At 40.1% G+C, this 288,358-nt stretch overlaps 11 protein-coding genes across 14 annotated transcripts; 5 read left to right on the top strand and 6 right to left on the bottom strand.

Annotated features, from left to right (window-relative positions):
• Positions 1-1,079: 1,079 nt before the first annotated feature.
• LOC124142475 lies at positions 1,080-39,396 on the bottom strand. Its single transcript, XM_046510961.2, has 8 exons — positions 39,330-39,396; positions 38,076-38,235; positions 12,300-12,482; positions 11,494-11,606; positions 9,756-9,959; positions 8,324-8,471; positions 7,544-7,625; positions 1,080-6,264 (listed from the first exon to the last, which is right to left on the bottom strand). Exons 1-8 carry the CDS (start codon positions 39,357-39,359, stop codon positions 4,638-4,640), a joined length of 2,547 nt encoding a protein of 848 aa, XP_046366917.1. The 5' UTR covers positions 39,360-39,396; the 3' UTR covers positions 1,080-4,637.
• A 5,656-nt stretch (positions 39,397-45,052) lies between these two features.
• On the top strand, positions 45,053-98,636 carry LOC124142476 (neural proliferation differentiation and control protein 1-like). Its single transcript, XM_046510962.2, has 7 exons — positions 45,053-45,252; positions 70,414-70,458; positions 71,291-71,509; positions 72,799-72,865; positions 92,790-92,954; positions 94,816-94,915; positions 95,521-98,636. The coding sequence occupies exons 1-7, from the start codon at positions 45,165-45,167 to the stop codon at positions 95,611-95,613; spliced, it is 777 nt and encodes a 258-aa protein (XP_046366918.1). The 5' UTR covers positions 45,053-45,164; the 3' UTR covers positions 95,614-98,636.
• A 6,100-nt stretch (positions 98,637-104,736) lies between these two features.
• LOC124142477 (SNARE-associated protein Snapin-like) lies at positions 104,737-111,951 on the bottom strand. The gene is made up of 4 exons (XM_046510963.2): positions 111,777-111,951; positions 109,146-109,192; positions 107,184-107,302; positions 104,737-105,826 (listed from the first exon to the last, which is right to left on the bottom strand). The coding sequence occupies exons 1-4, from the start codon at positions 111,917-111,919 to the stop codon at positions 105,734-105,736; spliced, it is 402 nt and encodes a 133-aa protein (XP_046366919.1). The 5' UTR covers positions 111,920-111,951; the 3' UTR covers positions 104,737-105,733.
• Positions 111,952-113,912: 1,961 nt separating this feature from the next.
• On the bottom strand, positions 113,913-148,521 carry LOC124142478 (large proline-rich protein BAG6-like). 2 transcript variants are annotated; one of them, XM_046510965.2, is made up of 24 exons: positions 148,387-148,521; positions 144,528-144,607; positions 143,722-143,763; positions 142,940-143,015; positions 141,729-141,916; positions 141,205-141,276; positions 140,754-140,891; positions 139,658-139,998; positions 138,727-138,853; positions 135,533-135,715; positions 133,960-134,115; positions 132,807-133,167; positions 131,745-132,056; positions 131,508-131,632; positions 130,139-130,208; positions 129,063-129,328; positions 128,415-128,637; positions 127,304-127,527; positions 126,618-126,720; positions 125,245-125,375; positions 122,960-123,187; positions 120,274-120,471; positions 119,434-119,541; positions 113,913-118,534 (listed from the first exon to the last, which is right to left on the bottom strand). In XM_046510965.2, the coding sequence occupies exons 2-24, from the start codon at positions 144,588-144,590 to the stop codon at positions 118,265-118,267; spliced, it is 4,005 nt and encodes a 1,334-aa protein (XP_046366921.2). In that variant the 5' UTR covers positions 144,591-144,607; positions 148,387-148,521; the 3' UTR covers positions 113,913-118,264. The 2 variants fall into 2 exon arrangements, with proteins under 2 accessions (XP_046366921.2, XP_046366920.2); XM_046510964.2 differs by having other exon boundaries at positions 122,945-123,187.
• A 196-nt stretch (positions 148,522-148,717) lies between these two features.
• On the top strand, positions 148,718-160,497 carry LOC124142479 (endothelial differentiation-related factor 1 homolog). The gene is made up of 5 exons (XM_046510966.2): positions 148,718-148,910; positions 155,372-155,423; positions 156,625-156,785; positions 158,305-158,398; positions 160,079-160,497. Exons 1-5 carry the CDS (start codon positions 148,839-148,841, stop codon positions 160,135-160,137), a joined length of 438 nt encoding a protein of 145 aa, XP_046366922.1. The 5' UTR covers positions 148,718-148,838; the 3' UTR covers positions 160,138-160,497.
• A 2,915-nt stretch (positions 160,498-163,412) lies between these two features.
• LOC124142481 (proteasome subunit beta type-1-like) lies at positions 163,413-179,762 on the bottom strand. 2 transcript variants are annotated; one of them, XM_046510970.2, is made up of 7 exons: positions 179,625-179,762; positions 176,526-176,779; positions 173,239-173,340; positions 171,260-171,341; positions 170,414-170,543; positions 164,598-164,704; positions 163,413-164,198 (listed from the first exon to the last, which is right to left on the bottom strand). In XM_046510970.2, exons 2-7 carry the CDS (start codon positions 176,699-176,701, stop codon positions 164,019-164,021), a joined length of 777 nt encoding a protein of 258 aa, XP_046366926.2. In that variant the 5' UTR covers positions 176,702-176,779; positions 179,625-179,762; the 3' UTR covers positions 163,413-164,018. The 2 variants fall into 2 exon arrangements, with proteins under 2 accessions (XP_046366926.2, XP_046366925.2); XM_046510969.2 differs by lacking the exon at positions 179,625-179,762 and adding an exon at positions 177,094-177,376.
• On the bottom strand, positions 179,498-184,958 carry LOC124142480. Its single transcript, XM_046510968.2, has 3 exons — positions 184,894-184,958; positions 181,342-181,439; positions 179,498-180,367 (listed from the first exon to the last, which is right to left on the bottom strand). The coding sequence occupies exons 1-3, from the start codon at positions 184,911-184,913 to the stop codon at positions 179,607-179,609; spliced, it is 879 nt and encodes a 292-aa protein (XP_046366924.2). The 5' UTR covers positions 184,914-184,958; the 3' UTR covers positions 179,498-179,606.
• A 3,193-nt stretch (positions 184,959-188,151) lies between these two features.
• Positions 188,152-193,717, bottom strand: LOC124142482 (proteasome subunit beta type-1-B-like). Its single transcript, XM_046510972.2, has 6 exons — positions 193,549-193,717; positions 191,283-191,390; positions 190,628-190,709; positions 189,877-190,006; positions 189,251-189,357; positions 188,152-188,478 (listed from the first exon to the last, which is right to left on the bottom strand). The coding sequence occupies exons 1-6, from the start codon at positions 193,656-193,658 to the stop codon at positions 188,293-188,295; spliced, it is 723 nt and encodes a 240-aa protein (XP_046366928.2). The 5' UTR covers positions 193,659-193,717; the 3' UTR covers positions 188,152-188,292.
• LOC124142483 (U6 snRNA-associated Sm-like protein LSm2) lies at positions 193,435-199,171 on the top strand. Of its 2 annotated transcripts, none has more exons than XM_046510973.2 (4): positions 193,435-193,524; positions 195,877-195,944; positions 197,217-197,307; positions 198,394-199,171. In XM_046510973.2, the coding sequence occupies exons 1-4, from the start codon at positions 193,450-193,452 to the stop codon at positions 198,520-198,522; spliced, it is 363 nt and encodes a 120-aa protein (XP_046366929.2). In that variant the 5' UTR covers positions 193,435-193,449; the 3' UTR covers positions 198,523-199,171. The 2 variants fall into 2 exon arrangements, with proteins under 2 accessions (XP_046366929.2, XP_046366930.1); XM_046510974.2 differs by lacking the exon at positions 193,435-193,524 and adding an exon at positions 193,818-193,926.
• A 3,354-nt stretch (positions 199,172-202,525) lies between these two features.
• LOC124142510 (myogenesis-regulating glycosidase-like) lies at positions 202,526-207,593 on the top strand. The gene is made up of 2 exons (XM_048389498.1): positions 202,526-204,369; positions 206,298-207,593. The coding sequence occupies exons 1-2, from the start codon at positions 202,572-202,574 to the stop codon at positions 206,564-206,566; spliced, it is 2,067 nt and encodes a 688-aa protein (XP_048245455.1). The 5' UTR covers positions 202,526-202,571; the 3' UTR covers positions 206,567-207,593.
• Positions 207,594-212,538: 4,945 nt separating this feature from the next.
• Positions 212,539-219,581, top strand: LOC124142499. Its single transcript, XM_046511009.2, has 5 exons — positions 212,539-212,634; positions 214,839-214,886; positions 216,118-216,200; positions 217,006-217,077; positions 219,302-219,581. The coding sequence occupies exons 1-5, from the start codon at positions 212,601-212,603 to the stop codon at positions 219,419-219,421; spliced, it is 357 nt and encodes a 118-aa protein (XP_046366965.2). The 5' UTR covers positions 212,539-212,600; the 3' UTR covers positions 219,422-219,581.
• The last annotated feature ends 68,777 nt before the right edge of the window (positions 219,582-288,358 follow it).

Here is a 288,358-nt window from a genome sequence, read left to right on the forward strand (position 1 = left end):
TTCAGAGGTAATTAACCAAAACCAAAAATTGAACGTCTTTTTGTTCAGTGGAACATGATTAATCCTCAGACACGTTTTCACCATTTTTTCAGTCCTTTTGATTGGAGCTTGTGTGGATTTAAGATCGTAGGGTCACACTTGGTGGTGTCATTATACCTGGACAGGGCGAGGGTACCATCCCCAATTTGGTACGCTGGATGCCAAGCCCATGCAAAGCCAGGATGCCATGCAATGTTAATCCAAATGCCAATATTTCAATTTTGAAATTTATTTTTGGTCTGGCAAAGAGTGATAAATTAATAAAATATTAAGCCCTCAGCTTACGAGCACGGTTGATCATGCATTCAATGTGGAAATTTGCGACTTTATTTATATGTACCAGCTGTGTACCCTAACAGGACTTACAGGTTCTTCAACGGGATGCCAAGACAAATTTAGTGGTATGCGCATGCCCGGAGATAGGGGGATGTCACCCTCCAGAACGGAATATTGCTCATAATATCAATCATTGGATAGTCTGGTACAGACTGGATTATTTACAGGCCACTGTAAATAAGTGGAATATTACTGAGTGTGGTTTCAAGAAACTAATTCTACAGCTGACGTAGTGATAATGACTTGCGTTTTCCAAAATAAATATATCTTTGTTTTCAGTAAACAGTCTGAAAATATACGTAGGCACAGTTGACTTTCATCAGTCTTAATGATGTCATAGCATTGTGCAAGCACTGATGTCTTACTCTATTGATGTTGCAATGATACTCTGTGAACACATGGACACAGTATTTATAGTCAGGATAGAAATGACAAAGTAGTCACAAGTTATGGATAACAACTTCTTTATTTACTGTAAAGGCGATGTTTCAGTATAGATCCTTATACCATTGTCCTTGCTTGACAACGGTATAAGGATCTATACCGAAATGTTGCCTTTACAGTAAATATAGAAGTTGATATCCTTAAATTGTGTCTACTCTGTCATCCCTCAGCTTCTAAGTAATGCCTATCAAACAATTCAGAATAGCTGACTGACTGACTGACTGACTGAGTATGGTTTGACACCGCTTTTAGCAATATTCCAGCAATATCATGGCGGGGAACACCAGAAATGGGCTTCACACATTGTACCCATGTCGGGAATCGAACCCGGTTCTTCGGCGTGACGGGCGGACACTTTAACCACTAGGCTACCCGACCGCCCCTCAATTCAGAATAGAAACGTCGGTCAAATCTAACATGCATGATACAATTTCAAACAGTAATATTTTATTGTGTCCCATGCATATTATTTGAGCACAATGTCATCATTTGCGTCAGGTAAAACCCTGAATTACTCACAGGGACAGAGACATTGGTGAAATCGTTTGCAATAATTCTCCCTGAACATCACAATGTTTGCTTCATGGTGATTGGCTAGGACCCACCAACATGAACGCATTGCCATCCATTGTTCACAATGTCATAAACGATTTAGAGTGATGTCAATCCAGAAACCGACAGACAGAGTAGATGTCTTCTTGAGATCAAGAAACCCACATTTTCTACATTTTCTAAAGGTGTGGGACTTACACCAGTAATTTACTCAGGAGAAATAATCCAAAAGTCCTTGTTTTCTAAGTGTACCGGTACATATCTCCAATTGGAATTCACTGCTGATTTAAGTAACCAAGGGAAGTAACTCTGAAATCAAGTGACTGCTGACCATGGTAGCATGCTGAAATGTGTATTTCCCAAAAAAATCAGCATCCATGATAATTTGTTTCTTATTTTACTGATGTATTGATGTGAAAATTGACAGCCGATGTACACACGATACAAGTACCCATGTACAGATTTACATATAATTCTGTACTGATTTAAAAAAAAATCTTACAATCTTTGCAACAATACCTGCATACCATGCGTATTGACACAGTCTCTGATCGACCAATCACATATAGACATATGCAGAAGATCTACTGATTGGTCATCTGTGTCTGTGCCGTACATTTGATTACTTGAGGGACATATATAAGTAAATTTTACAAGGTTTGAGAACAAATTTACAGCAAAAATTGTTATTCAGCACTAGAGCTGGGACGATACACCAACTGCATGATCCGATATGTATCACGATACTTGCATGTGCTTTTATCTGTGGTGTGTAAGCCATCTTTTTCATAGACAGGACAGACAAATACCTGGCACACTAACGATTTACAGTAGGCAGTGTCAAGTATGGCGCAATGGGTGAAAATATTTACGTTTTCACTACTCATTTCACTAGTAATCAGTGTTTGGTGTAACATTTATTGAAGAATACATTGAAGGTAAGAATTGATACTTTTTACTTTGTGTGCGATTGTGATCGACACTTGTATCGAGAAATAAAATATCGCGATCCACCAATGCATCAGTGTATCATCCCACTGCTAGTCAGCACCAGCTATATCTCTAACAAAACCCAAAACTAAAGACTTGAAAATGAACATTCTTGTACTGTGGGAGTACCCTCTTCAGAGAACTCTGTCTACTGTAATCTAGACGTCAGAACACAAGCAACATCCCAACCACAACAACACAAGGCTGCCTTGAAGTCTGGCCACCATCACTTTGGAAGACATCTGATGCAGAGGGTACATCTCAAAAGAACCAACACCATTTTCAAAAATAAATGCACATGAACTTTTGAGAAAATCCAAGAAGGCCTGAGCAGTTTTCACACAACCATGATGAGGATCATAGAGTACACATGTACTCTCAACTGTAGAAAAACAAACATATTTATATTATGCTGACCAAGCAATGTTGGCAAGTAAGTGTTCAGGAGGCACCCCAACTGATGCATTTCATTATCAAGATCTGTATCTGAACATTTGGACACTGATGGAACAAATATGAAAATAATTCTGACAACATTCACACATGAAAAAAAAGCCCAATAATGATATCATCTGCACTTTAAAAGTAATAGAAGCTAAACATTATGAAAACATAAAAAACACATGTATTTATAGTTTCCACTATGATACGTTAATACAACTGATGAAAATGAATATTGATATTGATATCAATCGTATAGTTTCTGCTCTTAAAAGGTGAGGCTTACAACTTCTTCATTGCGAGTGAGTGAGTGAGTATGGTTTTACGCTGCTTTTAGCAGTATTCCAGCAATATCATGGCGGGGGACACCAGAAATGGGCTTCACACATTGTACCCATGTCGGGAATCGAACCCGGGTCTTCGGTGTGGGTCTTTCGCGTGACGAGCGAACGTTTTAACCACTAGGCTACCCGACTGCCCCTTCTTCATTGTGAAACACTTAGCTGTATGTGGGTCAATATCCCATGTTTATCATATGCCCTTCACAATATGAAGAGGTTCGATCACACTTTGAACTGTTATAGATACATGGTTTAAATCAGGACTTTGCTTTTATATTCTCATAAGGAGTCCCCTGTGACACTTTGTAGAGGATTTCAGGAACAGAATGACCTCGTACACCATGACACCGAAACTTGTTTTATATCTATTCACGACAAATATTGCACTGTCAAAATAATTTTACACTGTGTTGAAAAGTTCAGTTACACAAATCGATGGGATTATTATATCATCAACAAAAATTTTGTGACAAATGTAACACATTTGTTGTGACATGTTTTTAAATTAGAGAGATATTTGGTTAAATATGTTTGTGTGACAACGTAAGATCTATCTTGTTAACTGCAAACAGGATCAGTTCTGACGTGACAAGCAAATAAACACCATGACTTCCTGAAGTCTGTACAAGGGGCAATCCGACTTATAAATGTTTTTTTTAAAGATTTAATCACGGTGATAATGCATTTCCCATGTTCAGTATCACAAACATCCCATTTTGTATAAAACACCCTTGCAGCACACACCACACATGCCTGTGCAGTACAAACATGGGGCTTCTCCTTGGACAAGAGTGAGTTAGTGAGTTGGGAATAACGCTGCTGTCAACAGTATTCCAGTTAATGTGGGAGGAAAGCCTGAAGTGGTGCAGGTCTCAGACCCACGAGCATGGGTACGGTACTGACATACCTAGAAACATAATCGGGACGAACCGGGCTCAAACCAATAAAAAATAGTTTCCTGGTGTGGCCAAGGGACACAACCCTGCACAGAGAATTGTGGCGCCTCAGATGACAGGGCCCCCATTGGACAACAGCCCTTACACATTCAGAATGATGAAGTTGTCCTCTATAAGCTAATAACCCATAACGTCTAAAGCCTATCAAACAGCCGCATAAGTGACAACCAGAAAACGTATTTAATAATCTCACCCAAATATTAATATTCAATATTAAGATGCAAATAAAGAACATAATGTTGGTTCTTGTACATCATTATCAAAAATCTCTCACAAATGAAGCAATATAACATGCTTTACAGTTGAGATCCTAGATTAGAAAACCTTTCATTATGATGATGTAAATATACAATATAAAAGTCACATAAAAAAATATTGTGCCATATGGTGTACAAAATTGTCAGCAGATTTTTCCAATACTGAAATTGTCATAAAGATTTACAAACATAAATATACAGAGATATAAACTTGTAGCACAGATCATAATTATTAAGCAGCGTTTGTACAGATCAGTCTGAATACAAAATGGTTGTCATGGTTACGCACTCGACTGACTACCATTTCTGAATATTGGGTTAAACTGGTGAACAGGCACATACGCCATGTTTTGATTTCTCCTGGAAGAGCTCGACACAGTCTGTACAAGGGGTCCATTGTCACTATGGCGATGCTGGGAATTATGGGATGTCTGTCTCTGCACCTGCTCCTGGGGAGAAACTTGGGCTGGTTTTCTACGAGAAAATTCACGCATGGGTAATTTCTCTGAAGCACTGTCTTTATTTGTAGCATTCTCATTTTCAATACTTTTCACCTTCCTGAACGACCTTGTTCTGTCTGTTACTTTAATGTTTTTAACCGAGGCTTCAAAAGACTTGGCACTCTCTTGCCGATTAAGAACTGGTTTACCCGAATTTTCAAAACTATTTCCTCGAACATGTTTGGAGTTATTGCGTTCTGGAGTCGTACTCCGACTATGCACAGGAGTTGCGTTACGTGAACGATGAAGGTTTTCGTGACTAAAATGTCGTCTGATTGCGCCCGGAAGAAGATCAACCAATGAACGACTTTTGCTACGAGACTGTCTTTCAAGGTTAGGCGAATTATGACTAGATGACGGTTTATAACCATTTGACTTCATATAGTTGTGAACCTCCTTGCTGGCCACATTAAGAAAATTTGGATTGGACACAGATTTGCGTAGTGTCTCATGGTTGCCCTTGCCCATCAGACGTCGGATGCGGCGAACACTGGGGCTCGGACTCCGGTCGACCAGTACCCCAGGTCGCAGGACATTATAATAGTCCACAGACTTGCTGCGGTCTCTCGCGTCCCAGTCAGCGCTGTTGCGAAATGCCTGCAGTCTCGTAAACGGCATGGGCGGTTTGTCATGATTCATGTTTTCATCCACCTCATTGCCTCTGTTCTCCTCATCATCCGACCCATCGTTATAATACAACTGCATCTTCATGTGATCGCTGAGGTCTTCACAGCTAGCCGATGCTTGCTTCATATCTTTCACTTCCTGGTCTGTCATTTTGGAGTTCACGTTTTCATTGTCGTACTGCGACTGGTCAAAGCCAGACGCCGGAGCTGAGTGGTAACTGTCCCCTGCCACTGCCGACAGGTAGTATGACCGGCTGCTGGTATAGGAGTCTTTGAAACTGGTATCAGAACTCCGGTAACTGGTTTCAGATCCGGCCGTGCTCAATCCACTGACCCTTGGACTAATTTCAGATCTGAAACTGGTTTCTGCATTCAGAGTGTCATTTGCCACTGGGCTCAAATAATCAGAATCTTGCCTTAGCCTTGGGCTTGAGAAGCTCAATGCATCATTAAACGAGGGTGGTGGATCCCATTCATGAATTCCAGGAGACTTTGGAGAAAGAGGATTTGAGCCAAATGATTTTGATGGACTAGGGGACGTCATGCCCATGTATCCTTCTGTAGGCGTTTGGGAGTTGGCGCCCCTCGGTCTGGGGACAGGCCGTCCAAGAGCTCCGTTTGTGTGAGGGATCTTCACGGGTCTGGGGGGAGGGGCCGGGGGTCGTCCTGTCAGTCGGGGCTCACCAGAGACAGCTGAGGTCGGAGTGTTTTGTCTCATCTGTGAGCTTAGTGGTGGAGACTGTTTTGATGTTGAGCCGGTTGATTGTCGTGACACTAGAGACCTTTAAGAAACAGAGAAAAGTCATGAGAAACATGCAATCAAATCGGCAATTATCTCCTAAACAAGCCTGAGCGTATCTGACTGAAATTTAGGAACTGAATGTTTGTATTTCCTCAGCTAGGGAAATACATGAATTCTAATGTAAGTTTTGTAAAATCAAGGAAATAATGCTGTCAATATTCCTTGAAAAAGTCTGTATTTTGTCCCCAATTCTGTCTGTATTAAGTCAACAAGTCTGTCTGTATTATGACAACAAGTCTGTCTGTATTATGTCAACAAGTCTGTCTGTATTATGACAACAAGTCTGTCTGTATTATGACAACAAGTCTGTCTGTATTATGTCAACAATGCTGTCTGTATTATGTCAACAAGTCTGTCTGTATTATGTCAACAATACTGCCTGTATTAAGTCATTTTGATCACATCAATAGAAGCGACAATGACAAGGGTAACAACCAGCCCTGACAAATTCTTGTAGATCAGTGCCCCTTTAAGTAAGTACAGCTGTGTTTTTTGTAGTACAACATCCCTGTGAGAGTATGTTCTGCACAGTTATCTCCCTTGGTCAATGTTCTTAATTCTCAAAATATCCCAATCATGAGTGAGGAAAACAATTGCAGATGGCAGAAAATTGAATTTACCGAAGGATTCCTTCCCCTTGAATTTACTTGACTTTCGAGTCACCTTAAACTTATCTGATGGTTCTCTCACCTTGAATTTACCTGACATTTCTCTCACCTTGAAGTTACCTGACATTTACATCATCTTGAATTTACCTGACATTTCTCTCACCTTGAATTTAGCTGACATTTACATCATCTTGAATATCTTGAATTTACCTGATGATTCCTTCACTTTACATTTGCCTGACTTTTCCCTCATCTTGAATTTACCTGACGTTTCGCTCACCTTAAATTTACCTGATGTTTCGCTCAACTTGAAATTACCTGATGTTTCGCTCACCTTGAATTTACCTGATGTTTCGCTCACCTTGAACTTACCCAGCGTTTCACTCACCTTGAATTTACTTGATGTTTCGCTCACCTTGAATTTACCAAGCGTTTCTCTCACCTTGAATTTACTTGATGTTTCGCTCACCTTGAATTTACCAAGCGTTTCTCTCACCTTGAATTTACCCAGCGTTTCTCTCAACTTGAATTTACCCAGCGTTTCTCTCACTTTGAATTTACCCAACCTTTTGCACACCTTGAATTTACCAAATGTTTCGCTCACCTTTGATTAATGAATTTCCAAACAAAGTTTGATCAGTAAAAACTTACGATAATGAAATACTGGAGTCTTGAGCATGGTGGGAGATGCCACCATTCATGATGGGGTTGTTGTTGGGCTCGATCCTCACTCCTGGATTGAGAGAAACAACTGTATGTGCAGACACAACTGTATGTGCAGAAACAGCAGTAATTGCCTTCTCCGAGGTAATAAACACCTACATCAGTGTTTATGAACTTATCAAAATCTACTTTCCCTGCATAGTACAATAACCTTGTAGTGGGGATCAAAAATCATAAACCTTTCAATACGAAACTAAACAAAAGTGAAAGCAAAACTGCAAAGTCAAGTCTATATCCATTCACAAGAAGCCATAAAATGAAGTAACAAGACGTAGTAGTTCTGAAAATATTTCTATTATCATGAATATTAGTTTTCTATTCTGATCGGACTTCTGTATAACAGTCTAATTTCTGATGTGAAACGAACACATGTCCTACAGCCAATTAGTTCATGTAGTGAGTTGGGTTTAACACCGCTTTTAACAGTATTCCAGTTATATCACGGCGTGTCAGCTTCATGTGGGAGGAGAGTGATGCAGGTCTCAAACGTTTACCACTTCGATGAAACCCACGAACACGGGTATGGTGCTGACAAAGCTAGAAACATAATCGGGGCGAACCGGGATTCGAACCCACAATCACAGGTTTCTGGCAGGCCCAAGGGACGCAACTCTGCACAGCGAATCACGGCGCCTTAGATGACTGGGCTACCCGTGCTCCCTAGTTCATGTAAGTTACACAAGTAGAATACAGCCTGTTATTCCCCACCTGTCATGGTATAATTCCAGTTATCAAGCAGGATACGTGGGACCCCAGGGGTTGTCAGCTTGCAGGGCCTGATCGTGGTCAGCGTATGCATACGGTCAAACTCCTGCAAGTAGTCCTCTATCTCCTGGTCAGTGCCTCGTCGCGTTATCTGAACAAGACAAAAATGCATCCATTAAACTGGTGTCAAACAAAACCTTTTTCCAGTAACATGAGGTGAGGTGAAATTGGGTTTAACGTCGCGTCCAGGATTATTGCGCTTATATAGCGACGTGCATGCACGTGTATGTGTGTGTGACTGCTTGTACTAGTCCGGACTGATGCCGATTTATAGTGCTAGGACACTGAGATATCATGCCGCAGTGTAACATGGATACCCCACTCAGACACAGTATACTGACTCCGAGCCGACCAGTCCTTGTTTTAGCCCCTTAATGCCGAGCGCCAGACAGGGTAACAACAAGTACCATCTTTTAACGTCTCTTGGTATGACGCGGCCGGGGATCGAACCCTGGACCTGCCGCTCTCCGGGCGGATGCTCTACCATTAGACCAGGGAGGCTGTCTTCAGTAACATGAATGAGTTCCTTATTACAAATCACCAGTGAAGGGGAGTTCATATTCCGTAATTGACATGTACCAAAAAGAGTGAAGAAGGTATAATGTAACATGTTCTTAGCAATATTGTTTTTGTATCCCCACAAGAAACACCAAGTTTGAGGCTTTCTAAATTGTACCCAGGACAATGTTCAAAGAAAATGAATGAATCTTGTTTAACGCCAGTCAGCAATATTCCAGCTATGTCATGGTGGCCTGTGTAATCAAGTCTGTGCAAGTTGGTGATATTATGAGCAACATCCCACACAGACATGGTCATCAAATCTGACCACATGATCTAATTCATCGTCTCTCACAACAAACAACAGTGCTGGGGACCTAATACAAATAGGGTCCCCATGGACTTCCTTGTAAATGAGTAGATACTAACAGCAGCCAAACGTGGGTGTGAAGAAATGGGGTTTAGTTTCGCGTTCAAGTCAACTGCACTTATATAGCGATGTGCATACATGGCTGCTTGTACTAGTCCGGATTAATGGCATTTCTGTAGTGCTAGCCCACAGAGATACCATGACGCAGTTTAACATCAATACAATGACCCTGAGCCGACCAGTCCTTGTTAAATCCCCTTAATGCAAAGCGCCAGGCTGGGTAACAACAAGTACCATGTTTTAACATCTCTTTGTATGACGCGGATCAAACCACCAGAACTATGGAGTAATACATATGCCATAAATAGATTAGTTTCGAACCATTCTTAAAAACTAATTCTGCAACCAAACATAACAGTGCTTCTAGATTTGAGGCATCTCATGTAAAATCGCTTCCTGCAGATATCCTAACTTAGATGTTAAAATAACAGCAAGATGGCCCCTGACCTTTGACCTGTCGAGTGTCTCCATGATGTATCTATCGAGTAGATCGTACATGCTGCTGTCGTCCCCCGGCTGGGTCTGGAACATGTAGATGCCCTCCCCCATGGGTGCCACACGCCCCGCTTCCAGGGTGAGGAGGCCCCGCCCAGACGACTCGTAACATCGGATGCTCTTGATCGGCCACTGCGCTACGATACATCTTGATTGCTGCAAGGACATATGTAATAATGCCAATGTCACTTCTGTGATTATCTTGCTTTATCAATACATTTGTTTCATAACTTAAGAGTCTGGCGTGAGGTGTACTTTTCTTGTACAATCAATCTATTTTGCAATATATGAATACATTTTGTTCTCACATTTGACGTATATAACTAACCCATGTATATAACATGACGATATATATCACCTGTAATGCCAGTTCATATATCATAAAAATATCCCACCTAAATGCCAGTGTATATATCATGTATCCCACCTGTGGTGCTTTTGTATATATCATGTATCCCACCAGTAGTGCTGGCATATATATCATGTATCCCACCTGTAGTGCTAGTGTATATATCATGTATCCCACCTGTAGTACCAGTGTATATATCATATATTTCACCTTTAGTGCTCGTGTATATATCATGTATTACACCTGTAGTGCTAGTGTATATATCATGTATTACACCTGTAGTGCCAGTGTATATATCATGTATTTCACCTGTAGTGCTAGTGTATATATCATGTATCCCACCTGTAGTGCTAGTGTATATATCATGTATCCACCTGTAGTGCTAGTGTATATATCATGTATCCACCTGTAGTGTTAATGTATATATCATGTATCCACCTGTAGTGCTAGTGTACATATCATGTATCCACCTGTAGTGCTCGTGTATATTATGTATCCCACCTGTAGTGCTAGTGTATATATCATGTATCCACCTGTAGTGCTAGTGTATATATCATGTATCCACCTGTAGTGCTCGTGTATATATCATGTATCCACCTGTAGTGCTAGTGTATATATCATGTATCCACCCTTAGTGCTGGTGTATATATCATGTATCCAACCTGTAGTGCTAGTGTATATATCATGTATCCCACCTGTAGTGCTAGTGTATATATCATGTATCCAACTGTAGTGCTAGTGTATATATCATGTATCCCACCTGTAATGCTAGTGTATAAATCATGTATCCACCTGTAGTGCTAGTGTATATATCATGTATCCACCTGTAGTGCTAGTGTATATATCATGTATCCACCTGTAGTGCTAGTGTATATATCATGTATCCCACCTGTAGTGCTAGTGTATATATCATGTATCCAACTGTAGTGCTAGTGTATATATCATGTATCCAACTGTAATGCTAGTGTATAAATCATGTATCCACCTGTAGTGCTAGTGTATATATCATGTATCCACCTGTAGTGCTAGTGTATATATCATGTATCCCACCTGTAGTGCTAGTGTATATATCATGTATCCCACCTGTAATGCTAGTGTATAAATCATGTATCCACCTGTAGTGCTAGTGTATATATCATGTATCCACCTGTAGTGCTAGTGTATAAATCATGTATCCACCTGTAGTGCTAGTGTATATATCATGTATCCACCTGTAGTGCTAGTGTATATATCATGTATCCACCTGTAGTGCTAGTGTATATATCATGTATCCACCTGTAGTGCTAGTGTATATATCATGTATCCCACCTGTAGTGCTAGTGTATATATCATGTATCCCACCTTTAATGCAAGAGTCATGCCCCATGGGGAGGCATGCAAGATGCAGGTTGTGCTGACCGCTCCCATCCGTCGCATCGCCTCGGAGTTTTCTGGCTGGACCAAAATCATATCATCTGAAAACAAAACCAAATAATTCATGGCCTCAGGTACACGGACCAGTACACTGACTAGTTATTACAGTAACAAGCTTAACAAAAAGTTCAATATTCATTTGGATTATGTAAGTGGGATTATTCTCATTAATGGGTGCATTTTGTTGCATTAACATCATTTACTTTTACGTTTCACACTTCTTAGCAATCATTTATCAATGCTCTGATTCTTCATGTATGTACTATACCCAACGTGTATATGTAAAGACTGAAATAAATCACTCATTCTTTTCATGCTGTGATGACATCTTTGTAATAAATGGATTCCTTAACTATAGAATGGCTTGCTCAGGTTGTTGGATGAGAGGCACTTTCAAACACTACTGTTGATAAATAACAAAAATCAATAATGTTGTCTTTGTTTTGAAAAGAATCATGGTAATATTGTCTAATAAAGGCAGGAGTTGCCAAACATTTAATCTCGTCCTTACAATAGCCTACACAAAAATCAATCAATTCCAGCAAATACATTTCGCATTCATACTCTTCATCACAAAAGGACAATCTTGAATAGTGGCACAAAAGTACATGCGACAAGTGGCTATTCATGAGATTGAGATTTCCATTACATTTTGTTTGAATACCCACACAAAGCATTCTTACTTCACTTTTTTATAACTAAATACATTTTTGAACTTCCCTCCCACACAGTACCTTTGATGTTTTCCAGCAGCCTGGCTTGTATCTGGAGAATGAAGACAAACATGTCCATGGCTTTCTGTTCCTCTGCCGACAAACATAGTTGATTTTCTGGTGTTGTCAATTCAAACACAAAAGCTCGGTTTTTGGTATTCGGCAGCTTCTCGATCCTGAATGAGGGATGCAGCCATATTCGCCCTGAAGCAGAGATGGAGACACACATAATGAGGAAATCCAGCAATTTCAGGTGCTCTGAATAATCTACGTCTGAGGCCATGATGTATTTCCTTCAATGGTTTTACAGATTGTACAAACATAAATCAGCTTGGGTTGACTGAAAAAATATTTTTGTGTCTGAATATTTTTCTTTGCACTCATGTAAATTATTAATGTAATATTTTTTTTTGTTCATGGTTTTTCGCACCAGTCAGTCAATAAACAATGTCACAAAGAAGAAGAACACCACTGACATTGATTCAATGATGTCATAATAATGATTGATAGACACTCTGTACAAGTGTGAGTGAGTTGGGTTTAACGCCGAACAGCATTCCTAGTTACTGGAAATCTGGAAATTAATGCGTCTCAAAATTAAAACGACTGCGGACCCCTGGCCAAAAATGTGACTCAATATCAATGTGACTTGCTTGACCCCATCCACAGTGAATGGTGCATATCCTTACCTTTATCCAACCTTATCTTAATCCAATCAAACAGCAAATAGCACCGCTTATTAGCACTGAGTAGAGCACTTCCATAAAAACAATATTTTCCTAAAAACAGCACACAGTTTATATGTTTACTCTGTTGACTGGCATTAAGGAAGTTCAAAGACATAAAATAATTGAACCAACAACAGTTCACTGATTGGTATGCGGAGAATTAAGGTGTCAACAAGCTTGACACGAGTGGGTAGAACTCTTGACCCCAGCAACTCACCGGATGCACATTGTGTAATTCCTATTCTTTGATTAACATTGTTATGTACTTGTTACAACTGCTGCTCGATAAACCGTGTTTGTGTTTAAATTAAAGTTGGTATTTCCGCTATCGAAATCATGTTGGAGACATAAATTAATGCAAAATTAATGCATGAATTAAATGCAAAAGACCATGTGCATTTTCCCCATTTAATTGACGCTCGCATTACTGTGAAGATTTACAGTATATCACAGCATGTCAGCTCAATGTGAGGGGGAGTATGGAAGTGATGCAGGTCCTAGTTTCTTACCACTGCGGTGAGACCCACTAGCACGGGTATGGTGTTGACAGGCTTAGAACAGAGCTCCAGATAAGCTTTTGGTGTTGTGGGTATTTTACCCATGCATTTTAAAATCATTGGGGGGTAGCCTAGTGGTTAAAGCGTTCGCTCGTCACGCCGAAGACCCGGGTTCGATTCCCGACATGGGTACAATGTGTGAAGCCCATTTCTGGTGTCCCCCGCCATGATATTGCTGGAATATTGCTAAAAGCGGCATAAAACCATACTCACTCACTCACTAAAATCATTGGGTATCAGTAATTCTACCTGCGTATTCAACTTTCTGTTACCCACTAGTTTTTACACATGCGGGTATTTAAGTTAAATATTTAAAAACACTATTCATCTAGTCCCTGCAAACTGGTGTCGTGTGGGTTTGAGAGCTTTATAGGACTCAAAAATACCACGATACTTCCACAAGAAAGTGTGATGGCAAATGATCATGATGTAACTGTCATCGTGGAGTTTGGCAAGGTTGACAGAATGCCCCTTTATAATTTCAAAATAAGTTGCTGATTTGCTCATCGAATACGCAGGGTTACTTCACAATATTTTGATGATACGCACAAGTTTTATTTTTGTAGCGTATCTGTAATGTTCGTTGCGTATTTGATACGCTTTGATTATATTTTACTGTGTATTTCTGCATTTCTGATGCGTATTTCACGCAGATACGCAGCTTATCTGGAGCTCTGTTAGAAACATGGGATTGGAACCCACAATCATTAACGTTTCAGGTGTGCCCAGGGGACGCAACTCTGCACAGAGAATTGCGGCACCTTAGACGACTGGACCCCCTGTGCCCTGTATACTCTGTAGAAATGTTATTTCATATACAGTAATACTTCTTTTCCCCCAATACCTCTTTCCCCACCAACCCCCACCTCATTCACACACCCCTCCCCATTCCCTAACCACACACACGCCCTCCACTACCCCTTAATTATTAGCACTGATGACACCCATGCTCCCTCTCATCTCTGATGATTCATGCTCTGCTGTGATCACAAATTAGTAGACATGAAAGTAATTGTTCAGCAAAAACTGTAACACAAAACAGGTGCTTGTCTCCATCAGGCTGTCGATTAGCCCCTCCTCACTGCATCCTGCATCCCTGGGGCGGTACATTCCCCGCATAGCTACACTTACCTCTGCAGTCAGGAATACAAGCCTGCTGTACTCCTACCTGCATGTATACTCAGTATGTGCACTAGTTTCAGACCAGTTCAAGGACTTTTATTACTGTTTTCCAGACTCCACAAAACATTCTCTGCATTACTTGGATTTACTAATGAATATGCAATCAGAATTTGAGACAATGTAATTACCATGCTTTGCCCTTACCACGTTATTATGGCAATTACTCCCTCCAACATAACATGGATCCTTAGGCACGGTAATAAAATGTTGTAAAACCTCCAGTAGCAGGAGGTGGATGTAGCCTCTCCCTCAGTCCCTGAACCATGTCTCCGCTAGCCCTTACTGCATGTAATGCTAAATGATTTGTGGTTGGTTTGGTGTTTAATAAACGCCGCACTCAGCAATATTCCAGCTATATGACGGCGGTCTGCTAATAATCGAGTCTGGACCAGACAATCCAGTGATTAATATCATGAGCATCAATCCACGCAATTGGGATCGATGACATGCATCAACAAAGTCAGCGAGCCTGACCACCCGATCCTGTTAGTCGCCTTTTACGACAAGCATAGTCGCCTTTTACGACAAGCATGGATTGCTGAAGACCTATTCTACCCCGAGTCTTTACGGGTCAGATATTTATATTAAGTTTTAAGGACAGATATTTACATATGCGTCATCTTGGACTAAGATCAAGCGATGTTTAACAATGCTTAGGTGTCCCTGTAACTACAGTAAATTATTCTGACAGTTAATATACTACTCGAAAGAACTTTAAAAAAACATCCGCTTCTTTCATATGACGACAGTACCTGTATAGCTGGTGGGGATTGCAACACACAGCCTTCCAATGGCGTGTGTTTTTTAACCTTTTTTGGGTTGTATATGTCAGCATCCTTGATAAAACTAACATATTTTTTAAAGAGGCGAAAAACAACTCATTCACTGTTAAACTGTATGTCCGTATTTGACCACCCGATCCCGTTGGTCGCCTTTTACGACAAGCATGGTCACCTTTTACGGCAAGCATGGGTTGCTGAAGACCTATTCTACCCCGGAATCTTCACAGGTCTAATGCTGAATGAAGCAAGTCTAGATTTCTGGGTTCTGTTCTGAATCTCCCATCTCACTGGGCCTCCTTTTCAATTTAAATGGAGTTGTTTGCTTCTAACAAAAGCCTATATATTCAGAGACTAAACAGAGATTATCTCGACCTGCTCAGAGGCCAATATACGTCCCAAGTCCGCAGGAAATGACAGCAAAAATTCCAAATATGAAAAAATAATAATCTCAATTTATCAGGATTTTACGAAAAATAAGAAAATTTAAAAAATATAATTTGGAACAAAATCACACTTTTTTGCCAAATACCCTGCCAAAAGCACTTAGTTTTAAATCCTAGATAAATTCGTGCTAAGTGTTAGCCTAGATGAGGACTACATGTTGCTACAAAACTTCACATAACTCACAAGACGCGAATGAAGAACAAACTTAAAAAAAAGAAATTGCAAGTCATTCCATGGCCTTTGATAGGTTTAGAAAGCATTTTTTTGGCATTTCATTCCAAATAAAAAGAAATTGGCCACACAAACTAACAGAATACTGTTTTTTTTTAATGGATGGGGTTTGTGTTGCATTATTGCAATGAACAGTGTCACTGAAATCATACTGTTGTCTACAGTTTTTTGTGTTAATGATAATGTTAATGTTAATGTTGTGTTAGGAGCAATCTGTGAAATTATTATTGTTGACAGATTTATTATTTATCTGTAACAATTGACTTCAATATGTATTTCAATTTATATATATTTATATATTCTTTTATATTCATAACCCCATTCACGAAAACACAAACAAATAATACTAAAGTCAATTCTTAGGTTTTGTTAATGCAAATATTCTAATTAAAAACAGTTCCAATAATTTCAAAGAAGACAATCAGGTACAATCTGCAGGAGAAATCATCATAATCGAAATCATCATCAACATCATTACAGTGATAATTGTGATATATCATCTTTCATTATCATTATCATCATAATCATCATTCACATAACATGATTTAATTATTTGTTTTACGTGACAACAGAAATTCTCCAAACAACCATTAAATGAAAGGTATCATTGCTTCCTCTGTTACTAAGTAACAATTGTTTCCACTGCCCCAGTTCTGTTGCTCACAGCGCAGGAGAGGTATTGTCCCACCAAGGAAGACGTTTCAAGGCTACTGGGAGAGGGAAGTGGAAACTGATGACTCAGCTATTTAACACTGACCTTGTACAAACTCCACATGTCATATAACTCATGTGCCATGTGAACGGAAAAAAGGTTCTTCTCGTGCTCAAGAGTATGTTATTCCTGTTTGTACAGGAAAGGCTCATTAACATATAAATCTCCATACATCCAACACTTCAACACATGAAAACCTGCTGTCAGTCATGTTAGTACGGCTTGTAGCAGCTCAGAGCTTGTCAACTTTCCTGTTTTGAAATTCAACGTCAATAAACCACACAGGTAACATCTGTCTGTCTGTCTGTCTGTCTGTCTGTCTGTCTGTCAATACCAGAACATGAGGTGAGGTGAGGTGAAATTGGGTTTAATGTCGCGTCCAAGATTATTGCACTTATATAGCGATGTGCATGTACGTGTGTGTGTGTGGCTGCTTATACTAGTCCGGACTGATGCCGATTTATAGTGCTAGCTCACTGAGAAACCATGCCACAGTTTAACATGAATACCCCACTCAGACACAGTATACTGACTCCAAGCCATCCAGTCCTTGTTTTAGCCCCTTAATGCCGAGCGCCAGACATGGTAACAAGTACCATCTTTTAACTTCTTTTGGTATGACGCGGTCGGGGATCGAATCCCGGACCTTCCGCTCTCCGGGCGGACGCTCTACCACTCGACCACGGAGGCAGTCTACCAGAACATGATAAAACTGATATTCTAGACACCTCAAGCTACAAGCCATTTGCCCTTCTTTCTCCGAGAACTCCTGTCTGCACCATACCCGTGCTCGTGGGTTTCACCAAAGTGATAAATGTCACAGACCTGCATCACTTCAGGCTTTCCTCCCACATTAAGCTGACACACTGTGATATAACTGGAATACCATTCAAAGTGGGGTTAAACCCAATCACTCACGCTCGTCACTCCTCCAATCACATTCTGTATGCTCTGGATTTAAACAAAACTTATTGAAGTTATTCAAAATTTTAATCATTTATACAAGGGCATGTATGGTTCGTGTTGTACCCAAACTACACAAGAGTAACAACACGTCTAGTCATTTAGAGTTCATTTACTCAAGTGCCAAGAGGTATGGCGCATGCACAATGACGTCATCATACTGCGTAGTAAGTGAACACAACATCACAGACCTACTAACAAACTAACAGATCTATTTGGAACTTTTGAACAACAACAACAAACAAAATTCTGTAAATCATCAGAGATTGGGCCACTGATCTGATACTGGGAAGATAGACATCAGTTCTCTCAGCAAATGCAAGATTAGACATACCGTATTTGACGTAATAAGCGCCCCGCTCTAATAAGCGCCCATGGCGATATTTGCTAATATATTGGCAAGTGAACAATCCCAATTAGCACCCCTTCCGATTGATCAATGTACGCAAGACATTGGATTTATTTATTTATTTATTCGTGTATAATACGCACTCGTGTGTTATATGCACCCTTAATTATGGGCAATGAAATTCTAGAAAAATATATCTGTCGTATATAAACAGTCAGGCTGTCAGCATAAACCACGAATTTCATCTTTCAACTCTGTTTTTTCCATCAAAATAATATTCTAATAAGAGCCCCCTATTTCTAATTTTGAGAGCGCCCTAGGCGCTTATTACGTCGAATACGGTAACTGAATGTTCAGTGCTTATTCTGAACAGTCTCCAGGAAGAGTCAGATAGCCAAGTGGTTAAAACGTTTGCTTGTCACGCCGAAGAACCAGGTTCGATTCCCGACATGATTACAAAGCCCATTTGTGGTGCCCCCGCCGTGATATTACTGGAATATTGCTAAAAGCGGAGTAAAACCATATTCACTCACTCACTCACTCACTATGAAGAGTCAAGACGCTTACAAGAATATCTTTGATAAACTGCTGAGAATTTAAAGGCACAAATATCTCTTAAGGGGTACAATAACAGCAAATATCATCCCAATACTTGAGTGTAAAACTATCTACATTTCAACTTTGTATTTTTACATATCTCAGTTACTAAGTATGCAATCATCCAACATCTGATATGTATGCAATGCGACTCAGCTCTGCAGATACTGCTAACACCAGGAAAAACTTGCTTGAGCTAGAAAATGGCTTAATGTCACTAAAAATAAGCTTCCATCAATATAACGTCGGGGGACTCGAAGAGTGGGCTTCACACATTGTACCCATACAGGGAATTCAGCGTTAGAAATTGGCACTAGTCCTGTAGTCCTTACCAAACTGCCCAATAGTAAAGGTATCCTAAGGACTAGTAGAAATTGGCCCATTTTAAAGGTTTTGCTATATGTTATCATTATAAGGACTAGTGGACAAAAACTGTTAGTTTCTAACCCTGGAATTAAACCCAGGAATTCAGTGTGATGAGTAAACACTTTACCCTGTAGGCTACCCAACGTCCCCCACAGACTAACTGACAATCGTGATAATTTTGTCAAGTCTTACATTACATCATTAGCCAGTAATCCGGTGCCCACAGCTAACGTGATCACAATATGTAAATGTCGTGATCACGATTCCCTGCGATGATAACAATGTGTACTATGTCCACCCCCTCACAAGGAAATGACAACCGCTGTTCACAATTCACCCACTCCTCTTAAAAACATGCTGATAATTTAACACCCCGACTTGTCCGTCAGGTGTCGTAACACCTCAGCTGACATGATCTAGTTTACATGTTACAAACCCACGCACAAATACAATCACCCGGTCAAAATTAAACTTCCTGTCTGATGAAAAGAATTTCATTCTATCATAAGTTATATTTTGTATTTCAATGATTAAAAATAAAAATGTCAAAATAAGCTGAAAAACCAAGCACAAATACAGGTAATTTGCAAGAGAAATTATATTTCATTATTACGATAGTGATGTACCTCACACCTGTCCCTTATAATCGCAGGGAGCACAACTAGGACAGAAGTTTGTATTTCTTGCATTACATACATTGGTTATTATTATATACGACTTAAAAGAAGTTAAGGAACACCCAATGCAGATTAACTGTGGTGATATTCATCACGAACAGGTGTTATCATTTTAGCTGTATATTTGTTATCATTATTTCTGCATGAGGAAGTGTCTTCCATTATGTATTTTCATTATGATGATTTATCTTTTATGGTGAACCTTGAACCCAGTCTCTGCAACAGGTGCCCCGCCCAAACCCTACCCCACCCTGATTATACATAATATTGTCTATTCCTGGACACGTCTGCCGCCCAGCACTCAGCCAGGCTTCCTCATCCATAAACAACAAATCATAACAATTCAGTTACCGTTGACTGATCCCTCGACACATACAGTATACAATGTAAAATCCTGCTCTATTATAAGCTAAACCCTGTTAGTTAGGAGAATTAGAAGGATGGGTGTCTCATAAAGAGGCTGACACAAATAACTCACCCTGACCCAGGCAAGTCTTCAATTCTTTATTCTAGATTTATACAGTTTCAAAATAAAGATTTCTTTGCAATGTTTTCTATGATACACAAAAGAGTCAATTGATAAAAGAAAATCTAACAATATTTTTATTTTGGAGATGAAATGTTTATAAGTCAAGGATGGGGTTTTCATAGTCGTGCGCATTGACTGGGGAATTAATATATATGGTTTTTTTCACTGAAAGCCTGTGGAAGTCTAGATCAAAATAAACCAAGTCCTTGATTCCACATATGAAAACAGCAGAAGAGGAAAGGTTGTTTTGAAAAAGAACCCATCACAATTATTTTAAAGAATTTTTTCATTGACAAAATGTTAGTCTAGGGTCTCCATTAATGAGCTTCATACACTTTTATTCCTGTTGTACAGTGACATAAGTGCCCTACGAGAGTGCCCACAGTCCCCCTTCTACCCTGTCTGTACACAGGTTGTTTTGAAAAAGAACCCATCACAATTATTTTAAAGAATTTTTTCATTGACAAAATGTTAGTCTAGGGTCTCCATTAATGAGCTTCATACACTTTTATTCCTGTTGTACAGTGACATAAGTGCCCTACGAGAGTGCCCACAGTCCCCCTTCTACCCTGTCTGTACACAACACACCCTCCAGACTTCAAGTCACAAAGACCAACCACAAACTCTCACACTAACCCAACCCACAAAAGTACGCAAATCTGAGAGACAAACATGGCCTCAATTCAACACCAACCAGCTAATTGCAAGGAGTCAAGTTAGTTGTTTATGTACTGGAAGAGAGTGAAAGGTGAAAGCCGAGGGGTAAATACGTCTTTTATTCACCCATGAATACACGGATGATAAGACAAGAGGAGAAAACAATGTTTATGAACCACAAGCTATAAAAAGATGCTTTCTGCATGACTACTTGTGATCATTCAAGTGGAACCAGACAGCAAGAAATGCCATGGACGCAACTCTGCCATCAACACTGGTCCGCTATCGACACTGCCTCGCTGTCAACACTGCTCGTGTTTGTGACCATAAGTGTGTATGATCAAGTTCAAGGTTGACTGCATTTTCATACACGCACACACACTTATGAATGTTGAAGAGATCTTCAGAGTTAGAAAACTGTTCAGGGTAATGTTAAAGGGATTTCGGGGCTGAGTAGGCGTGTGGAAATGCCTACTGGATTTGGTTGGGAGTCAGGTGCACTACCTGACCTTTTACCTTGACCAGATGTGTGTGTGTGTGTGTGTGTGTGTGTGTGTGTGTGTGTGTGTGTGTGTGTGTGTGTGTGTGTGTGTGTCTGGGTCTGTGGGTCTGTGGGTCTGTGGGTCTGTGTGGGTCTGGGTCTGTGGGTCTGTGGGTCTGTGGGTCTGGGTGTCTGTGTACCTCTATCTCTGTGTATCTGCTTGTTACTGGATATACGTCTGGACTGATGTTGGTTTTGTGGTGCTAGCCCACTGAGATACCATGCTTCAGTTTAACATCGATATCCAACTCAGACACAGTATACTGACTCTGAGCCAGCCTGACTTGGTTGAATTCCTTAATACGAACACCAGGCAAGGTAACAACAAGTTCATTTAACAGCACTTCATATCACGATGCTTGGGATGGAACCACCGACATTTCGGTCTATAGGCAAACAATCTATCTACCAGAACACGGCATATGGTCTGACTGAATAATAACAGCATCCATACTAATATACATTGTGATAATGTTATTTAAAACAATAACTAAATTTAATTAGTGTTCAAGAATAGAATTTGTTAGGATACTTTATCTAATTGTGAGTCTAAATTCAGAGTGAGTGAGTTGGGTTTAACTCCGCTTTTAACAGTATTCCAGTTATATCACGGCGTGTCAGCTTAATGTGGGAGGAAAGCTCGAAATGATGCAGGTCTCAGACGTTTACCACTTCGGTGAAACCCACGAGCACGGGTATGGTGCTGACAAACCTAGAAACATAATCAGGGCAAACCGGGATTCGAACCCACAATCATAGGTTTCTGGCGTGCCCAAGGGACGCAACTCTGCACAGCAAATCGCGGCGCCTTAGATGACTGGGCCACGCATGTCCCCATAAAAACATGATGTAGCATGGAGTGCATATCTAAAACATTACAGATTGTGTTATATCAATATCACTATACAGTGTTTGCATTGTTCTCCAAAATAATGGGATCCCCTGGGACGTGGTAGCTGCGAGAAGCTATCTAGGGGTTCAAACCTACAATCATAGGTTTCTGGTGTGCCCAAGGGACGCAACTCTGCACAGCGAATCGTGCCTTAGACAACTGGGCCACCCGTGCCCCCTCTAAATTCAGAGACTTCCATAGTTAATGTGGTAGCTACAGAGTGGCAAATCGGTCACAAGCATGTAATTAATCTGTGGACTAACGTCATCTAGTAACACGCTCTGCTTAATGCTCTTGTCTTAAACAACACAATACTCCGTGTTTTCTAGATGCCAGTGGAAGGCCAGTATGTGGCTGTCAGAGGTTCCAGCCAGCAGTGTTGCTGTCATAGTTGAGGTGAAATAGGGTTTAACGTTGTGGACAAGATTATTGCACTTATATAGAGAAGGGAATGAGTGTGTGGCTGCTTGTACGAGTCTCGACTTATACTAGTTTTACAGTGCTAGCCCACTGAGATATCATGCTGCAGTTTAACATGGATACCCCATACTGACTTCCGAGCCGACCAGTCCTTGTTTTGTCCCCCTAATGCAGAGCAGCAGGCAGGGTAACAACAAGAACCTTCTTTTAACTTCTTTTGGTATGACTAGCTGGGGATTGAACCACTGATGTTCCTCTCTCTGGGCAGACGCTCTTAGAGTAATAGTGGTGACTTGTGAGGCATCGGTATACAATATTTTTAAAACAGACATTTGACAAAGAGTAAGCATCTATCTGACAGATGTTCAAATTCTACAAATATTTATGTGAATACCTGTCATTACACAATGCCAGTAGAGCAGAGGTTACTGCATGAGGTGAAACACCCTCAGACCCATTCTGACATCTGATGCCCTTCTTATCACTTTCCTACAATTAACCCTTTATGGCACAGTCTTTATGTTTCTAAATACATAAAGTTTCAGTGAAGTGGGAGGAAAACCCCAAGTGATGCAGGTCTTAGATGCTGAGAACCTTGGCATATCTCTTTACATTTGGACACCTGTTTACATAATTTTAGTTTTTTCATGCTTCTAAATACATAAAGTTTCAAAGTTGTAGGACTAGTGGCTTCATGTTATAGTCCAGAGATGTGACTTATTTGCAACATCAAGGATTTTATTCATTTTTTTCAGCATGCCAACTTGAAGTGGGACGAAAGAGGCAGTTTGAACAGGAACATCTTAAGTTCTGATGGCAAGTTCCAGCCGCCACTGTTGCTAGTGATCTAGTACAGTGTAACACAATGCCCAACCCAACCTGCAGGTAATTACATGGTCAGGATCTGGTGAACACAACAGCAGGCTTCCTAATCACCAACACGGGCAGATTAGCTCTGCTCTACAAACATGCTGTTCAGACACATTAAGTTATTGCCTCGCTCAAACTTAATTCTTCTACAGAAACACGGTGAACAGATACAAACAGGCAAGTCTGAGGGAAAACAGGCTGTGTGATGGACATTTTGAGGGAAAGCTAACAACACATCACTCACTTCAACCTACCTGCCCCAAACCAAACTGATTACACACACTGGCTTACTTACTGCCACCCACCTAAAATCAATCAATGACACCCACTCACCCACTTACCCATGCCAACTAACTCACTCACCTATGGACACATCCAATAACTAACTCACATTCCATAGACACTCACTCTCTCCATGACTCATCCACTCACTACCTCACTAACTAACTCACTCACTCATTCACCTACGGACACATCCAATAACTAACCCACATTCCATAGACACTCACTCTCTCCATGAATCATCCACTCACTACCTCACCCACAGACACACCCACCTACTCACCCATTCACTCCCTAGCTCACCCATTCACTCCCTAGCTCACCCATTCACTCCCTAACACACCTACCTACAGACATCCAAAACTCACTCAGTCACTCACCCCCAGACACACCTACCTAGAGACCAGGGGTCCGGAAACCGTCATATGCGCCGGACATGTCCGATTGGGAATCTCAAATGTCCGTTTTAAAATATTGCTTACCGGACATTTTAAAAAGTATTGTCCGGACATTCTTAAATTTTGACCGGACATGATCAACAGTTAGGACTGAGCAGTTTCTGTCTGCAGTTGCAACACAATGAAGATTAACTACACTGACAAGCTTTGTTTGTTTTGATTGCTGAAAATACATCGTACCTACATGATAGTCCAATCGGTCAATCACTGTAATAGGCAATAAACTGAGTTGACACTGATTAATCGAGGATTAATTACTGAGAACATCTTGTTAATTTGAGTGAAAGGTGTTTACAACTGTACATTAATACCTTGCATCATCGATGTACCTCATTATCCTCACAATGCTACGATACGTAACCTCAGACAAGAAGCGAAAGCGTGACGACAGCCAGTCGACCGATGCAGATCAGTCGAGCGGATCTGCCAAACCCTCAAAGTCTGGACGATCATTTTGTAAGTCGTGGCTAACGACTTTCACTTGGTTGACATACAATGAGGATTTGCAGATTTTATTGTTTTCAGTAGCTAGTCGTATATTGAATCTTGATTGACCGCCATTTTGCTTTCTCGGACGATTGATATATCCAATTTTTTTATGGTCAATAATTAAGTACAGATGAAAAAAGTATTCAAATAACTATTGCTATCAACGATATTTTAGTATTTGTGATTAAATTATCTGTCTTGTTTTTAAGAAAATCTTTAGTTTAAAAAAAACTTTTCCCGTGAGGTCACGTGATAACCAAATATGGGATAATAGTCTCGATCCAAATGTTACAACGCGTACACTTGAGCAGACTCATGAATATGACTCATGAATATTAATTAGACCGTTCACTACGTTAACAGACCGTTATTATAACAGAAACAAACGCATGTTTTCCATGTAAATCTAAAATGATATTATTTGTTATTAATTGTCCGGTGAATTAAACAATTTAAATTGAAACAATTCATAATTCATCATATTATGAATACTTAAACTTGTAATGTGTGTGAAAAGTCGTACTAAAATACGCTATTTGAAGGGGGCGTGGCCTAAATGCAAATGTCCGATTGGGATTTTAAATTTTCCGGACCCCTGCTAGAGACACACCTAAAACTCACGAACTCACCCCCAGACACACCTACCTAGAGACACACCTTAAACTCACGAACTCACCCCCAGACACACCTACCTAGAGACACACCTAAAACTCACGAACTCACCCCCAGACACACCTACCTAGAGACACACCTAAAACTCATGAACTCACCCACAAACAGACACAACCACCCACTTATCCAGACGACACACACACACACTCATCCACAGACACACACACACACACACACACACACACACACACACACATCCACAGACACACACACACACACACACACACACACACACACACACACACACACACACACACACACACACACACACACACACACACACACACATCCACAGACACACACACACACACACACACCTCCCTTCCTATGGTGTAGGTCACACACAGAGTTACTTCGACACCAACAAGGGACTTAAGCATGTATGTAGAGAAGTGAAGTACTTCATAAATCTTTCAAATCATATATCAGAACTCAAATGCCTTGTAGTTTACAGAGATCTGACCAAACCTTCTACTTGCTGTGATTTGCCTCAATTCCCTGCTAGCGGCTATTGTTGCACAATACAAAGCCATACAGAACACCTAGACTTTCACCTAGTCCCCAAATTAAATCAGGCATTTAAGGGTTAACAAACAATTAAATAATTCCATAATTTCAGAGCTGTGAGAATGAGTATAGACTGATAGTGTCCTGAGAATGAGACGAGATCATGAAATGGGGGATGAATGTTTACTAAATATGTGCTCTGGGCTCTTTAAGAAAGATTAAAAATCACCTTTCATCTCCAGATAACCTGGCTGCAGCATACTGACAGTTTAATCACACAGTTCTACATAAATCAATGCACTTTGTTTTCTATATGAGGGAGCAGCTTAACCTGAAAGATTTACTAGACCAAATAATGATTACAAACAAGGAGCCCTGTAAACAGCCTAAATGTTCAGGTTACCCTTAGCAACAACTACCCCTAGGTGGCTGTAATGAAGTAGTGAGTGAGTGAGTTGGGTTGAACTCCGCTTTTAATAGTATTCCAGTCATATCGCGGCGTGTCAGCTTAATGTGGGAGGAAAGCCCGAAGTGATGCAGGTTTTAGACGTTTACCACTTCGATGAAACCCACGAGCACGGGTATGGTGCTGACAAACCTAGAAACATAATTTGGGCGAACCGGGATTCGAACCCACAATCATAGGTTTCTGGCGTGCCCAGGGGACGCAACTCTGCACAGCGAAACGCGGCACCTTTGACCACATTACGTGAAAGAAAATATTATACTTTACTTCATAGCACTTCTTTCACAAACACAACCAGTTGACAATTTCAAATACTGATTTGAAACCCATAAAATTTCAAATTTGAAACTTCATGCCAAAATGTTCAGTTTCGAATGAATATTAAAGGTATCAAATCTAAGTTTAAAACCTCAAAACTGAAAACAGATCATGTATCTTTTAACTGTCCAAATTCATACCATATCTCAAGCTTCATGGTCGGGCAGTTTACCAGACAGATAATGACTGCTCCCTGTCCTGTAGCTGTAGACATGCCACCCAGCTGAGGTGTACCAGGGAGGCCCATACATGTCTTTGTCAACAAACTCAGACAAACGTAAAATTACCAACACACTTAGCCCAGAGTTCAACAGCAGTCATGTTCACTGTACTCACAATGTAACGATTTGTCCCCGTATTTCCAAACTCGGTGTCACAGAGTACAAAGTTATTATAGCAGTTGTGTTTTCAATAACCCCTGATCACCAACCATGAAGTTTACTTATAATTTTTGCATCTAATTTATTGCCTATTTCTGACAGGACAATGGATAATCATCCTGCAGTTTGTAGGAGTTTGGTTTGTGTGCTGTGTGCAATGTTTCAATACTTATGCATTACGTGAACAGTTACCATGAAAATGGCGAGGCGAGGCCAGGTCTCAGAAACACAGCCCAGATGACTGAACAGTGGAGGGTAATGTCTTCTTCAGGGTCAATGACAAAAAAGCACTATGCATGATGATGATTGTTTGTTTGTTGTTTAATGCCGCACTCAGCAATATTCCAGATATATGACAGGGGTCTCTAAATAATCGAGTCTGGAGCAGACAATCCAGTGATTGATATCATGAGCATCGATCCAAGTAATAGGAATACGATGACATGCATCAACCAAGTCAGCAAGCCAGACAACCCGATCCTGTTAGTCAGCTCTTACGACAAGCATTATAAGTCACCTTTTACAGCAAGCATGGGTTGCTAAAGACCTTTTCTACCCCGGATTATGCATGATGAATTACAGATTGAATCTCTTTTTAAAAAAGAAAATTAATCAGTATGTTTTGTCAGTTTCCTCACCATCAATACAGACAAACAACAAATTGAACTATGATCAGATATATTTACATCTGATGACATTATCCAATTGTTATCAATTTACTTCGCTGAAAACCAAACGACTGTTCATTTGCTTCGTATTGACAAATCATTAACATTAAAACAATACTTAAAAGTTACAAAATTCCAGGAAAATAATAATTTATGAAGTCCATGTTTTCATTATTTTCATTCCAAGTCCTAAAGACAACAGAAAAGTTTGACAAATGTGTAATCTATCAAAGGTTACAGTGACAAATTACACCATTAACTGTCTCCGGCACCTGACCCAGATACCTCGACACATACAGAGTGACTGGGAAGGTTGTCACACTTCACATGACGAGGCATGCTATACTCTACACCACACATCATTATTCAATAGGGGGGATCTCGATACTGCATGCCACACATTATTTGTTAATAGGACGGGTGGCAGAAACATCATCAGACTCCTTGCCACAGCCCCACCACTCCCCCTCCCCCTCCCCATGACACCCCCTCCCCCCACATTGAAAAGAAATATTTCAAATACGCATTTATTCCATGGCAGGGCAGGCAAACATTCATACAATGTTGGAAAAGGAAACATGTTGACCGACAAGCGTTTTTATCCCTTCTATACATAACTTTCTTCTTGAATTTGATTATCAGCGTTATATATGAAAAAACTTAACTATTAATAACATATTATCGCAAAGTTTTTTCCCCTAATGTATTTAACTTCAATCTATATCAATTTGTTTCTTACAAACACATCCAACATAACATGTAACCATGTCATGTTCAAAATATTTTAAGTGTTTGTCATATTTCAAATCACCCTCCCACACCATATGGCATGGATCAATACGAGTGCTCCTCTCCAAAACATTCTTACTTTCAACCATGGAGAGAAGGAGGTCAGTGGATCAATCCCAGCGAGTGACATACCAAAAGATGTCAAAGGATGGTGCTTGTTACACTGGCTGGTGTTCAGCATTAAGGGGAGGTCGGCTCGGAGTCAGTACCGTTATATTGTGTCTCAGTGGCATATCCATGTGAAACTACGGCATGTTATATGAATGAGCTAGCACTATAAAACCAGCATTAGTCTGGACTAGTACAAGCAGACACAGACAGACACACACACACACACACACACACATGCATACAAGTTGCAATATAAGTGCAATATTTTTTAACTGCCGTCCATCACAGTGCTCCTGTACCTCCCCAAGGAATTCCCCCTTCACTTCCAACACCAAAGTCCACCAACATCCCCCATCCCCACCATATACAGGGCACAAGGTCAAGTAACAGGAAGCCCTGTTCACAATTTCATAATGGATGCCACATTTGTGTGTCATCACTTTAAGCCTCCACCACCATTCAAGCACAACAAAGGTCCACATCCTGAGAGTTACCAAACTGCGTTGCATCTGGCCATCACTGTATCCACTAACATATACAAGGTTAATGATGAACTCAGACGAAGGGCAGGATGTACACAGCTACAGATAAGCAGCATATTTGCATAAAATAACACACACACACCCATACCCACCCCCAATTACTTTCATTTAATTTGCGTACAGAAACACATGCATTAAATGAACAACTCAAATGTATAAAAACAGGACGCGTAAATACCCAGTGAAGATTTTTCAGCATGCATACATTAAAGAGCTTATTTCCGATGCACACTTACGAGCTAATTTACTTTCCGAGTCAAGCCTATATAGTTAGAATAGTTATCATGGTTAAATACATCTAAAACATTATTTCCTTTTTTTTTAAATCTTAAAATAGAAACCCTAGAGTAAGTGAGTGAGTGAGTGAGTGAGTGAGTGAGTGAGTGAGTGAGTGAGTGAGTGAGTTGGATCTAACGCCGATTTTGACATTATTCCAGTTATATCGCGGCGTAAACCCTAGAGAAAAACTCAGTTGCTCAAAAAGTTATCTGGAGCTCTGGATGTATAACAAATATCACACAACTAGGCGATAAGCCTACTGTGTTTTTAATATAGAGGTTTCAAACATTGATTGAATACTTGTAAATTTCATTTAGAACCAAATTAAAAATATTTACAGGTTTCAAACCGGATTTTATAACCTCTAAAGTGAAAATACAGTAGGTCTATCTCCATTCTTATTTCTACCATGACAAAGTTTGAAAGAAAATAATTTATTTGTAATAGTGATGACTTGTAAGGCATCAGTTCATAATATTTTTAAAACAGACATTTGACAAAGAGTGAGTATCTTTCTGACAGACGTTCAAATTCTACAAATATTTATGTGAATACCTCTCATTACACAATGCCAGTAGAGCAGAGGTTACTGCATGAGGTGAAACACCCTCAGACCCATTCTGACATCTGACGCCCTTCTTATCACTTTCCTACAATTAACCCTTCATGGCACCTATTTTTTATGTTTCTATATACATAAAGTTTCAAAGTTGTAGGACTAGTGGTTTCATGAGATAGATCAGAGATGAGACTAATTTGCAGGTCTTAGATGCTGAGCACCTTGGCACACCTGGGATTCAAACCCAAAGCCATCTTGTGACCTGGGATATATGTTGGTTTATATATTTGCAACTCCTGCCAATGCTGGGGAATCTGGGTTATAGATTTTGGGGCCCAATCATTAAAATGGGATTGAGAGGTGACCACAGTGTTCAAGGAAAATATATTGCACAAAAATGTCTGTGACGCCTTATGCTACTTGGCAGACATATGACAGTGACAAATTCAATCTCATTAAAATCAGATCTAAGTTCTTGCTACCTTTAAACAAAGATTTGAGGACATAGTATTACAGATCACGTCAGAACGGCCTTTCGCGAACATTGACCAACCAATGGAATGACTGACAAGAAGCCCAAAATTTGCCAGTCAGAAGGCAGCTTTCTCATGCTTTACGGCACAGGTTTCAAATTGGCAAAGACGCTTTGAAACATTATTTGCCAATTTCATGATTAAAATGAGAAAACTAAACAAAAGAACATCCTGGAAATGCTAATAGATGGTCTAGATTGTATGGATTCAGTCGTAAAGCCCTGCAACTGTCGTTCGGAATACCTCGTGTTAATTTTTTCGAGGTTGCACGATTAGAAAACACATTCCAACTGTCACTTTCTTGATCTGGTAAGCGATGCTGATTGGTTGGATAACCCATACAGGGATGTCTTCAAATCTTTGTTAGTGGTAGCGAGATCTAAGATCTGATATTAACAAGTATTTGTCACAGAGTGACGAAATATCCCCCGCCTGTACACCATAGTACCAAATATGAAGACAATCCAGCGATTAGTTCTTGAGATATTGTGGCAACACCGTTTTCCAACTCCAAAAACAGATTTGCCTGCTGTGACCTTGAAAATGGGGTCAAGGTCACCAAATCTGACAGGTGTATGCGGTGTCTGTATATACACCATAGTTCCAAATATGAAGACAATCCAGCGATTAGTTCTTGAGATATCGCGGCAACACCGTTTTCTAACTCCAAAAGCAGATTTGCCTGCTGTGACCTTGACAATGGGGTCAAGGTCACCAAAACCAACTGGTGTCTGCGGTGTCTGTATATACACCATAGTTCCAAATATGAAGACAATCCAGTGTTTAGTTCTTGAGATATCGCGGCAACACCGTTTTCCAACTCCAAAAGCAGATTTGCCTGCTGTGACCTTTAAAATGGGATCAAGGTCACCAAAACCGACTGGTGTCTGCGGAGTCTGTATATACACCATAGTTCCAAATATGAAGACAATCCAGCGATTAGTTCTTGAGATATCGCGGCAACACCGTTTTCTAACTCCAAAAGCAGATTTGCCTGCTGTGACCTTGACAATGGGGTCAAGGTCACCAAAACCAACTGGTGTCTGCGGTGTCTGTATATACACCATAGTTCCAAATATGAAGACAATCCAGTGTTTAGTTCTTGAGATATCGCGGCAACACCGTTTTCCAACTCCAAAAGCAGATTTGCCTGCTGTGACCTTTAAAATGGGATCAAGGTCACCAAAACCGACTGGTGTCTGCGGAGTCTGTATATACACCATAGTTCCAAATATGAAGACAATCCAGTGTTTAGTTCTTGAGATATCGCGGCAACACCGTTTTCCAACTCTAAAAGCAGATGTCTGCTGTGACCTTGAAAATGGGATCAAGGTCACCAAAACCGACTGGTGTCTGCGGAGTCTGTATATACACCATAGTTCCAAATATGAAGACAATCCAGTGTTTAGTTCTTGAGATATCGCGGCAACACCGTTTTCCAACTCCAAAAGCAGATATGCCTGCTGTGACCTTGAAAATGGGATCAAGGTCACCAAAACCGACTGGTGTCTGCGGAGTCTGTATATACACCATAGTTCCAAATATGAAGACAATCCAGTGTTTAGTTCTGTAGATATCGCGGCAACACCGTTTTCCAACTCCAAAAGCAGATATGCCTGCTGTGACCTTTAAAATGGGGTCAAGGTCACCAAAACCGACTGGTGTCTGCGGAGTCTGTATATACACCATAGTTCCAAATATGAAGACAATCCAGTGTTTAGTTCTTGAGATATCGCGGCAACAAACAGGTGGGACGTACGGACGGACGGACGGACGTACGGACGGTCGTGAATACTATATCCCCCGCTTCGCGCTTTCGCGCGGCGGAGGATAATTAGATTGGACAACTTCTGGACATTCGTCAGTTCACCGACATATAGGGTTGTTACTTCTGCTGAGGCCACATAATTTCAACCATTGTATTGCCTTTATGAAACCCTGTGTTTCATCATACTTTGTTCATTACTCACTGATCTTGTTTGATCTTTTACTGATTTCACAATGTCAGTCTTTTCTGACAGATTTCTGGGTTAACCTTCGAGTTCCAATAAGGAAATCGCCTTATGACAAAAAAAACATCCTGAAAATCCCTGCCCCTTCTAAAAAATTTCAGCCACCTCAAACCAGAAGATTATACAACAGAATAGATAGGGTTAAACACCACTTGCATTGTAAATTGTCCACCAAGTTGGATGGCATTTAACCCCTGCTTTGCGCCTCATTCAAAGGAACTGACATTCCCATTCTGGAAGCCATTGTTTGTGTTCGTTTGCCTTCATCCTCATACAGTAATGCCATGCATTTAGGCATTCTAGAGTCAGTGGTGATTCTGGGGATAGTTGACCTCTGTAACATGGTCAAGTGCCATGGTGCTTAAATACAAATAGGGACCGTATCATAACAAATTATTACCTTTCACTTATCAACAATGTAGAATATAGTATACAACTTTGTACAAAACATCATGAGTGTGGACCTATCATCAACATATTTATACAGAGGGATATATATATAACATAACCAAGAAGTGCATAGATTTATACAACATAGGATTATTTGAATATGTGAGTTTCACATAGATCTATTACCTACCTTTAGTCTCTTAAAGAGAATATTTCATGTATAATTTATGCAATTGCGCTTGCATGTTCTCTTGACGGGTTCATAATTGATTTGTAAAGGCCAATTTCGTCATTTAATCCTGGGTCATTGATTTCTTGTATTGATAACATTATGCATCTTCCTGAGGCAAGGAAGTTAACTGACAATAAAAGTCCAGTTTCCACCCTTGACGAACTAAGCGGGAATTATGGAGTTAAATTTTGGCTGGACAAACGAGTCTATGCAAAGTCCAATCTATATCGCGTAACGAAATTGACATCCGGTTCGTAAACTGCCGTACAGATTTCTGTTGAGTGCAAGATTTGCAAAGCATGTGTAATGACAACTAAGCATCAACAGATATTTTCCCATCTTTTCATGTTTTTAATCAAGGTGCTCATGGGATTTGATGCACTTCTCGGGTTCGACCCATTCTATTACAATATAGATCTTGATTAACGATCTTCACTGGGCGACACCATTTTATTTGATTTGAAGCAAATGCAAGTGGTATGAGAGATGGACTCTGATTGGTCAATAGGTGGGACATAGAAGGGACATAACTCACCCTGGAGAAGATGAACATTATGGCCTGTTATTATTGAAGGACATGATAGTAAAAAGTGCCCCTCATTCTCCACCCTGCCAGAACTGCATCGGGTACAAAACCTTTCATCAGCTGTTTCATTTTAATTACATTTAATCTTTCATATATGAATGTTCTAACATATATTCACTAAGATCCTATTTTGAGAACTATAGTAATATTAATATAACACAATCTGTAATGTCTTAGATATGCACTCCAAGCTACATCATGTTTTTATGGGGGCACGGGTGGCCCAGTCATTTAAGGCATGCGAATCGCTGTGCAGAGTTGCGTCCCTTGGGCACGCCAGAAACCTATGATTGTGGGTTTGAATCCCGGTTCACTCCGATTATGTTTCTAGCCTTGACAGCACCATACCCGTGCTCGTGGGTTTCACTGAAGTGGTAAACGTCTGAGATCTGCATCTCTTCGGGCTTTCCCTCCCACATTAAGCTGACACGCCGTGATATGACTGGAATACTGTTAAAAGCGGCGTTAAACCCAACTCGCTCACTCACTCATGTTTATAAATCCATTTCATTTCCATGTTACTGATTATATGCCCCCCAACATGGTCCAATCCAACGGCAAGTGATTTGTCAAAGTAAGCAATCATGTGAACCCACTTAGGAGAAAAGACAAAGACCTCTTGACTCAAGTTATTTCATGTGAATATGACGCCATCTTATCACATGGCATATCTCATACACAAACAATTCCCAATGATTTTCTACCAGGAGCATTACAATAATGTATTCTAAATGTTTTTCAAGCCATATCATGTTAACATACTTCTTGCGTGTGTCACTGTGCTTAGAAACTGTGTAAACAAATATTTCTCCTGATGTCCAGTCCTTGTATACACAGACCACTAATAATACAGTTCAGATTATCAAATTACAACAAAATACAGTTGGAAGTTTAAATCATCAAATTACCAAGATGTTTATGAAAAAATGTTCCACCAACTCTATAATAAGAGTATAAATCATACATTTCGACTTTCTTAAATATCACTATGCAAAGCATATTCATCCTCTCCATAAATGTCAATGATGTCATGAACGTTTTGTTTGTAGTTAAATGCTGCACGTAGCAATATTCGAACTAATGTATTCAACGCAATAAGCGCCCCGCTCTAATAAGCATCCTCTGAGATATTTGCAATTATATTGACTAGGGAACAATCCCAATCAGCACCCGTTCCGATTGATCAATGTACACAAGACTTATTTATTCGTGTATAATACGCACTCGTGTGTTATATGCACCCTTGATTATGGGCAATTAAATTCTGGAAAAAATATATTTGTCGTATGTAAACATTTCAGGCTGTCAGCAAAAACTACGAAATTTACGATCTTTCAACTCTGTTTTTTTTCACCAAAATAATATTCTAATAAAAGCCCCTTATTTCTAATTCTGAGAGCGCCCCTGGCGCTATTTACGTCGAATATGGTATATGACGTAAACCTGTAACTAAGAGAGCTTGGACAAGGCAATCCTGTGATTGATACTATGAGTAACACTCCATGCAGCCGGGGTACGAGACAATCAACCAAGTCACCGATCCTGGCTACCCAATCAATTCAGTCAGCTCTTATGACAAACATGGGTTGCTTGCTCACCTTGGGACCAATTCTAACCCAGAAACCCCAGAAAACAGTGAAAATGACCACTTATATAAATGTCCCTAGATCATCTTATCTAACAGTCTTAAAGTCGTTTTCACGTATCACACATGCTTGTACAGTAAACGGTTACTCTTGTTATTTTCTGAAAATAAAGTCATGTTTCTAACTTATGATCAGATATCGCCTGTTTCAGTGCCCCTATTTAACACATTACTTAGTGTATTTGTCATTGCCACAAAATAACGGAATCTTTCCTTGGACATTTTCAATGTTTCTTCACTGTTCAAAATCTTTGTGAAGACATATTGTTTTAATTAAAATAAGCTTATTTTTTCGTCTCGGGAAATGCCAATGCCAGGGAGCATATTGTAAAGGGAGCTAACTTTTGTGGCAAACAACATATGCGGAAATGCGGTAACAAAGTCATAAAAACCTGCAAAGATGCACCAGTGAGAATGACAAACACCATGACAACCTACTCTGTTTAGGTCAATTGGGGTAAATTTCTTTGGTAAACAAACAACAATAAATCTGTTCATATTGCAAACAGGTGCACGCATCAAGGATAGGTTAGGAGTAGATGCTTCAGTGATACCTGTCTAGTTTCTTGACTTGGACCAGTCTTTCAGGAATACACTCAAACATGAGTGTGATTATAATGGCCTTGTGACTGATGACAAGATTTGTTTACAAGGAACTCAAAACTCTTCTGTTATGTTTAAACATTTCACATATTATGATGTACCAAACACTTTCAAATTTGGTGTAGCAAATTTTGTGCATTCAAAAATGTTATGGTGAAATGTTTCTTTCATTCCCATCAAAGATGTACAGCTGTCTACAGTGTCATAATGGCGGTGTGTCTTTCTCCTAGACCCTAATATGTATTAAAACAGCATCAAGTGAAGGTACCCTGATCTATCTTGACATCTGTTTTTGGTATCCAAAGTTGAACGAGTGATCGGTCTGTTAAGTCACACTGTCCATATCAGGGTTTGTTTGTTTGTTGTTTAACGCCGCACTCAGCAATATTCCAGCTATATGATGGCGGTCTGTAGATAATCGAGTCTGGACCAGACAGTCCAGTGATTAATATCATGAGCATTGATCCACGCAATTGGGAAACGATGACATGCATCAACCAAGTCAACGAGCCTGATCACCCGGTCCCATTAGTCGCCTTTTACGACAAGTATAGTCGCCTTTTTCAGCAAGCATAGGTTGCTGAAGACCTATTCTACCCCGGATCGTCACGGGTCCCTTATCAGAGTGAGTGAGTGAGTATGGTTTTACGCCGCTTTTAGCAATATTCAAGCAATATCACAGCGGGGGACACCAGAAATGGTCTTCACACATTGTACCCAAGTCGGGAATCAAACCCGGGTCTTCGGTGTGATGAGTGAACGCTTTAACCACTAGGCTACACAACCGTCCCCCTTATCAGAGTGAATGAGTGGGTTGGATTTAACGCTACCTTGTACAGTATTCTAGTAATATCACGGTGTGTCCCCTTACTGTGGGAGGAAAGCCTGAAGTGATGCATGTCTCAGTTTGGTGAAACCAACGAGCACATGTATGGTGCTGATAAACCTAGAAACATAATCGAGGTGAACCAGGATTTGAACACATGATCATAGGTTTCTGGCATATCAAAGGGGCGCAACTCTGCATAGCGAATTGCCATAGCTGATTCTTCCACCCTGGCTCCAAGTCCATATCATAATTCGTATCACTTTTCAGTTATCCATAAATTCCCAAGATATTTTACTTTTGAGTTTGAATATATAACAGCCTGTCACAGTTTCTTGTAAAGAGGAAAGACCAAAGTGAAGAAGGTTGTAGATATAGATGTGAAGCACTATGATGAAACCCACAAGCATAGGCATCAGATGCTCACTGTTCCTGAACCATATTATTTCACCTTCAGCCAGCCCTTCTGTAATACTACAGCCCTAAATGAAGCAAGTCTAGATTTCCACTGATTTGGGTCTGAAACGTCAACGTAACCCCATTGAGGATGTTTGGGGTTTCTTATCAATTTTATAAATCAGAGACTATAGATAGGTACATGGTCTCAGATTTAAATGTAAATATACTTGCTTGTTTCTATCAAAATAATATATATTCAGAGACAAAGCATTGTCTAGCATGATGCTGACAGGCAAAGGGACATCATAGGGCTGATCTGTAATCAGCCTAAAATCTGATACTAGAATGAACACAACTGATCACAGTACAATTCTGAAAAAGAACTCCATGCAGGATATTAGGGTTGGGACAAGCTCAATTTACTACCCAAGTACCAGACCCAATATGACCAAACCCTTCCCAGATACCTGATGCAGGTCCCAAGACCCAAGTTACCTGTCCCAGCCCAACAGGGCATCAGATCAAGTTGATCACGATGGACAACAAAAACTTACCTTTGGGAGTTGTGCTGTTTGTCTTTGGTTTCTTGTTAAAATAATCCAATGCAGGTTTTTCTCCAACTCTCTTAACTTGGAAATATTTTTGTTTCCATTTTGATTTACCCAACAAATGTAACTTTCCATGTTTGGGTTCACTTAGCTTGTAGAGGTAATCCTGTAAAAAAGGGAATGTTAGTTATATTTTGTTCCAAGAAGTTTCATGGTAATTTCTGAAGAAGTCCTGAATCTCGAATTGAATGATCTATAGCTTTTTCACTGAATAAGTATCATAAGCTGATTAACGTAATGAACAAATATGAAGACACCCAAGAAGCATGAATGATGATCCTGCAATTAAAAAGTGTGAACTCTTTAAATTGTGACTTACTACTGAGGAAATACTTCATTAGGTAATTCATAAATTGCCAGTGATTCCATGACATTTGTCGGTAAACCAACTGATTTTCTTGCACTTATGTTTGAAAAAAAAATAGGCTACCCGCATTACTATTTCCTTAAGTTAGTAAGGGATCAATAAATATGACATGTTTGGGTTGATAGAATAATCTATTTTCAGTGTTATTCCTTACTAATTACACATAAGATATAGTCAGCATAATGTCAGTGTGATAAAGTATTCCATATTTAATATAGTCCATGATTATAGAGTTCAAACATGAAAACGTAGAAAATGTAATAATAATGAAAGCATTAACTTCAAGGATAGTGAATGGATAATTTGAAAACACTGGGCAAAATAACAAATAGGTTTTAATGAAAATGTTTTAAATTGTAGTGCGTGTGTGTATGTGGGAGGGGGAGAGCGAGGGGGAGGGGGTGTTGGGGGTTAGTGATTCAGGTATGATGAAGTTGGCAGCATCGCAAGGGATGACCAATCGCTTGGCGAGCTCCTGCGGTTAAGTCATCGCTACTAAAATACTCACTGCCACTATTACCCGGTTGATTGATTACCAGTTTTATTACCCCTTTGAAATCCAGAACAATCTGATCCCTAACAATATGTTTAAACTTATGTTGAAAATGGCCTATCATGTACTAGTTACAGAAAGTAAACAACATCGCTTCAGGCAACGGCTTGCCCCCTTCCAGTGAAGGCAGCTGAATCAAGAGTGATCCTAACTCCTCATTACTAAAAAGGCATGTTATCAAAGTTAATAAACATATTTATCACAATATAAAAAAGTGACAAGTCCAAGATAATTGAAATTGGGCCACTGTCAAAGAAACTGAAAAGATAATAGCACTGACCTCAAATATCACCTCTTCGTTAGAATCCATGCTCAATAGTGTTGTTTCCGGATATGTGACGTCAACAGGTGCCCGATACTATATCCGTCATGGGTACTCTCAGTAATGAACAGTTCTCTGCTGAACACAACGGAGGCCAAGCATATTTATGAAATGTTAATCAAAGTTCCATCCAAGATTGTGATACTTACTTAGATAGATTTTCATACCTGAGATATAATTAAAATAAAATTAAAATATATAATTAATAATGTTTATTGTTGAAATTTTAAAACATAAAATTTATAAAAACACATTTTGAAATTAATTTTACAAGAGACCATAGACCATAGATTTATGGTCTCAGATATTATTAATGTTTTCGTCTGTGACAGCGGCTGTATATAAAAACATTATGCTTCACGGACTTCTTCAGGCTGACAATAAACAATTTTATGACTTATGGAGCTTCTGGTGGTCAGCGTTAATTGTTGATTGATGACCAATAAAGTCAATGGGGCGTGAATACACGTCATTGGGGACTGCATATACCGTTAGGCGGTGGTTCACAAGTGGATGTTTGACCTAGGTGTCACGGTGTTATGTAACGTAACTAGCATTATTAGCCGGAGGTTCGGCTCTCCGTGATCAAAGCCAACAGGTCCTTCCGTTAGCCCGCAGCCGGCAGCGTGGCATATGGTGTAATGATCTGACAGACTGAGAAACTGACAGGTGCTTCAACGTTGCACTTGTGATATTGCAGCCATAGTTCACGCTGCAGTTTCACAAGCGCTGGATTTCTCCTGTCTTCCCAACGTACAATAGGGTTCTGATGTCAGATACGGTGTTCCAGAAAGCATGCCGTTTGTTATCCCGTGGTCAGTACTAGATATATGTGCCTCACATATATATTTAAGTATCAGAATGACCTAGCACCACCTTATTTGTCCAGTCTACTGGCCATTTACAAACGCCAGAGGTTACTGCGCTCACAAAATCAGCTCTTGTCAATTCAACATCACAAACTAAACAATTATGGAAAGAAATCTTTTAATATTGCCGCCCCAGAATTGAAGAATCAACTACCTCTGAGCATAAAGCTATCTCTAGACTGACATTTTGTCCCATAAATAAAATTATCTTATTTAAAAATATATACATCCACAAAATAAAAATATTAAAATCCAAATGAAACCCGGAACAATCCTTAATGTCAGAACTGAGGCAAACTAGATTTGCTAAATCATTCTAGCGCACTGTCACATTGTTTATCACTATATTTGTGATATTGTCTTAATTTGGATCGATCCAGATGTTGAAAGTCACGTTTTAAAGAAGGATATGCATGTGAGGCAACATTACTGCGGACTGTTTTCCACAATGCTCCAAAGTCTTCATGACTGATAACTATTTCCCTTCCCCCAGCAACTTGACATCATCCAAGAATATCCGTACAGCGACAATACAGACCTGGCCTGTGTATAATCGATATTCCTAAAGAGAAAAAACCCTATCTCCTGGCAACAGGTATATATTTACATATACAGTAATGCCGGTATATGTTCGGTCTCAGAGAGGAAGCGTGAAGATTTATCATCATTTGTGGGGAAAAAATTACATTAAACATGTTTCCTCATGTTTTTTGTCTATATTTTACTGTCAATATGAAAAAAATACGCGTCGGAATTACACGAGAGTATAGAAGGAATGTAACTTTATTAACTGCTTAACACCATGAACATCAGGGTTAGAATAGGTCTTCAGTAGCCCATGCTTGTCTCCCCGTGAACATCCAGGTTAGAATAGGTCCTCAGCAGCCCATGCTTGTCTCCCCGTGAACATCCGGGTTAGAATAGGTCTTCAGTAACCAATGATTGTCTTCTCGTGAACATCCAGGTAAGAATAGGTCTTCAGCAGCCCATGCTTGTCTCCCCGTGAACATCCGGGTTAGAATAGGTCTTCAGTAACCAATGATTGTCTTCTCGTGAACATCCAGGTAAGAATAGGTCTTCAGCAGCCCATGCTTGTCTCCCCGTGAACATCAGGGTTAGAATAGGTCCTCAGCAGCCCGTGCTTGTCTCCCCGTGAACATCAGGGCTAGAATAGGTCCTCAGCAGCCCATGCTTGTCTCCCCGTGAACATCCGGGTTAGAATAGGTCTTCAGCAGCCCATGCTTGTCTCCCCGTGAACATCCAGGTTAGAATAGGTCTTCAGCAGCCCATGCTTGTCTCCCCATGAACATCCGGGTTAGAATAGGTCTTCAGCAACCAATGATTGTCCCCCCGTGAACATCAGGGTTAGAATAGGTCTTCAGCAGCCCATGCTTTGTCTCCCCGTGAACATCCAGGTTAGTATAGGTCCTCAGCAGCCCATGCTTGTCTCCCCGTGAACATCCGGGTTAGAATAGGTCTTCAGCAGCCCATGCTTGTCTCCCCGTGAACATCCGGGTTAGAATAGGTCTTCAGCAACCAATGATTGTCCCCCCGTGAACATCAGGGTTAGAATAGGTCTTCAGCAGCCCATGCTTTGTCTCCCCGTGAACATCCAGGTTAGTATAGGTCCTCAGCAGCCCATGCTTGTCTCCCCGTGAACATCAGGGTTAGTATAGGTCCTCAGCAGCCCATGTTTGTCTCCCCATGAACATCAGGGTTAGAATAGGTCTTCAGCAGCCCATGCTTGTCTCCCCATGAACATCCGGGTTAGAATAGGTCCTCAGCAACCAATGACTGTCTCCTCGTGAACACCAGGGTTAGAATAGGTCCTCAGCAGCCCATGTTTGTCTCCCCATGAACATCAGGGTTAGAATAGGTCTTCAGCAGCCCATGCTTGTCTCCCCATGAACATCCGGGTTAGAATAGGTCTTCAGCAACCAATGATTGTCCCCCCGTGAACATCAGGGTTAGAATAGGTCTTCAGCAGCCCATGCTTGTCTCCCCATGAACATCCGGGTTAGAATAGGTCTTCAGCAGCCCATGCTTGTCTCCCCGTGAACATCAGGGTTAGAATAGGTCCTCAGCAGCCCATGCTTGTCTCCCCGTGAACATCCGGGTTAGAATAGGTCCTCAGCAGCCCATGCTTTGTCTCCCCGTGAACATCAGGGTTAGAATAGGTCTTCAGCAGCCAATGCTTGTCTCCCCGTGGACATCCAGGTTATAATAGGTCCCCAGCAGCCCATGCTTGTCTCCCCGTGGACATCCAGGTTAGAATAGGTCCTCAGCAGCCCATGTTTGTCTCCCCGTGAACATCCGGGTTAGAATAGGTCCTCAGCAGCCCATGCTTTGTCTCCCCGTGAACATCCGGGTTAGTATAGGTCTATCCCAATTGCGCGGATAGATATCACTCACAGGATTGTGTGGTACAGACTCGATTATTTACAGACCGCCGCCATGTAGCCGTCATATATTCTGCGTGCGGCGTTAAACAAGACACGAAATGGGAATATACCAGTAAATGCTTAAATACTCACCACCAAAAGAAACGCGAACCATAACAACATATAGAGAAGTGTGTACGTTAAGAAGAGATGTTTCAAATGTTACCACAGAGTGTCTTTATCCTTATCACGAAATGCTACCATTGATTTCCAAACTATACACGCTAATACTGCACGAAGACAAATGGATTTCGAGTCATGGATCTATGACGTCACATGTGATGCGTTCATGAGCGTCAGTTCACACAACATACCAGTGTGTTCGTTTGTGCATCGAACCAATGTTATATTGCTCGAATATGAGTAAATCTTCATATATTAACTAATATGTATGGTATTCGCGTTTCTTTTGGCGGTGAGTATATATGTCTTATTGACAAGACGATTAGCTATCTCCTCTTATCCATTGGTTATAGTGTACATGGTCACCATACAGTGTATACACCAATACAACATATGTGACAGTGACTGTGTAAAATGTGATTCACTTGGGTAAGTGACATAATGCCTAAATATTTCAGTCATACAAATTGATTGAAAGATCTCACCATTGAAGTTCAAAAGGGCATAGAAACATCACATTAGACAAATTATGCTTGGATTAGAAGCCACACAAAAAATAACAAATATACACTGACTATCGTTTTCTGTAAGCCCTATCATTTTCAATCACTGTGTGGTGAAATTAAACATAAAAATGTTTGGAAGTATCATAATAAAATACATGGACATATTTCTCAATCAATATTTAGGCGTTTTGCATCTTGCCTAAGTGACATCACAGGCATTTTACACTGTTAGATGACTGTTAGATATATATATACCCCCCCCCCCCCCCCCCCCCCCCGCGCGCTTGAGCGATCGCCCCGTATTTAGATAATAAATGTATGGATGTTGAAGTTTGACCTCTTTGACCTTCGATCGGGGCTTTAAAGAGATGTTAAACTCTGACGTAACTTTTTATGCCTCCTTGTGAACGAATCCGGAAATAACATGTGATCATGTTATAAAATATGCAAAAGGAATTCCCTTCAAGTGAAATAGAAGGAAAGGTGTATTATTTCTACGCATACCGGAGACGTATAATGATCGTATTCAAAATAAACGCTAAATTCGACGAACAATTCCAATAATGTGAAAAGCATTTTTGACGACCATGTGCTCGTATCCTGGACACTACGGTAATGGTCCTAGACAACGACGTGGGGAAATAACATTTGACAAGGGATTCATTTTAGATCTGGTAAAAAGAACTGTAAAATCCGCGGTATTATCCGGTACTGTTTACCCGTATATTCCAAATGCATTGATATATAATTTTGCAAAGAAAAAAATGGGCACATTGGATTCGCACGTGAAAGACATTTATGAATTTTGGTTTAAAAAAACCAAACAAAAAAACCCCAGTGATTTCTTGAGACTACAACAGCATGACGGACGTCGATTAACATCATCCATGCCAACTCTCTCTCTCTCTCTCTCTCTCTCTCTCTCTCTCTCTCTCTCTCTCTCTCTCTCTCTCTCTCTCTCTCTCTCTCTCTCTCTCTCTTGTTGGAACAACGTGCATCAAGATGAAGGAACTTCTGACGAAAATTCTGCACGTATTTCCAAATAATATGACACAACATTCTTTTCTTTGACATATGTTGTATAACCAACGTGTATGCGGGCCGGTGGCGGGAAATGACATGCGGAAACGGTCCATTGCCGGATAATCTAGTGATTTGTGATCAATGTTTCCGCCTACGCCCATACCATCACTTTGAAGAAAATAACTTTCAGATTGTCTTATAAAGTCAATGTTTTAAGGTAATACATCCTAAAAACAAATTACATAAATCATAAAATTGGATTTATTATTTAATAGTCTTTTGATGAAAAAATAGAGGTTGTTCCGCAAGTGTGTCTTTGGATAGTATATATGCTGTATTAGGAATAAACATTGTATTTAGCGCGCATTGTTTGTCTGTAAACACTGAAGTAGTACCTAAGACAATTTTATATTTGCATATATATCTGTAAATGATCTCAACAGTTACCGTTTTTACCCGTTGGCTTTATCCTGCCGAAAAACCTAACAATTATTCTTTGTAAATCAAACCTTGTATGGTGTAACAATAAACACAATATTGATTTTTCAGTGTTGAAACAGATCAAGACTGCAAATTTTCAAGCGTTTTACATAATGATTATCACGTACAGTGATGCTTGACAAAAAAAACCATATTTCCTGAATTCGACTGAAGCTTCCCAAAATTGTTTGAGTTGTTCAAATAGTCTTCACGAATATATCATGGTATTATCCTTGATGACGTCAAACCTCGATTGCTACGAGATCCCGCGAGGATGGTTTGTGTCAGTATGGCAGCCAAAATGATGTAGGTTGGAGTACTTTGGTCGAGGAAAGAGTGGAAGGCTTTACCATGTGGCGGCAGGTTTTTGTCATCTGTCTGCTGATCACCTTGTCTGATATCTCAAGAGGAGTTCAGGCAAGACTAGAGCAAGAGCCATGTAAGTATATGTTTATTAGACCTCGCCTTCTGTTGAACATAACATAAGGTTGCCTCCAGTTTTGTTTTGACAGTTCTGGCATCGCGACCAGACAACTGTTAGTCGAGTGATCCCGTAGATATATTCAGTTGTTTATCTCACCCCAAGACATACTTCTTTTGTTTTAGTAATGCTAGTCACCAAAGAAGAAACTGATAAATGCAACTGATCAAAGATTATCCTGAAATATGTTTACCAAACAGCTCCTGGCTGTCTTGTTCTCGCTTAGACCTATCAACTGCTTATAAGAATATCGTCATTATCTGTAGACTTACATCGTATGGTGTCTCGTAGTCTTTACTAACATTCCGAGTTGTATTCCAAAGAGTAATTCTTGATCCTTTATTTAAGTTATCACAAATACCACTTAATCAATTTGCAGAAGCGTCAATTATAAGAGTATGCGTGACTGATGAGACATCTTATCATGGCTGTCAGTCATGGAATGGTGGAAGTGTAATAGGCCTACTTATAACACAGTACCTTCAGAAACATTGTGAGAAATACCAATATTTTCTGTAAATGTGTTATAAAGATTCTTCAAGTGCAATATGATAACAAGGACATATTTAGTCTTATTCTATCAATGTATATTGACATATTGGATATGGATCTGTGTTGACATATCTTGAAAATGTTGATTGATAGCCAATGTTATTTCACATATAGGATCCAATTTTTTGCTGTAAAGTGTTCACTGTTCTCACTACTGACCATCATGGGGAGCCAGAGGGGGTGACTGCTTGTGTCAGACATAAGAATCAATAACAAATCAATACAAGGTCCCACTTATCACCTATCGCAAATAGCCTGCAATCAGTCTTGTTCTTTGTGTGGCTGTGGCCCAAGGGAATTGTACTGGAATTATGTACTGGTAATGCTATGACGATTATGAAACAGTAGTTACATACATATGTGGGTCTCCCACATGAATTATATGTACAGTGATACATTTATAATGTTAATCATATCATTTATTTTCATGATGTTCTATGAATGTGGAAATTGCTGCCTTACTTGTGTAACGTGTGGTGTAGGTTTAGTTTTACTTCCACCATGTCCACGTGTCAGATGTATTCTTCAATTTCTTGATAAGAAAATATTGTCATCAATATCCATAACCATGATAACCAGAAAATAAAATTAATATTTGATGAAGTAGCAATAACATGCTGCCAATTAATTTTCGTGTATCATTTTTATGTCTATGCTGAGCTCTTAATAAGCTACGCCACCATAAGCATAGTTGATAAGTCAATTAATTTTGAGTTGTTTGCATACAAGTATTTATGAAAAAATTCAAAAACCCAATAGTATAAAAACATTCTGCATAATTACAAATGTATCAAAATGTTTATCAATTATGAACATGCATACCTGTGTACCATTTCTTTACAGATCTTTATATCCTGATAGAACGCAGGCATTACACATACATGAACTCTAGTGCAGAGAGTACTTCCTAAAAAATCCTTCAGATGATTAAAGGGGCAAGAAGTAGCCCTGGTACTAGAAACAATAAAGAAGATGTAATCCATAAAGTTTCATGTTCTTCCAACTTCTAGATTCCTTTTAGAGACTTAAGCATTTTACAGAAAGCGATATAGATTGTGAGGTGGTGTGCTGCTTCATGCCCACAGATGCTGAGCATTTATCATCATCAGTAAGGATGAGTATTTAAAATCAGTATGAAAGGCATAGGTCCTTGTCATAACCCTAAATGTTAAAACTTAAACATTTAGAGGGTTCAGAACAGAGGCAAATCTAAAAGATCCCAGGGGCTCCCATTAATTTCAAAAACAGTTAACACTAATCCTAGTTTGATCTGCAGTACTTTATCATGACTGCCTATACACCATGGGGAGCCTGAAGTATCTTATTGTTGTTGACCAGCTGGTATTCAGATAACACTGCCAGATGTAAGGTAATCCCTCAAGGACAGAATCTTATGAGACAGCCCTGTCACTGAAATCAGAAGTCCTGCTGACCAGACTTCGTCCCATTGTCTGAGATGAAAGTACATGTCATTAGCATTGTTTGTACTGGGTACTGTTAATGTTATAGAAATTAAGGGTCCTTGTTGTTTGAATCTCCGGAACCCGCACAATCTTTTGACAGAAGGGTTATTATCTCCTGACTTTCGTTCTAAGTATCCAAATACTGATTTAGTATTAATTCATGTTATGGTTATGTTGGAAGCGCTAAGTATGGCAAGTTTTTGTGTATGTCTAATTTTGATAGCATCGTAAATAGGGCAGGGATGGGTAACTCAGGTACTCGGGTCGAGTGGGTCCTGAATAGGACCTGGGTACCCACAGGACTACCCGGACCTGTGGTTAGTCACATGATATATATTGTTTAAGGACAATATGACTCCATGGTTACAATTGCGCGGATCGATGCTCATGATATTAATCACTGGATTGTCTGGTCCAGACTCGATTATTTACAGACCGCCATCATATAGCTGGAATATTGCTGAGTGCGGCGTAAAACAACAAACCAACCACGGTTACACTACAAGTTGCTAATGTTGGCATTACTTTCTGACTGTGCACACATTCCTGAATTCTGACTTTCACATGTTTGGATAAAGATAAAACTTCAGTGTATGCATGATAAGATTGTTGCACAAGTGTGCGTGTAAAACAATTCCCAGTCGGACATTTTGTACCCAACTTTAAGCCGACAGCAGGTACCCGGGGAGGGTCGGGTAATAATGGAGCAGGTACCCAGGTACCGGTAGTTATTTTGAACTCGTCCCAACCCTAATCATCAACTAAAGGCTGTGACTTTAACCAACAGTCCCAAGCTCGAGGTAGGGCAAAGGGGTAGCCTAGTGGTTAAAGTGTTTGTTCATCACGCCGAAGGTCCGGGTTTTATTCCCAACATGGGTAATTTGTGTGAAGCCCATATCTGGTGTCCCCCGCCATGATATTGCTGAAATATTGCTACAAGCAGGATTAAGCCTTGTAAGCTCAGCCAACAATAGTCCATTATCTTAATGCATATAAATCTTCAGAAAGTGATGACTTAAATGTCTTTCTTGATAGGTTCTGGTGTAGTTTGAATAGTCAACTGTCCATATATTCAGTCATGACTAGTTTGTATACGTTGGTATGATTAGACTATTTCTTGTGAAACTTGGCTTTCTGATGTCATCGTTCTGTTATGGGTTGTGTGAGCAAGCACCTGTTGTTGTGATCTCGAGATAAGTTGTGCGTCCATCCTAATCCAGGGCAAGCACCTGCTCTGCTTGTGGTTTTTGTCCTACTTGGCTTAATATTGTCACATGTACAAGTTGCAGGCAATGGATTGAGTGGAATTACTTGTTATTGTAGTACAATGCCAGGACATTATTTACTTCACTAAGTTTTTCATTAGAGGTTTCATTGATGTGGCACCTCAGGGATTTTTTCTAGGATTCCGTACTAAGTACCGTTGTCAGGTAAATTGGGAAAAAATCATTATTTAGATTTTTTAAAAGTTCTTATTTTACTTAATTCAGAGGAATTTTAACATTGCATTCAAAGCAATAATGTTAAACTAAGTCTTAAAGCCTCTTTCTTTATCTTGGTTGTGGGGCAGTAGGGTAGCCGAGTGGTTAAAGCGTTCGCTGCTTACGCCGATGACCCGGGTTCGATTCCCCACTTTGGTACAATGTGTGAAGCCCATTTCAGGTGTCCCCCCACCGTGATATTGGGAAATATTAAATTCCAATTTGGGAATTTTTACTGACATTTTCTGCAAACTTAATGCTGAATATCAGCCTCTAGTCAGGCCCAGATAAGTCCCTGCACCATCCAAATTGTTGCTGCGTTTGATTGTCATAATTGTATTAAAACATTTGTCTGCTTGTTTTAAAAGAAATAGAAAAGCAAAATATATTTGTTTCTTTTAATTTAAGGGTTTCTAGATACTGCATGCAAATGGCAAAAAGAATGTGAACTTATTCTTGTTGCCATAGGTAACTAGAGGTTGCCATGACATGGCTGTGAAAAACTGATGCTGATATGCAGTGTCCATGGTGTTGGTTGTTGCACATTTATGTGTCAATCAGACAAAAAACAAAACATGGACTAGGAGGGAAGCAGATTAAACAGACGGTATTAAAAGTTTGACATTTTGTTAATTATTCCTGTGACTGTTATCACTGGTAATTGAAAAGTAGATTGACTTGAAAAATAGCATTCAAACAACCATAACGCCATGAGATGCATTTGGAGGCTGAAAGAGATCGTTAGGTAAACATGGTAAACATGGTAAATGTCAGCCAAACTGAACGGCTTTTCAAATTAAACAGAGTTAGGAGCTACAATCAGACGCTGTGACTCCGTTAGTTCTGTTTTCATGCCTCATTCATGTCATTGGCCATGGTGTTACATGATAAACAGTGGTTATTCTTCATAGTAAATACTCTGTATTCTCAGATTAGACTGATTACTTTGAGAATAACCTATGGACAGATAATCAATAATTCTGAGTTGCGAGGAGGTTGTTTTAAGAAGAAAAATGTGAGAGACGGTTGAAATATGTGGGTCTCCTGACCTTAGATGGAGACATCGGCTCCGGTAGGCAGTTTTTGGGACAATGTCACATTCAACTGGTTGTGACGTCATGAAGAATGTGGTCCTATTTTCCATGTTCTTCACAAACATCGCAATTTTGAAAACAATGGGAAAAATTGTACAGACTAGTCGCTCAGCATGAAGCAAAATGTGTGCTCGCTGAGAATTACTGAAATTAATTTCAACACTAAGCATGGCTTGGGGAGTAGTACTGCAAATTGCAGTTATCTGAGTGTTTAGCTTATATGCCCCAGTATGAACACACTGCCAAGTTCCCACCCCCTGTCTTTATGGGGGGCACGGGTGGCCCAGTCGTCTAAGGCGCCACAATTCGCTGAGCAGAGTTGCGTCCCTTGGGCACACCAGAAACCTATGATTGTGGGTTCGAATCCCGGTTCGCCCTGATTATGTTTCTGGCTGAGTTTCCCCGTGCTCGTGGGTTTCACCGAAGTGGTAAACATCTGAGACCTGCATCACTTCGGGCTTTCCTCCAACATTAAGCTGACACGCCTTGATATGACTGGAATACTGTTAAAAGCGGCGTAAAACCCAACTCACTCACTCACTCACAGTCTTTATGACCAATATCTGTTCTGTCAACTTCCTGGCGCTAAAGATTTTATCTGTGGCCCGTTATTCTGACCAATATGTGATCACTCTGTCCGCAAGTAGTCAAAACAGCTCGTCATTGTATAAAGAATTGATACTTGAACAAAAACCTTGTATAGATGAAACAAGCTGGAAGCTTATTGTGTTCATGTATTGGAATGGTTGTCTTATAATCGATTACGTGTACAGCACTGCGTAGACAGATTGAGTGTTGATCAATTTTGTCAAAGACTTGTTACACTTCTATGATGATATTTGATCCGGATTTCTAAGGAACAAACTGATTATCGTAATTCTTTGTGATGATCGATCAATTCTTGTCGAGATTTCCGACACAGTGACACATGCAAGCATTATCAGTTTTGAAAATAGTTTAACATTTAAGAAATTTCTGACACATATGCACTGTTCTGCTGAGGCAGTGGCCTCCCGTGATTCTCGCAATATTTTATAGATTGGCGCATGATATTTCCTGACAGTGGGACAAAGGGCACATTCATGTAGATGGGTTTATTATATATAATTATGGGAGCCACTAACTGTATCGAAAACAGTTTACGTCACTCGTATAGCTGCTTCTATTATTGAATGTAAACATCTCAATTTACTATCAGCACCTTTCACTGGCACTCAGAAGCGAGTATACACATTTTCGAAAATAGTAGTCATAGTTCTGACAATGCCAGGGATGTTTCGTTTGAAATGACTCCAGTATTGCAGAATCGCCGACCACAAGTTATGTCAGCAATACACAGAATGTGTCGCATGGCTCACCGGAGAGTGACCACTGTGTCAGACTGAGGAAAGGCAGAAAAACTGAGAATGGTCGAAATTTTCGTGACTACATGTGGTTGCAGAATAACTCAGAAAGAAATACTATGACATGTCAGCTTTGTACAAATCATGTGAAATCTAATTCAATGGCAAAGCAACATTCTAATTTTATAACGACTACCTTGAAGAGACGTGCTAACAGCAGTGATCACAAAAAACTGGCTAAATATATTGCTGCGATATGTAATATCTGAGAAAGATTCCCAGTGAAAATTCTGTGTATGGGTAACGTTAATTGTGTTTCTGTAGCCATAACCTGCATACTATAGGGTTTAAAGTTTTATATGATCGTTCAGAGTGTGGCCCCATGTATTTATGCTGAAGGGGTCCCTGTCTCCAGTTGTTCAGTTTCTTGGCAGAACACTGCATATGTAAATGTTATCAGTTTTGAAAATAATTTGAAATTAAAGAGATTTCCGACACATATGTAAATGTTATCAGTTTTGAAAATAGTTTAACATTAAAGAGATTTACGACACAAATGTAAATGTTATCAGTTTTAAAAATAGTTTAACATTAAAGAGATTTACGACACATATGTAAATGTTGTCAGTTTTTAAAATAGTTTAGCACTAAAGAAGAAAAAAGCAAATAGTCCCTCAAAGCTTTAATAATTTATCCATTTACCATGTTTACAGATGGCAATGTCTCACTGTCAGTTATTAAGTTTTTAGATTTGTCATATGGCAATGAATACTTTTAACATTTTGTCATGCAGTGTCTAGTAATATTTGTCAATATTGTGTGACCTCTATTCTATTTATTAATGAACTACTGTTCGCATTGACAAAATCGGTCCTATCTACAAACTACAATAACTACGTGGCTCTGAACTTTGTGACCTGATTCTCAGGGTAGGGCATTATAGACCTACCCCAGGATATATATATATAGGTTATAGCCAGCATCAATCAATATATCCTCTCCAGGTGTGGGATAAAGTGCTTTGTTGGACTGTAGGCTAAGTAGATGCAAATATATAGACTGACACATAAACAACATTAGGAGAATTGATCGCACGTGTCAAGTAAAGAGGAATTGTGTTCCAGAATTAAGATGATGAATATTCTGTACGATTAGGAGATAAACATACTGTGTTTTCAATGTAGAGTTAGGTTACCTGTAGATTTAAGCACGCTTAATTGAATTTCGAACTGAACATTTATCTTGAGGTTTCGAATGGTAAACATCTTAAGGATAAATATAAAGGTTACCTCATTCTATAGTGAAAACACAGTTTCTTATCTCCAATCTAACAACACTTAATGTGAACTCTCTGGTGTTAGCGAAAATATTGGGTGAAGCAATATCGGGTGAAGTGGTATTGGTTAAGTTTAGTGTTTTAAGTAGTTTTTCGTTTTGAATTAATGAAACATATTTACTTGCATATTGACAAACTATGTCGTTGTATATGACAGCAACTGCAGGGATTTATTTAGACGTGCTCAGAAGCCTATATTTGGCCTCAAGTCTGCAGCAAGTACCGCTATTAGCATCCAGGATAAGTTCTTTTCTGTATCGATACAAGACAATACTCTTGCTAAAATAAATTACTAAATATTCCTTGAATGACCCAAACATCACAAGTTAACATATCAAGTTCACTCCTAAAATTAGGCGCTATGAACAGGTGTCCACTGATTTGAACCTGCTCTGAAATAGTAATTGTCATGAAGTTTTTACGCGGTTTGACGTAAATATGTGTTTCACGATACATATCATATCTTGACCTATGTATTATGATATTTATCGTTTTGTGAACTCACTGTACTTTTCTCCCCAAGTATTCAAGTACCTTCTTCATCATCAGCCTGAAAAAGATTGTTTGATGCGGTAGCCTGATTTGCTTATTTGCAGATTTAATATGAATTAACTTGGTACATAACCAGCCTAATCGTTGTTTCAGCGAAAACTGAAGTAATTATCCAACCGATAATGATTCATTAACAACCATGCTGGTTTATGACATTTACTGATCGCATATATCTCTAATTATGCCGACGTCCAGGGATAAGTAACAAAGTGATGACGGAGTGGGCTGAGTCCAACTAAAATATAAGTCAGATGGTCTGAGAATGCTCTCCCTTGGCACCTTTATGGAATATATACTAAAATAATAATCATGAACATTTTGTAGTGAAGGCTAAGCACACAATTTCATCAAAATATCCCCCCAAATATTCATGATCCCTAAATTATTTGTTCAGTATATAACATTAACCGTACAGCAGTCAGATGGGAAAAGATGATGCAATATGAAAAACTTGAAAAAAAGGATATATATTTCAGTGATGCATGATATTGATATTACCTCTTATAACACAGAAGTTTTGTTTTTGTTAATATGACTTAATCTGACCTTGTAACATATTATTGTATTGCCAAGAATTTTGGTAGCCTTATGGGACAAGTCTGAATCTTTCCGAAAACGTTTGGTTCTCATCATTGATAAACTGTAGCACACTCACTCACTCACTCACTCACTCACTCACTCACTCACTCACTCACTCACTCACAGTAACTGCCTGATGTGATTGCCACATTTGTTTCGTGTGCGCTAAACGTTCCCCCACAAGATATTAAATCAAGCAAAATGATCAAGAGAATTATGGCTGAAATTGTTCTTGTCATTGCGCTCAGATCCTCCCAGCGAAGTAATTGCTTCCTTCCCAGATGTTCTTGTTGGAGTGAAGCCGTGCTGGAAAACGTCAATCCAATACCGTGTCCGTCTCTGCTTCATTCTCAGAATATATTCAGGTTACACGGCCATTGGCCCTGGTCACCAGTGAGTGAGTGAGGGTGAGTGATTGAGTGTGAGTGGCTGAAAAGGTGCGCAGCCATGAGCCCTTGTCAAGTTTGTTTATTTGATGTTTTAATGCCGCACTCAGCAATATTCCAGCTATATGACGGCGATCTGTAAATAATCGAGTCTGGACCAGACAGTCCAGTGATTGACGTCATGAACATTGATCCATGCAGTTGGGATACAATGACATGCACCAACCAATTCAGCGAGGCTGACTACCTGATCCCGTTAGTCGCCTTTTACGGCAAGCATGGGTTGCAGAAGACCTATTCTACCCCGGATCTTCATGGGTCTTCACGGGTCCCATGTCAAGTAGTGGAGTGAGTGAGTGCATGCCTCAGTTCTGAAATTGAGGATTGTTTTGAGCTCCATTTGGATGTTATATTTTGTAGATGTATAATTATAAATAATTAATAAGGTAACTTTATTAACAGACTAAATAGTCCCGATTCCGCTTTGTGTACTCCTCCTGTGAATCCCCCTGTGTAAACCTCTCCTACATCCCTCCCCTTGTACCCCACACATCCTCAGTCAATTAAGACCAAGACAAGATAATTTCTATGAGTAGACCAAAAGAAAATCAAATTTATTGGTTAATCAGGTGAAATACCAGCAGACAGAACCACGTCATTATGTTTCCTCCATCACGTCGATCAGCGTCCATGAATCATTCAGTTTGTGCAGTAGAGACTGGTGGTTGTCGTTAGTGTCACAAAATGTATGACAGTTTTTGTCTCGTTAGTTTACTATTTTAGGCTTGTAGAGACCATGGAGGCTGACAGGGAAAATCGATGTGTTTGATCGTGATAGAAAGCCACTCCTGTCAATAAGTCTGTGCAGTCGATCACATTGAAGCAGCAGTGTTCCCTGATCCATAATTGATCCAGTACAGGCAGCGGTTTGTTCATGGTACTAGATATCGGAAAGCATTGTATGTGGTCAGAACTGCATCATAATGTTTTGGCTCCAGGGTCGTGCAGGGATTTATTCTTGAATGTTTGCATCCGTGTTTGTGTTTGAAACAAAGGATGAATGTCAACCTGGGGTTGTCATACAAAAATACGTAACAAAAATGAATCATCTACAATAATTACTGGTTCTTTGATAAATACATATCTCTACTTACCTCATGAACTTTGAATCCACTTGGATTTCGGAAATGGAATCAGTTTGTTTCTTTGCTGTCGTTTAACGCAATATTACCGCTATATGATAGTGGTCTGTAAGTAATCAAGTCTGGACCAGACAATCAAGTTATTATTATCATGAGCATCGATCCACGCAATTGGGATGTGATGACATGCATCAACCAAGTCAGCGAGCCTGACCACCCGATCCCGTTAGTCGCCTCTTAGGACAAGCAAAGTTGCCTTTTGCGGCAAGCATGGGTTGCTGAATACCTTTTCTAACCTGGATCTTGACAGATAGGAATCATCTGGCACAGGATTATAGGGAATAATATCTTCCCTTTAATGTCATCTTTTAACTTCAGCAATCCATGCTTGCAGTAAGAGGCGAACTAAAGGGATCGGGTGGTCAGGCTCGCTGACTTGGTTGATACATGTCATTGCATCCCAATTGCGTGGATCGATGCTCATGACATCAATCACTGGATTGTCTCGTCCAGACTCGATTATTTGCAGACTGACATCATATAGCTGAGTGCAGTGTTAAACAACAAACAAACTATATATTTTATATTGTTATGGGTTATGATTCGCTGCTTTGACGTTAATGGTCTGTCAAACTGGTGTACCATGGTATACCAGGGGGACATTTTATTCCGCAAAACGGGAAGTTGAACCCAAATAACCTCCCACCCATCCTAAAGTCAAATATTGGCCACATAAGGAGAGTACTGTGTCTTTATATTGGCAGCCTGTGCTGTACACCTTTGAGTCCACTAGCTAATTTGGCTCTTAGCATCATTTCTTTTACAGTTCAAAGTTTTTATTGGACCAAACAGAATTTAACTGGACTCAGGCTTTGGACTATTTGCTAAAGTCACAGACCGATTCAATGATAGAAACTAACATTTTTAGTCCACTAGTCCTTATGATGATAACATATACTAAAACCCTTTAAAATGACAAATTTGTACTAGTCCTTATGATATCTTAACTATTGGGCAGTTTGGCAAGGACTACAGGACTTAGTGCCAATTTCTAACGCTGCTGATTGCATGTTTTCTGTGAGAATCTAACCTTTTTTCTAATAGTTTTTTTATGCTGAATTTCATCAATTACTCTATCAAACCATCACCAGTCTTGAAAAAACATAATCAATATCGAACAAACACTTGTACTATTTATAGATTACCAATGCTATTTCCTCAGATTTGCACGAAAATAACCAAACAGCCCTTGCCAGATTTGATCATGATCATGCTGCTTTAATAAGCTGTCGGTCAGCGTGATATGAACAACAACTGATTGCAGTCTTTGTGGCATTTAATACATCTTGGGTTGACCATTGTTGACTAACCAGCCTTCCATCAGACCTTCATTGATTTCCCAACATATTTACATGAATTATATGACTGATCATCTTGGTGGTAAGTGCACCAGCATAGCGGCTACTACTGAATGTGAAGCTGTTGGACCTATAGGCTAAATACAGAAATAGTTCCAACCGGTTTGTGACCACCCTGCCATTTATTCACAGTAGCTGCCATGGGCACATGAACCATTAGTCGCACTTTGCTTGCGTTTGTAGTGGGAGAGTTGTGTTGATTTTTCTTCAAATGGAGCACCATAAGCCTACAACAACTGGATTGATTTAAGGCGACCCAATTCAATATCCATAGTAACAGAGCGTTGTCGGTGAAACAAGGTCGGCATTGACGTCATATGGACCTCTTTGAAAGAACCAGGTTTCGGTGACGACAGCGTGGTCAACAGATCAATGCTTGAACTGGGGACACTGATTTTGCGTTCTGAACACAGCACGAGGTGCTTCGAGCTGCTTCGAGCTGTTTCGGTGTAATTCGGGAACAATATACTTGCAGTGGGCTTCCAGCTGAAATGTATTGCTGAAAGCTTGTTTTTCTTCCCCCCTTGAGCCCTTCTTTCGTGGAGTTTAGGGAACGTCAGAAATTGAATGCCTCTTGCAATGAAACCTTCCAATACCGTAAAGCGCCGACAAAATGGAAAAGTGAACCTAATGACTGGTATTCTTTGGTGGAGGGATGTCTTAACCATTGATGGGGAATTAAAGTTTGAATTGATTCAACCGTGGGTCAGGTTTGAGAAGCTTCCAGTATTTGTCAAGGGTTTCAGGTGTCCTAAATTGCTGCTATTTCTGTTTCATTATTAAGCTGCTGTGATGAATCGTTATTGAGCTGCTGTGATGAAAAAGAGGAATTGACAGGTTGCCAATGAAAATTGCGAATTTGAAAGATGATGTAGGGGTCGGTTAGGTTTGTGGAACAGATGCTTGATATGGCAAGAATTAAAGAGCATGATCTTCATCTTGTTTGGGACATTTTGTTAGACTTTAATAATTCAGAAGGGGGCACGGGTGGCCCAGTCGTCTAAGGCGCCGTGATTCGCTATGCAGAATTGCATCCCTTGGACACACCAGAAACCTATGATTGTGGGTTCGAATCCCGGTTCGCCCCAATTATGTTTCTAGGTTTGTCAGCACCATACCCGTGCTCATGGGTTTCACCAAAGTGGTTAACGTCTGAGACCTGCATCACTTTGGGCTTTCCTCCCACATTAAGCTGACACGCCGTGATATAACTGGAATAATGTTAAAGGCGTAAAACCCAACTCACTAATAATTCAGAGAAACTCAGCAGCAGACTCATGCAAACCAGAGCCATGCTGAGACAGAACATAATAAGCAATAACGCAGAATCTTGCCTCTAGCAGATCAATATTTGTGTAGTGGACCGACCATGTGATAATCTTGGTAGGGCTGCGCTGGGATTTTTGAAAAAATAATCTGTCCCAGAAAAAAAAATGGTGGAGAACTTGTCAATGAAAGAAAGGAGGCCAGAGGTAATTGTGTACCAAGAACATTGCTATCAGGCCCACTGAGAGATTGCAAGTAATTGATTGTTGGAGGACAACGGCAGCCATGCAACGCCCACACATTCGGCTCTTGCTTAGCCTCTCTGTATATGGGTATGCCAATAGGAACAATTATCACTGCTGTAATCCATCTTAAAATGTAGCATGATCCTTGGTGTTCTCTATGTACATGATGGAGGCAACTAGGGCTGTCACGATAAATCGAAATACCGATATATATTGCTATTGGTAAGCACTTAAAGTCAATAAATCAATTGTCAAATCAGTTTCTGATCAATAGTATCGATTTCCGTTAGGGATATTGATAGTTTCGATTGTATTTACCATATTATGCGGTTGAGTCAAATGCTGTTCAAATTTGCTTTTCTTTTGATCATGATAATTTACACACGGTAATGTGGAAGTTTCCTTTTCTTAAATTATTTGGGTAAAGAAAAAACAAATCAGTCATATCTCAAACTGTATTTTGTATTTGTTGTTATGGTTATCACATTCAAAGAAAACTTCAGTTCCATGGTTTAATTCAACTCTAAAATCCATCTAAAATGATACACTAAAACTATCGATATTTATCGCAATAGTGTCTTTGAATATCAATAGTTATCGCAATAGTTTCTTTCAATATCAATAGTTATTGCAATAGTTTCTTTCAATATCAATAGTCATCGCAATAGTGATTTCAATACCAATAGTCACCCCTAGACCTCGCTCACGATCCTATATGTAAATTTTCACCACTATTTTGTACTACTAAATAGTGTTTTTACTACTAAATAGTGTTTGGGGTAACAGTTATTATAGCAAATGTTTCAGGTAAGAATGTTTTACTTAGTGTGTGACTTTGATGGATATTTCTATCGAGAAGTAAAACAATCGCGATCCATCGATGAATCGGTGTATCAGCCCACTACTGGGATGCATGGAGGGTTCACTGAAACATCATCTTCCCGAGGCAAGAGAGTAAACTGACTTTAAAAAACAGTTTCCACCCTTGCCGAACTAGGCTGGAATTCCTGGGCTCGATCGTAGGGCCACCAGTGGTTATTATGAGTTATGTCCCTTCTGAGCCTCTCCTATGGACCAATCCCATCCCATCACTTGCATTTGTTTCAAACAAAATGGCGGCGCCCAGTCAAGACGATCTGATCGATAATCAAGATCTATATTGTGATAAAACGGGTCTAACATCGCGAAGTGCATCAAATCATGCGAGGAGCTTGATTAAAACATGAAAAGGTTATGCAAATACCTGTTGACAATGAGTTGGCGGTGCACATGCTTTGCAAATCCTGCAATCAACCGACATCTGCATGACAGTTTACGAACCGCATTATGATTTCGGTGTGCGATTTTGATTCGACAACGCATAGACTCGTTAGTCCAGCCAAAATGTAACTCCATAATACCAGCCAAGTTCGGCAAGGGTGGAAACTTGACTTTTATAGTCATTTAACTCTCTTGCCTCGGGAAGATACTGAAACATGAACTAAATCACTGTTGACCCTCTTCCACCATGGCTGCCATCTGTCCCGTATCTGTTACAATTTTGCAACTAAAATATGAAAACACAATTCTTACTAGCTCATACGAATAATATGCCAATGTGCTAAAAAATGTCACAAGGGCTACATTTTTATAGACACCCAGGCCCCCGCCGTGATATTGCTGGAATATTGCTAAAAGCGGCGTAAAACCATACTCACTCACTCACTATAGACACCAAGGGAAGGATAGAGTCATTATTTGCCTCACACTTTCTGCTACAAACATGGTCGCATCTTCTTTATTGACTGGTATGAAGCCTTTTAGTGTAACATCTGTCCAATCGAGATGCTCCATTCATATTATAGGAAGTTGCTGTACTTGAAATAGAAACTTAGTGGAGATCCGGGGTAGAATAGATAGAATAGAATTCTTTAGCAACCCATACTTGACGTAAAAGGTGACTATAATTGTCATAAGAGGTGACTAACAGGATCGGGTGGTCATGCTCGCTGACTTGGTTGAAGCATGTCATTGATCCCGATTGCGTGGGTCGATGCTCATGTCAATCACTGGATTGTCTGGTCCAGACTTGATTGCTGACAGACCGCCGTCATATAGCTGGAATATTGCTGAGTGCAGCATTATACAACAAAGAAACAAACAAATAAACTTAGTGATCAAATTTTCAACTGAGTCAGGCTTTCATGTCCAGAAAACATAACAAAATACAAATTGTAAGGGGGCACGGGTGGCCCAGTCGTCTAAGGCGCGGCGATTCGCTGTGCAGAGTTGCGTCCCTTGGGCACGCCAGAAACCTATGATTGTGTTCACCCCGATTATGTTTCTAGGTTTGTCAGCACCATACCTGTATTGTGGGTTTCACCGAAGTGGTAAACGTCTGAGACCTGCATCACTTCGGGCTTTCCTCCCACATTAAGCTGACCCGCCGCGATATAACTGGAATACTGTTAAAAGCGGCGTTAAGCCCAACTCACTCACAAATTGTAATTGGGAAAGCTGGCAGGTATGCCCTAACAAGTTGAGACAGTGATTGAGGTGAAACTTGTTCAAGATGGTATTAATGACAGCCCTCTCACACTGATACAGAGGTGGTGAAACTAATGAACAGAGGACAATGGGATGGTAATGGGACTGAAAGTAGGTTTATCGAGTGGTATTATTTACCTAGCCCTTTCCTTGCTATTATGGTAAGTATATATTCATGGATAAGCTGCAATGCGAAAAGACCAATATTTATGTAAATGTTCCCTATGCAATGTAGGTTTATATGGTTGTATGAAAAATGAAGGTTTTCTGTGAATATCAATTTATGATGTTTCAATTTATCAACTGAGCAAAAGAACTTGAACGTCCATGATCCAATTTACGTACTTTGTGAGCGAAGGATGTATCTGGTTGACTAACCAGTTGTTAAAAGTATTAACTCACACAGTTGGGGGTACAATAAGACTACCCATTGTGGCCACCCAATCCATAGTTAAGTTTACTCACAATGTATAGGAGGTACTGGGGACCAATACTGTGGAAGAACCAGACCTGTCCACTCTGGACACATTTAAAAGTCAAGTTTTGTGTTCTCTGGTCTACAAACTTGATCTCCTACACTGTTTCCTTCTACAGTGCGTTCTTTGAGTTCTGTCATAAGGCATCTGCCTTGCACCTGTCTTCACCCCCTTCTTGATCAGAGTATGCATTGAATGCAAGACCCTTGACGTTGTGCATATCCCCAGGTTGGGTCAATATCTGTCTCCTGGCCCTGTTTCCGAAACCTTAATTTCCTTCATTGGACAAGTTCTCAAATCAATCAGAAGCCTGGTGTCACAATCAGGAAACACAAGTTGATTTCTCACAAACACCCATATATACAATCAGACCTTTGCGAACGAGAAGTACCCCCTGGCCTGGAGGATGCCTTCAATTCAATGCCGAGTAGACGACATGGAGCGAGTGGTGAGTGCTTCAGCGTATCTTGTCTGCATCAGCTATGGCTCCTAATGCATATAACAAAATGTGTGATCAATGGGGTTGATCACCTTACTGCTGTAATGATACCCAGCGGGCTTGGTACCTAAATGATATCAGACTGACATATTCCAGCCACACAGAACACTGTAGAGTTGTGGGCCATTTTGGGTACAGTTGATGTCTTGGCAGAGTATGACAGCCACACAGGAACACTGTAGAGTTGTGGACTTGTAGCCATTTTGGGTACAGTTGATGTCTTGGCAGAGTATGACCGCCACACAGGAACACTGTAGAGTTGTGGCCTTCCATCAACACAGCAACAGGACAGAGGTTCGGAATTGAACTTGACTCCTCAGTGACAGGGTCTGGGTACCTGTGTGAATGGCTGTGTTGGACGTGAAGGATAGGACTGAGTATCACCTGTGAAATTTCCACGAACAGTTCATGAACAGTTGTTCATGAGCAGTTCATGAACATTTAATGGCACATTAAGTTCATGAACTAAATTGAGCAGTTCATGGAGTATAATGTTTTTTAACAAATTCATGAACTTGTTATATCAACAGTTCATGAACAGTTCATGATTTGAAGAACTCACTTATACAGGGGATTGGAAGCACTCAGGTGTTCAATGGAGGGCTGATCATTGAATATTTCAATCATCTTGAAGAGTGCAGAGTTTGAGGTGGTCTGTCAGACACACTTTGCTGAAGATCAGAAGTTCTGACAAACTTCACTTTGTAATATAAACTATAATCTGACACTAAGTTTAGAACCAAAGGTTCAACATACCTGACATACCTGACAGATCATCTGGTACTTTCTTGTTTAGATTTTTTCATAACTTCCAGATTCAAATACTGAAAACGGCTTCTGCACCCCTTTTATTTCCAAATCTGTCTTCAAATAATTATATTTTTTAGAGACAGATGTTGCTGCAGAACTGACGGACTGATGTGTGTCGCGGATCTCTTAGTGTATCCATTAGTGGACCAAGAACAGATGCAGTTCATCATGTTTTAGTCAATAATGCATTGTTGTAGTATCTTGACAATCAGATTCATCAGTAATCCAAAAGGCTTTCATTCCATATGCTTTACTAATAGTCGTGAAATTTAATTGGTAATTTTTTTAATGAAAAAGATGAAGCTTTCGGAAACATTTCCAAGGATGATCGATCAGTTGAGTTGACATGGTTAACATGGTTAACATACATGTCTCAGGGTGGCTGTTATGTGTGTCGACTGTTTCCGGCTCCGTCCCCTGGGGTTTATCTCGTCCATCAAAATACAGCTTAAGGTTTATTTTTGGTGAATCTAGAACATCTAGAAGTTTATCTATCCCTATGTGAGAGAAGGGGTAAGATAAATTAGAAATCAATATGGCTTTGGAAATGTTATCATGCTGACAAATTAGTTTGTGAATTCAGCTTGTCAAGAGGGACGAGCTTGCTGTGGTTGCGTGATTATTGGAGCCCTTGGGTCTTAGTTTGAAAAGGGAATATATTGAGTACTTTGTGGACACTGATAGTTTTGTCTCTGCATCTGTTATGTTTCATTAACTTGTGGCAGACTCACTGAACTGGGTATTGATCCACGGGTTTGGTTTATGCACATCTGTTTTTTATGCCCTAGGTCAGGGGTTCAAGAATCTGAAAAAAATGTTTGTATTCCTGTCAGGCCTCTTGGGATCATATACAGGCAGATATATCAAACCATAAAAAACCTTTACACACACTCACTTACTCTTCTCTTAATGTACCTGCGACCCGTGAAGATTCCGGGATAGAATAGGTCTTCAGCAACCCAGGCTTGCCGTAAAAGGTGACTTTGCTTGTCGTAAAAGGCGACTAACGGGATCGGGTGGTCAGGCTCGCTGACTTGGTTGATGCACGCCATCGATCTCAATTGCCTGGATTGATGCTCATGATGTTAATCACTGGATTGTCTGGTCGAGACTCAATTATTTACAGACTGACGTCATATAGCTGGAATATTGCTGAGTGCGGCGTTAAACAACAAACCAACCAACCAATGTACCTGCAGTACAGTGTTCCATGCAGGTGGAAGTGTCAAGTGTTGATTGTGGGGGACTAGGGTGCTGAAGTCGGTTAGCAGCATTGCGTCATTCAGGCGTGCCATGATCCTATAATCATGGGTTTGAATCTTGGATTCTCCCAAATTAGGATCACTCGTTTGTCAGCACCTGCATATGTCAAAACCAGCATTATTTCCGACTTAAACTCCATCATTGAGTTGACCTGCACTTACAAGACATGTGCAAACACCCACCCACCCAAAGCAATCTACTGAATGTTAACACTATCCCTCATGTGAGTAGATCAGTTGTACTTTGATTGGCTGTTGCCATGTAATCATTATTCAGGTTGTATGTGTAGACTAGGCCTGTCTCCCTGTGTTTGTGCAAGAAAATTGCTGCTGGCAATACTGGAATACATTGTAGTCTATTTCAACAAAATTGTTTGGAAAACTGAAAAAAATATCTTGCTCAGGGAATGTTTGGCAGATTGAGTGTTGTGAGTGGGCGAGTGATATTTTATTTCTCATTATCTTTTTGTTTCTTTTCTCTGTTTCAATTCTTTATTACAGTAATATAGGTTGTACAGAGTAAGAAAAATAACTAGGGTTAATAGATACAGAATTCTAAGTTTTTGTTTCAGAAAAGTAAACGGTGTGTGGGAGTTGTTTATCACATAATAAACCACTGCAACCATGAAGGGCGAAGTGGTTTATTCTCCCTGCTGTGTTTTATTGTACAATAAACAACAGCCATGAGTCGTTTGTTTCTTATTTGAGATATTAACATTATGTACAGCCTCTTTAAGGATCTTAATAAATGTAAGTCATGAGACATTGTGAGACACATGTGGAGTTAAACCAGACAAATTTCAAATCATAACAAATATGTCTCTTGTTTGCTAATCTGCTTACTCAGCATGTAAAAGATTTCTTCCTTCGGCATCATCCCATGTTTGTTTGTTTGTTTGTTTGTTTGTTTGTTTATTCCTGCGCTATTCCAGCTGTATGACATTAGCCTGTAAATTATCTAGACGGGACAAACTATGATTGACATCATGAGCATTGATCTACACAATTGGGCTACAATGACATCAGGGTGGTTGGGTAGACTAGTGGTTAAGGCGTTCACTCGTCATGCCAAAGACAATTCCGGACATTGTTACAATGTGTGAAGCCCACTTCTGGTGTCCACCAGTGTGTGATATTACTGAAATATTGCTAAAAGGGGCATAAAACCACACTCACTAACTACAAGGACATGCATCAACCAAGTCAGCAAGCCTGACCACCTGATCCAAATGGTTGCCTGTTGCAACCAGCACAGGACTTGCTGGTGATCAATTCTGATCCGGAATCTCCCCAGGGGGTGATGCATTCATGAAACTCTACATATCACGATGATGGATGATGGGTCGTCAACTTCCCCTAGGTTTCCCCCTGTACTTTTCAATATATTCAAAATTTAACTTAGTAATCCAGAAACTTCATCAGTTGTTACCATGGTAACATGTGGAAAAGTAACACGATCATGATGATAGCTTTCTGATTCTTTGTTCGGTTATTTCACAGGATACAGAGACGGGGTTTGAAGGTATTGCACAACATATATAACTGAATTATTGAATAAGTTGGGCTGGGACGAGTCCAAATTTACTTCCCGGGTATCCATCCCCCTATTAATCGACCCTACCTGGGTATCCACTATAGGTCTCAAGAGCTGGGTACCAAATGTCTGATTGGGTATAGTTTGACCCTACCCCTGGTAAAATGTATTTAGAGACACATATAAAACGATCTGGTCATGCATAAACTGAAATTGACTGAAGCTTTAATTGACTGAAGCTATGTTTTCAAACATTTAAAAGTCAGAAGAAATGCGTGCAGAGTCAGAAAGCAATGTGAGTATTAGTGACTTGTAGTGTAACCATGGAGTTCTAGTTTTTGTCATTAAACAATATGTCACGTGATTAACCACGGGTCCAGGTAGTCCTGTGGGTACCTGGGTCCTACACAGTACCCACCCGACCCGGGTACCCGAGTTACCCATCGCAGCCCTAACTTTATTTCATTAAAACAAACTGAACTTTAAAAAAGGTAAGACATTATGGACAAAATAAGTATGACAGACATCTGTTGTATAGGGTCATGTAAGTCACTCTTGTAAGTCACTCTTGTTAGTCACTCTTGTAAGTCACTCATGTAAGTCACTCATGTAAGTCACTCTTGTAAGTCACTCTTGTTAGTCACTCTTGTAAGTCACTCTTGTAAGCAAACGTCATGAACTATTTTAACTTCTCTAATGGTTTACACGAAGCAGTGTCACAGCATGAAAACGTATTTCAACTTGTTGTAGTCTCTGGTCATGCTGAGTGCTGATGAAAATCTGTTTGTGACATTACAAGTAATTCCAAGCCTCTAATTGAGGTAGCTACAATCCCAGGTGTGATGTCATGCAGCTGGGGTTCATGACCTCAGTTATGAGGGTTTATCTGTGCTGATGAGTCTTTCACACGGTGTCAGGTAAACATGTTGCTAAGCAGACTAACACGAGCTATAAATGAGAGAAGGTAACAAGTCAGCCTCCGTCTCTGTGTTACATGCTACTAATTCATTGTTTATCACCCAGTTTCACGCTGAACAACATACGAAAACTTTAATACACTCTGATAGTCATATACTTTCTAACCGTGATCTCACAAGCCTTACCCAGGGTTAAGCCCTGCCAGGATCTACTGAATGTGTGTTTTAGCTGACACACCCTGATAGTTGAGATTATAAATGAAACAGTCTTCAGAGGAGGGATTAAGCCTAACTCACTCACCAGGACCTAGCTGACACTCTTTGGTTACTGGAAATTATTTAGACTGCCCGGAGGCCAATATTAGGTCTAATTAGAATCATGATATTTTAGAATAACATATGTTATGGTTTATACAGGTGACTTGTATGTTATTGAGAACAAGACAGCCTCCGTGGTCCAGTGGATAGAGTGGAGGGTTGAGGGTTTTATCCCTGGCCACGTCACATCAAAAGACGTTAAAAGATAGTACTTGTTGTTACCCTGCTTGGCGCTCGGCATTAAGGGGCTAAAACAAGGAGTGGTCTGGTCGGAGTCAGTATACTGTGTCTGAGTGAGGTGTTCATGTTATGCTGTGGAATGGTATCTAGAACTATAGACATGATAGAAGTACAAGCAGCCACACACACACATGTGGCTGTATAAGTGCAATAATCTTGAACGTGACGTTAATCCCCATTTCACCTCACCACCGTATTGATAACAGCACCAATAAAGAGGAAGAGGCTTAAATGCAAAGTGTTACCTTGAATGCATTTTTATTATAAAATGTGAAAAAACCTCTGACATTTGAAGAACAAAAGTTACTAAATGGCGCTTTTATCCCGGTTTGCCTGACAAGGGCACTTAGTTTGGATTCCGAGATAAATCCCGGCATTCACCACTCCTGGGCCTCATTCCACAAACTGATCTTTAAGTGCTGAGGTGATTGTAACTCCGGGGCGGTCGGGTAGCCTAGTGGTTAAAGCGTTCGCTCATCACGCCGAAGACCCGGGTTCGATTCCCGACATGGGTACATTGTGTGAAGCCCATTTCTGGTGTCCCCCGCCGTGATATTGCTGGAATATTGCTAAAAGCGGCGTAAAACTATACTCACTCACTCACTCACTGATTGTAACTCCCATCATATACAATAATGAAATCACATACTAAAATATAATAACCATAATAAAAAATCATACAAAAGACAGGCTTACGATAGTCAAGTGCGAAAGAGCGCTTTGTGGAATGGGTCCTTGTTCTGAAAACAGCAGTTTAAATCCTAGACTGACAAAGAAATATAGTTATGTTTTTTAGAAATATATATCTACAAAATTAATAATAAAATCCAAATGGAGCCCTGAACAATGCTTAATAATTAGAGCTGAGGCAGTCCAGACTTGCCACATCATTCTTAACATGAGTTAGATTGAGTTTCTAATTTGTAATCTAGGGTCTGGGAGAAAGGTCCATCCATCTCATCCGACTGAGACACTTATCTAGCGTCACCAGCCATTTTGACTTTCCAGGCCAGGGGTCTCCAGTCAAGAAGATAAATATGGTGCACTGGGGACTCGTGTTCCTCAGAACTCACTGGTCAGCTTGACCAGTGAGGGTAACATCACAAAGCGTTGGCTTGGCATACACAGGAGTAGGTTATTAAAGAGGAGTGATCTAATGGTCTTGTATCCAGTGTAGACTCTAATGGAAGCTATTACTTGGAGCGTAATTCCTCCGAGGTTTCCTCGGCCAGTTAATGGTGGGTCTGCCCTACTGATCAACCTGGGGGTTAACAAGCCATGAGTGAATCAATACAATTCTGCCCAGATATGAATTACATATGCGACTCTTTGGATTACCAAAACATCACTTTGCAAGTTCGGCCACTGTTCTGAAGCTGAAGTCTACTCAAATTCAGATTGGTTTAATAGGCTCAGCTAATATTAGACCATATGATAACACTGCAAAATAATGCTGAGAGCAAAGTTTCGGCCAGTAAACTCAAACGTTATGGCTTAAACTAGAACCTGTTTGAGCCTTAGACTCTGATAAAGAGTAACCACTGGAAAGAACTGATGAGAGTGAGTGAGTGAGTTGGGTTTAAGGCCGCTTTTAACAGTATTCTAGTTATATCACGGCGTGTCAGCTTAATGTGGGAGGAAAGTTTGAAGTGATGCAGGTCTCAGACGTTTACCACCTTGGTGAAAGCCACGAGCACGGGTATGGTGCTGACAAACCTAAAAACATAATTGGGGCGAACCGGGATTCGAAACCACAATCATGTGTTTCTGGCGTGCCCAAGGGACACAACTCTGCACAGCAAATTGCGGCGCCTTAGACGAGTGGGCCACCTGTGCCACAATAACTGATCAGAAGTGTCCTCATGTGCAGGCTGAAAGTATAACAAGCTACAAGGAAATAATGTTCAACATTTTGACTTGTTTAAGCATTGTTTTGCTAAAACATAATGTGAACAATTGTATCATGAAGCTCTAAATGCAGAAAAATAAAAGCCACCAAATGAGACTTCATATTAACTGGTAGAACTGCATGGTATTATCGGTATACTTCAATACACGTCTCAAATGATAAGTATGGCAATATATTTTTTTCTTTTCCGATATACTTGGTAAACATGGTAACAACTTTCGATATTAATTGTTTAACATAACATCTACACAGAAATTCATTCATAACTCAATGCGGAAGTGTTTTTTGTCTCTCTGTGTTATCTCCCCTGATTCCATGACTATATACTAGCAGCGACTGACCATGCTGCAGAATATTTACTTTAGTCTGTGGGAAATAGAATCTGTATACATGTACAATCAATGTCAATCACTTAAGCATGTTAAGTTCCCAATATATCACAATATGTATCACAATTTACTGCAGTACAAATTGTTTGCCAGTACGCAGCCCTACAGGTGTCAGTTACTACAATGGCTGACCACAGTAAGCCTACTCTGTGATGACCTGTTAAAGCACTGCAGGAGTCTTGAACAGAAACATAAGAAATGTTGTGATTGACCCATTATCACGGCCACTGTCATAAAGTCGGGTCCAGTATTGATTTCTGACCAGTGTGATCCGCTTCTAAGAATGGGGATGTGTAATTTTGTTGTTAAAGCCAGGCTTCCTAGGCTGATCTCCGACAAGGAAGCTGTAAAGGACAGGTTGTTAGTAGGTATCTAGAGGCAGCAAGTAGAATGATGAATACTAGCAAGTGTTCATATAATCGCACTATACATATATTACTATGGGGTTGGAGTTGTTTGGTCACGGTTAACAAGCTGATTAAAGCCGGTTTGAGGCATTGTATTGTAAGCATGGTAAATGGTTTAGAATGTATCCCTAGCACTGTGTCATCAAGGACTCATCTGGACCCACTTGCACAAAGCGATCTTAGCACTACAACTATTGTAAGCCTATGTTAAAGTAGTTGAGTTACGATCATCTTAGTGCTAAGATCGCTTTGTGCAAGTGGGCCCAGGGCTGCTCAGCAGCGGTAGAAACTAACAGTTTCAGTCCGCTAGTCCTTATAATGATAACATATCGCAAAACCTCTAAAAATGGCAAATTTCTACCAGTGCTTATAATACCTTTACTACTGGGCAGTTTGGCAAGGACTAGTGCCAATTTCTAACGCTGCTCAGAGGCTGATAATCGGCCCCAAGTCTGCAGCAAATGACAGTATAAATTCCAAATTTGACTGTACATTTACGCAATTCCTTATAAATTACAAAAATAAGAACAGTTACAAAATCCAAATTTAAACAATATCGCAATTTGTTTCCAATTTGCCTGCCAAGGGCACTTAGTTCGAATCCTGGATAAATCGCTGGAAATGCTTGTCGGCATTAAAGAGAAGATGACATCAGGTGGTCAGGATCATTGACAGTGTTGGTTGCGTGTCATCGTACTCCTTAGTGTGGAATGCTGCTCATAATATCAGCCATTGGTTTGCCATGGCTAACGTGATGATGCTGGAATATAACAGTCAGAACAAAATAGATAAAATTGGTTGTATCTTGGAGCCAAGATTTGAAAATTATTTCACAGGATAATTCATGTAGCTTCACATGTCTCTAAGTTGTTCTCCAAGACTCATAGATTGCGATATATGAATATGATTTAATTTAAAAAATAAAAAAAATTCCTGTATTTTGTTTTATCTGCATGTTCTATTTTTATGTTACAGTTGAATTTGAAGATGCTATCAACGACGCACAAAGACGAAATTTTGGTAAGTAAATCAATTTTGTATCTATATATGTCCTCATGGTAGTCAGGCTGAATTATTCAACAAGGTGGCAAGTACAATTAACTTTTTTGGGCAGTGGGGTAGCCTAGTTGTTTAAGTGTTTGCTCGTCACACCAAATGCCCAGGTTCAGTTCCCCACATGGGTAAAATGCTTGAAGCCCCTTTTATGGTGTCCCCCGCCGTGATATTGATGGAATGTTGTGTAAAACCTCATTCATCTTTGGTTCAAATCCTGGTTTGCCCCAATTATGTTTCTAGGTTTGTCAGCACCATACACCAAAGAATTACAAACATATGAAGCTCCCCTGCTGTGGTAGAACTGAATAATTTTCAAACCGGTTCAAACCCTACTCACTCACTCACTCCATACTGTGAATATTGCCTGTCACTGAGCAGTACTGACAAAGCTGTATATCATCATGCTTCCTCACTCAATGACAGTGAAAAGATCTATCATTGATTTGAAAAAGCAATCAATGATTTATTAATTATTAACATAATTGAAATATGCTCAATTATAGAACATGAAACATGAAACCATCCCATCATAAACAAAAGATTAATTCGAACAACACTAGTATCAACAATTGTCTGACTAGGGTCTGTGTCTAACACTGTTTCTTCCGAACATCACTTATGTCAGCTATTGTCTGTTCATTGTTTGTTTTTACCACTGTTTCTTTGGAACAACTCTAGATGTCAACAATTGTCTGACTAGGGTCTGTGTCTAACACTGTTTCTTCCGAACATCACTTATGTCAGCTTTTGTCTGTTCATTGTTTGTTTTTAACACTGTATCTTTGGTCCCTTCCAGGAAGTGAAAATGAACATATAAAGGCTGACATCCCTAGTCAAGCGAAAGATGTGAATCCTCCTGCGGCGTCGGGCACAGATCCCAAAGCGCCAGAAACACCAGCCACAAATGGCACAACGCACTCTCCCAAAGGCACCCCACAGCCACTCGCCGGCTCAGAGCACAAAAATATCGGTCCACATACATCCATGTTTGGTGGAACTGATGTAATCTTTTTAGGTGAGTTGACTACGGAACTCATTCTGGGGTTGGTTATGTCAAATAATAATATAGGCTCACTCCCGGAAACAAACCTGGTTCAACTAGACCTAGAGGTTAAAGGGAGGTTTTGTTTGATGTAAGACTTATAATAAACAATGTTGTAAACAAGAGCCCATGTGACTGTCAGGTTTAGTTCCCCTTATGGGTATATAAGTGTTTCAGGACGGTCAGGTAGCCTAGTGGTTAAAGCATTTGCTCGTCACGTCGAAGACCCGGGTTTGATTCCCAACATTGGTACAATGTGTGAAGCACTTTTCTGGTGTTCCCCGCCGTGATATTGCTGGAATATTGCTAAAAGCGAAGTAAAACCAAATTCACTCTCTCACATCAGTGTTATATTGTGTTAAGCTAAGTCTTAATGCCTCTTCCTCTATACTGGTCCTGGGGCAGTAGGGTAGCATAGTGGTTGAAGTGTTCACCTGGGTTTGATTCCCCTCATGGGTACAGTATGTGCAGCCCATTGCTTGTGTCCCCTACCATGATGTTGCTGGAATATCCACTCTCTTACATGCAGAGTTACGGCTACTATGTGTTTTAAGAGGCTCTCATGAGACTTTTTTGCCTGCTTCTGAAACATCTTTTGACCCAAGCTGATTGTCTTCAAAGAAATTTCTGAGGCTGCTAACATGGAAAAAAGAACTTTCTCATTGTACGATTTACTGTAGGAGAAATTTACAAAAATCCATCTATTTTGCCCAGGCCATGTTTTTGAACGTGATAGTATCTTTAAACAATCCATCAATTTTGCTCTGTCCATGCTTTTGAGCGTGATAGTATCTTTAAAAAATCCATCTATTTTGCTCTGTCCATGCTTTTGAATGTGATAGCATCATAGGTCTAACAGGTCTAAAGCTTTCAAACAAGCAAGACAGCTAATTGTAACATATTTTTGAGTGAGTCAAAATGAAAGGGCATGCACACAGTATAAAAAATGCTGATGTAAGGATGAGTTGACATGTATTATATAAGCAGTAAATACAAACCATACCTCACAGTAAGTGGCTGACTGACTGGCATCTCCCTGTTGTATAACTATGTCTGTCATCATGCCTTGTGAGCAGCAGGAGGTATATATAGGCCAGGTCCCTTTGTCAGTCAGGTGAGGTATATAAGCTTCTTTGTGAAGTTCAGGGTCAAGCAAGACATCCTATTGGTTTGTTATCAACTGTTCATTGTGTGGACTAGTTAGTTTCTGAAGTGGAAAGTTGTGATATTCTGTGTCTAGACCAGCCATTTTGTGTTTTCAGTGACCGTAGCCGCGTGCAGTGTGGCGGGCTTGATAGGCATCATAATGGCTGGGGTGTGCTGGTACAAGTAAGTTCTTCACTTGATTCTTAATTAACGGACTGTAATTACACTGTAATTACACTGTAATTACATGAATAATTCATCGTGGTGTATGATACATGGCGGTTGTGAACACGACTCGGGGCCCATGTCCTCCGCAGTAGACACACGCAGATGTGATGCTGGAGTGAAGCACAATCGCTTTGATTGGAATCGGGGTGTTGTGATCTCGACCTGATAAGTTGCTGAAATAAATACAGCTGTGATGTCTTGCCCTGATAAGTTGCTGAAATGAATACAGCTGTGATGTTGCCTTGACCTGATAAGTTGCTGAAACAAATACAGCTGTGATGTTGTCTTGACCTGATAAGTTGCTGAAACAAATACAGCTGTGATGTTGTCTTGACCTGATGAGTTGCTGAAACAAATACAGCTGTGATGTTGTGATGTTGTCTTGACCTGATACGTTGCTGAAAGAAATACAGCTGTGATGTTGTGATGTTGTCTTGACCTGATAAGTTGCTGAAACAAATACAGCTGTGATGTTGTCTTGACCTGATGAGTTGCTGAAACAAATACAGCTGTGATGTTGTCTTGACCTGATAAATTGCTGAAAGAAATACAGCTGTGATGTTGTGATGTTGTCTTGACCTGATACGTTGCTGAAAGAAATACAGCTGTGATGTTGTCTCGACCTGATAAGTTGCTGTGATGTTTCTTGAACTGGTAGGGGGGGGGGGGGGGGGGGTGCAGGGGGGGCCCAGTCGTCTATGATTAATATCATTATCAAGTTTTAAAGTTGGTTTAACACTATCATATACTATTGCAATAGTGCAAATAGCCCAAATTGTCAGCCCTACTGAAATCTGGCTTGTGGCTGAAGTTGAGACTATCAACACACACAGGATATTTGTCTCATGTAACAATTTTACTTTGCCAATCCTGCACAATACAGAAATAGTGAAACACCATGTTCATATGCCTTGTGGAAAAAGAGAGCATCAGTCCTCAAAAAGTGAATATTGATCTCTCTGTTTTCACACGCGTGGTGTAAAGAATGTTTTCTATGAATCCGTGACACAGGAGCATTGATTACTGAAGGAGTCGTGTAGTATGTCAATACACTGTTTGAGAATCGAGACGATGGCAACTTTGGATTCAGCTGTTGCATTGGTTTCCACTTGCTCACAGACATAAGCCAAGGGGTGAGGTAGCCAAGTTGGTCAAGTGTTCTGCAGTCCTGGGTTTGATTCCACCATGGCACTATGTGTGAAGCCTGTTCCTAGAGTACCACATTGTCATGTGGCTGATATATTAATATGAATGATATAAAAATAATTATTAGCTATTATACATACATGTCTTTTCAGGGCTACTTCTTCCCCCTTCATCAGTGAATTATTATCTATAATATCCATACTATCCTTTGTCATGATTATATCCAGCCTCTGTATACCTATAAAGATTCCCGACCCGTGCAGATCTGTGTTAGAATAGGTCTTCAGCAACCCATGCTTGTCGTAACAGGCAGCTAATGGGATCAGGTGTTCAGGCTCGCTGACTTGGTTAATGCATGCCATCATAACCTGATTGCGTCGATACATGCTCATAATTTCAATTATTTGATTGTCTGGTCCAGACTGTATTATTTATATATACCGTATTTGACGTAATAAACGCCCCGCTCTAATAAGAGCCCACCTCAATATTTGCTAATATATTGATCAATGTACACAAGATTTATTTATTTGTGTATAATACGCAATCATGTGTTATATGCACCCTTAATTATGGGCAATTAAATTCTGGAAAATATATTTGTCGTGTATGATACGCACATACTTTTCTTTTGTATTATTTCAGGATGTCATCATAAACTATGAAATTTACAATCTTTCAACTTTTTTTTTTGTCACCAAAATTATATTCTAAATTTCTAATTACGTCGAATACGGTAGCTGGAATATTGCTGAGTGCAGTGTTAAACAAACAAACAAACAAACAAACATAACAGTTGTGACATTGAGGAGTGAGATGAAGTCCTATGGTTCTCATGACTGTTCCATTCTGTCCTGGTAATGTACTTTCCCAAACAAACAAACAAACAAACATATAAAGACTCCCATAAGTCCTCTAGCTTGAGACCAGATTCAGGGAGTGTTAGTAGCCTAGTGGTTGAAGCTTTCACTTGTGTTGCCCAAGGCCCAGGTTTGGTTCTACACACGGGGACAATGAAGGAAGCCTCTGTCTCGTATTACTGGAATGTTGCTTTAAGCAATCAGATTGTTAGATATTTTATTGCATTTCCAACTTTGTTAATGATAAAGAAGAATGTCCCATCAAAATGTAATAAAATCAACTTGTCAAGAAATTATTGCAATATCCCAGGTAGATTGATTAAATTTGAAGTATCTTAGCATGAAGGAGAGGCTCTGATACACATCAAATCATAGCAAAGCATGTCTTCACCGTTTCTGTGGCAACACAGGTGACAATAGTGACCAGATCTGTAGATATTGTCCTGCATATCAAATAGAAGCGTAGAGTATCTTTACAGTTTGACTGGTAACCAGTCGATAACGTACTGCACATGAAACGAAATCTTTCTTGCGTGTGGTGCTGACCGATAGGGATCTTAATCAGAGTGAATCTGACATTTCAGCCTTGCTCAACCGATCCTGGCACGTCTCTGTAGATCACTCAAGTTCCTTCCCAGCGAGTGACACCTTCGTTACACTCTCGGTAACATTGCTGCCACCAGTGTGGGTGCGGCCAATACAAGAATCTTGAAATTTGCCCTCTAACCCCAAATCTAGTAACATTTCTACTTTTGTTTATGTGTTTGAGAATGCCATCTTAGTTCATTTTGAAAAGGGCGGCACGGGTGGCCCAGTCATCTAAGGCACCACGGTTCCCTGTGTAGAGTTGCGTCCCTTGGGCACGCCAGAAACCTATGATTGTGGGTTCGAATCCCGGTTCACCCCGATTATGTTTCTAGGTTTGTCAGCACCATACCCGTGCTTGTGGGTTTCACCGAAGTGGTAAACATCCGAGGCCTGCTTCACTTCGGTCTTCTCCCCCCACATTAAGCTGACACGCCGCGATATAACTGTAATACTTTTAAAAGCAGAAAGAGTGTTCGGCGTCAAGGCAGTCATCACTTGTTTGTAAACATAATTGTCCGTCAGTTGCAACTCCAAGCACGGTTGTAGCCACCTATCACAGTGGGGAGCTTTGACTGGTGGCAGCTATTATAGTATAGCAAGCTTGGCGAAGGGGATGTCGCTTTGCGGAGCTTGTAGATCACAGTGTCATTGGTGCCCTTTGTAGCTGAATACCAATATGGTCTTTTACCATTGATGTAAATCATACACACACATACAAAAGTCTTTATCTAAAGGAGTTATTGATCCAATGACTAAGTTTGTTTTACAGTGAATGATTCTATCTCTGGATGACTGACCTAAATAAATGCCCTGGAAACTGATAAAACAAATGAATATGATTTGCAATGATAATGTATCAAGATGGACAGCTGTATCTCCGGATACAGTGTTAGGGGTGATGTGGGCAATATTGATCAGTTTCTCAAACAATGTGGTTGTAGAGTCACGGAATCTAGGCCACACACCTGACTGCCTGATTGAGATTTCTCATTAGGAGTTGGACGCTTCTTCATCAACGCTTTAAAAGTGTTAATTCATTCACCAGATGTTTTTCACAATTATCCATAACTTCCTGGTTGGCATGCTTGAGATTATTTTCCTTTGACAGATTTGGTTCAGATTGTCATTTGACAAGCAGTGTTTGAAATTATTTTGTTTGTTGTTGTTTGTTGTGTCCAAAGGGCACATATATCCTCTCATTGTGAGTGACCGCCTCCCTGGTCTCGTGGATTAAGAATCTGCCCAGAGATCAGAAGCAGGTAGCACGATTCCCGTCTACGTCCTTCCATAAGACATAAAAATATAGTACTTGTTGTTTCACTGCCTGGCACTCGGCATTAAGGGGCTAAAGTCAGGGGCTCTGAGTCTGAGTGGGGTGGTACCCATGTTAAACTGCGGCAAGGTATCTCAGTATATACAACTGGCATTGGTCCTGACAAGTGCAAGCATGCACATTGCTATATAGGTGCAATAATCTTGAATGTGGCGTTGAACCCCCATTTCACCTTACCTCATTATAAAAGAGACTCCCTGTAGGGAATATGGATAAAATGGCAGTCAGTACCCATTATGGTCGCAAGAGCCGATTTGAGATAGGAGCAGGTGGTTAGAACATTATAACAATCCTTTTCTAAGTAGACTGTTCCATTGATTGTGAAAGTGATAGGTCCACTTCAGAGCCATCTTGCTAATAGATTTCTTTTGTGGTCAGGCTATCTGAAGCACTGTGATAATTGTCCTGGCAGTGATTTATAGTCCAGTACAAAGGTGTGGTATAACACATATTACCCTGACACAACCGTGCAGTTTGCATGATATAACACATACTCATGTAATGTTTCAAAATATCCTGATTCTTATTGAGACTTATCGATCAAAATTTAACAAAATTCGAATCAGAATATGCTTGGCGTGAAAGTGTTTTAGACTGATGTTTTGTGTGACAATTATTATGTCAATGGCACTGGTCCTATTGGTTCTACCAGAATTAATATTTCTTTAACCATTTTTTATAAAAAATGCAATTCAGGTGTTTTTAAGCAGTGTATCATATTCTCAGCTTCATGCAGTACAATGCTTTCCATCACTACTGAACCCACAGTTCTCATGAAGAATACAACGTCACTGTTTGAAGGATCACTTTTTCATGAAGCACAGGATGTGTCTACATTTACAAGTGATATTTCAAACCTTCTGAAGCATCTCCTTGCATGACCAGACATTTTCAAGATGAAGGACTTATTCCTAGTTGAGAGTCTTCCCTTCTTCCCTCCAGTCCAGGAACTGTCGTGTCTTTCAGAGGGAAACTGCCGACAGTGCATTAATCTGTATCCATGCAACCATGGATCCTCCACATTTTTCAAGTGTTGTGTGTGACAGAACAAGTCATCCAGCAGGTACCAGCTGTGGGGGGGGGTCAAGTGTTCGTGGCACGAAATAACGTACTTCACACAGATTACACTAGGTGTTGAATTTACTGATCTTCATTTATGAGAGCTTCTTGTAGGGTCCCTGTGGCGATTCTTTTTTAGAATTTGATCCCCAGCAACCTGTTTGTTGTTGTAAAAGGCAACTTATGATGCTTACCAGATCAAGTGGTCTGGTTCGATGTCTTTGTATTGCATGTCATTGTATCCTAATGGTGTGGATCTTTGCTCATAATATCAATCACTGGATTATCTGGTCCAGACTCCATTATGTAGCAGGAGTATTGCTGAATGTGGCATTGATAGCAAAGGAAGAAAGAAAAAGATTATTGTTGGGGATGAAATCCACTGACAGTCCTAAAGGAACTGATAAGAAGATAGTAGGCTGATTAGGTTCTTTCTTAGGTACAGGGGGCACGGGTGGCCCAGTCGTCTAAGGCGCCGCGATTCGCTGTGCAGAGTTGCGTCCCTTGGGCACGCCAGAAACCTATGATTGTGGGTTCGAATCCTGGTTCGCCCTGATTATGTTTCTAGGTTTGTCAGCACCATACCCGTGCTCGTGGGTTTCACCGAAGTGGTAAACGTCTGAGACCTGCATCACTTCGGGCTTTTCTCCCACATTAAGCTGACACGCCGCGATATAACTGGAATACTGTTGAAAGCGGCGTTAAACCCAACTCACTCACTCACTCACTTAGGTACAGTTGTAGAGACATTTCGGTGTAGATTCTAACCCCATTATCCAGCAAGTCAAGGACTTTATCATCCATACCATCATCATGATCATGTGTTTTGTTACTTGCAACTTCAAAATTTCTCTTGCTACCTCAATTTTAAGGACGAGACATTCATAAATGAATTGGTTGACAAGCTGTCAGTGTCGAGTCATCATTTTAAGTGCAACAAGTGAAGTAGCCTTTGACATTGTGGTGTTTTCCTTGAAAATTGCTTGAATTTTATCTCCAAAAATCTCTTATGAGCTGTGAATAGAAATACATACAATTACTTCCATTTTATTTTCCAGAATTACATGCTAATGTGAATGGAGTATTCAGATCACACATCATAACACCCAATCACAACTATTATAGACTGTAATACACATTTTCACTTCAATTTCTTCCATTATACAAGAAAATACAATTGACCCTATTGATAACCCCTTGTTATCCATGTCGTGTGTACAGCAGTATAGGTCTCATTAGTGTGAATGAGTGAACAGAGAAGCAGGGGATGGACATATCCCCTATTAAATCCTCTCCACTTCACTAGCCATCTCTGTGGATGTGACAGATCCTGCCTGGTGAAAACACGTCAAATTCTTACAGTGACATTTGAAGTTTTTACCTGACTGATCACAAGATCCTTGGTCTCAATGGCACTGGAGGATTGCCTTCTATGTGACTGGAAGTGTACATTCTCGCTCCTTGTTTTACACTTTTGGATATGTGTGGGAGTATGTTTTCACTTTTCAGACGGAATGAAAAAAAATCTAAAACGAAAATGTCGGGGTGAGTTGTTTGGGTTGCAGTGTTCAGACAAATGTCAGGTTACGTTATAGGATCTTACTCTGACATTTGTACGGAGGTGGTCGGTTGGGGTAGATTGCTGTGAGAAACTGTGTGTTCTCCATTAACACTTTGTCTATCCTGTTATGAAATGTATCACACACATTTGTGTTGATCAAGACTCGTATTCTCCAACAATCTCACGGTGAGGATTAAGTAGGCAGGGTTTTACATGATGCAGAAATGTGCATCCAGTAAGCATGAATATATAGAATGGAAGCAGAAAAATAGTGCATCCCAAGGGATGCAGAATAATATTCTTTGTACCCAATTCTTGACAAGAAGTATGAAGGTTATGTAATTAATTAAAGTACTTATCAATTCTTACAGTACAGTAGAGTAGACTTCACCATTTCATTACTTTACAGGAACCTCATATTTCGTGTAAGGCCTCTTGACCCTTGAGTTTCGTAGGTCAAGGTAAAACCCTGAATGTGTGACTGAGAGTGTGAGTGAGGCTCATGTAACGACTGTTTATTGTGAGGACTTTGATGTTTTTTATTTGTAAAACAATATGATATCATTGTTACCATGTTTTATATGTGATGGATGTGATAGTACTAATGTCATGTATCTTCTTCAATGATTGTCAGCAAGTATTAGCCTGTTATCTGGAAAACACTCAAACACGGGGAAAAAGGGTCTCAGATTTCACTCCTCCACAAAGCCTTCATGGAGAATACAAAAATGCAGTTGACAGATCGTGACTGGAATGACCTCCGTTTTGTTCACTTATTGAACGTCTGAGTCCAATGTCTGCAATTGAGACATCAGCCATTATGGCTGCAGTGTTTCTAATGCCGACCACTGCATGAAGTCACAGTTGGCTTATTGCTGGCCATGATGGCTGTGCAAAGTGTAACTAACTCCAAAGCACAAGGTGATGGTCAGAGCTTATTGCTGGTCATGAGGTCTACAGTGTTACTAACACCGACTTCCATGCAAGGTCTGGCTAGGAACACTTTACCTTCCATGCAAGGCCTGGCTAGGAACACTTTACCCTCCATGCAAGGTCTGGCTAGGAGCACTTTACCTTCCATGCAAGGTCTGGCTAGGAGCACTTTACCTTCCATGCAAGGCCTGGCTAGGAACACTTTACCTTCCATGCAAGGTCTGGCTAGGAACACTCTACCTTCCATGCAAGGCCTGGCTAGGAACACTTTACCTTCCATGCAAGGCCTGGCTAGGAACACTTTACCTTCCATGCAAGGTCTGGCTAGGAACACTTTACCTTCCATGCAAGGCCTGGCTAGGAACACTTTACCTTCCATGCAAGGCCTGGCTAGGAACACTTTACCTTCCATGCAAGGTCTGGCTAGGAACACTCTACCTTCCATGCAAGGCCTGGCTAGGAACACTTTACCTTCCATGCAAGGCCTGGCTAGGAACACTTTACCTTCCATGCAAGGTCTGGCTAGGAACACTCTACCTTCCATGCAAGGCCTGGCTAGGAACACTTTACCTTCCATGCAAGGTCTGGCTAGGAACACTTTACCTTCCATGCAAGGCCTGGCTAGGAACACTTTACCTTCCATGCAAGGCCTGGCTAGGAACACTTTACCTTCCATGCAAGGTCTGGCTAGGAGCACTTTACCTTCCATGCAAGGTCTGGCTAGGAACACTCTACCTTCCATGCAAGGCCTGGCTAGGAACACTTTACCTTCCATGCAAGGTCTGGCTAGGAACACTTTACCTTCCATGCAAGGTCTGGCTAGGAACACTTTACCTTCCATGCAAGGCCTGGCTAGGAACACTTTACCTTCCATGCAAGGCCTGGCTAGGAACACTTTACCTTCCATGCAAGGTCTGGCTAGGAACACTTTACCTTCCATGCAAGGTCTGGCTAGGAACACTTTACCTTCCATGCAAGGCCTGGCTAGGAACACTTTACCTTCCATGCAAGGCCTGGCTAGGAACACTTTACCTTCCATGCAAGGCCTGGCTAGGAACACTTTACCTTCCATGCAAGGTCTGGCTAGGAACACTTTACCTTCCATGCAAGGTCTGGCTAGGAACACTTTACCTTCCATGCAAGGCCTGGCTAGGAACACTTTACCTTCCATGCAAGGTCTGGCTAGGAGCACTTTACCTTCCATGCAAGGTCTGGCTAGGAACACCCAACCCTCCATGCAAGGCCTGGCTAGGAACACTTTACCTTCCATGCAAGGCCTGGCTAGGAACACTCTACCTTACATGCAAGGTCTGGCTAGGAACACTTTACCTTCCATGCAAGGCCTGGCTAGGAACACTTTACCTTCCATGCAAGGCCCCCAATTTGTTGAAATGACAGTTGTCATTGTCTTTGTGTTCTGTGAGTTATGTTCCCATCTGTATCAACTAAAGCAGCTGGTGTTGGAGGCTAATGTTCTTTCTCTCAGTGCACAATGGTCATAATTGGCAGCACAATTAGGTTAATTCTGTAATTGGCTGCTGGAATCTTATTCACAGCCATGTGCATTATTTTATATGCTTGTGATGTAAAACATCAACTAGAGGGTGTTGATTAAATTAACACATTGTTTCCATGTAGTTGTCGCCTTTATTATGAAATAACTCTGAATATCGGACAACCATTTCTGATATCTGTTTTAATTTTACATCTGTCTTGAAAAGTTTTTTTGGGTTGCTTCCCTTTGAAAAGATGAATCTGTTACAAATAGGCCAAAAGCTTATCATGTTTCATATAGATGCAAAGGTTGATAAGTGTAACAAAATGGCTAATTCACATTCACCTTGTATCTGTGTGATACGACCACATAGCATGCTTGCTGTGATTGATGGATTATCCCCCTTTCATCAAACAAAATGTGCTAAAATCATTTTGAGTCTACTGGCCCAAAATTGTATTTTGGCATCATTTTCAGTAGATTTTAATGTTTACTTTATGTAAAAGCTGTAACGTGAGACAGATTTTTTACTAGATTCAGGCTTCAGACTTGTGGCAAAAGTCAAAGACTGCACAGGTCAATCCACATTCTATGGGTTAATGTTTTTTGACGGTTTAGTCTAAGGAGCCAGGGCAAACGGCATATGAAGTGGGTCATGAATTTGCAGTAGTTCAGTTGGATGCATGGCCCCAGCATCACAAAGTGAAGGGATGATGCATTCACTGACAATGTGGAATAATTGATTAACATCCAGCTTTCAAAATCTTTCAAATGTTATTGGTTCTGGATGCAAATGGGAAATGGTATTGCCATGAGATATGTAAGTTAATTACCGCCCTGGAGAATGTATGGAAATTCATTCATATGATGCTTTTCTGTTATTCTTATGACATTCATTCATTATATTCTAACAGTTTACACACATTTTAGTTTGGTATTAGCATCAAGCATTGCTGCTATCCTCTGGCTCCCATCAAGTCACTCAGTTTGTTGAATTACCTCACAGGAAATCGTCTCCTGTGGCATACAGGCAGCAATAAATATCTGTCGTTTCCTCAGTTGTTTTGGTATTAATTTCATTGATCGATTCTCGTGGGTCTTACGCCAGATTTCTGGAAAGGCTCTGTGAGCGTGTGTATTGTCAGGTTGACACACTTAGTATCTCAGAGGTTGCCATTTCAAGCTCTGACAGATCTGTCAACTTGTGGCTGTAGTGTGTGCGGGGGTGGAGGAATCTATTGTGGTTCAAACACCGGCAGAATATTGACCAGAAACCAGATTAACTGGTGTGAATGTTTTGTCTACTTCATGAGCCATCATGTAATGCTGGATCTTCTTGTGTTCTTCGTCATGTCAGTTTAGTTCCATTCAAAGTATCTCTGACATGTTAGAGCTACCAACATTTGCAATCTATAATTTCGATAAATTATGATAAATTCAGGATTGTGCAATTTCCGAAGATATTAATCCAGTCTGTGCTCCAAACTCTGGAGACTACTAGCCAGGGCAGTGCTGTGGGTATCATTTCCAGTAGAATTAATTACTATATGGATTTTTATTACCTGAGCTTTCAATGCCGAACTGCGGTATAAACTAACATTTTTAGTCCACTATTCCTTATAATGATAACATATAGCAAAACCTTAAAAATAGCATATTTCTACCAGTCCTTATGATACCTGAACTATTGGGCAGCTTGGCAAGGACTACAGGACTAGTGCCAATATCTATCACTGCTGAACAGAATTATACAAGACTTGGGCTCTGGACTGGTGGCTTAAGTTGCAGACTGTTAATCTCAACAAGTGGACTGCTGCATTTGTCAGATTAGATACCAAGAGTGCCTTAAATAGTTAAAAGGTTAAGAACTACCTTCCCACTTGAACATACTTCATTTAATGTACAGATATTTAGGCAGCATTTTATGAGCTTAATTTCAGATAAAAAACTGAATTCTTTATTAGCTAAATGGGAAAGAAATTTCTACATGTTAACTATAAAAGTGTAATGGAAAGTTTATTTACAGAACCTTTAGCAAGGTAATACATCAAATACAGATTATTGGCGAAGACTTTGTATTTACTGAACTTGGCCACTGACAGCCTCTGTATCAGCTTAGGGGCGGTAGGGTAGTCTAGTGGTTAAAGCGTTCGCTCATCACACCGAAGACCTGGGTTAGATTCCCGACATGGGTGCAATGTGTGAAGCCCATTCCTGTTGTCCCCCTCCGTGATATTGCTGGAATACTGCTAAAAGCGGCGTAAAACCATACACACTCACCATACTGCATCAGCTTATCTTATTACATAGGCCAGACTGCTAATAGGTGATAATGTTAAAAAACTTTTCAGTTACCATGGCTACAGACAAGACTGAAAATATCAGTAATTGATTTATTATGGCTAAAGGTCTCTCATAATTACGTTTTTATAAATTCTACCTGTTTTGCTGGTTGTCTTCAATCCTTAAGGAGATGGGAATATATATGCTAAATAGATCCCAGTTATTCTCTTTGAACTGATCTGAAATGTCCTTATCACTGACGAATCAATTCCACGGATATGTCATCAGGGTCCTGAGATCAGTGCATGATGACAGTGCCACCTTTGAAGTAACTCCTGATTGAATTTGTCATGCTTCCACACACGCAACATGGTAGCTCACAGAAATATTGATTGGGTCCAAACCATTCCATCAATTAGAGCTAAGGGCTGGATGAATCGCCCGAGTGTCTTGTGGGGAAGAATGCCATATTGTTGGGCTGTGTCGGCGAACCTCTCAACACTTGATACAGGTATACAGGTGTTGATGAAGCTGGTTATGGATGGTGGCCATGTAGACAGGGCTGAGGAGGAACTGATGGCCAGCTAACACATTAGCGAGTATAATGGAGTCTCACTGTGGCCTGAGAGGATCTATTAACCTTTAAGAGAAACCATAATCAAATTAGCTTGTGTGGTGATCATTGGGTCTAGAAGGTAGCACTTCAGTGTGTAACTACAGGCTACATGTAAACTGGTCTTGCTCTATGTAGACAGGTCTTTCTGTATGTAGACAGGTCTTTCTGTATGTAGACAGGTCTTGATAAAGGTAGGACAGGAGTAGATAGCTACAGGCTGTATATAGTCAGGTATTGATCAAGGTAGGACAAGAGTAGATAGCTACAGGCTGTATATAGTCAGGTCTTGATAAAGGTAGGACAGGAGTAGATAGCTACAGGCTGTATGTAGTCAGGTCTTGATCAATGTAGGTCAAGAGTAGATAGCTACAGGCTATATATAGTCAGGTCTTTATCAAGGGAGGACAAGAGTAGATAGCTACAGGCTGTATGTAGTCAGGTCTTGATCAAGGTGGGACAAGAATAAATAGCTACAGGCTGTATGTAGTCAGGTCTTGATCAAGGTGGGACAAGAGTAGATAGCTACAGGCTGTATGTAGACAGGTCTTGATAAAGGTGGGACAAGAGTAGATAGCTACAGGCTGTATGTAGTCAGGTCTTGATCAAGGTGGGACAAGAGTAGATAGCTACAGGCTGTTTGTAGTCAGGTCTTGATAAAGGTGGGACAGGAGTAGATAGCTACAGGCTGAATTTAGTCAGGTCTTGATGAAGGAAGGACAAGAGTAGATAGCTAAAGGCTGTATGTAGACAGGTCTTGATAAAGATAGGACAGGAGTAGACAGGTCTTGATAAAGGTAGGACAAGAGTAGAAAGCTACAGGATGAATGTAGACAGGTCTTGATAAAGGTAGGACAAGAGTAGATAGCTACAGGCTGTATGTATACAGGTTTTGATAAAGGTGGGACAAGAGTAGATAGCTACAGGCTGTATGTATACAGGTCTTGATAAAGGTAGGTCAAGAGTAGATAGCTACAGGCTGAATGTAGTCAGGTCTTGATAAAGGTGGGACAAGAGTAGATAGCTACAGGCTGTATGTAGTCAGGTCTTGATAAAGGTAGGACAAGAGTAGATAGCTACAGGCTGTATGTATACAGGTGTTGATAAAGGTAGGCAAGAGTAGATAGCTACAGGCTGTATGTAGACAGGTCTTGATAAAGGTAGGACAAGAGTAGATAGCTACAGGCTGTATGTAGTCAGGTGTTGATAAAGGTAGGACGAGAGTAGATAGCTACAGGCTGTATGTAGACAGGTCTTGATAAAGGTGGGACAAGAGTAGATAGCTACAGGCTGTATGTATACAGGTGTTGATAAAGGTGGGACAAGAGTAGATAGCTACAGGCTGAAAGTATGACACAAGTCACAATAAAAAATACACTTTTGTTTTTGGCAGACTCAGCGAAATATTTCCAACTGAAAAAAGGCTCTTCATCAGCTTTTATTATGTTTATACATACATCTCAATACTGAATTGAGGTTAAGTACTGGTGTCGACTACTTAGATTTCATGAAACAAGATATCCGTATGCCAGTCTCCATATGTTAAAAGCATTTGACGAAAACGGTCAAACTAACTGGGTTTCTTATATAAGACAATTATCGTTTCAAACTGGGTTTTCATATGTGTGGTTGCCTCAGGATTACGGCGATATGAAATGCTTCATGGTTATATTCAAACAACAATGTAAATATATAGAATTTCAAAACTGGCATTACAAAATCACAAGGTGAGGTTTATTCATCTTATAAATCAGTACTTGAACCAGAAAAATATCTGTCTACTTTAGCATGTTAAAGAGATCTTCTTAGAGCTTTATGTAAATTCCGTTGTTTAAGCCATAATCTAAATGTACAGAAAACTCGATTTAATACAACCACAGAATCGTCGTTTAGTATATGTATGAAATGTAACCTCTAAGAAATAGAAAATGAATACCATTTTTTGTTAATTTGTCCTTTTTATAAAAGTAGTAGAGAAAATTTAATTCCAAAATGTTACCATGTGCAACCATCCGTCCCAAAATTTATCAGTCTTCTATCTACCAGAAATGATGGTATTATTAAAAACCTGTCCATATATTTAAAAAGACATTTACCTATGTAAATACAAATGTCAAAAAAGGTTAACGTTTGTTATAAGAAAACTTGTGCATGTGCATAGTGTGTATTATTCCTGTAAATGAACTCTGGGCCATGTGGCCTTCTTTCATGAAATACACTTCTTCTTCAATACTGAATTGCACAGCTTCAGAATAACACAATTGTTCTCATTGAATATTCGACAGATAATTGTTTCTGGAATAAAACTGAACTGCCAAAACCTATGAGTCCACTGGCTCTTTGCTTCCTCTTATGTACAGTTTACTGTTATCAGGGGGCACGGGTTGCGCAGTCGTCTAAGGCACCCCGATTCGCTGTGCAGAGTTGGGCACGTCAGAAACCTATGATTGTGGGTTCGAATCCTGGTTCGCCCCTATTATGTTTCAAGGTTGTCAGCACCATACCCGTGCTCGTGGGTTTCACCGAAGTGGTAAATGTCTGAGACCTGCATCACTTCGGGCTTTTCTCCCACAATAAGCTGACACGCTGTGATTTAACTGGAATACTGTTAAAAGCGGCGTTACACCAAACTCACTCACCCAATTACTGTTATCATATGGTATAAGCTGAGCTTACCAGACCAAACATAATTTCACTCGCCCTAGCTTCAGACAAGTGGCTATAGCTGCAGGTTGGGACATATCAAGGATTAACTACGTGTTACATTTACTGTGACGTCCAGCTCCTGCAAGGGATTGATGATTCAGTCAGCTTTAATTGCTGCTGAACAAAGACAACATTGTTGGAGGTCATTTGAAGCCAAGCTGACTCTATTAGCAGTACTAATTAGGAGCTGACTAATTGTCTGACAATTAGCCACAGACAGTAATTAGTGACACTGTAAATGTTTAAAACAACATTTGGCATATTGATGGGCTTTTTAGGACAATGGAACTTATTGGAGATAATTCTTGTGAATCCTCTACCCCTATTGCATCTTTCCAATAGACCCTCTCTTTTGGCTGCAATCACTCTATAACTAAAATTTCAGATTTCAACAAAAGTCCTCTTCACTGTCTAATTCACAGGATAAGTTGTTGCCCTAATAGCACATACAGCTCTCCTGTGTGTAAGGAGGGAAAAATGTCACCTCTTTCCTAGAACTTAAACACTTTAGACTGTTAGTTTAGTATTTCAGTGATGCAGTAGAGGTAGAGAATTCATAAGAATTATCAACAACAAAATTAAAAAAACCTAAGAATTGTACCTCTATTTCATTAGATGGCCAACATGACATGTTAAAACCCATTTTTGGTGCTCCTTGACATTTTATTTGTTTGCTGTTGAAAGTCACACTCAGCTGTATGACACCAGCATGTAAATAATCAAGTCTTTACCAAACAATCCAGTGACATGATGAGCATTTATATACACATGCATCAACCATACCATGACCACCAGATCATTGCCTCCTACGACAAGACAAGTTCTAACACACACCTTCATGGGTACATTGACGTGATATAATTGGAATCCAATCCTAAAAAAATCAGATCTTAGAGTATGCTACCACCACACACAAAAAATAAGGACATCCCATTACATCAGTATGACCTTTAATCTGACCAATCAAAGCGTTTTTCTAATTGTGTTAACTCGAAAAGGTTAACATGGGGCATTCTGAATGAAAGATTTATTCCAAATGATAGACATCTCTTGCTTCAATGGAATAAACATTTAAAATGGAAAAGACTAAACATAGCCTTTGGGAAGTACTGCCATGCAATCTTGGCCATCTATTAGATATTTCAGATATTATAAATTTACAGAACTTTATCAAAATATTTTTCAAAACTGTTAACCTGGAATGGAAGTCACATTGTTGGAAAGCAGCTTTCTGATTGGCTAATGTTGGCTTCTTGTTAATAATTTCATTGTTCGGTCGAAGTTAATGAAAAGTCATTTTGACCTGTAATGGAATGTGTAGCAGTAGCAACAATAAGATCTGATTTTAAAGTGATTGACTGGAATATTGCTTAATAATGTCAATTAACCTAACACAGTCATTGTCTTCGTCTGACAATTAGCCACAAGCAGGCATGGGTAACACTGTAAATGTTTAAAACAACATTTGAATATTGATGGGCTTTTTAGAACAATGGAACAATATTGGATATAATTCTTGTGATTCCTCTACCTCTATTGCATCGTTGCATTAATTTAATTTAATTAAACCCTCTCTTTTGGCTGCAATCAATCTGTCAATTAACCTAACACAGTTATTGACTTCGTAGAGCCTGGAACTGACTAATTGTCTGACAATTAGCCACAGGGAGGCATGAGTAACACTGTAAATGTTTAAAACAACATTTCAATATTGATGGGCTTTTTAAAACAATGAAACCAATTGGAGATAAATCTTGCGATTCCTCTACCTCTATTGCATCGTTGCATTAATTTAATTTAATTAAACCCTCTCTTTTGGCTGCAATCACACTGGAACAATGGAACTGGAACACATAGGTGTCGGTTGATTTGGTTGGAACAATGATGTAAAAACATAGAATGGCTTCACCTAACATAAACAAATCCCATTGTTGCTGTTCACCCGGATACTCCATTTGTTCCCCCTGTTACTGTGTTCTATAGGGAAGGCTTATTAGAGCATGTCACTTGCCCCCTGGGCTGAACCTTGAAAAGTGACCACAGGGAGTTCAGTCCATTCAGCTCCAGTCAGTCGAAAGTAAAGGGTCCACTTTGATAGCCAGTGGCAAACCAAGGTCCACCCCAACTCCCTACCCTGTTGTAATGCTTCTGCCCCGCAGTATAGGCTCAAGGATGAGGTGGCAGGATGTCAAACACTGGCTTTCTCAAAGGTTGGACTTTATGTGCTGGTTTCTTGCAATGCTTTTAAACATGTCATTTCTCCAACAGAGACTTAGACAGCCCCTGAATGTTGAATTAAAGCCACTTGTACTTTCACATCTGAACTGTCGTACAGTTTTACCTGAGCAGTTTACTCGCAGAAATAGTGTTGACGCACTACAGAGATGATACTCTGCTCATCCTAAGAATACCTTTTGCATAAAGGCGACATTTGTTGCCCTCTTGAGAATTTCTCTCCATGCTTGGTGTCACAAAATTTCCATCAAAGTCGTTCATGGTGTTAAATTACAAAACTGAGATTGTTTATTTTCTGCTATTAAGTTGGGTCTTTCAAGTTTCATAGCTTGTCCTGGTTATTGTTAAGTCTCTGATGGGCATTCAGAAGTTGCATGAACATTTATGGAAAACAACATTGTTTTTGTTTGCAAGGTTTAAGGACAACTTCATCAGTAATAAGAAATAAGTGAGTCTGTTATCTGGCATGGTATACTGTATGGTGGTGCCCACCATCGTGAGGTACTTGGCAGACCCTAGGGGAAATCACCCCGGGCCATTGTATATTTGTGAAAATGTTACCTTTGGGGACAGCTTTACAACATATGTAAGATAATGAGAGCCTTGCTGTGCCCACAAGTTGAATTCTTAATTACTGGCTGTTGACAACACTACTTTTCTTATGTGTCGTCATTACTTTGGTGATCTGATTCTTGTGTCAGTTGTTGTCATAGTGTGCTTCTTGTTTCATCAGATGGATTCTTGTTTTTATGTTTTAAGGAGATTGCCAAAGTTTACTTTAAGAACATGTAGAAAGAGGTACCAGGCATGTATCACTTTGTAATATATACATGTCATACGTTCACACACTTACTGACTTTAATTATTTACCACTTATAATACTTTAAGAATCTCATAGTCATCCATATATCTCATCCTTACTTTGCATTGATAATACCCTGATTACAGTGTTTTTTGCTTTTACCAAGCAGGTAAAGAAAACTTTTAGTTGTCTAGTTAAACTGAGGTGGCTACATTTACCATCTGTAACTTTGATTTATGGACAAAAAACTTGGCAACTAATACCATATATTTAGACATGCTGCATGTGGTTGCAATGTAGGGGGTTAGTGATGATTTTATGGGGGATTTTACTAGCGCTGCAGGAGCCATTTTCACACTCAGGACATGAATAATGTAGTAGTATTATATTTGCTATGCGCCAAATTCCACACTCTAGGTGAATCCTAACAGCTTTACGGAAAATAGGGAAAACTGCTTCGACGTAATAAGCACCCCGCTCTAATAAGCCTCGGCGATATTTGTTAATATGTTGGCTAGTGAACAATCCCAATTTGCACCCCTTCCGTTTGTGCACAAGACTTATTTATTTGTGTATAATACGCACTTGTGTGTTATATGCACCCTTAATTATGGGCAGTTAAATTCTGGAAAAAAATATCAGTCGTATATAAACATATCAGGATGTCAGCATAAACAACCAAATTTATCTTTCTATCTATCTTTTTTCCCACCAAAATACCATTCTAATAAGAGCCCCCTATTTCTAATTTGAGGGGCGCTTATTACGTCGAATACGTTACACTAGGTCATCATAAGTTACAAGACAAAGAGAGGTGGTCTGAACATGGAGTCCTGAAGTTTTTGCTTCTTTCAAATGTGAAAGGGAGTTAATTCCATAGAAGTGCAGTATTGTAGGCAAAATGACCTCTGCCCAAACCCATGTCAGTTTAGTCTGGTACACAAGGGAGATGTTTCTCGGCAGAACAGAGGGATCTAGATGGTGGATATACCTGTATAAGGTCAGATAGGAAACAGATAAAATAAATTACCTTAGAAATGAAGGTGGAGTAAACGTGTTTGAGATATGGATGTGCCCAAGTTACTTACTTTTAAATTAGGAATTTAACCTGCGCTTACCGACATATGCATATTTCGCGCACAGGCCCGCCAGGCCATTTAGTGTTGGGTATGTGCCCAAGTTGCAAGCATATCTTTTTATTAGATACCACTGAGAAGGGCATTATTCTCACCAGGTGGACTCCGGTGTTATTGTTTCAATGATCAGTGAACTGCTGTCACATTAATCCTGCTCTATGAATTCAGCTTGACCAGCACTCTGTAGATAAAGTCCATGTCTTCAGAAGACTGGAATGTCAATTAGTAGGTATTGTTGTATGACCTCCTCCTCGTTAACCCCTTCCCTGCTTGTCAACACCTGACACTATCTGTGGATTGGAGATGACTCTGGTAGGTCCTGATTGTTGGTGCAGTATGAGATTTATCACCCAGTGAGTACAGGAAGCAGTGTTGCTGCAGCACTTTGAAGGTTGTCACAAGGTTAATACCATGTGAGATTCTGATAACCAAGATAAAGTCTTTCTACAAAGTTGTGATAACCTCTCCATCTCTTCTCATGAATCAGTACTTAAAGCTCTGACATGGTACCAGCTCTATACCCATCCTGATCTGAAAAAGTGACAGTCATGTCTTGCGCAGGTTTTTCAAATATCTTCAAATGTTTTGCAATACTGATTCCAAGGTGTGTACTGCAGTCATTAAGTGACTTGAATTTGTGTTGATCAGTGGTTGCAATATAATATGCTAGTATAATATTTCAATATGTAACTTCAAAATATGATAGTTATGCTTCATCAGTGTCCTTTGTTATGGCACTTACTTTTCATTTTGTGTTTCATTTTTAATGTTTCGTTTATCTGACATGCAGTTCCCCTTTGAATCATGGTTAGAACAGAACTCCAGGACTCGATCATGACCAGTGTTTGTTGCTGTCATAAGAGGTTGCATTGAATTGGGTGGTCAGGATTGGTGACTTGGTTGTTTTCAAGTCATTGTACTCTGACGACATGGGATGTGGGTCATGGTATCAATCACCGGATTGTCTGGTTCAGACTACTATTTACAGGCCAGTGTCATATACTCATAGAGCTGGAAAATTTCTGATTATAGTGTGTAACAAACAAATATGTGAACAGCCTAGATGTGTGGTTCTGAAACTCTAGTCATCTACCCACCATGTTTCATTGACCATGTGATTGTGTTGCAGATTGAATCGGAGTGCAAAGGCTGCCAGTGATGCGGAGTATCCTGCATATGGGGTTACGGGACCCAACAAGGAGCGCCTCCCCTCTCCTGGGGACCGCAAGCTGGCACAGAGCGCCCAGATGTATCACTACCAGCATCAAAAGCAGCAAATGATCGCCATGGAGAAGTGAGTACACAGTCATACTGTCTGGACTAGTATCCCCCAGTATCCCATGTTGTAGTAGCTGACTCATTAGGCCAGGTTACCATTGTACAAAACAACAACAAAACAAACGGAAGTCTGGGTTGATTCTATATTTTGCTATCCCTCCAGGAAACTTATGAAGTGAAAATAAGGGCATCCGGGACAATAGTTTATTATTGTTATAAAAGTTCAGGGTTATTACCAAGAAACCTCCGCAAGACATGCAAAACTTTCCCTTTAAATTACAAACTTGAATTTATTTGCAAAAGTAATAAATTAAATATTCAAGATTTTGGTAGACCTGTTAAACACAGATACGTTGGCCTTATGCAACGTCCCTGCACCAGCCATGGGGTGTGGGGAATGTGGCTCTGGTGATGTAGTGTAATGAAGCTGTTTCTATGCTGAGTAATGGAGATTCAGAAACTGATCGCAGTGCCAATTGTAGAATCGCTTTGCGTAACAGTGTCAGCGTGATGAACAACGTATCATTTAACACTGAAGGAAATTGCAATAGGTATTGGATATCCCCTTGCTGCAGGTGGAAGTTATCCATGCATTAATGGGATAACTGTCACTGTTGCACGAGAGTTGAACATGAATTAATTGTTTAGCTCACCTAAACATATAACAGTGAAGGCTGCATTACTATTCTGCTCCCTATAAATAATGTTTTATTACAGCTGTGGGTTGTTCCAAAGTATTTTCCTAAGTCAATATTAAAATTGTTTACAGAGAGCAGCTTAGTGATACAGTTACCACAGCTAGGGCAGAATAGGTCCCCTGTGTTTGAAATAATCGCCTGCCCATAGCCCCACTGTGGCAGGTAGATCTCGTGCTTGGCCATAAATTTCAAATTTGCAGAGTCCATGCGGCCTGCAGTAAATGTAAACGTTAATTTGTCCCAATATGCTGCAGGGCCTGAAGAGTTTGGTCAGGGCCTGCAGTTTATGTGGGTTGTGATGATAGCCCGACAATTTGTTTGTTTCAAACACTGCCCTCTTCCCTATGTTTGTCAACTAAGAAATATCAGGTGGTGACATTGTATTGTGTCATCATACTTCGGTGACTTCAGGTATGGTTGCTGATGCAATAAACCACTTGTTTGCCTTGCCAATATTTGACTCATATTTACAGACTGATATAATTGGAATACTTCAATTCTTTATTCATGTACATGTGTAGGCCAGCGGCCCATGGTACAATATTTGGTCCATCATTAACATTTATAGGCTTGGAGTGTTTGGAGTCTAACATTCATAGCACAGTATATAAAAGTTGCAACATTTCTAATAACAGTTTCTTTGTTTACTGCCATAAGCATATTGAATTTAGCAAGAGTAGGATGTACAAAATACTTCTGTGGTAAATACTGAAGACGAAGTTCATCATAAGCGTTACAAATTAATAAAAAATGATATTCATTTTCGACATATCTTTGGTTGCAACTATTGCACAATCTCTGCTCTCGTGGAGTATTAACGTATCTACCAGTCTATAATTGGAATACTGTTGCCTAATTGTGGCATGCTGAGTGTATGCTGAAGATAGCAATATTCCATCAAGTATTAATTTGACAATGATCAGCGTTGTATGTTATAGGTGTCCTAGGGTCCCTGTGAAATTCTTATATATTTAAGTGTAAGGATCCCATTTGTCTAAATGTTTCAACGTTATCGTTATGACAAGAACTTTCAGACTTTCTTGCGTCAGTTGGATAAACGATGATGAGAATGGTTACACAGCGGTTTGAACTTGATAATTGATGGGCTTGTATTTTCATGTGTACAATTCTGTCCTTGTAGTTCTTTAATGATGTTTTCATGTCTATGTATCTCTTCAGGGCCAACGGTGAGATGAAGCACGACGCTTCCGATGAGGAGTCGGAGGAGGAGAATGAGGAGGGGGATTACACAGTGTATGAGTGCCCCGGTCTTGCGCCGGTAAGTAGTCACACAGAAATTGGGGTGCTGTAAATCCTTGAATAGACACCTGCCTTGAAAACTAGCCGGACTGACTTGCAAAATGAATGAATGCCCGCCTTGAATAGACGCAGGGTAAAAATCTACAAACTTGTGATATTCCATTAGGTACTCAATTTAGAGATAATGAAAAGAAAGCTGTTTTCATACCAAATGCAAATCACATATCCCATCTTCATTGAAATTAAGAGGATTAACCATTATTAAAAGATAGGGGCTTGCTCCTGAATAAAAGATGTCTCTGACACCTTGGCATCTGTTTCGAGGATTTATGGTAATCATTACCTGAAACTGCCTTGCTAAGACTTAAAAAATTGGTTATCAGTAGTTGTCAGGCAGATGAGGTATTCCAGTTACAACACAGCGTGTCAGTTTCATGTGGGAGGAAAGCCCAAAGTGATGCAGGTCTCAGATGTTTACCACTCTCTTGAAACCCATGGGCACGGGCATGGTGCCAACAAACCTAGAAACATAATCGGGGGGAACTGGGATATATTTCTAATAAATTATTTAGGATACTTAAAATAGAATGTCTCATGTTGACACTGGACTATTTTGTGTTTCAGACGGGCGAGATGGAGGTTAAGAACCCGTTGTTCAGTGATGAGACGCCGGTGACGCCCAGCGCTGGTGACGCAGAGAAGGACGGGGAGAACTAGGCCACTCTGTTGTCATAGCAACCACACTGTTGTCATGGCAACCATGATGTAACCACTCGTACAGTTGTGATGTCATTTTCTGCTCTAGTCAACAGTTATCACAAAGAGTGAGAGTAAAGTCTTCAGGTTTCCCTGATAGATTTGTGATGCCAATAGAAGAAAACAAATTGCAGACTCCATATTTCTGAATTCTGATGCACACCAAAGCTGTTGTGATAACTTCTAAATGTTCTCATGAAATCATGTGTTCACAAATTCAACGATGTCTTTGGTCACGTGAATTGGAAAGTGCCATGATTTCATTTGAAGACTGGAGAACAGATTCAGCATTTAGTAAATGGTTGCCATGACAATGTGGGATAATCTTTGTGCTGTCCTGAATATAGTTTCGTCCCCTCTTCCTGTTGGTTCTATCAGATGTTATCAGATGTTATCGGATGTGATAACCCTTCTAGCATTATCAGTGCTACTTGTCTCATTATCTTCTACTGGCAACACTTTTGCATGGAAATATAAGAAATAATGAAATCTTTCTGAATTAATGTGTTGTGGCTGAGGTAATAAAATTGGTATGAACTATTCTCAGTGGTGTTAAAATTGTGTTCAACTTGTACACTACTGCAAGATTCTGTATGTATTTTGTGTTTGGTTGTGATCTGTCCATCCTGTATAGTAATTTACTGCTAAGTATATAGTGTTTGTGGGTACTGGGTTGACGTCGCCCTATGGGTCATAGGTACAGCATCATATAGCGTGGACATTGGTTCGTACTTCCTTCCTCTCTGCATAGCAAATCTGCACAGCTCCTTACCATGAAACAAAATCATAGGGAAAATGGAGAGAAAAACTGGTTCCGACATCGAATTATGTTCATATGCTTTTTTGGATTTTGTTACCGAAAATCTTTAAAATATACCATTTTATTGCACTTTACAAATTTACTATGCAGAAAAGGGTCAATTTGGGTGTGTAATAAAATCAAAACTAGACTTGTAACATAGTGGCACGGGCTTGGGTTGAGGGATATTCTTTTGACTGAGAATCCATGGCACAGAGCTCATCAATTTAACCTTAGACATTGATTAAAGAAAAAAATAGCTTAAAAAATGTACATTTATAAAAACATCCAACAGAAAAAGGCAATTCTTCAGAATACACGCCTTTCATGTAACATCATTAGGATGTAATTTCATGGTAACATATACCACTCAAAAAATTAAGGACCATCTATTTCATATAACTATAGTTAATCTGTCATAGCATGACAATATAAAAGAATAAGGTGATCCTTAACTATTTTTGAGTAGTATATATGCAGAAGGTTAAGTTGATCATCATACTGTGGTTGCACTTCTTCAGTCTACACTCTCCTAGTCATGTACAGCATGCTCTGGTCCACGGCCTTCTCCTGGGTATAACATGGTTCTTGTGATAGAAATGGCTCAGCTACATATATATATCTGGCATCTTTTGTTATATACTACAATCATTGTTACTGCATTTTTTCTGTTAGTGAATGTTCTTTCGCTCTTTGTACTGAGTTGTTCAGATATTCATGTCAACTTCAATGCAAAATAGAATTAAAATAAATCTTATTCACATGGCAACTGTGAATTTCTGACCAATACTAACATTCCATTTTTAAGCATTTCAAGTTTGAAATCATTTACATATTTTAGTGGGAAATTATTCAAACAATTAGGCCATTTCAGCATGTTAACATGTGATTTTAACATAAATATATTTTTTCAATGAAATATTATAATTCTGGTTTTTTCTCTCCAGAATGTCATTTACATGACAATTTTGCTGACTCAGCTCTTTTTATTTACTCCCTCTTTTTATTGTTTTAGTTTTATTGCAATATTTTTCTTTTACTCGACAGCTGTGCAACATTCCCAGTATACATTCTGAAACATGGTCAGAGTTTTCAAACTGACTAGATAGAATCTCTAGTTCATTTCATGCTTTCTTAGTACAGTACACTGCTTTTGAAACTATATATATATTTTTCAAAAACTTTAGCATTTTAATACAATAACACAAAAAAAATAATGCCAACAGAAGCCTCAGTGAAAGGCTTAGGGTTACTTCCCATGCTTTGTTCACAAATCCTTTTTAAATATTTTATCAAAAGGTGATGGTCATTTTATCAGCCTTTCCCCATGGGTGAAGAGAAAAGTTAATAAATATCATGTGTCAAATTATTCCTAAAATCATAATTCCTAAAATCATTTTTTCTGTAGAGATCTTTATCCTAGCAGTGCAATAAACTTACTGAATCGTTGATCACAGAGTTGATTGCTCTTAGCGTTGATCTCTGATATTTTGTCAGTACATGATTGTGGAGGTGAGGTTTATTTATTGGTTGTCATAGTTACCGTTGTGGCGCATGTGTCACAGCAACATTGTGTTAGTAGTCTGTATAAAGCTTTGTTTCATATTGCCATCATAAGAAAACTGTTTTATTTGGTCTGCAGATGTATATGAAATATGACTAAATTGTTCCATTTAATCTATCCCATTGGAATGACAGTCTGTTGTTCGGAAATCCTAACTTTGTATAATTTTGGGTTTTGAGAAATTAAAGTGGATTGAGAACTTTTTAAGTTTACAAAATGGCATGGTTAGAAGATTCACGTAATCTTATTATTCACGTAATTTTGGTCATTTCATCTTGGAAAAGAGACACTTTGCTACGTCGGCAACAATCACAATACAAGTTGCTGTCAGCCCCCTGCAGATCAGTGAAGGTCACAAAGTCCTTGTGGGTATACACGGCAAAATGCTTAAGGACAAAGCGAGCAAGCTTAAGCGACTTGGGATATTTTGCTCGTTGAATACACCACTTTCCTGTACATTTGTTGAAGTTTTGAATGTGAAGTGTTTGTTGTTGGGCTTGTGAAAGCCGTGTTGGAGAGGGACTCCCTGGAGTGGGCTTGTTAACACGTTGATGGTCACGACTGTTTCTTTGCATTTCTTTCTTCTTTGTCAGCAATATGGAATAAAACTTGTTGAGAAAAGAATGTGTTATTTTGTGAACCAAGGGATATGAAAGGAAATTGGTATCACAAGATGTGGCATGCTGGAACAAAATGTCGGGAACCTGGAACGTAACTGTACATGAGGATCATAGTGACTTTGTTTGTTTTATGGCCACAGTCCCCCATATTCCAGCTGTATCATGATGGCCTGTAAATAATCGAGCTTGGACCATGTTATTACAAACAACGATCCACACTTTCAGTGTATGATGACACAATTGGCCAAGTCACCGAGCAAGACAAACTAAGCCATTATAAAGTTGCCTCTCACAACATGGATAGGTTCCTGAGGACCCAATGTTATCTGGAATCTCCACCCACAGTGATGGCCACAACAAAGAAATGTTAACCATGTGAGGTGTCATCCTCTATATCTCGCACTTCGGTAAACCTACACTGAGCCCTGGACACATTCACAGTGTTCTTCGCGATCCTAATTTATCTGCCTTTGATTTCATTTAGCCAATTTGAATGGCTACGCTACCAGGTCTAACGTACCAATCAGAATGTGGATTACGAACAAGCCTTGATGTTTGGTTGGCGACAACAACAACAACATAGCAGCCAGTGCCCTTTGATTACAGTAGAGTTTGAGAAATTGTTGAAAAACTGACTGATAACCAAAAGGATGTCTTCATGTCTATAAATGGTGATGGCATGGTTTCTAGGCAGTACGTGTTAGCTTCCTTATGGATTTTCTTTTCCGGTATCTCAAAATTTGATTTGAAATGATAATGAGAATTAAGGGCAGATAATTTAAGATCGCGAAGACCTTGTGGATGGGTCCAAGGGGAAGTGAAGGTTTACTGAAATGTGGGCCCTGGAGATATAGATGATGGTGATGTGTAAGGGGGAAAAAGAGGATATGTACCCTGCAACTTCCATACCCCTGGATCAGCCAAAGCCTTGTACAATTTTTTAAATTTAGACACAAAATCAAGTCAATGGATGCTGAATATCCAGAAATTATCATATAGATGTATGGTTCGCCCGAATTATGTTTCTAGGTTTGTCAGCGCCATGGCTCGTGGGTTTCACCGAAGTGGTAAACGTCTGAGACCCGCATTACTTCAGGCTTTCCTCCCACATTAAGCTGACATGCAACTGTAATACTGTTAAAAGCAGCGTTAAACCCAACTCACTCACATAGTTGAAGAGCAAGAACATGATACACAGACTTTACAAGTAAACTCCCTTCCCAGTGCAAGTCATAAGCCTATACAAGATCACAGTACACTATACCATGATTCATGTCGTCACACATTCTCCATCAAAGCGCTCGATGAACAACAGCCAAGTTCACACTCACTGCGTCAACAGTAAAGTGCTGTGTCAGCAGACTTAATAAAGGGTCACTAGGTAGGGGTGAATTGGGGTTTAACATCATGTTTAAGACTTTTGCTCTGATATCTCTTGCTCTTACTCGTCCAGACTAACGCTGGTTTTATAGAGCCAGCCCACTGAGTTACCATGGCGCAGTTTAACATGGATAACCTTCTTAGACAGGGTACTGACTCGGAGCCCGAATGGTCCTTTTTTAATACTCCTTAATTCTGAGTTCCTGGCAGGGTAAGCAAGTACAGTTAACTATGTTTATAAGGAACACGAACTGACCAATATAATGAACTTATTTTGTAATGACCATTTGTTGTATATATATATATGCTGTATATTAGTGGTCCTTTTGTGTTCGTTATAACTGTAGTTTACTGTACCATCTTTCAAAATGTTTTGTATGACATGGCCGGGACAGACGCTCTATCCACTAGACCGTATAAATAACATAGAATACCCCTGGGTCAGGCATGTGAGCCAACAATTAAGTAGTAAGAATTTGTCCGTAGTAAGATATATACGAGGCAATATTCGTGTGGTCAGAGTAGGTCCACAGTAACTCATAAGTGTCACATTCGTCAACAATCGTGTGGTCAGAATATGTCAACAGTAACCCATACTAGTCATACGAGCCAACAGTCGGTGTGGTCAGAATATGTCCGCAGTAACCAATACTTGTCATACGAGCCAACAGTCCGTGTGGTCAGAATATGTCCGCAGTAACCCATACTAGTCATACGAGCCAACAGTCCGTGTGGTCAGAATATGTCCGCAGTAACCAATACTTGTCATACGAGCCAACAGTCCGTGTGGTCAGAATATGTCAACAGTAACCCATACTTGTCATACGAGCCAACAGTCGGTGTGGTCAGAATATGTCCTCAGTAACCCATACTTGTCATACGAGCCAACAGTCAGTGTGGTCAGAATATGTCCTCAGTAACCCATACTTGTCATACGAGCCAACAGTCGGTGTGGTCAGAATATGTCCACAGTAACTCATACTAGTCATACGAGCCAACAGTCGGTGTGGTCAGAATATGTCCTCAGTAACTCATACTAGTCATACGAGCCAACAGTCGGTGTGGTCAGAATATGTCCGCAGTAACCCATACTAGTCATACGAGCCAACAGTCCGTGTGGTCAGAATATGTACATGTATTCTGAGTTTGGCTGGGGTACATTTCTGTCCACAGAAACATACCTGGGGTTATATATGTTGTACCTGTGCTGACGACCCCTTTAGCCAAACTAAGCATCACCAATATGCTGGTGTGCCACGTGCTCCAGCGGTGTATGAATGTGTATATGCTACATCAACGGAGACTGTATTGAGTGTATTCATGTAGAATCTCACACAAACAGCCATACATAATACCCACACAGTACACCACATCCTGCAGAACATGTGTCACTTCATGTTTATTTATTGCAATCAGTCTCTAACAGGGAACCATTTCAATATGTATAGATGTATTAGTGAGTGAACATCACTTACATAACTGGGCCACACAGATGTTTCAGTAAAAGCGTGCTGGCGCCTAAGGTGCTGCAATTTCCTGTGCGCTCCTTAACCACACCAGAAACCTATGTTTGTGGGGTCGAATCCTGGCTCGCCCAGATCATGTTTCTTGGTTTGTCAGCACCATACCCGTGCTTGTGGGTTTCACCAAAGTGGTAAACGTCTGAGACTTGCATCACTTCGGGCTTTCCTCCCACATTAAGCTGGCACGCTGTGATATATTCAAAGCAGCCTTAAACCAAACTCACTTTCTCACTGTTTTAAAAAGCTGTACCTGAAATAGGTGACAGTAACAATTTATCATGTTCAAATCGGTTCCTTTTTCTGATAGGATCACCATATTAGAAATCTCTATTATTCAGGGTCTGAGCCCCATCAACAGAGCTATCTTAGCGCTAAGTTAATTTTAACTCCTATACTTTAACACAGGCTTACAATAATCTTTGTGGAATGGGGCCCATGTTTAGGAGTCAACTCTATGGGTCACTATGGGTCTGGAAGGAGTCCACTCTAGATAGTATCTCTATTATCTAGGGTCTGGTTTAGAAGGAGTCCATTCTAGATAGGATGGTGATTATACAGGATCTGGAAGGAATCATCTCTAGATGGGATCTCTACAATCCAGGGTCTGGGTTAGAAGGAGTCGATTCTAGATGGGATCTCTACTATCCAGGGTCTGGTTTAAAGAGAGTCAACTCTAGATGGGATCTCTACTGTACAGGGTCTGGTTTAGAGAGAGTCCACTCTAGATGGGATCTCTACTACCCATGGCCTGGTTTAAAGAGAGTCCACTCTAGATGGGATCTCTACTATCCAGGGTCTGGGTTAGAAGGAGTCCACTCTAGATGGGATCTCTACAATCCAGGGTCTGGATTAGAAGGCATCCACTCTAGATGGGATTTCTACTATTCAGGGTCTGGATTAGAAGGAGTCCTCCTAGATGGGATTTCTACTATTCAGGGTCTGGTTTAAAGAGAGTCCACTTTAGATGGGATCTCTACAATCCAGGGTCTGGGTTAGAAGGAGTCTACTCTGTATGACCAAGACCAACTGGTCCTACATTGTTCAAACCAGGTGTTCAAGACAACTATAACATTACCTTGGTTTCTTGACAGGAATGCTGTGTGACACAATCTGATCCTTAATCCTTCCTCCCCTGTTGGGATCCCTGGGCAGGTCCCCTGTACCCCCTGTCTAAGAGTGGAGGTCAGCCACTGTGACTTAGCTGATTGTGTCATCACATGTTGACAGAGTTTCATGTAACTCATACTAGCAACCACTGGGTGTGTCTGGCCTCCGACTCAGTTATTGACATGCTGCTATGAAATAGCTGATATACTGCTGACTGCAGCATGAACAACAAACACAACAACAAATCTTACCAGCCCTAGCAGGTCACACACAAGAGAATTTTCTGAGTCTGATTAATTTTTTATCAGCAGCCAAGACACCAAGTGTCCTCATCCAACATAATAATGTATGAATTATTACTCAGATGCTAAACTGCCAGACCAAAGACGTTAAATACACACTTGAAAGTTAGATTTGACCAAAAAACTACAAACATTATCAAAACATTACTCGGCTGAAAACAGACGCTGAAATAAATTAGAAGTTCCAAACACAACTACGATACCCATATAAAATACTTTACATCAGCAACGAATACACATTTGTTTGTTTCATTTTTAGCCACCATCAAACATAGGTGTGTACTTTCTTTTGTGCGGTAGTTTATTACCATAACTCTCACATTTCACTGACTTTTGACATATTTTCTGGAAATCCTATTTTCGTGAGTATTATTTGCACTCCTGTAAAGAGTTATCTTGTATAGTGCAAATCTTCCATGTGTTGCTTCTGGTGAAGTGGACCCGTGAAGATCCGGGGTAGAATAGGTCTTCAGCAACCCATGCTTGTCATTAAAGGCGACTATGGTTGTCGTAAGAGACAACGAAAGGGATTGGGTGGTCAGGCTCACTGACTTGGTTAACGCATGTTATCATATTCCAATTGCGTAGATTGATGCTCATGATGTCAATTACTGGATTGTCTAGTTTAGACTTGATTATTTACAGACCGCTGTAATATAGCTGGAATATTGCTGAGTGCGGCGTTTAACAACAAACAAACAATTTTTTGTGAAGTGTCTGCTGGAGTGGGTAGGAGAGAACAGACGAAGTAAACTGACAATACAACTGTACAATTTATAAGGTTCCTAAACAGTTCTTCCAGTGTCCTGTTACAGTGGGTACATGTATCTTTAAATGAACTTCTTTCATTGATGTTCATTGACAATTTTGATGGAAAAACGTTCCCCTTAAGTCAGCACCAAAATGAATGTTTTAGTAATCTAGAAATCAAGTGGAATTTACAACGAAATATTTACTAACATGACTAATAGCTAACCTGTTTATGACTGGAGATATATGTGTTTTATTCAGAATGTTATTCTGTACTCTGAACACACACGAGTGTACTAATGATTTGCAATCTTTTCGTTACAAGCAACAAACAGAACAAGATTACGCTTTCTTAATCAGGGCTCTGTTTGCTCATGTAGGCCAGTTAACATGGACAAGTAACATTTAGGCGATTTGTAAAGGTGCTTGCGTCGGTTTAATCTCATGACGTCATATTCACCGGAAGTAATGTCATCAGAACCGGAAATGATGTGATAATACTGGTATTACATAACCAATGACAATAGATGAATTCTGTCTTTCTGATGGCTTAATGTCATAAGTGAAACTATATGGATGCTGGTCCTGACACGTAACAGAGAAGTATTCCATAATTAGAGTTTACGTATATGTTATATACTTATCCTGCATTACATATTGCACATTGCTCTTACTAACGAAGTCCTAACTGGAATGACAGAATTTCAGACAGTGGTGACATTCCCTGGGCCCACTTGCACAAAGCGATCTTAGCGCTAAGATGATCATAACTCCCATACTTTAACATAGGCTTACAATAGTCGTAGCGCTAAGATCGCTTTGTGCAAGTGAGCCCTGGAGTTCAAGATTTGTCTATTATGACAATGAAACAAGTTCATTTTCTTCTTTTGAAAGTATTTCTTGGTCCTAATTTATTTCTATCTGGACCTTGCTTGTCGCTTACTGACAGAGCCCTCCTACCATGATTGTGGGATTCTAGGCTGTATGAGGAGAGTGAGGGTACATACTTAGCCTGTTATCATAAACAAAACAATAACTGTTGACAATTTCATCCACATATTTTAATACATCATTTATACAAATGTAGAGTAATAAGTATTCTTAATGAACATTTTGTACATTTCATAACTTTGTGTGTATCCAAGTTTAATATTTGTACAGTGACTGTTTGTATTTACAAATTAATCAGCTTGTCTATCATGTCTGTCAGATTGTCAGATGTTGTTTGATGCATGACAAGACTTCTGTAGTTGCTCCTCAATTTATTTCACATGATAGATCTGATTGACAAGACAGCCATGAGATCTGCTGGGATGTATTCAAAAGCAAAGACTACATAAAATATGGAATGTTGAGTGGAATTGGATTCCAGTGTTCTACTGGCTCTTGGAGTCTTGGAGTTACTTAGAGATTGCAATGTTTTTATGTGGAATCATTGTCCTAATGAAACAAGGATGTGGTGGCACATACAGATCTCCACCAGGCATAAACACTGTTCACTCCCTACTCCTGGTAGAGTTAAGACTATCGTAACACTCAAACTGTCTTACACCAGTCGTAGTGCCAAGACAATAATCACTCCCATACTTTAACATCATCTTACAACAGTCATTGTCCTTAGACGATTTCACTCCCATACTTTAACATAGACTGAGCTCCCATACCTTAAACTTGACATACAAGCGTTGTAGTACTGAAACTACTTTGCGGAACAGGAAGGTGGTACCTAATGAATCAACAAGAGGGCGCTAGTAGTTGCTGAATTGTTGAATGTACAACAAATACTTCACACCAAACACCAAGTACTGTACACCCTTAACATTATCAGAACTCACAGATAAAAATTAAATTTCACTTTTCATCAAAATGTAAGAAGCATATTTTCACTTTTCATGCATAAAATCCAAATTTTTCAGACATGTTTTTTCATCATTGAAAACAGGCCCCCTGATCTCACACCTTCTGCAGAAATGCAATAATCTCACTGCATATATTGTTCATAAGTTATTGAAGGTCGCTTTGACATGTACAGGTGTTCAATTTGGTGGCACGGGAGTAACTGGGTCAAGCATGGACTTTCTCCGGGCTGTTTCCTTGGAAACACTATTGTGTAGCTTGTTCAGTCGCTCCTGGAAACAGAAGAGGAAACAATCAGACTTATAGCTGGGCATTCAGTGGTAAGAGTTATCTGCCCCTGGATGCAACTGTGTAACACAGGGCCAACAATGTCCTGGGGAAGCCCTGGGGTGAGTGAGTGAGTATGGTTTTACGCCGCTTTTAGCAATATTCCAGCAATATTACGTCGGGGGCCACTAGAAATGACTTGGCATAACAGGGCTAAGACAAGGACTGGTTGGCTCGGAGTCAGTACACTGTGTCTGAGTTGGGTATTCATGGTAAACTGCGGCATGGTATCTCCTTGGGCTAGCACTATAAATTCAGCAATAGTTCAGACTAGCATGCACGCACCCACACCCACACCCACGCGTCGCTATATAAGTGCAATAATCTTGAACATTAAACCCCATTTCACCTCCCCTGTATGCTATGTCCCAGCAGAACCAACATGATGGGTTTCTGCACCACTCACTAACTGTAGTCAACTCAACATACACATCACATTGCTGCCTGTAACATCTAAAGAGCTCAAATCATCTGATATGACTGCCTGTAACGTCCATACTGCTAAAAAATCAGACATGACCGTTTACCATAAGGTAGGGCTGGGACAGGTAACTTGGGTACTGGGGTCAGGTGGGTCCTGAGTAGGACCTGGATACTCACAGGACTACCAGACCAGTGGTTAGTCATGTGACATATTGTTTAATGATAAAAATTATGTAGACACAATAAGTGACTAGTGTTAGCATTTCTTTCGGACTTTATATGTTTGAATAAAGATAAAACTTCAACTTCTGTGTATGCATGACCAAATTGTTTTATACGTGTATCCAAATACTTTTTGCCAGAGGTACAGTCAAACTATTCCCAATCGGAAATTTGGTACCGATCTCTTGTGACCTACAGTGGGTAGGGTACCCGGTAGTAAATTTGGACTTGTCCCAGCCCTACTATAATGTGAATACTGCTCACACAAGTCGGACATGACCACCTGTAACATCAATACTGCTCACACAAGTCGGACATGACCACCTATAACATCAATACTGCTCACACAAGTCGGACATGACCACCTGTAACATCAATACTGCTCACACAAGTCAGACATGACCACCTATAACATCAATAATGCTCACACAAGTCGGACATGACCACCTGTAACATCAATACTGCTCACACAAGTCGGACATGACCACCTGTAACATCAATACTGCTCACACAAGTCGGACATGACCACCTGTAACATCAATACTGCTCCTCAAACAAGTCGGACATGACCATCTATAACATCAATACTGCTCACACAAGTCAGACATGACCACCTGTAACATCAATACTGCTCCCACAATTGGAGATGGTTATTACCTGGACATTTTGCAGGATGTTATTGACGAGTGTCACTCGGCGCCTAGACGTGTTTAGTTTCTTCACGTAGGGTTCAAGGTCAACAGGATTCTGCTCACATTCTGTTATCTTCCTCAGTTCTTTAAAATACAAACAGTGCATGGATAAACTATTGATTTGTGATACAATATACACAACTACATACAAGGTAGATATATGGAGGTTCTCACGTTTACTTTTCAAATGCATTGAATATGATGCATCCATATTTCCAGCCTAATAGGCAATATAGGATCCATATTACCAGCCTAATAGGCAATATATAAACAGACATATCTGACAAATAAGCAATGTAATAAATACACGACAGGAACTTGAACTATCTTGAGGATGTGGCAGCTATAAACTTTCCTAGTACTATGATTCAAGAGGCTAGCCCTATCAGCCAGTCAACAAGGTCGGATGACCCTGACCTCCTTAGGACTACAAAAAAGATCACTAAGCTGCTTCACTGTTTGTAAGTAAGATCTGTTACGATTCATTGGGTGATAATGCTGGTAAAACCTATTTCCTTACAAATGTCAACCATGTTGAAAATATCCAAAATTTATTTCAATTCTGCCACTCCCTAAAATATGCATATTTCAGAAAACACTCCCTTGGCCATTCATACAGGTCAGGACCGCCCCCGTGGTCTAGTGGTAGAGCGTCTGCCTGGAGAGAGGAAGGCCAGGGGTTTGATCCCTGGCCACGCAATACTAAAAGACGTTAAAAGATGGTACTTGTGGTTACCCTGTCTGGTGCCCGGCATTAAGGGCCTGAAACAAGGACTGGTCGGCTCGGAGTAAGTATACTGTGTCTGTGTGGGGTATTCATGTTAAACTGCGCCACGGTATCTAAGTGGACTAGCACTATAAATCGGCAACCTTCCGGCCTTCCGGATTAGTACAAGCAGCCCCCCCACCCCACCCCCATGACCAATAAATTGTACAGTTGTATTGTCAGTTTACTTCATCTGTTCCATCCTACCCACACCAGCAGACACTTCACAAAAAATTGTTTGTTTCTTTATTTGTTTGTTGTTTAACACCGCACTCAAGCAATATTCCAGCTATATGACGGCGGTCTGTAAATAATCAAGTCGCGACCAGACAATCAAGTGATTGATATCATACGCATTTATCTACTCAATTGTGATAGGATGACCTGCATCAACCAAGTCAGCGAGCCTAACCAACAATCCCGTTGTGAAATGTTTAGCCAAGGAGTGAGTGAGTGAGTATGGTTTTATGCTGGTTTTAGCAATATTCTAGCAATATCACGGCGAAGGACACAAGAAATGGGCTTCACACATTGTACCCATGTTGGGAATCGAATCGGGTCTTCGGCGTGACGAGCGAACGCTTCAACCACTACGCTATCCGACGACCCTGTTTAGCCAAGGAACATGTAGCTATGTAATGTGGTCTGGTTGATGTGAGAGAGGACAGAATGATCTCAGTGTAATATTCTTCTTCTTATTTAAATAAACAGCTATATTAAATGAGCTAAATATCAGGATCCCAAGTTAAATGATTGTAGGTTACCCGAAACAAAAATATTGGCAAGACTGCTGTTTACTGGATGCAGCTTAGAGCGCTTATTGGCTCCAGTTGTGAGTAAGGGTCAGCTAGTTCACTTCCTTTAACAAACTGATCCACTGTAAATCCATAAAATTCTTATTTTAGTTTCATGGAACAAGATGGCTACCGATGCAAGCAGCAAGGTAAACAATCAAGTGCTGATCACTAGGTAAACTAGCAATAGTAATTTGTAATAGCTCCCATGGTAACAAGTTGGAGAATCAGATCATTTCATAAGCCCTGCTTAGCGGGCTGGCAACACAAGTTCCATACCTGTGTGGTGCTAACTGAAATCTGAAAAAGTGCACCTAGCAAATTGCAGTGCTCCCAAATGTTTTTGGAGGGTATGTCTAGCACTCACCTTCTGCCAGACAGTCTATCTGCTGCCTCAGCTCCACTTGACCATCTCTGCAACACACATGCATTTGTTAGTTAACTATCACACGCAATTCACAGCAGATATCAGCAATGTAACTGGGGCTATTTATTGAGTCCTTGGTACTCTCAGGAATAATTGAGTGAGTGAGTGAGTTGGGTTTAACGCCGCTTTTAACAGTATTCCAGTTATATCGCGGCATGTCAGCTTAACATGCTTAATGTGGGAGGAAAGCCCGAAGTGATGCAGGTCTCAAACGTTTACCACTTCGATGAAACCCACGAGCACGGGTATGGTGCTGACAAACCAAGAAACATAATCTGGGCGAACCGGGATTCAAACCCACAATCATAGGTTTCTTGTGTGCCTAAGGGATGCAGCTCTGCACAGCGAATCGCGGCGCCTTAGACGACTAGGCCACCCGTGCCCCCCCTCAGGAATAATGTTATGCAAACTGCTAGACCACTGTGATCTGTTTATGTTTGAAAAATGAAAATAGACAACATTAATTTCCTATCAGAACACAAATGTCATATTTATTTAACAAGCATGATACAAATGAATCAGTTACAATCCTTGAAACAACCCCTTTTTTACAGGCTTAAAACCAGCTATCTCCTTTTTTAAAGTGTTATTTGTAAGTCGTTGGAAATAAATTTGTCTCTACACTAACATTGACTTTTGTAAAAATTGAGAGCAAAAGCATTTATTTCACTTTCAGTCCATGGCAAAAACTTTGAGCTGATTTCTGTATATGACGAAGAGTGGGAATCAAAACAGCAGAAACAGAATTTTACCCTTGACATACGGTACCAGTTATCACTACTGTTTTATGGAACCTCTTCATTTAAATAAATTACATTTATTTAATCTCTCATATTACATTCACATCTTTTATTCATCATAATGAATACAGTGTTCCCGCTGGCTTTTGAAACTGCCAGGCATTGTGGACAGGCAACTCTAAAAATTACCAGTCCCCCCTAACTTTTGCCAGTCCCAACTTTCAACAAATAAAAAAATGTATGAAAATTATTTAGTTTTAATTCTTTCAACATCATGTTCATTGCAAAGATGTCATCTCTGAAGTAACTTAGTTACGACATTCACACAAGCTTCAGTCACAATTTTCTCTCTCTTTTTTTTAATATTTTGAGACAAAGTCGCCACAAATGGATATTAAACCCAGAAATAGACCAGGGAAACCCTGATGGCAACAGACAAGCTGACTTTGTTCGAAAAATGTACTTATATGAATATCACCAATGTTTTGTTCAACAACAAAGATTTATAAGGTACTTTATTTGTCTGTCCACAGGGACTGGCAGTCGCATGAATTACCGGTCCAAGCCTAATTGTACCGGTAAAAAACTGGTAATTACCGGTAAACGGGGACGCAGGAATAACAATACTTTATCAATCTGTCATCTACCAACAGATGTAAACAATATTCCCCAGATTTGAACTACATATCAATGCTTATAAAAACACTGTGGATTCCATGAAAAATATATTCATTAATCATGTTTAAAAAAATGGGCTAAGTCGCGTTGTAAAATAGTATTTTCAGGGGAAAATGACAGACAGACTGCAAGCAATGATTAAATAAATTTGCATCACCTAAATTGTTGAAACGTTAAATGATACACCTGCAGGTGTTTTTTGAGGAAGATGCTTATCTGGAGTATTTTTAAAATTAAAAAATTGAGGCAAGTTTGTTCATCATGTTCAGATTAATATTCTCCCTTCTAATGAAAATGAGCAAAAGGAAAACATGTCACGATCATCATGATCCTGAGGGCTAAATAGCGGGGTGTCGGTGATAAAGTTCTGGTCGCTTTGCTAGTGTGCATCACGTTTCCACTTACGGTATTCGACGTAATAAGCGCCCCCGCTCTAATAAGTGCCCACGGCGATATTTGCTAATATATTGGCTAGTGAACAATCCCAATAAGCACCCCTTCCAATTGATCAATGTACGCGTACAAGACTTAATTATTCACGTATAATATGTGTGATATATGCATCCTTAATCAGGGAAAATTAACTTCTGGAAAAATATATCTGTCATACATAAACATTTCAGGCTGTCAGCAAAAACCAGGAAATTTACAATCTTTCAACTCTGTTGTTTTTCACCAAAATAATATTCTAATAAGAGCCCCCTATTTCTAGTTTTGTGAGCGCCCTGGGCGCTTATTATGTCGAATACGGTATTATAGGAGACACAAAGTATATAATACTTAAACCATGTATGATGTGTCAAAAAGAGAGAACCTATTAGGTACACAAAGGATATCTATGCTTCCAATGGAGATTCCAACAGTCAACACAAGGCGCCCCGCACGTCTCTCGTTTGGATCAGGGACACAGATCGTGTGTCAGGTGATCAGTAGAAATTTTAATAATATATGGTTTTTAAGATCAAATTGTTTTAAAAAATAACCACATATATCTAGGGATGACAAAACATGAATAACTTAAATGTTAAATCTTTACACAGTTACGACAACACTATGTTCAGTCATATTGTGAACTGTATTAAGACTAACAGTGATGGTGGGAGGGGCACCTGTCATTCATAACACCTATGTACATTTCAGCGCGCGCACTAACCTGACACACGACACCCTCTCGTCAATCTCCTCCACTGCAGGCTTCAGAAGATCTACCAGTCCGTTTGCGATAGCGTCCCGCGTCCGTGTATCTAATGGTGTGTCGCTCGATGGTGAGGTAATGGGAGACTGAACTTCCGCCATTGTGATGTTTTGCAAGGGGAAGTAACTCTAAGTTACTACTTAGTTTTTAGTATTTGTTCAACTACAATTTTTCAGGTTCAAATCTCAAACTGGTTCTCATTTTAGATTATGGTTGTTTTGACATTTTTGGGTTCAAAGTGTTCAGTGACAATCTTCTGGTGCAACTGGTGTGTGTGTCCATGTATCACAGCATGAGAAAAATTAACCCGAAACCTACCTTTACTAGTCAATAGAAGTGACAGATTTAACTAGTTATATGAACGAAATGGGTGTTCTATAACCTCTTTTGAGTAGTATATATGATTGTGTGTTTGCTGTTTAACACTGCACTCAACAATACCCCAGCTATATGAAGACAACCTGTTAACAGTTCAGTGATTGATATTATGAGCAACGATCCACATTGTTGGGGTACATGACATGCACGCAACCACCCGATCCATTAAGTCGCCTTGTACCAGCATAGGTTGCTGGGAGCCTATTCTAACATGGAATCCCAACTAGATTCATGAAAGTTTGGACTGTGGTGAACCCAGATTTCTTTCATTGCTGTAAATTCCCGTGATGATCCAGGGTAGAATAGTTCTTCAGCAACCAATGCTTGCCGTAAAAGGTGACTATGCTTGTCATAAGAGGCGACTAACAGGATCAGGTGGTCAGGCTTGCTGACTTGGTTGATGGATGTCATTGATCCCAATTGCATTGATTGATGCTCATGATGTCAATCACAGGATTGTCTGGTCCAGCCTCGATTATTTACAGACTGCCATCATATCGCGGCGTGACAGCTTAATGTGGGAGGAAAGCTTGAAGTGATGCAGGTCTTAGACGTTTACCAGTTTGGTGAAACCCACGAGCAAGGGTATGGTGCTGACAAACCTAGAAACATAATCAGGGCGAACCGTGATTTGAACCCAAAATCATAGGTTTCTGGCGTGCCCAGGGGACGCAACTCTGCACAGCGAATCACGGCACCTTTGACGACTGGGCCACCCGTGCCCCCCTTTCAATGTAAGAGTGAATAGCTTACCACTCTCTTTGTTCCTACACTAGTTAATATCAGAATGCATGATGCTGATAAAATACAAAATATAGGATGATGATCAAATGCAGTGGTCTGAGATGTGCTGCTGAAATAAGGAGGGGCCCTGGAGGTTTTAGGATACAGTACATACAGGTCATCATATACAATCACAGGTTTCTGGCGTGCCCAGGTGACGCAACTCTGCACAGCGAATCGCGGTGACTTAGATGACTGGGACACCCGTGCCCCCATATCTATATAGAAGGTAAGGTTTAACTCATATCTTAAAGGAAGGCTTTTGGTCAATGGTGTTAAGCCCTTCTTCTGCAAGTATATGATCAATGCACGTTCCACAAGTTTGTCCGTTTTCCGAAGGTCACAGAACTGTTGCAGTGAAACAATGAGCTCAATTTGTGGATATACTTCTGTGACATCATTTAATGTCCACCACAAACGAATTCACTTTTATGTAATTCCTTCTAAAATTCCTTCCAAACTTGTCAATCAGCTCTCACTGATGCTGATATTTTTCATGCTTACTCAGTATTTACCTCACACAGGCAAGAAGTAGCCCTGAGATGTTCCAAACAATAAAGAAATTGTTTTCCATTAAAGTGAGTGAGTGAGTATGGTTTTACGCCGCTTTTAGCAATATTCCAGCAATATCACGTCGGGGGACACCAGAAATGGGCTCCACACATTGTACCCATGTCGGGAAGCGAACCCGGGTCTTCGGCGTGACGAGTGAACGCTTTAACCACTAGGCTACCCGACCGCCCCTTTTCCATTAAAGTGTTATGTCTTTGTGTCATGCATACAAATCCATAAGGTATTGAGGATGCACAATCCAGTAGTATCAGTCATTGTGCCATCCTGGTTGCTGTTTACAAGAACAGTGCTTGGGATGTTTTCAGAAGCCATGGGGTTGAGATAACAGGAGCTAACAGGAGATAACACGAAATACAGGTGTCACATATTTACAAGAAATTTATTCCTTTTTTTGTTTCAATTTAAACACAGACGTAATTAGCACTATACTCACAAGACAACTTCCTTTATTATATACAAACCTATTTTCTATTGCTGGTGAATAATAGTCATCATAATAATAATTAAATAAAGAAAATGTGCAGGATTTACAGCACAGACACTAAACAACCATGCATTCAAATAACCGACAGATTCAATGGGTGATCGCCTTCACTTGCCATCAAAACAACTTTCAAGAATCAGTTGTGATTTATAGGAAGGTTGTCTGGTGTATGATGATAATGATGATGACAAACTGAATTTAACTTCTTAAACTAGATCAAGTGAGAAATTCGTATTAACATAGATATTGATACATGAATATTATGTGTTCATCAATGTTTATTTGTGATACTGAGAAGGCAATAGGGCTACAGCATGCTACTCAAAGAAAGTTAAGGACCACTCGATTCTTTCGTATTCCTATAGTTAATCTGTCATGCCATGTCACATTAACTACAGTAATATGAAAGTAGTATATAATAACTAGATCCATGTGGTAAGGGTATCCAAGTGACATCAGCTGACATACCATATTTGCCATAATAAGTGTCCAGGGCATTTATAAAATAGACAAAGGAGGCACTTATTGAAACCAAACACCACATGAATGTTTTTTCAGCGATTGAGAAGTAGTGATTAAAGTAAGTTAATACTCAATGAAACTAAAACGTTTTTGAGAATATCTACATCCCAAATTATATACCCTTTCTATGCAGTTTTCTGTGAAATAATTCTGTAACATACACCAAAAAAAAGTTGAACTGTCATATAAACAATCCGGGTGCTTGTAAATATTACTTAGGGATTGGTCCTGAAGTTGGTCAAGGGGTTCTTAAGAAACAGGGCACTTAAGATGGCAAATACCGTAGACATAATCACAGGACTACATTGATATCCTTAAATTCAAGACATGAAAATGGACAAGGGCAGACTTTTGTTTATAAATAACTACACTGCTGTTAGCTGTCATGAATGAGTAGAATTTATTAAAATGAACATCAGGTTAAACATATCCAATGAGATTATTGTTTATGTCAACATGCAATAGACAAACAAAAAAAAACTGGTACCCATCTTCAATATCACCCAAATTGCAATACTAGCAATCCTGTTTCCTCTTAAAATTCTAACTGTTTCAATGAAGAACTTATGTGAGATGTATCTATATGAGTGTTGGCTATTCAAGGGCTAATTTAATGTGTTCTTTTCTATACATATAAGTTTTCTGAAGTTGTCTTCATTAAGTCACCCTAGACAAGAATGTTTATGGAAGTCACTGAAGATCCTTCCAAGGCACAGGTCATGATATTCACTGCAATACTGAATGTAATCATCAAGACATCCCTCATCTACATCACATGAAAAGAAACAAAACAAAGCATAATTTGAAGAATTTCTTACTAAAATACAAGCAAAACCTACTTGTAATAAAAAAATTGTTTATCTTAAAAAAAGCAGCAATTCCCATCAACATTAGCTCGGTGAACTCCATCCCAGTTGGTGGAGTGAGTGAGTGAGTTGTGTTAACTCCTCGTTCAACAGTATTTCAGTTATATATGGGAATGGGAGAGTCTTGTGAACATGACACCGATCATGTTTACCACTTTGCTGAGGCCCAGGAGCATGGGTTTGGTGCTGACAAACCTAGAAACATAATCGGGGCGACCGGGACTTGAACTCACGATCAAAGGATATACCTAAGGATCATAATCAGGATGATTCTGGGATTGAATGATCCTGAGAGTGAGAATAGCAATATTCCAGCTATATCACGACAGGTGACACCAAAAATGGGCTTCAAACGTTGTATCCATGTGGGGAATCGAACCCAGGTCTTCGGCGTGACCACGCTTTAACCAATAGGCTACCTGGCCGCCTCAAATAATCCTGATAACCAAGGGAGTTAACTCTATGCAGCCAACTGTGTCTGATAAGAACAGTAGTCTACTTGTGAATCTCTTAGTTCCATCTACTGTGCCATAGAAGTTTCTTTCTGCAATGAAGGTTGCTCGATTATCCAGTGTATTATATCTCCATTTTACTATGATAAACACCCTGGACTTGTACGCTGTCATAGTTTCCTTTTGAACCATATTCAAAAGACATGCTACCAAGAATAGCTGTCCTATGAGATTGCACGAATAACGGAGAGAAACCCTATGTTAAGTTAGTGAGATATTGAGATCGTTTCTGAAGCCATGCTTTGGTGGCGAAGGGTCTTGGGTAGATATCCAAATAAATGGACAATAATATCTTGGATAATTGAGCTTGGCAATGAAGAGGATCCATCAAGGCTCTAGGTGACATCATCATAATTTACAACACCAATCATTTGGTCATATAAGTGTCATATGATTTTCGCATTTTTGAGTGTCTGTTCTGAGCCAAGGCTGAAAACAAAAAGCAACAGCAGAAGACACTAGCTTCAAGCAATTGACATAGGGGTTGATTGATCAAGGAAAGACCACCGTCTACAATACAAGTCTCATTAATGCCTATAAATTAAAAATGGTTAAGTGACAAACTTCTCCATTACATCTTCATGATATCCCTTCAATGTATCCACCATAACAGAGGAAAGATCTGCTGCAGTAATTTATTAGATTACTGTATCTCAGAGTCAGCCCCTTAACATTTAGGTAATACATAGTTTCTCATTCTAAATAATTGAAGATAAATAATATTCCAAATGATTAAATTACAATCTCCTCAAGCAAACCATCAGTGACATGAGTTGAGTACATCAGACAATAGGGTAGAGATGTATGGTGATATAGTACTACATAAGGACAGAAGTTAGTACATGTCTAGTGGCTGTACAGCAGTTGATGTTGGTATACCCTCTGGTCACATACGATATCGATATGCCCAGTGTTCATACAGCATATTGATATGCCTTGTGTTCATACAGCATATTGATATGCCTTGTGTTCATACAGCATATCGATATGCCCTGTGTTCATACAGCATATCGATATGCCCTGTGATCATACAGCATATCGATATGCCGTGTTCATACACCATATCGATATGCCTTGTGTTCATACAGCATATTGATATGCCTTGTGTTCATACAGCATATTGATATGCCCTGTGTTCATACAGCATATTGATATGCCCTGTGTTCATACAGCATATTGATATGCCTTGTGTTCATACAGCATATTGATATGCCTTGTGTTCATACAGCATATTGATATGCCTTGTGTTCATACAGCATATCGATATGCCCTGTGTTCATACAGCATATTGATATGCCCTGTGTTCATACAGCATATTGATATGCCTTGTGTTCATACAGCATATCGATATGCCCTGTGATCATGCAGCATATCAATGTTAGAGATCCAGACATACTATGCACAACGGTTTATTTATTTGACACTTTCATCACAAACACACTTGAGACACAGATCAAGGGGACAGATTATAACAAAATAAGGAGGTACGGGCTATCCTTTATAATCAATATCCACTTTTCTTTGCTGTTGTACAGTAAGCAGACTAGTGTCCGCTACACCTGACTGAATATGCCAGTGCCATGAGTCATTTCAACATTTCCAAACCTTAAAGAAAGTACATTTGGTATTCTTGATAATTGCTAGGTTTACAGTACCATTTCTTAGGATCTGATATGCTTTTCAAACTAAGAATACTTCTAGCTCATAAAACAGCCAAAATTAATCAGATATTAAACTACATCAACTGGGATCTGAGATTATTAACACTGATTATTTCATTAAAAGGCCATCTGACAAATAAAATTAAATTTAAAAAAATAATTTATTCATATTTTTCTCTCCAAAATATAAACTAATGTGTCATTCTGATTGCAATGGCATAACGAACTCTGTAAGTACATCATGCCCAAATCATGAGGCCATGTCAAACAGTGACATCCAAGGTCTTCATCCTAGCTCCACCATCCATATTAACCTACAGTTTCTTTTCAAATGAGGGCCTGAAGAGTTTAGTCAGCACCAGCAGCTTCTTAAGCCTGTGGGTCCTGATGCCAGCCTATCATTACTGTTTATTTCAAACACTGCCCTCACCCAAGCCTAGTTGATGTATCAGATGTATGTTTAGGTTATGGCAACCACTTTCCATCTTTCTTAACATGATAAAATAATAAAAAAACTAAAAAAGAATATTGTCCCCTGGGGAAATTGGATAAAATTGGGACTGTCCGTGTTCTGAATAAAACACCCACTTTAAAAGCTGAAGATACGAGTATGTACAAGATCAACACACAGCGTGCTTAAATAGCACATCCACATACACAGTACAAGTTAGGTACGGTCACCATGCTTAAAGAACTCTTTTGAACTGGGAAACTTATCCGAGTTGTAATCGGAATCGTTTTGAAGTCTTTGTGTCAAAACTCTCTGGACTTCCTCTTCCAAAGCATGTTGCAGCTCACTTTCTTCCGATGCTTCATTGGACAGGTTTTCCTGGCTGCTGATTGGTTGGACGCCGGCTGCAGCGGCTGCTCGTATGATGGAGTCAGGGATGTATTCGGCCATGTTGTTCAAGTTGCTGCCTCTCTCCAAAGCCATCATCTGGTGGGGAAACAAACCGTGCAGAGAGTGAGTGACTTTGGTACTTAGCTGCTCTGAACAATATTTCAGTTATATCATGGCAAGTCAGATTAATGTGAGAGGCATGTTTGTTCTGATTGTTTGTTTTTTGTTTATTGCTACTCAGCAATATTCCAGCTATATTACAGGAATCTGTAAATAATTGAGATTGGACCTGACAAGCCAGTGATTGAAATGAGCATTGATCTACGCAATGGGGATATGACATACATCAACCAAGTCAGCAAGCCTGACAACCCGACTCTGTTAGTCCCCTCTTACGAAAAGCATGGGCTGGTGAAGACTAATTCTAATCCAGATCTTCACTTGCGTAGGATGCAGGATTTAGGCGTTCACACTAGCCTTCATCGTGAGTACAAGTATAGTGCTGACAAACCAAGAATCATAATCTGATCATTGGATTGAGGAATACCCAAGGGAAGTAACTCTGCACAGCAAACAGACTATGATGTTGAGCGATTGTTTGTTAGCCATAGTCAGGACTATCTAAGCCATATGATGGTGGTAAATAATCCCATTTGGTGACACCAACCATCCATGTCATCAGGTTATGTTGATACACAGTGTGAGTGTGAGTGTGAGTGTGTGCGTGAGTGTGAGTGTGTGCGTGTGCGTGTGCGTGTGCGTGTGCGTGTGCATGTGAGTGTGAGGATGTGCATGTGCATGTGCATGTGTGTGGTTGCTTGTACTTGTCCAGAACTAGCCTGCTGAGATGCCATGCTGCAGACACAGCAGACAGACTGAGCTCAACAGTCCTTGTTTTATACCCTTAATGCCAAGCACCAGGCAGGCTTCTTGGCTTTGACGACAAGCATGGGATACTGTGGACCATCTCTGCAGGTGGGCACCAATTAACCTACCCTTCTGCGCTTTGGTGGCAATCCTTGCATATAGATATCACTGAGAGGGCGTGGTGCTCCATTCTCCCGCTGTCTGGTAATATCACGGTTGATGATTGGGACCCAATCCTGGTGAAAACATAATTCAAGATATGACATGGAGGCATACCTGATGAACCAGCAAGTGTAAGTACTTGGTACAGAACTCGCCTTGAAACCAAAAATAAGCATGAAACAGCTGCCAGGCACCTTGTACAAGCTGGGGATAACCATTGAATCACACCCTAAGCCCATGTGAAGGTCCCCGAGAAGTACATGTATATCAATGAGTAAAGTTAATACAGCTACATCTCGGGACAGGGCAATTAAGTTACAGATTTTCTTCGTCAGTGTGTATAGGGGTGTGAGGGTACAAGCCCCACCCCCAATTTTACTCTTGACAAAGTAATGGATAACAACTTCTTTAATATATTACAGTGAGTTAGTGAATGAGTTGGGTTTAATGACACTTTGGGCAGTATTACCATCGTATGATGGTGTGTCTGCTTGATGTGGAAAGAGAGCCCTAAGTGATGCAGGTCTTATAACATTTACCACTTTGGTGAAACCTGCGTGGCTTACCCTTAATTGAACCCATTATCATAGGGTGCTGGCATGCCCAAGGGATGCAACTCCGCACAGTAAGTGCACTGCCTTAAGATGACAGGGCCGCCTGTACCCCCGTAATATATCATGGTCTATTAAAGAAGTCGTTATCCATACATTGTGTCGACTATGTCATCCTTCAACTAACACCTATCACACAAATCAAATTTATTTGCTACATTATCACGAAAAAAAAAAATGTTCCTGCAGACTTACAGCTGGCAACACAGCCTGCCATGAGTCATCTTCATCTGTGGGTGGGGATGTTGGGGATGCGCTGTGTGATGGCGACGCCCCATCTGACCCAGCTCCATTCATGAAGGACCGCTTGCCTCGCTCTAACGTGGCTGACACGGGGGTCGAGCTGGTGCGGGGCTTTCTGTCTCCCGTTGGCTTGGGGGGTATTGCTGGCTTCTGGAACAGCAAAACCATACAGCTGATGACTAGCACAGGGTCATGTTTGTGGCTGAGTGAAGTCTGATGTCAAACCTCTTAAGTGTAAACATTTTGGTTATTTTCGTTCTCTGTTGTAGCTTTTGTTGATGAACACAATAATCCAGCTATATCGAGGCAGCCTGCAAATAACCATTTCTGGCCCAAACCAGTAACTGATATTGTGAGCAAGGATCCATGCTGACAAGGTACAATGACACCCAAGCAACCAAGTCTGACACATAAGCAGCCACGTCACTGAGTCTGACCATCAGATCCATTAAGATGTCTTTTTTAACCTGGATCTTCACGGGTTGCCCTGCCATCTGTCAACACAGAGCTGGACTAGACAAACATGTAACGGTCAGTCAAGCTGTGATGTGTGAGTGAGTGAGTGAGTGAGTTTTGTTTAACGCCGCTTTTAACAGTATTCCAGTTATATCACGGCATGTCAGCTTAATGTGGGAGGAAGGCCCGAAGTGATGCAAGTCTCTGACGTTTACCACTTCGGTAGAACCCACGAGCACGGGTATGGTGCCGACAAACCTAGAAACATAATCGGGGCGAACCGGGATTCAAACCCACAATCATAGGTTTCTGGCGTGCCCAAGTGACGCAACTCTGCACAGTGAATCGCGGCGCAATAGACGACTGGGCCACTCATGTCCCCCTGTGATGTGTGAATCTGGGATCACAAAACTGATGTGGCCGGGGATTGAACCAGTGAACGTCCTCTCTCTGGGCTGATGCTCTATCCACTAGACCACTGAATCAGTATCAGGAAGGAGCCAGGTTTAATGTTGCTTTGAACAATATTTCATTGAAATCACAACATATCAGTTACATGAAGAAAAGGCCTCAGGTCTTTTACCACTGTGGTTAAGCTTACAACCATGACAACAACAAAAAAGGAATAAAAATCAAGCTGAATCAGGAATTCGAAGCCATGATCAATATCCTGGCAAGCATAAGGTATGCTGTTTGTTTGTTTGTTGTTTTACGCCGCACTCAGCAATATTCCAGCTATATGACTGCGGTCTGTAAATAATTGAGTCTGGACCAGACAATCCAGTGATTGATATCATGAGCATCGATCCACGCAATTGGGATTGATGACATTCATCAACCGGTGTAGTCTCTTTTTGCCTGCACTTTAATTGGCTATAAGAGGATTAGGATTAACAGTCCAGTGCCTGCAAAATTATAGTCTGTTCAAGTAAGTGGAGTTCACTCACTGACCACACTGACCACAGTTTACTTTAAATGTATATGTAATAAAAATGTGATAAACTGTACTTTTTAAATTTGTGTATTATGTCATGTCATGTATATTAAGTAATTTGAAAATTTAAAATGTGTTATATGCAATTAAAAGAAAATGTGATAAACACTTACTTTTTCCTCCTTATTTGCCTGCATACTTGCATTTAAAATACAGACTATAGCCGTAATCCCCATTGTTCTAGGGATTTAGTACGGGCCACTGATTTTAATCCCGAAACAATACATGCCGGCAAAAAGAGAACACCCCCATCAAACAAGTCAGCGAGCCTGACCACCCGATCCCGTTAGTCGCCTTTTACGACAAGCATAGTCGTTTTTACGGCAAGCATGGGTTGCTGAAGACCTATTCTACCCTGGAATCTTCACGTATCCAGTGTACGGTGGTATGTATAAGGTATGCAACTCTGCACAGCAAATCACAGTGTCATGGATGACTGGGTCACTGGTACTGAGCTTGGGTCAAAGATGGTAGGTCCACACCATTAGGTTAAACAGTCACATGAATACATCAAAGCCACATCTGCTTTAGGCCATTTTGACCACTGGATCCTCATACATAGTTTCTGATAGCCATGAATGACACGTTACATCAAAAGGATGTCTCCATCGCGATGTTGAAGAACTAACTCAAAACTTAAACCAAGGGAATTTTCAAGTTGAGGGTGATCAATAGCCGCAAGTGGGAGAGTGAGTAGAGTATTACACTACTAACAATATTCCAGGCATATCATGGCAGGGACACCAAAACTGGGTTTCACAGATTGTACCCATGTGTGGAATCAAACACAGGGATTCAACATAACAAGGAATGCTTTATCTACTAGGCTACCTGCTGCCAAGCGAAAAGTAATCCTGTTTAACACACCTAGGGCTGGGTCATCTGGCTGGGCGTGGCATTAATACAGACATAAATATTGTTTGAAATATGCCTCTGTTCACCCAGCAGTGAATGGGTACCCGGTAGAAGATAATGGCAATATGATAGGAAAACTCCTTGCGCCTAACAGGCTCATTGGGTGGTATGATCCCCTGGGAGCTGAGAATGAAAATCGCATACATTGATCCATGTTGTAATAATGTAGATCTATTATGGTCAAAGCGCACGTGAGCAGTTGTACAATGGAAAATGCGCTATACAAGTTCATAATTTAATTGAAAAAACTTCACATACTTTTTTTCGTACTACCTGTGATGGAGCAGCACTTGCCCCCTCGGCTGCTGCCTCAGTCTCCATGGGGGACTCGCTGCGTTCTTTGCTACATGGTTTGGCTGGGGCTGCAGTCCCCCGGACAAGGTACTGCTGAACATCAGATTGCGACACAGTGATGTCTTCACGGAAGTTGTGGAGCTGCTGTGACGTCATGGTAACCATCCATTGCTGGATCAGGGGATTCATACCAGCCGTCAAGTTCCGCTGAAACCAACCATCATGACAGAGTGAAGTTTAAGGTCATTTTCCTACACAGAGTACCTTGTGACTGCCTAGTACCACTGCCACGATTCGTCACATCATCCACATTCATTCAAGAGTGAGTGAGTGAGTGAGGTTTTACGCCGCTTTTAGCAATATTCCAGCAATATCACGGCGGGGACACCACAAATGGGCTTCACACATTGTACCAATGTCGGGAATTGAACCCGGGTCTTCGGCGTGAGGAGCGAACACTTTAACCACTAGGCTACCTACGCCCCCATTCATTCAAGATATTGCATGCGTTTTTCATCTGTTTGTCTTTTGAGTCTACACCTTTAGATAAACATATGTCATGAAATGTTTAACAATCCCTGAAAAAATATCCAGAACTTGAAAAACTATTTCCATTTTGTATTTATCATTTGTTCATATTACCGGTTGTTTACTTATATAATATTTGTTTAAATTAGTTGTACGGCTCCATGTGCTGTCATTGCTATGTCAAAGCTAGCGTTGCAGTCACTTAGATGAGTACTGATATATACTACTCAAAAGAAGTTAAGGATCACCCGATTCTTTCATATTGGTAATGTTAATCTGTCATGGCATGTAAGATTGACTACAGTAATATGAAAGAATCAGGTGATCCTTAACTTCTTTTGAGTAGTATACTATATCCTCACTGTTTTGCTGTTGTAGTAAGATATCTAAATATTTATGCAAAACAATATGCAAAACGTACTGAAGGGCTTCCTTAAGGTCAGTCTGCTCTGAATTCAGAATAAGCGCCTTTCTTTACAAATGAGCCTGTGGAAGTGGTGTGAACCTGTCAACACTGCACATTGGTTCTAACAATGTTCCAAAATGACTGAGAAACATCATGAATTAGCTTCATACATTGTAGCCATGGAGAGAACTGAACATGGGTCTTCTGCTTTAACCACTAGATCACCCAACCAAATGTTTCCAAGTGAGTGTATGACAAATCTGCTAGACCAGGGAAAGCACACGTCTGGTGGGTTTAGGCTAGACATTCCCGGTGGGATAGATTCATGTGGTTGGTTGGTTGGTTGGTTTGTTGTTTAACGCCGCACTCAGCAATATTCAAGCTATATGACGGCGGTCTGTAAATAATCGAGTCTGGACCAGACAATCCAGTGATTGATATCATGAGCATCGATCCACGCAATTGGGATCGATGACATGCATCAACCAAGTCAGCGTGGCTGTCCACCCGATCCCGTTAGTCGCCCCTTACGACAAGCATAGTCGCCTTTTACGGCAAGCATGGGTTGCTGAAGACCTATTCTACCCAGGATCTTCACGGGTCAGATTCATGTGGAATCAGTAAAGATGACTATATTGACTCCAATATAATAATGATGTACAATTTTCTTCCATCTATTATATTAAGCTCAACAAATAATACCAGGTGTCCTCCTGAAAATCATGCCGTAAGACAACTTCAGCTTTTTAACACAAAATCTTTTTCAAACTTCTCTTGTGTGAGGTTGTTCCCGGTACTGGACAGCCTCGCCCAAACAGAACCGTCCAAAACAGTAGTGTGTGCCTGCATGTGGAGTCATTGACAGTGACGCATGATTCGGTTTCCATAGTAATCAGTCTCGTATCTTTGTCAAGCAAATGTGTTTGTTTTTGTACACCTTGGTTGCATGTTATGTGGGCCTGAAGACCTTACACTTGGCGGTGCAGATACATTTAAAAAAAAAAAGTTTACGGTTTACATCCTGAGTGAGTGAGTGAGTGAGTTGGGTTTAACGCTGCTTTTAAAAGTATTCCAGTCAGTTTACCACTTCGGTGAAACCCACGAGCACGGGTATGGTGCTGACAAACCTAGAAACATAATTGGAGCGAACTGGGATTCGAACCCACAATCATAGGTTTCTGGCGTGCCTCTTCACATCCTGAACCCTTATTGGTAAATAGAGCCCAGACGTTCAGCTTGTCTTGAACTTTAACTACTGGGCCACCCTAGCACCCTGTAGTTTGTCAACAGTTTTACGCTGTCCATTTAGCAATGAAGCTGCTGTGATTACCAATCTAGAGTGCAGCATCCTCTCCAAGCCAGGGGCGCCCTCTACCAGACAGTCGGGTGTCAGGACCACAAACTCCTCCAACATCCTCCGCACACGGGCGTGCAGATGGGGCCCGAAGTCCGCATCATTCACTGAAAGTAAAACAAAGACAGTGTGTGGAGCACTTCAAACCAGGGCTGCCAATGAGGGAGAGTGAGTGAGTGTCATGTCTGTTTTACCCCGCAATATTGTAGGTTACTGTGGCAGATTGGGGCCAGACACACAGGTGTTGACAGAATGAGGAACGATTCATGCAGCGTCAACATCATTTAGAAAAAGTACAATAAAGATGAAATCGTGACACACATGTATATATCACTGTTAATTATCAGTACACCCATGTATATATCAGTTTATTATCATGACACCCGTGGATATATCAAGTATTATCATGACACCCTTTGACATATCAATTATTATGACACCCATGGATATATCAATTATTATGACACCCGTGGATATATCAATTATTATCATGACACACATGTATTTATCAGTTAATCATCATGACACCAATGTATACATGTCAGTTTATTATCATGACACATGTATATATCAGTTTATTATCATAACACCAATGTATGTATCACTGTTTATTATCATGACACCCAGGCATCACTGTTCACTATCGTGACCCATGTATGTATCTATTGAGACTCGAGCCAGACCTTAGAGGAGTCAAGCAGGAAGGATACAGTTTCTATACGGTGCAGCTTAAGCCAGATACCCACCTCAGGGTAACAGGTCTGATATACACCATAATTGAATGCCTTGCTCACACATCTGCTGTATCTTAACATCAGTTTGAGTGGGTGTTGTCATGAAGCCACACGCAAAGGCTTGTAGAGTGACTGTGTGACTGATTGAGTGAGTTGAGTTTAATGCTGCTCTGAACAGTATTCCAGTTATATCAGGGCATGGCTGGAGGAATGAATGTGTGATTGAATGAGTGAGTTGGGTTTAACACTTCTTAGAAAAGTATTCCAGATATATCAGAGCGTGGCACAAGGAGTGAACGTGTGAGTGAGATTAACGCTGCTTTAAAAAGTATTGCTGTTGAATCAGGGCGTGAGTGAGTGAGTGAGTGAGTGAGTGAGTGAGTGAGTGAGTGAGTGAGTGAGTGAGCGAGCTGGGTTTAACACTGCTTTTAACAGTCTTCCATATCAAGGCATGGCTTGAAGACATGGAGAGGAGTAGGTCCACAGAAAAAATGGGGGTCAGGTCCAAATGCATGTGTATCAGGCTCTAAGAACACCTACCTAAATCTCTGTACATAAGGAATTAATCATACAATAACAGTCCATACTGATCTGCAGTCAGCCTCAATCACCTACCTGGGGACTCCATCACCTGTCTGCAGATCTTCACCAGGTTTTGGCGGAACAGATCCCTCAATGACTGCTTGAGGTCGATACCTTCCTTCACAGTCACCACAGCCTGCAGTAAACAGAACATCTCTAATGGAATCTGGTCAGCAATGTGTAGTGTGTTAGATTTTAATGCTGTATTTTAGTTACAGGAACGGAACAGAAGTTCAGTTACATCACCATAGTGATGGAACAGTATTTCAATTGCATCACCATAGTTACAGAACAGTATTTCAGTTACATAACCATAGTGACATAACAGTATTTCAATTACGTCACCATGGTTACAGAACTGTATTTCAGTTACATCCCCACAGTGCCAGTATTCAGTAGATCCCCACAGTGCCAGTATTCAGTAGATCCCCACAGTGCCAGTATTTAGTGGATCCCCACAGTGCCAGTATTTAGTAGATCCCCACAGTGCCAGTATTCAGTAGATCCCCACAGTGCCAGTATTCAGTAGATCCCCACAGTGCCAGTATTTAGTAGATCCCCACAGTGCCAGTATTTAGTAGATCCCCACAGCACCAGTATTTAGTAGATCCCCACAGTGCCAGTATTTAGTAGATCCCCACAGTGCCAGTATTCAGTAGATCCCCACAGTGCCAGTATTTACTAGATCCCCACAGTGCCAGTATTAAGCCTGTACGCACCACGGCCTCCTGGATCTCGCTGTCCATGTCCAGCATGACCTGCTCCACACCCTCCTGGAGACTGGCCTCGCTGTACTCAGCCCCCCGCAACACCCGCCGCGTGATGAACTCTTGGAGGGGCGTGCGGAGCCGGTTCAGGGGCTCAGGGTGTCCGAAGAAGATTTGGAACAAATCGGAGAATGTGATGTGTCGTGACAGACACTGGAATATCTCATTGATAAACCCTGCAACACATAAATAGTTGGTATGGCAAGAGAGAATTCGGTTTTAACACTACAGTTAGCAAAGTTCCATCAATATCACAGAGGGCTTCACACAGAGGGGAATCATACCAGTGCCACCAGCATGACATGTGAACACTAGTATGCCACCCAAGTTCATGGCTGGAAGACAAGAGGATGATGTGTAGGTAGAGAAGGGTCTTACGAACCTTTTACTAATATTCTAGGCTTAGCACAAGAAGAGTCATCATACATTGTACGATTGTGAGGAATCAAACCCAGATATGTTACAGTGAGTGAGTGAGTGAGTGAGTGAGTTGGGTATAACGTCGCTATTAACATTATTCCAGTTATATCATGGCATGTCAGCTTAATGTGGGAGGAAAGCCCGAAGTGATGCAGATCGCAGACGTTTACCATTTCGGTGAAACCCACGATGGGTTCGAACCCACAATCACAGGTTTCTGGCGTGCCCAAGGAACGCAACTCTGCACAGCGAATCGCGGCACCTTAGACGACTGGGCCGCCCGTGCCCCCTAGATATGTTACAGGAAAACAATTGAACCACTCAGCTACCTCACCACCCCATGTATTGAAGATTAAAGCTGCAAACTTGTATCCATTTACAGCTCCATGTCGGCTATCTGTCATCAACTAGTTGTAAATACAAAGTTTCAATCCTTACAGTCACATTGCTGATTTTGCACAAATTCAGTGCACAATATCCCACACACTGGGGCCTATTTGGACACAGAATCCATGTCAGAATCCAAGACAGACAAGCATGCGATACAGGGGATCTGTTCTGCCCTATAATTCCTACAGGGAAACAAGTCTGAGGTCTTTGGATATATTCTGTCCTCAGGGGATAAACAAGTGTAGAGACTGACCTTCACCGGTGCCGCTGGAGTAGGAGTCCCCGAGCGTGGACAGGAAGTCGTGTACCGTATCCTGCTCCTGCTCCCCCGTGGCAGCCCGGCTCATGTATGACCCGATCCCTGACACCAGGCGCGTGAATGCATCGTCCGACATGACCCCCGGGGCCGGTGTTGGGGCAGGTCGATCTCCTTGACCTGCCGGCTGACCAGCAGCGGGCTGCTGACTCTGTGGATTCTGAAGGACAGGATCAATTGAAAGTGTCACAGGTGGAGACTTGTCACTGCTGTTGTAGAATGTTTCGGTTACTAAGAGGGAAATTGAATGAGTATTGTTATTGCAGAACTTTTTTTTGCCAGATCACGGACTTCCCACTATTTCATGTTGTGAATTAAAACCTTGTCTTCACAGCAAACATTTTAAACACTTGATTATGTAACTGCACCCTTTTCAAGAAAACTGATTACAAACACTAACAAACCTTGGTAGGGTGGCTGTTTTTCACTCAAAAATAATCCCACATAGTTATCTTAGCCTAGTCCTAAAATCACCAACCCAACACAACCTAAACCTAAATTCCAGCTAAATTATATAATTCTTTTAAATTTTTACAAAAGGAAACACATTATCAGTTTATAGTGGTGCAACTCTTGTGAACTTACTGCTGACTGCAGCATGTCTCGAAGCATCTGCATCATGGGTGGCACAGGCGGGCTCCCTGGAGTGTCACTTGGGGGCGCCGGGGCACGGGGACCCAGCATGGGACCAAACGTGCCCTGCAGCAGGGAGGCAAAGGGGTTGGCAGGGATGGAGCCAGGTTGGGAGAAGGTGGTGTGGGTGGTGGCTCGGCTTGACGCTGTCCCGTGGGCAGGGTGAGTTGAGGTGGGACCCCCAGGGGCAACTGACGCAGGGGCTGACCGTGGGGGGCCTGGAACAGAGAAGGTTGGTTGGTTAATTGTTTAACGCCGCACTCAGCAATATTCCACCTATATGACGGCGGTCTGTAAATAATCGAATTTGGACCAGACAATCCAGTGATTAATATCATGAGCATCGATCCACGCAATTGGGATCGATGACATGCATCAACCAAGTCTGCGAGCCTGACCACCCGATCCCGTTAGTCGCCTTTAAGACAAGCATAGTCGCCTTTTACGGCAAGCATGGGTTGCTGAAGATCTATTCTAACCCGGATCTTCACGGGTCGGATCAGAGAAGGAATATTGTCAGTGATAGATAGCAGATACTAGGTTAATTGATGTTGAATACTGCCATCATGCATAAAAATTGTTTGCTGGTTATTTATGTCACACAGTCTGGACCAAACAATCCAGTGATCGATATTGTGAGCATCAATCCACATGGTCGGGGTATGATGACACGCAATCAAACACGTCATAGAGTCTGACCACCCAATCCATTATAAGACACTAATTACGACCAGCAATTGCTGGAGAACTATTCTCACCTGGAATCCCTGCATTGGTAAAACAGGAATGTTTGTATGTTTGTTGTTTAACACCAGACTCAGCAATATGACAACAGTTTGTAAATCAAGTCTGGATCAGACAATCCAGTGACTGACATCATGAGCATCAATCTACACAATTGGGATACGATGACATAAAAAAGTCAGCAAGTCTGACCATCCGATTAGTGGCCTCCTATGACAAGCATGGATTGCTGATCAATTCTAACCCAGATCTTCATGGGCAAAACAGGAATGACGATGACTTACCTTGATGAACGTTGCCTAGAAGTCCATTCATCAGGTTGGACACCATATCAGACAATGCATTCTCTGGGCCCTGAAACAAAAAAACAAAATAAAACCCTTTACTTACAATGCCGACTGTTGCTTCCAACAAGACATAAACATGTCCTAAAACTTTTCTGTGTTCAGCCTGTTGAAATGGTCAGTGGGATTAACTTTATGACTAGAGCGGGTGAGTGCAAGAGCATGGACATAGGGCCGACAAACCAAGAATAACAAGAGTTTGCCACTAACGTGGCTATATCCCCCGCCCCTGTTGCAGAATTTATGACATAATTAAATCTAAACAAACCCAACCTTTTTTAACTGAGGTGGAACTTGTCATAAAAATTGTAAAAAAAAGAGTTTGGAACCTAAGTCCATCTTGTTGCCATGGAAATGTAAAAAATAAAAATTTCTAAAATTTCTAAATAGCAAAAGGCACCAGTTCAGCATGTACCTGACAAACCTGCAAAGTTTCATGAAAAAATATTGAATGGTTTCTGAGTTATGCTCCGGAAACGTTTCTATATCCCCGGCCCAACTTTGTTGGGCGGGGGATAATAATCAGGATGAATATGAGATTCAAACTCACAATTATAGAACTGGCAAAATGTGTCATCCTATGTGACAAAAAGACTATCCTCTGAAATATATTGCATTTCCTAAACCCTACCTGATGTTTCAGAAATGGGTAGGCAGATTCTGTTTATGTCACATTTACTGTTGTCATGAACACAAAATGAATGTGAAGGATTATGCAGTGATACCCATCACAAGGTTTCTCTTGATAAAATTAGAATGAACACAACAGTTTTTAAGAAAGTCAAACTCAGACTTTCTTGCTCGATATAACTTTAGACAAATACTCACAGTTGCTTTGCATATGTCAACTTTTTTAGTTTGTTCGTTGTTTAACGCCACACTCAAGTATTCAAACTATCTTACAAAGGTGAGTAAGTGAATATGGTTTTACGCCGCTTTTAGCAATATTCCAGCAATATCACGGCGGGGCACACCAGAAATGTCAGGAATCGAACCCAGGTCTTCGGCGTGACGAGCGAACACTTTAACCACTAGGCTACCCGACCGCCCCACTTACAAAGGTATAGATATCATCGAATATTAACAACTTTTAGTTCCTTAAAACTTTGGCAGCCTATAAATAATCAAGTCTTGACCAGACAATCCACCGATATTCCTGGGTATGAATACAGCTATCCATCAAAACACTGAACCTTATCACCCGGTCCATTTAGTTGCCTCTTACGACCAGCATAGGTTGCTGGGCACCTATTCTAACCTGGAATGCCGACAGGGGCTACATGGCTCACATAGACTTGCTGAAGCTCACCTGGCTGGTCTGGGTGGCCATGTTGCGGGTCCTTTGGGCCAGGAAGTGATGAGAGTTACAGGGCAGGTATGGGTCAACTGGCCTCGGGACACCGTCCAGCATCATAGCAGGGGCGAGGCGTGGGCCTGCAAGCAAACATCACAATTCTGACTTGTAAACCCCAAAACACAGCTGTCTCTCTGTTTATATCTAAAATTACATTATATTTTACTCTTTAAAATTATCACAAGTACCTACCTGTTGTTGTTGTAGTTGATGCTGTAGCTGATGCCTGTGCAGTTGATGATGCTCCTGCTGAAGTTGTTGAAGCAGATCCAGTTGCTGTAGCAGAGGCCGACGTGGATGCAGTTGTAGACGCAGAACTAGTAGTCGTGGTCGCCGGGGACGACTGTGAGGCTGATGATGTCGGTGCTGATGTCGGTGGTGTTGCGGACATGGCAGCGGGGTTGAGGACGCGGGTGATGTTGATGCCACCAGGCATCTGTCCACCCAGACTCGACATCGGGACTGGCACCACATTGATCTGCACTGGTTGACCCTGGCGGTGACCTGGTGGGTGAGAGTGATTTGTCCTTTACACACACATAACAGTGCTCAGTTATAATTTATGTGTTCTTGAACTAACCTACGACTAGCAGATCCTGTTATGGCAAAGGGTGCAACTTTGCACCCTTGATTTGCAGTGCATTTGATGCCTGAATGTCTTTGACACAGGTCTTGGTCAAGCTGCAGCAAATATCCACAACACCTCGGAACAGCTCACAGCAAAACATAGTGTAAGAAACACCCCACTATCTAGCTAGTTTGCAGAGCCACCTAATATTCAATTTAGAAAGACCTTTACTGGCCAGTTTGAAGAAGCATTCAATATTCCATTTAAAAAGCCCTTTACTAGCCAAATTGAAGAGCCATTCAATATCCCATTTAAGAAACACCCCCCTACCTAGCTAGTTTGCAGAGCCACCCAATATTCAATTTAGAAAGACCCTTACTGGCCAGTTTGAAGAACCATTCAATATTCCATTTAAAAAGACCCTTTCTAGCCAATTTGAAGAGCCTTTTAATATCCCGTTTAAAAAGCACCTTCTTACTAGCAAGTTTCAAGTGTCACTCAATATCCCATTTAGAAGGCTCCTTACTAGCCAATATCAAAAGCCCTTCCTTGTCGTTTGAAAAGCCACCCACTAGCTGACATGGGTGCTTGTTTATCAACTTCAAGTGTGAAAAATGTTTTAGTTACTGATGGTATTCACATAATCCTTTCTCCTCGTTCTCACAACAACAGTGCAGGCTACCCACCATGTTGATGCAGCACAGACGAGATGATGTTCTGCATCATGTCTGGCGGTAGCCCAGGAATGTTCATCCCAGTCAGACCAGGGATCGGAGGGGGTGGGGCCGAGGGTGTGGCACCCCCTGTTGTCGTGGATGACGTTGTTGTCGTAGTACTGGAGGAGCTGGCAGAGGTGGTCCCTGTGGTGCCATTATTTCTTTGTCTGTCTCCATTACTGCTACTGTCGTTGCCGATGATCTGGGTGGAGATGCTGTTGACGGTGACGGAGTCTGGTCCTACCTCTACATACACGTACGGGTTGTTACCAGTGCCAGACAGGAAGCCTGGGGGTAGGGGCCCTATTGACCCAGTTGACGAAGGGGGCACCTGCAAGGGACAATCATCACACAATCACTTTAATATACAACATGGGAATAAACAACATTGGATATTTACAATCTTAAGTTTCTTTAAACTTTGATTGTGGGATTGTAAGTTGTTCTTTAATGCCACACTGAGCAAATTTTCCAGTTAAACGAAGGCAGCCAGTAAATAATCAAGTCTGACAATGCACTGACTAATACTAAGAGCAATGACCCATGCCATTGGTGTACAAAAACACACAATCACCCAGTTCACTGTTTGTTTGTTTGTTGTTTAACGCCGCATTCAGCAATACCCCAGCTATATGTCAGTGGTCTGTAAGTAATCGAGTCTGGACCAGACAATCCAGTGATTTACATCATGAACATCGATCCACGCAATTGGGATAGATGACATGCATCAACCAAGTCAGCGAGCCTGACCACCCGATCCCGTTAGTCGCCTTTTACGACAAGCATAGTCGCCTTTTACGGCAAGCATGGGTTGCTGAAGACCTATTCTAGCCCGGATCTTCACGGGTCCCCAGCTCACTGAGTCCTACCACCCGATCCACGAGGTTGCCTCTTGGGGACCGATACTAACCCCCTGGATTCCCCTGGTCAGTCTTTTTAAAAATAGGACATATATTTTAATTCGTCTGTGTGTTTGAGCAATGGAAACTACATACAATTTCATGAATATGTCATCAATATGTTGTAGTCAGAAAATCATGTTTATGATCAACACTTTTGTTACCTCTTCCTGAAGACCAATTCATCAAGATCTGAATTATGGTGAATAAAAGAAAGTGCTTACATTGGATTGTGATGTAGTTGTTGTAGATGATGATGATGATGATGTTACTGTTGCAGATGTTGTAGTGCCACTCTGCGGCGTTGATGCCTCTTGTCGAGGCTGTGTTGTCGTCACTGTTCTTCTCACAAGGCGTGGAGACCCCACACTGAACTGGGCCTACACAGGGGAACATGTATCAGTGCAACTGGGCCTACACAGGGGAACATGTATCAAGGTCAACTGGGCCTACACAGGGGAATATGTATCAAGGTCAACTGGGCCTACACAGGGGAACATGTATCAAGGTCAACTGGGCCTACACAGGGGAACATGTATCAAGGTCAACCAGGACAACACAGGGGAACATGTATCAAGGTCAACTGGGTCTTCATAGGGGAACATGTATCAAGGTCAACCAGGACAACACAGGGGAACATGTATCAAGGTCAACTGGGTCTTCATAGGGGAACATGTATCAAGGTCAACTGGGTCTTCATAGGGGAACATGTATCAAGTTCAACCAGGACAACACAGGGGAACATGTATCAAGGTCAACTGGGCCTACACAGGGGAACATGTATCAAGGTCAACTGGGTCTTCATAGGGGAACATGTATCAAGGTCAACCAGGACAACACAGGGGAACATGTATCAAGGTCAACTGGGCCTACACAGGGGACCACGTATCAAGGTCAACTGGGCCTACACAGGGGAACATGTATCAAGGTCAACTGGATCTACATAGGGGAACATGTATCAAGGTCAACTGGGCCTACACAGGGGAACATGTATCAAGGTCAACTGGATCTACATAGGGGAACATGTATCAAGGTCAACTGGGTCTTCATAGGGGAACATGTATCAAGGTCAACTGGGCCTACACAGGGGAACATGTATCAAGGTCAACTGGGCTGGTGTCATTCATCACTGCAGGGTACGAGGATTTAGGGGTTATCTATTCCATGACCTTCAAGCTTAATTTCAAGACCTGGTTGATGAATGTTTACTGATTTTTATCTGGTGGATTACCTCGACAATACCTTTAACACATGGAAGATTGCTCGAAGCACGTGATTGTATTTTCCCTGTACTGACTATAAAAACAGAAAGTGCACCTGCCCTGATGGAGATACCCCGATGGGAATACCTACTCTGACTGGAATACCCCGATGGACAATAACTGCCCTGACTGGAATACCCTGATGGAGAATACCTACCCAACTGGAATACCCTGATGGACAATACCTACCCTGACTGGAATACCCTGATGGACAATACCTACCCTGACTGGAAAACCCTGATGGACAATACCTACCCTGACTGGCATACCCTGATGGAGAATACCTACCCAACTGGAATACCCTGATGGACCATACCTACCCTTATGGACAATACCTACCCTGACTGGAATACCCTGATGGACAATACCTACCCTGACAGGCATACCCTGATGGAGAATACCTACCCAACTGGAATACCCTGATGGACAATACCTACCCTGACTGGCATACCCTGATGGGGAATACCTACCAGACTGGAATACCCTGATGGAGAATACCTACCCTGACTGGAATACCCTGATGGAGAATACCTACCCTGACTGGAATACCCTGATGGGGAATCCCGGGCATCAGTGGTTGAGTGGGTGCTGTGTACATGCGTCGAGGAGGGGGCGTTGCCATGTCAACCATCAGGTCGCTAAGGTTGTGATAGGTGTGGCTGATGGCATGAAGAGCTTCCGACACCAGGTTGTACATCCGCTGGGGTTCCTGTACTTGCTGTAACACATGGCACAAGATGGACGTTTAACACTGTTATGAACAGTATTTCAGTATGCCTTCATCTATCACCTTCAGTGACACAGGTTATAGACAGTATTACTTTGTGGAAACCATGGAGCGTGGGTGTCGTGTTGACAACGGACTGGTTGTTGCCTTTGTTATTGTTTTTTCCCCGTGAGTACCCGGATGATACGCAACGCAACTGAGCGTGACCGGAGACTGGGGTACCGTCTGCAAGGACAGCTAAATAAACTTGGAGGCTGGAGGCAATATTTGTTTTACGTATTTTTGAACACTGATTGGTTAACTGTGATCTATAAAGATTTCGACAAAGGGCGCATGTTAATTAATTTCTTCAGCCTAAACAAACAGACAAAAACAACAAGGGAGCTTATCGGATGTCGTCATTTGGAAATACCCCAGATGGTTATAGTTTAATACCAAAAAAGTATCCATGCTGTAACAGCATTTTCGTATTTCGGCTTGCTACTCCCTTGTTGTCATCCACGTTTTCTCGTATAAACTACACTTGTGTATTTGTCATCATTCACTTGATGCTCAGTTAATGAATTTATTACAGGTACAATTAATGGTAGCACCACTTAGATTACCTGACAAAGGGTCCCATTTGGCATTTATTGTGTCTGGGGTAATTATTCAATCTAAATCATGGTTTGAAGTGAGGTGAAATGTGTGTTATGTAATGTGCACGTGTCAGCCCAGCAAGAGATGAATGATCAGTTGATATACTTTTTTTTGTAAATCAACGGATCGTTCCTAGTCATCAAAGGATTAACAGAAAATACGTTGATTGATTAATCACTGTTATCTTGCACAGTGGATATGTCAAGAGTGAGTGTTTACATGTCTAGGTTTACTAAAACAAAGGGAATACACTCATATCATGGCGCGAAGTGCCGATGTAAAAACAACATACTTTGTTCAAAGGGTTAACTGGTAACACGTTGATTGATTGATCATTGTTATCTATCACTCAATGGAATTTTTAGGAACCGTGGACGTTATGAAAATAGTTGTCACGTGGGCTTTCTCAGCCGACCTTTGAGACGTGACAACTATGTGAAACACCTGAAACAATCCAAGCGACCAGTTGAGAAACGAACACGGGTTATAATATCCCGAAACGATATACATCTTTTAAAATATTTGATTGTTACTGAGACACGTGACATCGAATACGTTTCTTTGTACAGATGCAGACGAGTGGAATATTGTTCCTTTGTGTGGATATTCACGGATACATTCCTCGAACAAGGAAGCTGCCTAAAACTTATACACATAAATTTGGTAGGTTGTAATTATGATATTTGCATTTTGTATTCCTTCATTTGAACCGATTCGTTCTTGTTTCTCTACGTCTTGGTTGGGAAATTCTTCAATGCGCGATAGACGTTGTTGTCACAGGTCTTTTCCTTTGTAAGCGTGTATATATTACCATCAATTTGTAAAATGTGATTCTCTCAGGCAATTTATAAAATGTGTAAATATTTCAGTCATTTTGACTAAAAAATCTGTCCAGATTGATCAAGACGATCAAAAGGGCCTACAAACATCACAACAGATTATTATGTAGGGTTAAAAGCCAAACAACTTAGAAATGTACTTTTCAACGTAACATTTTCAGTCTCTTGGTGATGACATTAAACATCAAAATGTTTGGAATTCGTTGTCATAATAATACAGATGGAAATGTTTTTCAGTCACTTTGTAAAATAGTTGAATATTTAGACGTTTAATAAATTTGTTACACATTTGACAGTAAAAAAATATACACACTATAACAAAGCATATGCTCAGGTGAAATATTTACTTTGTGTTGCAAGTCAAAATAGTGTAAACGATAATCGCAAAATTACCAAGCAAGTCAAAACTTCGTCACCATCACCGATGCTACTCACAAAGATACCTACATTTCCTAATTATCTCGAAAACTGTGTTTCATTTTGTTGATCAATGTGACCATACGCCATTACTACCCATAAAAGTGACTAATGCGCATACGAATGGCGTAGCAGAGGTCGCGAACTAGTCTAGATTTCTGCTATACATCCGGGTACTCACTGGGAAAAAACAATAACAAAGGCAACAACCAGTCCCGGGGAATTGCGTTAGATCAGTGCCCCTTTAAGGAAGGTAACTCTGCACAGTAAATAGCAGCACTTGGATCGCAGCTCTACCTTACAAGAGCCTATTCCCATCTATCATCGAAAAGAGTAGCTCAGAAAACCATGTGCAGCAACGGAGTCTCAAACTCCAGTTAGAGCATAGTTACAGGTACTGGTCAAAAGGGTCATAAGTATATCCTGATAATGTACTCCTACAGATACACTTTACACAAGAGGGCCCACTTGAGTCCGATGCACCTCGAGAATTACAGATGCCTGGACCCAAGCTCCTCACAGCGATAGTCTGTTCGTAGAGCTCTCTATACTATCGCTGCCACCAGTCAAAACTCCCCACTGTCATAGGTGGCCCCAACCATGCTTGGAGTTGAACTCGCAACCTAATGACCGTTATGTTTACAATCAAGTGACGACTTTTACTTTCTTTGTTTGTCAATTTGAATTTCTATTTCATTAAAACTATCATCTTTTATTGAATTGGTAAGAATGTAAGAGAGAAGTTGGGTGATTTTCCGTAAGTCTGCCGTCTCAAACCAATCTGAAAACATGGTCAGTCATAAACATGGTAAACCTTTTAAAAATGAAATATGATGGCAATCTCAAAGACATAAACAATAGTATAAACTTTACTACATTTGGGGTTAGAGGGCAAATTTCAAGATTCTTGTAATGGCCGCACCCACACTGATGGCAGCGATGTTACCGAGAGTGTAACGAAGGTGTCACACGTTGAGGAGGAGCTTGGCCTGGACCATGAGTCTCCAAGAGAAAAGTATCAGGTGAATCTTGATCAACAGAGTAACTCTACAAATTCAATCTTGACATCTGACATCTTGAAACGGAACATGAAATATGACAACTTACATCATTCTGTAGTTCCATGTCCTCGGCCATAAGGTCGCGTAGTCGGGCTACGTGGGGCTGCAGGCGGCCGTGCAGCTCCATCACGTCACCCAGCAAGTCCGACATCGATGTCAACCTGGGAGCCTCACTGAACAGACATTTCACTACAATAAGGGTGTCAATGTGTGAGGACTTTATAAAAATCACTGGCTTGTTTTCTTCAAATACAAAATTATATGCCCCTTAGTACCAATTGGAAATTATTTGCATATGCTTTTAAAGTTCTTGGTTGAAAGAGTTGGGTTTAACGCTGCTTTCACAGTATGCCAGTTATATCACATCATGTCTGTTAAATGTTGGAGGAAAGCCTGAAGTGATGCAAGTTTCATACGTATACCACGCTTGGTAAAAACATTCACACTTTGGTATGGTGCTGACAGACCTAGATTCCAACCCATGGTGAATGAAAGTACTAACAATTAATGCAATACTGTCTTTATGTGTAATTATGTATTTATACTTTAATTTATTTTAGAAAACAACTAATATAGAAGCTTGTAATCAATTATTCTATGAGTGAGTGAGTGAGTGAGCGAGTATTGTTTTATGCTGCTTTTAGCAATATTCCATCAATATCACGGTTGGGACACCAGAAATGGACTTCATACATTGTACCAATGTCGGGAATCGAACCCGGGTCTTCGGCATGATGAGCGAATGCTTTGACCACTAGGCTATCCGACCGCCCAAATCGTTGTATGAATACCAATTTCATTAAAACCAGGTCTTATCAGGATTCCCATGCCAGTAATGGGATGTCCTGTGCTCTTTGTTTGGCGGATTGCATGAATACAGGGTAACTTATTGATCACTGATCATGATTTATCATCAGATTATCACACGTAAACAGGTCATATCCATTCTTGGATCAGCAGAGAATCATTGGACTTACGTGTCTCTCCTCTGTTGCCCATTGGCTTGATTAGATGCACTGTCAGCTGCCGGTGTATCTTCCCTCACTTCTGATTGGCTGTCAGCTGCTGGTGTATCTTCCCTGGCTTCTGATTGGCTGCTGGTTGCTTGTGTATCTTCCTTGGCTTGTGATTGGCTGTTGGCTGCTGGTGTCTTTTCCTTAGCTTCTGATTGGCTGGTTGAATCAGCAGCGGCTCCACTTGGAGAGGATGTGTCCATATCAGACTCTTCGTTGGAATCACTGGTTGCTGGTGGTTGCTGACGATTTTGATTTTCGTCTTGTCCTTCCATGTTCTCAGCTTGCTGCTCACCAGGGGGAGCCTGAAGTCAACACAAGGACTTGTAGAGTTGACTGGGATCTACCAAAACGAGTTGACAGGCAGCTGCCTACTTCTCTTAGCCAGCTACTAACGACACTAAACATTCATTGGTCCTTGGTATCAATTGAAATCAAATAGAGAACTTCTTACAGCATCTCCCTACAAGTTGAGGACCTTTGGTGCCAGATCTTTCCAACATTCTGCTGCAGTGTTATGGAACTCTCTCCCCCTACACCTAACATGCGTCTCTTCATTAACTGCCTTTAAAACCCAACTAAATACCCATTTATTTCAGCAATGACACTTATTGACTGACTGTTTAATTGCAATTAGAGCATGCCCATGAGGCATGAAGTTACAGCTCTTTAGAAGTGGCCAATGATGATGATGATGATGATGATGATGATGATGATGATGATGATGATGAGTGAGTGAGTGAGTGAGTGAGTGAGTGAGTGAGTGAGTGAGTGAGTGAGTGAGTGAGTTTTACGCCGCTTTAAGCAATATCCCAGCAATATCACGGCGGGGAACACCAGAAATGGGCTTCACAGATTGTACCCATGTCGGGAATCGAACCCGGGTCTTCGGTGTGACAAGCGAATGCTTTAACCACTAGGCTACCCGACCACCCCTGATGATGATGATGATGATGAGGATGATGATGATGATGATACGGTTTGTTGACAGCCTCTCTAGCGATGCCCAGCAATTTTGCTGGCTTGGGTCCACCTCACCTGTCTGATGCTCTACACTTACCTCTAGTTTGTTGACAGCCTCTCTAGCGATGTCCAGCATCTGTCTGGCCTGGGTCAACCTCAACTGAGCCCCATTGGCTAGGGCAGAGGCAGGAACTTGACCAAGGTTGATGTGAACATCGAGCGAGGAGCCATCAGTCTGAAACCACAACATGTTGTGTACTATAAGCTGTAGATGTGTGACAATACTCCTTCAAAATACTTCTGTCATCATATGATAAGTATCGCAAGATTTTGTTTTTTGTTCCATGAGGCCTGGCCAAAAAGGAGAAAAGTATGTTGCACTGGGGACCTTCTCTGATTCAGAATCCCTACAGGGAGACAAGCATGTTGTACTGGGAACCTACTCTCATCAGGAATCCCCACAAGGTGGGATGTTACAAGACTAGGGATGCCCTTTATCCACCCTTCAGCAACAGTACATCATAAGTCACATCAAAGTTCCAACTCACTGAAGCTCTTGTGGACACACGCGCATTTCTCCAGTTGTCCCCCATCCCAGCAATGGCTTGTTGAACTATGTTCTGTAAAGCAAACAAGGACTTAATGGAATAATAACAATAATTTTGCAATTATTACTGAGTGAGTGAACAGTTTTCCGGTTTTGTCACGGCGTGTCAGCTTAATGTGGGAGGAAAGCCTGAAGTGATGCAAGGCTCAGATATTTACCACTTTGATAAAATCCATGGGCACAGGCATGGTGCTTCAAAACCTAGAAACAAGGGATTCGAACCCACGACCATAGATTTCTGTCATGCTCCAGGTGATGCACCTCAAGTGACTGGGCCACCCGTTCCTCTCAAAATTAATGATTTCATATAAAGCATACTGATGCAAAAGGCCAAATAACTATCCAAAAGATTTGAAGTAGGAGTCTACAAACACAGCCAGCAGATATTAATTATGAAGCTGTTCAACCTCATCGCCTTAAAGATCAGGCAGACACCCTAACATGCATCGTGGAAAAATACTGTACCTGAACCTGGTTGGGGTCAAGGACCTCGGAGGGCAAGGTGAACGACCCAACAAGGACACTTGACCCTCCTGGCCCTGTCCCCCCTGCCGTGGCCCCCGTTGCTGTTGAGGAGCTGGAGGTGGTGGAGGCGGTGGTTCGTGCCGAGGGGGGAGCTCGCTGGACTACGTGGATCACCTTGCCATGGACATCTGCCATGAGACACATCCAGCCATGACACATGTAAATTAACCCACATGTTGATTTCAGGTATGAATAGATTCAATTATTTGATCAAATGATTGAAAGAGATCAAAATTCTAAAATATTTATTAAAACGATCTAAACAAGGAAGGTGAAGGAACATTTGCAAACTATGATCAGTTCCGCTGAGATGTTTGTCTGTGCAGGAATAGAGGTAAGGTGAAATTGGGTTTAAAGTCGTGTCTAAGGTTATTGCACTTATATAGCGATGTGGATGCACGTGTGTGTGCGCGTGTGGCTGCTTGTACAAGTAGTGCTAGGTCACTGAGATACCATGCCGCAGTTTAACATGAATACCCCACTCAGACACAGTATACTGACTCCCGAGCCGACAAGTCCTTGTTTTAGCCCCTAAATCCTGAGTGCCAGACAGGGTAACAACAAGTACCATCTTTTAACGTCTTTTGGTTTGACGCGGATGGGGATCGAACCCCGGGCGGAAGCTCTACCACTAGACCACGGAGGCAGTCGCAGGAATAGATCTAGCTAGTAAATGAGTACTACAAAATAAATTATCTGGAAAAACTGGTGCTTGCGGAACAACATAACTGGAGATAACGTTTCCGAGAACCTATTATCAGAAGGTTAAGTAGTCAACAATGAAAATAACAAGAGAAGCACTTGGAGTGAGTGAATGTTGTTTTACATTGAAATCGTTAATGTTCCAGCAAAATCAGGCCATCCTTATAGTTATCAAACCTGGACCACATTAAACCAGTGGACGATAGCATGAGCATGGATGCACATCATCTGGGTTGAAAGACACTAGCTTTGTCATAAAACGTCACCACCCAATCTTCACTGAATCCGCTTTCCGGTCAAATACTTATTCTGCCGAGGCATTTCCAAGGGGATTTCCCCCTACCCAGTCCCCATAGGCAGTTAATACCAGGGAGGAAGGGTGTATCAATGCTGTACTTTCTGTGATGATTGCAAACAAGAATTGATAGATAGTACACAGAAGTCCTCACCATAGTCCTTGAGCATCTTGTCATCTTGCATAACTTTCCCATGGAAGATCAGCCTCTGTGTGTCAGCAGGAATGTTCTGAAAAACAATGGTTAGGACTGTATTTTGTATTACTGTTTGTTGCTTAAACCACACTCAGCAATATTCCAGCTATATAACAGCAGCCTGTTAATAATCAAGTGTGGACCTGACAATTCAGTGATTGGTATTCTGAGCAACATCCAACTTCGCTGGGGTTGAATCAAATGGAAATGAATTTTCAGTAGTCACCCAACACTATGTTTCAGATAATGAGGTCATACATTTAACATCTTTCCAAGTCTGTATAATGATCCATTGGCTTCCATGGTTACCCTGACACAATAACAGATTATTAATCTACATAATGATCCATCAGTTACCATGGTTACCCTCCACTGACACAATAACAGATTATTAATCTACATAATGATCCATCAGTTACCATGGTTACCCTCCACTGACACAATAACAGATTATTAAGCTACATAATGATAAATCAGTCACGCTCCACTGATTGTTTGTCTGCATAATTGTTAGTGGCAAATAAAATGCTATTTGATCTTAAATTTATTACTTTCGTCTGTAGATAATTACATTCATTATCAACGTGCCGCCAATCAAGGTTTTCCAATGACAACAATTTCAGGAATGAGAACAAAATTGGAGGAGTGATAACTTAAAACAAACCACTTATGGCCAATGATTGATGATAAAAGCATCACTGACTCCCCAACACTAAATCGAAATGAATGAATCTGCTTACAATTGAATTTGCGATCCTTTCTTTAAAGTCTCGTACTGTAATCTGAAAGCAAGAAAATACAGCATGTTAGCAAATCAACACATATTCTTCTATGGGCCATAGAAACAGCATAAAAGAGTCAAATACTAGAACAAAACCAAACCAAAATGGTCAAGTCATAGTCACAATTATGTCACAAGACAGTCAGTCCACTGGCAAATCTGCACTTCAAGTTGATCCATTAACCTGTTCGGAGTCTTTTAGAATGCAGTTTGCAAATATTTTTTATAGAAAATATTATTTCCCATAATTTAAGCAGACAATCTGGGTAAAGACTACAAATGAGGAACTCAGCAATATTCCAGGTATATGACAGGAGTTTTATGCGGTACCAAGCGATTTTCCAGGTATATGATGGCAGTTTAATGCCACACTCAGCAATATTCCAGCTATATGATGGGGCCTGTAAATAATTTAGTCTGAAACAGACAATTCAGTAATTGAAATTTTGAACAAAGATCCACACCATCAATGTACAATGACACACAATCAACCAAGTCACCAAGTCACCAAGTCTGACCGCCCAATCCATTAAGCTGCCTCTTACAATCATAGCAGGTTACCATGGTTACTGGAGACTTATTCAAGGATATATTAATCCTGAAACATTCAAAACACATCATCTGTGACCTTCAATGTTTGTGTCCTCAGATCTTCATACACAGAGAAACAGTATCAGATTTAACTAATGAGATTTGAAATTTGGGTAAGTAAAAAGGTGAAAATCTTAATTAAATGAGGTCAATTGACACTTGGCTCCAACTTACAGTTTCCGGGAGACTGTAGTTCCTGTTCTGCCCGTCAAGGGTTTTCACAGTCACATCCATCATCTTGGTATCTGAGTTGTCTAAAAATAAGCAACAAAAATCAGTTCTAAGGCATGTAAATAAGAAAGTGAATAGGGTTTATGCGTTAAAGGGTAGATGGCATAGCTCTAGTGTAAAAACCTAATCAAAATAAATCACAGGGCTTTCAACATGTTCAAGATTTAAACTTCTTCGATTGGTTGGTTGGTTTGTTGTTTAACGCCGCACTCAGCAATATTCCAGCTATATGATGGCAGTCTGTAAATAATCTAGTCTGGACCAGACAATCCAGTGATTGACACCATGAGCATTGATCCACCCAATTGGGATTGATGACATGCATCAACCAAGTCAGTGAGCCTGACCATACAATCCCGTTAGTCGCCTTTTACGACAAGCATAGTCGCCTTTTACGGCAAGCATGGGTTGCTGAAGACCTATTCTACCCTGGCTCTTCACGGGTCTAAACTACTTTGAAGATAACCTGAGTCAGGGAGGATTTGAACCTGTGATCATAGGATCATGGCAAACTGTGGCACCATTGATTTCTTAAGTCCCAAGTCTCTTTGTTTGACAACATAGTACTTCTCCCATGATTATGAAGCATAAAAGGAATACTATTTGAAAATTGAGGGAACTACCAAAACGACACATGGACATTTTAGTACGTTTGAAAGGATTAGGGTAAAATCCTCCTATACCCAGAGTTTAACGAAGACCTGTTTTGAGACCTGCTGCGCAAATGCACTTTTTGTTTATTTCTTCAACAGACAGTTGCAAAGTATTTAAGTTTCGAAAACATCCTGCATATTGTTTATTGAAATCATTTGGAGATGAATTGGTACAATTGAAAACTATGTACTCGCCTGGTAGGAAGAATGTTTCTTTATTTTTTCCCCGCCCTACACATGCTGCCACTCGTCAATAAGATTTGTTTGTTTGTTTGTTGTTTAACGCTGCACTCAGCAATATTCCAGCTATATGACGGCGGTCTGTAAATAGTCAAGTTTGGACCAGACAATCCAGTGATTGATATCATGCGCATTGATCCACGCAATTGGGATATGATGACATGCATCAACCAAGTCAGCGAGCCTGACCACCTAATCCCTTTAGTCGCCTTGTTTACGGCAAGCATGGGTTGCTGAACACCTATTCTAACCCGGATCTTCACGGATCGTCAATAAGAGTGGACAAGTGGATTTTTGAAGCCCTGGTGTATTGTGAGCAGGGGGTAGTTGTGTTTGGTACTTTCTACAGATGTGTTTATGAGAAGTGGATATATGTAGCACTAGCTATCAGTGCAGGGATGTATCCCTGCTCTTGTGAATGAGAAGGAAAATGGAATGAAGGAATGAGATGTTTTCAGCTGTAGAAATTGGCACTAGTCCTACTGTCCTTGGCAAACTGCCCAAAAATTAAGGTATCATAAGGACCAGAAGAAATTTGTCATTTTGAAGGGTTTCACTAAATATATCATTATAATGAATAGCAGACTAAATATGTTAGCTTCTATCCCCGTTTTGTAAGCATTGTCAGGGTATGACACAGCCTCTAGTCCATTAATCCAAGACCAGTGAAAATCTAGAGTGACTAATTTTCTCCCAAAATGTACTTATTTTACATAAACCACGAATTCAAAATGAGCTGTTGACTATGACTAATGATGTCTATCTATGATTGTTACTTTTATGTCAGCATTATGATCACCTTTCAATGTAGTGAGTGAGTGAGGTTGGTTTAACGCCACTTTTAACAGTATTCCAGTTATATCGTGGCGTGTCAGCTTAATGTGGGAGGAAAGCCCGAAGTGATGCAGGTCTCAGACGTTTACCACTTCAGTGAAACCCATGAGGATGGATATGGTGCTGACAAACCTAGAAACATAATTGGGGCGAACCGGGATTTGAACCCACAATCATGTTTCTGGCATGCCCAAGTGACGCAACTCCGCACAGCGAAATCGCGGCACCTTAGACGACTGGGCCACCCATGCCCCCCTTTCAATGTAAGAGTGAATAGCTTACCACTCTCTTTGTTCCTACACTAGTTAATATCTGAATGCATGATGCTGATAAAATACAAAATACAGGATGATGATAAAATGCAGTGGCCTGCGATGTGCTGCTGAAATAAGGAGGGGTTTTAGGATACAGTATCTTAATATCATACAGGGTAACCTTCACTTTCATTTTTAAATATGGAATGGCTGAATGGATGAATGCCTGTGCTGCAAATATACTACTCACTAGCCACCGATTTTCATCCTTGACTTCGGGCACTGGGGTAGGGCGTACATTGTTATTCCCTGTCATTGTTCAAATATCATATATTCTCTTAATTCAGTCAAAGCAGATATAATTACATTGTATTTCTATCCGAAACTATGTAGACATTGGTTATTGCCAATAATATTTACAGACTGAAATGAACAGGACATTTTACTAGAAAAGCACAATAATATTTAACACATATTCTGAAGGCAGATGGGTTGCTTTGCCACTCTTGGCAAGACTAACCTATGACTAATGTTTGAAATCCTCCAACATTAATTAGTTGTACCCTTGAATTTTACAAGTCATACTACATGAAACATGGCACAAAAATAATCAACACACAACAAGAATGGGAGGAATTGCTGCTCTTGGAAAGACTTCACTTTAGCCGTGACTGACTGACTGAATGACTGAGTGTGGTTTTACGCCGCTTTTAGCAATATTCCAGCAATATCACAGCGGGGGACACCAGAAATGGGCTTCACACATTGTACCCATGTCGGGAATCGAACCCGGGTTTTCGGCGTGACGAGCGAATGCTTTAACCACTAGGCTTCCCGACCGCCCCTTTAGCCGTGACAGCAATATTGCACTAACTTGCACCACCTGTGTTTTATGCTTCACTGATCTTGTCTGCATATCCAATCCTTAGAGCTAGTTGTGTGAGGGTTAGGGTAGTTAACCCCTAACCCTTGGATCACCTTTCTAATCAAACATCCTTCCAAGAGATAGAAATTTACCAAGAAAGTCTACGAGTCGGATTACTGATAACATATAGCAATAAACCCCAATGTCTGAAATTCTACTAGCCCTTAGAATAGCTTTAAAATTTACATAGCTGGTCTGGGCTAGAGCTGATTTCTATCTCTCGATAACTTCATGATCAATAGGGTTAGGCACCCCTTTTCTATACTTAAGGTTAGTTACTAGGCATTGACTTAACTATTTCACATCTCTTAACAGAAGCTTCCAAATTGATCTAAAATTTGATCAAGCTTCGTGACGTCCATGAAAGAGGATATGATTTTTAGATTTGTCCAAATGTTCTATAATGGGGTGTATCAAGCCTGAATAATGTGTGATATTGCCGGTGGTGATATGGTGAAGTGTTGGCTATTTAACTCATTTACTTGGCCTAGTTTAAATTAAAGTGCAGTATGCCAATACCCCGCTCTTAAAACCAGCAAATTTCTCGTTTGCCGTTTACATATGACGGGCAGATGGTGATCACAGGAAACAAATGTAACCTTCATTCCCCACACTGGTACGCCACAAGAGCATGAGTACTTCAACTGTCTCATCAAATGGATCAACATGCGACAAAATATAGACATCTGTGTGTCTTCTGTGTGTACTGACTTATATTATAAGCCTGCTAAGTCACACTACCGTCTGTGTGCCTTTTTTCGGGCCTGCTTAGCTTAGTTCACAGGTCACGATTTCTATACCAATAACTCGAGATTCTTTGCCTCCATTTTCATTGAATCACCATCTAACAAGCTCTACGGATACACTAATTTATCAAAGTACATAGTGAAAATTACCAAACACCCCCAAATCATGTATTTCTCCGTAGTTTCCCTTTCTGAAATGGACAGCCGTGAAACCCAGAAATATATAAACTCTCCACGACGCGCTTCTGTGACAGATGCGTCTACTTCTTTCTCGAACAACACTGTGTGGATACTGTAGGGCTAAAATTTTTACACGTAGTTCGCCTCATATCCGGTCGCACTATACCGTAATTATATATTGTAGATTTTTAAATAATATATTTAATAAATGTGGCATTTAACAGCGCAGGAGTTGATTTGTGGAGTTTGATTAATAGTTAATAACAGAGTAATAATCTATTAATAGAATAAGTAACTTTCATCACATCCTGTAACTTCCGGCAGATATTGCATTGCTCCGCCATATTGCGACACAGATCAACAGAGCTCAAACAAACGTTACCCGTATAATTAGGCGCATTTCAAATTATATTTTATTCATTATGGCTGCAGCATGTGATTTTGACGTTGTTACCATCGGAAAGAAACACAAGGGAGGACAGCGTTCCAAGGAGGTAAGAGATGGCGAAGACCATATATCCATAAAAAAAATAATACAATGGCTATGTACGTTATTTTGTTTGTTGTGTTTGTTCTTAAATTGTTTGACAATATTGTATTTTACTCTAACCTGTTAGATTAACTTGGCTTCCAATTTTCACATAATTTAATCTGCATTTTCATTCAGAAATGCCAACTACAATTGTTTAATGTACATGATGTAGGTTACCATGAGTACAAGAGTCTTTAACTCTCTATGAATGTAAATGTGCAAGCCTGCATGGTTATTCAAATTACACGTACAATACTTTGAGAATACAGGATACACCAGGGACTATGTTGGTTTTCTGTGAAGAACATCTCATAACATGTACAAACGGTTAGTTTTGAATGGAAATGTATCAATGGTAATCTTCCAAAAACATGGAACTTCAGATCCTAGTGACCACTGACCAAAGAGGTTAACCCTGTCAGAAAGCTGATGTGGTAAAGATGTCATCTGTGGGATGACTCCATGTACCGCAACATACTCCCTAATCAACAGAAGGAACATTCAGGGCTGCATGGTTGGGCATAAAAGTTATTTTGGCACCAGTGTACAGTGTTGGTTGGTTTGTTGTTTTACGCTGCACTCAGCAATATTCCAGCTATATGACAGAAGTCTGTAAATAATCGAGTCTGGACCAGAAAATCCAGTGATTGATATCACGAGCATCGAACCACGCAATTGGGATCGATGACCTGCAAGTCAGCGAGCCTGACCACCTGACCCCGTTAGTCGCTTCTTACGCATAGTCGCCTTTTACGGCAAGCATGGGTTGCTAAAGACCTATTCTACCCTGGATCTTCCTGGATCCAGTGTACGGTGTATGGATTGCTGGAGACAAATGTCATTAGGAAATAGTAAAGATTTTAACAACAATTGAGAGGACATTCTTCTTTACCCTCACCAAATGGAAAATTACCTTGAGGACATTTTGGATGGCAATCAGTCAGAAAATGAATAAATGAGAAACTCAGTGAATATTGTGATCAGAAATTCCCAAGTTCTGTGATGAGATTCAACCATGAACCTTCTGCTACGAGAACTGAAGCCTTGTTCATATGTTGATATCTCCATGCATGCTCTGCTCCATAAACCAGAGATCTTATACAGATGGTCAGCTCTTAATAGATTGAGATTATCATGATTATCACTGCCCCGGTAACGAGTGTAACCCATACTTGAATCACTCGCTAATGGCCTGCGGTTTTACTTTTCATCATAGCTAAGATGCAGAACATGTGTTCAGTTGTTTCCATCTGGTATCTGGCCCATGAAACAGAATCAAATAAAATTTCTGCTGTAGGGTTTCTCATGACACAGGAATCCTGTGAGTCCTTCTGTTTCATCCCTAATACTCAGTTATATTTTTGATGAGTATTAATACTGATAAAAGCATCCAAGGGACTTCATCATGTCCAACAGAAATTGTTTGTTTTTATAATCATGATTACAGCATGTTGTGCAACCAACATAATTTTCATGACAACTTTCTAATGGCATTTTTTAACTCAAGACTGACTTTGAAACATGAGTCATGACACCATTTGTTCTCATGATTCTAAAATATGCAGGGTGATGATGACAAGGGTGAAACCGCATTATTGGTGGTTTGAGAAGGGAGCTAACTCTGTTTGCCTAATCGAAAATTCGAGGCGGGCTCACAACCGAAACTAAACGTACTTGTTGTTGAGAATATGTACTACGTTAACAATACCGTATTACAAACTGCTATTTTTATACCCCCGACAAAATGTTATACCAAGATTACGTCTGTCCGTCCGTCCGTCTGAAAACTCTGTCCGCGCGATTTCTCTTAAACTATTCAGTGGATTCATCTCAAACTTAGTACATATAATCTGTGTCATATGGAGGGGTGCAGTCAAAAGAAAAAAAATGTTTTTATTAATTTTCCATTTTTTAAGGAATTTTTCAAACCCTAACGTCCGTCTGAAAACTTTGTCCTTGCGATTTCTCTTAAACTATTCATTGGATTCATCTCAAACTTAGTACATATAATCTGTGTCATATGGAGGGGTGCAGTCAAAAGAAAAAAATTGTTTTTATTAATTTTCCATTTTTTTATGAATTTTTCAAACCCTAACGTCCATCTGAAAACTTTGTCCGCATGATTTCTCTTAAATTATTCAGTGGATTCATCTCAATTTTAGTACATATAATCTTTGTCATATGGAGGGGTGCAGTCAAAAAAAATAAATTTTTTTTTATTAATTTTCCATTTTTTTATGAATTTTTCAAACCCTAACGTCCTTCTGAAAACTCTGTCCACGCGATTTCTCTTAAACTATTCAGGGGATTCATCTCAAACTAAGTACATATAATCTTTGTCATATGGAGGGGTGCAGTCAAAAAAAATAAATTGTTTTTATTAATTTTCCATTTTTTTATGAATTTTTCAAACCCTAACGTCCTTCTGAAAACTCTGTCCACGCGATTTCTCTTAAAATATTCAGTGGATTCATCTCAAACTTAGTACATATAATCTTTGTCATATGGAGGGGTGCAGTCAAACGAAAAAATGTTTTTATTAATTTTCCATTTTTTTATGAATTTTTCAAACCCTTACGTCCATCTGAAAACTTTGTCCTTGCGATTTCTCTTAAACTATTCAGTGGATTCATCTCAAACTTAGTACATATAATCTGTGTCATATGGAGGGGTGCAGTCAAAAGAAAAAAATTGTTTTAATTAATTTTCCACTTTTTTATGAATTTTTCAAACCCTAACTAACGTCGGTCCGAAAACTTTGTCCTCGCGATTTCTCTTAAACTTTTCAGGGGATTCATCTCAAACTTCGTACATATAATCTGTGTTATATGAAGGGGTGCAGTCAAAAGAAAAAAATTGTTTTTATTAATTTTCCATTTTTTTATTAATTTTTCAAACCCTAACGTCCATCTGAAAACTTTGTCCGCATGATTTCTCTTAAACTATTCAGTGGATTCATCTCAATTTTAGTACATATAATCTTTGTCATATGGAGGGGTGCAGTCAAAAGAAAAAAATTGTTTTTATTAATTTTCCATTTTTTTATGAATTTTTCAAACCCTAACCAGGGTTTCCCCTGATGCAGAATTCTTGCATATATGACTCTCAATTAAGGAAAAATATGTCCAGAAATAAATGACTGCATGATGACTGATGCAATTTCAAAATATCTAAGTTGTTGTTTACCAGCTTTGGAATGAAAATATTACAACTACTCACCTGAACTTAATTTATAAACATTTTCTGAAGACAATATATGCAAACGTCTTAAAATTTACTTCTAGTTTTTAATTAATCCTCGTTTTTAGAAGTAAAATACCGGAAGCTTAGCATAACACCACTGCCACGGGCTAATTTTCATAGCCTGCCACATGACCAGACTTTTCTCTCGTTTTAAAACAAACGCTAAAATCAGAACAGCCGGAGGCTTTACATATTGTTTTGCATAATTATATAGATATGCTACTAAAACTGTGTGACTGTGAGGTACACGACAAAATATATTTATTCATCAAAGTGAACTTAACTCTCACACTCCGTGTGGCTTCGATGACAGCACATGATGTAAACAAAGGAAAACTCCGCAAATGGACAAGGTTTTTCACGTTTCGGCATATTTTCTCATTAAAAGTTAACCATGACATATGTTTATCTAGATGTGTAGACTCGTAAAAAATGAAACAGAAGAAAATATTATCATAGTTGCGGTGAATCCTGCGTGGTCACAGTATGTGGATTAGTGGAACCTATGGAACGGGGTAAACGGAAGTTGTAAGTATCGGAGGGACACATGTTTTTGCCGAAATTTAGGTAAACATTATTGAATGAAATTTTAAATAAAATTAATAAAATAGATGACAAACATAAGGTCAGATATACAGAAAACACATTTCTATTACCAGATAGTGTAACAACAGGATTAACTTGCGTAATTCAATTCGGATATGTTATGCTATTTCCGATGACGGATCATGACAACCTGAAATGAGACTGAAGAAAAGTCTCTGCGTATTATACACGAAGGATATTTTTTTCAGGATTTAATTGCCCATAATTAGGGGTGCGTATTATACACAAGTGTGTATTATACACGAATAAATATGGTATATACGAAATGTAAAGCTTTGGGCGTGTTTGTTGTTGCTAATAAACTGTATTCAACCAGAAAATATTATGAGTGTTCACAATTCTTCAGTTCAACTTCACTGTTTATAGATAATACAAGATAACTAGATAAAAGATGTAAATGAGTTAGTGGTATTAAATTATAATCTGACATGAAATGTATTTTAATATCCATCCATGATTAAAAATTATGTCTCACAGTTGAGACTGATGTTATTTATTCATCCTGTATTAGTGTCACTGTAAATTGTTTCATGAGCTGTGAAGTAATTAAAGATTGTGAAAAAATAAAACCAACAAACTTTGTTTTTCATTTATACATCCTTTATTTCTCTGTAGTACAATCAGCTTAGAACATTAATTAGCACTTGTTAACTTAAACTAAAGACATATAATATTTAAAAGATACTTAACTTTAAGTGTAACATTAACAGTGAACACTTTAAATTTCATTAATCTTACAATAAAACATTTGACTCTCAAAAAATATTTGTGACTCCCAAAAATTCATAGGCTGAGTCAAGGTGACTCTCAGATATTGGAGTCAAGGGGGAACCCTGCCTAACCCTATCCTAGCTATTTAATTTGTAACTACTGACACACGAGGCGGGTCGGGGGTATTAGTGAGCCACGCTCACTTTTACACTTGTGTGTATTTAAAATATGTATGTAATAATTGGATTAGAATGTACAAATGTGAAGACACTACAGCAGAACTCACTTCTACGAACATCACAAAACTAGGTCGTGGGGTCATTAATATTCATGAGTTATTCCTTTTATGGAACAAGTTCTCGGAAAAGTTTGAGGTAATAGGCCTGTATCATGTCCGAGTACTATTCAAGTGTAGACATATTTTCAGGCTTATATCGCCACCAACACGTATGATTAGATTGATGTGTTATACTGGAAAAAGTAGAATGAGTGGTATTGCCTCTGCCTCGAAGTAGATCTAAGTTGCCTGCTTTGTTACTATTTTTGCAAAACTATTATGGAACAAGTGTGGTCAGCTATGATGATAATTAAACTTCAAAGACTTTGTGTGCCTTTCATGGAATAAACATGATAAACGTCACACTAAATGATTTACAAAGACATTTCCCATCAATATTACAAAATGAGAATAATATGTAATGCTACATACCCATGCAAAGTAATGACAAATGTGAGCCCACTGAATGACTTTGTCAACCCAATGAAGCCCAGCAATTTACAAATGTGGGCCCACCTGTTTCGATCACTCTATGACTGAAGAAGTGGGCCCACATTTTAGAAAATGGTTAAAAGTAAGCCAAGCTAATGAAGCTTAGCAATTTATAAATGTGGTCCCTCCTGTTGCAATCACTATGACGGAAGAACGTCTACCCACTAGGCGAAATACAAATGTGAGCCCACTTGTTTCAATCACCATATATGATGGGAACAATGTGGGCCCACATTTTAGAAAATGATTATCAATAATTAAGTGGAATTTCGCGATTTAGTAAATGTGGTCCCTCCTGTTGCAATCAGTATGATGGAAGAACGTCTGCCCACTAGGCGAAATACAAATGTGAGCCCACTTGTTTCAATCACCATATATGATGGGAACAATGTGGGCCCACATTTTAGAAAATGATTATCAATAATTAAGTGGAATTTCGCGATTAGTAAATGTGGTCCCTCCTGTTGCAATCAGTATGATGGAAGAACGTCTGCCCACATTTAGGGATTGATTATCAGCACTAATTAAGAAGCTAGGCGATATTCAAATGTGGACCCACTTGTTTTGATGACCATATATGACGGGAACAATGTGGGTCGACATTCTAGAAAATGGTTATCAGCACTAAACCACTCTAAGAAGATGTACTGATGGAAAGTTGAATATATAATGCATTCAAACATTTAATTAAGAATATGTTTAACCTTAGGGATAACCTGGGCATTTCATAGCGGGACCAACAACAGCGTACAGCATGACTGAGGCATTTTTGGCAAATACGAAAACAATGGAGATACCTCCCGTTAGAGTGACCTCCTTTTCCCAATTTGAACCACTGATAATGTGGTTTCGCCATGACAAGTAATCAGGGTAAAAACAGATTAGATGGCCAAAATTGTTTGTTACTATATCTAAGGTATGCTAACTGAAATACTCATCAAAGCCATTGGGGATTCAAAGGGGAAGATGGGTAGTGTGCAGTGCTGTGCACCCCTCCTCTTTCAAAATCCAGGATCCATCACTTGTCACAAAAATAACTAATAATAACTGACATAAAACAACATTCACTCACTCCATTGTTTGTTTGTTTTCAGGCTGTCAACTCTGCCATGAGACAAGGTGGGGATGTGGACACACAGAAGAAATGTAAGACTCCTTATAGATTCAGTGTCTTATTCTAAACTAACAGCCCCATAGTGACCTCTAGTTTGTTTGTTTGTTGTTCAACGCCACACTCAGCAATATTCCAGCTATATGATTGCAGACTGTAAATATTCGCGTGTCGACCAGACAATCCAGTGATTAACATGGGCATCGATCCACCCAAATGGGAAACTGTATCTGGCAGTTATTAAAGTTTGCCGATGATGCACCAGTGCATCTTTCAATAATGCCATTACTATGCTATATTGTTGTGCTTTTTGAGAGAAACAGTTCCCAACGTTAAGGCATCAATATATTTCCAATATCAAAGTTGTTCTTCAGCTGACGTTCATCTTCCCAAGGCAAGGGAATTCACTTACTTTAAAAGTCCAGCTTCCACCCTTGCCGAACTTGACTGGAATTTCTGGGTTCGATCGTAGCGCCACCAGTGGCTGTTACAAGTTATGTCCCTTTAATGTCCCCACTAGTGACCAATGTGATTCCACCTCTCATCACATCACTTGCTTCAAACAAAATGGCAGTGCCCAGTCAAGGCATCTCATCAATAATAAAGATCTTTATTGTAATAAAACCAATTTTTCCTCACAAAGTGCATCATATCACTTGAGCACCTTGATTAAAAACATGAAAAGATTTGGAAAATATGTGTCGATGCCCAGTTGATGGTATACTTGCTGTGCAAATTCTGTAATCAACAAATTTGGCACAGCATTTGCCATGTTGTTTATGAACCAGATATCAGTATCGTTACAGGAGTTTGACTGGACTATGCATAGACTTGTTAGACCAGCCAAAATATGTCTCCATGATTCCATCCTAGTTCGGCAAGGGTGGAAACTGAACTTTTGAAGCCAGTTAGCTCCCTTGCCTCAGGAAGATGCTGATGTTGGAGTTGGAGTCGAGGTCTGGGGTATTAGTGAGCCCTGCTCACTTTTTGCCTTGTTTTTAAATACCAACTTGGCCAAAACCTTTGCATAACATCCCCCAAAACGTTTGAATAGAGGTTTTGTCATGAGTGAGTGCATATATAAACAAAAATATCAATTGCCACAATATTATGTATTTACTCATTTTCTAAAGTTGATTTGTGAATGAAAATGTCTGAAACATCAGTTGTTGTTTTTAATATTGACATTACAGTGTATTTGAGAATCTGTGTGTATTGAAATGTTGTTTGCTGCAGTTTCTGCTGGGGCTAACAAGCAGAGCAGTGCTAACAAGAACACAGCCAAGCTGGATCGTGAGACGGATGAGCTTCACCACGAACACGTCCCCCTCGACGTCTCCAAACTCATACAGCTCTCTCGCCAGAACAAGGGCTTCACTCAGAAGGAATTGGCCACTGTAAGTTTCTAGTCTGCAATACATGTACTTATGTATTGGAAGTCAGACAATGGGATAGCCTTCATGTTAATGTGTTTGCTTGTCATGCCAGTGGTCTTGGTTTTATTCCCCACTTGGTTACAGTTTAAGGTGTCCACTTAGGCTGTTACGATTCACCCGCGTATTTGGTGACTCGAACCACATACCTTCATGAATTGAATTCATTATTCGTGGTCACTAGAATCGAATATTCCAAAAAAAATTAAACACTGCAACAATGAATATGCAGTCATGTGCATTTACATACCCTGTACCTAAAAATATCCATAAGAACCTATTATATGTAAAAACAGTATAAATTTCTTAAAAAAGACATTTGACAGTAATGTGGTCACTGGTCATTGTCGCATTTGAGCAGCACCTGGATAAGTGCAGTATATGAATGTATAATATAATAATAATTAACACTGTCAGCGTGGTCAAACCATGTCAAATAATTTAGTTTCATTCGTCTCATAGTTTATTCGTTGCAGCCCTAGTGTCCACCATAGTGATGTTTGGGGAAAACATAGTCGGTAGTCGCATATATACTGAAAACCATGTGGGGCTGGGTGACAACATTAGATCAGATTAACACTGTTAACAGGAAGTGGCCTGTGTGGCCTGACTTAATGTGTCACCTTAATGTTGACTTCCTGTTAGTCATTTCATTGGTCAGTCAAAGTTGGCGAAGGGTCATTCTGACATGACCTGTAATGAGATGTCCTCAGATCTATGTAGCGAGCCTTAAGATCTAATTTTAATGAGATTGAAGAGCTGATTACTGTTGTAACTGATTACTGTTATGGTTGTTACGATGGTCACGTTGAGGGTCCCAGCTGATGTTGGTGGAACTTACCAATGCTGTTAACCACTGGCTTGCCTGGTCCAGGCTTGATTATTTACAGTCTGTCGAGTAAAACAATTGTAAAATACATGGAAGTATGTGCCACTATCCTAATATTGGTGATTGGTTGTAAAATGTTCATGAAGTGTAATTTGGTGCATGGAAGTCTGGACATTTCACTGCGAATGGATACTTGTTATGATAAGCGTTGTGTCGCCAGTTTGAAAAACATGGTATTCACTATTATCTTTCCCATTATCATGATTATATAGTGCATTTCATTATTATTTATCAGAAATTTGGATAGATTTTTCACTGATTTCTGCTTAACTGGTAGACACCATCTCTTGCATTTTGACACTTCAAGTTTGGTTTAACATATCAAGTTTATACTGTCATTATGCCACGAGAATGTTCAAAAGTGAAAATTATTATTTCAAGTTTCATTTTATGATTTAATTCATATTTTGTATGTTTGAATCACATGTTAAATATTTGGGCATCAGTTGAGCATAAAATTCGATGGAAAAGCTTGAAAACAAATTCTGCATGCAATACCGCTGTACTCCAGGCATCAAATACTCAAACCAAATCTGAAAACATTATGTTTATCCCAGTGAATTGTAATAATGTTTTGTTTTATTCATGTTTCAGAAAATAAATGAGAAACCTCAAGTGATCAATGAATATGAATCTGGAAAGGCGATTCCGAATCAACAAGTCTTCGGAAAACTTGAGAGAGTATTGGGTAAGAAGATGAACATTGTCTTCTTTGTTGTTAATTTTGAGTGGCAGATGGACTGTGTCCTCAGATATGGGAAGAGGTTTGTCAATGGCTGATTGGTTACAGTGTTTATTTCTCAATGACAGTGTCAACAGAGATTGAGTGTTCCAAGATTTTGGTTATTTATTATTACGGAATGATGAAAGACAGGTTTCTTTCTTAAGTTTGTCAGTTCATCAGAATCTGGTAGTTCAAAGTTCATGTAATCCTTATTTGGAAATAACAATAAATACTGAGATTTATGCTGCTTTTGATAATCATCAAAAGCTGACAGTATAAACATTGAAAGGTGTCACTTGATAAAGACATTGCATGTTCTGCAAAGTACAGGGGCGGTCGGGTAGCCCAGTGGTTATAGCGTTCACTCGTCACGCCGAGGAGACCCGGGTTCGATTCCCGACATGGGTACAATGTGTGAAGCCCATTTCTGGTGTCCCCTGCCATGATATTGCTGGAATATTGCTAAAAGCGGCGTAAAACCATATTCGCTCACTCACTCTGCAAAGTACAGGTGTGAATCCAGTACAGGTTTATGTTTGCCAGATGTGACATATGGCAGTTTATAGGAGACAAAACATTTACGTAGACAAAAAATACCAGGACGTCCTGGACATTTAACAAGGAAACATACTTTCATGCATTTCAACATCATTTCACTGCAGTAGACTTTTCCATTAGCTTTAGTCTAACACTATGGCACGGTGTTTTGTGAGGTATTTGTTTCAGTAGTGAGCCAATTCTTGTACCGGTACATGTTACAGATGTGAAACTAATTGTCGATTTGTTATAGGTTTGAAACTAGGTTTATTACCTACAAGGGCAAACATATCACAGGTCACAAAAATCATATGTGCCCTAGGGTCATGTCACGTCACAAGACAACAGTGTATTGTTTCCGTCATCCGGACAGCATTGTTGATGTCATTCGAATCTTATTGTGACGAGGTCGGAATGAAGTCACACTAGAAACGACGTCATAGCTGAAGATTGTTGACATTCAACAAATTGTGGTTCCACTTTCCTTATATGTTCATACTAAATTTGTCTATGTATGTAGACATCTTCTTCGGTAATAAGACCCGTGAAGATTCCTGGGGTAGAATAGGTCTTCAGCAACCCATACTTGCCGTAAAAGGTGACTATGCTTGTCGTAAAAGGCGACTAACAGGATCAGGTGGTCAGGCTCGCTGACTTGGTTGATGCATGTCATCGATCCCAATTGCGTGGATCGATGCTCATGATATTCATCACTGGATTGTCTGGTCCAGACTCGATTATTTACAGACCCCCGTCATATAGCTTGAATATTGCTGAGTGCGGCGTTAAACAACAAGTCAACCAATCTTCGGTTATAAATAGAAAATTATATTCGTGTTCATGTCATACTATGTTTACGAGACTCATGCCTATTTTCCTGTATTTTGAAACTTGTGTCATAAACATAGTATGACATGAACTCTCATAAAATATACTGTATGTGTATGTTACGGTAGCGAAACTGTTTGCCATGTTATGGGGGGCCAACTAGATATCGTAGGAAAACTAATTGTATGTTTCAGGTGTGAAATTAATTGTCATGTGTAACAGGTGAAACTATTTGTCATATATTTTTCAGGGATGAAATTATTTTTTTATATTTTATAGGTGTGAAACTTCGTGGAAAGGACAAAGGGAAGCCTCTTGGTGCTGGCCCCAAAAAGTGAAGATCTTCCAGTTCCAGTTTCATAATCGTTGCAGCAGCTTCTGCAGTTCCATCTTCTACCTACTGTATATAGTATTGTTATTTTTATCGAAATGTAGAAGAAATCGACCACATAATAATTGGATAAAGGCTTAGTAAACAACAAATATGTGACGTTCCATACTGTTCATCGGAGTTGTGTATTATGTGAATTCGTTATTATGAACATCTGGGTGAAGGTTGCCCTTTCATGATCAGTGTGTCAAGAAAATAAAAACACTCAAGTATTTCGGAAGGATCTTTGCTTCGGTTGGGTTGAAGTTAATCCATTTTGCATTGTCCCAAATACCTGGAATAAATGTTCATGTCATTTCATAATAAACTGAGTTTATGTTGTGTTTATGGTGGATTTGGTTGGTTGGTTGGTTTGTTGTTTAACGCCGCACTCAGCAATATTCCAGCAATATGACGGCGGTCTGTAAATAATCAAGTCTGGACCAGACAATCCAGTGATTGATATCATGAGCATTGATCAACACAATTGGGATCGATGACATGCATCAACCAAGTCGGCGAACCTGACCACCCGATCCTGTTAGTCGCCTTTTACGACAAGCTGTCACCTTTTACGGCAAGCATGGGTTGCTAAGGACCTACAGGTTTATGGTGGACAACTGACTGGTTGATGTAGGCTCCCTGTTAGATCCCAGGGGCATCATGCACCACATACGAGTGCTGTCCCTCTAGGTATTCCGGGTAAGAAATAAGAAAAGATCCCCCACGAGGTGACCATATGGATCAGGTGGACAGACTCGGGGACCCTGGAAAGTTGCCACAAGATCAGTCACTGGATTGTCTGGTCCAGACTGGATGATCTACAGCCAGAAATCTTTTCATTATACAACATAAAACACACAAGTTCTCTTTTTAAATTAGATTAAAATTTTAGCCATTATTGGTCTCCCAGATAAGGGAGAGGTTGCCAGGAAGCTGTTGTCCCTTAAGGATTTTCTGTAAATTTTGAATCAAATATTGTCAAACTACAAGGCTCACGTATTTGGTTAAAAGTGGAATCATTAAATGGTTTAGCATACTCACATTTACAGTAAAGAAGATCTCTTTGTTTTATCACAATGATTTGTTGTATCACAGAATTGTTCTCATTGTTTCAAGGTTTCTCAGGGTTTCACCAAAGTGGTATCAGCCTAATACTTGCAATGGTAAATCAGTTAATTTTTTTTTTGGTATACCAATTTATTTTTCCATTTTGATCATGAATGTGATTAAATAAGGCTTGTCACTTCAACATAGTGTTAAATCATTTACCATACCATGTGCATGTGAGTGTGCGTTTCTTGTTTAAATCCTTACTCGGCAATATTCAAGTATATGCCAATCTCCGTGTTGGGGTAACAAGCACTATGGTCTAAGTTTAATAATGAGATTGGCTATATGATGGCAGCGAGTAAACAACCAGAATATCCAATGATTGACATGATGAGCAATGATCCACACCGTCAGGGGGGACGGGTGGCCCAGTTGTCTAAGGCGCCGCGATTCGCTGTGCAGAGTTGTGTCCCTTGGGCACGCCAGAAACCTATGATTGCGGGTTTCAAATCCCGGTTCGCCCCGATTATGTTTCTAGGTTTGTCAGCACCATACCCGTGCTCGTGGGTTTCACTGAAGTGGTAAACGTCTGAGACCTGCATCACATCGGGCTTTCCTCCCACATTAAGCTGACAAGCCGCGATATAACTGGAATACTGTTTAAAGCAGCGTTAAACCCAACTCACTCACTCACTCCTCCAGCCAGGCGGTGATAAAACTGGAATACTGTTAAAAGCGGCGTTTAACCCAACTCACTCACACACCGTCAGGATACGATGACACGCCATCACCGAGGTTGACCTCCTAATCACTGAAGTCGCCTCTTACAACTAACGTATCTTGCTGGGGATGCATTCTAACCAGGAATCCACACCGTGCAAGGACAAAATGTATATTACATGGTTATACAAGGACACTTTGATCCAAAGAGTGGTGAAAATCTTAAAGAACCACTTGTGCCCCATATATTTGCCATATCATGACCAAAAGACGTTATTGAAATATGTAGACTCTATAGTGTCATATCTGTTGACAGAATTTCAGCCATAGTGATTGTGACAAGAAAATGTAATTAGTCATAAACAATTGTTATTATGTGTCATTCCCTGTAGATTCTATTGGATTCTGCAGTCTTCTCATGGGTCCTTGAATGAGGTTCTTCGTCAGCAAAGGGTATACCCCATGTCAAGCATTGTCCTCTTCTGTGTAGATTTTGCAACCACCTTTAAAAGCACAGCAGGTTGCATCCCTTAGCCATGCCAGGATCCGATGTTGGGTTAAGATGCCAGGTCTGCCCCGAATATGATCCTTGGTATGTCAGCACACACCTTGTTTATGGTTTCTCCTCTTTCAGCAATCTCCACCTAATTTATCATTTACTACCCAAAAGAAGTTAAAGAACACCTGATTCTTTTACATTACTGTAGTTACCATGGTTACGGGGTAATCTGTCATGGGACAGAATGGTATATTGGGACAGTGCACCACTGTTCAAAGAGGGATTAACCAACTCGTCAACTACAAATATCTGCATCACTTGGGGTTGTCCTCCCACACCAAGCTGACAAGCCTAAACCCAAACCCCCAAACAAATAAATTCCACACTGAAACATTTTGAAAACACAAGCGAATTGTGACTCTTGATACTTTAGGGGGCGGTCGGGTAGCCTAGTGGTTAAAGCGTTCGCTCGTCACGCCGAAGACCCGGGTTCGATTCCAAACATGGGTACAATGTGTGAAGCCTATTTCTGGTGTCCCCCGCCGTGATATTGCTGGAATATTGCTAAAAGCGGCGTAAAACCAAACTCACTCACTCACTCACTTGATACTTTAGTGAAGTATGCTTGTGTCAAGATGTGACAATGTGAATGAGGATTCAAACTCAGACACCATTATTGCAATGTTGCATTCCTTCAGGTCTCACTACCACATACATTTTTCTTTGTTTTCTGTCAGTTAACCGGAAAATTATTTCCCAAATTATACTTTGCGTTTTCTTAGTGTGGGGGTATAAATGGAATGGCATTTGCAGTCAGTCTCCTGTACCTCTTGCTCCTCGCCTTTAATTTGAAGTGACTGTAAATGGGACGGGAAATATACTGACAAGTCAATACTTGTTTTATGGCTCATAAATTTTCAACAGATATTTGATGGTACTATACATGGATGAATGTGTATAAAACACAAAAACAGTCTTTAGAATATTTTAATATTAAATCAACATTATATTGTAACAGTATATGGCTTTCATTTGGTCCATTATCTTAATGAAGTCTGTTTCCAGTCTGTGGCTGATCTCCGTGGCTGTCCAAGCTTTGGGTTGGGGATTGGGTTGTCATGGTGTCCACAAAACAAAAACAAACACATATACTATATTTTTAGACATATCTTGTGTCTAGTGTCAACTGGAACACACCCATCCACTGCAACTACAGTTTCAAACAGTGATCCCCATTCCTTCCTTTCCTATTGGCCTCTGTCATCCATTAAAGAAAATCAAAACAAAAGTCCCTGGCTATAATCACAAGACACTTATACTTCTCAACATTTGCGAAGGACCAAAATAGCCATGTTTAGTCAAAGGTGTCGTCTTTTGAATATGTATATGGTATATGTGCGATTGGAATAATTTGGGTTGGGGTATTGAATATAGGTCAAGGCCTTTCTGGCACTTTCTTCCAACCATGTAGACACTTATATTGCGGTTTTGGTAAATAAGTATAAAAATAATATATTGGTAAATAAAGCTATGATGATGTACAGTATAAAAAAGAGTGGAGTGTGATATTCCCTTCCTTAGTCCTTAACCCGCCTGAACTCCTCCATAGTGCCGGTCTTGGTGATGGTGTAAATGACGACAGCATGGCCGCGGAATATTCTCTGTTCCTCCGCCTCTCTGAAGACGGAGGTCACAAGGTCAGCAGCCTCGTTTTCGTCCTGGGACACATGGATGGAACGCTGGTTCTTTAAGTTTACCTGGAAATGATTTATTAGAGGCGATGTATTAGAGGTAACGTAATGTTTGTTTGTTTTTTGTTGTGTAACGCCGCACTCAGCTATATTCCAGCTATATGACGGCGGTCTGTAAATAATCGAGTCTGGACCAGAGAATCCAGTGATTGACATCATGAGCATCGATCCACGCAATTGGGATCGATGACATGCATCAACCAACTCAGCGAGTCTGACCACCCGATCCGGTTAGTCGCCTCTTACGACAAGCATTGTCGTCGTTTACGGCGACAATAAACCAACCAACCAATCATTATGCTATAGAGTGGTAAACGTCTAAGACCTTCATCACTTCGGGGTTGCCTCCGACACGAAGGTGACACACCGTGATATAACTGGAATACTATTAAAAGTTGGGCTCACCTTTCTGGCTAACAGCCTGTGCATGTTGAGTGAGGACGACCCACCGGCGCCGAACGCCTCTCTCTTGAAGCCGCCCAGTTGGTCGAACACGTACAAACAGCCGCCATCTAAACACAGTATAATTTCATGAACACAGGTACAATTTCATGAACACAGGTACAATGTCATGAACACAGGTACAATGTCATGATTGGTTTGTTGTTTTACGCCGCACTCAGCCATATTACAGCTATATGACGGCGGTCTGTAAATAATAGAATCTGGAAAAGATAATCCAGGGATTAATATCATGAGCATCTATCCACGCAATTAGGATCGATGACATGCATCAACCAACTCAGCGAGCCGGACACCCGATCCCGTTATTCGCCTTTTACGACAAGCATAGTCGCCTTTTTTTGGCAAGCATGGGTTGCTGAAGACCAATTCTACCCCGGATCTTCACGGGTCTACAAGGTCATGAATCGATGTACTGTTTTTTCCTAATCGGGGCGTTGGATTAGTCTAATGGTTAAAGCGTTGTCTCGTTACACCTAGAAGCTAGAACATTCATTCTCAGCTAAATGGTAAATTACACAATTGTGCTGTCCCCTGCGGAAAACCTGGTTAATATCTTAGCTGAAAATATATTTTCTGTTACAAATCATATAATGCAAGCTGAACGGCTAAATGAATACACATGTTGATGTACTTCGTTCAGTTTGTATCTTCACCAGTCTATAGTGTTGCTTATAAAGTCGTCCCCAGCCTTGTCCCCGTGCTCAGTGTGTGACTTTTCCACTGAATAATTAAATATTCTGCACATTTTTACTGCATTTTACTCTTTTTTTTTATGCGTAATGATCATATATCATCATTACCAGCAGTTTTCAAGCAATGGTTCTGATAAAATATCTTTGGCTAGCAATATTCTACTGTCCCCGATTTTACCATCAGATACGTTGGTCACTTTTGTGTGAAGAAGTCACACACCAACTAAACAAACATTATAACACAATGTGTCAGATATGATTTGTTCAAGCATAGTCTTAACACTTTTTATCATCAATTTCTTAAAAAACTTAAAGAAAAATCATGAATCACAAAATCACAAAATTATACCAGCTGGATACGATACTTTTCATCAGATACGTTAGCATGATTTATTGCCGCACACGCCTGATAAACTACAATATATGATGTTGTGTTTGTTACTTTCATAAAACAACGTGTCACCTATGAGAAATGTCCATCCCAAACCTTGACATGAGTATACTTTCGAAATTTCTGACCAATTCGCAAAGTTGTCATCAGATACAATTTTGTCAGATACGTTAGATAACACCAGCGACATCGGAAGATGGTCATCGAACTTCAGTAATCTCGATAAGTTGAATCTTATCAATGCACATGCGCGCCGTGCCACCTCTCTACTTCCGATTTTCAGCCAAGAACGTCCTGCAACCTGGTTTCGGTTCTCAACAATCCATCACAAATTGGTAAGTAATCTTTGCCATCTTAGTAAATGGGTCATCTGAATTGAAAGCCACCCCATAGGTGATAATTATTTGATAAAATAGATTCTGTTCATTAGGATGGAAAAAATGAATCCCTTACTGTATATTAGCAATTCCCAAAGAGCATGTTTTCCAACCTAACGTATCTGATGCCAACCTAACGTAGTTTACGAATGTAATTTAATGATTAGATATGTTTCTGAAGTGAAGACCACAACATTCTACTGATGTTTTCTGTCGGTATGCATTTCATTGATAGGAAAAGTACTATATTTTACTCAAGCTCCTGTCTAAACACCTAAATACCAACTAACGTATGTGATGATTTTTATAACGTATCTGATGAAATTAGCATATTTCACAAAGAATAAAGTATGAACATTTTTAAAGGGTGGCTATTTCATAGTGCAAACATCTCTTTCACTTCGACGACTGTTTCAGCATGTTTTTGTCTATGCTTGATTTTAGAAAATGGCGAAAACAGACGCAGAAAACCAAAAGGTGTATCGGGAAAGAAAGAAACGAAATGACAGTCAATATCTAGCCAAAGAACGTGCTCGAGTCAAAGGGTACAGAATACCAATTGATCAAATGCAAACAAAGAAAAAAAAGGCAGTTCGTGAAAGGAATAAACTCTATAGTAAAGCATACCGGGATCGAAAGAAAACACACAAACAAGCACAAGGTGCCAGCATAGTTGAGGTCACAGATGTGGTCGTTGATGCAGAAACTGACCAGGTCGACACAGTATCAAGCAGTACTGATGCATCTCGGCAGTCAAGGTCACGCCCAGGTCCTTTCTTGGTCAAAATGACTTTTCCAAATAAACAGAGAAAACCAAAACGCTCGTGTGCACTGAAAAGAGCAAATACAAAAGTAAAAGAGTTGACTGAACAACTCTCTAGCTACAAAAAGAAGCAACAGAAATGGAAGAAACGATATCAGAGGATGAAGGCGAAGTATGGGACATCCAAACAGACTAGCCGCAACAATACTGAAAATAGCTCGGATCAGACGACAGGCAGTCTTCAACAACAGTCTGAAGCAACACCTTCAACAAAAACCAGACATGATCTCCGGGAAAACGGTGTGAGTCCCAGTCACTTGCCAGCCACTGTTGTTAGACAATTAACAATGGCTAATGTACTTTTTGGAGAAATTAAAGAAAGTGTCGCAGCCAACAAAAAGCAAAGCAAAATGAATGTGATGACATCTCTTGTTGGAGGGAAAGTACTTAAGAAGTACAGATGTGTGTCGGGTTGGAACAAGGCTACAGGTTTATCTCGGACCACCTCTAAGGTAATAGAGATTCGAGGAAGAGCCCGTCTCACTCTCGTAAGAGAGCAGATTAAGAGACTAATTGTCTCATTCATGGAGAGAGATGATATCAGCGTATGTATGCCAGGCAAAGCAGATTCCAAGAGCCTAAATGGTGTCAAACATCAAACAAGAATAATGAATGATTATCTGTCTGAGGTGTATGCTAAGTTCAAGATTGAAAACCAGAATATGAAACTGTCTTTTGCATCATTCTGTAGGCTACGGCCCAGATACATCTTGCTCACATCACACATTTCAAGAAACACTTGCTTATGCAACAAACATCAGAATATGGCCATGAAACTCAAATGTCTGAGAAGTGTTGGATTACAGTTCCAAAATCACCGGATATGGCGTATGACAGTGTATCCGTGGACGCAATGGATCAGATGCTGGAAACTATTCAGGATGACGTTGAATATGATGAGTGGAGGCGTGTGGATGTTGAGGGGAAAAAGAAAATGAAGGTGGTGAAGATAATAAAGAATGCCACTGACTTCAAGAATTATATGCTACTTGAATTTGCTGAGTTCCGTGACCACGTTGGAAGAGTAAAGTCGCAATATGCAGCTATCCATGAGTTGAAGGATACACTCCCAGATGGCCATATCATCATACAGATGGACTTTGCTGAGAACTTTACATGTTCCAGCATGGATGAAATCCAAAGTGCATACTGGAACCCAACAAATGTCACGCTTCACCCTGTAGTGGTATACTACAAGTTGGACAAACTGGTACACAAAAACAATATCTATGTGTCTGACGTCAATCAGCACAACTCGACTGCGGTACTTACAATCCTAAAACGGATGTTACCTGAACTGAAAACAACTTTCCCTGATGCAACGCATGTTCACTATTGGACTGATAGCCCGTCATCACAGTACCGAAATCGGTACATGTTTGATGTCATTCTGAAGCATAAGGAGCTGTTTGGGCTTGAGGCACGTTGGAACTATTTTGAGTGTGGACACGGGAAAGGTCCATGTGATGGACTAGGAGGTGCATGTAAACGCCAGGCATCTGATGCAGTAAAACAAGGCAAAGCGACAATTCAAGATGCCCACGATTTTTATGAGTGGGCGAGACACAATCAAAAATCAATCCAATACAGATTCTACTCTATTGCTGAAGTAGAGAAGGCTGCACAGGACATAGCTACCTCTAACGCAAAGGTTGTACATGGCACAATGAAGTTGCACGCAGTCATGCAGCAGAATGGGGTTCTTTTTTCAAGAACTGTATCATGCTACTGTACAGGTTGTCTGAGCGGCAATGACTTATGTGTTGGTTGGCGCCGTCACCATGTTGACCAAACCATATCCCAGGAAACGCATGTACTGCAGCCCACACAGGTTTCTGTATCCCCTGTACCTGCTGCACCACATGTACCTGCTGTCCCAGTTGTTGGCAGATTTCTGGCTGCCATATATGATGGTAACTGGTTCATCGGGAAGGTTCTCGAAGTTGACATAGATGATGGCGATACCAAAATAACTTTCATGGAGAAAACACAAGACAAAGGCAAGACCTACAAGTGGCCATCTCGTCCTGATGAAATTTGGATAGAATTTGACGATGTGCTCTGCTTTATTGATGAACCGGTCGCTATTGGCAAAACAAGGCGCCAGTACAACGTAGCTGCACGTGACGTCGCCCGTATTGAGAAGGCATTCAAATGAACATTCACTTTGTATCTTTTACGAATTGCCAAGATTTCAACCACAATGCCTCAAAAAGCATCAGATACGTTATGTTAGAGTTTGTGCTAAATGTCATATGGAGAAAATATAAACCTCATCTTTCATATAAATGTTTAAACTTCAGACGTTTTTAAGCCAAAGATCGGCCACTTGTGAACTTGTGTTGTTGATTCAGGTTGACATCAGATACGTCAGTTTTTGCAGTTGAAGATTATTGCTGTGTTCTCAGTAGACTAATTCTTGAAGGCCAGGGACTTGGCATGTAGTTTGTTCGATATTTGTACCAATGTTTGTTATCAAGTTATTTTTGCAAAATGAACAACCTGTCATAGCCAATATGTGTCTGTTATTATTTGCTAATATCTGTAGAAAATGTGTTTCTTGAACAGGTGTCCGCAACACTTTCCTGTTTTGAGACAAATGATCCTTAGGCAATGACTTCGTTTGAAAATGATATAATATGTGGTCCTATGCAAATGACAATAGCACTTTTTGCAAGTTAATTAATGCTGTGCAATATATTTTGATTGCAATGATAACATGCAGTCTAACGTATCTGACTACAGGACATTTGACATATGTTATTTCCGTTATCATTAAAAACAACTCTGATGTCATTTGGGTCCCCCAATGATTAATTCTGAGAGCCTGAATACTGTTTTTACTGAAAATAAGTTAAGTTTTTCAATATCAAGAAATATATTTTTTAACATTTGATATGTGAAATAGACCATTTAGCTGAGAATCAGTGAGAAGCAGCTAATGACCTGAAATCAATGTTAATTTCCTTATTTACCCAATTTGCCGGCAATCGTAGCTGATTCGTGATTGGATCGTGAGCTTTGTACCTGCGTGTATTCGTGGGATTCGTGACAGATTCGTAGCCGATTCGTCATAAAACCACGAATTCACGAATCCCCGAATGAGTTAAGAATACCTACGAATCGATTACGATTCAGTTACGATGCCTAAGAATGCATTACGAATTTGTTACGAATTAACTACGATATTTTTGAATCGGGAGTTCGTGGCCAAAACTTTGAACAGCTCAAAACTTTTGCCACGTATTCCCGATAGCTCAAGAATTGTAAGAACTAACTACGAATATATGCGAATCAGTTAAGAATTTCACGAACTGATTACGATTCAACTACGAATCCTAAAAGTTATCAATTCGTGGGATTCGTGGTCTGTGTGGAATAGTAGCATAAGAGTATCTTGCGAAGTTTGAAAACGATTGATCCAAGCGTGGTTGTCCCCGCCTTCTATGTACTAGTGTAATGGCGGCACGCACCGTGTTGGTCTACTCCCGCGAGGATGTTGCACTTGAAGTACGTGTAACACCGCCGGTTGTACAGCAACGCCTTGACGATACCCGCCGTCCCCAGAGTCGACATCTGCTTCTTCAACGTCGCCTCACACTCCTGCAACATCGTCAACGACCGAAAATGAAAATTATATACAAAGACCTTTATCGAAAACAATACATTTCCCCGAAAATAACTGGTTAAGTAGCTGTAGCTGAGTTTAATTTTGATACAAACTCCCACGACCCTCCCTCCAGAATATCAAATGGTCGGTCCCTAAGATGAGAAAGAACACGGGAATAGATGAGCATTAAGCATGGAGTCCTGGGTTGTAGCTTTATTAAGAGAGTTTGTAGTCTGTTCCACTATCTTGATAAATACCACCCAAACAGTGGTGTAGACAACAGCAGCAGCAGCAGCAGCAGCAGCAGCTATACGCCGTCGGGGCAGGATGCCCTGTTCTTGTCAGTGCACCAGTTGAACAGTGCCCCTATCACAGGGTACATCTACTGGAATGATAACACGGCTGGAATCTGAAGTTCTCATTATATTAATGGGGGCGGTCGGGTAGCCTAGTGGTTAATGCGTTCGGTCGTCACGCCGAAGACCCGGGTTCGATTCCCGACATGGGTACAATGTGTGAAGCCCATTTCTGGTGTCCCCCGCCGTGGTATTGTTGGAATATTGCTAAAAGTGGCGTAAAACCATACTCACTCACTCATTAAATTAATGAACTTATATGACTTTCTACTACCAATCCCAACCTCAGATCATGTGTTCAGTAGTAACACCCTCTACTTGTTACTGTTCCTACGATCAGTAAAACTACCTACATCCATCTTATTCCGAAGGTCTTTGTTGAAGTTGAGGACGTCATTGTGGAAGCCATGAGACGCTAGGATGTTTTTGTCGTTTCTGCAAAAAGAGTAAACAAATTTGGATTAACAAAGTGTGCACAAAAACAAACTCACATTTGAAATTTTGTGAGTGAGTGAGTACGGTTTTACGCCGCTTTTAGCAATATTCCAGCAATATAGGGGGACACCAGAAATGGGCTTCACACATTTTACCCATGTCGGGAATCGAACCCGGGTCTTCGGCGTGACGAGCAAACGCTTAAACCACTAGGCTACCCGACCGCCCTTGAAATTTTGTGACATCATTTATCAACATCATGTCAGTTAGGGGCGGTTAGGTAACCTAGTTGCTAAAGCGTTGGCTCGTCACGTTGGCATGTAAGAGCCGGATTCGATCTCCCTCATAAATCCCATGTGTGAAACTCTCTTTAAGTGTCCCCCGTCGCCTCATGGCAAGAATATCGCTTCTGCGCACAACCAAACTCACAGGTGATATTATAATAATCAATGGCAAATTTGTTAGCCCATTTGGATCAGCTGTCCTTTACGACAACCAAATATGGTCACGTCGATGCCCCGGATCAATGAAGTAACAATTCCTATATCATTCCAACAGCTTATTGTTTCTGACCATTTCATATCCTGGGGGATGGGATCTTAGAAAATCCTTAAAAACAAATAAATTTGCGTCAAAAATTGTCTGCCACAAAAATTACATTGTTTCAAGGTCCTTTTATTGAAAAGAATATATGGTTTTACAGCTGACACAGACAAAATCCCCCCCCCACCCCCCCCCCCCACCCCCCACCCCCCCCCCCCCACACACACACCACAACCCACCAACACACACCTCCACCGCACCGAATATCAAGTGGTCGGTCCCTTATGTCTACATAGACTGGGTTGAGTAGGTTCCATTCCCCTTGAAAACAATTCCGACAGCATCACAATTTGAAACACGAAGAATGGGCTTCACACACTGTACCGACGCCATGATTCGAACGCACGTCTTGGGCTTTAACCACTCGTGTCTGTACCCGGCCGTTCACACCATACGTAAACCTGAACCACCTTCAGATGACAATAATGAGAGAGAATGGGTTAATTTAAACCATGCTGTGTGGACGATGCGCTGAGCAAGGAGTTCCCCCCTTCCCCTTGTGGAACGTGTTATGATTGGTTGTCATTGGATTGCAATTTCACATCTTTGTTCTCTTCTACATGCCAAGGTGCCTAAACAACCAATATGTCATCAGGATCACTGAACAAAATCTTGACACTGAACAAGATTTCTCCCGAATTGAAATACAACCCCCGTGACGGTAGAGTGGATGCCCCAGACACAAAGCCCACTCCCCCTCTACACTTACAGTTCGACAGTCTTATTGATCCGTGATTTATGTATATACAGTTGTTCTATGTATACTGTGTATAGTACATCCTGCAGGCGATAACCAACGCCCACAATGGTCGATGTCAGTGTGAAGCCTACTTGTGGGCGAAAGGTAGTGGTTGAGTGCCGGGGTTCGATTCTCCTCTTGGTGTCTTTTACGGCGTTCAACACAATCGTATTAAGCCACCGTCAGCAATATTCCAACCATATCAAGGCGGCCTGTAATTGATTGAGTCTAAGACAGACAAACCACGCCGTCTTGTTTCTCAATATCGACGTTTAGGTACAGCTTATAGGTGACGTCACGTATGACACGCAATCAGCCTCGTCCCCAACGTGACCAACCAATCCATGCATTTCAGCCGTCACTTACCCTAAGCATAAGCTGCTGGAGTCTGACATTTTGAAAGTCTTTCCATACACGTTACTGTATCAAGAAATGTCTTTTATCAAGTATTTAAAAAAATATTTGTTTACTAGGTATAGTTACTTCATAGTGCCAGGTGGGAAAATCAGATATTTCAACTCTAAACTCTATTTCTCTGTATCGACGTTTACGTACAGTTTGTAGGTGACGTCACGTGGTGGAAGCGCCTGACCTTCACCTTGGCCAACCCCGCACGCAATCACCGTGTAGTTGGCCCCGGCTATGGCAAGCACGTAGCTGTTGGGAGAGAAACATTGAATGAAAAAGTGGAAACTATCCCAGGAATATGTTGTACACGTTAATCATCATATTACTCATCCGTAGTGTTTTCTATGGCCGTTATAACAAATAACATGTACTCGGAAGTGATTCATCAACATCTTATCATCTTACAGACCAGCATACATTGAGGGATGGGGGTTTAACGCCGAGTTCATCAGTAATTCGGTGATATCACGGAATATATGTCAGATTAATGTAAAGCAGTGAGTGAGTGTGTGAATATGGTTTTACACCGCTTTTAGCAATATTCCAGCAATATCACGGGGAGGGACACCAGAAATGGGCTTTACACATTTTGCCCATGAAGGGATTCGAACCCGGGTCTTCGGCGTGACGAGCGAACGCTTTAACCTCTTGGCTGCCTAACCGCCCTAACGTAAAGCTGATGCACAGGTTTTGGTTTGTTGTGTAACGCCGCATTCAACAATATTCCAGCTATATGACGGCGGACCAGACAATCCAGCGATTAATATCATGAGCATTGATCCACGCAATTGGGATCGATGACATGCATCAATCAAGTCAACGAGTCTGACCACCCGATCCCGTTAGTCGCCTCTTACCACGAGCAAAGTCGCCTTTAACGGCAAGCCTGGGCTGCTGAAGACCAATTCTACCCCGGATCTTCACCGGCCCTTGTGCAAAGGATACCACAGATTAAATTCAGGAGAGAGGGCAAACTAAGATCAACATTTAGACTACTTAATGAAAATATTTAAAAATATATTTTGACAGATTGTCTTATAATATATAATAGAAACCAATCCAGACAATCTCTTCATGTTCAGATAATGAAGAAAGCGAGACTTGCTTAACTATTGTTTTGTTTGTTTGTTTGTTGTTTAACGCCGCACTCAGCAATATTCCAGCTATATGACGGCGGTCTGTAAATTTTCGAATCTGGACCAGATAATCCAGTGATCAATATCATGAGCATCGATCCACGCAATTGGGATCGATGACATGCATCAACCAAGTCAGCGAGCCTGACCACCATCGTGTTCCTATGTATCAGTCTCTATGATAGATTGGTATATCTACGGACAGAATCAGATCCTCAACACACAACCATCGGATCCTGGCACGGCTAAATGACCAGTAATCCCCATTTGCAATGAGATTGTCTCCATTTGTAACTTGTTTCAGAGTTGTCTAGTGAATATTAATCTAAACATATTACAGTTTGCAATAGTTATGGGTAATGCAGTGTTCTGCGGGGTAGCCACGTGTCACACCAAACACCTTAGTTCGATTCCCCCAGGGCACAATGAATATAGCCAATATCCTCGGTACCCCCCGCCGTGTTACGATGGCATATTACTTAACGCGACGTAAATAACCATAACCACTCAGTGTAATGTCCGCAGACACAGAGGACATACAAATAAATATTGACTGCAACAGTTATCCATTAGGCACCCAAAGACGCGCCAATCATGCATGCAGCTAGAAATGTTGAACATCTCTGATCTCGCGGGGACAACCGATTCCCCGAGGCGGTGTCACGTGACCTGATTGTTTGCGTACGTTTCCGTTCTTCGTGTGATTGCTGATGTGGTCGGTGTTTAGTTTCAGGCCATGTTTGCTGTCGATAATCATATTGCGACTACAGGTGATAAATATAGGCCTCCTTGTCGATGTCAATTGATACTATGTATTGACTCATTGAATAACGTTCTAGTGAGAGGGTAGTATTTGCACTAGCAACGGTTATCTAGTTTGGAATTATATTCAAGATTGTCTTGGGGAATGATGTGGCCAATTATAATTTTGTCTTTACAGTGGTTGGTTCAAGTCAACTCTGGTTGGCTGTGTTGTAAATTTGTTGTATTTTACAGTGATTAGTTCTACTTTATAACGTTTGGTTAACCACTACTACTACTGCTGCTACAACCACTACTGCTACAACTACTGATGCTGCTACCACAACTGCTACAACTACTGCTTCTGCTACAACCACTACTGCTGCTGCTGCTACCACTACTGCTGCCGCTACAACCATTACTGCTACTACAACTACTGCTGCCGCTGCTGCTACAACTACTGCTGCTACAACTACTGCTGCTGCTAAAACCACTACTGCTACAACTACTGCTGCTGCTGCTACCACTACTACTGCTGCTAAAACCACTACTGCTACATCCACTACTGCTGCTGCAACCACTACTACTGCTGCTAAAGCCACTACTGCTGCTAAAACCACTACTGCTACAACTGCTGCTGCTACCACTACTGCTACAACCACTACTGCTGCTGCTGCAACCACTGCTGCTACAACAACTACTGCTACAACCACTACTGCTGCTGCTACAACCACTACTGCTGCTGCTGCTACAACAACTACAACTGCTGCTGCGACAACCACTACTGCTGCTGCTACAACCACTACTGCTGCTGCTACAACCACTACTGCTGCTGCGACAACCACTACTGCTACTGCTACAACCACTACTGCTGCTGCTACAACCACTACAGCTGCTGCGACCACTACTGCTGCTACAACCACTACTGCTGCTACAACCACTACTGCTGCTGCTACAACCACTACTGCTACTACAACTACTGCTGCTGCTACCACTACTGCTACAACTACTGCTGCTGCTACAACCACTACTGCTGCTGCTACAACCACTACTGCTGCCGCTACAACCATTACTGCTGCTGCTACAACTACTGCTGCTGCTACAACTACTGCTGCTGCGACAACCACTACTGCTGCTGCTACAACCACTACTGCTGCTGCTACAACAACTACTGCTGCTGCGACAACCACTACTGCTGCTGCTACAACCACTACTGCTCCTGCTACAATCACTGCTGCTGCTGCTACGACTACTCTGACGTGGATGTAGGTGCTGCTACTATTGAGTAATGCTACTCATACTACAGTTTCTACTTCCACTACCATCACCACCACCACCAGTATACTACTACTACTACTCGTTACTTTTACTACTACTACTTCTGCTGCTGTTACTAATTTTACTGTGGCTACTAAAACAACCCTATAATGATCCTGGCAGTGACAGTTAATCCCCCTGTCCAGCAACTTTCAGGGAGAGGCTAATATCAACACAATAATGATAACATATTACACTAATCGATAACAAATCAGCGCTGATCAATAACCAATATCCTACCCTCTGTATTTGGGGAACCGGTTTCCGCGTGGGTCCTCCTTCATGTCGCTGGCGCGGATTCCGTTTCGTGGCGGAAGAACCCGTCCAAGCTTCTCGATAGTAATATTGTCCACAAATTTCCTTTCCAAGCCTTTCTTTTTATCTTCGTCCGTTTTACCTTGCTCTGTGGCCTCCATGTTGATCTTTGACTCCTGTCAGTACTAGCGGAAGGAGGATCTCCCCAGCGTCTCTGAGAGCCCCCATGGGCGTGTCCGCTTTAATAAGGATAGCGCGGTTTACAACGTTATAAAATTGGCTGAGACATGAGTTTACGATTTATAGGTAAACAAAACATACGAGATGAGACACGCTCCTATCTCGTCGTCATATATATAAGCCAATATTTGTTTACATTTTGACCTCACCGTATGGACACACTCGAGATGTTAATGTGTGGCACTGTGAACATCATACCTCTCTCCTTCACCACACAACCATATCTAACCATATATCAAAATGATGTCAAAAATATCGTTCATACTATCTTAACAAATACACAAACCTAGAAGTAGGAACTAACAAAACCTACCTGATGAAAACAAGCTATGAGAATATACGCACACCTGTATATTTAACAGGTATTCCCGTGCAGGTACCCCAGGCGATACGAGGTCTACCGGAGTTGCTCAACATATAACTGACGTGTATATATCACATCACATAATCAGGCCTCGAAGGACACAGTCCTTAAGTTGTCATTGCCGCATCATGTAACCATGGTAACATAATCAATACATCATCTGTACTAGAGCGGTTATGGTTCATTGTTCACAATGAGGAAGGAACCCCTCAGGTGACGAGACTGAAAGGCATGTCAGCCAGAAACAAACACGTCTCGGCTGAGTGATATATGTTATGCACCTTTTAGGATAGTTTTATGTTACGTTGTTTTCTGTTGTAGGATCTACCTATTGTCAATTTGTTCGTTTCTTATGAACGCAGTCACAGACAATAGAATCTTAGTCAACAGAAACTGAATTCTTGTCATTGTATACCTGCGTTTGTATAGATCCCTGGCTAAATGATAGGTTGTTGATTCGGGGCTCAAGGCTAATGCATTGTGTGTACAGGTGTTGCCGTTGACCATTTGTGGGAACACTGACGAAAGCACATCGTATTGCGTGTCAATATGAAATAAAGGTTTATTATAAAAAACACCATGGGTATATTAAGAAACATGTACAATTGACATGCTCAGCCAGTCACACTACTGAATTCTCTAGTAATTATGTGATAATAGTGTAGGCTGTAACGACCAAAATATCAAAGGGAAGAGTAGCATCCCTTGGATGCCTTGATCCACCGTGTGCGAGTTCGAATCCGCTTATTTTCGTAGTTCACCAAATGGTACGCATAATATGACTGGTGAAAGTAATAGAGATCATAAAACCAATTTCAGTGTTATTGTTCTGAAATTACAATTAAACAATTAAAACAATGTAACCTCATTACTATAACGATCGTGGTTAGAATAGGTCTTCAGCAACCCATGCTTCCCGTAAAAAGGCGACTATGCTTGTCGTAAGAGGCGACTGACGGGGTCGGGTGGTCAGGTTTGCTGTCTTGGTTGATGCATGTCATCGTATTCCAATGGCGTGGATCGATGCTCAGGATGTCAATCACTGGATCTCCAACAACCTCTTCTGGCCCTTGTTGTTTGTTGTTAAGAGCCGCACTCAGAAATATTCCACCTGTATGACAGCAGTATGTACATAATCGAGTCTGGACCAGACTAACCAGTGATTGACATCATGAGCATCAACCTACGCTATTGGGATACCAGACATGCATCAACGAAGTCAGCGAGCCTGACCATCCGATTCTGTTAGTCGCCTCTTACAAGCATGGGTTGCTAAAGACCAATTCTAACCCGGATTAATGACAGACCGTCGTCACATAGCTGCAGTTTTGCTTTATGCTGCGTAGGGTGCGAATCTGTTAAGAGGGCAACCTCGTTAGTTCTTGCTTCCGTGTTGTTTAGCGAGCACTAAGAACTGATTTGAATTTAATCAAACTGACTTGGCCACATCTTCCAGAGTGACAAAGGCGAATAATATATTTTTTTTTCTTTTCACTTTGACCGATGACGCAAATTTACTGATATGGAGTTCTATTTTTTTATATATTGTAAATATTAATGTTGCTGGACTGCAACGTGAATCAACAGGTCAACCAGTCGATGTATGGATGAAACATTGCCCGTGCGACGTGAATCAACTGGTCAACCAGTCGCTGTATGGATGAAACATTGCCAGTGCGACGTGAATCCACTGGTCAACCAGTCGATGTATGGATGAAACATTGCCCGTGCGACGTGAATCCACTGGTCAACCAGTCGCTGTATGGATGAAACATTGCTCGTGCGACGTGAATCAACAGGTCAACCAGTCGCTGTATGGATGAAACATTGCTCGTGCGACATGAATCAACAGGTCAACCAGTCGCTGTATGGATGAAACATTGCTCGTGCGACGTGAATCCACTGGTCAACCAGTCGATGTATGGATGAAACATTGCTCGTGCGACGTGAATCAACAGGTCAACCCGTCGCTGTATGGATGAAACATTGCTCGTGCGACGTGAATCAACAGGTCAACCAGTCGCTGTATGGATGAAACATTGCTCGTGCGACGTGAATCAACAGGTCAACCAGTCGATGTATGGATGAAACATTGCTCGTCCGACGTGAATCCACTAGTCAACCAGTCGCTGTGTGGATGAAACATTGTCCGTGCGACGTGAATCAACAGGTCAACCAGTCGCTGTATGGATGAAACATTGCTCGTGCGACGTGAATCAACTGGTCAACCAGTGGCTGTGTGGATGAAACATTGCTCGTGCGACGTGAATCAACAGGTCAACCAGTCGCTGGGTGGATGAAACACTGCAAACCTACTTCCGACATTATTGGCCGTTTGGATCTAATCGGCTGGTCCGTTTTCACAAATGTATTTTTTACTTAATTGATAAATTACAAAACCGATTCATATGACAGTTATTAACACTGATTACATTTGATCAAACTTAACCAAATCTGGTTCATCACAGTGAGCTGCTTACCCGCTTAGTCTTGTACAGCTCCAGTGAGCACTGATACACACTTTCCCCATTTCTCAACATATCTACACAAAAACGGTCTGGTTCCTTTTCGTCTTCCCACAACTCAAGTTCAAGGTCATCCCCACAGTTACATTCTTTTCTGTACCACATGAAAGCAGATTTGAGGTTTAACGGTCGCAGAGCAGAACCCGCGTTGGTTTGACTTTTCTCCCTTTTAACTAAACCATCACAACAATATTTCAAATAGTTTGTAAAATTCAGATGGAAGTTAGCGTCCGTATCACTGAAAGGGACTTCCCCTACTAACACCTTGCTTACACGTGATTGGTCAGACGGCCTCTCTAGAGCGTGGAATCTCATTGGCTCGCCTGTTCCACACAGGTGCCCGTATGTATTCTTCCACTCCTGGGGAATCTCAATCGGCTTTCGAAACGTGGTATCTAGTAGTATTATCTGACTTCTAACTCGTGCCAATGGAATGCCTCCCGCCTTCATTGCTGTCTCTATGACGAACGTGCTCCTCTCGACGTTGTTGATGTTGCTGTCTAGACACAGAGGGGCCTTCACGACACCCTCATCATACAGTTTTTCGTGAAACTCCGCCTTTGAAGTGACGATAAATGAATGATATTTCTGGTAGAGTTTATACAGTCCGAGCATGGAGTCCCTGCCGTCAGCTGGGTGTAGGAGACACGATTGTGTGGAGTCCATCGCGTTCACCACGCTCCACGGCTGCGGGCACGCTGTGAATAGAGAGGTGAAGATGAAATAGGGTCTCGAACTTTTAAGATTACTGCACTTATTATAGTGACATGCATGTACTTGTGTGTGTGCCTGCGTGTGCGCGTGTGTTGCTGGCTGCTTGTAATAGTCCGGTCTAATGCCGGTTTTATGTGATAGCCCACTGAGATACCATACCGTAGTTGGTCATGGAAACCCCACGCTGACACAATATACTGACACCGAGTCGACTTGTCCTTGACTTATCCCCTTATGCCGAACGCCAGATCTGGTAACAAGTACAATTAATAACGTGTTTAAGTAGGACGCGCCGGGGATCGAACCACCGACAAACGCTCTATCCACTAGACAACGAGCTAACGAACGCTGCGATAATCAATATAATGAACTACTACAGTACACAGTTGAGGCTCGTGGATAATCGATGTTTGAACAGGGAGGGATTCAACGCCACTTTAAGCATAACTTCAGTTACATCATCACGTGTCAGTTTGAGGAAGTGGGGTTTAACGTCGCGTCCAAGATTATTGTACTTATATAGCGACGTGCATGCACTTACGTGTGGTGTGTGTGTGTGTGTGTGTGTGTGTGTGTGTGTGGCTGCTTGTACTAGTCGGGACTGATGCCGATTTATAGTGCTAGCCCACTGAGATAGTATGTCGCAGTTGAACATGAATATCCCACACAGTATACTGACTCCAAGCCGACCAGTCCTTGTTTTAGCCCAATAATGCCGAGCTCCAGACAGGGTAACAACAACTACCATCTTTTAATGTCTTTTGGTATGACGCGGCCGGCGATCGAACCCCAGATCTTCCGCTCTCCGAGCAGACCCTCTACCACTAGACCACGGAGGCGGTCTGAAGTGTGAGGAAAGCCACGCAGTCATATCACATTTTGTTACGATTCCTATTTGAAAATTATAAATTGTACCATACAGTGCATACGACATTAGACACATTCTTCCTGGACTCACAGTGCGCGTCAAAGGCTGTGTAGGGCAGGCCAGGAATGATAACTCGTCCACAGTTCGGCGCCGGGAAGATTCTTTCATATCCAAGCTGTTTAATAATTCTGAAAAATAGAAGATTGTAAGCTCACACGCTTAGAAATATATAGACTTTATTAGGTCACTCAACCACATTAACATGACATGTGACTAAATAGCTAAACGTTGTTATTATTAAGTATTTTCATGGGTTTAAATAGTCTCAAAATCACAGTGGCACATATATATAGTAATAATTAAATAAGTGGAGTAAGATTGAACACAGTTTTAATTGGCTAGCGCTTTCAACTCGTACCACGTGCGAGTCCCATCAGGAATGATGAATGGCCTGATGAGACTCGTACGTGGTACTAGTTGAAAGCGATAGCCAATTAAAACTGTGTTCAATCTTACTCCACTTATTCAATTATTACTATATTGTGCCTGAGAGTTTACTTTACTGTGCTTTATATATATTATTATTATTATTACTTGGTCTAGCTGTGTCTGTTTTGTGAACCATCTCCAACCCCCTCCCCCTTCTTTCTCGGGGACTTGGTGTCATGGTATCCCGATCACTGGTTTGACCGGTCCATATTCGATTCTTTACAGGCCACTGGGTTCGATTCCCGTCCGCGTAATACCAAAAGAAGTTAAAAGATGATACTTGTTGTTATCCTGCCTGGCGCTCGGGCTAAAACAAGGACTGGTCGGCTCGGGGTCGGTATATACTGTGTCTGAGTTGGGTATTCATGTTATAGTGAGTGAGTGAGTGAGTTTGATTTTACGCCGCTTTTAGCAATATTCCAGCAATATCACGGCGGGGGACACCAGAAATGGGCTTCACACATTGTACCCATGTCGGGAATCGAACCCGGGTTTTCAGCGTGACGAGCGAACGCTTTAACCACCAGGCTACCCGACCGCCCCTCATGTTATACTGCGGCATGGTATCTCAGTAGGCTAGCACTATAAAATGAGCATTAGTCCGGACTAGTAAAAGCAGCCACATACACACAGGCATGCACGTCGCTATATAAGTGCAATAATCTTGGACGCGACGTTAAACCCCATTTCACCTCACCTCACCTTTCCCTTTACCAGGAACCGGATTCTATTAAAGGGTGCCTCAGCTACAGCTAATGATTTACTCCCATCATGTTTGGAAGCATCCTCTCCATGGCCCGCATTTCGGGTTACCTATACTGTAACCCTTGGATCCAACCCATGGTTCTCGCGATCCCAAATTATCGGCCCTTGATTTCCTTTGGCCGATTTGATTTGCTACGCAACTCAGAATGCGAGTACAAGCCAGCCTCAATGTCGGGTTGGCCATGTCAACATTGCGGCCAGTGCCATTGATACGATAGAGTTTGCGAGATATTCAACATTGAAAAACTGTGTGACACGCCAAAGAAAGCCCATTTCAAGGGAAATTGTATTAATAATAAATAATAAAGTCCATTTCTTCAGCGCCATTTCCGTCTACGTAGTCGCCCATAGCGCCTCACACAGGGTCATAGACACATCTAAAGAGATAAGTCTTTAGTTTTTTGTCTTGAAAGTGTCCAGAGTTGGAGATTGCCTAATTTCCACTGGAAGGGAATTCCAGAGCACAGATGCAGTGTGAGCAAAAGTACTGTTGCCGAATGCTTTGAGTGAGACCATAGGGACACTAAACTGGAGTTTATGTGCTGATCTGAGATCTCGTGCTGGCTGGTGTAGGGTAAGAAGTTCACTCAGATAGGAAGGTGCTGTACTATAGTAGCACTGGTATGCAATGCACACGACTTTGTATTCAATCCCAGATCTTAATTGAAGCCAGTGTAATGATTTTAATAAAGGAGTGACATGTGCACGCTTATTTCGTCTACATATCAATCTGGCAGCAGCATTCTGCACACGTTGCAATTTGCTACATAGATCCTGTTTGATATTAATAAGCAGACTGTTAGCATAGTCCAACCTGGATAGGATAAGTGATCTCACGAGCTGATGTGCCGCATCATATGTCAACATGGGTTTTATCTGACTGATATTTCGTATGTGGAAGTAGCAACTTTTGCAGATATTGTTTACTTGACAATCCATGGTCAGGTTTTGGTCAATGATGACTCCAAGGTCTTTGACAGTCAAAGAAAAGGGGATGTCAACTCCATCAACAGTCAAGAATGATTTGGATATTGATGCAACAGATCGGCTACTCCCAGTGAGTATGACCTCGGTCTTATCAGGTTTTATTGTATCATTGTATTATATACACACCGCCGAGAGAAATGCGAACCATGGAAACATAAAGGCGTATGTACGTAAAGAAGAGATGCTTCTGATGTGTACCGGCCCGTGAAGACCCGATTGGTTGGTTGGTTGGTTGGTTTGATGTTTAACGCAATATCAGCAATGTCCCATTCCGGGAACGCTGTTAACATTCTGCCAACCCTAACTTTACTATTGGGTCAGTTGACGGTGAACACAAAATATGGATTGACACTTGATATAGGCTGTCTTGTTGGAAGCCTACAAATTAATAGCATGAACTATCTTGACTGAGTTATTCTTCTAGGGGCAGATTTCAAAAATATATATGTTACAGTCAATGTGTAAAATGTGATTCACTTACGCAATTTACAATCTGCCTAAATATGTCTGTCATTTTACAAATTGACTCAAAATTAAGTCCAATCATATGACTGACTGACCAAACATTGCTAAGGAGGTCACAACGGCTCAAAAACATCACAGTCGACTTATTGTGATAAGATTAAAATAAAATAAATTATATATACATTGACGTCGGTTTTCTTTTAATCCTGGGGCGGTGGGGTAGCCTTGTGGTTAAAGCGTCCGCTCGTCACGCCTAAGAATCGGGTTCGATTCCCCACATAGGTACAACGTGTGAAGTCCATTTCCGGTGTCCCCCGCCGTGATATTGCGGCAATATTGCTAACAGCGGCGTTAAACCTCACTCACTCTTTTTATCCTATGAATTTTAGTCACATGGTTATGAAATTAAGCATCAAACTGTTTAGAATTCGTTATCATGATAAATAAATGGAAACTTGAGATAAAATGATTGAACTATAAAAGCTTTTTGTAAATTGCCTTCATGATAAATAAATGGAAACTTGATATAAAATGACTGAACTATTTAAGCTTTTTGTAAATTGCCTAAGTGAAAATTTCAGTCATTGTACACATTGACTAATATATATTTCGCACTGGGAAGCGGACACTTCCGTCTTGGAATTAATCCCTGTCGTATACGCTAACATGGGGTGCTTATTTTAATGATTCCAACACTTACAGACCGCCGTCATATAGATGGAATATTGCGGAGTTAAACGAGAAATACGCAAAACAAACATAAACAGAACCTTTAATGGAAACATTACGGTACAGCGTGACCTCGTTCCCTCACCGTCGAGAACAATCTATCGTGTTGTACGCGCCAGTGTTGAGAAAATCGGTCTGATATAGGTGGCACATTATGGTATTTATATCGACAAGCTAATAGAGTGTTTTTGTATGTATGTTAGTTACCTTGAAAAGCCTGTTGCCATCTTTGAGAAGCGAAACCGCGGGATAAACAATGGCGTGTGTTCAGCTCCGCGTATCTGGGTCAAAGGTAAAAGTTCATGTATATGTCACTGAGGCTCATGGGATCGATGAGGCACAGCCAACACATCTGTTCCAGTAAACTCCCATGTATCGGGGTATTCCACGCTCGTATACCCTGTTATATACGTCATCAAGCGATTCACTGTTTATATCGATGCTAATATAGTCCAGTGCTAGGAACAGTTGAAAAGTTCGATGTAGGATAAAACTCTTAAATCCTTATTTTTTCTAAATTAAAAAAAATAAAATGAACATCTTCGTAGGATTTACACGAGCTGCGTGTAAAATAGTCAAATTGACATATTCAATATATCTTCGATTTGCAAAGCCAGGGATATTATTAAATAGCCTGAGACCATTAGTCACCATAGCTTTGTTTTGGAAGTGTCCCCGTTTTTCCAATCTCTTAGCACACAATTTCACCCACACAGGAGAGTAATAACTCCGATATTTGCACATATGTGCATTGTAGATATTCTCAATGTTGATTGGTCAGCCAGTACTTCATTGTTAACGACAATAACGTCATCCATTGTTTATGACGTCACAAACTAAGTACGTTACGTCATCTGAAGAACAACAATATATTTCTTCCATTTTAGCTCGAAACATGCTACAAAAGTCAGTAATATACAGAATAACCTACTAAACACTCGCCTAAGGCTCAGGATTAACGCCATTTATTTACTTGGGTAGATAATCCATAATTGGTCGTAGCTCGTTGGTTATTGTCTAATTATTAGTATGGTTCCATTCGAATCATGCCCCAATCAGAGGTCTAATTTGTTTTGTTTAACGATTCACTCAGCTAGCTGCATGGCGATAGCCTATAAATAATGGAGGCTAGACCAGACAATCCAGTGATTGATATCGCGGGCAACGATCCTCGCCGTCGGGGTACGCTGCCACGCCATCAACCAACTCACCAAGCAAGACCACCCGATCAATGATGTTGCATCTTACGGACTAGCAGTGAGGTTGTTAAGGACCAATTATGATATGGAACTCCAAAAATAGTCGCTTCCTACGACTGGCAGTGGGATGCTGGCGATACATTCTACCTCAGGAGCCCAACCGGGGAATTCTTGCATAGTTCATTCAGCTGATTGAGAAAGTGCAGTCTTGTGGTTTTAGACAGATGGCTCTTCCTGCTATAGATACAACTAACCTTTGTCAGCTCCATGCACGTCTGTGGTCCTCATATAACTGAAATATAGCTTGCCTGCTGAGTATGTCAACATTCACTCACTCCATGTGGCTCTGCTTGTTTGTTTATTTGTTGTTTAACGCCGCAATCAGCAATATTCCAGCTATATGGCGGCGGTCTGTAATTAATCGAGTGATTGATTTCAGAAGCATCGATCCACGCAGTTGGGATACGATGGCATGCATCAACCAAGTCAGCGAGCCTGACTACCCAATCCCGTTAGTCGCCTGTTAGGGCAAGCTTGGGGACACAGGTGTGTCGTCTAAGGCACAATCGCCAGAAACCTATGATTGTTGGTTCGATTCCCGATTCGCCCCGATTGTTTCTAGAATTTTCAGCACCATACCCGTGTTAATGGGTTTCACCAAAGTAGTAAACGCAACTTCGGGCTTTCCTGCCACATTTAGCTGACATGAAGTGATATAACTGGGATACTGTTGAAAGCGGGAGTTAAACTCAACTCAAAACAATCTTAAACATAACATTTTGGTTGAAAACTAGAAAAAGTGTTTGAAACAGGAGCAGGCCCTTCTAGAACGCCCCTAGAAATCATTACACACCACCGCACATTTCCAGTGTGATATCATTATCTTCGGTTTGGTGGAATGCTTGCTTACATCACACCAGATTAAAGTATGTCGCCTCTGGCTAACATCCCGAAGATTCCAAAGGCTTTCCCACTGAAGTTACAGCAGTTCAACTCTAGTGGCATCGTCTCCGACTCAGAAAGTCGTATAACTCTAGTTATGTTATAAAAATGTTATGTCCACTTCCAGTTAAAATATATCAAAGATATGTAGTGGGATCTAAAAAGAAAATGACCTATACCTCCAGCTACTTTATTATAAGCAGTAATGGTTGAGAATTCCAGTTGCTTTGTTTGTTGTACCTTGTTTGACTCTGCACTCAACAATATTCCAGCCATATGACTATTAACGGCCACTAAATAATCGAGTGTCGGCCAAAAAATCCAGTTATTTCTGTTGCAAGCAACGATCCATACGACATACACCCGTCATTTCTGCTGGATATACGTAGGTTTCTTTGAAGAAATACTGAGTGGGTTTTTGGTTAAAACTCGAAATTTCTGAATCTTAGAAAGCTCTGATTGGCTCGCTCATACAAGACTGTCACAACTCTTCATACAAACGTAGTCAAATAAAAGAACTACAGCATGCACGTCTTTGAAATTTACAGAACAAGCTGTTTGAAAATGGTAAAATACTTGGAAGGATCTTATGACCTTATTCATAGGTCACTCTTACCTATTCTTGGACCTGTCTTATGATATACAGTGATCTGCAGTTAATGCTTCTTGGGTGAGGGAATTAAACCTTTTTACAGGTCACGATATTTTGAGGATGACACGACCCTTCACATCAGTGACCAAAAACGTTTCTCGGGACTAAAAAGAATACACATAATATATCCCCCTTCCTTTATGACGTCTTCATTAACAACCAAAATCACAGGGGTGGAAATGTCAGGAAGTCGGACATAGGACAACGAAAACTTGCCTGCGAAAAATGAAATAAAAATCTCAACCTTGTCTTAGAATTAAAAAACAGTAACTCTTTCACCACAATGCTGCCAAATGGTGTTGGTGTTAAAAGTGATGCTTTTACTACTATGCTACGCAATGTTCGTGTGACAAGCAACGCTTTTACCACAATGCTGCCAAATGGTGTTCGTGTGACAAGTGATGCTTTTAGAACATAAGGTACCCAATGTTCTTGTGACAAGCGACGCTTTTACCATATGCTACCAATGATGTTTGTGTGACAAGTGATGCTTTTACCAATATGCTACCCAATGATGTTTGTGTGACATGTGATGCTTTTACCATTATGCTACCAATTATGTTTGCGTGACAAGTGATGATTTAACCACCATGCTACCCAATGATATCTGTGAGATAAGCAACACTTTTACCAATATGCTATCCAATTATTGAATAATAATCAGACAAGACAAATGAGATATGAAGTTTAATCATATTTTCATGGTATTTACAGTAATGTAGAAGCACATCACATATACATGAGAAATGGAACAGCACTTGATATTTGGGTCTACATGTCGCAGTGATGTTAAATGAAAATGATCTTGATTGTTTAGTCTCTCCGTAGTGGGAATTTCTCCACCCTCACGCCGTCCTTGGTGATGACGTTGATGACGATGCCGTCCCCTGTGTAGATGTCCCTCTCAGCGGCAGAGATAAAGACGTCTTTTACGAGAGCTACACACTTCTCTTGTGTGAGGGGAACCTTGGTTACACCCTCTTGGTTCTTGAAGCCGATCTGAAATGATTAACATTATATAAAACAATTTAGTACTTTGATGGTGTCTGCACTATTTCAGTCTGCGACTTTAGTCACTAGCCTGAAGCCGGAGTCTTGTAAACCTCTGTTCAGTCTAGTTACTTCAGCTGATAGCAGTCCATAAAATAACACTAAATTCTACTGAAAAGGTTGCTAGGGGCCATGTAAGGGCTAGTAGTTTCAAAAGCTTTTGGTACAGACATGTACAACTGTTAGCTGCGGCAACTGAATCTTTGTAACTGGTGTCACATAGTTACACAGAGGAAGGGAGGTAACTCCACCCTTGTTACTCAAGCAAACCCAAGAGCATGCGAAAACCAGAGCAATCATAAACCTGTAAGGCAAATCGCCATAAAACATTTATTCAGTCAATCTGACACTGCTTTTTTAAACACTATTTCTCTCATACCACGGCATGACAGTTAAATGAGAGGAAATCCTAATGCCATGCAGGCTGTAGATGATTACCACAGTATCAGCAATGATACAAGCAAATGATCATAATCAAGGTGATCCAAGGTGCCAGAAAACAAGCCATGTCATTGCTCCACTTCATAATAATAACCTAATTTCAGGATGGGTAATTTCCCAACTTTTCCAATTACAGAGACAATCATTATATCACATATTCTTTCTACCGATGGGGACCACAGGTTTGTCAGGCCCGGTATGAGTATTTACAGATCCATATATTGATGACTGTGACATGGAAGGACAACAAACTATACTTCCGTGTGTGTCCCTGACTCACCTGGTTGTCCAGGAGGGGCTGCAGCATGGCACTGGCTGACCCCCCAGCTCTGTATGCTTCTCTCTCATAGGAGCCCACTGGGTCAAAACTGTACACACACCCTTTACCTGCAACACAACCAGAGTGCAATTTACCTCTGAATGTACATCATGGTAGCTTTCCCTATTGAACATATTCTACAAAATTACAAATATTCAATAAACTTAGTTGGCCAAGTTAATTTCCTTTTAGCATGTTTAACTTTACTGATTTCTTTGTCCATATGCCAGGATGCAGGAGGCAAAATTGACATTGTGCTAATTGCCAGCTTACAGATACATAACGCCATATGTTGTATAATTTAGGGTATACATATATTTTGTTCATCAATTTCCATTAAAAAGCCAAAATTAAAATAACTATAGTAATATGAAAGAATGTGGTGTTCTTGCCCTTCTTCTTAGTAGTATGTATGTACATTGTATACAATGCATTTGATCAATTATTAATTCAATGATTACCAGTTACTTGTTTGATTTTTGTAGATCTGTCAAAATTGCGGCTTTTGCCTTGCAATTTGTAAACCTAAAAATAAATAAGCACACTGCCTTAGCATGGTAAGATCTTATTTGACAAACATGTTCTACCTTCGTCGTCAAGACCTCCGATTATGTTGTAAACATAGTATGGAAAGAATCGTCTGTAGTACAACATTGTTGACAGCATAGCTGCTATAGCGGATGTCGTCATCTTCTTGTGGTGATCATGGTCATAGATCTGAAGAAAACAGTTCAGGATAGCAAAACAGGTGAGATGAAATGAGGTTTAACGTCACGTTCAAGATTACTGCACTCATCTAGCTATGTGCATGCCATGCGTGTCTGGACTAATGCCGGTTTTATGGTGCTTTTGTTTGTTTGATTTTAAGCGCAGCACTCAGCAATATTCCAGATATATGATGGTGATCTGAAAATAATGGAGTCTGGAGCAGACAATCCAGTGGGAGACATCATGAGAATCGATCTATGCAGTTGTGATACGACACGTATCAGCCAAGTCAACAAACCTGACCACCCGATCCTGCTGCCTCTTATGACAAGCATAGTTGCCTTTTACGGCAAGCATGGGTTGCTGAAGACACACTTTAACCGGATCTTCACAGGTATTATATAGTGCTAGACCACTGGAAAAGAAGTATTACCACGTATGAATGCAATGTGGTCCACCAGAACTACAAAGCTGTGGACAGTTTTACAGAACTGTTCTGAAATATATTGAAAGGATTCAAATGACTACTCTCAGTCTAGTAGTCTACAAAGCATCACTTAAAATGTCCTTGGTATATATACTAAACTTACTCTTTAGATATTTATGATATTGTCATAGGAATGAACTTACCTTTAATCTTGCCTTGAGAACTTTAGTAAGTGTCAATACATCACCATGGAAACCACAGGCACCCAAAACCGTGTTATCGGTCCTGAAAAATTTATTATATGTTGTTATTTCTAAAGTAAATATTTTTGTACAGTTCATCTGTCCATTTTACAGTTAGTTTTCAAGAAGAAATGATTCCATTTCATGTTCCATTACGAACAGTGCAAAATCTATCAATAGACTAAAATAGAACATTATTTCATCTTCTTTCATAGACATATCTTCACTTCAAACAATGGAACTGAATGATATTGCAGGATTTTACTATCAATCAGATTCTCATGGTCCAAAGTGTGTTATTGAGTGAATGATGTGTAACATTACATCAGTGCAATCTGTAAATATCAAGTCATGGCCAGAGATACCAGTGGTTGCAAAAGCAATGACCCAAAAGATATACCTGGTATACTCAAAAGGTGTCATATGACAATAATATTTATTAACAACATGACTTAGCTCCTTTATTTGGGACAAATCACTTTTCTGTATAATTATATTACTGTTGCTAATCATATATTTTCATATTCCTTTACCAAAAATAAAAATGAAAGATAAATATTATTGAAAGACAAACGTTCTGCCTGAATACAATAACTATTGGTAATGGAATACTTACATCTGATAGGTCTTGGGCATCTCTCTGGAGTGAATGGAGAATCCTTCACTCAGCCTAGTATCAGATGCAACCACTGAAAAATCCTCTCCCGCTATTGCCAGAACAGTGCTGAAAGACAACACAGCATGAAATATGTTTGTCATTACACTTACAGATGATTGAGTGAATATTTGTCATATTATGGCATGGCAGCTCAATGTGAGTGAGTTGGGTTTAACGCTGCTTTTAACAGTATTCCAGTTATATCACGGCGTGTCAGCTTAATGTTGGAGGAAAGCCTGATGTGATGCAGGTCTCAGACGTTTACCACTTCGGTGAAACCAACAAGCATGGGTATGGTGCTGACAAACCTAGAAACATAATCGGGGCGAACCGGGATTCGAACCCACAATCATAGGTTTCTGGCGTGCCCAAGGGACGCAACTCTGCACAGTGAATCACGGCGCCTCAGACGACTGGGCCACCCGTGCCCCCCAGCTCAATGTGAAAGGGGAGTTCAAAGTGATGTTGGTCAAATATACACTAACCACTCAGTGTCAGGTGACACACCCAACCATGTCCCAAGGTGCTGGTATACAAATGATGATAATCATCATAATCACGGTGAATCTGGGATACAATCAAATCATAACATAGGCCTAGTCAGGGGTGCAGGCTAAAACGGCACCTCAGCAAAACGTCACCGATTTCTCTGGCGAAAACGGCACCGCATTTGGCGAAAACGGCTACTATGTGTCGGGTGAAAACGGCACCTCTATTTTTAATAATGATAAGAACGATTTTTATGGTAATATATATTGTAAATAATTGTGATCTGGCAGCACCATGTTAGGCCTCTTAAATACAGTTTCAGTTTAAATTGAGTAAAGGTACTCAGAGACTATATGGTCTCTGAGGTACTTAACACTTCAAAGCACATAGTGTTTTCACATTAAAGGGGAAGTGTACACGCAAAAGTTACTTTCTTTCTTTTTCTAAACAAAACGCAATTTTAGAATTAGTTAGTATCTGTGTTTGAAAATATACACTCATTTTTTCACAGTGAAAGTAGGAAGCTCACAATAGTGTGAAAATGATAAGCCGTTATGAGGCCTTCGTTTTTCGAGCTAAACAGGCCTGAGTTATCCCCCTTAGATTATGACGTAATTGGTGCCAATTCAACTGGGTCCCTGTCTATTCTCAACGCAAAAGATATCAAGTACCAGTTTGCGGTAAAACAACATGGCCTACGACACACTCCGGCGCAGTGGTGACTCAGCATAACACTATGCTAGCTGGCATCTGAGACGCAAGAATCACACAACTGTACCTACACCACGTGAAGCGGCTCTAACAAAGCATGATGACGTCATAATGTTTATCAATTGGCACCAATGACGTCATATTGCAAGGGGCATAAGCCATGGTGTTTTTGTTATGGAAATAGAACACTTGGTAAATGTGAAAAATATAAATAGCTTTAATGCGAAAATTATGTTGATTAATTGTGATATTTTTATATTTTTGTCTATGACACTTCTAGGTTAACACTTTTAATGTGGAAAAAGTACAAGAAATATAGGTTCATTTCCGTGTGAACTTGCCCTTTAAGTTAACTGCGCCTCCCAATCAGTCGGCGAGTAAATAAGAGTAGGGGTCTAATTTCTTACTTGTTTTATTTCACAATTTCACAATTATTTGTGTTTGTAAAGACGACGTGAGTTTAATTTCTATTATTTTTCTTCAAAGCATGTCATGTTTTCACAATAAGTTGTGTTGTGTATAAGCTAAGTTGGATTATAGTTGGAGTAGAGGCTAATGTAAACTTGTTTTAGCATCTCACAATTATATTGGTGTTTGCAAGTTACCATATAAGTTTAATAGCACTTTTTTGACCAAGGTAAAAAAAAAAAATAAGGTGCCGTTTTCGCCAGGCAATAGTAGCCGTTTTCGCTTGAGTCGAGGTGGCGTTTTCGCCAATCGGTGCCGTTTTCGCCCGGTGACGTTTTGCTGAGGTGCCGTTTTCGCTATAACCCCCTAGTCAGTACTACTACTACAACTATTAGATCTAGAACATTATCCATGTTCAACAAACGTTTGCTGCACAATTTTACTGCTTTGTTAAGGATTTGCTATTGGAACTCATACAGTTAGTATGTGCCTCGATCAAATGTTGAGAATAGGCTACATGCTACATCGAAGCCTATCCATCATCATCATTCAACACTGTTCACGTCTTGTTTGTAGCCTGTTACAACCAAGTGTAAGTGTCCAAATTCCTGCTTACCCTCCGTTAAATGTGTATGGGTTGAAATGAGCCTGCTTTGGATTCCCGTACTGATACATTTCTCCTCCTTCGGGATAACCCTGGACAATTGCAGGATCCATCCTCAGCATTTTCAAAGTATGACTTAGCTCTTCTGTTTGGGAAAATGGCAGACGAAATCTCGTTTCACTTGTCACGTGACCTGTCCATATTTGTTTGTTGACAAGTAATAAAGGACGATTTGTGCCTTTACTACTAAAAGCACACTTAAAAAAGTAAATAGTCACGACATGGTTTATCGTAATACTTAAGTATAAGGTTTTCTGGGGGTCTTTATCTTTATCTTTTAAGACAAATCTCGCCTCTACGAGACTTCATAGAAGCGGCATATTCAGCATGGTAATTTGAGTTCGTGATAGATTGTCACAAATACAATCGCAACGGGATATTTTCGTCCTTTTGAATATTTCACTTCAGTGCATGACTGCAAAGTATGGTTGTTCATCATGTGTTCAGAACTAATTTAGGCGACATCATGAAATAGTTCCGTTAGCGTTGATTTTGTAGCAGGTGCTTGTAAGTTCGTTACCCGATCGTAAACGTGACGAACCCACTATATCTTGAAGTAAGGGTTCAATAGGCTTTATTATGATCTTAGTGACATAACCTTTTCAACTCTTGCATATTGTATCGCATTGTTTCATTGATATATTTATGACAGAAAAGAAATGCTAAATAAATGTCAGAAGGGACATAAAATCACTCAATGGTGGGGCCTTGCATTGTTTTCTGGAACTGTGTCGTGTATCTCGTCTTAGTTTTGATTTTAAGGGAGTCAACATATTGGCCACATCGTCTATGCTTTATTGGCATGAGGCCAGACTGCAGTTTTCTTGTCAAGTTGCATCCCTTTTGTAACTGGCATGATCTGCTGATTATCCAGTTGTATTCCAATTTGCCCCGATTTAGTGAGAATGATCCTTCATCTTTGTTTCTCAACATGATTCACATGATAATCGTCTATAACCTGCAACACATTGCACTTCCTGTCTATAGCTTTGTAGTAGTTGGACCATACACTGACTGATGCTCCAGTTGATTGCAATATTTTACATCTCAATACAAGTATCAATCGAAATCGCACACTAAGTATTGATTCTTACCTTAAATGTATCCTTTAATAAATGTTGCACCAAACACTAATTTCTAATGAAAATGAGTAGTGAAAACATATTTTTTCATCAATATTTTCATCCATTGTGCCATATTTGACTCTGACAGTGACATTGACAAATCGTAAGTGTGCCAGGTATTTGGCCACCCTGTCTATGAAAAAGATGGCTTACGCACCACAGATAAGGGCACATAGAAGTATTGTGATACGTATTGGATTGCACAAGTGGGGTATCGTCCCAGCCCTAATAACTGGCAACACATTGCACTTTGCACTCTCCGTCTATAACCTTCCCCCCTTTATTGTAACAGTGTGCAATAAAACTGAAATACAACCCAAATTTGTGATAAACCAATTCATTCACTTGACATAAAAGGTTCCCACTGTATAGGTGTTTAGTTACTAATTTTACATCCATCCACAAATTTTACTGTAGTTAACCATGGTACTTTGGCAGGTTACTCGTGATTATCCGGGTTAGAATGGGTCTTCTGCAACCCATGCTTGCTGCATGTGCTGTAATAGGTGACTATGCTTGTTGTAAGAGGTGACTAACAGGATCGGGTGGTCAGGCTTGCCGACTTGGTTGATGTATGTCATCATATCCCAATTGCATAGATCAATGCTCATGATGTCAATCACTGGATTGTCTGGTCCAGTCTTGATTATTTACAGATCGCTGCTATATAGCTGGAACATTACTGAGTGTGTTGTTAAACAACAAACAACAATCTTTGATAGGTTGGTTTGAAGGGCAGAGAAAGGCTGTGAAGCAAGGAAGATAAGCATGCTGAGTAAAATGCACTATTCAGTCAATGTCTGACTTCCCACAAATGTGATGAAAACACTTCATTTATATTCACATGGGGCAGTCGGGTAGCCTTATGGTTAAAGCGTTCGCTTGTCACGCCAAAGACCCGGGTTTGATTTCCGACATGGTACAATGTGTGAAGCCCATTTCTGGTGTCCCCTGCCGTGATATTGCTGGAATATTGCTAAAAACGGCGTAAAACCATACTCACTCACTCATATTCACATGTCATTGTAATATTCAGACAACCAAAGGGAGATAACCCTACTAACTTACATTAAAGTATTGGCTCAGATTGTTAGAAGAGCTTCTCTGTGCATCTGTTTTTGTCACTGATATATGTTTCAATATTTTGTCCTTTCAGCTATTCTATTCCTTTTTCAAGTCCCTTGTTGGGAAAGATGTGGTGGTAGAGTTAAAGAATGACTTGAGGTAGGTACTTTTGTTCAGATGCATTTGGGGCCATGAGTGGCCCAGTCATCTGAGGTGCCGTAATTTGCTGTGTCAGATTGTGTCCCTTGGGTTTGCCAGAATCTGATGATCACTTGATTGAATCTTGGTTCGTCCTGATTGTGTTTTTAGGTTTTGTCAGCTCCTTACCTGTGCTCATGGGTTTCACCAAAGTGGTAAATGTCTGCATCTCGTCCTTCCTCTCATGTCAAGACACACGCCGTGATATATATTCATTACTGTTCAAAGTGGCGTTAAACCCAACTCACTCACTAGGTCAGATACAGTGGTTTGTTATAGTTACAACTTGAAGCATGTGTTAACTCCCTTATATGTGTATGAAACAGTACTTGTATGATTCACGACTGGGAGTACCTATTTCCTGTTTCAAATGATAATTATCATATTCCATTTTGATAAGAACAATACAGAGATAGACACCAATGTCACTGTGTTGTAAATTAGAATGTTTTACCTTACACAATAGGTCTGTAGTAATTGTAATCATGGTAGCCACACTCAGGGTTAGCAGCATTAGAAATTGGTCCTTGTCCAACTGTCCAATGGTTAAGGTATGACAAGGACTAGTAGAATTTGGCCGTTTTTAAGGGTTTTGCTATGTGTAATCATTATAAAGGCTAGTGAACTAAAACTGTTAGTTTCTACCGCTGGGTTAGGGTTAACCCTTATCACTGAACGTAGGTTACTTGTAATATTCTTCAACAGCATTATCCTACCTTTTATGAAACACTTGGTCTGGCACAAATTTAGTCATCATAGACTGAATGCTTGTGTCACTGACTACACCATGAGTTGGATGGACTCTAGTCCATGGTTATTTTGGCCTACCAGTTTACATTACTTGATATTGTGAGAATACAGCCAGTGCTTTCAGATTTTCACTACAGCCTTAGAAATTCAACTTTTTTGAAACTAGTCCAGATGATTTGGAAACCTTTATTCACAATTCCTCAGACTTTGCAGGTAGTCCTGTTTGAACAAGACCAAAATGTTTACCATGTTTACATTTTCTGTTAAGTTTTGTTCAGTTCCACAATGTAGAAAAATTGAAGTCTTAAGACCTGGTTCAGAAGTATGTCACTCAAATGCTACTAGTCAATAAAGACTACCATCATTGGATATTTACTTGTCCTCAGCACCATTTAGTTGGGGCGAGCGGACTAGCGTTAATTAGGAATGTTGCTCTTGTGTGTGATAGACGATATGTGTATGTTCTTCATGTGTTTATTTCAGTATTTGTGGCACCTTACATTCTGTGGACCAGTTTCTCAATATCAAGTTGACAGATATCAGCATCACGGATCCTGACAAGTACCCACACATGGTGAGCCCCCCAGTAGGAGGAAACTATGTCCTACTGGCTAGCGTACTTCCAGTGTTCATAGTATCATATAGCAACCCATGCTTGCTGTAAAAGGTGACTATGCTTGTCATAAAAGGCAACTAACGGGATCGGGTGGTCAGGCTCGCTGACTTGGTTGATGCATGTCATCGATCCCAATTGTGTGGATCGATGCTCATTATATTAATCACTGGAGTGTCTGGTCCAGATTCGATTATTTAGACCGCCGTCATGTAGCTGGAATATTGCTGAGTGCGGCGTAAAACCAACCAACCATAGTATCATATTCATGTATAGAAAGCATATCCTGGACCCTTTTGCCATCATAGCTTTGCAGTCTGGTTAGAATGACATAGTGGTTATAAATAGCTGTCCAATCAGTCTTTCCTGATTGAAACTAGCAGTGACACCACCAGTACATGACATCCATCTCTAATATGACTGTGAGCCTCTTGCAGCATAATGCTTTCACTCTCCTTGTCTAATAAATTAAGAAAACATCTATTCCAGTTAAAAGTTCATGGAAGACAATATTAACTTATTTTTAAATATATGATGCACTCACTCATATGGGGCCACTGTTTTGAATGTGGATGAATGACAAACGCTCATTCAGAAGAGCTATTTTGATTGGTTGTCAAATTCAAGCTCAAGAGCAAGAGAAATTCATGATGGTGAATAGTTCCACGGTATTTATTATGATATAATGGAGATAAAATATGCTGTATATTTATTCTATGACTAGGCAGGTTTCACTGCTGAGAAGAGACACTGTTTACTTTACCATCGAAATGTATCCTGGGTACAAAATGATATATATCTTAGTGTACCCTGATTTTGGAAGTCTTGCAATAGTTTGTCATAAGTGTATTCATGGTCAAATTACAGCATTTAACAACATGGTCACTCCCTCCAGACTGTATGTTGTGGGTGGGTTACTGGCAAGAATTCTTTCAAGTTGTCAATGCTAACATTAAATAAACACTACTGCATTTGCCCCCTCGGTAAGAGGCTGCTGCTGATGGTCAGTTTGATCCACGAGTTAATTCCTCTAATGTTCCCTTTCAGTTGTCAGTGAAGACATGCTTCATTCGAGGATCTGTTGTGCGATATGTTCAGCTGCCTGCGGACGAGTGTGACACACAGCTGCTGCAGGATGCAGCGCGCAAAGAGGCAGCTCAGAACAAGCAGCGATGATACTCCGCTCACAGGACAGTGAGAAGCACTGTGGACTTCAGTGACATTGAGAGAATGTGGACGTGTGTGTTGGAGAGATTGTGTTGACATCAACGGAAGCATGGAACTTGCATCACCTAGCAGATCATTGTCAATACTTTATGGGTTTGTATACGCTATGTTCCTCACCTGGGAATACATTCTGCCATTTTGTGGTATAGTTTCTCATTTTAAGCCAGGTTCATTATAGAAGGAACCATCTGGTGCTCCTACCAGAAACAGCTATTATTGTGTTGTGTTGTGTTGTGCAGCATGTGCCTTCATCTACATACTGCTTTAATCCACCACGGGTAAGCTTCATACATGCTACCTACATCCCATGAAGATGGGGTAAGGATTTGCCTTCAGCAACTGATGCTTGTCGTAAGGGACGACTAACGGGATGGTTAAGCATGTGACTATTACTATTACTCCACATCTCTGCCCAGTGAGGCAGGTGAGGGAGGAACCCAGTGTATACAAATCTGTGAAGTACTGACGATGCCAGCTGGGGACTGTTGTACAGAAGATGGACTATGTCTGGACTGGCGCCTTCTTTGATGAAGGGGTTGTAACGTCGGTTTTATGAAATATCACATTCGGATCGTACAAATGTTGGAAGCTTTTTTCAGCTGTTCTTGAAAAATGGAAGGATCAAGGTTTTAGTTCAAAATTGGTAATAATTTACATCAGGGTCAAAATTCATGGTAATATCACCCTGGATTGGTATTTGACACAATTTATTGCAGTCAGGTAATTGATTTGTTTACTGTATTGAGAGAATTCTTTATTGACTTTTGTTGTCAAAGTTTTTGAAAAATGATGTGAGAATGTGAAAAAGTTAATTTTTTCAGTTTTATGATACAAGTTAAATCTTTTGTAAATAAAACATATACATGCTGAAATTTGTTTTTCTATTATAAGTTTCTTAAAGATGTGAAGATGGTTCTTCAGTAGCATAAGAGAAGCTGTCACCACATACTACTTGCATATCCTGAATGGATCCAGGATTATTAATAAAGAGGAGGCTAAGGTGGAGTGAATGACAACTGAATCCCAGTCAGAAGTCACACACTTGAGGAAGCCACTGCCTTAGGGTTGTCACGTAGGGTGTCTGAAAAACAGGGCTATGCAGTATTTAAATTATTAATTTGTTATACCCCACACTGGGTTTGTCAACATTAGAAATTGTTTTGCTAATACCCCGGCTGATGAAATTTGCTGAAACTGACATGAAACATGAAAACAAGTATGGTTTCATACATGACTACTACTTACAGCTTAAGTCAGCCTTGGGGGTACACTGGTTAATGGCCTTACATAAGTGAGTGAGTGAGTGAGTGAGTGAGCGGTGTTTAACGCCCCTTTTTACAGTATTCCAGTTATATCACAGCATGTCAGTTTACCACTTCGGTGAAACCCACGAGCACAGGTATGGTGCTGACAAACCTAGAAACATAATCAGGGCGAACCACAATCATAGGCCTCTGGCGTGCCCAAGGGACGCAACTCTGCACAGTGAAGATCAGCGCCTTAGACGACTGGGCCACCCATGCCCCTGGCCTTACAATGAAAAGGATGCAAGTTTGAAACCCTGGGCATAAACATTTACTCATGACTTGTATTTTGATAAAAATCAGGATTTTGAGGAAACCATTAACATAAATAATCTTAGCATGGCAACACCAAATAAATGTAGGGGTATTATCATGAAGCCTGTATGTTTGGAAAGGTTGGTTGGTTGGTTTGTTATTTAACGCCGCACTTAGCAATATACCAGCTATATGACGTCTGTCTGTTAATAATCTAGTCTGGACCAGACAATCCTGTGATTGATATCATGAGCATCGATCCACGCAATTGGGATTGATGACATGCATCAACCAAGCGAACCTGACCACTCGACTCCATTAGTCGCCTTTTACCCTGGATTTTCACAGGGAAAGGAGGCAGAGCTCCAGATAAGCTTTTGGTGTTGTGGGTATTTTACCCATGCATTTTAAAATCATTGGGTATCAGTAATTCTACCTGCGTATTCAAATTTCTGTTACCCACTTGTTTTTACACATGTGGGTATTTAAGTTAAATATTCAAAAACACTATTCATCTGGTCCCTGCAAACTGGTGTCGTGTGGGTTCGAGAGCTTTATAGGACTCAAAAATACCACGATACTTCCACAAGAAAGTGTGATGGCAAATGATCATGATGTAACTGTCATCGTGGAGTTTGGCAAGGTTGACGGAATGCCCCTTTATAATTTCAAAATAAGTTGTTGATTTGCTAATCGAATACGCAGGGTTACTTCACAATATTTTGATGATACGCACAAGTTTTATTTTTGTAGCGTATCTGTAATGTTCGTTGCGTATTTGATACGCTTGGATTATATTTTACTGTGTATGTCTGCATTTCTGATGCGTATTTCACGCAGATACGCAGCTTATCTGGAGCTCTGAGGAGGTACAATCAACTGAGAAAGAAGAAGCCATGGCGACGGGTATTGGACACACCAACATTTCAGTAGCCATAAAGCCTCTTCTGTTACACTTAGCATGATCCTCGGAGGATTTATGGACAAGAGAGATAACTCGCTGAATATTTCACCTCCGTAGATTTGTTTGTTGTTTAACACCGCACTTAGCAAATAATCAAGTCTGGACCAGACAATTTAGTGATTGACATCATGAGTATCGATTTACACAATTGGGTAATGATGACGTGCTTCAACAAAGTCAGCAATCCTGACCAACCGATCCTGTTTACAAGCATAGACGCCTGTTAGGGCAAGCATGGCTTGGTAAATACCTATTCTATCCCGGATCTTCACGGGTGTAGAGAACAAGAGAACTTTCATGACTTATAAACATGACCGACAAGGTGAAGGTTTGTGCCTCCAGATGAAATTTCTGATTCTAAATAAAATATAAAATATTCTGACTAAATCAAGACTAAATGATTACCTAAGAATGCTGGCCGTTAAAGCCCTGTGAAACCTCATATAACACATTTCTTCTTTTGACGGGGAAACCAGGACTTGCTAGTTACAAGATACCAAGATAGAATATTTGGTTGATAATCATAATTTAGAATTTTTTAAAATGTAACTGCTGAACATAACTATTTTTAATCAAGTTATAAATATGCCTCTCTTTACAAAATATGAAACATGGGGGCTTTATGATTATTGGCGCAGGCGTTGCCCAGTCGTCGAAGGCGCAGCAGTTCAATATGCAGATGTTGATATGTTTAAATTTGTGCAGTTTTGAGCATTTTGTGGGGTTTTCTCTTTCATTACTGTTCACCAGGCCTACGAGGACATTTAGTCATTCATGAATGGAATGTTTGCTGTTGTATTTACACAGCAACAGTTTGGTCCTTCGTCTGCGTACTTTGGTTTCGGGGGTGGAATAAATGGTAAGACTTCCGCCCGTATTCCCCCTAAAAAATATATATGATAGAAATGATTGAGCCGCAATGCATAGGAGATATGTTTTGGAGGGGGTATATGGGCGGAAGTCTTTCCTAATAATTCTTTTTTGGGGTAAAAACATGTTCACAGGTCTACTAAATTGCCCGAACCAAGTCCCTCTACGGGTGCCATGAAATTGTGTCACGTTCACCCAAACAGTGCCCCGCGTCGATCAATAAAGATCATGTGATCAAAGTGCCCACGTGACACGTACAGGCTCAAAGCTGCGCTTCAACAGCAAGTACCGTACAAAGAAAGTCATTGAGGCTATAACAGAGGTTGAAAATCTCACAAATTCTTGCACGCGATTTACTTGCAAACATCTCAAATAAAGAAAAGGTTTGTATTCTGTCACACTGTTGTGTTGAATCTTGATTATGTTATGTAATTCCTAAGGGCTTCTTCCATATACACTGAAAACAGTTGTCTACGAAATTAGTATAGAAACATTAAACCCTATATGGGCCCCAAACCCAAACTATTAATAGATACTAAACATTCTAGTTCCGGTTCCGGCTAGGAAGTCAACTCGTGTTGTATCTCAGAAACGTGTGTCTGAAAATGGCAATTCCAAAACGGAAAATGGGAAGATTACTTAAAATAAGTGGTGTAATTGTGGTTTTAGCATTAGTACTTTTGATATGCCGCTCTTTAATAAGGAAAAAGCCAGTCCTCGATATAGATCTGAATCTTTTTGACTTTAGACACAAGTTGGGCCATGTTTATTTTGACTACAGCCAGAGAACCATCACTTTCTCCGAACATAATGATGGTGACTCATATTTAACAGTAACTTTTCCTCAAGAACTACAAAGTGCGCCTGACTTGACTTGTGATTCGAAAGATTCAAACAGCCTTTGTTTAAAATGGCTGCACAGAGGAAAGTTGGAGATAAAAGAGTCCATTTCTCAAAATGCAAGGTGTTATAATATTGTTTGGACGCCCAAGAACAATGGTTTTGTGCCCTATGACTGTTTCCCTTTATCAGACGCCCACTGGTACGGGGGAAGTGCACATTACACACATGACTGGCCAGTAGAACAGCTGAGTGTCCCGCTACAACCCTACATATCATCACCTCTCCACGTTTCCAGGGAAACGGGCAAAGAAGTGTTTGGTCCTGTTCTTGAGCGATACTGGTTCAGTTCAAAAGGAGTAGGGGTGTATGTTGACAATTCTGTTCCTTTGCATGTGGGCATCAACGACAACAATAGTAACAAGATGTGTTTTAAAGCATCGTATATCACAAACCGTTTCCAGAATCCTGAAAATCTTCCACCAATTTTGCGGTATTTTGTGTGTAAGGCTAATAATGCTAAAGAAATCCATGAACATATGTATAAAAAATGTTTTAAAGTTCCCACTCGCATACCAGATGAATTGAGAATGCAAAATCCCATGTGGACATCTGCGAAATTAAGAGACCAAACTAAACAATCAACTGTGTTAACTTACACAAATGAAATCAGCAAAAATAAATTTCCTAAAGGTTTCTTTGAACTTTATGGCAGATATTTCAGAGCATATGGAGATTATAATTTTGATGATAAAAAGTTTCCAAATGCACATCAAATGATTGGAGAACTGAAGTCCTCTGGTTTTGAAATCGGAACATGGGTCACCCCTTATATGGATCTTAAGTCACTCCATGCTGAAACTGGGAAGAAAAATGGATATTTTGTTCATGATGCTGACTCGGAGACATTGCCAGCCAGCATAGCTTGGAATGGCAATGTATCTTTGTTTGTTGACTTTACAAATGAACAAGCTTACAAGTGGTTCCATGATATACTGGAAAATATACAGAAAGATTACAGAAATACTGCTTTTGTATTTGATGGAGGCGAGTCTTCGTCCTTTGATCTCAGTCAGTCAATGAAGACTTTTATTCACAATCCGTGTGAGTACAGCACTAAGTATGTGGAACTTGCTGCCAGTCTGGGAGACAAAGGGACAGTGAAGGTTGGATACCAATCCCAGCAGTATGCCATGTTTGTCGAGATCACAGACAGACAGTCCAGCTGGGACTACAACAGTGGACTCAAGTCAATCATCCCGACTGTTCTAACTTACGGTCTCCTCGGTTACCCTTTTATCAACCCTGGTCCTATTGGTGGAAGGGGAAGTTTTTCTCTGAAGCCGTTCAAAAATGAAAGTTTTGAATCCAAAATTCTGCCCGAGTCCGAGCTGTATGTGCGATGGATGTTGCTGTCAACTTATTTACCCATCATGCAGTTCTCCTATGCCCCATGGGAATACAACAACGAAACAACACTATTAGCTCTTCAACTTGTTCAATATCATCAAAATAAGGTCTTCCCACTACTAAAGGCTGCTGCGAAAGAAGCAGAAGTGACAGGTAATATGCTTGATCAGTTTCGACAGTTCCATATATATGAGGGGGGTGCACGGGTGGCCCTGTCATCAAGGGCACTTCCATTTGCTATGTAGGGTTACATCCCTTGTGCAAACCCCAAACCTATGATTGTGGGTTAAAAGCCCAGTTCGCTCTAGTTATGTTTCTAAGTTTGTAAGCATCATACGAAATAAGTGGAACAATGTTCAAAACGGCAGTAAGTCCAACTCACACATTAGGACAAATTTAGTTGGTTTACAGATTTTTATTCAACAAATACTTGAACACAGGAGAGTAAAAAATAAAAACTTTCTGAACTCAGTATGCTCAATATGCTCAAAGACTAAATTTGTTCACCTGTGAAGATCCGGGCTAGAATATGTCTTCAGCAACCCATGTTTGTTGTAAAAGGTGAAAATGCTTGTTGTAAGAGTCGACTAATGGGATCAGGTGGTCAGAATCTCTGACTTCACATCCCAATGGTGTAGATCGATGCTCATGATATCAATCACTGGATTGTTTAGTCCAGACGTGATTATTTACAGACTGCCGTTGCTGAGTGCGACGTTAAACAACAAACAAACACACAGACAAAGAAAACTAAATTTTGTTACTGCATTGTACCTATTGACACATTTTCTTGTTTGGGTTATTATAATTTGAGACTAAACATGCTAAAACCTGGAGAGAACATACACTGTGAAAATGTTAAAGTAATTATATATATTGGGATAATAGGCTACTGAGACAAATATTTCCTATTATGCAATTTGTAAATTTCTGTTGAAGTTTTGACTTGACACAAAACTACTGGTGCATCTGCAAAATAAGTAATAAAGTTGGTCTTGCTTTATGATGAGATGTAATGGTTGATTGTTACAAGTAAAGGCTGTGTGTTCAATACCAGGGATTATCAAGGTTTTTAAAGTTAGTGCCCCTGGCAGGCAAATTGGGAAAAACATTGTTACTTTGTTTGAAATAGGGATTTTTTAAAGTTATTTTTTTCTTAAATTCAGATGTTTGCCTATTGTAACATTGAATTTTGAGATTGCATTCAATGCGATCATCATGATAATATGTAACTAAGCATAACAACCTCTTCCTATTTATTTGTCCTGTTATCAGCATGATCAGTGAAATACACTTTATCTCTACGAAGCCATAACATTATCTATTTGTTTTAGATATTAACATAAATTGGGAAACTTTTAATTCCATTTTGCAAATTTCTACTGTCATTTTCTGCAGACATGGGGCTGAATTCAGGCCATTGAGCAGGTCCAGATAAATCTCTTAATAAACAGCAACCGTGACAGATTAACAATAGACCTTTGAAACAATTGTGTGTTCTTCAGCTTCTTTTGAGTAGTGTATATTCAAAATCGATAGGCTCAGGATATTTATTAGTCTGTCTTACAGACCCTGATACAAATATATATATCAAATACAGCCCATGCAAGTCTATAATGTTTGGCAAGTCTAGATTACTGCAGTATCTGAAAATGAAGAGAGTCACTGGGCTCCCTTTTATTATATTTTTATTAAGATAACTGAACAACTGTTTTTTCTGTACATGTTCATTTCAGAGACTAGATGTTAGTCTAGATATTTTAGTCTGTCTCACAGACAATGATACAAATATATATCAAATACAGCCCATGCAAGTCTATAATGTTTGGCAAGTCTAGATTACTGCAGTATCTAAAAATGAAGAGAGTCACTGGGTTCCCTTTTATTATATTTTTATTAAGATAACTGAACAACTGTTTTTTCTGTACGATATGTTCATTTCAGAGACTAGATGTTAGTCTAGATATTTATCACAACAGAATTGAGACTGAATACGCTGGATTCAGATAAACACACAACATGAACACAAAAGTGTGGCATTCTAGGAAGGAATAAATTGTTGCAACTTTCTGTCTTGTCAGGGATGCCAATTATTCGGCCAGTCTGGTGGGTGGCACCAGAGGACATCGTTGCCCAGCGGGTCGACTGTGAGTTCTTGGTGGGGGATGCCCTCCTGGTGGCGCCAATACTGGAGAAGGGGGACAGGGAGCGCCAGGTGTACCTTCCAGCTGGGAGCCGGTGGAAGGATAATCTACGACAAAAACATTATGATGGCGGACAATGGCTGGAGCATTATCGCGTAGAGCTGATGGAAATTGCAACTTTTGAGCGAGAAAAAACTCCTTTGTGATTATATTTGGAAGAAGGAAGAATCTACAGTGTGATGAGTGAGTGAGTGAGTTGTTGACATTGTTTTAATCCTGCTATGTGGTGATTAGCAGACACTGATCAGGAGTGCTTTGGGATAGTTATGCAGTAAGTGAGTGGTTTTGTGCAGCTTTTACCAACATTCCAGCGATATCATGGCGGGGGACACGTGAAATGGTCTGCACACATTGTACCCATGTGGGGAGTCGAACCTGGATCTGCAGCATGATGAGCCAAGGTTTTAACCACTAAGCTACACCACAGCCCACATATTTTGGGAAGTCTGAAGAAATTGTTAAATGGTCATAGCTTTTGATATCTGAAATTTCATATACAATTTATACTCACCGATTATATTATCTTATAAAATTGGATTTTCTTGATAAGTTTGATTACTTTTTTCTTATTTTTCTATTTCATGATGGTTTTATGAACAGGCCCAAATGAACTAATTTGGTTACCATGGTTACAAAATTTATTTTTTAGAACAAAAATGTTTTCTATCCATTGGTAATCATGACAATGTATAGCAATATTTAAGTAAGGTGAATATTGAAGGTGAAGTTAATGAACTTGAGAGAATTGTGAGTGGTTGAGTTGGTTGAATTTCTGTTATTCAGTAGCATGTCTGGTTATTGTAAAAGGAAAATTAGAAACTTATTGTGCGACTTTTACCATTAGTCTGAAGCCAGTGTCTAGTCAAATTCTGTTGGTCTAGTAAGCTCAGCAGATAATGATCCATATGATAACACTAAATTCTACTAAATTTTATATTAATAGCCATTTTCAGGTCTTTTTATATAAGGAGCCATTTTTGGGTCTCAGGAGTTTTTGGCACAGACTGAAAACATATGAAGACCCTAAATGTTAACTTCAATAGGCCCCACCCCATGAAGATCTGGGTTAGAATTGGTCTTCAGCAACCCATGCTTGTCATACAAGGTGACTAACAGGAATGGATGTAAACGTTTCCTGATTGTGTAGATCAGCTGTAGATTGATGCTCATGATGACAAACACTTGATTGTCTTGTTAAGACTGCTATTGCTTAGTGTGGCGTTAAACAACAAACAAACAAACAAACTAAATACAGCAGCATGAACCTAAGTTAACTCTTTCAACACCAGTCAACCAGAAGTGTTTACTACTGGGACACCGAGTTCCCAGAGACTATTGTGTGATAGATGAAGCCAATATTTACACCCACGGGTACAAGTTAAAACGGAGCAGCGCAAAACGGACTAAAGAATTAGGTCAAAACGCTCATGAATGAAACTCCCATGGTGCCGGGCCGTCAGCTGGCTTGGTAAACAGCTCAGTACCGCACTGTCGAGGTTTCAAAAACCTATACATTGTATCAAAAGTGTTACAATGTTCTTATTTCTTCACACAGTGTAACCAAATTGTATAAACATCCAACCCGAGTTGATTGTCTTTCCAACAGTATCTAAAGTCAACAATTGGTTGGTTGGTTTGTTGTTTAACAACTGAGGGAAAATGTGAGTTTGAGTCATTTGAAACATAATTTGGTAAGCTAGCTAGAGTAGTTGTGAAGCTGGGTTGTTAAAAAATGTAGTAGATATTATTTTTAAATCAATACAGAATTATGACATTTTGACCTAGAGATATTTGCCTGTATGCAAGTGAGCTGTGTTTGTATGTACAACATATTACTTGACACAGTTGTGGTCATGCAAAAAATCATGAGACAAAAATGAAACGAAGAAAAATGTGTTATTACTTAATAATAAATCTGTGTTGTGCATTATTTCTCTAAAACGATATTTATTGATAATATTACCAAAAAGATGTAAATAAAAATAATAATTTCAAGCAAACAGCATTTTAATCATGTTAATTGTCATTTTTGTTTTATTTTGGAAAAAAAGGTTAGCCTTATGTCATGTAAAAGTGAAACAAAGAATATGTTGGTCTAGACTTAGATAGAAATAGCCATACCCAGCTTAGATGTTTCAAATACCTTTGCCAGAGAGCATTGCCTTTGTTTTATCAGTATTAACTTGAGACTGTGTTTGTGAAGTTCCTTCAAAGTGCTTCCTATGTTGATCCAAGATGTCAAATATTGCATGAGTGTATAACATGATTCTTAACCTAATCTCTTCCGGCTGTCAAGTTAATGTGTTTGATCATATACTCTATGGATATAGAAGAACTGTTGTGAAGTCAGCTGGCTTTCAGCAGCATTTCATGTATATCACACAATTTATACTACTATGCATTTAATCACATTCATAAAGACCTCACTTTTGAGGGTTTGAGGGCTGGGGCTGCAGTGTGGTTGTAGGAAGTAGAAAGTTTATGTTGAACTATTGTTTATGCTTATACAATCATTACATGGCATGGTCAGATGATACAAGCCTCCTGATGTGGTAGTTTGGCTCATCTGTCTTGGATTGCAAGCACATAGGAAAATGTTTGAATCCCCATGTGAGCATATTTTCTGATGACAATTTCTGTTTATCATAGCATGTGACCCCCTAAACAAGCCCTCAAGAACTTATTTACAACACTCCACCCCTGCCCCCTCCTCCCTTTTGTAGGAACAAGTTTGAATCCCCATCTGAAGCCAATTTCTGTTTCTCATAGCATGTGACCCCCTAAACAAGCCCTCAAGGGCTTAAAAACAACACCCATATCCACCCCCTCCCCACCCATATCCAACCCCCCCCCCACCTGCTGACATTCACTCCCCAGTCTCTCTTCTGATCTCTCTACATATTTTGTTACCAGGGTACACTGTACAGGGTGATTTGTACAAAAGGTTTGATTTATGTGCTCAAACAAAGTGTACAACTCCATACAGTGAAACCTTGATGTCGCCCAGAGTTCTATCCCTTGGTGTTATTTGAGGGGTCTGTCTTTTTAAAAATTAATAATAACCATTAAACATAGTATGATATGATATTCATACAGAATATGCAAAAAACATATTGACAAAATATTATTACATTAATAATGTTTTGTAAATTCAATTTTAGAATTCAATGACATAATGGATATTGTACATGTTTACATAAATATTTCTGTACAAGTTATTTGCAAGTTCCCTGCCTCAGGGCAATGATAAGACTGTGTATGTGTGTACTGTACATGTTTTTGTACAATTTTGTTCAAGACAAAATATAAATTTCACGAGTTTTTCAATCCAGTTTTGATTTCATCAGTTATTTTCCATACTGGAGTAACAAACTTATTATTTTTGCATATTCTATTGGACAATAGTTTTTCAATTGAGAGCCAAAACATTTCGTTTCTCACCTATTTGAATATTGCAGGACACACAGATAAATATATGGCAATTGTTATGTGACATTGCAATTATGTATATTTTTGTTGTTGTATAACTTAATGAACAATTCTATGTTTTACCCTATCATTCCATGAATAAAGAAGTATTATAATTTGAAACTAACCCCGTGTCTTGTGATTTCACAACATGTAAAATTGATAGTACAATACCCTGTCCCCCGTGGCGATTCTGGGTTAGATTCAGTCGAGTGGTCAGAATTGGTAACTTGGTTGATTGCGTGTCATGATCCAGTGTGGATCGTAGCTCACAATATCGATCACTTGATTTGTGGACCTAACTTGTTTATATACAGGCCTCCATCATCTGAGATCTTGTGGGTGTGGTGTGGTACCGGACTGTGTCATCCTGTCACCATGACAACAGTCTTAGTTTACAACTGCCCCATGGGGATTCTGATATAGTTTGACCCCAGCAACGTCTGTGTGGTGGGTTATCAATGCAGAGTGATGTGTTTACAATAAGATTGTTATGATGACACTCGCTGGCCATGCTGTCAACTCTCCTGCCACAGAATCCCCACGGAGAAAAGCATGGGGTACTGGGGACCTACTCTGCCAGGTTATCCCCACAGCGAGACCAGCATGGGGTACTGGGGACCTACTGTGCTGGGTATTCCCACTAGGGAGAAAAGCATGGGGTACTGGGGACCTACTGTGCTGGGTAATTCCACCAGGGAGACCAGCATGGGGTACTTGGGACCTACTTTGTACTTGGGACCTACTCTGCCTGGTAATCCCCACAGCGAGACCAGCATGGGGTACTGGGGACCTACTGTGCTGGGTATTCCCACTAGGGAGACAAGCATGGGGTATTGTGGACCTACTCTGCCAGGTAATCCCACCAGGGAGACCAGCATGAGGTACTGGGGACCTACTCTGCCTGGTAATCCCACCAGGGAGACCAGCATGGGGTACTTGGGACCTACTCTGCCAGGTTATCTCCACAGGGAGACCAGCATGGGGTACTGGGGACCTACTGTGCTGGGTATTCCCACTAGGGAGACAAGCATGGGGTACTGGGGACTTACTTTGCCGGGTAATCCCACCAGGGAGACCAGCATGGGGTACTGGGGACTTACTTTGCCGGGTAATCCCACCAGGGAGACCAGCATGAGGTACTGGGGACCTACTTTGTACTTGGGACCTACTCTGCCAGGTTATCTCCACAGGGAGACCAGCGTGGGGTACTGGGGACTTACTTTGCCGGGTAATCCCACCAGGGAGACCAGCATGGGGTACTGGGGACCTTCTCTGCCGGGTAATCCCACAAGGGAGACCAGCATGGAGTACTGGGGACCAACTCTTCTGGGTAATCCCCACAGGGAGACCAGCATTGGGTACTGGGGGCCTACTTTGTACTTGGGACCTACTCTGCCTGGTAATCCCACCAGGGAGACAAGCATGGAGTACTGGGGACCTACTCTGCCTGGTAATCCCCACAGGGAGACCAGCATGGGGTACTTGGGACTTAATTTGTACTTTGGACCTACTCTGCCTGGTAATCCCACCAGGGAGACAAGCATGGGGTACTGGGGACCTACTCTACCTGGTAATCCCTCCAGGGAGACCAGCATGGGGTACTGGGGACCTACTTTGTACTTGGGACCTACTCTGCCTGGTAATCCCACCAGGGAGACAAGCATGGGGTACTGGGGGCCTACTTTGTACTTGGGACCTACTCTGCCTGGTAATCCCACCAGGGAGACAAGCATGGGGTACTGGGGGCCTACTTTGTACTTGGGACCTACTCTGCCTGGTTATCCCACCAGGGAGACAAGCATGGGGTACTGGGGGCCTACTTTGTACTTGGGACCTACTCTGCCTGGTAATCCCACCAGGGAGACAAGCATGGAGTACTGGGGACCTACTCTGCCTGGTAATCCCACCGGGGAGACAAGCATGGGGTACTGGGGACCTACTCTGCCAGGTTATCTCCACAGGGAGACCAGCATGGGGTACTGGGGACCTTCTCTGCCGGGTAATCCCACCAGGGAGACCAGCATGGAGTACTGGGGACCAACTCTTCTGGGTAATCCCCACAGGGAGACCAGCATGGGGTACTGGGGACCTACTCTGCCAGGATATCCCCACAGGGAGACCAGCATGGGGTATTGTGGACCTTGCCTGTCACATAATCCCCACAGGGAGACAAACATGGGGTACTGGGAATCTAGTGTGCCACTTAATCCCTACAGCGAGACAAACATGGGGTACTGGGGACCAACTATTCTGGGTAATCCCCACAGGGAGACCAGCATGGGCTACTGGGGACCTACTCTGCAAGGTAATCCCCACAGGGAGACAAGCATGGGGTAGTGGGGACCTTGCCTGCCACTTAATCCCTACAGCGAGACAAGCATGGGGTACTTGGAACCTACTCAGCCACGGAATTCCCACAGGGAGACATGCATGTGATACGTGGGATATATGAGTGCATAGATTTTAATGGTTCTCAAACAATACCATTCTAATACTTAAATCGTACAAGACTCAAAGGCATTAGTCACGCGTCTCCAAATATCATTTTTTCCAGATCTACCGCACCTGATGAGCCAGGTATTTGTAGTCACATCTCGGGTCTATATATGGACCCCATGTGCTTTTTGGGTGCCTGGTTCCAGAAATAGCAGATAACAGGCTGGGCCTGTCCCACACATGTCCCGCTCCCACACCCGGCATTGAACCACCATGGAGGCTTTTCACATACTGTGTCTCGTCATCGGTGAGTTTCTTTGGACTAACATTTAAAAACTGTTAATACTAATTGAAATCTTGACAGTCGTGTGGTATGCACTTTCTGTTGTGGAGGGGGTTGGTGGGTTGAAACAATGAACTGAATAAGTGAGCTATTTTATCGACTCCTCGAGCAATATATGTCAGTTTTATAAGGGTGTGTCAGCTTATAGTAACAGCATGAACAGACTTGCAGCGAACAACGAGCACGGGTATGGTACTGACTGTACAATGAAGAGTTAAAGTGGTTCAAATTCGATTAGCGGATCCGTTCACGATGAGGCTACTCTTCAACCTAAATTGCGGAGCCTTATATATACAGTTGGACCTGATATGTTCCCTGAAGGTATTAATGACTAAAAGTACATACTTACATTAAAGGAGGTAAGTTCTTAATTTAATCATTGAATAATCACAGGACAAGTTCAAGGCCAGATACGGTGGTCACGGAAGCTGACGAACCGTGATATAACTGAAATACTGGTTAATTGAGTGACACACCGTGATATAAATGTACTGTTTAATTGAGTTACACACCGTGATATAAAGATATATAACTGAAATACTGGTTAATTGAGTGACACACCGTGATATAACTGAAATACTGTTTAACTGAGTGACACACCGTGATATAACTGAAATACTGTCTATAGTGAGTGACACACCGGACATAACTGAAATACTGTGTAAAATAACTGACACACCGATATATAACTGAAATACTGCTCAAAGCGACTGACACACCGATATATAACTGAAATACTGCTCAAAGCGACTGACACACCGATATATAACTGAAATACTGCTCAAAGCGACTGACACACCGATATATAACTTATATACTGTTCAAAGCGACTGACACACCGATATATAACTGAAATACTGCTCAAAGCGACTGACACACCGATATATAACTGAAATACTGCTCAAAGCGACTGTCACACCGATATATAACTTATATACTGTTCAAAGCGACTGACACACCGATATATAACTGAAATACTGCTCAAAGCGACTGACACACCGATATATAACTGAAATACTGTTCAAAGCGACTGACACACCGATATATAACTTGAATACTGCTCAAAGCGACTGACACACCGATATATAACTTATATACTGTTCAAAGCGACTGACACACCGATATATAACTTGAATACTGCTCAAAGCGACTGACACACCGATATATAACTGAAATACTGCTCAAAGCGACTGACGCACCGATATATAACTGAAATACTGTTCAAAGCGACTGACACACCGATATATAACTGAAATACTGTTCAAAGCGACTGACACACCGATATATAACTTATATACTGTTCAAAGCGACTGACACACCGATATATAACTGAAATACTGCTCAAAGCGACTGACACACCGATATATAACTGAAATACTGTTCAAAGCGACTGACACACCGATATATAACTTGAATACTGCTCAAAGCGACTGACACACCGATATATAACTGAAATACTGTTCAAAGCGACTGACACACCGATATATAACTTGAATACTGCTCAAAGCGACTGACACACCGATATATAACTGAAATACTGCTCAAAGCGACTGACGCACCGATATATAACTGAAATACTGTTCAAAGCGACTGACACACCGATATATAACTGAAATACTGTTCAAAGCGACTGACACACCGATATATAACTGAAATACTGTTCAAAGCGACTGACACACCGATATATAACTTGAATACTGCTCAAAGCGACTGACACACCGATATATAACTGAAATACTGCTCAAAGCGACTGACACACCGATATATAACTGAAATACTGTTCAAAGCGACTGACACACCGATATATAACTGAAATACTGCTCAAAGCGACTGACACATCGATATATAACTGATATACTGTTCAAAGCGACTGACACACCGATATATAACTTAAATACTGTTCAAAGCGACTGACACACCGACATATAACTTAAATATTGTTCAAAACGACTGACACACCGATATATATCGGAAATACTGCTCAAAGCAACCTCGATACTTCACGATTATTGCTCCCAACGGAAGAACATACTAGTTGAAGCACCTTGGGGTATTGATGATGTATTGAAAACATTGCTCAGTCAAATTAAATTTTAGTGCTCATCATCATCTGGTACAATAGCATCCCCACTCGATAATGTGGTGATTTATACAATTGTCTGTTTTAGTTGGAGCTGCATTTGTTGTTGCACAGTTTCCGTTTCAACCACCAAATGGTAAGTATTATTACAGTACTTTTACTTCACCCGAAGGGTTCTGCAGGGTAGCTGTAATTCTCAACACACTGCACATAAACTCGATGCAGTGGTCGTTCAGAAGGCCTCTCCTTGAAAAAACTGAGTCTAGGCCGATTTGATAAGGCATTCGCTTGATTGACACTCATTTCTATTATTATTTACAGATTAAAATAATAGAATTGCAGCAATGAGGGTTTGGGTGATCCTGGCACAGTCAGGCTGGTTTGGCTCATCATCAGCCCAGGGACCTTGCCCTCTCTACACGCAGCCAAGACAGCGAAGGGAACTTCTCCCAGGGAGCGCTGCCCAGTCAAACCCAACCGAGAACTTTTCGGAGAATGTGAAGACTCCCCAACACTGCAGCCTTCCGCATTGTCAGACGGGCTGTATTCCCGGTAGCAAACCCAAGTACTCTTCCAATGTCAGTCAACAGATTGGGAGGTACCAAACTTAAGGCACCGAGAAAAATGGGGCGTCGGACAACTTGGTACTTGGGATGCAAACGTGACATTTCAAAAGCGAGGTGTGCATATTTGCCATGTTTTACCCGAGTCGTGTCAATCACATTAGTGTCAAAGAGGGACAGAAAATTCAATAATATAAATTATTTCATTGGATTTATCATAACGGACAATCAGGTTTTTTGGCCTGGATATGTCTGAAACAGTATACGGGCTTATTCCAAAGAATTTTTTATTTATCATTTTCCATGACACCCTCTACATATTCTGGGTAGTACCATGGATGGACCACTGAGTCAAAACCACAAGCAAGGTGAAGACGGTAATAAAAGGATCGAGCCACCCCATCATGTCGCTTAAGATACTGTGTTTGTGCCAAAGCTGGGCATCCACTGACAATGTATTGGACAGACTCGTTAAATTCATTGCATAATCTACATTTCATATTTACATTTTGATGCAAAATCACACATTGATGGTTTCGAGTGGGAAGTGACTGGTCTTGACTAGCAAACAGAAAGCCTTCTGTTTCGTTTTTCAGACAAGCCGACTTCATCCATGCGAAGGACTCTGCAGGGTTGCTGATCTTCTCAACACACTGCACATAAACTTCTTCTTCTTCTTCGACTTCTTATTATTTTATTGATGATGAACCGACGAAGAAAGATGGTTAAATAAATATGAAATGAAATATACGATAATTGAAAAATATATGAAGGAAGTGAAATCTATCATAGATTATATTTCAGTTCCCTCGCAGTCCTGTCTGACGTGTACCTATCTGAGCGACCCAGCTGACTGCAAGCATTCCAAGAAGTGTTACCCTGGTGATGTGAGTTACAATGTTACAATGCTGTTACTTACCGATTCAATATGCAAACAATAATGGCATTCATGCACTATGTAATGTATGAATTTAAATACAGTTAGCCAGACCCGTGAAGATCCGGGATAGAATAGGTCTTTAGCAACCAAAGCTTGCCGTAAGAGATGACTATGCTTGTCGTAAGAGGCGACTAAGGGGATCGGGTGGTCAGGCTCGCTGACTTGGTTTGTGCGTGTCATCGTATCCCAACTACTTGGATCGATGCTCATGTTATGATTCACTGGGTTGTCTGGTCCAGACTCGATTATTTACAGACCGCCGTCATATAGCAAGAATATTGCAGAGTGCGGCGTCAATCAATCAATCAATCAATCAATCAATCAAATACAGTTAACCTTTTATCCCATATAACTAAGGTTCTCTTTTTATATCGCGGTTTAAGACCATCAGATCCAAAACTTTATTTTTAATTTAAACAAACCAACAAACAAACAAACAAATACATACATACAAATAAATAAATAAGGTATGATAAGGAGGGTAATGTAAAAATAGTAGAGACAATTATGTAGTACCACCTTCCGATTCGTAATCTCATTCACTTATGTTTGGTAGAAGAGCAGATTCTTGAAATGTATATTTTAGTTCAAATACACTAAACTACGGTTATAACGAACACGCTTATAACGAACTACGGTTATAACGAACTATAAATAGTAGTCCCTTTGAGTTCGTTATAACCGTAGTTTACTGTATTTAAATGTATTTATCACATGCCTACCGTGCATACGACTCTGTCTCTATGTTTCAGTCCTGTTTCCTTGGCGAAGTACACGAGGCAGACAATGAGACCTACTACATCCAGTATTGCTACCCTGAACCTGTAAGTCAAAATATATTTTGTCTCAGGCAATAATATGTGTCTTGCAAAATCACGCCAGCAAAATGATGAAGCATGATATTTTACCAAGGTATTGTGTATATTCCCACCTATTGTGGAATGTGTGGTAGTATCATTTAAAAGCAACTTCGTCTTTAAATCCAGGAGCCTCGGATTATATCGGAAAAAACACATTTGTCCCAGAAAATGCTTGAAAAAACTCAAACTGTTGCAATGAAAAGGAATTGTCTGCCACAAAAATACGGAATTTAAATAATATGTATATTTAAGCTCATAGCTTAGGTGAAAAATATCCTCTCTCCAGACAAAATCCCGGCGCCGTTAAACTCACTCACTGACCCAAAATTCACTGTAACGTAGCCCTGGAACCTGATTTGAATTTCAATAATAAAGCAGTACATACATAATCAGTTACAGCAAGCAAAATAATGATAAATGGGCAAGTGATGTACATGGCGTGATACAAACAACATCTAATAATGGTGCCTTCGGCGAGAAAGCTTAAGTATGTAATTTCTAGAAACAAACGTTGTTGAACATACACCAAATGTATTTCGTCCTATTCGGGAATACGTATCTGAAATTTCAGTTGGTTGGTCTGTAGTAATAACTGATAGACTAGAAACGAAACAGTTAGAAACAGCGAGGGTGGCTACGTATCTTCCAACATTTTCCAAAGCCAGTTAACATTATGAGACAAGATGTTTACGTTAAGCATTAGACACAGACAGAAAAAAGCTTTGCACATTCTACAAAACTATTCATTGCACCAAGATTATCTTCATGCCTTAGCTCCTTAGACAATTGAAACTTTCATTGATTGTAAACTACGAACCAAATTTAATCGTTCAATCCTCAGATTCAGAACAATAACTGTACAAAAATCCTTCATTTATGTTAACAGCGTCGTGTGGAATCAGGGGGACACGGGCGGCCCAGTCGTCTAAGGCGCCGCGATTCGCTGTGCAGAGTTGCGTCCCTTTGGCACGCCAGAAACCTATGATTGTGGGTTCGAATCCCGGTTCGCCCCGATTATGTTTCTAGGTTTGACAGCACCATACCCGTGCTCGTGGGTTTCACCGACGTGGTTAACGTCCGAGTCCTGCATCACTTCAAGCTTTCCTCCCACATTAAGCTGACACGCCGCGACATAACTGGAATACTGTTAAAAGCGGCGTTAAACCCAAACCCAATCAGAAGTAAGAGGAGCAAGTACATTACAAGTATTCAAAGAGAACATAAGTCAGAAACAAAGCTCTATGCCTTGTTTTTACCCGTCAGGAAACCGTTAACTTTACACGCAAGACTTCTTAACGCTGACGTTTTCAAGGCAAATCTTGTTAAATTTGACTGTAATTGTGAATCAGAATCTGAAAATGTTTCCTCGAGTGTCGCAATAACATTATATCGCTATAGCGTTTTCCGAATTTGGCATAAAATGTGGTCTTTATACCATTCTATTTTGCGACCCAACATGGATGACAGTGTCAATGAATTCCAGGTAAATAGTTATAGTTTATCGACTAAAGGATTTAAATAGTTCATGGGTTTGTCTCCAAATATGTTTGTTGAAAATAATACTAATGTTTGCATATACTGATCTTTTGGACAAATTGTACTTTTAAAGAAAGGGCGAGATTGGCCCCTGGAGCTTTTCCCAATCCTATTAACTGTATTCAATCAAAAAATTATGTACAACATAACGAGTGTCACGTCTCCAGATCAGTTGTAAATCATTGTTGTCTGACACAGCCTCTGTAAACCTTTACATTCCAACCAATGGCGACCGACGTAACATCCCCATTGGTAAATCATCGTGTTCTAACACAGCCTATGTAAACCTTTACATTTCAACCAATGGCGACCGACGTAACATCCCTGTTTGTAAATCATCGTGTTCTGACACAGCCTATGTGAACCTTTACATTTCAACCAATGGCGACCGACGTAACATCCCTGTTTGTAAATCATCGTGTTCTGACACAGCCTCTGTAAACCTTTACATTTCAACCAATGGCGACCGACGTAACATCCCTGTTTGTAAATCATCGTGTTCTGACACAGCCTATGTAAACCTTTACATTTCAACCAATGGCGACCGACGTAACATCCCTGTTTGTAAATCATCATGTTCTGACACAGCCTATGTGAACCTTTACTTTTCAACCAATAGCAACCGAGCTAACATCCCTGTTTCTTGCTGCAGGGCTGTTTACAGATGAAGAGTCTGGTCGAGCAGGGGAACAACGAGCTCCGCGGCTACCACTTCAACTGGATCTCCTGCTGCAACACCGACGACTGCAACAACATGATACCTCAACCCTAGACGCTAGTGGTCACGTTTACATTGCATGGCATGTTCATCTTAGTTCGTTATATGTCGTCAGCCATTTTGTGCTTTTTGTGTGTAACTTTAATGTATTTTCAAATTTCAGTTGTTCGGTTTGGTTAAGATATTAAAAGAGATTTCAACAAAATAAACGTTATCTAATCCCTCATGCTCAAAGAATATATTGTTTGTCGAAATCGCCCTTTTTTTATAACGAAACAGTTCCCACCGTGTGTACAAGTAATTTTTCATCCCAAACTGGCTCCCACAGGAGATATCGCTTGGGTGAGATCAAGCGATTTATAACTTGTCCGTGAAGAGATCACCCGTTTAATAAACATACAGCTGTATTACACATCGTGTAATACCAAAACGCGTGCTTTTGTACTCTTTTGAAACCTACCAACATCCCTTGGCTTATTCAACGACATTGCGTGTGGAGATGATAGATCACTGAGAGGAGCTTATGCACGTTCGATTACCCCAGCAACCTTGTTGCTAGGCTGACGTCACATGGCATTGTTTCGTCGATGGATCTTGAAACAAAATTCCAGAAATTACGTCATCGGGTATTGTGACGTGATTGTAAACTTTGATCGCTCGTAAGTATATGATGACAGTTGTCTGTTGGGCATCCAGTTCTTCTTCAAACAGATGCAAAGGCAAAGAGTTGTCTCCTAACCAAGCGGATTAGGTCGCGATCTTCGCGTCCTGACGTCACACGAGGCCGTCCAGACCTTGGAAGGTCCTTTACCTCATGCCTTTGTCGATGTTTTCAGGGAACGTTTACTTTTACCTTGATATCGCTTTTATTATTATTATTATCCACCAGCCTAAATAACATTATCTTCCGTAAAAAAAATTATATTAAGAACTAAGAGGAGCATTACATTCAGGAAAGTACGTATTAGACAATTCCCATGAATCTAAATTCGTTTCTTCTTACCACAGTATTGAATTACTGGCATACTTTCATGAAACTTTATGTCACTATACACTTTTGAAAGTGTGAAAACGATTTGAAACAACCACTAGAACCATTTAAGTAACAAACCATATCATGATGTAAACAGTTTCTGAGAGAATATATGGAACTGCATCTTCCCGAGGCAAGGGAGTTAACTATGAAAGTCCAGTTTCTACCCTTGCCGAACTAGGCTGGTATTATGGCGTTACATTTTGGCTGGACTAACGAGTCTATGCATAGTCCAATCAAAATCGCGAACCGACATCGAAATCAGGTTCGTAAACTGTCATGCAGACTTCGGTCGATTGCAGTCTTTTCAAGTTTTTAATCAAGGTGCTCACATGATTTGATGCACTTCGCGATGTAAGACCCGTTTTATCACAATATAGATCTTGATTGTCGATCAGATCGTCTTGACTAGGCGCCGCCTTTTTGTACTCATTGTTTACATTGCGGAAGTAGGCTAGGGTAGAAAATAGGTCACAGCCTCGCTTCGATTAGGGAATTCCCTTTTCGCTTTTCGACTAACGGTTATACTAACTTATAGTCCGGGAACAAACATTTTGAATATGCCTACCAAGTAGAGGCTAGTTGTACGCAGCAACATTTACTGTCAGTATTGTCAGTGAGTGTGTTATACCATGGATGGACCTCTGTGTCCAAACCACAAGCATGGCGAAGACGGTTATAAAATGATCGAGCCACTCCATCATGTCGCTTAAATTCATTGCATATTATACATTTCATACTTTTATTTTGATTTATAAATCAATGCAAAATTTCGAGTGGGAAGTGACTGTTCATGAGCAACAGAAAGCCTTCAGTTTCACTTTTCAGGCCAGCCGACTACATCCAAGCGAAGGACTCTGCAGGGTTGCTGATCCTCTCAAGACACTGCACGTAGGCTCGTTACAATGGTCGTTTAGGTAGTATCTCCTTGAAAAACTGAGTCTGGGCCGATTTGATATGGCACTTCGCTTGGTTGACACTCATTTCTGTACCCGTCAGCAGTACAGAACCATTAACAAAATCAACACTGACATTGAGATTATGTCCCACATCCTTGGCTCATTTATGAAAACTGTTGAATGCCTTATTTTCATCATGAGTCCTGAACTCCTTCAAAAGACGATCATCAGACAAATAAACGTTTACAAAAGTGCACAATACAATTCCATCATGAAGTACATCCACGTTAATTAAACCACGCCATCCCATTATGGTTGGTAAATATAAGCGTTTGAGGGAAGAGCGAGTGTAGTGGGATCTACTGTCTGACATGATTCTTTGTGTGAGGGCGCCCAATTCCCTGAATTTCTTGTTTCGTCTCATCAACAACACCAAAAGAATATGAAAGGACGGGTACAGCATAAGTACTTGTGGCTTTAACTTATTGCGAGGGTTCAAATCTGAAATCCAGATTTTCTTAAGTATACATTTGTACTCTGCCCAAAGTGTTTCCTTGATATGGGCATTCTGGAGCTTGCCCCTCACCTGCATCTCTAAGTTCTTAAGTCTGACCTTCCATGAGATGGTCAATAACTCCAAGTGAACTGACTGATCCTCCCTCTTCTACCTTGCCACGTTTCAGATGAAGAATGTTGCATTTGTCAAGTCCAAAGACATTCCGATACCATTAGAAAAGGACCCGACACGGGAATCTGTTTTTTTATGTGGCTCCTCCATTGGCAATACGTTCAAGATCATCCATGTAAAGGAGGTGAGTAAGGGGTGTTGGGGATCTGTGCTGAGGTCCATGATGAAAATCTTCCTCTGTGCTAAACAAAAAGCTTAAAGGATTAAGGGACAAACAGAAAAGCAAAGGACAAAAAGAATCGCACTGAATTATTATTATTATTATTATTATTATTATTATTATTATTATGCACTGAATTATTATCATTATGCACTGAATTGTTATTATTATTCACTGAATTATTATTATTATAATAATACAAGTTGACTGTTTATTTTTCGTTCAAGTTTGGGTTCATTAAAATGCAATGCATTATGGGTGTTATGTGTCATTAATGATAAATGCAATGAATTTTGGCTGCACCAGTTTCAAAGGCATTCCTTAGAAGTTGACGGGTGACAGAGTAGACACGGTTAATGGATAACAACTGCTTTATTTACTTCCAGGCGACTTTTCTACTTGACCTTCGAACAGCAAGTCCGCGCATCACCCATCCAACCCATTTGCTGGTAAACAAAAGTCGACGACACCTTTGTCATCCTTAAACAAGACCAACCCTGCTACTACAACATCTACCTGACATCATCCCCGAGTACAGTTCACCATTGAAACGGAAAAGAATAACTACCCTTCCTTGTCTCCAGAACCCCAACCAACAGAGACCCGTGAAGATCCGGGGTAGACTAGGTCTTCAGCAACCCACGCTTGTCGTAAAAGGCGACTATGCTTGTCGTAAGAGGCGACTAACGGGATCGTGTGGCCAGGCTCGCTGACTTGGTTGAAGCATGCCATCGATCCCAATTGCTTGGATCGATGCTCATGATGTCAATCACTGGATTGTCTGGTCCAGACACGATTATTTACAGACCGCCGCCATACGTCTCTACCCCAACCAAACGAGCCATCAACCTTTCTTCTCCTGGCCCACAAACACCTCTCAAGTCTATACTCACCTCAACAATTATCCACCCAAACTCGTCAACAAAGTCATCACCCTCCAATTTAGAGGGAAAATTTCCCACATCATCAGCCGCCTCCTTTAAAAGCAAGCCAGTACTGACACCTACTTCACCAGATACACCACCCTCAATACCCTACTGAGAGCTTGCGGTGGAAACACATCAAGAACCTAAAGGTGTAGTTTATTAAACTGACTGTAACTGTGGACAATCCTATGTGGGTGAAACATCCCGCCATATCAACTCCAGAATAAAAAAGCACAAGACATCAACCATCAAATCAGACAGAAAATCAGCCACCTCGGACCACATCAGCAACTGCCCAAATCACATCAACTGGGAAAACGTCCAAATCCTCTCCAACAACTTCCGCAACTTCACTAAAAGAAAACTCACAGAAGCAGTGCACATTCGTCGCCACAAGCCATCAATCAACAGAGTCCAAGGTTATTCATCCCATCCGCCTACTATGAATTCATTAAACAATAATCACCCCACCTGAAAACTTTAAACTGTTTAATTGGCTTCCCATCTCACTGGCTACCCCATCATGTGTTCCCTTCCATCATGTTGTTACAACATTACAGGCAGACATGAAGGTATTGTAAGAGAACATAGACTTTGTAGAATTTGTAAAACTGATTGTATTGAAGAATTTTATGTGCATGTCCAGTATATAATGATGTAAGAGCAAAATATCTAAATAACAAACGGTAACAAATTTTATAAATTAATGACACGTGATTTATCAATGTCCATTTATCATGCTATGAAACAAATAAAATGTATCAATTTGTAACGCCCCAGACAAAGCACTATTTGCCTTTGGCCTCATCAATAGGATGAATAAATATTTATTGATTGAGCATTATCCTTCTGTTGAAACTATTTAATCTACTAATGTAAATCTCACTCATTTATGCAATTGTTGTTGCTGTTAATTATGTACCATGTTCATTATTCAGCCTTGCTTGAAAACAGTAGAAGGATCTATTCCGAAACGACGCCTGTACAGTAAAACAACGAAGGTGTTATCCATAAATTTCGTCTACTTTGAAATATCACAATGTTCATTGTTAATGATGTTCACGATGACTGAGCACAATTCAATTGCCACGGTTTCCGTTTATTCGGAACAATATTTTCAGCGAATGTCAGATTTGGAAACAAGGAGATGGCATTAGCAATTATCTTTGAAAGACCTTGTTTTACCTTGTACCATACAATCTCTGCAACCAGTATCAGGAAACTGCAGATCAGCCCAATTCCCACAGCAAAGAACATACTCTGGATCTTGGTGAGTGACACAGCTTTAGGGAAACTCTCTACTGGACATTTGACCTTCGGGGCAGACTGAAGCCATTCTTGAAAGGTACGCTGCAGGATACCACTGTCGCGTAGATGATACATCCTGGCAGTGACAATGATTTACATAGGATTACATCTCGAGGATTACCAAACAAAAGAACGCTAACGGTCTAATGGTACAATGCAAAGCGTTGTCAAAATACACAGAAATCATCAGATGAAAACAGGGATTCTATTTATTGATGAAAAAGAAAATGACTTGACTATCGTTTTATAGGGGCAGTCAGATGGTACGACTAGTTTATTGCATCGGGTCAACAGCTATTCCAAGCCTTGTAATATTTACATATCCATTTTACAACGATATGGCAAACCCTATAAATAGAGTAAATGTGTAAAATAGTATAAATTGTCAGACCGGTAAATATTCATAATTTTAAATGAGGAAACGTCAAAATTAAACGTTAATGCAAGGGAATACTTCTGTGACAATTTGAAAGTAAATTCTCATTTTAATTTCGCATGGTGCGATGAGGTAATTAATTAAGTATTATTTAATTATTAATTAAATAAGTATTATGTACACTCATTATATTCGTCAATCTATTAAGTGAAGAATGATCGATTCAGACCTACGTGTTTTCCAGATCCTGTTTGAAAGGAGAAGACTTTGGAAGATGGAAGGCTGTGTAGGAATGTCCAAATTTAGTGTCGAGTACTTGTAATTTGCAATCAGCATAGCTTAAAGGGACCATTACTGTGCCCGAGATGAAAGCGTATTTTCCCTCATGGACTCTTTGCAGGTGCTTGGTGATGTTGATACCGAGTACGTCAGGATCTGTGACCGATAAGTCCCGGACTCGTTGTACGACACCCTTGATATCTGATTGCTTAGTATTCTGAAAATCATTGTGGAGTGGTCACATGTCTTAACACTAATCTAAATCTCTTGTAATGCAAATGTACAATAATGTACTTTTATGTATGTACAATAATTCGAACTGCGTTGCACATACCTATGCCTTGAACATTGCATGTAATCTATGTTCTTATGGGAAACAATCACGTGTATAGTGTAGACCTGTCAACCGTTCCAATCGTATCAAGATGATCCATTTTCAAGCCCCGTTTTTAATGAGATATTGTAGGTATTTGTCATCCAACACTATATTAAATATACCATGTACATCGACAGAACTGAAGCGAAATGGAAATCCTATTCGTCTACAGAATGAAGACACAGGTGACATGGATTTCAGCTTCAAGCAAGTTGATAAGGGCACTAGCACATGTACTGACCGTGAAGACCCGTGAAGAGAATAGGTCTTCAGAAACCCATGATTGCTGTAAGAAGCGACTAATGGGACCGGATGGTCGGGCTCGGTGACTTGGTTGACGCATGTCAAATAGTGGATTGCCTGGTCCAGACCGCCGCGATATATACTAGCCACATAATGAAACTGTGCACGGAGAAAATATATTCTGGATTGAAATACAACACAGCAAGAACAAAATGATGCAGACGCTGTAGCAGCTGAATGATCGGACCATAAGAAAATGTCAACGGGACCTGAACAACAACTGTTACGATGACGTCAGAAGATCAAAATGGAGTAGGGGGTCATACGACAAAGTCACAAAATCAATAACGGGTATGGCCACCCTGTGCGTGAATCACAGCAGTGCATCGCCGACGCATGGAGTCCACCAAATGGGCATGGAAGGCCTGGGGAATGGCCTGCCATATCCTTCTCAAATCCTGTGCCAAGTCACGGACGTTATCTGGAGGATGTGGAAGACGACGCAGACGGCGCTCCATTTCATCCCACACAGGCTCTATTGGGGAGAGATCTTGAGAAATTGCAGGCCATGGCAGTAACATGACATTGTTATGGTGAAGGAAATCCATTGCGACCCTAGCCGTGTGAGGACGAGCGTTGTCCTGTTGAAATGTCAATCCCGGGCTATGACGTTGCAGGAAAGGAATGACCACAGGCCTCAGAATCTGATCTCTGTAGCCAACACCGGTGAGATTGCCCTGAACAACCACCAAAGGGGTTCGGTGCCGTGCTGTTATCCAACCCCAAATAATCACAGAGCCACCTCCAAAACGATTCCTCTCCACAATACAGTTGCGTGCATAACGTTCTCCCAAACGCCGGTAGACACGTTGGCGCCCGTCACTGTGGGAAATGTTGAACCTCGATTCATCTGCAAAGACAACATTTCTCCACCATATTCGAGGTTGGCGAACATGATTTCGACACCATCTTAGACGGTTGACTCGATGACGGTGTGTCAGGATGGGAGGTATGGCAGGGCGTCGTGGTCGAATCCCGTACTGACGTAAACGATTCCTGACAGTGTTGGGATGGATACGGCGCAGTCCAGGAATTGTCTGGGACGTCGTTCCTGCCGTTTGGAACCTGTGTCGGAGATGTGTAACCCGAATCCATCTGTCCTGTCTTGGCGTCGTTACTCGGGGACGTCCTGAACGTGGGTGGTCGGCAACGTGATTAGTGTTCTGATAACGCCTCACCAATGCCGATATCGTGTTACGATGGCATTGGACATGTGTTGCCACCTGTTGTTGCCTCATTCCCGCTCGGATCATTCCAATGGCTTCATGACGCTGTGCAGCTGTCAATCTTGGCATGATTTGCTTGTGATATGCTTGTGTCTGCGCCTGAGAAGTTTTGAATTTTTGAATGACCACAGATCACGCTTTCCAAAGTGACAGCGAATTTTGAGTTGCACATGCTGTGTACAGCTACACAGGATGCACGTGCAGTAACACATTGCACGTCCATAGGCCCCCATCAATGACGTCATATCGCATGGCACGTGCATGAGCGTTTGAAAGTCTCCAATAATTGCTGTGTTCAAACCTATATTTCATATATGGACGGTGTGCCCTTATATCTATATTTTCTCCGTTTCTTAATGTGGCTAGTATAGCTGGAATATTGCTGAGTGCGACGTTAAACAACAAACATACTGTGCTGAAACGTCCCACCGAAAGAGCAAGAGAGACTGAAATCCACAAGTCAAACATTGTCTTCACTGTTAGTACATGCCACTTTAACATACCCCTACAGACGAGGAATCAATACATGGCTGGGTCACGTGTTCAAATTTCCACATTGAAAACACCCTTCCTTCGTTCTATTCGTGCTTTAGTGAAAAGACTGTGCCGCAAATACTTGTGTCAATAGATGTAGGACACCGTATCTAGTTTCAAACACAGCGTTATTGGAATTAAAGTATATTTGTGGGTGAAAACGAACTGACACTTTATGTTCGATTCCACACAGTCAGCCATCCTTGAGAACTCAAGTTACATTTCAGGAGATATTGATATACGTCCATAACGAAACGTTTTTCATGGATGAATGGCCGTGTCCATTGCTATTGATAATTAGTCAAAACATTTAAAGAAAGTGCTAATTTAAATTCCAATAAAGGAGTTATTAAAACAATGAAAGAAAGACGGGATAATATAACGGTGCCTCATATATGACCACTTGTCAAATAACGTTGACATTTTTTCTTTACCTGGAAAAGGTTTTCAGTAATGCTTGATGAATCGTAGCCTATTTTGTAGTCTTCTCTGGCTACAAGTTCAGTCAGGTTTGAAAATGGTGGCTTTTCTAATTTTATAGCAAATGTGGCCACGATGGTCCCGCAGTAGACAGCAGAGATAATGGTTGTAAACATCCACCATGCCGCAACAAAGATCCGATCCGAGTCATGTGATAAATGTCTTTCTGATCCTGTAAAAACAATTTGTTGTAGTCAAATAGATCACTTGACAAAAAACATTTGAATCTGGAACTTGCAAACCTATCCACACCTAGAATAATACAAATATCTTCTTTCAAAATGTGGTTATCTTTTAGCATGCACTTAAAGACTATCTAATAGTACATGTAATGTCGAACGACATTTTGTTGTAGATGAGTACGGGAGTGTGTGAATGTTGTTGAACAGCATAATTAACAGCAATATTCGAGCTGTATGAAGGCGATAATATCAAAAAAATAAAGAGACGGAAATGATCACCAAAGATCCACACATTCAGTGTCGAATGGCCCGTAATCAGCCAAGTCACAGAGCTTGATCATTCGATCAATTCTACTCGATTTTTGTCACAGGAACCGGTTAAAAACTAAATCGGTGTGTGTGTGTGTGTTTGTGTGTGTTTGTGTGTGTTTGTGTGTGTCTGTGTGTGTTGTGTGTGTGTGTGTGTGTGTGTGTGTGTGTGTGTGTGTGTGTGTGTGTGTGTGTGTGTGTGTGTGTGTGTGTGTGTGTGTGTGTTCATGCGTGTACGTGAGAATTCTCCACAATAAAAGTTTCATCAATTGAATATTTCAATCTTTTTTGCTTCACACATTATGTTTGATAAATTTAATAAAAACATAAGAAATATCTGCTAAACGCAGTGTACGAATCACAGTGGTTTACTGCTTGGTTTAATAACTATATTCTTACCTTGCTTCAAGCAGGCCCCATAAAGTTCAAATGTTGTTGATGTAACAGTGTCCATGTTATTTTTGCACGATGGGCACTGTTTTTCAGTTCGCAGATTGTGGTCCACATTCTTATCCTTGGAACTCAAATGCGACTTAATGAATCTCACAGAGGACAATAAGACAGTAGAAAAAAGCAGTGACACTCCAAGCACAATAAAGACATGAGATTGGAACGGTCTGAGAAAGACCAGCAGATGGTCCTGATCAGGCTCTTCCTTCCTGAACAATACTATGCGTTTGTTCTCAAACACGGGTGGCAAGATGAAATCCGCCACAGAGTAACGGTCGATGTGGATTGTGATATGGTCAGCTGACAAGTCGGCCTCCTGTGTTGACGCGCCAGGATGATTACATGAAATGAGTTTGACATAACATATCATAAACATTAATATCAACCGTAAAAAGACCTTTGATGTCAGAATCAGTGACTGCCATATGTCATGAGTAAACACATATGGAAATATATGTATTTCTGGGCATGGTATAACATATCTAGACTAGTTTTAACAAAGCTTGGTTTTCATAACGATAAGGTAGCACCTGCCCTAGTCACTGTACAATAAAGCGATAAAGCCCTTCCATGATCATACGAAAGCTCTGTTAAAGAAGAGTCCAGGGTCAAACACATGCAAAGGCAAGTCAATGGTTCACCTGAACAAATATAGGAAGATATGGTACAAGACAAAATAAGAAATTGCATGGGACATAATTTTGGTCACCGATGCTTCAAGTGTGGAAATATCCTCCACGTGTCTACCATAAAACTTTGTAAAAGGTTTACTATGACCTTGAATGTTGTAACCCTAATCAAACGTTTGAGCAAGAGTCATGTGGTACTGATATGACGCTCTTAGTCGAGCAAGCACGATTTCACGTCAAACGTGTACCAGAGGCATTAGCTGCTCGAATGTTGCTTGGAATATTTGGATTTTCTTAAACATTTTACTCACTTTCATAAAAGAGTTCTAAAAACAAATGAGGCATTTTCCCTAGTATTTTCTTTTATTTCCATTTCCCTTGGGAAAATCAGTGGAGGGGAATTGGTTACTTTAATTTAATTTAATTTAATCAAATCATTGATATAGCTTAAACGTTATTTATATCTGTTTTCAGTTTACCAATCCCAGAAGAAATTTCGATTCACACGCATAAAGAAACAGATAAGTAAGAAGGGAAACACAACTGGTGCCCTTGGGGATGCCTACTTATTGGCTAAATGTCCTATCCTCACATTTCAGATAGATGTTATTTATCAGGAAGTCCAACATGTCACATATTACCTTCACATGAAACCGCAGATGACATTTGTTTTCACGTAAGTCAAATTGTCCTGACCCTTTGAAGATAGAGATGACGAGTTCCATAAGGATCAACAGAGGCACTGGATATACATCCACTTCCCTAGCAGGAATATCTGCCTAACAGAAGTACTGGATATACATCTACTTCTCTAGCAGGGATATCTGCCTAACAGAAGTACTGGATATACATCTACTTCCCTAGCAGGGATATCTGCCTAACAGAAGTACTGAATATACATCCTCTTCCCTAGCAGGGATATCTGCCTAACAGAAGTACTGGATATACATCTACTTCCCTAGCAGGGATATCTGCCTAACAGAAGTACTGGACATACATCTACTTCCCTAGCAGGGATATCTGCCTAACAGAAGTACTGAATATACATCTTCTTCCCTAGCAGGGATATCTGCCTAACAGAAGTACTGGATATACATCTACTTCCCTAGCAGGGATATCTGCCTAACAGAAGTACTGGACATACATCTACTTCCCTAGCAGGGATATCTGCCTAACAGAAGTACTGAATATACATCTTCTTCCCTAGCAGGGATATCTGCCCAACAGAAGTACTGGATATACATCCACGTCCCTCGCTGGGATATCTGCCTAACAGAAGTACTGGATATACATCTACTTCCCTAGCAGGGATATCTGCCCAACAGAAGTACTGGATATACATCCACGTCCCTCGCTGGGATATCTGCCTAACAGAAGTACTGGATATACATCCACTTCCCTAGCAGGGATATCTGCCCAACAGAAGTACTGGATATACATCTTCTTCCCTAGCAGGGATATCTGCCTAACAGAAGTACTGGATATACATCTACTTCCCTAGCAGGGATATCTGCCTAACAGAAGTACTGGATATACATCCACGTCCCTCGCTGGGATATCTGCCTAACAGAAGTACTGGATATACATCCACGTCCCTCGCTGGGATATCTGCCTAACAGAAGTACTGGATATACATCCACTTCCCTAGCAGGGATATCTGCCTAACAGAAGTACTGGATATACATCCACTTCCCTAGCAGGGATATCTGCCCAACAGAAGTACTGGATATACATCTTCTTCCCTAGCAGGGATATCTGCCTAACAGAAGTACTGGATATACATCTTCTTCCCTAGCAGGGATATCTGCCTAACAGAAGTACAGGATATACATCCACTTCCCTAGCAGGGATATCTGCCCAACAGAAGTACTGGATATACATCTTCTTCCCTAGCAGGGATATCTGCCTAACAGAAGTACTGGATATATACCTACTTCCCTAGCAGGGATATCTGCCTAACAGAAGTACAGGATATACATCTACTTCCCTAGCAGGGATATCTGCCTAACAGAAGTACTGGATATACATCCACGTCCCTCGCTGGGATATCTGCCTAACAGAAGTACTGGATATACATCCACTTCCCTAGCAGGGATATCTGCCTAACAGAAGTACTGGATATACATCTACTTCCCTAGCAGGGATATCTGCCTAACAGAAGTACTGGACATACATCCACTTCCCTAGCAGGGATATCTGCCCAACAGAAGTACTGGATATACATCTTCTTCCCTAGCAGGGATATCTGCCCAACAGAAGTACAGGATATACATCTTCTTCCCTAGCAGGGATATCTGCCTAACAGAAGTACAGGATATACATCTACTTCCCTAGCAGGGATATCTGCCTAACAGAAGTACTGGACATACATCCACTTCCCTAGCAGGGATATCTGCCCAACAGAAGTACTGGATATACATCTACTTCCCTAGCAGGGATATCTGCCCAACAGAAGTACTGGATATACATCTTCTTCCCTAGCAGGGATATCTGCCTAACAGAAGTACAGGATATACATCTTCTTCCCTAGCAGGGATATCTGCCTAACAGAAGTACTGGATATATACATCTACTTCCCTAGCAGGGATATCTGCCTAACAGAAGTACAGGATATACATCTACTTCCCTAGCAGGGATATCTGCCTAACAGAAGTACTGGATATATACCTACTTCCCTAGCAGGGATATCTGCCTAACAGAAGTACTGGATATACATCTTCTTCCCTAGCAGGGATATCTGCCTAACAGAAGTACTGGATATATACCTACTTCCCTAGCAGGGATATCTGCCTAACAGAAGTACAGGATATACATCTACTTCCCTAGCAGGGATATCTGCCTAACAGAAGTACTGGATATATACCTACTTCCCTAGCAGGGATATCTGCCTAACAGAAGTACAGGATATACATCTACTTCCCTAGCAGGGATATCTGCCCAACAGAAGTACTGGATATACATCTTCTTCCCTAGCAGGGATATCTGCCTAACAGAAATACTGGATATACATCTTCTTCCCTAGCAGGGATATCTGCCTAACAGAAGTACAGGTTATACATCTTCTTCCCTAGCAGGGATATCTGCCTAACAGAAGTACTGGATATATACCTACTTCCCTAGCAGGGATATCTGCCTAACAGAAGTACAGGATATACATCTACTTCCCTAGCAGGGATATCTGCCTAACAGAAGTACTGGACATACATCCACTTCCCTAGCAGGGATATCTGCCTAACAGAAGTACAGGATATACATCTACTTCCCTAGCAGGGATATCTGCCTAACAGAAGTACTGGATATATACCTACTTCCCTAGCAGGGATATCTGCCTAACAGAAGTACTGGATATACATCTTCTTCCCTAGCAGGGATATCTGCCTAACAGAAGTACTGGATATATACCTACTTCCCTAGCAGGGATATCTGCCTAACAGAAGTACAGGATATACATCTACTTCCCTAGCAGGGATATCTGCCTAACAGAAGTACTGGATATATACCTACTTCCCTAGCAGGGATATCTGCCTAACAGAAGTACAGGATATACATCTACTTCCCTAGCAGGGATATCTGCCTAACAGAAGTACTGGACATACATCCACTTCCCTAGCAGGGATATCTGCCTAACAGAAGTACAGGATATACATCTACTTCCCTAGCAGGGATATCTGCCTAACAGAAGTACTGGACATACATCCACTTCCCTAGCAGGGATATCTGCCTAACAGAAGTACAGGATATACATCTTCTTCCCTAGCAGGGATATCTGCCTAACAGAAGTACTGGATATATACCTACTTCCCTAGCAGGGATATCTGCCTAACAGAAGTACAGGATATACATCTTCTTCCCTAGCAGGGATATCTGCCTAACAGAAGTACTGAATATACACCCTCTTCCCTAGCAGGGATATCTGCCTAACAGAAGTACTGGATATACATCTACTTCCCTAGCAGGGATATCTGCCTAACAGAAGTACTGGATATACATCCACTTCCCTAGCAGGGATATCTGCCTAACAGAAGTACTGGATATACATCTTCTTCCCTAGCAGGGATATCTGCCCAACAGAAGTACAGGATATACATCTTCTTCCCTAGCAGGGATATCTGCCTAACAGAAGTACAGGATATACATCTTCTTCCCTAGCAGGGATATCTGCCTAACAGAAGTACTGGACATACATCTTCTTCCCTAGCAGGGATATCTGCCTAACAGAAGTACTGGACATACATCCACTTCCCTAGCAGGGATATCTGCCTAACAGAAGTACAGGATATACATCTTCTTCCCTAGCAGGGATATCTGCCCAACAGAAGTACTGGATATACATCTACTTCCCTAGCAGGGATATCTGCCCAACAGAAGTACTGGATATACATCTTCTTCCCTAGCAGGGATATCTGCCTAACAGAAGTACAGGATATACATCTTCTTCCCTAGCAGGGATATCTGCCTAACAGAAGTACTGGATATACATCCACGTCCCTCGCTGGGAGTTTTGTCGTATGGGACAGTGGTATGGAATGTTGAAAAATAAAATGTTTTGATACAAATTAACATGTTTTTTTCTGATATAGCCAAGAAATATTGATTGCACTAAGACATTTATGAAATATATTTAATATCTTGTTGGATAACTGCAGTATGAACGCTTTGAACTGTTAAGATCAGTTAAAATCATTCACACAAGAATTTAACCTGCACGGTTCTAAGCGTTCATACTCAAGGAAACCAACACAATATGAAATTCATATCTTTTTGTGGCGGGTGCCTCCGTTGGGGCAGGATACGCTCACCTTTTCGCGAACGACTGGTATCATCATGATATACTAGTTGTCGCAATCGTACTATCAACTCTGCTTTATGCAGAGATTTCTATTGGACATGGAAAGGGTTATGCTCATCTTATTTATTGGCATATGCTTCGACAGCATCCATAATGATTTAAAAGTTGTGATCCCAATTGTAGGAAGGCTGCTCGTGATAGTTTGGTCCATATTTGAATAACAATATTTTGAAGTTAAAGGGATGCCAATATTGCTGTTACAAAGTTACAATGGAATGCAGTGACCCAATTGCGGGTATATTTGTCATGCTTCCGCAAAACAAAGTTCCAGTACCATAAATAAAAACATAACTCATTAATAATCACCCAGAGTTATTTTTGTTAAGTTCACATCAGAAAAGACTTAAAGTCAACAAATGTTATTTGTTAACGTTTTGTTGGATTCGTGAGCGTAAAATCATAACGATTTGTTTGCGCTTGTTCACCCACAACTGCGCATGACTACTAGTGTATGAATAACATTAAAAATGGAAACTGCGAGAAATGACGGCCACTTTTAAAACACGTGATGGACTATAGGGGACTTGGATTTTCACATTGAATTACAGTTGCTAAATATTCCTCGTGACATTATCCCACTTTTTGGGTCTGCAATGTTTGACGTTAACTGGGATTGGGATGACATTGCCAGGTTTGGTAGTTTTCTAACTCAACAGTGTCACTGGAGGGGACCATGAAAGGTCAGAAGGTCGTCGCGATATTGAAAATATACTGGAGGATGTGCCCTGAGCGGGGAAACTTGAAACAGGCTTGTCGCAAGCTGTGATTCAACATTTTACTGAGTTCCTGATTATGTTCGCCAGTACAGCCCCGAGTGTAACTTGCCTCATGTCCTTGATGTGCCCAAGTTCGACATTAGCGTCAATCAGTGCTTGGTTAGTAGTGGCCCTTACACAATGAGAGGTACATACGCAACCTAAGTTTGCTTCTTTGGATTTTGTGTTTATTATTGAACGGAGCTGCCGCTGGGGATTCCTCATGAAAAGAAGTTCCGGTCTAATATCTTGTAAACGTCAAAAGGTGAAATTTGAAGATTGGAGTTGTAGATTGGAGTGTTGGTTTTGAAGAATGGACGGGTCACGTGAATACCAAAAAAGCCATTTACATCACCGGAAAACCCATCAAAACTTCACAATAATAATATATTCTATATAACCTACTGTATCACCAACCTATTACATATTGCCTATACCATGCATACTGGTCTGTCTCTACTTACCCTTCTCTGCAACATGCCGAGCACTCCTGTCCACGAACCATTCTTGTTCTTGCCCCATACACCTTCTCTTGGCGAGATGACCTCATAACTGTTATACGTAATAATAATAATTATATTGCTTGTTCAGAAGGTTAGAAATTGCATTTAATGCTTCTGTGAGCAGCCTGTTATATTTTCAAATAATACAATAAGAGAGAACCAGGAAGCACTAATGTGGGTCCAATAAATGACAACATAGTGGAGTATACTTAAATCGTCAAGATTGGCTCCCACAGGGGTACCGATTATATGCGAATAAAACTATTTTCACTGAAGAATATTTCATAACTGTTTCTGTTTTATATGTTTAAATCAAACCCAAAAGATCAAAGAAGTCAACATTCATTCTTAATGAAGCAAAATTACTTGGCATAGGTCTTTATTTGAATCCTTTTGAATTATATAAAGAGGTATTCTAGTGAGAATCATTTTGAATGAATTAAGCAAACATTTTACGAAAAGTCGATAAAAAACGTTTCATGTTGCAAAATGGGAAATAGGAGCAGTACTGCATATGCTGGTTTTACTGAGATACCACATTGCAGATTAATATGGATGCCCCACTCGGAGCCAAACAGACTTTGTTTTATCCACTTAATTCCGAGCGTCAAGCAGGATAACAACACTTAACACATTGAAACTTCTTTTGGAATTGTTATGGGTAGGTATATGACGTATATACATCCACTTCCCTCGGAGAGATATCTGCCTAACAAAACCACTTCAACCAAACAACATTTGGGCAAGAAAGAGTATGTACGTCAAAAGTTGTGACATGTAGACACAAAAGGCAAGAACCGATGGAGTATGAGTATGAAACTGAGTATTGTCATACAATACGTGGGGATAGTTTTTTTTGTCTCTCTGAATCTTTATGCATAGACCTAAATATTAAACACATGAGGCGGTTTCACTACTTTTTCTTTTATTTATTTCACACATTTCCTTCTCAGGAAACCTTTCAATTTTTGACAAATTTTCCCGAACCTTTTAAGATAGAGAATTAACTTTACGTCTATGGACAACGTCTACAACGTGATATAGCGTGCAGAGACAAATGCCCTAATAGATCATGGAACGAATTTTTCACCGCAGGTTTGTTATTAGACAAGGTGGTTTGCAAAGTTGAAAAATTGAATGTTTTGACATAATTTCAAACAAATCCTTGAGCCTTCAAGAATCCACATGGTATTAATTCCACTACATACGTTTTTGTGAACATAAAGGAAGTCCTTTCTTGATGTTATTGTTATTGTGGATCATGGTCAATCTTGGTGATGGCGATTTGGTAATGCATTTGTTAGACTCGGCAAAATATTTCTCCTTGCATGAACTCCTACGGAGGCAATGAATCCATTACGAAAGACAAATTGACACATCTAAATGTTTCAGAGTCAAACCATGTCTATAAGGCTGACATTGTGGTTTCAAAACATAGCCACTATTAGGATGAACTACTATTTTTTAATGATGTCAGTACTTTATCAATGCAGCATAAGTTCTTTTGCAGGGTCTATTATTGCATGAAACAGATTCCCCATTTTCCATTTCTGTCTGTAATGTATGCATGTCGAAATGCATACATTCAGTTCTAAGATTAAAATTGCGGAGATATATCACATTGCACCTTGTTTTTTTTCATATCGGAGTCTCACATATGTTTTAAGGTAAGATTGTGTGCAGCAACTTACATATGTCCAAAGGATAAAGTTCACCTGAAATTAAGATTGACTGCCAACATCTGCAATATTTTGAGTGACAAGCTGGACACCTTCCGCTTGTTGACAATCTCGTAGCCATAGTTCCATGGATGAGTCTGCAATTACACACAAGAAGAGACATTGGTGAAGGTATGAGAGTTTACACATAAACAGCAACACATTCCTTTCCATAATCATAAGAAATCGCTTCTAATACCAGAATACACGGTACCATTACGGCGATATCATAGGTATGTGTTTTTGACTTTCTTCTTTTGTATTGGACACCAAAGCTCTATAAAAAGCCGTACAATGAGGGATATATTGCTTGGTCGAGCAAATGAACCGCCAAATCCTTGTATCAAAGATTTTCCAATCCTTAATGCAATTATGAAAGGACTACCTTTATATTCACAGAACGTATTTGAGAAGCAGAAAATACGATCAGTCCAATAATATTTTCATGCGGCAAGACGCTAACCTTTACGAAAATTATGTGGTGTTAAGCAGTTGCTTAATTTCACTAAGCAGTTGCCTTGCTGATGTGTTTCTTAATGCCTAAGAATCAAAATTTCTTTTTGGATTGCAAAATAAATACACAGGAATTTGGCCAAGACGTTTAACTATTGCTATAGGTACATAGATGATCTGATATTGTTAAAAAATGGTGAAATACCCAATTCCCTTCCTCATGAAGTAAACGAGACCAGCCAAGACAGTATCATATGATTCATATTTAGATCTCTGTATAAAAATGACTAAAGCGCAAGCGTTTGGTACACTTTTAAGGAACAATCGAGCTTGCTCTTACCACGAAGATTTCAAAGACCGTCATATGACTTTTGCTCAAAAGTTGTTTGATCGGGTTTGCAAAATAAAAGTGCAAAAGATATTCCGCGACTTGGTCTCATATTGAAGTTGCAAAACTTATTGAACGCCTCTCGTATGTCTTTGAAACACTGCCATAGTCTTAGAGCATAGTAGGAAATGATTTTTACTTGATAGCATGGGGAATTATTCATACATATGCAAGTGAACACACTCAGTTGTAATCAAACAGATAGAGTACCAATGCACGGTGACTTGGCTGATGTCGTGTCATTGTACCCTGTCAGAATAGGACTTTGCTCATAATTTATGACACTAGTGTGTATGTTCTCGATTACTTACATGCCATCGCGATGTAGTTTTGAAACAAAAACAAGAAACAACCAACCGAGTCACACATAACCGGTACGTTTTCTGCAGCTCTTATAATCTGCAGAAGGTTCTGCCAACCTGGATGTATGTGACTTAATGGATGGGGTACCTTCATGACGACTGTCAGTTGCCGGCCATTGTAACCGAACATCACATTGGAGAACACTTCTGTGACATTTGCTGCTACATCAGAGAGAGCCACGTCCGCAAAAGCTCGTCCTTTGGAGTGAATCATCAGTGTCCACATCCTTGGCTTTGTGAAATCTCCCTGTTATCAGAAAACCATGTATACGTATGCCATTGAATTATTGAAATAACTTAATGGTTTGGACAGTCAAGATGTATTATAAATAATGTGTACAGTCCTTTTGAACTCAGAATCATTTATTAACAATTATAACGTATTGTTACCACGATCTTCATTTGTTAATACTTATGCAAATTGATAGACCATACTGACATACACGACTCACTTCCTTTCCTACCTGTAACCGAATAACAACCAACTTTCCACAAGACTGTATGACAAGAGGGGTGACTTCAACTTTCACTTAATGCCGAGTATAATTCCAGCAGATCTAGCCTTTGTGTTCACATTTCACAACTTTTGAGTTAGAACTCGAGGATGGTCTTTCTACGAAGAAACAACTTTATAGGCCTTACTAAAGCTTTCAAAAGGTCTTATGGAAACGTGTAGTTTTGATGCATTGGTGACCAAAATGGTGCAATTCCCCATTTGTTTTTTAGGAGAACGTTTGTCTTGTCTCTGGATGTGTGTGTGTGACTGTGATGGGTGCGGTCACTATTTGATGCTGATTAATAAGCACAATCTCATGGTGATGATTAAGTCGGAATCGTAAAAAGGATTCTGCTTTCAGCAGAGACTTCTTATAATTATGGAGTGAGTGAGTGAGTATGGTTTTACGCCGCTTTTAGCAATATTCCATCAATATCACGGCGGGGGACACCAGAAATGGGGTTCACACATTATAATTATGGAAAGGGTTTTGATGCCTTTATTGAAATAAAATAATGTCACCCCCTTTATCCTATATATGGTATTTTCTTATCCCTATATATTTTTTTCTTACCCCTATATATTGTATTTTATTACCCCTATATATTGTATTTTATTACCCCTATATATTGTATTTTATTTTCATTGTATCATGACACATGCGCTGGACTCCCTATTGCAGCATTGATTTCAGTCCCATTAAACATATAGCCGTTCAATCTTATCAAACTCGTGTGCGAGAGAAATCAGTTATCGGTTTTATCGTGCGACACACCTTAATGGGGGAGGAAGAACAAATAGCATGCATCAATGAAAGGTTCTGTCAAGGATGAGAATGGAGGTGAATCAGGGATTCAAAACTCGGATCATGGCACGGCAAATTGAGGCGCCTTAGACTACTGATCATCGAAAATACAATGCACACTAAAATATTTAAATATTTGGCCGTTTTCACCATTGAGGATGAAACTGGTATGAATAAAGATATCTAAGCATTTGTGCACGTGATTGTCTTCCCGCACCATCCAACTGTTCAAAAAAGAGCTCACTTGTCCTGTTGGCAGTTCCAGCAGTGCCACATTCTCCAGTGTAATATTGCTGCCCAGGAGTACAGGTAAATCATCTGAGGTCCCGACAACCAGCACTCGTGAGACGTGACACCAGTCGACCGACGAGTTGGATCTTGTTCCACAGATTCCAGACTGGCTAAGAGAAACTATTTTTCAATTTCATACAATGATGAAACAGAAAGTGGACATTATTTTACGAGATAAAATGGTTCTTTCATTACGTTTCATCATGATCTTTGCATTTTTGTTCGAAAATATATAGAATTATGTGTTGTCGAAGACAAACGCATTGCTTGCTTTTGAACATCGGACCGATAAGAATTTTCTTGGCGCCCAAAAGTCACACGTTTTATGCAACGTACATGTATCGACTTAATGACATTCGAGTCTTAGAATTTCTGATATTATTGGAAACAAATCTCTCATTTATCTAACACATTTCCTAACATTGCAACTTAACTGCTTGAGGTCGTAATTGTGTCACAACAACTGATAGTTTTAGACGTGTAAAAGTTCTCTACAACTCTGCCGTGAGGAAATAATTTTGTGATGGTTCAAAAGCCTTGCTTTTATAGAAAATGATTGATGTTATGAAATATTACATGTTGAAGAAAGAAACATGTGTTATTTATATGGTATGTGAAAACGAAATCTTTATGAAATTATTTCTGCACTGACTACTAAATTGTAGAAGGAAATATTTGGCAAAACAAACTCTCCCAACTTGCAAAGTCTCATACTCTTTACAAAAGGTTACAATGAATCCAATTTACGACTATTTGAGATTAGAACAAGTGGTAATTGAGTTCTTGTTGTGACGTTGTTCCCTATTGTATTTTGCGTGACGAACCAGTTGACGTAAGACCGAAACAGTGGTTGTGACGTCACAGAGAAGCAGCACATGGATGTGGGGCTGGAGGACATTCTCCACATCTCTTAGGATTGTCAGCAGGTCTTCCTCTGTTGAGGAGCTAATGTCATAGTCCACATAGGAAATACCTGATGTTTCCAACGAGTTGGGGAAGTGTACACCTGAAACGTATAATATGTACTTAATATGTACGAGATTTAGGATTTTCAGTGATCCATTCATATAATTTTTACCTTTATTTTGCCTGCTACGCCTAATGGAATCTGTTTCGGCAGTAAATCGAAATGATTATTTTCTGGCGATGACATTTTATATTTTCGTTTTTTGGAATATAGTAGGAGTAGTTTATTCCGAGGTAATATAGTCCATAGGCCCAAGGTGCATACTGAAAGGAACCGAGTGAGAAAGTATATTATTTTGTGACAGGTGAGGTGAAATTTGGTTTACCGTCGCCTCCAAGATTATTGCACTTATATAGCGACGTGCATGCATGTGTGTGCGTGTGCGTGCGTGTGCGTGCGTGCGTGCGTGCGTGCGTGCGTGCGTGCGTACGTGTGTGTGTGTGTGTGCGTCTTTTGGTATGACGCAGCCGGGGATCGAACCCCGAACCTTCCGCTCTCCGGGCGGACGCGCTTCCACTAGGCACGGAGGCGGTCATTTTGAGACAGTCTCACTGATATGGCTTCATAAATATATATGAGAGGTGACAAGTGTTTTCAGATGGTTACATTTGATGATGACATAAACACATTAAATTTGTGGATTGTTGGATAGCCATACAACTTTAAAGGAAAGTACAATTGTAATACTTGATATTTGTTCCAAATGTGTAAGACGTGATATTCATCTTTTATCTAAGGCAATTTACAGATATTACATTATATCTCAATTCCAGCTTTTCCAATATACCTGCCAGTTTCTATTCATAGTTTATGAGAACCAGAACTGAACTGAGCAAGAGCACGTCTATATTTCAAATAGTTGAATCGTACGAGTATCCAAGTGTTTATGTGGCATTTAATAATGCAGAAAGCCAATAGTGCTGTAACGAAAGTTCTAGTCTACCTAAAACTTTATTTAAAAATGTTCTTGCCATACAAATCCGACTTCTTAGGCTTGAAATCTATGTTGAATCCTAGATGCCCAAATTTGACAACCAACGCTTTCATTGACTAGGACCGTATGTTTCCGTGTTTGTTTTACGTGAACAGTTCACTTGTCTTTGCGTGTGTTTATGACGTGTGCCACCGGTGGGTCAGGGTTCCCTCACCTTTTCGCTAACACATGGTATCATAACTCAATCTGTTGTATGATGTATTGTCGGAGTTTAGCAGGAAACGTTTTCTCTTTTCACGAGAAACATGGTTTCATAACTGATTTTCAACGATCCGTTCATTCTATTTTCACCGCTAATTTGCTCCTTGCACAATGGACTTCGTTTCGGCGGATAATCGAGACTGGTTATTTACGTCTTATATTCAAAATCCAGTTACCTCTTCTAGACGATCTTGGCAGTTGACTACTTCCATATTGTAACAAATGTTATATTTGGGATAACACTTTCTTAGTAAAGTACAGATTCTCGTACTTTTTTGGGTTGAGTCCCGTCCGGGATTCGAACCTACACTTGCCAGAGTGAGGCACCTAATCGCCAGCACACAAAGTCAGCGATCTAACCCACTCAGCCATTGAGGCTTCCCCGAAGATGAAAGTCCGACAACTGGTAGTCTAGATCACCTACTTTGAGTACCCCTCTGACAAGTGTAAATTGGCACGGCTCCCATGGCCGAAAGCTATGAATACACAATGCCATTTAGAAAGTGGTCAAATGTAACAAATGTTATATTTGGGATAACACTTTCATTTTCGTGGAAGCCTCGGTGGCTGACTGGGTTAGATCGCTGACTTTGTGTGCTGGCGATTAGGTGCCTCACTCTGGCAAGTGTGGGTTCGAATCCCGGAGGGGATTCAACCCAAAAATGTACGAGAATCTGTACTTTACTGAGAAAGTGTTATCCCAAATATAACATTTGTTACACTTGACCACTTTCTAAATTGCATTGTGTATTCATACTTCCATAATGCCTCCCCACGTGAAATGGTATTTATATGTATTACTTGCCCGTGAAGAGATCACCCGTTTAATAAACATACAGCTGTATTACACATTGTGTAATACCAAAGCGCCTGTTAATGCACTGCGGGAACAAGTTCCACGAACAAATATTGAAAACTCTCAACATCCCTGGACTTATTCAACGACGGGGCGGTCGGGTAGCCTAGTGGTTAAAGCGTTTGCTCGTCACGCCGAAGACCCGGGTTCGATTCCCGACATGGGTACAATGTGTGAAGCCCATTTCTGGTGTCCCCCGCCGTGATATTGCTGGAATATTGCTAAAAGCGGCGTAAAACCATACTCACTCACTCACTCACTTATTCAACGACATTGCGTACAGAGATGATAGATCATTGAAAGGAGTTTATGCACACTCGATGACCCCAGCAACCCCGTTGCTAGGCTGACGTCACATGGCATTGTTTCGCCAGTGGATCTTGCAACAAAATTTCTAAAATTACGTCATTGGGTATTGTGACGTTATTGTTAACTTTGTGATGCAGGGCCCCGTTCCACAAGGCGATCGTAGCGCCACGACACGTGTACATCTAGGTATATTGGCGTTATTGATAACCTTAGCGCTACGATAACTTTCTGGAAAGGAATCCTGAATTCTTAAGGTGGGCCGTTGCATGATATTAAATTAATACGTGTCAACGTTTGACCTGCTTAAAGTTGTTTTGTTTAACTCAATTTGATTATGCTATGGATCGCGTAGATGACTGCCTATATTCACACACGACATTGAAATTCTAAAATAAGGTTTTAAACGGCAAGTAATAAATAAAATACTAAACTCGCCCCCGTGCAGTACCAATTTAAATGCAACTCGTGAATAGTTCTGGTATCTGACTCGCTTTCGCTCGTAAGATACCAGAACTATTCACACGTTTCTTAAAATTAGTATTACACGGGAGCTCGTTTAGTAATCTATATTTATTAGAAAAATCATTTTCCGAAGCAAAGCTACTTGAATTACGTCTGGTAGGTACTAAGACTGGTACCAAGTTGTAAAACGATGCCTGCGCAACGCATCTACGAAACACTCCCAGTCTGCTTGAGGGAATCGTTAAACAACACAGTGTACAGCAGGCGATGCATTGACTCAGCGAAGCACATGTCGTGAGAAATGGCTGTCACTAGCGATTTCGTGACATTCAATGTTGACAGTCGTGAAACGGAGGAGGGAGTGGGGATAATTAGAGATAAGCAGTGGGTCTTCCGGTAATGGACTAGCTGCAAATGCGCTTCAACTGATTTACCCACCTGATTCAGAAATAAAGGAAACAGGCTCGTCCATTTCATATTTAGGTCTATGCATAGAGTGAGTGAGTGAGTGAGTTAAATTTTAAGTCACATCGGCAATATTTCAGCCATATCGTGACTACTATGCATAGAGATTCAGATTGACAAACAACTCTTCACAGGACAAGAAGGATACCATTAACTATCTAATACTCAACTTCCTTTGATGTCGAGCAATACTCCAGCAGCTAAAGCCTTTGGTGTCTACATTTCACAATTTCTGAGGTACAATAGGGCATGGTAAAACACCATTTGTTAGGGATACATAGGCATATACTCATGACTCTACCGAATATTATCAGAATATGTTCTAAATAAAATTCACAAGTGGTCTCTTAAATTTTCAAAATAAAAAACCATATACATTTCTGCAGAAAATATAAGCCACTATAAGACCCTGACTATTTTTTAATGGCACCCATATCAAAGTTGTAAAGGAGGCCACGTTTTTGGGACTCATTCTTTGATAGCCATTTAACTTTCTTACCACACATTAAAGCTAAATGTCTGAAGGCACTCGATTTGTTGAAAGTTGTATCTAATTCAAAGTGGGGAGATCAGACAACCCCCCTACACTTATACAGATCAATGATCGGTTCAAAACTAATTACGGCTCCATTGTCTATGGTGGAGCCTGTAAAGGTAATTTACAAAACTAGATACTTTCCATCACCAAGGCCTGAGGCTTTGCCTTATCATAGTCGGATGAGATATCCCTCAAACATCACCGTCTGAAATTATCCTGACAATACATCACTAAATTATGTTCGAAGCAGTCAAAGACCGCCTCCGTGGTCTAGAGGTAGTGCGTGCGCAAGGTCCGGGGTTCGATCTCCGGCTGCGTCATACCAAAAGACTTGTTGTTATCCTGTCTGGTACTCGGCATTAAGGGGCTAAAACAAGGGCTGGTCGGAGTCAGTATACTGTGTCTGAGTGGGATATTCATGTTAAACTGCGGCATGGTATCTCAGTGTGCTCGCACTATAAATCGGCATCAGTCCGGACTACTACAAGCAGCCACACACACACACGTGCATGCACGTCGCTATATAAGTGCAATAATCTTTGACGCGACGTTAATCCACATTTTACCTCACCTAATCAGTCAAAACGTTCAATTGCGTATTTAATCCTCTCTACGAAGATATTTACCATAAGAAATCATCTTTTGTTCCACCTCTCGAAACCAAATCAAATCTTGCCTGGTTCTAATATTAAACTTCAAGATACAACTCCCACTCAACATTCTTCATCGCCTCCTTGACAAATGGTAAAGCCATTGGTAGACCTTATATTAACCAAACTATAGGAATAAGATACTAACCAATTAATTTACCAACAAGAATACAACCAATTAAGAAATATTTTTGACACTTATAATATCTTCAAGATAACCAGATAACAATTCAATATTCACAGCAGAATCAAATGCCATTTTAACAGCCATGAAATATATCACCAACCAATCTAAGCATAAACAGTTCATATTTTTTTCAGATTCTCTTTCGAAATTGTTGAACCGTTTAATGATCTTGCTACTGGACAATACGATATAGTTTTTTGTTGGTTACCCAGCTACGCTGGAATCATGGGTAACACAATGGCTGATGCTGCAGCTAAAGGAGTTCCAAAACAAATCTGTGATACCACTTCTACTTCAATACAATGATTATATACCTGTGATCAGATGTTACATCAAGGATCTTATGCAAATGAAGCGTGACACCCAAGTAGGTATCAATAAATTACATCAAACTAAACTAACTACACCTACATGCGTTGTCAGTCCAGATTTGAAGAGGTAATGCGACGATGTCGTATTGGCCATTCGCGATATACTCATGTATAATTATATTGAAAGGCGATGATGATCCTCCGTTTCGTATCCTTTGTGATAAAAGAATCACGATTAAGCGTGTCCTGCTTGACTGTACTGATTGTTCAATCACAAGGGATAAATACTTCAGTGTCAAACAGTCAAGGACCTTTTTAGTCATGTTAATGTTAATGCTCATTATATTGTGGTGGGCACGGGTGGCCCAGTCGTCTAAGACGCTGTGATTCGCTGTGCAGAGTTGCGCCCTGTGTACATGCCAGAAACATATGATATGGGTTCGAATCCCTCTTCGCCCCGATTATGTTTCTAGGTTTGTCAGCACCATACCAGAGCTCGTGGGTTTCGCCGAAGTGATAAACGTCTGAGACCTGCATCACCTCGGGCTTTCCTCCCACATTAAGCTGACACGCCGCGATATAACTCACTCACATGTAATATTGTGCTTTTTTAAAAAAGAAGAAAAGAATTACTTAATAAATTGTGATGTTCAAAGTGTGTTATTTCAAAATTTGGTAGCGTTAATTAGTTAGTTAGATTGTCAGTTGCTGTACCCTCGAGGAGGGTAACGTAAACGTATTGTACCTGCAAGAGGGTATGTAAGTTCCACGTCATTCAAAGTACTTTTACGCATGCCTGAATTTTTAAAGTAGTGTATTTCTCATTTTACTCTAATGGATAAACTTGCATACAATCGCCAGCAGCTGGAGGAATGGTGTAAATCTTGCTGAGGAACCGTGTAGGTGGCAGAAGTATCGTAAGTCCCCACGGTCCGTCGTATGGTTGCCTAACTTTGGTTGGTTGCGATCAATAGCCCATTTATATATTGTGTTGTTGAATAATAATTTCTTCTTTTAAATGTTCTCAACTAGTTTAACATCAAAACTGTGATACTCTAGTTATTATACTGTCCAGATTGTTATTTAATCTAAACATATCTACTATAAATGTCCATAAATATTGCCGATGTGACGTTAAATTTGAACTCACTCACTCACTGTAAACTATAAAATGTCCAGATGAGTTACACAATTAGTGAGGTTTTTATTATGTTATGTATGCTTTTCGCACTCCCGCTCTCTTGCTTGTTCAACAAACAATACACACAAAAATGTGGATGGCCTCGTAAGATATCTGCGATGCATAGCTGAAAACAGTCGAAAACACATGGTGAACGAGAGTCTATATCTGAACACCTTGTCTATCACCGTGTGAGAAAGGTTTTACAAAAGCTCCAATCCATGCCCTCCAAAGTTCAGTGGAAATGCCAATTTGGTTTGGTTTTATGTTCATGACAGTATATTGACCCTGTTTTATGCAGAAATCTGAGAATGTTGTTGAAAATCCACACACAACAAAAACTTCCCAACTTTCTCGCTTTGGGGAGTTCACTCTAATATCATACTGGAGCAACACGATACCAAGTGTATTTCGATATTTAAATAAGCATTTACATAAAATGACGTTCCTAACTGTTTGCTGATGATACACCGCTATATGTCATTATTGATGACCCATTATCAACAAGTAGTTCAATTAATCATGATTTGTAATGTATTTCTCAATGGACTAAAACTTGGGAAGTAAAATTTAATCACGATAAAACAGAAGCAATTCAATTTTCAAGAAAACGTAACGTCACTGTCCGGGCTGATCTGTTCATGAATGATGTAAAAATAAAGAATGTTAATAGCCACAAACACCTCGGGCTAACTTTACAAAGTGATGGGCATTGGCATAGTCATATTGAAAATCTAACTGCCAAGGTTAGCTCATTGATAAATTGCTTTCGTAGTCTGAAATATCGTTTGAACAGACACAGTCTACATACGCACTATTGTTCATTCATATTACCCTTGTTTGATTACTGTGACTATATATGGAATAATTGCACCAAGGATCAAGAATAGTCTTAGAAATGTTACATCTAGATGCACTCAGGACAATATGTGGTGCCGTGAGGGGCACAAGGCATACACAATTATATAACGAAACCGGTCTATCCTCCTTGGCTGAGAGACGACACTTTCACAAATTATGCATTTTTTATAAAATGAAAAGTGGAACACCACCAAATTATTTATGAGATATGGTGCCTGTAAAAACCTTGGATCACCCACTTTATGAAACACGTAACACAAATGAGTCTAATTGCCGAACTGAATTATTTAAAAAATCGTTTTTTTACCTCCCACAGTCTCCGCCTGGAATGTACTAGATTCTACTTAGAGAGAAGCCCATTCATTTTCTCACTTTCAAAAAACAACCTTGGCAGTTAGATTTTTTAGATTTTTTAGCGATAATGCTGAATGTTCATGTGCTTTTTTCAACGAAAGTGCTTTACACTACCTGCTTTGCTTGCCCAACTTACACTGAGATTAGATCTGAAAGCTATTAGTGTGTTAATGGATATGAGCTACGAACCGTGCTGTTTGGTAACGTCAGCCTAGACAAAGAAATACTGCTGAATATCGTTGACTCTGTACATCATTTCTTCTCTATGAGCAAAAGAGTTGTCTAAACATGTACTCTTACATAAATCTCACTAACAACTGTTTTATCTTTGATGTACCACATATGACTTAATACCAAGTCTATACTACTAAATAATTATGCTACTGAAACTTGTTTGAATTTGGTGGGGGAGATATATTTATATAGGCTCTGCCTGTTTATCAATCCCCTTTCACTGTACCAAGTGGAAATAAATATTGAAATAAAAACTTACCTAACTCACGTTCACGTAAAACAAGAACGGACTGCCAGTTAAGAGCATTCAGAAGATGGACGAGCAGCATGGCTTTGCGTTGTAACTGATAACTGCGATAGTTAACTTCTGAATAGTTTTAAATAGAGGAAAAGTGGAGGACCAGATATATATTAACAACCAATTAGATTGGAACGTTTGTCAACACATTAGCCAAACAAATATATACTTAACTTGGAATGTAATCCTGATCCTATTTCGTATTTCATTACCTGTTTACTTGTCCCTGTTTTCACAGTGCACACTTGTTTGATGAGTTTTCCGAACAGTATGGTCAACATAGATTTCAAATTAACATTACTGACAGAGACAGGCTGTTTTTGACATATTGATTTTCTCGTCAATGTTTAATAACCATATTACATTAAGTATATTAGTACTGTATTTACAAAGCCCTCCAACTGTCTGAAGTAAAACCGGTCGCCTGGTTACAGGAGATAATGATCTGGAAACGACGATCATTATATTGTGATAAGTGACTTTCATATTGCTCGTGGACTTGATATTTCGGATACAAATATGCTTATTCCAAAAGTACATACCCAAAGAACATTAAATGTTTGCATTTTATAGAAGCATTTACACATTATCTCTTGATAATTTCGAAGCGCTCCTTGGCAACCTCGGGTAGAATGTGTCCCCGGCACCCCATTGCTAGTCTTAAGATGCGACTTCATCAGGCAAACCGTTTGCCGTGGGGTGCACTCCTGTGTCAGAGGTGGACGGTGAGTCTGGCGGTTGAATGTATCTTTTCCCAACACACCTCGTCGACCCTAACATCACCCAGACGGGTGGTATGACGGGCCAAGTTCTAGTAATCGGCTGGATACACCAATCCCTGTGCATTATATTTTGCTTGCACAAATTTAATTCCTAATTTATTTTTGGGGGGTATTGGTCAAACTACTTCACTACACATGTTGACTTACATTAAAATGTTTAATTTGCCTAGATCCGCATACCCAGGAGGCAGCATCTTATTGGGCAATCAAAGACTTTATGACATATACATCAAAGATCTTATTCTATGTAATACTCTCCCTCATATCCGCATGTCCACCTTGTAACGCCCTCTCACTTCTTTAGAAAGTGCGGAGATAGCTGATAACATCATGACAGCAAAAAATGACCTGACGTTGACGTCAGTTGACGTCAATACTCTCAACACCCATTATTTCATTAGAATAGGAGCAGATATAAGGCATTAGAGAGAACATTCACGTCAGTCAAAATCCTTTCCCTCACCATATCCTCAAGCATATCATGCGAATCACCGGTTTCAGTCCCCAACTCATCACCCAGGTCATGACAATCTCAGCTGTATAATCAAAGACCCCAACCCATACCCTTCAACGACTCCATGAGATTCCCATGTGAATGTAACGCTTGATCTATCGAACCAGTTCCTGCTTTTGTAAACCTAGTGCTAAAGACACCTAATCAATACCTGTCAACGGTCTTTTAATAAACATATGATTGAATATCCTTGTATTATAGGGGTCTCTTCACTCTGCCATCACCTATTGTTTGGAATAGGTGATGCAGTCATGTGTGTGGATTTGAAGAACAATAAGAGTCACCAGGGCTCATCTCAACATTTTATTGCACATTGGTAGATAACTACACATGTTATACTGCATGTTATACAGACTATTTTAAGAATTCATACATTCATACATTGCACAGCAAATAATATGATGTGTCTACATGTCATTATAGCTTATTAATACATGTATTACTATAAACACTACACAGCCCATAATCAAATTCAAAATTACACATTAAAATCCTACAAGATGTGAAACGGAACCTGCATATTGTGCACGTGTCTGGTCGGCGTCTTCAACGGCATACCACCAGACGTTGTCCGTGTCACCAATCCTCACCAACGGCAAGACACAAGCACGTCTGACATACAGGTTCACGACTGGGTCAGTATTGAATTTTGTCTGTAGTCCAAATCTCTAAATGATTTAATACTTTCATAGAGTAAAAATGACTTATCTACCATCAACCTGCTGCCTCATGAGGTTAACCGTGTTCACTGTTAGGGACCTGTAGCTATTGATTGTCAAAGTGAGATCAGTTCACCTGCCACCTTTGGACATGCTCCCCTTCCTTGTGAAAACACCACCACTGATAATCCCCACAAGCCTTGTGTCAAAGCTAGGATAAGCCGTATTATATATGGCACCCTTGGTCTGAGTGTGAGGCAATGGTGTTGTTGTGTTGAAGTGAGTTACATCATTAAACGATGTCTTGAATACAAGATGTTTGAGTTTTGACATTATATAGATACGTGACTGCACGGCGTAGCGCGTGTGATTGTGAGTGTTCAGACATTATGATGTAATGTTTACATGTCTACTCAACCGTGAAGATCCGTGGTAGAATAGGTCTTCGGCAACCCATGCTTGCTTTAAAGGGCGACTATGCTGGTCGTAAGAGGCGACTAATGTCCACTAGTCATTGACAGGTGTCCATACTTGCCATTTTTCATTAAAATTAAAACAATAGTGTTCCTTAGAAGCTGTTCCATTCGAACTAATTTCCATGCCTGTTGTACCAAAGTCTTTTGAGTAAGATACCAAGAACCAGAGGACGATAAATACACACCTAGATATTTATAACTAGGGACTATGTCAATGACAGAATCTCCAATCCTAAACTTTTCATAAGAACTAAGTTTGCCGCCATTCCTGAATACAATCACTTCGCTTTTTTGAGTATTAATAGTCAATTTCCATTTATCACAATATCACAATATCAAGACGTTTCTGTAGGCCATTAGCTGTTACATCTAACAAGATAATGTCATCCGCAAACAATAGAATAAATAATTCAAAAGGACTTAAAGTTACACCATGAGCTCCCTCAAAATTCCAAAATTTCAGTGAGGTGGACAATGGCCGGGATTTAATTGATACGATTTAATCGATTGTATATTTATGTGTTTTCTAATTTTGATCATGTTTGTTTTATTCAAAACAATTATATACCTAACTGTTTTACTGTCCTTTGTCGACATATATTTTTTAAAGAATACCTTGTTTTCATTGCTTTTTAATATTGCCGATGCGATGTAAAATATTAACTCACTCACTCGATTTCGGAGCTGGAAATATTGACAAAAGTAATGCCCTAAATATTGCCCTGAGATCGCCACAGATTGTTTCAGGTTTTCCGGTCCTTATAACGGACGCAAAGAAAGTATGTTTGCATTTTTTACAATACAGGTTACAAAAGTGACCACGTATCCCAATTGCGTGGACCGATGCTCATGATATTAATCACTAGATCGTATGGTACATACTCAATTATTTACAGACCGCCGTCATATGGCTGGAATATTGCTGAGTGAATGAGGCGTTAAAAATCAAACAACCCAAAACATAGCTGACCAAGGAATATAAGCTTATATTTATAAACACACGCTTGTGTTTCCAGTTATGGTCCAAAGTTCAAAAGTGCATTCATGCGAAGACAGATATATATGTCCTTATAGATAGATCCTTTTGTTTGGCCTGGATATCATTACTCTACATCCGAAGAGACAGGTTTTAAGTATAATTCTTGGGCATATTTTCACAATTGACACTGGATGAAAATCGTGCCACCCTTTTCATAAACAAAGGTATTTATCGCTTATTTGCGGTAATCTTGGATCGTTTAAACACCATCTTTCAAAAAGTAAACTTTATGGGCCAATAATATTCCCGCACAAGCCCTTGGTGTCTATATTTCACAACTTTTAAGGTACAATCGAGCATGCTCTTTCTACCAAGATTTCAAAGATGATCATAACACTCTTTGATCAAGGTTTACAACATTCAAGGCCTCATTAAAGCTTTCGTAGACATGCGGATGCCATTTCCAAATTTGACGCGTCAGTGACACAAATGGTGTCCGATCCATTTCTCAACTTTGACCTGTACCACATGTTACCGTGTGCGTTTCAGATGAACTCTTGACTTGTCTTTGCATGTCGTTGCAACGAATTTGTCTAAATGTTGTGAACATTACCAGCAAGCCTCACCTTTGAATAAGGAGAAAGTCGTTGATGTTGATCTTTACTGAGCTTTTGCTGACCAAAATGTATTGCCGGGATCCTTGCTTCTAAGAAAAACAAAGCCCCATCTCTGACTACTTTACTTCAGCTCTTCTTCTTCAGAGCCTTTGAAAACAAGGAGATGACTCCATGCAATCCCATTTATCTTTGACAGAGTTTCTGTTTTATCTTATGCCAAACAATCTCTGCCATCAGCACCATGGAACCACAGATCAATCCTATTCCCACAGGAAAGAAGAGGCTCTTGATCTTGATGAGTGACACAGCTTTAGGGTAATCCTCTTCCGGACATTTGTCACCTGGAGCGGACTGTGACAATTTTTGGGTTTGCTGCAGGATGCCACTATCGCTGAGAAGGGACATGCTGTTGAGAACAATATCAAACATATTATTTCGAGGATTTACCACATTCAGCAGAGTATGAAACAAATCTTTGGGTTCTCTTCGAATTTTATTAGGCTCTTCAAAGCACTGATGTTACTGAACTACTGATTACAGCTGACCAAACTCAATCACCCATCCGAACGGAATATACCAATGTGGTGTGAACAGTTGACAGTCTTGCTAAGATCGACACTTTCCTTTCGGTGTGTGTGTTAAAATAAATAAACACATCTACCGGATCCTACCTTTCTTGGAAAACTTGTTTGAAGGGGGACGATTTTGGAAGATGGAAAGCCGTTAAAGACGTATCTAGTTTGGCATCAATCACTTTAAGTTTGCAATTTGAACTTTCCAATTGCGTAGGGAATACGCCTGCTATGTAAGCGTATTTTCCCTCCCATACTTTTTGCAGGTGCTTGGTGGCGTTGCTGCTGAATACATCAGGGTCTCTGGCAGATAAATCTTGAACTCTTTGTTTGATTGCCATGACATCTGACTGATTTGAATTCTAAAATTAATAGAAAAACGGATTTGCCAGACTTTGTATCTTTAATTTGGTGCCAGAAATATTAATATGTCTGCGCTTAAGTCATTGGCATTATAAAATATATAGATGTTTCTCTCTAAACATTCCCCTTGTCATTCATTTTACCTGAAAAAGATTTTCAGTGATGCTTGATGAGTCGTAGCCTATTTTGTAGTCGTCCCTGGCTGCTAACTCAGCCATGTTAGAAAATGGTGGCTTTTCTGATTTGACCGCAAATATCGCCATGATGGTCCCGCAGTAGACAGCAGAGATAATGGTTGTAAACATCCACCATGCCGCAACAAGGATCCGATCCGAGTCATGTGATGATCTAATGGTTGATCCTGTATGCAAAGTGGTACATATAAAGCACATAGTATTGCGGCACCTATAACGACTGGGAGACCTGTGCCCCCTTCTAAACAGTGAAAGTTCTCCAATCCTTTTTACCCATTATTATCCAGTCATCCACAAGTGAAATTTCTCTGGGAACATTGCCTATCCTTTTGAGGGGATTCACCGCAGTGTCGTATTGAATAGCAATATACAAAGTCCCCTCACTACGTACACGCATCGGTAACGGAAAAAAAAGAGGGAACAATTCTTGGAAAATCTAAAATAAATACCAAAAATAGGAAACCATAGGTTTTGTCAGTTTTAGTCTTGGAATGCTACATTTGCTCACCTTGTTTCAAGGTGGCTCCACAAGTGGCAAATGCTGCTGCCGTACTGGTCTGTATTGCACTGGTGTCGGCTGGACAGTTGATTTCTAATCGTATATTTCGTTCAGGATTCTTGTCTTTTGAAGCCACAAGAGAATTAAATTCGTCCTGATTATGATTGAATCGTATAAAGGACAGAAGGATAATACATGTAATCAGTGACACACCAAACATACAAAAGACATAAGATTGGAACGGCCGGAGAAGGATCAGCAGATTGTCCTCGTCAATAATATCCTCTTTCTTGTACTTAATCATATGTTTGCTTTCACCTATTGTTGGCAGGATGTAATCAGACACTGCAAAGCGGTCAATGTGGATTGTTAGGATGTCTGCTGCCAAGTCTGCCTCCTACAACAAACAAATGTGCAGCTCTTCCGTAAAACTATTTACCAAACACCTGAACACGATTACTTTGACAGATAAAGGTATAAAGTCAAAGATATTCGTGTTAAAGGGTATTTTGTTAGATGTCTTTCATATGACATGTTTTTTTCTGTCAAACATCACGTCTTTGGCATATTGTGTTATACTTTACCCAGTGAATACAACGTCACCTCGCTATCCCCTCTTACCTTGTTTCACGATAACGACTCCTATTTCTCATTAAGTGCAATGTAGGTTCCCCTGAAGTCAAACATTATTCCAGCAGCCCCAGCATTTCGTGTATTAGTATCACAGAGTGATAAAAAACTATCCACAAGACACTTTTCATTGGTCAACTTTCCTTTAATGTCAAACAATATTCTAATTTTGAGGCACAATCGAGCAAGCTTTTTCTATGATTTAAAAGAACGTCATACGACTCTTGCTCGGAAGTTTGATGAGGGTTACGGCAATCAATGACTTGTAAACAAACGCTACAAAACCCTTTCAGTAATCATTAGAACTACCATTGTATGATTCCGATTATTTCACAAGCAAAGGCGAAAAGGTAGGGGTATCCTGTGCCACCGGTGGCACCCGTCAACCGTTTATTAGAACATGCCCATGAACCATTAATTATCTGCCGACGTAAAGCTTCTCTGAAACATCACAAACACTTCTGTCCATAAGCTATTCATCATGGGCTACATCTAACCATTCTCTCCAACATCCCAAACACTTCTTTCAAGAACCATTAATCATGTGCCAAAGCTTATCCTTCTCTACAACATCCCAAACATTCCTGTCATGTACCACACCTACCCCTTCTCTGCAGCATCACACACACTCCTGTCCACGCCCCATTACTCATGTGCCACACCTACGCCTTCTCTGAAGCATCACAAACACTTCTGACCGTGAACCATTTATCATGTGCCAAAGCTTATCCTTCTCTACAACATCCCAAACATTCCTGTCTATGTACCATTAATCATGTACCACACCCAATCTTCTCTGCAGCTTCACACACACTCCTGTCCATTAACCATTAATCATGTGCCAACGCTTACCCTTCTCTGCAGCATCCCGAACACCCCTGTCCACGAACCATTTATGTTCTTGCCCCAGTCATCTTCCCTTGGTGGTATAATCTTGTAACTTTTAAATAAAATCATGTTATGATAGAAGTTGAGAATGCGTGCCATACTTCTAGCAATGGAACATGTTAAATTTAAGTGTTTAAAGCACATGTGTATGTGAAAGTTTTTTTTATGAACTGAAGGTCAAAGGCCCACAGCACAACGGAAATTGGTCGTAGGGGGTGAGTGAAAAGTTTGGTTCAAAATTTTGCTGACGTTTATAATTATCTTTTGACGTTAGTATACAAAATGCATGAACGGATATTTTGTGTATTAATGATAATCTCACCTGAAATTCATAGCTACAGCCAGCAGTTTCAATACACGGAAAGGGTATGCAAACAACCTCCGCTTATTCACTACCACGAATCCGTATCCGTATCCGTAGTGGTTGTCCTGTAAGTAAATATGACGATCCCATCATCACATATAATGGATCAATAGAAGTGAGTGGGGTGGTGGAGCAGTTAGGTGCCGTAACCCCTACACTTTTCTGAGCATGACAACATTTCTACTTTAACATGTTTCATTTAAGATCGGATATACCAGGTCTGAACGTATTACCACACTATAATTATCTTATATGGCGATATGTTTTCAACAAATATCACCAAATAATTTTTTTCCATTCCTCTGGAACCTAAACTACGATAATTTTTTTTAATGATTCCTCCATATCCAGGAATCCCCCTTCCTACTAGAAATACCGCACATTATGGCATATTATAGGCACAAAATAGCAATATGGATGGACGGATGGACTTCTGTGAAACATGCTGCGGAAATTAAGATTGTCCAATTTAGTCCACTGGTATTAACCTTAATTTTAAAAAAATATGAAAATAATATTTGTTTCTACCCTCATGACGACAGTAAGTTGCCGACCATTGTAGCCGAACTTTACATTGGGGAACGCTTCGGTAGCATTTGTCACTGTCTCATTGGACAGAGCCACGTCTGTGAAAGCACGTCCATTGGGGTGAAACATCAGTGTCCACATCCTTGCCTTTGAAGAATGTCCCTGGTATCAAACATACATGCATTAGTTAACCTGGCAATGGCTTGGGAACTTCAGGCCATGTTAACACAGAAGAGACTCCAGAACACCTATATCATCGGGTTACTCGTTATATAAACAACTGACAAATCATTATTTATTATGTGCCCACAGGTATCCTCTTTACGAAAGACTGGAACAAAGTTCGTGGAGGTCGTCGAGCTGCTATCATTGTACCCAACAAAGGTTGTGAATTGTAGACAACAAAGGCTGGAGTTGCTGGGATATTACTCGACATAATGGAAAAGTTGGCTATTGGAACGTTCAAGCTATCTCTTTTGTCACAACGTCTTGTTGATATTCTTTGAGACAGCACTGAAAGGATTAACAGCTTTGCGATCATGAATGAGTTTCAACATTCTCTACAACATTCACTCGTATAAGATCTTGGGATTAAGGTCCAGCAATCATACTCGGTTGTTGAAACAATAGCTCACCTGTCTTGTAGACAGTTCAAGCAATGCCACATTCTCCAGCTTAATGTTGCTGTCCAGGAGTACAGGTAAGTCATCTGATTTCCCGACCACCAGCACCCGTGAAACGTGACACCAGTCGACCGAGGAGTTAGATCTTGTTCCACAGACTCCAGACTGGTTAATGAAATCAATTTGATTTGTCTCAATGTTTTAATAGATATAGCTCAATAAGGGGCTCTGGGGAAATCCAACTGAAAACTAAAAAAATCATGCATCATTTGCTTTCTTAACATTTGAAAATACTTATAATCACTGTTGGCAACATTTCATATTTGCATCACATGATCATTGTATACCACTTGTCAATCTGACCATCCATTAACAACTCAGAAAGGTTGAAAGCATGGTTGTTTTCAAGAATTTATTCTTTTTGGTTATAACCAAAGCCACCGCCCCCTCCCCACTCCCCGAATATCAAATTGTCGATTCCTTACGAATCATAATCTAATTGAGATGTCTTTACAACACAAAGCAACATAACTAGCTGTAGTTATATTCACTTTCTGTTTACTGATATCGCCTGTTTAGGAAATAACACGCCTCTAGCTACCGTCAAATGAAAGTCGTATAAAGTTCCAACTTAATTACATCATATCCGGTGGAAGTGAGTGGGTTAAAATTTAAAGTCACATCGGCAATATTTCAGCCATATAGTGACTAAATTAAGTTATAAAGTAATAATACATACATATAGACATTAAAATCTGTCGACAAAGGACAGTAAAAGCACTAGACTATCACAGATGTAGATTAAAAACTGGCATATCATCATAAAATTTGAACAATTCATAACAGTACACAATAAAAAATTGGCTATAGATCACCAATAACCAAAGGTAGGTCACCATACTAGGGATTGGGCAAACATACCCAATCCAGTAAAACTTGAAGTCTGAAAGTCACATTTCTCTAGCTACCTTAATAAAAAAGGTGCCTACAGTCCTGATTTAATGGCTTTGAACCTTTATGCAACTTATGAAAAAGGTGAATACCTCAGGGTGGATAAAAGGTGCCTACAGTCCTGATTTAATAGCTTTGAACCTTTATGCAAAAGAGGTGAATACATCATGGTGGAAACAGGAGTACTTGTTCTCACAAACACGTCTTATCACTTCAATGCCCTGCCCAGAGGATATGTACCACATTTTATTCTACTACAGGAAACACTTTATAAGTTAAAAATCTGCAGGAAAGAGCATTTAGTGAAAAATGTAAATATAATTTACAAAGAATCTTCTGTGACCCTGACCTCACACGTGTTGGTCACACACGATCTAATCGCGGCCCCATCATGGAGTCTTGTTTTCCTACAGTAAGTAGTTCTTTGAGGTGAACGATTTTCCTTTCAGGATACTACCATGACAACGGATCAATGTCCAAAGCTGTATACGTTATATGGTTTTCTTTATGAAGACATGGCGCGTTTTATGGCCAACAACTTATTTATTCTTTGCAATATATTTCATGTTGTTCCGACTTTTAAATGTCTATCAAAGATTTGACCTTACAAGCCGGCTGATCGACCTGTACAGATATAATAGACCTGATTATCGCGAACAAATATGTTTTTAAACTTTGTGATCTCGTAGGGAAATAATCGTGCAAGTCCATTGAACTCATTAAAAACCCGTACATCGATTCATTGACACATTTAACTCAAAGTAATAGACATATACTTATATTGAGAAAACCTTTTTTAAACTTTGTGATCTCGTGCGGAAATAGTTGTTACATGTAAGCTGTGGGATGCGTACTACGAAAGTCTAATGGTGGCACTTTGGTAGCATAATGTTCGAGTATTTTTCTTGTTATTTCAATTATTTAATATATTTCCGAAATTTTTCTCTCGTTATTTCAAATGTTTCCTCGTACTTCGACATCTTTTTTCCAATATTATAAATAATAAAATTTCCAAAGTGGCGTACGGGATTTACGAGCTGAACTTTCGTGTACGTTCGTTTTAAGTTTGATGTGTACGTGAGTTATAACACATGGGAGTTTTGAACACATCCCCAAAATGACTGAAATGTGTTAACAAACATATATTATTATGAAAATTGTGTCAGTGGCAGGTGCTACCGCTAGGGCAGGACATATTTACCCTTTTCGCGAACACGTGGTGTCATCAGTGATTCTCAGTTATGCATTCAGATAATATTTCGCCATTATTGCGACATTTAGTCGCAATGGAATGTGTTTCGGCGGATAATCAAGGTACGTTCAGAGTGATACATCAATACTGACAGTTCATCAGCTAAAGCTTGGTTTCTATTCCCGACAATGTGTGAAGCCCATTTGTGGTGTCTCCTGCTCTGATAGTGCTGGAATATTGCTAAAAGCGGCGTAAAACCACACTCACTCATTTCGATACAAATGCCTTGAGATCTATCCATATTAACATCACCCGAAACGCGTTGCTCTGGATATCTGCAATTTATTACTGGAAACACACGAAGAATGAGTTCCTGTTTATTTTCTTAGCGATTGTTATATATGTATATATTTTTAACGTACCATTTGACGTAAGACTGAAACAGTAGTAGTGACATCACAGAGGAGGAGTACATTGATTCTGGGCTGGAGCAGCTTCTCCACATCTCTCAGGATTGTCAGCAGGTCTTCCTCTGTTGAAGAGCTAATGTCATAATCCACATAGGAAATACCTGATGCCCCCAACGAAGAACTAATGTTGGCATCTGAAATGTATTACGTATTGAATACATATGCAATAATATCCCATCAATAATATTTTATGGATTATTTGAGGTAAAACAGTAATACATTTGTGATGTTTTAGCAAAGGACCCAACTTTAACAGCCGTTACTAGACATATACAAATATTGTACCTCTCTCCTGTAACCTAAAATTAACTCTAACAACCCTGTTAAGACTTCACGTTGTGTTTAACCAAGGTTGTAAAATATTCTGGAAGAAATGCGAAAGAAGTGAAACTTACTCAGACCATGTTCATGTTCATGCAACACAAGAACGGACCTCCAGACAAGCGTAAGCAGAAGTTGCGCTATCATCGCGTTATGGTGGTATTGACGACTATGTCTTAGATATATATGTAATGCCCATTATAACCACTTAATACTTAAGCCAGGATAAACGTAGGTGGGAGGGGTATAACTGTATATACTAAGTCAGTATTACTTGGTGCGCCCGATTCATTTTTGCTATGCTCTCGAAATGTCACAAAATGCAAATCTGACTATTTTTATAGAATGTTTCGTGTTCAAATATCTTAATCGGATCTGTTCGATACCTTTCATCAATGTCAATGTTTATATGTCTAGTATAGTCACTATTTTTGTCTCGTCTTGTTATATCATTCAACATTAATGTCCATTATCGCTAGCTTACATGTAGTTGCTTGCTGCCCACAAAACACAAGGACGTGTGTTAAACATATCTGTTGTTTAGAATAAATGTAGATTTTTTATTGGTAATGTTTGAGGTTGTTTACATTTATATCATCCTGGCTGTTTAATTGTAATCTGTGTGTTTATACATCCTGTTCTAGGTGTTCATTCCTGCTGACTGACTGCTAAAGCATTTAATCAACCGCAGTAAGTCCTAATTTGCTGAATATTTTCCATCCTCTGAAACAATATCTGATAAATATATATGCGTGCAGGTTTTATTTAACCATGTTCTGTTTAGGATACATTTAGGAGCCTAAGCCTCACTCAGTGTTTGCTGTCCTTATTACTCCCTATTATGAGCCATTCATAACACAGCTAATGTGCAAATGGATAGTCTTTATGTGGCAGTAACAGGTTTTGTATATTTCGTGTATTTTACATTTTAAGTATAATTCATGTACATAGTTAATGCAGTTTTTGTCATCTTGTTTAATTGCTCAGCCTACCTTCAACATTCACTTTCAATTACATCCCTTTTTCTAAGCATTCACACCCTGTGCACTAACACAAAAGCCTGAGCCCTTTCCCTACTCAAGACATTTTGTCTATATGGTCTGCTTGGATACTTAGCTAAGCTGTATACTAGACACCTGAGAAGGTCCGTGGTCATTCTTCGAAGGATAGACATATAAATATATTTTTATTCCGACTTGTGATTTGTAAGGCCATTCTCTTTAGATCGCTTTTGGGAACTTTGTATCAAATTCCACTGTAAATATTTTAATATTGGATAGAGGAGTATATTCATTAATTGTATTTGTAATATTGTAGATATAGTTTGTATTTGGATATATGTGTGTTTAGACATGAATACACGGAAAATGGATTCGTGATTATTGTTCATTAAAACAACTAAATAAGCATTCAAAATTCATTAAAACGAGTATAAGCTTTAAACTAAAAAGTAATATTAGTATGTCTGCTTTTTGTGATATGAGAGGTAAGTCTAAGCAAAAATGCATGTAATGAATGAATGAATGAATGAATGAATGGAGGTTTTATCTCAATAAAAGAGTTTTGTAACCCTTTATCAGTGGTACCTTTTATTTTCGTTTAGCAACATAGGATACATTCCATCCACAAAATGTAACAACATTATTCGACTAATTTTTGTGAACAATTCCAGCAAGCATCACCTTTGAATAGGGAGAAAGTCGTTGATGTAGATTTTCACTGAGCTGTTGCTGACCAAGATAATGGGATCCTTGCATCTGAGGAATACACAGGTTATATCAGCCCCATGAAACCCATTTATCGTTGATAGAGTTTCTGTTTTATCTTATGCCAAACAATCTCTGCCACCAGCACCATGGAACCACAGATCAATCCTATTCCCACAGGAAAGAAGATGCTCTTGATCTTGATGAGAAACACGGCTTTAGGGTAATCCTCTTCCGGACATTTGTCACCTGGAGCGGAGTCTGACCATTCTTTAAAGGTTCGCTGCAGGATGCCACTATCGCTGAGAAGGGACATGCTGATGAGGACAATATTAAACATTATTTAGTTTCTGTTGAGTTTACCATATTCAACAGAACATGAAACGAATCAGTGGATTCTATTCTAATTTTATGAGGCTCTTCAGATCACTTTTATAGCTGACACCTGATACCTGATAGCTGATAATGTTATTAAAATACTGATTACAGGTGACCATCCGAACAGAATATACAAATGTGGTGAGAACAGTTGACTGTCTAGCTTAGATCGACACTTCCCATTTGGTTTTTTTTGTGATTTAAAAATAATAAACACAGCTAAAGGATCCTACCTTTCTTGGAAATCTTGTTTGAAGGGGGACGACTTTGGAAGATGGAAACCCGTTAAAGCCTTATATATTTTGGCATCAATAACTTTAAGTTTGCAATTTGAACTTCCTAATTGGGTAAGTATTACGCCTGCTATGTAAGCGTATTTTCCCTCCCATACTTTTTGCAGGTGCTTGGTGGCGTTGCTGCTGAATACATCAGGGTCTCTGGCAGATAAATCTTGAACTCTTTGTTTGATTGCCATGACATCTGACTGATTTGAATTCTAAAATTAATAGAAAAACGGATTTGCTTGACTTTGTATCTTTGCTTCGGTGCCAGAAATATAAATATGACTGCACATAAGTCATTGGCGTTATAAATTATCTAGATTAACATTCTCCTTGTCATTCATTTTACCTGAAACAGATTTCCAGTGATGCTTGATGAATCGTAGCCTATTTTGTAGTCGTTCCTGGCTGCTAACTCAGCCATGTTAGAAAATGGTGGCTTTTCTGATTTGACCGCAAATATCGCCATGATGGTCCCGCAGTAGACAGCAGAGATAATGGTTGTAAACATCCACCATGCCGCAACAAGGATCCGATCCGAGTCATATGATAATCTAAGGGTTGATCCTGTATGCAAAGTGGTACATATAAAGCACATAGAATTGCGGCACCTATAACGATTGGGACACCCGTGACATCTACATCACAGCGAAAGTTCTCGAATTATTTCGGTCCATTATTATCCATTCATCCACATGTGACGAATTATCAGGAAAACATTTCCTATCCTATCAAAGGGATTCACTGCATCGGAAGTACCGGAACAAAGAAAGATGGAACAATTCTTGGAAAATTTAAAATAAATACATACATACAGGAAACCATATAATTTGTCAGTTATAGTCTTGTAGTCTTCTCACCTTGCTTAAAAGTGGCCCCAAACGTGGCAAATGCTGCTGCTGTGCTGGTCTGTATTGCACTGGTGTCGGTTTGACAGTTGACTTCAATTGGCATATTTCGTTCAGGATTCTTGTCTTTTGAAGTAACATGATAATTGAATTCGCCCTTATTATGAATTAATCGTATAAAGGACAGCAGGATAATACATGTAATCAGTGACACACAAAACATACAAAAGACATAAGTTTGGAACGGTCGGAGAAGGATCAGCAGATTGTCCTCGTCAATAACATCCTCTTTCTTGTACATAATCATTTGCTTGGTTTCACCAATTGTAGGCAGGATGTAATCAGACACTGCAAAGCGGTCAATGTGGACTGTAAGAATGTCCGCTGCCAAGTCTGCCTCCTACAACAAACAAATGTGAAGAAGAAGCTGTTCCTTTAAACTATTCACCAAATATCTGAACACAATTTCTTGAACAGATAAAGGTTTAAAGTCAAAGATATTCGGGTAAAGGGTATTCATAAGATGTCTTTCATATGGCATGTTTTATTCTGACAAACATCACGTCTTTGGCATAGTGTTTTATACTTTACCAAGTGAATAAAACTTCACCTCACAAGATCATTCTCTACCTCCTCAAACCTTTTTTCGTGAAAACGACTCTTATTTCTCATTAAGTGCAATGTAGGTTTCCCTTGAAGTCGTATTCCAGCAGCCCCAGCCTTTCGTGTCTTAGTATTACAGTGTGATAAAGACTACCACAAATTACTTGGATAATAAGAGGGATGACGTCAACTTTCCAATAGTCAACTTTCCCTTCATGTTGAGTGTTCCAGCCAACTTTTGAGCTTCAATCGAGCAAGCTTTTTCTTTGATTAAAAAAACCGTCATACGATTCTTGCTCTGAAGTTTGATCAGGGTTACGGCATTCAATGTCTTAATAGACAAGTGCAAAAAAACCTTTCAATAATCAAAAGAATGACCATTGTACGATTCCGATTATATCACAAGCAAAGGCGAAAAGGTGAGCGTATCCTGTCCCACCGGTGGCACCCGTCAACCGTTTATTAACATATGTCTATGAACCATTAATTATCTGCCACACCTACCCCTTCTCTGAAACATCACAAACACCTCTGTCCATAGACCATTCATTATTGGCTACACCTTACACAACATCCGAAACACTCCTCTCCATGAACCATTGATTACCCTTCCCTGAATCACAAACACTCCTGTCCATTAACTATGTATCATGTGCCATAGTTTAAGCTTCTCTGCAGCACCACAAACACTCCTCTCCATGAACCATCAATCATGTGCCACCAATTACCCTTCCCTAAATCACAAGCACACCTGTCTATTAACTATGTATCATGTGCTATAGTTTAACCTTCTCTTACAGCACCACAAACACTCCTGACCATGAACCATTCATCATGTGCCAATGCTTACCCTTCTCTGCAGCATCCCGAACACCCCTGTCCATGAACCATTAATGTTCTTGCCCCAGTCATCTTCCCTTGGTGGTATAACCTTGTAACTTTTAAATAAAACCATGCTATAATAGTAGGTGAAAATGCGTGACATTATTTTAGTAATTGAACATGATAAATTAAAGTCTTTAAAATACATGTGTATGTTTAGATTTGAAAGTTATGTTTTCACAATTGAAGGCCATAGGTCCACAGCACAATGAAAATTGATCATAGGGGGTGAGTGATAAGTTTTGTTCAACATTTTGTTGACATAACTATTTTCCTATTGACGTTTGTAAAAATATTTATGAACTGATGGACAAGTGATGAATTTTGGCAGGTATAAAACATGTTTTTAGGTCTTTATAGTATGTTGATCGAGGTATCACACAATCTACATGTTTCATTTCCATTTTCAGTGGTGTCAAACATATTTTATAAGAGATCAGATCATTGTCATTGTCATTAATTTTAATTAACATATTTACAAAGCGTAACACATTTTTCACACACTGAATGCTGTTTGCCCAATGAGTAGGAGGATTTAGTATATTTCCAGTCAATTCATGTTGAAAACAAAATGATTACACCCTTGTTGTACAAGTGATAAAAGTCATTGATACATTTCTTGCTCCAACCATGGATGTCCAATGCATAATTCAAAGAGCGTAATCTTAAATGTCGTGTAATGTCGATACCAAGAAAGATTTGTGTATGCAGTTCAAGGAACCACTCCAGTGGATATTTCGTGAAGTATTTGCACCATGTGTTTTATGTATTAATGTTTAAGCTCACCTGAAGTTCATAACTTCTGCCAGCAGTTTCAATACACGGAAGGGGTATGCAAACAATCTCCGCTTATTCACTACCACGAATCTGAATCCGAAGTGGTTGTCCTGTAAGTAGGTATAACGTTCCCATTATCACAAATGACCGCCACATTGTAACGAATAGCATACCTGGATCAAGAGAAGAGAATGGGGTGGTGGAACAGTTAGGTGCCGCAACCCCTCCACGTTTGTGAGCATGACAAAATTTCCACTTTTACATGTTTCATTTAAGATCGGATATACCAGGTCTAAACGTATTACGTCACTATGGTTATATTCTTTCGCAATATATTTACGACAAAAACCACCAACTAAAAATTTGTAATTTCCATCCCTCCTTTTCCAGAAATCCCCTTTACTACCAGAAATATTGCATATCAGGCCATATTATAGGCACATCACAAGACATGGCAGGCAGACAATAGCAATATGGATGGATTGATGGATGATGTATGATAGATGATGGATGGATGGATTGTGTTATGTGAAAATGGCTGCGAAAATTAATATTATCCAATTAAGGCCAATGACATTAACCTTAATGTTTTCAAAATATGAAAATAATATTTGTAGCTACCCTCATGACAACAGTAAGTTGCCGACCATTGTAACCATACTTCACATTGGGGAACACTTCGGCAGGATGTGTCACTGTCTCACTGGAGAGAGCCACGTCTGTGAAAGCACGTCCATTGGGGTGAAACATCAGTGTCCACAGCCTTGTCTTTGAAGAATGTCCCTGGTATCAAACACACATGCATTAGTTAACCTGGCAGTTGTTTGGGATACTCAGGCACTGGTAACCTTGTAGAGATTCCAGAACACCCCTACCATCTGATGTGGATCGTGACTCGTTATATAAACAACTGACAAATCGTTACATTAGTTATTTTGGGCCCACAGGTATCCGCTTTATTGATAAATGGCGACTTGAACAAGCAAACAGCACGTGCAACGTTCCTGGAGGTCGTCGAGGGCGCAAGCATTGTACCTGAAAAAGTTGTGTAATGTAGACACCAAAGGCTGGATCTGCTGGAAATTGCTCGATATATGGGAAAATTGACTATTGGAAAGTTGAATTGATCCCTTTTCTCATACCGTCTTGATGATATTTTTGTCACTATGAATGAGGTTTTATACACAGAAAAGATTAACAGCTTTGCGATCATGTATGGGTGTCTACATTCTCTACAACTTTCCAGCATGTAAGATCTTGAGTTCCAGCTATCATACTCGGTTGTTGAAACAGTAGCTTACATGTCTTGTAGGCAGGGCCAGCAATGCCACATTCTCCACCGAAATGTTGCTGTCCTGGAGTACAGGTAAGTCATCTGATTTCCCGACCACCAGCACCCGTGAAACGTGACACCAGTCGACCGAGGAGTTGGATCTTGTTCCACAGACTCCAGACTGGTGAATGAAAGCAGTTTCATATCAACTTAAATGTCGCAAACAAATATTTTTTTGTAACTTTGTTATCTCGTAAGAAAAGAAATGTTTGTAAACTGTCTGGTATGTACTCCAAAAACAAAATGTTGCCACTTTGGTGGCATAATTTTCGAGTATCATTCTTCTTGTTATTTCAATTATTGAATATGTATTTCGAATTTTCTCGTTTTTCCCTCCTAACTTCGAGGATTATTTTGTCATTTAAATGATTTTCTCCTAATTTGAATTGTTTTTTTAAATTCGAAATTTCGATTTTTTTTTTTTAAAATAACGAGAAAAAACAATAATAATTGCAATCATGAGAAAACAATCAAAATAGCGAGAAACCTAACGAATTCGAAAAAGTACACACAAAAATGAAACAAAATGAGTGAATTGGGTTTAACGCCGCTTTGAACAGTATTCCAGTTATAACACGGCGTGTCATCTTAATGTGTGAGAAACGTCCGAAGTGATGCAGGCCACAGACGTTTACCACTTTGTTTACCACGTCGGTGAAACCCACGGGCACGGGTGTGGTGCTGTCAAACCTAGAAACATAATCGGGGGGAACCGACATTCGAACTCACAATCATAGGTTTATGGCATGCCCAAGGGATGCAACTAAGAACAGCGAATTGTGGCGCCTCAGCTCATACACCCAGCTCATAGTAACAGACAGATACCAATGCTCAAAAAAAAGTTTTGAACAAAACCACAAATATGGCTGAAATGTGTTAGCAAACATATATTTCTATATTTTCATGTAATACGACTTATCACATAATGGGTAGGTTTCTCGGCAGGATAAAGCAAACGGATAAAAACGATATCCGTTGGGGTCATATGCGGATAGAGATGCAAATATCAAAGGTCAAGTAGGACTACTTTCAGTGTTTATAAACAAACATGGCGTCGCCCTTGTCATTAAGCGATCGAGTCAGAAATAACCACCGGGTATATGGATAAACTACAGGGATAATTGCTAAATTATCAAAGGAACAGTCTAATAAACTGAAATCAGTGTCTTACTGTGACGTAGCAAAGGCATTTTATAAGTTTTGGCAACTTTGGAGATATATATTTCGAAACAACTTTGCCAGGGCACTAGGCCTAGCCAAGCGGGATCAGTTACCATATCTGTGCTTGTCGACTTCTGTGTCTTGAAACCTTTTCCATATATAAAAAAAGTTGGATTTGGTCGAAATATGTTTGAATTGTTTCTTTGTTTTGTTTTGTCGCTGTGTGTACATATGACTGCATTTCCTAACGTTTTGACGGGATAGGCCGACTGTCAACAACGTCTGAACGTGGCCGTGATGTCTCATAGACTAGGGTTAGAGTAGCTTCCCTTTGATAAAGGGCAGTTACTCTAGCGGACAGACCGATACATTGCCGCGAAAGGCAAGTAAAAACAATTGTTGTTTTGCGTATATGTTGCTTCGCCACTGTATAAGGAACATATTTCAGTTGGAACTATATTGGCTACTGTCACTGTCCGACTGACACATCACTTACCCTGTGACGTAATAAATATTAATGCGCGCATTCCAGGAAAACACAAGCACAGAATTAAAGAATGACATTATGTGATAAAGAGGTTATCACGCTTGGGGATGGTAAATATTCTTCTTTCAGGAATAAACACGGCTCGCTATATACAATGTTTATTCCTAATGTTTAATGCTTAACGTACCATTTGACGTAAGACTGAAACGGTGGTTTTGACGTCACAGAGGAGAAGTACATTGATGCTGGGCTGGAGCTCATTCTCTACATCTTTAAGGATTGTCAGCAGGTCTTCCTCTGTTAAGGAGCTTATGTCATAATCCACACAGGAAATATTTGATGCCTCCAACGAACAACTAATGTTGGCATCTGAAATGTATTAAATATTGAATACACATGCAATAATATCCCATGTCTAATATTTATGGAATATTTGCTGTAAAACAGTAATACATTTCTGACTTTTTACCAAAAGACGCAACCACCCACCGATGACAAAAATTGAAGGAACTTGAAGGAACTATCGTAAAGCAACGTTAAAGTAAAGTACCAATGGTCGCCGTATTATAAACTTCTAGATTTTTCATTGTAGTTCTTGACAATCAAAAATCGTATCGGACGGAAATAGCCGTTACTACACATACAAATATTTAACCCCTCCCCTTTAACCTGAAATTTACAACCTTGTTGAAACTACACTTTAGGTTCAACCAAGGTTGTAAAATATTCTGGAAGAAATGCGAAAGAAGTAGAACTTACTCAGACCATGTTCATGTTCATGCAAGACAAGAACGGACCTCCAGGCAAGCAAAAGCAGAAGTTGCGCTATCATCGCGTTATGCTGGTATTGACGGCTGTGTCTTAAATATATATATATGTTCATAACAAAAATCACCGGAAATGTGGAAATGAAATGTGTTTGTCATGCTCTTTATACCGTAAAAGCAAACAGGCAGCTAATGGTGATAATTGCAAGTGGATCAATAAAATAAAATTCAATTTTACCGAATAGTCCTAGGCGGCTATACTCATCAGATGTAATGCATGATCATAGTTTAGATCAGGGTATAGACACTTAACACCCGAGCCAGAGAGGACATAGGCAGTAGTCGTATAACAGGTGTATATTGAAGCCAGTCCATACTTGAGACTGGGTGAACACAGATGGGTGCATTTAGCCAATCTGCACCTGAGTCAGAGTACATACAGGTTTGTGGGTATAGTCATTCAGCTCATAGGAGACGGTTGGGGGTCGGGTGGTCAGGCTCTATAAGAAAATAGAATCAGTATCACGTGGTCCGTCTGATTCAATATCACCTAATCCGTTTGATTCAGTATCATCTGGTCCGTCTGATTCAGCATTACCTAGTCTGTTTGATTCATTGTTACTAAGTCGACCCGTGAAGATCCGGGGTAGAATAGGTCTTTAATAACCCAAGCTTACGCAAAAGGCGACTATGCTTGTCGTAAGTGGTGACCAACGGGATCGGGTGGTCAGGCTCACTGACTTGGTTGATGCATATCATCATATCCCAATTGCGTAGATTAATGCTCATGATGTCAATTACTGGATTGTCTGGTCCAGACTCGACTATTTACCGACCAATATAGCTGGAATATTGCTGAGTGTGGCGTTTAACAATAAACAAATAAACAAATTACCAAGTCCGTTTGATTCAGTATTACCTCGGACGTATGGATCAGTATTACTTGGGGCGCCCGATTCAACATTGTTATTTTACTATGCTCTCGATATCTCACAAAATGCAAATCTGACTATTCACATGGCATGTTTCTTGTTCAAATATCGGATCTGTTCGACACCTTCCATCTGTCAATGTTTATATGTCTAGTATAGTCACTATTTTTGTCTCGCCTTGTTATATCATTCAACATTAATGTCCATTATCGCTAGCTTACATGTAGTTGCTTGCTGCCCACAAAACACAAAGACGTGTGTTAAACATATCTGTTGTTTAGAATAAATGTAGATTTTAATTGGTAATGTTTGAGGTTGTTTACACATATGTCATCCAGGCTGTTTAATTGTAATCTGTGTGTTTATACATCCTGTTCTAGGTGTTCATTCCTCCTGACTGACTACTAAAGCATTTAATCAACCGCAATAAGTCCTTATTTGCTGAATATTTTCCATCCTCTGAAACAATATCTAATAAAATATATATGCGTGCATGTTTTATTCAAAAATGTGCTGTTTAGGATACATTTAGGAGCACAAGCCTCGGGCTGTGAAGCCCTTTGTTTTGATGATTGGAAATAGTTCTTAAACTACAGCATTAGTATTCATTTGGCTGCATGGACTAGCTTGGTATTGTTGATGAATACTGTTCAAAACGACATTAAACATAACTCCCTTACTCACTCACTATACAACTGCAATAACCTTGAACGAGACGTTCAACCATGGCACTTCATCTGTAGTTAATTTGATTTTCAAACGTTTTCCCTTATTGAGTTAACAACCTCCACTCACTCACTCAGTGTTTGCTGTCCTTATTACTCCCTATTATGAGACATTCATAACACAGCTAATGTGCAAATGGATACTCTTTATGTGGCAGTAACATGTTTTGTATATTTCTTTATGTTACATTTCAAGTATGATTCATGTACATAGTTAATGCAGTAATTTCTCAGCCTACCTTAAACATTCACTTTCATTTACATCCCTTTTTCTACGCTTTCACACCCTGTGCACTAACACAATAGCCTGAGCCCTTTCCCTACTCAAGACATTTTGTCTATATGGTCTGCTTGGGTACTCAGCTAAGCTGTATACTGGACACCTGAGAAGGTCCGTGGTCATTTTTCTAAGTATAGACATATACATATATCTATATTCCGAGTTGTGATTTGTAAGGCCATTCTCTTTAGATCGCTTTTGGGAACTTTATATCAAATTCCACTGTAAATATTTTAATATTGGATAGAGGAGTATATTCATTAATTGTATTTGTAATATTGTAGATATAGTTTGTATTTGGATATATGTGTGTTTAGACATGAATACGCGGAAAGTGGATTCGTGATTATTGTTCATTTAAACAACTAAATAAGTATTCAAAATTCAATGAAACGAGTATAAGCTTTAAACTAAAAAGTAATATTAGTAATTTTAGTATGTCTGCATTTGTGATATGAGAGGTAAGTCTAAACGAGCATGCATGTGATGAATGAATGAATGGAGGTACGCATAAATGATTGAGTGAATGAAGCATAAATGAATGAATGAAGGTAAGCATGATGGAATGAATGAAAGCAAGCATGAATGAAGCATTTTATTGTCTCTACCATGCTCAGCTACATGTATACTTGACTATATGATAGAAGGTATTCATGCTGAGTTCTGTACTTGTTCTTATTGGTATTTCTGCATGTTCTGTATATATTGTTTTTTAACTCGGTAGATACTTGGCGCGGCATCGTCCCCAGGTCTGGTATCAACCCAGCCCAACATACCTGGCTGGTTTACATGTCGTTTATGTATCGTTTATATGTTATTTATTAACTGTGTATATTGTCTATCTGGTGTATGCATTTGGTTATATGTCGAGACAGAACTACTTTTGAGATGTACATGTATATAAAAGTGTATTTACTTGTTCGTAACAAGTATGTATTTACATGAAAGTATTGAACACTGACAACTGTAACCTGTGCATTTACAACAAATGCTACCAACTGCATCAGTATGTTTATATAGTGAAGTGTATATCTGTGTTGTAATATTTTTTTTTATATATCTGTTATATCGTAGAACTGATTGTTTCAATGTTCATTTTCATACCAATGGCATAATCATATTGGTATGAACACAGCAGTGTCTGTTGTCTGTCTGCGGCATTTGATATTTGTATCCTAAACTCATTTATTGTTTCGGGAGTCAGCAAAAGTCAGCATTGTAGATGTTTTTTCTCTGGTGCAGTTTAAAGTGTTGGTTGATAGTTGAATGGTTAGAACATTCATTTTCCCACGATAATTGGTGTTCCTTACCATGATATAACTCACAGCTTGGCAACGTCAAACCCAACTCACCCAACAAATGAAGCCTGAGGATTATGTCGAACTTATAGGACACATTGGTGAAATAATAGATGAGCTTTTCGCAACAAACTCACCAAACGTGGTTAGCCACGATGACCTGGCTGATTGCGTGTCATCATGACCTAGTAGGTGGATAATTTCTCCCTGGTTTGTTTGGCCAACAATCGAATACTTACAGGCCACAGTGGCACAGATGAAATGTATCTGACCGTGGCGTTAAACAACATTCACTCACTCACTCATGCGTGTAGATAGCGTTCAAGTTGATGGTCCTGAAAACGTTTCTCCCTTGGAGTAAGCGGTTGAGTGAAATGTAGATTCTGTATAATATTTATTTGTAATTATATTCCAGTTTGCTGATAATTTATACTGATTTGCATCATCCCAAAGATTTATTTTTTGTTTTTTGGTTGCACAATTTATCGCATCTATAGGATATAATCTTTTGGAACCAGGCAATCTGTTGGAGTGTTTTGTAAATGCGTCGTGGAATGTGAATGGAACACGATTATTGAATATTTACCAAAAATTATCAACACTGGCATTAGGAGCCTGTCTCTGCCAATAACGTCAAGTTCAATGTCGTCAATGTCATCATGAATACTCATCTGTCAGATCATGTACTGGAAATCACAGATACACAAACAAGCAGATTGAAAAAAGACACAAGATTGGTATAAGATTCCAGGTTAAAAACATATTTGCTTTGCTAATGCATTGCTTGTGACGAATTGGACAATTAACCTGGTAAAACGGTTAAAATGTTTACCATCCTCGTGAAGTCCAGTCAATCAGAGGTCAGGAAAAGCACAACATGATAATATGTCTTCTCATTTCTTCTTCGGACTGTCAGTTCTTGTCCACTCACAAATGGCAAGTGGTCATGCCGACAGTGGACCTAACTCTTATTAATCACATATACAAATCAGAAACTAATCAGTTTATATATCAGGACAATGGCTGATGCTGCAGCAAAAGCAGCCCTTAACCTGTGATTAGTTGTCACATCATAAATCTAACGCATGTTATATGGCAGTGTGTTCTGTTATTTAACAATGATGTTGCATTGTTTTTGTTGAAATTCGGTAGACGCTCATTGCATTGCATTTTGGCAGTGATTAGTCGTCAGGAAGGTAGTGGCATTTAATCAAAGCACTCGACAGGAATTTACTATATTTAGATGCTAGTGTGGTGTGTAAACTTCCGGACACGACGAGACTGGTCCCCATTGTATAGAGCCTTACATCATGGTCGGAAAAGTTCTGGATGCTAGTGTATATAGTAGGACAAGAGAGCGCCTGCCTCATCTCTCACTCATTCACGACCACTTTCGCCCCTGGATGAATATACATTATTATCACTGACTTTTGCTCTCACCACTATCAATCAACTTCTTTGAAGGATCTTTTTCAAAAAAATGTCAGCGCTCATTTAATTTTCTTTCACATAAATAGAATTACTATATACGTTTTGAGAGTATTGGAGGTGGTGCCTTGTTCTCATTGCTATATGGCTGTGATATTGTCGATGCGATGTAAAATGTTAAATCACTCACTCACTCGATTTCAGAGCTGGAAATATTTACAAAGGTAATGCCCTAAGTATTGTTCTGAGATCGGCACAGATTGCCTTTGGTTTTCTAGTCTTATAACGGAAGAAAAGAATGTATATTTGCAAAGGTTACGAATGCAGGTTCCATAAGTGACCAAGGAATAAAAGCGTTTATCAATTCACACTTATGCAAATACAGATATATGTTTCCTTTTAAATAGATCGTTTTGTTTGGCTTGGACATCCGAATTACTGTATATCCAAAGAGCCATTGGACAGCATTGGGGAAGCTACTAATGATGTAATTGACACAACTGCAGCTGCTGAAGTCGATTATGTTGAGGTAAAATAACGCAAATGTAGGACCCTCTTGCTGGGATAATAGCAGCTCATAAACGGTTACGAACAGTGAGAGCAGATATGGGAGTTTTGTTGCACTTTACGTTGCAAACAGTGTCATGTTACGAAGTGTCCTGCTGTGGTGTTGCAGGGTCTGACTTGTTTAGGAGGATCCCTGGTGGTGCCATGTTGCCAATGTCTTGTTGCCAAAGTCAGAAAAGAGTTTTGTAACCATTTATCAGTGGTACCTTTTATTTTCGTTTAGCAACATAGGATACATTCCATCCACAAAATGTAACAAAATTATTCGAATAAATTTTGTGAACAATTCCAGATCTTCACTGAGCTGTTGCTGACCAAGATATGGGATCCTTGCATCTAAGGAATACACAGGTTATATCAGCCCCATCACGACAAACATATTTATCGTTGATAGAGTTTCTGTTTTATCTTATGCCAAACAACCTCTGCCACCAGCACCATGGAACCACCGATCAATCCTATTCCCACAGGAAAGAAGATGCTCTTGATCTTGACGAGTGACACGGCTTTAGGGTAATCCTCTTCCGGACATTTGTCACCTAGAGCGGGGTCTGACCTTTCTTTAAAGGTTCGCTGCAGGATGCCACTTTGGCTGAGAAGGGACATGCTGATGAGGACAATATCAAACATTATTTAGTTTCTGTTGAGTTTACCATATTGAACAGAACATGAAACGAATCAGTGGAATCTATTCTAATTTTATGAGGCTCTTCAGATCACTTTTATAGCTGACACCTGATAGCTGATAATGTTACTAAAATACTGATTACAGGTGACCATCCGAACAGAATATATCAATGTAGTGAGAACAGTTGACAGTGTGGTTAAGATCGATACTTCCCATTGGGTTTGTGATTTAAAAAGAATAAACACATCTACAGCATCCTACCTTTCTTGGAAATCTTGTTTGAAGGGGGACAACTTTGGAAGATGGAAAGCCGTTAAAGACGTATCTAGTTTGGCATCAATCACTTTAAGTTTGCAATTTGAACTTTCCAATTGCGTAAGGAATACGCCTGCTATGTAAGCGTATTTTCCCTCCCATACTTTTTGCAGGTGCTTTGTGGCGTTGTTGCTAAATACATCAGGGTCTCGGGCAGATAAATCTTGAACTCTTTGTTTGATTGCCATGACATCTGACTGATTTGAATTCTAAAATTAATAGAAAAACGGATTTGCTTGACTTTGTATATTTGCTTCGCTGCCAGAAATATTAATATGACTGCACTTAAGTCATGGACATTATAAATTATCTAGACTAATCTTTCTAAACATTCTCCTTGCCATTCACTTTACCTGAAACAGATTTTCAATGATACTTGAGGAATCGTAGCCTATTTTGTAGTCGTTCCTGGCTGCTAACTCAGCCATGTTAGAAAATGGTGGCTTTTCTGATTTGACTGCAAATATCGCCATGATGGTCCCGCAGTAGACAGCAGAGATAATGGTTGTAAACATCCACCATGCCGCAACAAGGATCCGATCCGAGTCATGTGATAATCTAATGGTTGATCCTGTATGCAAAGTGGTACATATAAAGCACATAGAATTGCGGCACCTATAACGACTGGGGCTCCAATCCTTTTTACCCATTATTATCCATTCATCCACAAGTGACGATTGCCTTCCCCTTTGAGGGGATTCACGGCAGTGTCGTATTGAAAAGCAATATACAAAAGTCCCCTCACTACGTACACGCATCGGTAGCGGAACACAAAAGACAGAACAATTCTTGGAAAATCTAAAATAAATACCAAATATAGGAAACCATAGGTTTTGTCAGTTTTAGTCTTGGAATGCTACATTTGCTCACCTTGCTTCAAGGTGGCCCCATAAGTGGCCAATGCTGCTTCTGTACCGGTCTGTATTGCACTGGCGTCGGCTGGACAGTTGATTTCTAATCGTATATTTCGTTCAGTTTCCTTGTCTTTTGAAGCCACAAGAGAATTGAATTCGCCCTTATTATGAATTAATCGTATAAAGGACAGAAGGATAATACATGTAATCAGTGACACACCAAACATACAAAAGACATAAGTTTGGAACGGCCGGAGAAGGATCAGCAGGTTGTCCTCGTCAATAATATCCTCTTTCTTGTACATAATCATATGTTTGCTTTCACCAAGTGTAGGTAGGATGTAATCAGACACCTTAAAGCGGTCAATGTGGATTGTTAGCATGTCCGCTGCCATGTCTGCCTCCTGCAACAAACAAATGTGCAGTACAAGCTGTTCCTTGAAACTATTCACCAAACATCTGAACACAATTTGTTGAACAGATAAAGGTATAAAGTCAAAGATATTCAAATGATGTCTTTCATATAAAATGTTTTATTCTGTCAAACATCACGTCTTTGGCATTGTGTTTTATACTTTACCAAGTGAATAAAACTTCACCTCACTAGATCATTCTCGACCTGCTCAAACTGTTTTTCGTGAAAACGACTCTTATTTCTCATTAAGCGCAATGTAGGTTTCCCTTGAAGTCGTATTCCAGCAGCCCCAGCCTTTCGTGTCTTAGTATTACAGTGTGATAAAGACTACCACAAAACACTTGGATAATAAGAGGGATGACGTCAACTTTCCAATAGTCAACTTTCCCTTCATGTCGAGTGTTCCAGCCAACTTTGGAACAACAATCGAGCAAGCTTTTTCTACGATTTAAAAGAACGTCGAACAATTCTTGCTCTGAAGTTTGATCAGGGTTACGGCATTCAATGTCTTAGTAAACAAGTGCAAAAAAACTTTCAATAATCAAAAGAATGACCATTGTACGATTCCGATTATATCACAAGCAAAAGCGAAAAGGTGAGCGTATCCTGTCCCACCGGTGGCACCCGTCAACCGTTTATTTACATATGTCTATGAACCATTACTTATCTGCCACACCTACCACTTCTCTGAAACATCACAAACACCTCTGTCCATAGACCATTCATTATTTGTGTGTCACACTTGATAATTCTCTGCAGCATCCCAAACACTCCTGTCCATTTACGATTAATCATGTTCCATAGCTTACCCTTTTCTGCAGCATCCTAAACACTCCTGTCCATGAACTAGTAATCATGTGCCATAGTTTAACCTTCTCTGCAGCATCACAAACATTCCTGTCCATGCACCATTAATCATGTGCCACTAATTACCCTTCCCTGAATCACAAATAATCCTGACAATCAACAATAAATCATGTCCCACAGCTTACCCTTCTTTGCTGCATCCCGAACACACCTGTCCATGAACCTTTAATGTTCTTGCCCCAGTCATCTTCCCTTGGTGGTATAACCTTGTAACTTTTAAATAAAATCATGATATGATAGTAGGTGATAATGCGTGACATTCTTTTAGTAATTGAACATGATATATTAAAGTCTTTAAAATACATGTGTATGTTTAGATTATAAAGTTATTTGTTCACAATTGAAGGCCATAGGTACACAGCACAATGAAAATTGGTCCTAGGGGGTGAGTGATAAGTTTTGTTCAACATTTTGTTGACGTTAATAATTTCCTTTTGACGTTTGTAAAAATATTTATGAACTGATGGACAAGAGATGAATTTTGGCAGGTATAAAACAAGTCTTTAGGTCTTTATAATATGTTCATCGAGGTATCACACGATACAAGATTTGTGTATGCAGTTCAAGCAACCACTCCAGTTGATGTTTCATGAAGTATTTGCACCATGACTTGTGTTTTATGTATTTATTATAAGCTCACCTGAAGTTCATAGCTTCTGCCAGCAGTTTCAATACACGGAAAGGGTATGCAAACAACCTCCGCTTATTCACTACCACGAATCCGAATCCGTAGTGGTTGTCCTGAAGGTAGGTATAACGTTCCAATTATCACAAATAACAGGGCGTGGGGTGGTGAAGCAGTTAGGTGCCGCAACCCCTCCACGTTTCTGAGCATGACAACATTTCCACTTTTACATGTTTCATGTAAGATCGGATGTACCAGGTCTAAACGTATTACGAGACTATGGTTATCTTCTTTCCGAATATATATACTACTAACACGACCAGCTAAAATTGGTAATTTCCATTCCTCCTTTTTCCAGAAATCCTCTTTCCTACCAGAAATATCGCATATCATGCCATATTATAGGCACATCATAAGACATGGCAGGCAGACAATAGCAATATGGATGGATTGATGGATGATGGATAGATGGTTTGTCTTATGTGAAAATGGCTGCGGAAATTAATATTATCCAATTGAGGCCAATGGCATTAACCTTAATGTTTTCAAAATATGAACATAATATTTGTAGCTACCCTCATGACAACAGTAAGTTGCCGACCATTGTAACCGAACTTCACATTGGGGAACACTTCGGCAGGATGTGTCACTGTCTCACTGGATAGAGCCACGTCTGTGAAAGCACGTCCATTGGGGTGAAACATCAGTGTCCACAGCCTTGTCTTTGAAGAATGTCCCTGGTATCAAACACACATGCATTAATTAACATGGCGGTTGTTTGGGATATTCAGGTACTGTTAACCTTGTTGAGATTCCAGAACACCCTCACCATCTGATGTGGATCGTGACTCGTTATATAAACAACTGACAAATCGTTACATTAGTAATTTTGGGCCGACAGGTATCCGCTTTATTGATAAATTGCGACTGGAACAAGCAAACAGCACGTGCAACGTTCCTGGAGGTCGTCGAGGGCGCGAGCATTGTACCTGAAAAGGTTGTGTAATGTAGACACCAAAGGCTGGATCTGCTGGAAATTGCTCGACATATGGGAAAATTGACTATCGGAAAGTTGAATTGATCCCTTTTCTCATACCGTCTTGATGATATTTTTGTCACTATGAATGAGGTTTTATACACAGAAAAGATGAACAGCTTTGCGATCATGTATGGGTGTCTACATTCTCTACAACTTTCCAGCATGTAAGATCTTGAGTTCCAGCTATCGTACTCGGTTGTTGAAACATTAGCTTACATGTCTTGTAGGCAGGGCCAGCAATGCCACATTCTCCACCGCAATGTTGCTGTCCTGGAGTACAGGTAAGTCATCTGATTTCCCGACCACCAGCACCCGTGAAACGTGACACCAGTCGACCGAGGAGTTGGATCTTGTTCCACAGACTCCAGACTGGTGAATGAAAGCAGTTTCATATCAACTTAAATGTCGCAAACAAATAATTTTTTGTAACTTTGTTATCTCGTAAGGAAAAAAATGTTTGTAAACTGTCTGGTGTGTACTCCGAAAACCAAATGTTGCCACTTTGGTGGCATAATTTCCGTGTATCTTTTTTTTGTTATTTCAATTATTTAATATCTATTTCGAAATTTCTCGTTTTTCCCTCCTTACTTCGAGGATTATTTTGTCATTTAAATTATCTTCTCCTAATTTGAATTGATTTTTTAAATTCGAATTTCGATTTTTAATTATTTTTTAAATAACGAGAAAAAACTTGAAATTTCGAGAAAATAATTGCAATCATGAGAAAACAATCAAAATAGCGAGAAAAACCCCCACGAAATCTCGAAAAAGTACATACAAAAATGAAACAAAACGAGTGAATGAGAGTGAATTGGGTTTAACGCCGCTTTGAACAGTATTCCTGTTATAACACGGCGTGACATCTTAATGTGTGAGAAACGTCCGAAGTAATGAAGGCCACAGACGTTTACCACTTTGTTTACCACGTCGGTTAAACCCACGGACACGGGTGTGGTGCTGACAAACCTAGAAACATAATCGGGGGGAACCGTGATTCGAACTCACAATCATAGGTTTATGGCGTGCCCAAGGGATGCAACTAAGAACAGCGAATTGTGGCGCCTCAGACGGCTGGGCCACCCAACTCATAGTAACAGACAGATACCAATGTTCAAAAAAAGGTTTTGAACACATCACAAATATGGCTGAAATGTGTTAGCAAACATATATTTCTATATTTTCAGGTAATACGACTTATCACATAATGGGTAGGTTTCTCGGCAGGATAAAGCCAACGGATAAAAACGATATCCGTTGGGGTCATATGCGGATAGAGATGCAAATATCAAAGGTCGAGTAGGACTACTTTCAGTGTTTATAAACAAACATGGCGTCGCCCTTGTCATTCAGCGATCGAGTCAGAAATAACCACCGGGTATATGGATAAACTACAGGGATAATTGCTAAATTATCAAAGGAACAGTCTAATATACTGAAATCAGTGTCTTACTGTGACGTAGCAAAGGCATTTTATAAGTTTTGGCAACTTTGGAGATATACATTTCGAAACAATTTTGCCAGGGCACTAGGCCTAGCCAAGCGGGATCAGTTGCCATATCTGTGCTTGTCGACTTCTGTGTCTTGAAACCTTTTCCATATATAAAAAAAGTTGGATTTGGTCGAAATATGTTTGAATTGTTTCCTTGTTTTGTTTTATCGCTGTGTGTACATATGACTGCATTTCCTAACGTTTTGACGGGATAGGCCGACTGTCAACAACGTCTGAACGTGGCCGTGATGTCTCATAGACTAGGGTTAGAGTAGCTTCCCTTTGACAAAGGGCAGTTACTCTAGCGGACAGACCGATGCATTGCCGCGAAAGGCAAGTAAAAACAATTGTTGTTTTGCGTATATGTTGCTTCGCCACTGTATAAGGAACATATTTCAGTTGGAACTATATTGGCTACTGTCACTGTCCGACTGACACATCACTTACCCTGTGACGTAATAAATATTAATGCGCGCATTCCAGTGAAACTCGCAAATTTTCGGTAATGTTTGTGAGAGAGGGAAAACGATTTTCAAGCACAGAATTAAAGAATGACATTATATGATAAAGAGGTTATCACGCTTGGGGATGGTAAATATTCTCTATTAGGAATAATCACGGCTCGCTATATACAATGTTTATTCCTAATGTTTAATGCTTAACGTACCATTTGACGTAAGACTGAAACGGTGGTTTTGACGTCACAGAGGAGAAGTACATTGATGCTGGGCTGAAGCTCATTCTCTACATCTCTCAGGATTGTCAGCAGGTCTTCCTCTGTTAAGGAGCTTATGTCATAATCCACACAGGAAATATCTGATGCCTCCAACGAACAACTAATGTTGGCATCTGAAATGTATTAAATATTGAATACATATGCAATAATATCCCATGTCTAATATTTATGGAATATGTGCTGTAAAACAGTAATACATTTCTGACTTTTTACCAAAAGACGCAACCACCCACCGATGACAAAAATTAAAGGAACTTGAAGGAACTATCGTAAAGCAACGTTAAAGTAAAGTACCAATGGTCGCCGTATTATAAACTTCTAGATTTTTCATTGTAGTTCTTGACAATCAAAAATCGTATCGGACGGAAATAGCCGTTACTACACATACAAATATTTAACCCCTCCCCTTTAACCTGAAATTTACAACCTTGTTGAGACTACACTTTAGGTTCAACCAAGGTTGTAAAATATTCTGGAAGAAATGCGAAAGAAGTAGAACTTACTCAGACCATGTTCATGTTCATGCAAGACAAGAACGGACCTCCAGGCAAGCGAAAGCAGAAGTTGCGCTATCATCGCGTTATGCTGGTATTGACGGCTGTGTCTTAAATATATATATATGTCCATAACAAAAATCACCGGTAATGTGGAAATGAAATGTGTTTGTCATGCTGTTCAGACCGTAAAAGCAAACAGGCAGCTGATGGTGATAATTGCAAGTGGATCAATAAAATAAAATTCAATTTTACCGAATAGTCCTAGGCGGCTATACTCATCAGAAGTAATGCATGATCATAGTTTAGATAAGGGTATAGTCACTTAACACCCGAGCCAAAGAGGACATAGGCAGTAGTCGTATAACAGGTGAATATTGAAGCCAGAGTGAACAAAGGTAGGAGGGATATAGCCAGTCAATTCTTGAGACTGGGTGAACACAGATAGGTGCATTTAGCCAATCTGCACCTGAGTCAGAGTACATACAGGTTTGTGGGTATAGTCACTCAGCTCATAGGAGACGGTTGGGGGTCGGGTAGTCAGGCTCTATAAGAAAATAGAATCAGTATCACGTGGTCCGTCTGATTCAATATCACCTAGTCCGTTTGATTCAGTATCATCTGGTCCGTCTGATTCAGCATTACCTGGTCTGTTTGATTCAGCGTTACTAAGTCGACCCGTGAAGATCCGGGGTAGAATAGGTCTTCAATAACCCAAGCTTACGCAAAAGGCGACTATGCTTGTCGTAAGTGGCGACTAACGGGATCGGGTGGTCAGGCTCACCGACTTGGTTGATGCATATCATCGTATCCCAATTGCGTAGATTAATGCTCATGATGTCAATTACTGGATTGTCTGGTCCAGACTCGACTATTTACCGACCAATATGGCTGGAATATTGCTGAGTGTGGCGTTTAACAATAAACAAACAAACAAATTACCAAGTCCGTTTGATTCAGTATTACCTCGGACGTCTGGATCAGTATTACTTGGGGCTCCCGATTCAACATTGTTATTTTACTATGCTCTCGATATCTCACAAAATGCAAATCTGACTATTCACATGGCATGTTTCTTGTTCAAATATCGGATCTGTTCGACACCTTTCATCTGTCAATGTTTATATGTCTAGTATAGTCACTATTTTTGTCTCGTCTTGTTATATCATTCAACATTAATGTCCATTATCGCTAGCTTACATGTAGTTGCTTGCTGCCCACAAAACACAAGGACATGTGTTAAACATATCTGTTGTTTAGAATAAATGTAGATTTTTATTGGTAATGTTTGAGGTTGTTTACACATATGTCATCCTGGCTGTTTAATTGTAATCTGTGTGTTTATACATCCTGTTCTAGGTGTTGATTCCTGCTGACTGACTACTAAAGCATTTAATCAACCGCAATAAGTCCTTATTTGCTGAATATTTTCCATCCTCTGAAACAATATCTAATAAAATGTATATGCGTGCATGTTTTATTCAAAAATGTGCTGTTTAGGATACATTTAGGAGCACAAGCCTCGGGCTGTGAAGCCCTTTGTTTTGATGATTGGAAATAGTTCTTAAACTACAGCATTAGTATTCATTTGGCTGCATGGACTAGCTTGGTATTGTTGATGAATACTGTTCAAAACGACATTAAACACAACTCCCTTACTCACTCACTATACAACTGCAATAACCTTGAACGAGACGTTCAACCATGGCACTTCATCTGTTGTTAACTTGATTTTCAAACGTTTTCCCTTATTGAGTTAACAACCTCCACTCACTCACTCAGTGTTTGGTGTCCTTATTACTTCCTATTATGAGACATTCATAACACAGCTAATGCCCAACATACTCTTTATGTGGCAGTAACATGTTTTGTATATTTCTTTATGTTACATTTCAAGTATGATTCATGTACATAGTTAATGCAGTAATTTCTCAGCCTACCTTCAACATTCACTTTCATTTACATCCCTTTTTCTACGCTTTCACACCCTGTGCACTAACACAATAGCCTGAGCCCTTTCCCTACTCAAGACATTTTGTCTATATGGTCTGCTTGGGTACTCAGCTTAGCTGTATACTGGACACCTGAGAAGGTCCGTGGTCATTCTTCGAAGGATAGACATATACATATATCAATATTCCGAGTTGTGATTTGTAAGGCCATTCTCTTTAGATCGCTTTTGGGAACTTTATATCAAATTCCACTGTAAATATTTTAATATTGGATAGAGGAGTATATTCATTAATTGTATTTGTAATATTGTAGATATAGTTTGTATTTGGATATATGTGTGTTTAGACATGAATACGCGGAAAGTGGATTCGTGATTATTGTTCAGTTAAACAACTAAATAAGTATTCAAAATTCAATGAAACGAGTATAAGCTTTAAACTAAAAAGTAATTAGTAATTTTAGTATGTCTGCATTTGTGATATGAGAGGTAAGTCTAAACGAGCATGCATGTGATGAATGAATGAATGGAGGTACGCATAAATGATTGAGTGAATGAAGCATAAATGAATGAATGAAGGTAAGCATGATGGAATGAATGAAAGCAAGCATGAATGAAGCATTTTATTGTCTCTACCATGCTCAGCTACATGTATACTTGACTATATGATAGAAGGTATTCATGTTGAGTTCTGTACTTGTTCTTATTGGTATTTCTGCATGTTCTGTATATATTGTTTTTTAACTCGGTAGATACTTGGCGCGGCATCGTCCCCAGGTCTGGTATCAACCCAGCCCAACATACCTGGCTGGTTTACATGTCGTTTATGTATCGTTTATATGTTATTTATTAACTGTGTATATTTTCTATCTGGTGTATGCATTTGGTTATATATCGAGACAGAACTACTTTTGAGATGTACATGTATATGATAGTGTATTTACTTGTTCGTAACAAGTATGTATTTACATGAAAGTATTGAACACTGACAACTATAACCTGTGCATTTACAACAAATGCTACCAACTGCATCAGTATGTTTATAAAATGAAGTGTATATCTGTGTTGTAATATTTTTTTTTATATATCTGTTATATCGTAGAACTGATTGTTTCAATGTTCATTTTCATACCAATGGCATAAACATATTGGTATGAACACAGCAGCGTCTGTTGTCTGTCCGCGGCATTTGATGTTTGTATCCTAAACTCATTTATTGTTTCGGGAGTTAGTGAAAGTCAGCATTGTAGATGATTTTTCTCTGGTGCAGTTTAAAGTGTTGGTTGATAGTTGAATGGTTAGAACATTCATTTTCTCACGATAAATGGTGTTCCTTACCATGATATAACTCACAGCTTGGCAACGTCAAACCCAACTCACCCAACACATGAAGCCTGAGGATTATGTCGAACTTATAGGACACATTGGTGAAATAATCAGATGAGCTTTTCGCAACAAACTCAACAAACGTGGTAAGCCACGATGACCTGGCTGATTGCGTGTCATCATGACCTAGTAGGTGGATAATTTCTACTCTCCCTGGTTTGTTTGGCCAACAATCGAATACTTACAGGCCACAGTTGCACAGATATAATGTATCTGACCGGGGCGTTAAACAACATTCACTCACTCACTCATGCGTGTAGATAGCGTTCAAGTTGATGGTCCTGAAAACTTTTCTACCTTGGAGAAAGTAGTTGACTGAAATGTAGATTCTGTATAATATTTATTTGTAACTATATTCCAGTTTGCTGATAATGTATACTGATTTGCATCATCCCAAAGATTTATTTGTTGTTTTTTGGTTGCACAATTTATCTATAGGATATAATCTTTTGGAACCAGGCAATCTGTTGGAGTGTTTGTACATGCGTCGTTGAATGTGAATGGAACACGATTATTGAATATTTACCAAAAATCATCAACACTGGCATTAGGAGCCTGTCTCTGCCAATAACGTCAAGTTCAATGTCGTCAATGTCATCATGAATACTCATCTGTCAGATCATGTACTGGAAATCACAGATACACAAACAAGCAGATTGAAAAAAGACACAAGATTGGTATAAGATTCCAGGTTAAAAACATATTTGCTTTGCTAATGCATTGCTTGTGACGAATTGGACAATTAACCTGGTAAAACGGTTAAAATGTTTACCATCCTCGTAAAGTCCAGTCAATCAGAGGTCAGGAAAAGCACAAAATGATAATATTTCTTCTCATATCTTCTTCGGACTGTCAGTTCTTGTCAACTCACAAATGGCAAGTGGTCATGCCGACAGTGGACCTAACTCTTATTAATCACATAAACAAATCAGAAACTAATCAGTTAATATATCAGCACAATGGCCGATGCTGCAGCAAAAGCAGCCTTCAATCTGTGACTAGTTGTCACATCATAAATCTAACGCATGTTATATGGCAGTGTGTTCTGTTATTTAACAATGATGTTGCATTTTTTTTGGTTGAAATTCGGTAGACGCTCATTGCATTGTATTTTGGCAGTGATTAGTCGTCAGGAATGTAGTGGCATTTAATCAAAGCACTCGACAGGAATTTACTATATTTAGATGCTAGTGTGGTGTGTAAACTTCCGGACACGACGAGACTGGTCCCCATTGTATAGAGCCTTACATCATGGTCGGAAAAGTTCTGGAAGCTAGTGTATATAGTTGGACAAGAGAGCGCCTGCCTCATCTCTCACTCATTCACGACCACTTTCGCCCCTGGATGAATATACATTATTATCACTGACATTTGCTATCACCACTATCAATAAACTTTTTTGAAGGATCTTTTTAAAAAAAATGTCAGCGCTCATTTAATTTTCTTTCACATAAATAGAATTACTATAGACGTTTTGAGTGTATTGGAGGTGGTGCCTTGTTCTCATTGCTATGTGGCTGTGATATTGTCGATGCGATGTAAAATGTTAAATCACTCACTCACTCGATTTCGGAGCTTAAAATATTTACAAAGGTAATGCCCTAAGTATTGTTCTGAGATCGGCACAGATTGCCTTTGGTTTTCTAGTCCTTGCAACGGAAGAAAAGAATGTATATTTGCAAAGGTTTCGAGTGCAGGTTCCATAAGTGACCAAGGAATAAAAGCGTTTATCAATTCACACTTATGCAAATACAGATATATGTTTCCTTTTAAATAGACCGGTTTGTTTGGCTTGGACATCCGAATTACTGTATATCCAAAGAGCCATTGGACAGCATTGGGGATGCTACTAATGATGTAATCGACACAACTGATACTGTTGAAGTCGATTACATTGAGGTAAAATAACACCAACGTATGACCCTCTTCCTGGGATTATAGCAGCTCATAAACGGTTACGGACAGTGAGAGCAGATATGGGAGTGTTGTTGCAGTTTACGTTGCAAACAGTGTCATGTTACGAAGTGAAGGACCTTGATGTAGCGGTTGTGGCCTGCTGTGGTGTTGCAGGGTCTGACTTGTTTAGGAGGATCCCTGGTGGTGCCATGTTGCCAATAGCTTGTCCAAAGTCAGAAAAGAGTTTTGTAACCCTTTATCAGTGGTACCTTTTATTTTCGTTTAGCAACATAGGATACATTCCATCCACAAAATGTAACAAAATTATTCGACTAAATTTTGTGAACAATTCCAGCAAGCATCACCTTTGAATAGGAAGAAAGTCGTTGATGTAGATCTTCACTGAGCTGTTGCTGACCAAGATATGGGATCCTTGCATCTAAGGAATACACAGGTTATATCAGCCCCATCACGACAAACATATTTATCGTTAATAGAGTTTCTGTTTTATCTTATGCCAAACAACCTCTGCCACCAGCACCATGGAACCACAGATCAATCCTATTCCCACAGGAA

The sequence above is a fragment of the Haliotis rufescens genome, unplaced genomic scaffold, assembly GCF_023055435.1.
Source record: "Haliotis rufescens isolate VD_foot unplaced genomic scaffold, xgHalRufe1.0.p SCAF_8, whole genome shotgun sequence".
Lineage (NCBI taxonomy): Eukaryota > Metazoa > Mollusca > Gastropoda > Lepetellida > Haliotidae > Haliotis > Haliotis rufescens.

What these genes read in the sequence shown, in the direction of transcription:
- LOC124142510 (XM_048389498.1), top strand. Translation starts at nt 202,572, where the DNA reads ATGGCAATTCCAAAACGGAAAATGGGAAGATTACTTAAAATAAGTGGT. An exon ending in GAAAGAAGCAGAAGTGACAG is followed by an intron (nt 204,370 to 206,297) that starts GTAATATGCTTG and finishes CTGTCTTGTCAG; the next exon opens with GGATGCCAATTATTCGGCCA.
- LOC124142477 (XM_046510963.2), bottom strand. Translation starts at nt 111,919, where the DNA reads ATGGCGGAAGTTCAGTCTCCCATTACCTCACCATCGAGCGACACACCA. An exon ending in GAGAGGGTGTCGTGTGTCAG is followed by an intron (nt 109,193 to 111,776) that starts GTTAGTGCGCGC and finishes TGTGTGTTGCAG; the next exon opens with AGATGGTCAAGTGGAGCTGA. An exon ending in ACATCCTGCAAAATGTCCAG is followed by an intron (nt 105,827 to 107,183) that starts GTAATAACCATC and finishes TTCTGTTTCCAG; the next exon opens with GAGCGACTGAACAAGCTACA.
- LOC124142499 (XM_046511009.2), top strand. Translation starts at nt 212,601, where the DNA reads ATGGAGGCTTTTCACATACTGTGTCTCGTCATCG. An exon ending in CATACTGTGTCTCGTCATCG is followed by an intron (nt 212,635 to 214,838) that starts GTGAGTTTCTTT and finishes TGTCTGTTTTAG; the next exon opens with TTGGAGCTGCATTTGTTGTT. An exon ending in AGTATTGCTACCCTGAACCT is followed by an intron (nt 217,078 to 219,301) that starts GTAAGTCAAAAT and finishes TTCTTGCTGCAG; the next exon opens with GGCTGTTTACAGATGAAGAG.
- LOC124142481 (XM_046510970.2), bottom strand. Translation starts at nt 176,701, where the DNA reads ATGGAGGCCACAGAGCAAGGTAAAACGGACGAAGATAAAAAGAAAGGC. An exon ending in CGTGACGTCACCTACAAACT is followed by an intron (nt 171,342 to 173,238) that starts GTACGTAAACGT and finishes CTCTTTTTGCAG; the next exon opens with AAACGACAAAAACATCCTAG. An exon ending in CGCGGGAGTAGACCAACACG is followed by an intron (nt 164,705 to 170,413) that starts GTGCGTGCCGCC and finishes TACTGTGTTTAG; the next exon opens with ATGGCGGCTGTTTGTACGTG.
- LOC124142482 (XM_046510972.2), bottom strand. Translation starts at nt 193,658, where the DNA reads ATGCTGAGGATGGATCCTGCAATTGTCCAGGGTTATCCCGAAGGAGGA. An exon ending in TTCTCAAGGCAAGATTAAAG is followed by an intron (nt 190,007 to 190,627) that starts GTAAGTTCATTC and finishes TGTTTTCTTCAG; the next exon opens with ATCTATGACCATGATCACCA. An exon ending in AGCCCCTCCTGGACAACCAG is followed by an intron (nt 188,479 to 189,250) that starts GTGAGTCAGGGA and finishes TAATCATTTCAG; the next exon opens with ATCGGCTTCAAGAACCAAGA.
- LOC124142475 (XM_046510961.2), bottom strand. Translation starts at nt 39,359, where the DNA reads ATGGATTCTAACGAAGAGGTGATATTTGAG. An exon ending in AAACAGCACAACTCCCAAAG is followed by an intron (nt 12,483 to 38,075) that starts GTAAGTTTTTGT and finishes TCTCTGCTTCAG; the next exon opens with GGCGAATATGGCTGCATCCC. An exon ending in GACTCCAGTATTTCATTATC is followed by an intron (nt 6,265 to 7,543) that starts GTAAGTTTTTAC and finishes TGTTTCTTAAAG; the next exon opens with GTCTCTAGTGTCACGACAAT.
- LOC124142478 (XM_046510964.2), bottom strand. Translation starts at nt 144,590, where the DNA reads ATGATGGATGTGACTGTGAAAACCCTTGACGGGCAGAACAGGAACTAC. An exon ending in GTGTGTCCACAAGAGCTTCA is followed by an intron (nt 140,892 to 141,204) that starts GTGAGTTGGAAC and finishes TTGTGGTTTCAG; the next exon opens with ACTGATGGCTCCTCGCTCGA. An exon ending in ACAGGTGATGGAGTCCCCAG is followed by an intron (nt 125,376 to 126,617) that starts GTAGGTGATTGA and finishes TTTTACTTTCAG; the next exon opens with TGAATGATGCGGACTTCGGG.
- LOC124142479 (XM_046510966.2), top strand. Translation starts at nt 148,839, where the DNA reads ATGGCTGCAGCATGTGATTTTGACGTTGTTACCATCGGAAAGAAACAC. An exon ending in GAGGACAGCGTTCCAAGGAG is followed by an intron (nt 148,911 to 155,371) that starts GTAAGAGATGGC and finishes GTTTGTTTTCAG; the next exon opens with GCTGTCAACTCTGCCATGAG. An exon ending in TGTGGACACACAGAAGAAAT is followed by an intron (nt 155,424 to 156,624) that starts GTAAGACTCCTT and finishes TGTTTGCTGCAG; the next exon opens with TTTCTGCTGGGGCTAACAAG.
- LOC124142483 (XM_046510973.2), top strand. Translation starts at nt 193,450, where the DNA reads ATGCTACATCGAAGCCTATCCATCATCATCATTCAACACTGTTCACGT. An exon ending in GAGTTAAAGAATGACTTGAG is followed by an intron (nt 195,945 to 197,216) that starts GTAGGTACTTTT and finishes TGTTTATTTCAG; the next exon opens with TATTTGTGGCACCTTACATT. An exon ending in CTGACAAGTACCCACACATG is followed by an intron (nt 197,308 to 198,393) that starts GTGAGCCCCCCA and finishes GTTCCCTTTCAG; the next exon opens with TTGTCAGTGAAGACATGCTT.
- LOC124142476 (XM_046510962.2), top strand. Translation starts at nt 45,165, where the DNA reads ATGTGGCGGCAGGTTTTTGTCATCTGTCTGCTGATCACCTTGTCTGAT. An exon ending in AACTGATGTAATCTTTTTAG is followed by an intron (nt 71,510 to 72,798) that starts GTGAGTTGACTA and finishes TTGTGTTTTCAG; the next exon opens with TGACCGTAGCCGCGTGCAGT. An exon ending in CAAATGATCGCCATGGAGAA is followed by an intron (nt 92,955 to 94,815) that starts GTGAGTACACAG and finishes GTATCTCTTCAG; the next exon opens with GGCCAACGGTGAGATGAAGC.
- LOC124142480 (XM_046510968.2), bottom strand. Translation starts at nt 184,913, where the DNA reads ATGGCAACAGGCTTTTCAAG. An exon ending in ATGGCAACAGGCTTTTCAAG is followed by an intron (nt 181,440 to 184,893) that starts GTAACTAACATA and finishes TCTATTTTTCAG; the next exon opens with AATTATTAAACAGCTTGGAT. An exon ending in CACAGCCTTTGACGCGCACT is followed by an intron (nt 180,368 to 181,341) that starts GTGAGTCCAGGA and finishes CTCTATTCACAG; the next exon opens with CGTGCCCGCAGCCGTGGAGC.